Source organism: Plecotus auritus (genome assembly GCF_963455305.1).
Source record: "Plecotus auritus genome assembly, chromosome: 7".
Taxonomy (NCBI): domain Eukaryota; kingdom Metazoa; phylum Chordata; class Mammalia; order Chiroptera; family Vespertilionidae; genus Plecotus; species Plecotus auritus.
Window position 1 is genome coordinate 130,193,086 of NC_137774.1, and position 288,358 is coordinate 130,481,443.

At 39.6% G+C, this 288,358-nt stretch overlaps 2 protein-coding genes and 1 pseudogene across 5 annotated transcripts; 1 reads left to right on the top strand and 2 right to left on the bottom strand.

Moving 5' to 3' along the window:
• Positions 1-47,029: 47,029 nt before the first annotated feature.
• HAPLN1 (hyaluronan and proteoglycan link protein 1) lies at positions 47,030-73,827 on the top strand. Its single transcript, XM_080679656.1, has 4 exons — positions 47,030-47,351; positions 63,252-63,623; positions 67,754-68,056; positions 70,219-73,827. Exons 1-4 carry the CDS (start codon positions 47,252-47,254, stop codon positions 70,506-70,508), a joined length of 1,065 nt encoding a protein of 354 aa, XP_080535782.1. The 5' UTR covers positions 47,030-47,251; the 3' UTR covers positions 70,509-73,827.
• Positions 73,828-123,761: 49,934 nt separating this feature from the next.
• Positions 123,762-230,308, bottom strand: VCAN (versican; the record flags this gene model as incomplete). Of its 3 annotated transcripts, XM_080679276.1 has the most annotated exons (15): positions 123,762-125,712; positions 125,863-126,045; positions 130,599-130,743; positions 148,407-148,489; positions 149,956-150,114; positions 154,770-154,883; positions 156,676-156,789; positions 160,011-165,224; positions 179,911-182,544; positions 189,592-189,885; positions 206,715-206,842; positions 206,927-207,101; positions 210,691-211,059; positions 217,236-217,311; positions 230,035-230,308. In XM_080679276.1, 14 exons carry the CDS (start codon positions 217,303-217,305, stop codon positions 125,585-125,587), a joined length of 9,810 nt encoding a protein of 3,269 aa, XP_080535402.1. In that variant the 3' UTR covers positions 123,762-125,584. The 3 variants fall into 3 exon arrangements, with proteins under 3 accessions (XP_080535402.1, XP_080535403.1, XP_080535404.1); XM_080679277.1 differs by lacking the exon at positions 230,035-230,308 and having other exon boundaries at positions 217,230-217,305; XM_080679278.1 differs by lacking the exons at positions 179,911-182,544; positions 230,035-230,308 and having other exon boundaries at positions 217,230-217,305.
• Positions 230,309-278,014: 47,706 nt separating this feature from the next.
• On the bottom strand, positions 278,015-279,432 carry LOC308253855 (endosome-associated-trafficking regulator 1-like; annotated as a pseudogene). Its single transcript has 2 exons — positions 279,364-279,432; positions 278,015-279,189 (listed from the first exon to the last, which is right to left on the bottom strand). The product of its transcript is annotated as an endosome-associated-trafficking regulator 1-like (transcript).
• Positions 279,433-288,358: the final 8,926 nt, after the last annotated feature.

Here is a 288,358-nt window from a genome sequence, read left to right on the forward strand (position 1 = left end):
GTGTGGCTAACAAACAATTTCTGAAGAGAATGCACTGTGTGCTCTTAATGTTCTGATGAAATAAATATAGGAAGCAGACTCAAGATAAGGGAACAAGGGCATCCATGGGCCAGCAGATCTGATTTATCCTCAAGGCAACCCCCAGAAATTGGTTTTTTAAGCTGAGGGAACACGATCAGTATTTAAACTATCATTATATGATCCTATAGCCATACACCACCAGCCTCACCACCTTTATGGAGCTTTAATATAAAGGATATCTGCTTTTAAGTCTAATTCCTTTATGTCCCTTAAAATACATAACATTCTGGACATTTACAAGAAACTGCATAAACGCTCTTTTCATCCTTAACAAGCAGAGGTGTATCATATCCATATTGGCAGTTAATGTATTGTAACAGCCCTTGAAATAGCCACGAAATTAACGATATAAAATTGCAAATCCTTTAGGGGCCTATGGGGAGAAATAAAAAACAAACAAAAAGAAACAATGAAAAGAGGTGTCTTGCCTACTACGTTTTGAAATTACAAGAAAGGTATTGAATAGCCTGTTGGAGGATTCATTTTTAATTATTTCATTTCGAAAATAACTGTCTTCATTTAGTGAGGGTTTGTGAGTAGTTGGTTTGTCTTTGGAATGAAAGCTTTACAAGAGGCACGTGTTAAATCTCCAAAAACCGAATGGCAGGCCAGGGCGAGCCGGGGCACAAGAACTGAACTAGTGAAACACGTCAAGGAAAAGCAGGAAGGTTTTTTATTTTATTTATTTATTTATTTATTTAGATCTCTTTCCCGCCTCTCTCCAAAGAGGAAGTTGCCTCGGTGGTTCAGGATTTATCTGTAAGACAATAGCGCCGCTAGCCGCCTCCCGCACAGCTCCGCCTGCGCGCCCCTTCTCCGCGCGCCCCTACAGACCCGCTCGGCCTCACTAGCTCCGCAGCCCTAGGGGTCACCTGCCCCACCGATCGCCCTGTCTCACCTGCTCCCTGCCCCATTAACGACCCTTCCCTACTAGCTAGTCTGGCCGCGAGAACCCCTGCCCCATCCACCACCCCTGCCGCATCAACCCTCTGCTCCCTCATCCTCTGGCCCACGAGACCCGCTACCCCACTGGTCCCCCGGTCCGGCCGGCGCCCAGCAGCAGCGGTTGTGATGAGCCCAGAGTCCACCCTGCTTCTCACCCAGGCGGGTGGACAGGAGCCTGGAGCGTGGCCGAGAGCCCCTAGAAATCTCCAGCGCCCCGCGCCCACAGCGCCCGGCACCCCGCCTCTCCTGCCCGCCAGCCTGCGCCTCGCCTGGCTGGGGCCCCTCGGGCTTGTTTGCTTGTCCTCATCCCCAGGCCAGCCCAGCTCCCTCCTCCCGGCTGCTGCAACAGCCTTTGCTTCCTGCGGTGTGTTTCTTTTTTCCCCTCCTAGGCTCCATCAAAGGTGGCTCTGTTATTGAAATATGAAGCCATTTCCTCTCCAAAACCCTTGGTTACTCAAGGCGGGAATCAATGGACCTATATACTCTCCCAGGAGTTATAAATAAATGTCTATTTGTTCAGGAGGCGTTTTCCCCCGTGTCCCAGCATCTTCCAGCGGTTATTTTAGGGGCGAGTGTGTGTGTGTGTGTGTGTGTGTGTGTGTGTGTGTGTACGTGAGCGCCTGTGCCCATCTGGTCTAATCCTGGGTATGGATCCATAAGCCAACCCCACCCATCTTGTCTGCCCCTCGCATTCCACACTCTATAAATAAATCCAGGTTTGTGAGCTCTGTCATCCAGGGGTACAACAGCAGTTGTTTGTCTGTCTGTTAAAGGAGATTCCGACCCAATAGCGATACTGAGTCCAGAAAACAAGAAAATGTACCTCTGACAATTGCAGCGGAAGGGCACCTCCAGTTTAGGAAGCTTTATCTGCTGTGATAACTGCCTCCCTACCTGGCTATCCTGGATCTACCTTGTGGAAAGGGAGGCTAGAAAGCCACGACCTCTCCTACCCTTGAATGTCCCTTTTAAGCAGAAGCTAAACAACAAAGCGAAAGTTCGGTGTCCTGGGGCGTCTGCCTCACCCCGCTGGCCCACAGATCATTTCACAGAGCCCCTCGCCCCAATCCCTCTGGACACACCTAGGAGCGGTGAGGCTGCAGGAGGGGTGGTGTGGGTGGGGGCTTGTGGTTGTAGCTGTTGCTTTCCCTGTACTTGGGGATCTGAGCAGAGGGGCAAGTCCTCTAAGAGCTGCTGTTTCACAAGGTCTGGGCACAGAGCTGCCCCTCCCTTCCTCCCTGAAGTTTGCATGAAGTGCACGTTAGGCTGTAATTAGGGGATCTGGGAGGAAAACTTTCCTGGTGACGCTTTGCTTTTCTTCTGCTCTTAGTGAGAAAGTGCCTCCTTCTTCCCTGGACCAGGACCTCTGCCATCCAGCGCCACAAAGACACATTCTACACACACACACACACACACACACACACACACACACACACACTCACGCGCGCGCGCACACCCTTGCCCAGAGACAAACTTAAGGTGAGGGCAAAGAGCTTTAGCTCCACTTGATCTCCAGGCTCCAACTTCAGCAGGATTTGGGAGCATCTGAACTTCTGGATTTCGGGACAAGGTAAAACTTCCACAGATTTTTTTACTCTTTCGGCCAAACCTTGGTGCCTTTAAGATTTCAGAAAGCAATACATATCACGATCTATGTATACATTAAAATAAATTTTCTTATTATTTTCTTTTGAATTTAATATGACATCTCAATTTTTTTAGGATTCCTGTCACATAAAATACTGTATTGCAATAAACAAGCTCAGTTAGAATTGGGGTGAGGATTAACTCCAGTATCCTGGCATTTGCCAGAGCTACTATAAATCTGGTAGATGTCTGGTTTCCAAGTAGTGGCTTTTTCATCTGTATTTCAACAGGCATTTTTATAGCACCTGAGATGAAAAAAAAAAAAGAATAGTATAGGCTGAAGGAAATGCTGAGGAAGGGGACTGACCATTCCAGACTTATGAGTTATGTTTTAGGGAATCCCCCCAAAATGTATACACACTTGAACAGCTGATAGCTCAATTTTGAAAATGAAATGTATGTGGACAAGCACTGCCTTTATAATTATTCAACATGTGTGGGTATATTTTTTGGTGTATCCTATATATATGTGTATGTGAAAATGAAAGTTATTATAATCATAGATAATGGCAGTTAGGTAGATCATTTTTGAGACATTACCAATTTTGGTCCAGGCCTTGCCAGTTAACTGAATTTAAGGTCATAGAATTATGATGTATTTCATATTTTGAATCATATTGATAGATAATGTTAATACACAACAATTTGTGTTATAGTTGTTAAGATTACTTTTAAAAGTTGATTAAAGGAATTATGTAAGTGTTGAGACTGTTCACCACCCTAAGCAAATTTGAACTTTTGGGGGCTTAAATGAAGTTGTTTTCTTCCATTGAATATAACTGTTATGTTGAAAATAAGATAGTTTATTATTTTGAAAATAGATTATTTTATTCTCATTTATCACTGGAAAAATACACAAAGTGACCAGTACATTTGGGAATTTTTAGGGTGGAAAGTGTTCCTGTACATGTTCCAGCGTGATGTCATAAAATCAAACATACTGGCTGGCTTCTTGGAAGCTAACGGTTCTTAAGAAATAAAGCCTGTGAATTAATTTCTAAGTGAAATATAATATTTATTCATTATGAATGTAGTTTCTGGTAACCATTTTTATTTGATTATTTCAGTGTACAAACTTAGAAGTAATTTTCAGCGACTTCAATATTTTAATGGAATCATAAAATGGGAATTTTGTTCTACCAAAAATATAGCATAGCAATTCTCCTTGGATAACTTTTAATGTAATGTTTCTTAATCTTTACATCAAGTTTTAACTTCATTTCCATTTATTTCTACCCATAAAGAAGTTTTTCCTTCCATTCTGTAAAATGGAATGTATGACAAAGGTTTGATGAGCTTTAGTCTTTAGTTATTTGGGGGCTATCTGTTATTAATTTAATTGTTTAAGCTAAGAGAGAATGACTACATTTTTGGTAGTCTCTTCATAAAATTGAAGACAGCTTAAAGTAGAAAAACTAGATAAGGAGAAGTAATTTTACTTACTTTTAATTAAATGATCAGGAGAAAACCAACAGTCTCCGGAGATCAGTGGTCCCCAGGAAGACTGTACCCAGAGCCCAGTATTCCAAATAGGAGGACAGTGAGCCTGGACTTTCTATGAGAAACAAGAAAGAAGGGAACATCATGTTCTTATAAAGAGAGCCATTTATGTCAGCAAGACCCTGTCTCTCAAAGGAGTGACAGACACTGTAATTTAGAAGTACTGAAGAGACTTTCACAGATGAATCAATTCATTATACACCTAGTGGTTTCACCTCCTTTTCATCCCTTTTGGAGCAAGTAACACATCCAGGATAAATCCATTCAGAGTACGCAGAGTTTGGGGAGATGGTTGTCCTGCTTTTTAGCTTTCTGGGTGTGAAATACTGGTATTTTTCTGAGTAGTCAAAGAAGTCTTTGAAACCTTTGGTAGCACTGCACTTCACCTTTGTAAAGATGAACAAGAGTCATATTCAGAAAATAACTCCCCTTGCCAGAAAGTACTAATTTTCTTTTCTTTTCATGCATGTTTTATCTTCCAGATTATATTTTTAAGATAATGGTGTTCTACCAATTAAAATTCCAATAAAATACAAAACAAATTTGAAAAAAAAATACTTTTACATTATAGTCTTCTGTTGCCTCTAGTTAGTTTTCCAACAGCCTGGATTTACTATTAGTCACCATAGTACCTGCTCTATGTTATTAAATGTACTTAGTCTGTTATTTAAAGGAAACAAAGTGTTGTTGGGGGAAATAGGGAGGGATGGAAACCTGACTATACTTAGGATTTTAATCAATAGTGTTTAAGGAGGATTAGAGGAAGCAGCTGGTTAAATAAATATTAGGTGTAGAGTGGACGTGATGGTATAAATTAATAATGCAGCTCTTTATTTACACCATGAATGGGAAGGTCTGTGACGGTTCAGTGTGTGAAGCACGGTCCCTGGGTGCCACCTCGTGGATGAGTCAAAGAAGGCATTCTCAGCAACCTCATACAAAAAAATTCTGAGACTTCCATTCTGTGGACACTGCATGCAAACTGTATGCCAGACATGGGGGTAGGTGCTCAGAGTAAAACTACAGCAAGGGGCTTTTATATAATTTAAAAACCGAGGCACCACTTAACACTTGATTAAGTTCCCGGTGGTTGCATTTATAATCAGTTTACTCTTTGTTGGGTAATTTACCATGAACTTTCTGCCTCTATGAGGATACAGTTTAATAACTGAAACTTGCTTCTAATATAGGATTTGTGTTGTGCAGAGTGGTCATGATCTAGTTCAAAGAGAGTAGGGAGAGGTTGAATCACCAATCACCTTTTTTTCAAATGGAAATCAATTTCTGTAAAACGTATTGTTTTCGAGTTTAAAAGGGTAAATACTAGCTTAAAAGTTTAGCACACAGTATCACATATTACTATGTACATATTTAGATTTTTTTCATTATAAATAAAAAAGATAATAGTAAAAATTGCTTTGGGGTATTGAGGTTTGCTTTTGATTTTTCCAAAATATTGCTCTCAAACTCTAATAATTAGCATATAGAACAACTTCCTCTATACCTGTTATTCATAGGTAGTTGTGAGGCAGGTACATTGCTTCTATTAAATTGTCATAATGGGGAAAAAATACTAGACAGGAACAATTACCAGGAAAGACAGTGTTTGAAAGAAGCTTCAGGATATCATAGAAGATTAATCCATCAGAATATTAAACTGAGAGTTTTGAAAAACTTTTCTCCAGGAGATATATGAATTATTACTCCAATTGGCTCTCAGCAAGATCTATGGCTTAATGGTAATGGTGTTCAGCACATCAGCATTAATCAAGACCAGCTCTGAAATTCAGATGGGAAGGTAAAATGCCTCAGTCTGAAAAAAAAATGATTAATTTGTTACTTGCTGAGTCTGGAGGTATAATCCATAAGTCGGCCTGCCCGGGTGGAACGGAAGTTTCCTATTTAGGGAACTTTGGTTTTGTGTATGGCAGTGAGAAAGAAGGAAGCTGCTCATCAAGTCACACTAGTACTATGTGCTGCAGCTCTCACTTTATACCTGGAAAATTAATCCTAACAAAATCAGAAAGTCAAAATTGATGAAAATGAATCTAAAGTATTACAAGAGCCTGAGTAACAGAAACAACAAAAAAGTTCTAGGCTCATAGTTTTTGTTTTCAGAGAATTTTGAGCAGGCATCTTGAAAGTCATTTTCACACGGTTGCTATCTCTTAGCTGAGTGGGTAAGCGCTTTCTTTCTTGGTTGTGTGGACACAGATGGGCCTGGGAGGGCAGCTCTGACACTCCAGGGCTCCAGGAGGGCTGTGCTTCCAACAACATGTCTAGATGGACAGACAGGAAAAGCAAAAAATTCACTTGCACAGGGTCGCTGTCCTCCAGTTTGCAACTAAAATTCAGACTGAGCACAGAGTGCGTTAGTGCTCACCGTTTGCACCAGGCACCGTGCTAGGTGTTGCCGATTAATTGGCTCAAGGAGTTCACAAGCTAGTGAAGAAGACAGATGGGCACACATAATGAATCACTCATAAAATTTGCCAAGTAGGTGCAGTTTGCCTTCTTAATCTCCTGGGACTTCTTCCTTTGAACTTATCCAAACTTTCCACCCTCCTCTATCTCATAACCTGAGACTCCTGCTCTCCACCCTTCAAGCCAGAGGATCTGATACTTCTCTGGTTTATTGATTTCTTGACTGATTACACACATAAGTGTGAATGAGTTTCACTCTTGCATTTACATTTCAAGCTTTTTATCTCTTTAAAGTAAATGTTTTGTTTACTGTAAAAACAAAATTTCAAACATCTGGAGGCCTAGCCATCTTTACACCAAAGGGTGTAATTAAGTTGATTTACTTCTCCATGGTCTTCAATCTCTCAGGGACTCCACTCCAGAGGGATTCCCTCAAGGCCTGTTTATAAAAACTTGAAGGACCTTAGGTCCTGTTAACCACTGGTTCCTTCTAGCTGAGGCTGATCAGCCTGTCCTTCCACCCTGCCCCTACCCCCAGGGCATCCAAACCCATTCTTTTGAACCTTTCCTTTTCACTTTGCCATAATCTACTTCCAAGTTCTCTCAGCCCTCATTACCATGATTGGGTTGCTGTCCCTGAATAAATAGACCACCTATGGCTTGTTATATTCTACTGTTTGAGCCTTTATGCCACCCCAAGTATCTGGGTCTAGAGGAAGGGGACAATGAGAATTCATATATTTGGTCCAAGAATTCCTCTAAGTCAAGGGGCTAAAAGAGGAAGACAGGAATATACACAGGGCAAACACAGGAATTAGCTGTCACATTGGGAATACTGGTCAAAGCCAACATCTTTTAGAAATATGTGGACAGATACTTAACTGCGCTTGGTTTCAGAGACATTTTGACATTGATGCTTATTATAGATTCAGGAAAACTAACTGCAGAAAAAGGAACAGTGAAAATTTGCTATAATCAGAGTCATTTGTTTAAATTCCATTTTATATTTAACATATGGCATGACAGTCATGTTTTATTAACTGTTTCAGATTTATTTGTGTTCTCTTTGATTCTATTCTTTGATTATGTTTGGTGCTCCTATAAGATACTGATCTGGTCTTATAGCATAAAGGTGTGCTTCCAACTTTTTAAATTGCTAGGACTGATGGACGGGATTGAGAGCGGATTTCCTTCCCTTTCCACTCTGTAGCCTAGAGGAGAGGAATCATTGGCCTGCATTAATCACCACGTGGTGTGATATAAATGCCGGACATTGTATAGGCACCCTATAAATGCTCATTGTTGCTACAAGTGCCCAGTACAGTGCTGAACATGAGGCATCAGGGGTCTCCTTGTCTTCTATCCCAAGTGTCTATATTTCAAATGTCTGAACACCTCCAAAGCCCAGGCCATTCCCTGATTCTGTCTTGTGTCCTTATCAGTTGCCTTCCTATCTTTCAATGGTGTTAAATTCACAAACTCTTCTCAGATTTAAATAATACTGATTGGTATAAAGATTGTAATGTAATTCAAATTAATTGATAATTTTAACAAAATTTAAGAAAAGTGAGACTGGAAGTGGAAATAAATTTAAGAGGCCTTGGAACACTATGGGCACAATTTAATAAGGCTGCATTGATTGATGGAGGAGAGAAGTCAATGATAGTGTAAATGTTTCAAGGGCAGAAGATAACATGAAGAGGGATGCAATTGACTAAGATTGGGAATAAAGGAATAAAAGTTTCTGGAGACCACGGTGAGTCTAATTTAGGAAATGGGACAGCCAAAATCCCATCTGAGTTGTACATATCTTAAGCACAGGGGAGAAGTCATAACTGGAAATAGACATTTGGAAGTCTTTGGTATTAAAATGGGAGTTAAAATCATATGGAAGAACGCTATAGAACAGAAAGAGTCATTCACCCTGTGTTGCCAGAGCCAAGCACTAGACACTGAGAATTGCAGTGGAGAAAGTGTTAGGGTTGCTGAAGGAGGAATGCACCAGGCCAAAAGTGGTGAGGGATTATACATTAGGTCATCTGGATACCAAAATGGTGCCAGCACCCAGGGATGGGGAGTCAGAAATTATAAAGGACCCTAGATGGGCTTTTTCTGGATGGAAAATTCTCTGGGCAGGTCTGGAGGGGAAGGATAATGGTCTTAGCAAGTGGAATGTGATATAAGCAAAAGGGAATATCCATTGTGAAGTTGCCTAAAGGTCAGTTCCCAGGAGAGGAGTATTGATTCAATTATTTGATCAAAACTAACAATCCAGCTTTTTGTTTTATGGAATAAGGATGAAGGTCCTATCTTCAGTAGTTACTTCCTGCTGACAGGGAACGTGGAGATAATAGGGGGATGGACTTTGATAGTAGCCAGCTAGAAAACTGTATAGATTCCTCATGGTTGCAGTGAAGGGTCATAGCAGCATGATTTCCCTGAGAGACTGCTTGGTGAAGGCTCAAAGCGGTCCTGAAGGAAAGATGAAAAATGGCACAGAATACATGGGCCAAAACTGAGGATGAGGAATAGGAACATTAATGGCGCTATGAAGGGAAGTAGCCAGGTATACCAATTTATATTTTTTAGTCAGTAGCACCATGAATTTGCAAAATATGCTAGAAGAGTGGTTAAGCCCACTATGGCAGTTCCAAGCCCTGCTGTGATGCCGAGGGCTATGAGGAGAGGGATTATCTGGACTGCCCTTTTGTGTCAGATATAATGGGTTACAGGGACAGGTAAAGACTGATTATTGGGGTCTACATCTACAATGGATGAGAGATAGATGAGAGTACAGGTTCCTGGTTGGGAGGCAGATGCATGTGTTTTCTCCACAGAGAAAGAAAAATCCCGGATCATGAAGACAAGCTGAAAGGTGTAGGGAGAAGAGGTGAACTAAAGGGTGTGAGGTTCCTTTTCCAGTTCCGTGCTCCAAGCTAAAAGGGTAGTCGCCATAGCGCTACTGGTAAGGGGTGACAGATGAGTGGTTGAGATTTTATTGCAGTGAAAGTGGATGGGAATGCTAGAATGGGCTGTTATCCAAGAGAAAAGTGAAAGGGAAGGAAAGGAGCAGTTGAAGCCTCAGGTATGGATGGTTGGATAAGAAGTAAAATGGACCAGCTGTAGGAAATAACCATTGGCTTCTGGGCAGACCTGGTAGTCAACCCATTGGGACCAATGGCCATTCAGTAGTTCTAGGTTACTGTGGTGTTGCCAGCTGATGATGGGAAATGAACTATTGTTATATTGCCCTGTGACCTTGTAAAGCATAAAGGGGCTTGGGCAATTAGTGGGGTGTGTAGAGTGATAGGACCTGTGCCCGGGATGGAGGAAGGAGCTATTTTAGTAAGAGATTTAATATAAGTATGGAAAAGAAGGGAGGCTTGATTTGCCTGGGCTGTAGGATAATTACCTAGAAGGGTATCTGTCTTTTTGAGAAATATGGTTCCCTTTTTCTTTTTATAAGCTAGAGTGATTTTTACCTGATTCCATTTATTGATTGGTATAGGGATGATAGGATACACTGAAGAGGAGAGGGAAAGGCAGAGCCAGCAATTCCTGGCTAAGGTCAGATTGGTCTGGTTTAGGAGGGAATGGGCAAGGTTAAGTGTTCATTCAAGATGAGTGGAAGTGAGAAAGTTCCTTATGGGTATAGGAGAGGAGGGTTGGAGTAGGATGAGAAGGAGAGCTAATCCCCACTTCCAGGGTTAGGATTGTCCCAAGTGGAGGAAAGGCTATGTTCGGGATCTGAAAAGAAGGAAATCTCATCTCATAGAATGGTGATGTTCTGGGGCCAGTTTTAATTTGGAAGGCAGAACCATGGGATATACCCCAATAGTTTAGCTGCAGTTGGGGTAGTTAGAAGTACCCAATAATGCCCTTGCCATCAGGGCTGTAAATTATTTGATGAATGGATTTCCTTTAGGAGGACCCAGTCCCCTGGCTGTAGTCATAAAAGGTCGAGAGAGGACCTGATCAGCAAGATCTCTCAGTAACTGATGGACAAGATTTAAAATGGGGACAGTCTCCTAGACGAGTCTCTGTGGAAGGGAAGTTTCCTAATAAGAAGGCTCTTCCATACATGAGTTCAAAGGCACTCAGAAAGAGGGTGCACGGAGGGGAGGGGTGCCCTGATGCCCGTAAGGGCTAGAAGTAGAGTAGTAGTCCAAGGTTCTTTAGTTTCAAGAGTTTAGTTAATTGAGAATTAAGGAATTCACCTTTTCTACCTTGCCTGAAGATTGGGGCCAGTAGGGGGTGTGTAACTTCTGGATGGGAAGGATAATGGTCTCAGCAAGTGGAATGTGGTCTAAGCAGAAGGGAATGTCCATTGTGAAGTGGCCTACAGGTCATTTCCCAGGAGAGGGGAATTGATTCAAGTATTTGATCAAACCTAATAGAAAGATTGGCTATTTTATTATGAATAACACCATCTAAGAGGACAGGAAGCTAATGCTCAAGACTGAAACTCCCCAATGGCCTGCAGGATACAGGTTACACAGGGCAAAATTACAAGAAATCCTTGGTTAGTGGTTAGGCAGCGTGTTGGGAGCTGATTGTTTGAAGGTGAAGTAAGGGTGATGAATCAGGTCTTGAAGATAGCTCTGAGGGTTTTTCCCCTCTGTCTGATCTTATGGGAAAGTAGCCCTAAGGTTTGTTCCAACTTAGGACTCAGGAACTGATACATCACTTAAGTCAAGATGTATTGTCAGCCTACCAAAGGTCCAGATCCTGTGACCACTTGGCAGGTGTTCTGTTGATTATCCAGGGGAAAGGAGAGGTCCTGAGGTGGAGGAGGAGGAGGAGGAGGAAGAGAAGGAGGGAGAGGGGGAGGGGGGGAGGGGGGAGGGGGAGAGAGAACTATTTTTAGAGCTGGATTTAAAACCTTTTTTTTTTCTTCGAGCCTAGGTCTCTACTCCTATAAGTAATCAAATGAAGTAAAACATTCCTTAACAGAGCACAAGGCTCTGCGGACCTAGGCTCCGCCCTTTGGGATTGGCCTTGGCCCTTAGGGACTAGGTTCGCCTGAGAGTTTTGGCTCAACTCTTCTGGACTGGGTTTGGCTCTTCGGTGTTAGGGTCATCCGTTGGGGACTATCTTTACCTCTTCAGGCCTGGACTCAACTCCTTGGGGCTACACTAGGCAGTTAGGGGCTGGGCTCCGACCCTCTAGATAGGGCTCAACTGCTTGGAGTTAGGTTGGGTTCCCTCGAGCTAGGCTCAACTTTTCGGGACTAGGCTGGGCTCTTTGGTCTAGGCTAAAACTAACTTTAATCAAAGCCATAATGATCCTTGATTTTAATGCTTCTCTTTCTTTTGATAATTCCTCAGTCTTGAGAGAGAAGGGGTGAAGACCCCTCTAGCTGCTTCCTGCTGAAAATTCAGGGGCAGAGTTCAGGATTAGAGGAATGAAACCGTCTTATGTTTAATTGAAAATATTTTTTAGTTTCCGATCTATCATGAATACTCTGTACTTTCATAATGTCTGCTTTTTCCCTGGGAGCATTGTCTTTAGTCCTAAAGATGAAATATTTCCTCAAAGACATATGACCTATAACCATTAGAAAACAATATGCTAAGGATTGTCAGTATAATAACAACCCAGGAAAGAGACTTCCCATTCCAGAAGTTAGCCAGGAAAAGAGATCACAGTGGGTCTTCCTTTCTCACATCTTGTAACTAAGTAGGCTTCTGTATTATTCTATTTTTCTGAGTCTGAACTTCCCCAGAGGTGTTAATGTGGGTGTAACATATTGTGTTAGCTGCTGTATAGACTACTTTTCATTTTGCCTGCAAGTAATCTAGAGCAACCCTATTGTGTAAGCATCCACAGGTGCTGAGGACTCTAAGGAGATCTGCTGGAGTGTTAGAGTTGAGCAGTAGAACAGGTTAAATGGCTGACTGTTCAATTCCATAATATCAGTATTTAATAAGAGATATGTCTATGAAAACAAAGTAAAAGCAAAGACTAAGCAGAGCAAATTATAAACCAGCTTCTGGTCTGGCCGATGTAGCTCAGTGGTTGAGTGCTGACCTTTGAACCAGGTCACAGTTCAATTCCTGATCTAGGGCACATGCCAGGGTTGCGGGCTAGATCTGCAGTGTGGGGAGTGCAGGAGGCAGCCGATTGGTGATTCTCTGTCATTATTGATGTTTCTGGCTCTCCCTCTCCCTTCCTCCCTGCAATAATAAATAAATAAATAAATAAACCAGCTTCTGAGTTCTTAAGGCTGTCAGTCGGGATTTCCAGATGTAAGGCTACAAGCATCTTTAGTAGTTTGAAATGTCTCTGATGACGTCCTCAGGTGTCCAGGAAAACTTTCTTCATGGCTTATACAGCATCAGTCATAGACTGTTCAAATGTGAGTTGTGGCAATTTTCTCAATTTTATATCAAGCTGTCCATCTTTAGTTCTCAATGATTCCTAGACAAAGGATCAGAGAAAAGTGAAACATGTTTGGCGAATCATAGCAGATACTGGAGGAAACTAAACAAATTCAGGATCCATTCCATTTTATAAGCGGGGGAGGGAGGGGTGAGACACCAAAAGCCAATGAAAATAACTAGAATCTGATATCTATAAAAATATATTATAGTTTTGTATTACAGTGCTATTGTATTGAAGCATAAATTTTCCCTCTCTAATAACCCCTTTTTGACCAAAGATAGCCAAATTAAGACTAAGTTATTTGCAAACTTGTGTAAGGCCAGAAAGAATATTAATTAACTATGTAGGCATTTTTAAATGTGCTTGGTTGGAATCATTCAAAGGAACTTTCAGATAGAATTTAAATGGCCTCTCAAGGTAAAAAAAAAAAAAAAAAAAAAAAAAAAAAAGCCAAGACAAGAACTTGCTGTCAGATGTTGCCTGCAATACCTTTAGATTTTGGGTGAGTTCCTCTCTTCTTGAGGTCCCCAAATATCTCAAGGTTCAAGAAGTGACATTCTTGACTCTCATGGTAAGGCTGCTGGAAACCATGTGAGCAAGTATTAGACCAATATTTCCAAGGGTTTTTATTGTTTTCGGTAAGTCAGACTTAATTCCTTAAAGCTGTATGTTCCTATCCAAGTCTATGCATTTCCTTCTCAAACATGACATTCCAGTCAAAGCCTTGATAATAAAATCCAGCTTTCAATTATGTCCTGTTATAAAAAGAACAGGTTCTTATTGAACTTATGCAAATAATAAATTCTTACTTGTCTTAATCATTTCATAATTACAATTATTCCTTAGAGTTCTATAAATCTTTGTCCATTTTAAAGGCATAATATGAAAGTTTATTCTCAGAGACCTGTATTTGGGAATAAAGAATCCTCTCTATCTTTCTGAAGATGAAACATATTTGCAAAAGTATCAGAATAAAACAATGACAAAAAATTAATAGATCTGATTATAGTGCAATTGACAAAAAAATTTGCTTTTTTTTTGCAACATAACATTTTAAGATACCGACTAGAATTACAAATAAAAATATTATATCAGGACTTTACAGACTCGTGGAGAATATAATCTCCTGAAAATTTATTTTTAGTAATAAGAATATATGCATGCAAATACGATATAATTATTATTTCTTTATTTAACAAAGCTTTCCATGTACTTTAGTATATCAAATAGGCCTAATTTATTTAAATGTTATCTTTTATAAAGAGAGAGAGAACAAATCTCTGAGGCATACCAGGCACCCACTGGAATTACCCAAATCTATATCCAGATTAAAATAAATAATAATAATCTCCTTTTACCTCCTGAATCCTGGGAAGTTTGTCAAACATGCTTGACCAAAAAGATCACATATCATTTTGAAACAATATTAAATTATCCATTTGCTCTGAGTGAAAGTAAAAGATGCCAAAGATAAATGTAGGTAACCTATTGTCATCAAAGCCTCAGTTCTTAGGATTGAGAAGACTGTTTTCTTGAGGGATCTAGTGCCTGATTAAGAAAACAATAAACACAGAAATGTACTTAAATAAAATATTCAGTCCTTGCTTTCTAAGCAGAAAACTTTTCATAACATCTGGTGGAGAACAATATAGGAAAACTTTGTCCTTGTGACAGTGTGAAAGAACCAAACTCCAATTCTGTATTAGCTTACTGTGGGTATTTAAATTAACTTACTCAACTACTTTTATTTTAATGTTTTCAGCTTGACCATACATAGATTTTCCTTTCTTAGGATTCCTTCTCCACAAACCTCTACAACTTTCCTAGTCCCTCTTACTCTTCTTACTTATTCAGAAATAACCAACTGTATTTTAGACAAACAACTTTCTTTTAATTCCATAAAAAATGTATTTCCATACCTTATAACGTCCTTCACTGAAAGCACACACCATTTCCTTCCATATTAATGTGAATGCATAACCCTTATAACCTTAATTTTTACTGACAACTAAAATGTACATAATCAGTATTCTTTAGATTGGCAAATTTATAAATCATAACCTTTAGAAACATGTTCTTTTATTGGCAAAGCAAAAAACATTTTCATTAACTTGTAAATTTATCTTTTAGTTTCTCTGTTGTAAGAGGTCAATAGTAAGTAAACATCCTGGCTGGCCTGGCTCAGTGGTTGAGTGGTCGACCTATAAACCAGGTATTTGATTCTCGGTCAGGGCACATGCCTAGGTTGCCAGCTGGATCCCCAGTAGGGGGAGTGCAGGAGGCAGCCCATCAATGATTCTCTCATCATTGATGTTTCTATCTCTCTCTTCCTCTCCCTTCTTCTCTGAAATCAACAAAAATATATTTTTTAAAGTAAGTAAACTTAGACATATCTAACAATTAATGTTTCAGTATTTCATGTTATTTCATGTTATTTGGAAATATCTAGATATTTAGTAATTTTTTCCAAAACTCAGTAAAATTGTGAAGTTTCAAGTTACCAAAGAGATTTAGAAAACAATTTAAGTACACATAAATTATAATTATTGCTAAAGAGGTAACCTAAAAGAAACATTTTAATCCAATTAACATTCATTTAATTTACTCGCTTCTAACAAGTTTAGATTACTTACAAAAAATTTACCATACCAAAATATTTTTCTTGCTGACAAAGTTTACAACACAGATAACATGTGCTTATTTGACTAATAAACTCAGGTAGAATGAAAGTATTATTTAATGCTGGTGATTTTAAAGATGTGCCTATATTACCTAACCAAACCAAACTCAGAACCAGCTTTAATATAAAATATTTTCCCAAATCATGTGATTCTGAAAAGCATTTGGGTTAGTTTGTTCTATTTTTAAGAATTACCATATAACCATTTGTTTAAGCCAATTTAATATTAGAAATAAGCAATGCCATTCAGCAGTAGAAATATGCTATATCTACAACATACATACATAGATATACATAAACATACAAATAAACATAAACAGAGATCTCATAGCTTTAATTTTAATCACTAGCTTTGTATCCCAAGTACAATTCAAAACTTAGAGGAACAATTGGATCCAAAGTATATTTCCAGCAGATGGAATAATTTATTATTTTGTTCAGATGACCAAAGCTTTGCATACAGTAAAACAAATAACATATCTCACTCACTCACATTCCTATATCTTCCCCCCGCCCCCAACACACACACACAATACTTTTAGATTTAATTTGCCAGCTTTAAACCAAACTCAAAATTGGTTTCAAGTTAAAAATAAAATTCCATGGCTGGGTCAAGCTTCTGCTGCCCGCTCCTTCAAGATCTGCTGAAATGTGGAAAAGTGGCCAGAGTTGGCCCCCCAACCCACGTGATGCAACACAGACTCCACAAATAACAGATAGTCCCAGTAGTCAATCCTAGTTGCTCATTGTAACATCTCAGCGTCCTTTCCCTAATACAGACATTAGGGTGATCCCCAAACCAAGTTAAATGAGTGCCTCAAGGGCACAACCAAAGGAAACAGGGGTGTGTCCCTGAGATCACCCCCCTTGAGGTTACTCACCAGTAAACATCTAAACCGAGTACCCAATTTCTCTCACTGCGAAATGAAGGCACTGAAGGTCAGGCACGCCCAGTCAGTGGCGAGCCCTGCAGGTCCAGCCCCGAAACAACCAGTCCAGGAGCTGCTCAGACAGACCCTGGAAGACTGCTACCAGCCAGGGGTTTCTGAAGGGGGAGCAGAAAGCCCGCTCAGGGCTGAGTCCCTCCCTAGTTGCCATTTGTGTTTCAGAACAGAAAGAATTTGCCCACCCAGTGCTGACAGAGCCAAACACTAGACACTGAGCATTGCAGTGGGAAAAGACTGGCTATTTTATCATGACTGGCACCACCCAGGAGAACAGGAAGCTAATGCCCAAAGCTGAAATCTCCAATGGCGTGCAGGTTACACATTACATAGGGCAAAATTACAACAAATTGTGGGTTGGGGGTTCACGGTCATGCTGAGAGCTGGCTGGTTGGAGGGGAGGTAAGGATAATAAATCATTTCTTCGGGTCTTGAGGGCAGGTCTGAAGATTTTCCCCTAGCATCCCTGTCTGATCTCATGGGAAAGTAGCCAGGGGATTGCTCCACCTTAGGGCTCAGGAACTGAAACACCACTTCGATCAAGAGGTTGTCCCAAGAAACTAGAAACACCAATCAGGAAGGATATAGGTACCCCTATGTCCATAGCAGCACAATTTACAATAGCTAAGATTTGGAAACAGCCTAAGTGCCCATCAGCAGATAAGTGGATTAAAAAACTGTGGTACATTTACACAAAGGAATACTATGCTGCTGTAAAAATGATGGAACTTTTACCACTTGCAACAGCATGGATGGAACTGGAGAGCATTATGTTAATCGAAATAAGCCAGTCAGAGAAAGATAAATATCACATGATCTCACTCATACGTGGGATATAATGATCAACATAATTTGATGAACAAGAATAGACCCAGAGACAAATGGCAGGGGAGGGGGTGTTTAGAGAGCAACCAAAGGACTTGTATGCATGCATATTAGCATAACCAATGGACACAGACACTGGGACGGTGGGAGCTTGCCCGGGGTGGGAATGGCTGGAGGGGGGGGATCAATTGGAGAAAAAGACATATGTAAAACTTTAGACAATAATAATAAAAAAAGAATAAATAATAAAAAAGAATAAATCAGCAAGTGCATAGAAAACATACACACACACACACACACACATACACACACACACACACACACACACACACACACACACACACACAAAGAGGTTGTCTTTTGTCTACCAGAGGCTTGGACTCTATGACCATTACTCAGGTCTGGCTACTGTCTTCTGCTTCGGGAGTTGCTGATTATCTGGAAAAAGGCTAGGTCTCTGAGGAGTATAAAAATATATAGAAAGAGGGATATGATTTCTACATCTAGGATTTAAAACTAAATTTAATCAAAGTCATAAGAACCCTCAGTTTCAAGAGGGAAGAAAATCATCTCAGGGAAGAACAATAGCAGATGGTGGACCAAGAACTGAAACTTTGGGGAAAAATTGGTAAGAATGCATTTGTCATGTATTTGGCATTATTTTAACCTTTATATTATCAACTCTAAATGTGCACTGAACTGGATAACATCGATGTTTTATTAATTCTTATATCGCACAGTCTTAGTCCTCTGCAGATAGAAGGTATCAGACATGTTGGTTGAATTAAATGAAATTAAAATGTCATTTCCAAGCCTTGATGCTCTAATGAAAGATTTTCATAATGATAACCCTGAACCTAAGTAAGACCCCAACATGTCTGAATTGTAGTTATTTATTCAATTTTGCCCAATACTGAGATAGCTTTAAGTATATGTTGTGCATTTTTTTCTTGTTGTTTAAAAATCAGTAATCAATGTGTGGTGTAAGTGGTAATTCACCAGAGTACTTGATTATCCTTAGCCCATGTTGTTTAGTTTAGCATATAAATGAGTTTGCCACAGAATGCAACTGAGTTAAAGTCCATTTTTAATTATTTTCCTGGTTCCTTGATCCTGAAGACCTCTAAATCTTAGATTAGATTTGAAGACCAAAATCCTAAATTTCTCTGGTTTCTCAAAAACGCGCTTTTTTCCCCCTAACTTTTCTTTCCACCGCCCCTGCCACCCCACTAGGTTGGCCATATAAAATACAACAAATAATTGAACAATTTTTAGTACAAGCATGTGTCAAATATTAAATGTTATATACTTATGCTAAAGAAATTATTTGTTATCTTAAGTTCATATTTAACTGGGTGCCCTGTATTTTGCAATGACTAAATTTGATAACCCTATCTATCCAGTTGAAGTTACTATAACTAGAATATGGCAAAAAAAGAATTTCTCCATGAGACTTCTAAACTCTACTTCAAAATGTCAACAAATGAAGTTACTGAATTTACTTTCATTAGTGAGATAAATGTAATAAAGAGATAAAATAAAATTATATAACTACAATATACCAACCAAATGCAAATTTATAAAACATTTATAACTATGGTGTTTTATACCCTATATTGTAATAGCTATCTTAAGAATGCCAGAAAGGTACATTAGTGGTCATGTTTTAGTCTAAAATATTTTTTAAATAATGTGCATGTTAAAAAATTAAATGTTCACCTTTTCAAGTTGGCAATAATGACAAAACAATTTTAAATGAAAGAGCACACATTTAAAAATATATATAATGTACAATGGATATAAATTCTCTTTTCTAACTGCAGAATATCTAAAAGGGATCTTTTCCCTTGTTAATATGTTATATTGTAAATGTGCTGCCACCTTGTGATGTTTTGAGGTATGGCAACTTAACTCAGTACATTCACATGTTACCAGATTGATAATTTGGTTAATTCTAAAATTATCCTTCAAGTGCTTAATATTTTTTTCATTTTAACTAAAATTTTAATATGTTTTAATACCAAAGAAGAACTCTCAAGTATTTAATGCAATTATTTTCTAGGAGTTTAATATATTATCTGCAAGTCAGTATATCATTCTTAAGATAGTTACTAAATTGTGTCATTTAGTACTATATTAATTTCTGTTTTATGGAAGAATTTAGTTTGCATCTGCATGTGTGTTCAGTTCACTTGACCTTTCAGCTTGAATTTCCAATAAACTGTAACTCAATATGTACAAAATGGAACTCATTATCTTTCTTCTACCACATCATGTAATCTCTAAATGGATACCAATACCATATAATTTATTATCCAAACCAGAACACTTTTGGAAGTAGATGATATGCTTTACTAATTATTTCTGCTAAATAGGTAGAAGCCAATACTAGCTCAAGCAAACTGGTCTCGTTATATATAAGTAATTCTAATCACCAAACTAGAAAATTTGGAGTTACAGACTACTGGTTCATCTGAGTGGGAGCCTCCATCCCAGACTTCCTATATTTCTTCTACCTATTTTCTCCCTTTTGTCTTCATTTTCTTCTCCGTGTCTATCATACCGGCCGACATTCTCAATGTCCTTGTCCTGTTGTCTGCAGAGGGATCGGCCAGTCAAAAATTCCTTTTCAGGGAAAATCGAACTATTCACTTTCTCTGCATTTGATCCAAACTGCTGTAAACTGCTAGGAAAAACTTGTATCACCCTGAAGAATAGGAGTACCATACACCTTCTTGTATCTGACTTCAGCTGGTCCTTAATGCTGTGTGGCTGTTCTACCATATTTCTTCAAAGTGTTTTGCTTCTTGATCTCTCTATAGCAGATGCCCAAGCCTCCCTAATTTATCCTGAAAATAGAAGCCAGCTATAAAGAACTACCTTCTCACTGTCCTGCCACCCAAACTAGTCCCTGATCTCTCGCAGCCCCACATGTTCTTTTTACCCTTCTATTAGGAGAAAAAAAGACCAATCTCCTTTACCTCTAGAGTCTAAGGTGGACCTTGCCCCCTGAGCTCTAGGTCCCTTATCCTTCATCATCTAAAAAACATCCACTATCAACTAGCATCTTTCCCTCTTGTATCTTCATCTTTCCCACTCTGGCTATTTCTTCCTATTGGCATTTAATCATGGTCAAATCTTTTTGCCTTAAAATATATGTATTTCCCTACTCTACATACATTCTATCTACCAATCTTACTCCTACCAGAGCCACACTTCATGAATTACCTCTGCTCACTCTTACCCCGTCAGCCCCTCCACCCCTGAACTCACTGCAATGCGCTCTTTCCCTCACCTGCTCCACTGAAAGGCTCCTCAGGAGACTCACCAGGGACTTGTTTTCAATGTCTTCTTCGTGGCATTTAATGTTGGTGGCCAAGTTCCCTTCACAACAACCTCCTGGCTTCTTCTTTGAAAATTTATTTATCTTTATGGTTGATAGTATTACAGATGTCCCCTCTGTCTTTTTCCCACTGACCCTCTCTAACTGGCACCCGCCCCTCCCAAACCCCTTGGCTTCTGTGACATCACACTCTCCTGGTTTTCGCTGGGCTTCTTTGAGGACTCAATCTCAGTCTCCATTTCAGGCGTCTAAGGAGAAGCCTACCAGCTCCTTGGCAGCCTGCATTCTAATAGCCCAGGGCGCCTTGCCCTCACTCTGCCTACCTATTCTCCGTGTGCACTTGCATCTGCCTCCCTGCATCACACCATCGTCACCTCTGTGCCCGTGACTCCCAGGTCACTGCATCTGTCCAGCATTTTCTCCTGAGTGTCCAAACCTCAAGCATCTTATGACTAGGAGGTCTCATAAGCATCTTACTCTCCATAGGTCCCAAGTGAACAACTTTCCTTTCTCCTGTATTTGGCTCCATTTCCTCTCTACTCTGTTTCCAAAAATAAAAACATGGGTGTCGTCATGTTTTTATTCTATCTCATAAATATCTCTTGACTATACACACCCTTTTCTATCTCCATCAGTATAAACCTTATCCTTTGTTACCATCCTCTTTGCCTGAGTTCTAGAAAATCTTGCCCATTGGTCTGTGTCCCACGCACCCCCCCACCCCCGCCCACCCTGCACCCCACTGAAGTTAGAGTAGTCTTTCTAAAGCGTAAATCTGTAAATATTTGCCTACTTAAGCCCTTCAATGTCTTTCCTTACAGTGAACATTTAGTGCAAATTATTTAATATAATTTGCAAAGTTCTCAGTGATCAAGTCTAGCTAACTTTTCCAACCTCATCTCTCCTCATCTAAAATAACCCAGCATACCATCTAACAAGATCAAATAACCAAAATATCAAGACAAAAAATAGAAACAGATCGATATGAGATATAAATATTAGAGTTAGCAGACGCAGATTTTGTGTGAGTAATATGTTTAAGAAATTAGATTGTAAGAGAATTTTTACCAAAGAACTGGAAATGACAAGAAAAGGATTCAAATGGAAATTCTAGAACTGAAAAACATAATAGCTAGAATTAAATAGTCCATGCATGAGTTTCTCAAAAAGTTTAGGCACATCGAGGAGATGGTTAGAAACTGGAAAATAGGTCTGAAAAAAAATAACCAGACTGAAATCTGAGAGAAAAAAAGAAGAAAATTACTGGGTGAGAGGTAGAGGGAAGAAGTAAACATATTATGTGGGATGTAGACATTGGCATCCCAGAAGGAGAAATAGCGAACGGGACAGAAACAATCTCTTAGAAATAATAGCTTGTGACTGAAGCACAACAGCCCCAATAGGATAAATAATAAGTAATCAAACATAGAAAGTAAAAAACCCATGCTCAGGCATGGTGTAGAAAAACTGCTGACATTTCAGACTCTTAAAAGCTTCCAGATACAAAGGACTTCAGATCAACTAACAAGTAGCAAAATTAGCCATTTGGAAATATTGCTTCTTTCCACTTTAGCAAATGCCAAAAATCAGCGGGTTGGCTTGACTGCATTCTGGGTAGATATTATCTGCGTGCTCTGCTGTCTCTGAAAGAGCAGTCTTCCTGCACAGAGGGGTGTAGATGTACCTGGTGCCCTGGAGAAGCTGGATGGAGATATATGTTAGTGGCAGCCCATTTCTACAACTTGTTTTCAGATGCTGTACCCATCCTATTGCTACATAGGAAAAATTATGGAAGCCGTCTGGGAGGTTTATAGCCCCCTTTATCACTAATGTGATTATTTGTTTTAATACCTCGTATTTCAAAAACTGGAGAAAGTGCAAATACCAATTACTCAGAAAAAAAAAAACTTTTAAAAGAATAATTCAAAGATGGAACTCAATAAGTAATGTTAAAACATAAGGTGCCACATGCATTTTACAGTTAGTTATTTGGACTGAAGCAGGGACCCAATGGATCTTGTGAGCAGATTCAAACTAGGTATATGGCTTACATTTTTATTTCTTTTTTTTCCTTTGGAAAGGAAGATGCTTCTGAACTTTGTAACTTTATCACTATCTGATGTTTTTTAAATTACAAAGAGGAAATTAATATGATGATTGAGAAGTGTATGATCTATGCAGGATATTTTATAATATTATAACTATTACATTTAATGCACTGGAAGGCAGGCCTTGGAAGTAAAAGCAAAGTTACTCACAAAGATTCTGATCATTTCCAGAATATCTATCTTCTCTTCCCAAACACTCAAGAAGTTCAGCTCCTCTAATTCTTTGCTAAGCTCTTCTCTTGGACCGGACTCCCTTACCTTTTACCCTTCCCACCCAAAATGAGGCTCACACTGGCATTACCAATATAACACTTCTTCCAGGCAACCTTCCATTGTACTGCTGCCTGGAATTAGTCACTTACTTCCCAATTCTCCTTTAATATTCTGTATGTACCATTACTTCAGTTAGCATTCTTTTCTATATATTTTTTCTGTAACTGTTGAAATGTCTTTCTTTCCCTAATTTATAGCCTCCTTGTTAGCCAATTGTTTTACCCATTTCATGTCCTTCAGAGTTCTGACCTCAAAGGTTAGGCTTGGAATCCGAGTTCAAAGGACTAATCTGTTCCAACTTTCCCTTGTGTAATATAATGGACAGATGTTTGTCGATCTGCCTCAACACCTGCAGTGGCAGAAAGTGCTATGTATTTCACGGGCAAGTAACTTTTCAGGACTTACCAGAAAGTTCTTCCTCTCATTGAGCAAAATCAGCTTTCTTAACTTCCATTCATTTTTCTAGTTTTGCCCTGCGAAGCTACATTGAATAACTTTAATATCTTCCCTGGTTCATATCTGGGCAATTTATTTCTAAATGCAAAACATGATGTTTTGTTCTGTAAAATTTTATTATTTCAGGCACACAGATTTCCACTCTGCAGATCATTTCATTTCTTCTAGCTCCTGAGCCACATTGCAATTACTCTTAGTATTAGCTTTATCACCCAAGTACAGGTTTTGAGTCTTGAAATTCTAAGACTAAAAGGGGAAAAACTCATTTATAATAACATGACTTGAGAGCAAACCTCTTGAATTGATTATGCTCAGAGAATTATAGAAAGGAATAAGATAACATCTTTGTCACTAGAAAGGTCTCTTTTCATTAAACAAATAGCTGGTACAGTAGAGAAATGGAAAATAACTGTCAATGCAGAGTTGAAAACGTTTATTTTGAAAACAGAAAGCATAGATTATCTACACTCTTACTTGACTTTATTTCATTACTAGAGGCCCAGTGCACAAAATTCATGCACGGGGGTGGGGGTCCCTCAGCCTGGCCTGCACCTTCTCCAATCTGGGACCCCTCGGGGGATGTCCAACTGCTGGTTTAGGCCCAATCGGACATCCCTCTCGCAATCCAGAACCTCTGGCTCCTAACAGTTCGCCTGCGTGCCGGCCTGATTGCCCCTACCTTGCCCCCCTACCAGCCTGATCAGACCCTAACTTGCCCCCTTGCTGGCCTAATAGCCCCTAACCGCCTCTGCCTCAGCCCCCAGCCTAAGCCACAGTCTGGCCTCCCTCTGCGGAGGAGACCTGGCAGATCAGGGGAAGGCGTCACCCCCATTACCCCATTACTGCTGCTGCCACTGCCGGCCTGAGCTTGGGCCCTTTGCAGCCGTGCCTCGGCCCTTCGCAGCCACCCATGGCTGCCTGAGCCTGGGCCCTTCACAGCCACCTGCGGCTGCCTGAGCCTGGGACCTTCACAGTCACCTGCAACTGCCTGCACCTCAGCCCTTCGCAGCCTCACGCCCGTCACCACCCACCCTCTAGCAGCCAGCCTTGCGACTGGAGCCTGTGGGCCAAGGGGGAGGGCCCGAGAGGTTCTCCATGCAACTCATGGTGACTGGTTGTTTGGTCATATTGGTCATCCCTCACTGCCTGCCCTGCCAGCCTGGTTGCCCCATGCAGCCTGACTGTTTGGTCGTCCATCCAATTGTGACGGCCCCTGGCTCTTTATACATATAGATGTATTGTTACTATTTCAAATTAATCTTCAGGCAGCAGAATGAGAGGAGCATTGTACCATCATTAAATACCTGCATTCTCAAACAAGTCATATCAAAAATTGAAACCTAGCTTAGTCTGATAGTTATTATTAATAGTAATGCATTAATTGCTCAAAGGTAAAATGAAATAGTTTGATGAGTTTGAGATCTAAACATTAAAGGAAAATGCCAACTCACTTATAAAGCAAAATGAGATCTTAACTTGCACTCCTGTGTATCCTTGAAAAAAATGCACCCCATCCTACCCCACCCTCATCATATCTTGTCTGAACCAGCATGACAATATTCATACTAAGAATGAGAGGTGAACAATCTGAGACTCCTGGATAATGATAATGCTTCTAAATTCTGAATGGTAGTAGATTTGCTATAGTTCAGCAACTGTCCCCTCAAACTGATGGGAGGAGGAGGGTCATTCAGAGATAGACATCTGTAGTACCTGGAATGCCAGGTTGACAGCACTTTAAAGATCTTGCTCCACTTTTGTCTCAGACAGGCAATCTGCCTTGATCCTTCCCTTTATTCTGCACACATGGTGCATTTTTTTCCCTTTGGCCTTTTTTATTCAGATTTTCTCTTTGCCACTGGTTTTATGAAATATAATTATGTGCCTTGCTTTAATTTTTTTTCATGTTTCTGGTGCTTGAGTTTTGTAGCGATTCTTGGATCTGTAGGTTTACAGTTTTCATCAAATTTGAAAATTTTCAGTTTTTATTTCTTCAATTTTTTTCTAACCCCCCTCCTCTACTTTCAAACCTCTAATTACATATTTATTTAGACACTTAAACTATAGTTATGCTATTTTATTTTTGTTCTTCAGTCTACTTTCCCTGTGCTTTATTTTAGATAGCTTCTATTTTAACATCCATTTCATTAATCTTTTCTTCTGTATTGTCTAACTTGCCATTAATTTCATTCAGTAAATTTTTCACCTTGAACGTTGTTTTTATCTCTAAATGTTTTCTATGGGTCTCTTGGAAATGTCTTTTCCATGCCTCTATTTAACATGTTCAATAATTATTATAGCTTCTTGAACATTTGGAATACAGTTATAATAGCATTTTATTTTATCTACTATATCTATCACTGATTCTATCATCAGTATCATTTCTGAGTCAGTCCATTGATTGTTTTTTCTCTTCATTATTTTTTTGGGGGTATTTTTCTGTTTCTTTTCATGCCTGGTAGCTTTTTATTGGGTGCCATAAAATTTGAAATTTGCCTTATTTAGTGCTGACTATTTTTTATTTCTTCAAATACTATTATACTTTGTTTGGTGATGTGATTAGGGTACTTAGAAACAGTTTGAGCCTTTCAGATCATTCTTTTAAGCTTTGTTAGGAGGTACCAGAGTGGCATTAGTTTAGTGTTAATTTTCTCCCACTGTTGAGTAAAGATGCTTGTTAGGACTCTAAACCAATGCAACTTGAATTATGAGGTCTTCTATTTTGGCTGCTGGAAACAAGTACCATTGCCAGTACTGTGTGAATGCTAATCTTTTGGGATGATTATTCCCTGGACTTGGACAGATTCCTCACCCACATGCACTAATCAGTCCTCAATTGAATATTCCAGGGACAGATTCTATAAATCTCCCAAGTTTGCTCTTTATGCCACTCTCCCCCTCCCTCTCCCCTCCCTCCCTTCCCCTCCCCTCCTCTTCATTATTCTATGACCTCTATGATCTCTAGCTTCCCTAGATTTCCAGAACTCTGGGCTCCATCCCCTCAACTGAAGTTGTCCAATGGGCTCTGCATACATTTCATCTTCCTGCACTACAAATGTTCTTTAGGCAATAAGCTGGGATAATCATACAGCTCACTTCATTTGTTTCCCATTAATTAGAGGTTATTGTTTTTCTCTGCCTAATGTCCAGTATCGTGAGAGCTGTTTCTGTCTATATTTTGTCCATTTCTTTTAGTTGTTTTAGACAGGAGGGTAAATCCAGCCCCTCTTATTCCATCTTCATTGGAAGCTGAAGTTGTAGATGGTTTTATTTTCACATTTTGCTTCTTTTTACTTTTCTAGTTTCTCTAAAATAGTACACACATACCTATAAAAATTGTGACATTAAAATATGACTTTTATTTATTTTTTTATTTTTTCTTTATTGATTAAGGTATTACATATGTGTCCTTACCCCCCTATTGGCCCCCAATCTCCCCCACTCTTGCCCTCACCCCCCTGGTGTCTATGTCCATTGGCTAGGCTTATATGCATACATACAAGTTCTTTGGTTGATCTCTCCCCATTACCCCCACCCTCCCCCACATTCCCTCTGAGGTTTGATGGCCTGATCGATGCTTCTCTGTCTCTGGATCTGTTTTTGTTCATCAGTTTATGTTGTTCATTATATTACAATGTGGTACAAAAGAAGGGATTCTTACCATTTGCACCAGCATGGATGGATCTGGAGAGCATTATGCTAAGTGAAATAAGCCAGTCAGAGAAAGATAAATATCACATGATCGCACTCATTTGTGGAATATAAAATATGTGACTTTTTAAATAAAATAAGCAGTGTACTATTAAAATATTTATTTGGCAATTAATCATATTAACATGCCTAATAGCTAATACGTAACTACATAAATAGTTTTCAACTTCTTTACCAATATCCAGATTATATTGGTAAAGACTAGAGGCCCGGTGCACAAAATTCATGCACGAGTGTGTCTCTCTGTGTGTGTGTGTGTGTGTGTGTGTGTGTGTGTGTGTGTGTTCCTCAGCCCAGCCTGCACCTTCTCCAATCTGGGACCCCTTGAGCGATGTCCAACTGCCCATTTAGGCCGGATCCCGGTAGGATAGGGCCTAAACGGGCAGTTGGACATCCCTCTCACAATCCAGGACTGCTGGCTCCCAACTGCTCGCCTGCCTGCCTGCCTGATTGCCCCTAACCACTTCTGCCTGCCAGCCTGATCACCCCCTAACCACTCCCCTGCCAGCCTGATCGATGCCTAACTGCTCCCCTGCTGCCCCGATTGCCCCTAACTGCCCTCCACTCCTGGCTTGGTCGTTCCCAACTGCCCTCCCCTGCAGGCCTGTGTCCCTCCCAACTGCCCTCCCTGCAGGCCTGGTCCCCATCAACTGCCCTCCTCTGCTGGTCCGGTCACCCCTAACTGCCCTCCCTTGTAGGTCTGATCACCCACAACTGCCCTCCCCTGCTGGCCATCTTGTGGTGGCCATCTTGTGTCCACATGGGGGCAGGATCTTTGACCACATGGGGGCAGCCATCTTGTGTGTTGGAGTGATGGTCAATTTGCTATTACCTCTTTATTATATAGGATATTTCCCCCTATGGATAAAATCACAGGCACACAAATATAATAATTTAGGAAAAGAAAATGCAAGACCTGTTTTGAAAAGAAAGACATGTGACTATATAAAACCCATATCAATTAACCCTAAAATGTTACAATGGTACCTATTAGAATAGCATTTACTTGGCTCTAACTATAAATTACCCAAGGTTTTCCTTATTCTAGGTTCCAATGTACTCCTCAAGTATTTTTTTTATAAAACCTTTTAGTCTCCATTACAGATGTTTCTTCCATGACCAAGCAGCTAATGAGAATTCCATGGCCTAAATGCTCCACTTTGAATAACATCTTATGCTTTTCCCAAACTCAGAAACTCATCACACTCCTAAAACCTGTTTCTACATCTGTGACTTTGGCTTTTATGATCTCCTTGGGTGGCTCATTTTTCCCCCGACATTTCTAAACCTCAAATTATGAAACAATGTCTCTGAAAAAGGTATCAGAGATTTCTAACTATTTTCTTGCTTTGGGTGTTTTAGGAGCAAACAGAGAAGACCAAGGTATTTCCATAATTTAAAATTGTCTTTTCCATTGTATCTAGCCCAAACAGATAGGACAGACTACTGATGCCAGGAATGTGTCCCATGCAGCCTTTCTTTTTAAATAAGGTAAAGATTGCTTCCTCAATTAGTTGAAACTTCTGGGTGGTCTTTTAAAAAATACTTCTTTGAAGAAAGAACTAATAATACTGTAAATGTAAAATAACATTAGTCCTTTAACTTTGAAGCTAAGAAAGAATGAATAGCAATTTAGTGCTTTTGTTTATTCATATAAAATTTCCTATCTCTGACTTTTAAGAGGGAAAATTTCTACATAAACCCAGTAAAAGACATTTTTATTTAAAAAATATGTGTATGTAACTGGGCTTAGAATTAGCCAAGTTTAACTAATTGTGTGTGTAAACTACTTGGTTTGCTTCTTTTTATATGTAAATAGATGTGCATGCACACATGCTACATTCTGTATTAAAGTCAGTGTATGATAAATTTAAAAGATCTGGGAATATATATTACATAAAACTGTCTTTTGTTTCTGAGAAAATTGGCCATTTTTGGCCTTACTTCACACATTTGATTCTTTCAGCTCTGAAATCACCCTTGTGTGTTCTCTTGATATTATCCTCCCATTACAGTTTGCCTTTGGCAAAATACTAAAGTAGTTGAAGTTGCTTTTGTGGGCATGCCATTTTCTTCCAAACACTCCTTTTTCCTTTTCCCTCTTTTTGGTTGGTCAGTTAAAAAAAAGTGCATTTCAGTTGTGAGGGCATGCACTGACCTTTAAATATCCATTTAGGCAGCTGTGCCCTCCCGAGAAACATAGGACAAGCTGACAGTATTTGTAATCTTTACTACGCAGACACCCATAACTGGGATTTTCATTACTACACTGGCTCTGTCTAAGGAACAGTTTGACAGTGAAAACAGTCACCATTTAGGTGTTCAGAATGTTTAATTTTGACCTTGGCTAAATCCAGTGACCCCAAACCCTCCCCATCCAACCACCCCAAATAGAAAGTACAGTCAAATCTGTTACAAAAAAAGAAAATCTTCTACAAATAGGGGCCTAATAATTGGGATGACTGGCTAGTGGACTGAGCAAATTTAAATAAGACAGACTGTGTGCTCATTGTAGACTGCAAATCCTCCAGGCAAGCTCATTCTAAATGGCACTTTTGGCTGTGTAAATACAATGTCTGTGCAAAGAATCGTACTTAAGCCTGAATGCAGAACATTGAGTAAAATTCCCCATGGTGCTGGGCAGTTTCATCAGCTCTTGACCAAATGGGCATTAGTTGGCAAATGAATACTGTCAGGGCCTTTGGTTTTGTTTTCTTGGCTTGTGGCTTTACCAGTGGAATTATTAGTAGCTATGCTTCACTGTGCTTAAGGAGAAAGACGTTTCCTGCTCTGTTCACCATTGCCCCGAATGCACCATTTTTTTAGTGTTATTGTCTCCCCAGTCTATATTAATAATTCCCATCTAATAAGCTTTCCTCAAATACCCATTATCCAAAATTTAAAGAAAAAAAAATGCTGAAAGCTGCATTTGGCAAATACTATTCCAGGAAATTATCCAAAATTGTGGGTGCCCACAAAGGAGGTCAACAACCATTTGCTTTTCATGTGCATTTAATTATTGGAGAGAATTTGATTTGCCAATTATGCTAGTATTTTGAAGCAACTCAACTTTACAATTGGGAATAAGGAGTTCTTAAAGTGGGGACTGTGCCAGTGAGCTCATGCCAGATTCATTGTGGGCACCAAAAGTTCAATTGTGAAGAGAACCCAGTAAAGAATGACAGGAACCATGCTGCTGCACAGAGATAAGTACAGGTTGTGCTTCAGAACAGACAGCCAAGGGGGATGGTGTGATTCAGTGGTGATTGGGATGACTTCTTGGACAAAATATTTCTCCTGTTGCCTAAACTGTTCACTCTGGAAGATAAACCTTTGAATCAGAAGCATTCTTAGAGAAGCAAGAGATTATTAACAAACTAAAAAAAGAAAGGAAGTGTTGTTTTCAAGGGAAGAGAATCAGAAAGGAGCTAACACTTGGGTCATGACAGTGGGTCTGAGGTGGGAGAGCCTAGAAAGGTAGATCTGTCAGTAGCTAGAATATCCCAGACACCAGCATGTTCTAAAGAGAGAAAGAAAAAAGATTGAAAACAAAGGAAGGAAGGAAGGGATAATAGAGCAAATTTACTTGGTCCATCTGGCTTATTTTGTGACCTAGAATTTTTATCTATCCAATATTTGCACCTGAAGGAAACCAAGGGGGTAAAAGAAGCCTTTAAATGTTTCAGTTGAAGAGCAGTAATTACAAATGTTATATATAAATGCATTGGAGACTAAATATTCTAACACAAAAAATTAGTCAATCTCCTGATGTTTTTCTTTTTTTCATTATGTGAATTAAAGAATAGGATGTTCCAAACATTAACATTGACAGAAATAACTTACAAAATATTCATGAGGATGTTCTTCCAGCCTATTGCTGGAGATTTGAGGACTGACAATATACAATGTGGGCATTGCTCTGACCAGAGCAGTTGTACTTAATTGGAGAAGTTAAATGTCTAATCACATTAGGATGACACCGATGCCATCCAATGGGATTTAAAGAGGTCATTCCTGGTCATTCCATAATGGTGAGAGATATTTGGGGATATGGGTTGCATTTTATATACTTGCCTTTAAAATATTGTTGAATAAATGCTTTAAATAAAATGTCAGTAAGTAGCTATTCTGCCTATGCATATGGCTAAACAGAAATTTGGCTATAATGGCTATTTTTCAAGGACCTTCATAAACTATTACTAAAAACGGAAATTGTGCTCAAGTGGTTTCTAACTGAGGGCCATGCTTTTCTCCTCAATGGGAGAAACAGCAAGTAGATGCATCCTTGGGCCATTCACCACATACAGACAGAATATTTGCCAATTGTGCAGTTTTTAAAAATTGGTTTTGACTAGATCAGATCACTGAAGTTAATGGTTCAATGAAATTGTCTTTTCCTCTTTTCCTGTTTTTTTTTTAAGCAACCAGTTGCCCTTTTTTATACGTTATGTTTTATATTATTTTAAGTACATTTCCTCTTTTGTTTATATGCCAAAATAGCCTGCTGGTGTGGCTCAGTGGTTGAGTGTCAACCTATGAACCAGGAGGTTATGGTTTGATTCCCAGTCAGGCACATGCCCAGTTGTGGGCTCGACCCCCAGTGTGGGGCATGCAGGAGGCAGCTGATCAATGATTCTCTCTCATTATTGATGTTTGTATCTCTCTCTCCCTCTCCCTTCCTCTATGAAATCCATATATATATATATATATATATATATATATATATATGCCAAAATACCTGTCACCTTATCTACTTTAACTTTAAAACAGCCAACTTAAGCCTCTTTTTAATTTTTTTTATCAATGGCATTTTTACAGAATGAAAGTCTTCCCTTGAAATTCAGGAATGAAAAACAAAACAACACACCCTTCCAGATGTGGAGAAAATAAACTTACCCTGTCCTTGAACTTCCCATAATTTAAATGACCTTCTTTTGTTTTGTGTCACTTTGCGTCCCACCTGCTTTACTATCTTCTCTGACCCTTTACTGCTCTGACCCTTTGGCATAGCAGTAGACTCAGGAAGCTTTCCTAAGTCCACTTGCTGAACTGTGTCTCCAATGGCAGATGTGGTGTGAGAGATAGGACATATGCGTGTGTTTAATTGGATTTGATGCATTGCATTTTCAGTCAGCATTAGCAGAATAGAGAGGTGACATAGATGCCTGTGAATGTAGTCATTGCTATAAATTACTATCTAAAATCCAATGACATTGAGCCTCTTACTTCATTGCTGCTATTACTGTGAGTAATTCAGGTAAAGTATGTGAATTTCACTACAGTATATTTTTCTCTCACACAAGCTGAGGGAGATTTCCATAAGCTTGGCAGGAAAGGGCAAGCAGAGTTTGGAAAGTCTCGCTAAGGTGATTGATTATATGTGACTCTGGTCTTTTTGTCCCTTCCACCGTTTTACCACTAATAACAGCCACTAGTACCTGTCATACCTTTTCCTAAGATAGCAGGCAAATAATCCTGCAAAGGGTGGATCAAAGGGCATGATCCTTAAGCAAATTTTAAATTAGGAAGAAGGAGGAAATGAGATAGGCAATATGGCCTGGAGTCTTGTTCTTTCCTTTTCCCACTATTTGACTATATTGGTTTTGAGTCTGCCATTGGTGGTAGCACCATTTCAAACCCTCTCCAGTAACAGAAGAAGCGAAATAGGAAATGCTGATGAACATCAATCCCACTCTCACTAAGCCTTCAATGGCTAGCACTGTGCTTGTTATCCATCAGCGTGAAAGTACTCTATCAATAAAGTGGGCTGGGCATTAGCGGTGGAGGTAGAGGAGTTGGACAGTTACCAAGGGGAGTCCATGTAAATGCCTTAAAAGCTCTTATACTGTATGTTCCCCTACAAATGACCTTCAAGAACGTACATGGAAATACTTGTAGAAAGGTATAGGAATCGTCTGCTTTTGGCCAACAGTGGTCCTTTTATGTCAGAGTAGATTATACTTTTCAAATGAGCAGCAAACTTGCAAGATTTGCCCATGACAGGCTGAGATTGAGGCAGGCCAGGAAGGGTCACAGCGATCAACACAAAATGAAGTTAACTCTTGTTCACCCTCCCATCAGCTGTGTTTGGGAACACAGAAATGCCAATCTCTTGTCATTCACTGAACACTCACTGGAAACTCCCTAGATGCCAGGACTATAACAACTAATCAAATATGGTTTTTGTCCTCAGGCAGTTTCAACTTTTGTAACATTTTCAGGTGCTTCATCATTCATTTGAAAATTATGTAATTTTTTCTACATTTGTATAAATTGTGATGATTTGTTTATTAGATAAGTTTTGCATTCATCTTCCTTTGTAAGCATATACATGATATGATTAGGACAATCCTCTTTGTCATGCACTGCTCTAACACAGATGTAATTTTAGGGTATTACTATGAGATATGTAAAGATAAGGTGGGTAACGTGTGGTGGATGTGGCATTTTGTCCAGAAGACCTGCCAGCACCAGCCTGGTCTCCAGCCAGTTCCTCTGATTACCCTCCTCTCCAATCCCGCTGAGCTACGTGCAGTCATACAAGCAGCCCAAGCCCTCTCAAAGCTCATTTCCCCTGCAGGTGCTACTCTAGTAGACAGCAGTATTTGACCCCTCCTCTCTATCTAGCTCTCCTCTTGTAGATCCAGCTGAGCAATCATCTTCTTTGCAAAACCATTCCTGCCCCCTCTCAGGCTGGGTGAGGTGCCTGCCAAGGCTCCCGCTCTGCACAACTCCAGGGGGTGCCATTCCCTTTGCCTAGTGGAGAGATCCTTCTCTTTCTACAGAAGCATCCTGAGTATGCCTCTGTGCACTTGGCATCCTGCTCTGTTCTACTGCTTCGCGGCCTCCTAAAGGGAGACTACTTTGGGATCTGAGCCTTTTTCCAAGTGCCTGGCATAAAGTGGTGCCAGTGGATAATTACTTGGATTGTGGCTTCCTTTGGCACCGTACATAATTTAGGAGCCCCTGAGATATGTAAAGCTAGGTTTTCTCTCCCTGAATCTGTTCAGATTGTTCACTTAGCCTCTCTGGCTGTTATTTTTCTCTCTTGTGATATCTGACTTTCAGGCCATTTCTCTCATTTCCAGTGGCTGTGCTACTGGCTGACTTTTTAGAGGTCCATTAGCACTAAGGGACACTGCTTCTCCTCTTCCCAGATGCTGCATTTTCTTCCTCCACCCCTCCCCCTTGCCCTCCTTGTCTGTCTTCTTTTTCTACTCTCTTCCTTCCCCACCCCCTTTCCCTCAGTTCCCTGTTCCACTCCTGCTTCTCCTCCTCCTCTTTCATGTTGTCTTCTGCTTGCTTCTCATTGGTTGGAGCTTTCACCTTTTAAACAATTGCCTACAAAAGCATCCATTTTCAGAAGCCAGTCTCTGAACCAGACATTGACATTGTTTCTGTGACATTTATGTCTTTCATAATTCTCTCAGCATTTGCTGTATTGTGTACATTAAAAATTATTTTGGGGTATGCAGCTATTGCCTGAATCTGAGGGTGATGACTGACAGCGGTGTGTGTAGTGTATGTGAGGTTTTTCTACAACCTTTGAATAGCAGTTCCTTTTTTAAAGAGTTGTACAATGCTACCATTTCCCTTGCTTTCTGGGTCCTATATTCTCGGGATGCCATTTCAACACCTATATATAAATCCATCTATGTATCTGCTAAGGTTAACAGGTGGAAGAGTTTATTCAACAATCATTAGTACAAAAATAACCTTCAACTGTCATTTGCCTAGCATTGATGAGAATTGGGGTCTTTAATATAATTGTTCATGGAATGACCATTTCTTTTTATGGAAATCATGGGAGAGAGAAACTTTGATTTTATGGTTGCTTCTTCTCTCTTGACATTGACAGGAACCCAGAAGCTCTGTCACTCTCACAAGCATGGATTTGAGGCTCTCCATAATATTTTACAAAACCATGGTCAAGTTTGAAATAAAAAAGACCTTGAGGAACTTTGTATTGGTAACTCTAATGCTAGGAATTTGGAGCCAGGTTGAAAGAGAGAGTCTGTGGGAAGGGTGGGATGGTAATTTTATGGTATTTAGGACATTGAGGAACCTTTGAGATTTAGGGACACCTACTGTCCCTACTTTTTCTTGTGAAAATACAGCCCATATTTTTGTGTATTATACTCATAAATGATTATTTAGTTCTGAGTCAGTTTTAACTGACTGGCTGAACTTCAGTGCCTATAAAGAAGGTGGGTCCAATGATCTTAGTTTGCGGAATGAACAAATTCCTCAGCTAAAGAAGATGTAAATGAGATTATTAAGTTTTAAAAGCTTTAAAAAAAACACTCTCAAAGATTACTATAACGTAAAAGCCTATTAAAATAAATTCTGGGCTTGTGTCTTGCATCACAAAACCAATTTGGAAGCTCGACTTAATGAGCTTAACTGTCAATGTTTGCCAAGTTAATTGGAGACTATTGTGGTCTCCCTTTTTGTGCTGTGTAGACACTGGGGCTGAAACAGGCTTTGTTCCTCATAAACCAATGAACTGAATTCTGATGAGATCACGCTTTGACGTAGGATGTGGACCAATGGTAAACCAATGCTTCAGGGTCTTGGAAGATACCTTAAAAGTGACAGCCAAGAGGGGTAGGGACTGCATCAAGCTGAGGGGAGAGATTTCTGCTGCTATAGATCACTAATGGATTTATTTTCGTTTTTATCATGACTTAATACAATCAGATACCTCAGCAAATCACCATTCATAAAATCCTTCCTTGTATTTAGTAAAAAATCAGATTGACAAATATTTAAGATCTTTCTACACTTTCTCAGAGTATGATCACCATTTAAAGTATATGTGAGTTGCCTGATTCTTGTTTGTCCACTAGTTTAGAATTACATGTGGGGTGCAGTGGTGAGCTTAGAGATGGATTTGCATATGTAGAAAACTTGTTATTGTCACATTTGCATTGCCACCAAAGTGTCTTGTAAGATGATTTTAGTTGCATTTTTAGATCCAGTATGAATATAATGTTTAACTGACAGCTGTTGAAATTTTGAACTTATTAGAAATGCTAAAATTTTAATGGAGTCTTAAAATATTGATTTTGTAGCTTAATTAGAAATGTCTCTGATTTAATTGAAGTTGAGGTTATGATCAGTTTTCTAGCTATATAACCCTTATTTCTAAATATTTTATTTTAAAAACTTTTGTATTCAATTATAAAGCCTAAAATTAAGGTTTGTAGTCACTTAGTAGTGTGTGTATGAGCTAGATGCTACACTCATTTTTATGTAGCCTACATTTAAAGCAGTCCTAACAATTGCCAATTTACTTGTATTTGAACTTTAAAACAGAGAGAGGAGAGTTATTGTCCATGGCTTTAAATGATATAAAAGAATAATAAAAAATTGAACTTGTTTAATTTTATTTGCTTTTATCTGCTTTGGGGATTTTTTATTTGTTAGAAAACTATGAGATAGCAATCTAAGCTCTTATTATATATATATGTATACATATATACATATATATGCATTCTTTTATGTTTCAGAAAAAAACTGTTTACTATACATTCTTGACTAAAAAGGGTCTTTCATTCTCTTTAAAGTGACCATGTTTAAGTTCTATTTGAATTGCAATTCACTAGGAAATATGTCTACCTTGGTAGAGTTCTTAATTTAGTGCCAAATTCCTTGTCAGTGTTCAGAAATCATTTACCATTACTGATAATGACAATAAGTTGATTTCATGCATTAAGAAAAAGTATTTGCAAAGTGTAATTTTGTATTATTCAATATAATGCTTTGTGGTTGATGATACCGAGATTTTTGATTATGGAATCAAGAAAGAATGAATCTCTAAGATGACGTCCTTCCTATACAAGCATGCCTAGAAAGCATACTCTTCGATTGTTTTGCTAGAGTTTGTGGAGATTACTTTAAGCCAGAAACAAACAAAAATTTTTTTGAAATTTTCATTTTAGTAAAATTACATCTAGCATGTGGGCTTATTGCTCCCATAATTTAATCATTATTATAAAGTTGATACACCATGGCAGCATTTTTCACATTAAACTAAAAGACATTCTGAGGTAGTCTGAGAAATGGTAGCATAACTAATTTATATTCTGATAGATTTAACCGTCTTTTAAGACTAGTTCATGAGGTGCTTTGATTTTTTATAATATTTGATGTGTAATGACAGAAAATGAATGCTTTCTCCTGCATTCCAAGAAGGGTGCATTTTAAAGAATAGAGCAATGTATGCCCTAACCGGTTTGGCTCAGTGGATAGAGCGTCAGCCTGCGGACTGAAGGGTCCCAGGTTCGATTCTGATCAAGGGCATATGATTCTGATCAAAGGCATGTACTTTGGTTGTGGGCACATCCCCAGTAGGGGGTGTACAGGAGGCAGCTGATCAATGTTTCTAACTCTCTATCTCTTTCCCTTCCTCTCTGTAAAAAATTAATAAAATATATTTTTTTAAAAAAGAATAGATCAATGTAATATTTACATTGATTATAGTCTAATTTTTAATGTTCTATAGTAAAGTTATGACTTTAAGTCATGAGAAGTAGGATAAGTTCCTCAAAGATAAATGGAACAAAAGATGTTTATTTTCTTTTACTATCACCATTATTATCAAAATGTATTGCTTAACATATATTTCTTTTTTTTTAATATATTTTATTGATTTTTTACAGAGAGGAAGGGAGAAGGATAGAGAGTTAGAAACATTGATGAGAGAGAAACATAGATCAGCTGCCTCCTGCACCTGATTGCTGGGGATGTGCCCGCAACCAAGGTACATGCCCTTGACTGGAACCGAACCAGGGACCCTTCAGTCTGCAGGCCGATGCTCCATCCACTGAGCCAAACCAGCTAGGCCTTAACATATATTTCTTGACTTACTCCACTAACTGTCTGTTTAAGAACCAGATTATTAATTGTAAGAGACAGGTTCCCTCCTGTCCCTGGAAACTTAGAAATCTCATACAGCTGGAAAACATTTGAATAGACAGTGAGAACACCTACAGATAGAATACAGCCAGAACTCACAGAAACCTACTGAAACTACTGCACCAAGTTCTACTACACTCAACTTTGAGACCATGTCTCCCTGTCCAGCTGTTATACCATATTTTTTCTCTAACAGATTGTGAATTAATTATCTGCTAGAGTTATAACTAGAATATTGGAATATATTGAGAGCAAATCTAGAATTTCTTCAGCATGACCTGAAAAGAATCTTAGTGACTGCCCATATAAATGCATAGGGGGAAAACGTTTTTAAGTAGCCACATCACAACAAATTGGTGTTTCTGTGTATATACCCTATCTCACCCGTATGATATGGCTACACATGCAAAAGGCACTAAGAACACACCATGACAAGAAAGTTGATTTTTACTGTAGTTACAACTTATATTCTTTCTTTCCTGTCATATGAGTGGATTTTGACAACTACCTGTCCACTACTATTATCCCATTTGAAGAGATTCTTAATTAAAGAAGACATACCACAAGATTGGAGAGGCATATTTACTCTGCTAGTCTTAATAGTGGGAAAATGGGTCAAATAATGAAAAATAAATATGCAATACTATACTTATTATATCTATAAATTTCATTTCCTACCTCAGTGTGAACTGGGTTGGAGAATACAATTCCAACTGAAGGTATTGTGTGCAAATAAATGTTGAATGAAATGTTTGCAACTCTTAAGCATCACCTTTAGGATAGATTTTCATGTAGTTTGTAACCTATGAATGTCAATCCTGCTATATGTGTTTCATTTCTTTATTTGTTCAGTAGTGCCAGACTATTGATTACCCAAAACCAAAAAAAAAACAGTCTAACTAAGTCCTGCACTTAGTATGTACTAGTATATGCACTGTTTTCCCCCTACACCCTAGATATTCAAACACCACCACTAAGGAGCCCTTAAATGTGCTTTGATTAAGTGAAGGGTTGCAGAGTTTGTCCTAAACTGTATCAATATTCTCTAAGAGAGAGCTGGTGATGAATAACCAGCCAGGAGCAAAGTGAATAGAAATGCTACTTATACAAACATTATTGTTATTATCCTTTTAAAAATCCAGGAAAGTTTTGCTGAAGAGTACAGTCCTAAAACTCAATAGGAATAGAAGGGAGGGCCTGATATCTCCAATAAAAAAATAAATTAAATAAAATAAAAAGAAGAACTAATACGTGTAAGGCTTTGACATTTGTCATCAAATATTCCAGTTGATGGATGAAAAACTTGAACTTGAAGCATTTGGGTAGCTTCTCTCACAGTCTACAACTAGAAAGTGGCAGAGCAAGAAATAAAACTGAATTCTGCCTTTCCTCCATTACACCCACTGCATAGCTCCCCACCTCCCTGGGACGGCCTCAATTTACATGTTACTATTTTCCCATCTATTCTCCTGTTCACTCTGTGCCCTGGTTCAGATGATGAATCATGTGATCATGTCAAATATCAAATAATGTAATAAATACAACAATACATAGGGAAGAGAGAAGAGAAAAAAATAAAGAGTGAATGAGTCAGATTTATAGGCAGTGAATGGAGAAATAGAAATATAAAAGGAAAACAAGAGAAAAAATAAAAGGATGGAAAATTTGAGAAGGGGGAGGTGAAAAGAAAATGGGCTAATTACAAAATGCAGAGGAGGAAGAGAGAATGACTCATACATTTAAAAATGCAGTTTATTCTGAGCATCATGAGGGTCCTAGATTCAACCTCTTCAGTTTTACCTCCATGGCACAGATCTATGACTTGTTGAGACTTCTGAGACTGTAAAGTAGGAAAGAAACCATATAAATAGTAGAAATATCTACAATAAAGTGATACTAAAAAAGGTGGTCATTTTGAAATGACCTAAGCAGTTTCTATACAAGTGGCTAATGTGTACTTCAGTGGTAATTGTAGGCTATCTTACAAATCTTAGAGATTGTAATCTTTCTTAGAGAAGCCATCTTAGGACATTCTTGGTTCTGGGAATTATAATACAGTACTCATTTTCTTGTGGCACTTTTTTTTTCCTCAAACTCAGAGACAGTGTGCCAAATATTCCCTTTACTATTCCTTTGCTACTTTTTTGTTGCCCTTCTTATTTTTGAGTGGCCTTTTCTTCCTCTTTATTTACCTCTCTTAATATCTCCTCTATAAATTCTTCTCTTTTTCACTCCATCCCTGTCCACTTTCCACCACATTGTTTTTGGAGAGCAGCAATGGACCCAGAACGGAAGCATTGAGGGAACCTCAACATCAGACATGCTGAATTGTCAAAAGTCCAGAGAGACTCAGAAAGGTCTAAGACTGTTTCAGTAATGTGATGGTCATACCAAACTTAGAGACTGTAAATCATGGCAAATAACCTTTTTTAATGCCAAATACATTTTTCCAACCGTTAGCCATTTTTGGATGGAAATTGTTGCAAATTGAATTGCCTAGTTTTCTGCGTTTTTAATCTTATAAACATAGCAATATTATGAAAAGTTTATAAAATAAGAGGAAAGTATCTATCTGTCTGATATTTTTAAGAAAATAATTAGCATGTCATGTGCATTTCTTTCCAGTGTTCTAATGTAACAGTTTAAAAAATAAACACATGGGCACTGTAGAAAAAATAAGGAAAATGAGGGAAGAAAAATGAACATAGGCAAACATTATTTCCAGGGATTTATGGACTTTCCAAAGCTCCATTGCAGATGAAAAACACCTGGTAAAATTTTTTTCCTTTTAATAAATTTTTTGGATGACACTGGTCAACAAAATTATACAGGTTTCAGGTGCACAATTCTACAATACCGCGTCTGTATACTGTATTGGGTGCTCACCACCCCAAGTCAAGTCTCTGTCTACCACCATTCTTTCATTTTTTTTAAACCTCACCCGAGGATATTTTTCCATTGATTTTTAGAGAGAATAGAAGAGAGAAGGAAAGACAGAGGAGCCTGCAACTGAGGTACTTGCCCTTGACCAGCATTGAACCCAGGACCCTTTGGTCTGCAGGCCCATGCTCTATCCCCTGAGCCAAACTGGCTAGGGCTCCATCACCATTCCTAAAGGCTTTGACCAGTGGCTCTCAAATTTGAGCCTGTCGGGCTCCTCTAAGGGAGAGTGAGGCTTGTGAGATACCGATCAATAGGCCCCACCCCTACTTTCTGATTCAAGAGATCCTGGGTATGGTCCAATAATTTGCTTTTTTAACAAGTTTCCTGGCATTTCTTCTGCTCCAGGACCCATACTTTGCTTTGACACCTACACTCACTCCAAATAGGGAACTTTTAGAACTCACCTGCCTCTAAGATGAAGTTATCTTTAGGTTGCTATTTTTCTTATGTTTATTCATAAAAATTAGTCAGGTTTGAGGTGGGTCATGCCAACTCGAGAACAATAGTTTATTTCGTTTTTATACTTCTTTGAAAATATTTTTCACCCTGGGGAGAATTTATTATTATTATTACTATTTCATGGGTGACGACATTGAGACCTGATGTAATGGATATGAGACCCAGAGTAGAACTTGTGTTTTCTTCTTCCTGATCTAGGTCTTCTTCCAGCTTCTCAGGTAGCCAAAGGACCATGCCCAGGGCAAGAAAGCAATAGACTGACCTGCCAGATTAGGAGGTCACCATGACGACTGTGGCTGGACATCTTATTCAGGGCATCATAAGTGCTCTTCAGTTGCTTTAGTAGTTTGCACTTCGATAGAACAATGCAAGATGACAGGGAGAGTGCTACCTTCACTTGAAGTTCATATAGGCCGACTCCCTGAGCAGACCTATTGTTGTATAGTTGAACAAAGATTTTCTTTTCAATCATGGCTTCTCTCTTGAGCATTGGGTATAGTCCAAGCAGGTCTGTATTCTTCGCCATTGTGTGAGTAAATCCTGGGGCTTACGTAAAGATCCAGTTGTCCTGCACACACTGAGCAATTCAAATGCATCATTCGCCTGAGGCCTTTGGCCATCATTTGGGTCAGTGGCCTGACTTCTGGAATGTACAGACCTGTAGAGTTAAAACAGAAAACAGAGCTAACCAACAGCAACAAAGCAATCGATGACCCAACATAAGGTTGCCATTAAAGAAAAAAGTAAGGATAAAATAATCTATAATTTGAAAAGTCTAAAATTTATTAATTCTGTATAATAAAGGTCTTTCTAACAGCAAAACAGCAAGAAAAGTAACTTCAGTAAAAAAAGAACACTTTTTTAAAACTGACTTAATTTAACCCAATGGAAAAGTACATTTTGCAGTTTTTTGTCGTTGTTTTGTCCATTTCACTGCACCGCTGACCAGCTTTTAGGAAAAACTAGTCATAGACCCTCTTCTGCCTGTAAGTAGATCAGACTTAAAAGATATCAAGGAGGAGAAGATTCCATCTATTTTAAAATAATTCTGTCAAATAAGATTCTTCTGTTTAAGATTTTGTGGTTTCTTTGCTCCTTCAGTTTCTAGAAAACTTTACATTAATTCTCATAATTTTTAAACTAAATTTCAAACATTAAATTGAAACAGGTTTATGTCATTATACCCTTGATGGAGTGAAAAGTAGCTCTTCTCGATCCTCCATAAGACGTATAATTTTTAAATGGAGTAAAATCTCCCTCAGTTCTGGCTCCTTTAGTCCTTGTAACTGGTCCTCCCATTCATCCTTCCTCTTGGCCCACAGGACAGTGCTGGGTGTCAGGCGTGCAGTGAGGAGAGCAGTGGGACTTAAACTCAGGGGTGTCTTGTGCAAACAGGGTTGTGATCAATGCTACACACCCACCGCTGGTGAAGAGGGATAAGGGGGGCATTCCAGCTTGTGTGAGTGAAGCTTTGAAAAACTCATGAGAGCTGGCCATGAAAGCTGGTGACATTCCTCAGGGCACACAAGACAAAGGGGGTGCAGAGTGCAGGCTCTGGGGAACACTGCTCAGACTCCAAGCTCCTCGCTTTACATGCTGGGGACTTTACTACTCTAACGTTTCCAGAACTGTGAAAGGTGTGTGCTAATATACTTATTTCAACTGAGTTGTTCTAAGAAATAACAGTTGAATGTGTGAGACTTCAAGAACAGTGCCTAGCATGTAAGGAAATATGCAACATTAGCTCTCCGGGCACAGGAAAAAGTATGCATACCTTCCACTTAGGCTTATTTATCCATTATCTAACACAATAATGTTAAATAATAGATGCAAAGCCTCATATTTGGCCACCCGTTGTTTGTATAATCTCTTTTAAAAGTAAACTAGTAACCTTATTTTTTGTTCTGTGTGAAATCTTAGCACATACCACATAAGCAATGTAGAATAAAATAACTTGAAAACATATATATATATATATATATATATATATATATATCAGATTTCAAAATTTCTAGTCCTTTAAATTGTCCCTTTTAAATTCTCTTTGGCAAATTTTTAAAAAATATTTTTATTGATTTTTAGAGAGAGAGGAAAGCAGGGGGGAAAGTGAGAGAGAGAGAGAGAGAGAGAGAGAGAGAGAGAGAGACATCGTTGTGAGAGCAAAACTTAAATCTAGCCTGCAACCCGGGCATGTGCCCTGACCTGGAATCAGACTGGCAACCTTTATGGTGCACAGGATGATGCCGAACCAACTGAAGCCACACCAGCCAGGGCTGAAGATTGTGTTCTTAAAGTTCAATTTTCTAGTTTCCTATCTTTTGGTGAGACGGTTGTTATGCTGCCAGGATGGCAAAGATAATTTACACTCTTTCCTACCTGGCGTGTATTAATGGCAGTGGGGTACTTGGTAGTGTTCGCTGATATATGCCTCTATTCTAATCACAGATCACTGAAGATGTGCAATATCCTCAGCTTTTTAAAATCGAGGATGGTGTGTGTGTGTGAAAGCACATGTGTGTGCACACAATGAGCCACCAAGGAAGTGCTCATGGCACCAAGGTGGTGACATAAGCAAGACAGGGCGCAATCATGCTAAGCAAAGTGCCATCTGACTTCTTACATGTAAGTCTGAAAAAAAAAAAGAAGCTTGTATTCACTATAACACAAGTCAATATTTTAAAATCATAGTAGGTTCAAGTTAAAGAGCCTAAATTTTAAAAGGCAATAAAACAAATAACAAGTTAAGTTTCTTTTTGGAAAATAAGCACAACACAATGTGGGTATTGCTTTTGTTTGAAAGCAAATATAAATGCTGCTTACAAAATGTATGACCTTCAGCAAGAAAGTGTGTCAGGGAAAATGGAAATATCTGTCTCATGGTATTATTACAAGGATTGCATGAGCCATTGTATGCACAATGCTTAGCATAGATTGCACTTGGCAAATATAGATGTTCAGTTAAAAATAGATACTATTATTATTTACTAATGGCCCAGTGCATGAAATTCGTGCACAGAGGGAGGGTTCCCTCAGCCCAGCCTTCACCCTCTCCAATCGGACATCCCTCTTGCAATCTGGGACCACTGGCTCCTAACTGCTCACCTGCCTGCCTGCCTGATCACCTCTAACCCCTCTGCCTGCCTACCTGATCGCCCCTAACTGCCTCTGCCTGCCTGCCTGATCGCCCTTAACTGCTCTCCCCTACCGGCTTGATCTCACCCCCAACTGCCCTCCCCTGCAGGCCTGATCTCACCCCCAACTGCTCTCCTCTACCGGCCCATTTGTTTCTGATTGGTCGGTTTCTATGCCAGTCAGCATCAAAAGCTCCTCATCCTAGGAAGCCATTGTCTCCTCACAGTTGACCCATATTTGGTTCTGATTGGTCAGTTTCTATGCCAGTCAGCATTTATGGGCCTATCAATGGGGCCTGATCAGAAAGGCAGGGCTGACCAGCAGCCCCGGTGGAGGCCTGGAGAGAAATGGAGGCACAGCTCGAAGAGAAAGAGAGGGGCAAGTGCTGATCAACAGCTGCCACACAGACTACGAATCAGACCCTGCTTCTCTCTTCAGGCCTCTCTCTGGGCATGATTCATAGCCCCCTCAGCAGTCAGTGCTGGGTCACCGCACCTGCAGCTGGGTCACCTATGGCTGCAGGTGCGGTGACCCAGCACTGACTGCTGAGGGGGCTATGAATCACCTTTCACCACGGCAACCCAGCACTGACTGCAGGACTTATTTCTGGTTGGTCGAGCCTCGGGTCATGATGGACCCAAGGTTTTTATATATTAGCATACCCCCATACTTGCATATTTAATTAGATCCTTGGACAGTTAATACCTTACCTCAATGAAATGAGCACTTAGTGGCATACTTTTTAATACTTTGGTATGGAATTAAAGGAGATATATAAATTCATGCTGGTTTGCTCATTATTTTATGTTTGTGTATATAATTGTCCCAATTATATTCCAATTCCAAAAGAGTCACCTTTATTATATTTGTTCACCCAAAGCATGTTCTGGTCTGAAAACAGATAATATTTACTAATCGTATTCCATGGACAAAAGTCAGAAGCATCAAAAATAATCGTTTCCCAAAAAAAAAATCCTCAGAGGCACAAGCCAGTAGTGAACTTCTGACAATATGAGTAAATCAGGTAGAATTTTAAAGGTGACACTTCGTTTCCTGGAAAAGTAAGTTTCTCAGTTTGCTCGCCCACAATCTTCTTTCTGCAGCACAATGAGGAAAAAGGAAAGTGTTAAAGCAAACATGAGAAACTGAAGCCCTAAGCATCACAACCATGCCAATCTTTAGAGGGGAGACAGCAGAGAGGTCGTGGTCCCAAGAGAGACTCGGGAACTTTGTGGACAGTGCCTTGGGCTCCGGAGCAGAGGCTGGCCTGCGAGGACCTCAAGGAACAGGCTCAGGGCTCTTTAATAATTCCAGGGAGTCAGACTTTCCTGGAAAAAACAAATTAGTGGCAGAAGCCAGTACTGTGCAATTTCAGATTTAAAAATAGCCAGGCATTGTGAAGGCTGCTGTGTGCACGAGAGAAAAAGAAAGCCCTTGTTAATATTTGCCTCTGCTACCACACTAAAACAGAGCAGCTACACTGACTTTTTTGCCCTGCAGAAACTGCAAAGGTCACAAGGTTTGTATCACTTGGAATGACTTCTTGGTCCTTCCCATGACAAAGTTTGGGGGTGGATTGTGTCCTCTTGTATCCATCAGTCTTGCAGTAGAGGACAGCCAGGTGACGGCTCTGCCTCTCACTCAGGACCAGAGCTGCTCCCCGCTGTTTCAGCTCTTCATTTGCCTAATTGCCTGGCAGGGACCTTCCCTGCAGCTGTGGCTCTGCTGACTGCAGAGACCCTACCTGGCACTGGAAGATGGTGTGTCAGCATTTTAGGTAGAAATGAATGAAAAATCAATCAGGATGACTGCAGTGGTAGCACGCACAACTCTAACCTAGTTTGTCCATAAATTTCATCTAGTCACCCTAGACCCAAGCAGTGTTTAAGATGGTAACTGAATCTGTAACAAAAGTGCTGCTTCTGCTTAATCAGGGTTTTTTTGGTCCTCTTTTCCATTTAGAACAAGCAAATCTAACCTGCTTAGGAAGCCCATGGGAAATGAATGATGTCTAGTTTCATGTAAATATTCTCTATTTCTCCTGGTTTAACATTCAGTGATAAATATCCAGATATGTATAAAATTGTTTTATTAACGTATACTTCCAATTCAGAGGTTTAAACAGCTTTTTCTTAAAGCCTGTTATACCCTTGCCACATAACTCTGTAACTTGCTATAGCACTCTACTATCAAAACTACACTGTCTTAAATTTTACAATTCTGCAAAGATAGAGTTAAACACTATTTGGACTCTGGCTACATGAGGGAAACTGAAATTGTTCAAAGCTGCAGTCTTCAGCTCCCAAAGACAGCTACAGAAACTTTCTGAACAGATCGGGTTAAACATTTTTACAGACCCATTCTGTGATGATAAGGCGGCAATAAGTTGTGCAGTGCAACACTCCAAAGGCTCCAAATCTCACAAGCATTTGTGTGTGATGCTCTCACAGTGAAGAAGATTCTTGGGGCTGTAAAGATGAAGAGCCTACTTCTTCTGGTGCTGATTTCTATCTGCTGGGCTGATCATCCTTCAGACAACTACACTCTAGATCATGGCAGAGTTATTCACATCCAAGGTAAGAAAACACAGGTTCTCTTACGAACGTCAAACGAATTTCAAGTTACTTAGAGTTGAGATGCTGGGTTTGTGTTTCTTCATTAGTTCTGCTGCACTGACTTTTTCTTTTCCTTTCTGCTAATTGGTGAACATGCTCCCTGGCTTTTGAATGCGAGAGCATTACAGTGGAGTTAAGAATTGGGGACAATTAAATTGGGATGGCTTATGAATGTCCAACTACAGGGAATTGATGTAATTGTTCCAGGCTTTTTAGTACAGTTGCTATCTTTCTTATAAGTAGAACAGAGGACATAAAGTTTATTTCAGTGCAAGGCAAAAGGGATGGGGGATGGGGAGAGAAATAGGAAGTAAAACTTACGATGTAAGGTCATGCTGCTAGAGTAAGCATTAGGAAAAACAATGTGAAAATGAAAGTCAGACAAGCTAAGCCTCAGGAGAAAGTAACTCACCCCATTATAATCTCCTTTGGTGAATATTAAGCTCCGATTGACCAGTATATTGCCTCTGCATGTTTCTGTTCAGCTCAGCTGAATCCTCAGCCTTAGAGCTGTAGCAAGATGTGGGGCTGCAGTACAATGCAGCTATTTCCTCAGTCCCAGCTTCAGATGAGGGACATCCTGCCCTCAGAAAGCTAAGACACTTATGCAATAAGGAAAAGATAGTTCTAAAGGAGCTGCCGCTTCTCTCTTTGCCCTTGTATGCTGAATAATTAAAAGAAGAATGACAGGATTTAACAGTTTAAACATATGATGACATTAATTTTAGATGAACTCAGTTTGGGGACCAGAAGCATTATAAGTTTGCTAAGAGACATAAAACATCAAATTATATCTTCAAGGTCAAAAGTGTAGTCTCAGAAAATTGCATCCATTGTTGCAAAGTATGAGTTGTGAAGGTCAAATGATAGTGTAAGTCTGGCTAGAAGTATTTTCCTGTACATATTATGACTACACAAATAGAGTTCTGAATTTGACAATAGCTTGCTGTTTTAGACATATCTCTTTCAGTTCTTTTTGCTTCCAACAGCTTTATGTTTTTCACTGGACTGTGAAAAGGAATTATATAATCATAAATCTTACTATGCAAGCTGCTGACTCAGCTGTTTTCTAATGTATACAGTAGAGGAATCAAAGCTGTTTCCCAGACGCTATATTTACACAGAGAGATTTCTGATGAGGAACAACATCTTTTTCACATCTAGTCACAGAATTCAGTTCAGCCAAAAGTTTAATACTGAGTCATGATTAACAATAGCAGGTTTAAAGCTGATGTAAAATTAACTTTAGCTGTGGTTTCAAGTTATTATTAGACAGATATCTGTTATATTATGAACTATGTACAAACCATTTAGTCTAAAGGGCACTCAGAGTATGAAAATATTATTTTGGGAATGTATTAACATTTTTAAAATTACTCCTGGGGAGCCTTTAAATTAGACTTGAGTTTTGTCAGTGAGGTAAACTTCTGTGGCCCCAGCCTTTCCATCCCATATACTCTGCTGGAATTTAGTGCAAAGGAATTTCTGACATGAGGTATCAGAATTATCCAGATTATTGCATACACTACTCATTTTTTTAAAAAAAATAACTTGATAGTTCACTTTAATTGTAAATTCATATTCTTAGAAAGTTTCTCATAGCTTTCAAGTAATAAAACTAGACAGCCTACCTTTTGCTTGTAGAAACCTATACTGAAATGTAATTTGAATCAGGATTATGATGCTATGTCCATACATCTTAATTTATTTTAAAATTGCTCCAAATACCTGTTCTTGTTATTTTTCATCTAATAAAAAAGTTGTCTTTTTCCTTTATGATAGCGTTTAGGTTGAACATTCATATCTTCAGTCCTCCAGAGAAACACCTCCAAGTGTCCTGACATAATTTCGGTTGTCATTTACAATGCAAAAATAAAATGTATAGCACACGAGAGAATCATTACAGCAGATAATCTGCATTCCTTACTTGAAATACTAGTTTCTCATATTTAAACTCTTATTTGTCAAACTATAGTAGTTTCTCATATTTAAACTCTTATTTGTCAAACTGTAGTAGTTTCTCATATTTACACTTTTATTTGTCAAACTTGGCCCAAAAGGAATTTAAAGGAGCTTAAACCCTCATAAAATTTTATAAGACTTTTGTAGTCATATGACTAAGTTAGTAAATCTGGCTTTCAAATTCCTGAATTGTACTGATAAGCAGAATGGGCTCCTTTCAGTGATAGGAAATTGTTTTGAATTCTCATTACTGCAAAAACACCTTTTCTATCTCCCAATTTTCATTAAATTTCTATGTTTGTATTCCCAGGCCCAAATGACACCAGGGCAGTATGCACACTATTCCCAAATTCTCCTAAGTTGCTTTGATGAAGATGTTCAACACTTTGATAATATGTTCTTGAGTCTCAGGCATAAGAGTTACCTAATCATTTTTTGAAGGCTTCCTTCCAAATTTGTTATGCGAGAGTCTATAGATACATGGGAACAAAAACATTTAATCTGGCTTTTTCTTTAAAAAAAAAAAAAAAGTGGAATTACCAGGAAAGAAAATGCAAGTATAGAACCCTGTGCAGTGTTTCTGATGAAAAGCATGTGTCTGGTTATGAAAAAGGAAACTCTCCCAGTTTCCCACAAAGAAAGACACAGCCTTTGATAAAAATGCATATATACTCATTCATGCCTTTTAACTCTGTTTATTGAAGCTGTTTGGTTACACAAGAAAGCAAGCTTTACTTGTCCATGGAGTCTGCTAATGTAGTTCCCAATGTAGAAGATAATAATTTCTTAAAATATAGCTACAGGAAGAGATAGCTGCTGCTAATACTGTCTCTACAACACTTTCAACTAATGGATTACATCCCTCGTTTCCTGATATGCCTAGTCAAACAGCTTCTAACTCCTTTGAAACTTGAGACCATCAGGAAGAATTTTATATGGAGTACCAAATCACACAAAAGTGTCCTTTAAATAAATACTTGGATGAGGTCCAAAAACTCTTTCTGTATACTTTTAATTACCAGTAGACGTTCAAAGATAAAGAATATACGTTTTTAAACAGTTTTTAAGGAGACATTTACATAGACACCAGAGAAATCATATGACCATTTGCCCATTAAACAATGTAAAATGCAAAATAGTGAATGCAAAACTGCTGGACCATATTCAGGTCAGAGAGCCAATGCTTCCTTCCTCTGGTGGTCAAGTGCAGTCTTCTGCAAGTTCGAGAGTTTTTCCCCCAATGCCACTTACTGACTTTAGATACTGGATAATTAATTTCTTCAAGTTTCCTTCCCCTCATCTATAAAATTGGGCATAATCACCGTGTATTCTGTAGGGCTTTGTAAGAATTAAATTAGGTAATATTTGAATAATATCTGGATAAGTGCTTACTATTGAGCCTGGTACACAATAAACTCTCAATAGATGGCGGTTATTATCATTACCATGTTTGTTACTTCCTCACTGACATGGAACAGGAGGCACAGAGGCTGGTGGGAAAGCTCAGGCTTTTCAAACTTATTTGTTAACAGAACCTTAGTTCTAATGAAGTAAACGTTTTATAAGTTGCCTTCTTTGTCCTCTTTAGTTTCACAGATTAACATTTCCCCCAATAGTATTACATATTATCCGGTCCTTTTACTTCCCTTGTAAACACAGAAGCTTTTCAAACTTAAGTAATTTTCCTTTAATAGACTTATTAGGTGAACGCAGATAAGCTAAATGTTGTTCTTTTATAATTTTAAAAATAGTTTAAAAATAACAAGAGTAAAATTGTTGCCCTCTATTTAATAAGTAAAATGTACTGTCACTTTCTCAAAAGATAAAAGAGTAATAGTTTTTATGGGAAGAATTGTCAGAAGTTTATCTCTCTGGGTAGAAAAATAATGTATATCTAGAATCCTTGGCAGAAGTGGACATTCCCCATCCAGGGGGTTGGCTCCTTTATCCTGTGTATCTCAAATTACTCCTCTGTCCCTGCTTAGCATGGATTTCTTTTTTCTTAAAATAGCTCCCTTTCCCCATCAGATGGTCAGATTTTTAACACCACAACTGTGTAGTTGTGCCTGGCACATAGTAGGTGCTTAATATGTATATGTTTGTTGAATAAATGGATGAGTGTAATGGAATACATCTAAATTAACATTATCATAATAAGCATTTCTTAAATCCTGTGACATCCATGGCATTTAGCAGTGCAATGACATATTGTGTAGGCTTAATGAACATTAACTAGATGACTGCTTTCATTATAATGTGGATAAAAGCTAAACCATAGTTTAGAGAATTTAAGGACTTAAGATGTCTTCAATATATGATATCTAGATCAATATCCCATTGTACAAATAAAGAAATCAAGACCCAGAGATTTTATATGTCTTGTCCCAGGTAGCATGGCTAATGAGGAACAGTGTCTTTTGGCTAATCCTTTCCCCTCTTCAAGTATGGGCTCATTTCTCACCTTCTCAATGAATTTTCCCTGACTATTGCAATCTCCTTCTCTTATGGACCCCAATCTCTCTCACATCTTTTTCTTTTCTCTGTAGCACTGGCTAATGACTTTAACTATTTTACATAATAATTTGTGTCCATCTCAAGTTCAGCTTCACAAGGACAGAGATGTCTAATGTATCCAAGTCACCTAAATCAGTACCTGGCACATAGTAGGTGGTCAGTACATGTTTATTGAATAAATCTGGGACCAAGATCCAGGTATTATTCCTAATTAAGTTCTAGTCAGTCTTTCCAAATGTCAGGGAAGTAGTTTGAGTTCATAGAATGAGAGGCAGCAGATGAAGAAGAGGATTATGAGATTGGGCAATTGGTCGTATGCATGGCTCCCACACTGCACACAGCATCTTACGCTCCATGAGGGTCCATCAGAGGCAGGACACAGCAATCTTTCTAATGTGTGCATGCAGCTCTGAAGAGAAGTCATTTTATACTTGGTCACTGCAGTGCTATCTTGTTCCTTATATAATATCTGCAGAGTCGGGATCTGGTGGTGCAGAGTGGATCAAAAGAAGTGGAGTGAATTTAACAATGTCTGATCACAAGCCATCCACTGAGCCAAAGTTTAATGGGAGATGTAGATAAGTGCTACTCCAGCTTAATTTTCTCTCTTCCACTTAAAACTCATTTGGATTCTATGAGTCTATTATGAAAAGTTAAATTAATTCATTTTGTCTTTTTAAGACAGAGTATGCTATTTGCAGCCACAAATGCAAAATTCACAAATATCAAGTATATTTTCCAAATGGCATTTAGATAAATGTATACAGTGTTAATAATTCTATCTAGAAAATATTAGTCATACAGTATCAGAATTTCATCATGAATTCATAAGAATTAGCAACATCATATTAGATAACTAATTCTAAAATCTCTTTTACTATGGGACATGAAACCAAAAATGTCAGAAAAACTTACTACATTGAATACAGGCTTATCATTTGGTCAAACTAAGAATATCACCATACAAATATAATAAAGGAGTTCAGAAGAAAAATGTACATATAGGCACTTATGTACATATGTAAAAATACTCACATACTGCACACATACATTTATACACTTATTCATGCTGTTGCAGCAAAATACCATATACTGAGTGACTAATAAACAACAGAAATTTATTTTTCACAGTTTTGGAGGCTGGGAACTCCAAAAAATATGGTGCTGGCAGATCCAGTATCTGGTGAAAGCTTGCTCCCTAGTTCATAGATTGTCATTTTTTTCTCTGTGTCCTCAAATCACTGAGGGGGACAAGGGATCTCTCCCACGTCTCTTCTATAAGGGTACTAATCCCATTTCCAAGGGCTCCACCCTCAGGAACTAACCATCTCCCAAAGGCCCCACCTTCAAATGTCTTCACATTGGGGATCAGATTTCAACAAATGAGTTTGCTAGTGGTGGAGGGAGGGGAATAAACATTCAGTCTAGAGGAAGCACCTTTTATACATGGCCATTGGGGATGAAATGATAAACAGAACACATGGCTTTGTCTTCTTTGAGCTTATAGTTTAGTGAGAGACAGACATTTCTGTGTATTTAAAACTACTGACTATGATAACTGCTTTAAGGAAAATTATGGAATTCTACAGAGAGAAGATAATATTACATGCTATTACCTTAAACAGAAGCATTCAAAAAAGCAGTATCTTTAAATTATGGATATAAGTCAAACATGGTAATATCTTTCTTCAACTATATAGCTGCTACACTAGATATATACACATATAGTTATACCTATATACACATACACAATGGTTATAAATAGAAAAATCAAGGAATTAAATGATTATAGATTGATATATAATTTCACTAAGTTGCTGCTGGGCATAAACTAAGTTGAGGAAGATTGGGAGAACAGATTTGGGCAAAGGAGGGGGAACTCAAGTTATCTATTGGACATGCAATTTATGACCAACAGGCAGTTGGATTTACTAAGTTTTATGTTCAGGAAAAATGTACTACTAGAAAGTTTGGAATCGTTAGCACATAAGTGGTATTTATAGCCATGAGACTAGACAAGATCACCTGGGGAAGAAGGAAATGCAGATAGAGGCCAGGCAATGACCCTAGTCTGAGATCTGGAGACCCACAGCAGCAACAGGTGAGCAAAAGGAGGGTGCGTAGGTTCCCACATGCAAATGTTCTCCAAGTCAGAATCCTCATCACTGATGTGTGGCCATTTTTCCTCATATAATTTTTTCCAAAGTCTAAGTTAGTTGCATACATTTTAAAATAGGGGATTTTTTTAAACATTAAAACCTGTACTTCTTTTGTCTGTTGAAAAATTCAAAGATGCGCTGTCTTTCATCCTGCATTCCCATTGGACAACATCAGTGGGAGCCAGTTCATGCATTAGAATGGGCAGGTCCTTCCCACTCCCTGCTGTCCTCAGGACTGTGGTGCTCTCTCCACTCCCTCAGCCTTGCCCACCTGGACATTTGTGTTTGAATTACCTTTCATTTTATTTGAGCACTAAATTTAATACTCAGCACATTGAATGCCATCAATTCATGATTGTTTATTAAATAAAGAATCACAAGATCCCTTTGCCTCCAGGATTGACTCTCTGACAGTATTATTTTGATATATTTTATAGTAAGTGAAGACATTAACTATATCAGTGTATAAAACCAACAGTGTCCTTTCTGCAAATTACAGATAGCTTGGCCTTATACTTCACCACAAAGTGGAAGTGGTCTGAGTGGAGACAAGTAGATTTGAGATCCACCCTTCTACCACATGAAGACATTTCCAATAATTAAGGGCTGTGTGGTTAATTACAACTTAATGAAGAAGAATGACTCATGCTAATGTTTTGGTTTCCCCATACCTTTGGAAACAAGCCTCCAGTATAGTTAAAATCCTGCAAAGTATGTTTATATTAAGAATGTTATTTGCCATGTTAGTGAAATGTTCAAATTTAATTTTCCAATTTATTTTCCTGTAATGCATTCCTTAATCTATTTATAGCCATGCTAACCCAATTTGCTTATTCTAAGTCTAAAATAATAAGAATTAAATCTATTTCTTTATCCATAAACCTTTGATAACATGGATCAATGTAAATTCTGAAAATTATTAACCAAAACAAACAACTCTGAGTTGACAAAAACACTAAGATTGTCTCTAGTTCTGGGACAAGTTGTGCTGGACATAGCCGTGGCAATAATATTAATATACTTACATTACAGTGTGATGCACAATGGAAAGTACATCACCTAAGTCATCTCATTCAGTCCTCCCCACAACACTGGATAAAGGTGTCTGTCTTCACTGAAGTTGAGACAGGTTCAGTCACTTGCCGCAGGTACACGGTTATTATGCAGTGAAGCTGAGATTCAAGCTCAGGCAGGCCAGCTCTTGTGCTCCTCTCGCACAGGAGCCATACAGCCTCCATCTCCATTTTCTTAGAACCTTTTAAGTAAAGCGGTGGGTAAATCGGCCCCCACTTTATTCCATTCAATTAATATAATTATGTTCCAAAAGAAATCAAATCACTATTTTAAAAAGATCTTGGTCTTGGACCTGGGAGAAATTTTTCCTACAGGTCACCATGGTGATTCTTCAGAGGAATTAGAGAAATGAGGCAGGGGTGGGGTGGCAGCTGTGTAAACACATTCCACCCCTACCCCCCAATGATGACTATCTGGAACCCCCAAGGAAACTCAAGAGGCGGCATAAAGAAGTTGGATTATATAGATTCAGATAGATTTCTTGTAAAGGCTTCTTAGTTGGTGGCCCTGAAATGCACTCTTGTCCTGGTGAGAACCAATGTATTTAGGGAATCATCAAGCGTTGATAAGATGTGGCTTTCTCAGAACCAGTAGCTTCTAGGAAGTGTCTCTGAAAGGGCACAGGTAAAGAAGGCCACGTGGAGGTAGAAGCTGTTGCACACCTGCCACACTTTGGACACTCAGTGACAATTTGTTAGTTAGAGCCAGCTTTTCTGGGCCTCACGGTACACCAGGCAGGAGGAAGTTCTCAACATATGACCTCATGTAACTCTCACTGGGATCCTGGGAAGAAGGTGGCTTAACTGTATTTTGCTGATGAGGAAACTGAGGCACAGAGAAGTTAAGTGACACAATGTAAGGGGCATAGAGTATTTACTTAACCAATAAGCACTCACTGTTAAAAAACAGATGAAATAATAATGAATGTGAAAAGATAAAAACTCACATAGAACTTAATCAGCAAACAGAGCTAAACTCACTTATCCTACTTCTGGTATAAAAAGAGAATTAAGAAAAAAATTTTTTTCAGGATATTAACAGAGTTTCAAGTTTGTATCTCAGCACAGTGATTTTTATTAAACTGTGTTCAATTGACCCTCAAGAGCTATTGGGAGGGAGGGAGACTCTTGATGCACATTTCAAGCAGAGAAGCTCACCTTTTGTCACATTTATATTGCAAAGGTTTGTCTAAAATATCCTTTGAGGAGAAAAAATTTCACTATTCCTGAATTTTTTTTAATATTGCCATAGATCAACCTCTAGGCTTTAAAATAGTGATAGCATTTATCCTTATTTTTTACTCTGAAACTTGGATATAATAATAACATGGTATACATTTGTGGTCACCATCATCCAAAACAATACTATATCTTGGTGTTGGGTAATTTCCCACTAGAGAAACAATTTAGCTTAATGCAAGGAAGGAAGATGGATATGGTCAATACCTAAGAGGATGCTTCATGGCACATCAGGTCATATGATGAAGGTCTTGACCGAAAGGACGTATGCCACTTAAAAAAGTTGTAAAAACAATTCTAGGCAATTTGGTTGGCTATAGATTGAAGGGAGACAGCAGGGCACAAAGACTCTACCATGGTTAGAGAGAAGGTAGGGGTAGGGGGTGGGGTGGAGGAGAGAAGTAAATTCTTACTGTGAGACCAAAGGCAAGGTCACAGATGGTGAAAACATCAGTGAGCACTTTCCAGCAAAGAGCAAACTTCACTTATCCCATTTTCAGCATTGGGCTTTTCCTTTATAGTTCAAAACTAGACAACAGCGAGGACATTTGGCAATGGCATCTTTAAGGAACATGGAATCTGAGATAAATTTTTCAGGTTTTAAAGACATATTTAAAGATAGCATTGTATTAACAGATCAATAGGTCTTCTGCAAATATATACTCCTTCAATAATGACAATATATAGCAATTTTGTCACCAGCTTCTTAAGTATCTTTTCTAGAGATACTTGGATAAGGTTTGTTTGTTTGTTTGTTTGTTAAATTCCCTCAACTATTTAATTTCTTTTCATAGCATTTTCATTTAGTTTGTGCATAGGTGATACATTCACATGGTTCACAATTTCAAAAATGTGCAAGTATATACTGTGAAACTCTCCCAAGATTCCTCTAAGGCAAGCATGTCAAATTTGCAGCCCACGGGCCACATGCCTAGTTTATTTGGCCCGTGTTAGCCTTCGAATTTGACAAGCTTGCTCCAAGGAGACATTTACCTCACTTTTCTATAGGCTACCGAGGTTATTAGTTTCTGGTAAATTCTTTCAGATAGAGTTTGTGCAGATATACTTTTTTTTTTTAATACAAATGGTGGGAGCACCACATATTCTTAGGGCAGAGTTTGAACTTCCGATGAAAGCAAAGATAGGCTAAGGACAAATCCAAGAAGGTCTCAAACTCGAGTCAAGTAGTTGAGGGCAGAGGGCAAATTGGATCCTCATTAAAGCTCCTCTCCTGCCCCCTTCAGGTCAGCCCTTCCTGAAGCACTGAGTCCCAGAGCGCCTCAGAGTCCTTTGCATTCAGGAATAGCTGGGGAAGAACCTAAAGCTCTGTCTCTGACAAATTAAAAGTAATGAGCTCTCCAAAAGGACAGTAAAGCCCAGCCAGTTGGCTCAGTGGTTGAGTGTCAACCTATGAAACAGGAGGTCATGGCTAGATTCCCGGTCAGGGCACATGCCCAGGTTGGGGGCTCGATCCCAGTTGGGGGCATATAGGAGGTGGCCAATGATTCTCTCTCTTTATTGATGTTTCTATCTCTCTTTCCCTCTCCCTTCCTCTTTGAAATCAATAAAAATATATTTTTTTAGAAAAGCAAAAACAAAAAGACACACACACAAAAGGACAGTAAAGGCTGGATGGAGGTAGGGGTTGGGCAAAGCTAGGACCAGAAAGAGGACGCATAAAAATTTCCAGTGCAAAGCTGACCAGACACATCAGAATTATAGCAAAATGATGGGAGCTTCTCACTCCAGGTGAGCAACTTTAGGAAAAATTAGATTCATTCCAATCTGAGGGAAACAAAATAATTATAAACTGTTGAAGTTTAATGAGTAAGATACTCCATATTGTCTTCTTATCTACTTACCTACTCAAATGTAATGTGTAAGGTACAATGAGAGACCAATGTCTAAATTAGTCATTCTGCTTATATATTGTACTTAATACCTATATTTAATTTTTGAGAGCTAGCTACTAGTAATTGCATAAAGCAATAGTAGGTGTCCATGTCTAATGCTACAGCGAAGCACAAGCTCTAGGCACACTGGTCGATTTCAGTCACAGACACTAGCGCGTGCCTGGCATTATGATACTGTGAGAGGAACAATGTGAACAAGGCATGGAGAGGGAGGCCGAGGGATTGTTTTCAGTAGACTGTGGCAAGCGCAGCAGTTAGGATACAAATCCATTCTGGCTGCTTATCCTCGGCAGCTTTGGCCAGCCTAATGAAAGTAACAGCTTCCAAAGTGTTAGTCTTACACATCCAAACCCACCACAGTGATAACAGATGTCACGAAAATAAGGAACTGTTTTTAAAACCTGTGCAGTTTTTTCAAATGACTCATTATGAAGCTGACAGTTGAGTCTCTGCCTCCCAGTTTGGAATATCAGGGAGGAATTAGCTTTCTCTCTGGTCTGATGAAAAGGTTTGGAAATAGGTAGTGGGGGTAGTTGCACAACGTGGTGAAAGTAATTAATGCCATTGAAATGTACACTTTAAAATGCTTAAAATGGCAAATGCTATGTATATTTTTCCACAATAAAAAATTCAGATGATGGTGGTAGAGGGGGGTATTTTTAAAGTCCTAGTTTAGTACCTTATTCAGCCATATTATATTCCCCAATTTTTTGTTTTTCTCTTTTACATTTTATTGGTCTAGGACAGTGGTCGGCAAAACTCATTAGTCAACAGAGCCAAATATCAACAGTACAAGGATTGAAATTTCCTTTGAGAGCCAAATTTTTTAAACTTAAACTTCTTCTAATGCCACTTCTTCAAAATAGACTCACCCAGGCCGTGGTATTTTGTGGAAGAGCCACACTCAAGGGGCCAAAGAGCCGCATGTGGCTCGCGAGCCGCAGTTTGCCGACCACTGGTCTAGGAAGTCCAACAATCTGTAGGCTACTTCATCTATACACCAGTGAGAAAGTAACCAATCAAGATGGGTTATTTCCAAATCCATAATTTATTTTGAAAAGAAAACTTTGATCTGTAGCACCTTCTCCTCTTTCTGTTACCTTTGCATTTTTTGGCAATGAATGGCCAAAAACAAAAAAAGAGAGATTATGTTTATAATAAAACTGAGAACAATAAATAGCCCAATACCATATTTCTAAATTGTTTTTCTGCAGCTGCTTGTTGTTGTTTTTTTCTATTTGAAAGACTTCACCTAAATTATAAAGCAATACGAAGATCAGTCCTTTGGTCATGCCACTGCTTTTATAATTTGGTGAAACTGAACGGCGTCCTCTGTTTAACGAGGTCCTGCTGTTTCCCCTGGAGACAACTGTGGTCTTTGAAGGGCATCAAAACTTTCAAGTCAGTGTCATTGAAACTCACTAATAGAAATAGGAAACTTATGTAACTTACAAATAGAACTTAAGAAAAATAGAAACCCCCAAATAAGCACATGTAAGCTTCCTAGTTTTGTTATATTTATTATATATTGTTGTTAAAAAAAAGGAAAACAAGCAATACTCATTCTGATTATCAAGGTTTATTTTTATCTTTTACATTATATTTGCTCTGCAACTTCATATTGATCAAACAGTTTTGATTTAAACATAAATTTAAGTGGTCCAGGTTTTTGCATTCAATGATCAGATTCAAGACTTCCTCTAGGCAAGACAGTGCAAAGTTTGTCATCAGCACTCAGTCCCCTTCCTGCTCTTTGTGCCTTCCCTCTTCCTCTCCAGCTGAATGTGTTTCCTGGCTGATCACTATCATGACAGCTTGCCATAGCAAGCCTGATAAGAATCTTAAACTCAATGTCCTCATGACATAGATCTGTCACTCAAATAGCTAAATCCTGGTAGAGCCTGCAATGGAACCCAGAGCTCCTGACTCACTGGCCAGTGGTCATGCCTGTATCTCACCTGTTCTGCAACAGGCCACTCCCCATCCACCTTCAATGCTCTATAATTTGCACTGTGGATCTTCTAAGAACAAGCAAACTAACAAAATATGACATTCTCAACAGGTGAAGTCAGGAGTTTAGGTTAATGAACATGGCTCTCAGTTACTCAATGTGTTACAGTTTACACATCTTTCTTGGGGTTCTTTGAATTTCAGTCAGAGATTTCTGGCATCTATTACCTCAACACCTAGCCCTCCAAAAGATAAAAATAAAAATGGTAGAAATTGTACACTCTGGCTGGTTAGAAACATTGTTTTGTGGAAAGCCAGTGGATTGTTGGTGTCTGCTCAGTTCTCAATATTATAGCACCAAGTCATCATCTACTCACAGTGCTGGAGTAAAATAAACAGTGCCTAAAAAAATCAGAAGCTTATACTTCTAAAATACTACAAGATGATTTACAGTTAACCACAGAAAAAAAAATTAGAAGTCTCCGTCCTTTGCACGAGAGTTTGATCTTTGCTTTAACTCTTTAATTTATAAAACACTCAGATCTTGTATTCATTCTGGAACACCTTATGATTATGCTAAACCACACAATAATTTCCAAGTTTCCTGTATAATGCAGGTGGTATTTTGTATATTTTTTACTCCACATGGATCAAAAATGTGTAAGTAAATTACAATATAGGTTAATATATGCCAAAATTATTCTCAGTATCAGGCAGTGTCAGATTTGAGAAATATTGTGGAAAAGATATGCAGTAGGAACAGTTAGCAGTGAGTGGACACTTTGGGTCAGCCATTATTTTAAGTGCTTTAGGTGTCTACTACATGGTAGATATTACTGTCCCTAATTCACATACAGTAAAATTGGGGTTTAGAGGTTGCAGAACGTGCTCAAGGCTACAAACCCAGTAAATTAAGGAGATGAAGCTAGAACAAGGTCTTTCTCACATTAAAGCCCTGTGCCTAACTACTGTAATACCCCTATCCCAGCGCATTTGGGCATTAGTGTTGACTTTACAAAGCTTAGAGGAATCATGAAACTACAACCTCTTTTTTAAAATATATTTTTATTGAGAAAGGGAGAGGGAGAGAGAGAAAACACTGATTAGAGAAACATCTATCTGCTTTCTCCTACACGCCCCCTACTGAGGATAGAGCCCGCAACCCAGGCATGTGCTCTGATCCAGAATTGAACCAGTGACCTCTCAGTGCACAGGATGATGTTCAATCAATTGAGCCACACCCACCAGGGCGGAAATGGCAACCTCTTGTAGCTGTGTGTCATGTCTAAACTCAAGTCCCTGCAGGAGAAGGCCCAACTCCCAAGTGTTCTCCCAAGGGTTTGGGAAGATGTTCCCTGTGGCCCTCAGACATAACTAAGCAAACTTAGTCAACAGCTTTTTTTTTCCTCTTCCCAGAAAGAAAATTTGAGAGAGATTCAGGTAGAACTTGGATGCAATCATTGGGGATATTGTAGGGGGAAAATTATATGTAGGATAGAGTGGGATAGATTTACCTTTCATCTCTTATAAATCTGTGGTCCTAAAATAATAAGATAAAAATAGAATCTAAAGGAAATGCTTAATGATCTGATTCATTTAAATTAAGCAAGTATTCTCTCTCTTCTTTTTTTAATCTATTCAAAGTGAGATTATTGATGGATTTTCAGTTTCTGAGGATTGTGGCTGATTTATACATGAAATTATGTTTATTTTTCAATATTACATAATTCTGTTTGCTATATGATAAAAATAAAACCATTGTATCTATTTTTGTACACTTTTATATTTTAAAATCTGAATCCTATGCATGCCATTGAATACATTTGAGATCTGCCTGGAGATGAGTGGCTACTCTTCATGGTATCTTGTGTATCTTAAATGATTCATGGCCAAAAGTTACTCAGTACCTACCTGCCTAAGGCAGGAAGGGCTACATGAAAGGCAGTTTTGGCAGTCTTTGAAAGCTGTGTATAGATGAGAAGCTTTGTGTTTCCAGGAGTTCTTATATCACTTTCTCATTTTCACATCTTGCACATCCTCAAGAGACCTTGTCAAGGTCAGAAGCACAATGAGCTAACCAGGGGAAACCCCAGAGAAAGCCAAGATCTGAAAATAACAGCCGGCTCTCTGGAGAACCGCAGGCCTGCTGACTTGGCAAGCTTAGAACTCTGCAGTACTCTCTGGAAGGCAATAAAGTCCTTGGAGGAGGGATGAGGAAAGCAAAAGGGCAAGGAAATGAAATGTGGATGTGATAAGATAACTGTTAAGTAAGAAATAGCAGGAAACAAAGAGAGATGGAGCAGAAGGAGATTTAAGGGAATAAAGAAGTAATTATTTGGTTAATCAGAAAATAAGTATAACTTTGGATACACTTTTAAAATTCAAGTTTTGAGGAATATATTTCAAAATCTGGAGGTTTTATAAAGCCTTTGCTAAAAATACCTTTTGTGAAAATAAAATATGTACATGCTGCTTAAAATGCTCCAGAATGGCATTTTAATCCTGGGTATATATTTGAATAGAGGCCATATGTGAGGCTATTCTAAGTTCTTTGGCCAGAAGTATAATAAAAGTTAATCATGTTGTTTTATACTTTTTCCATAAATACAATACAGATTTATTGTATTAGATAGCTCACCTATGAAGAGAAAAGTTTGCTACAAAATTTTTGGTTTATATTGATGAAATAGCCATGGTACTTTGTCATTTCATCTTGTTTCTACATTTTTATATTTAAATGTAAAAAAATAAAATTTATTTTGAAATCACCAAACTTCAGATGACTATGGAGCTTTATAACCAGTATTTCTTAGTGATTATAGTGCACATTTTTCCTTTTTTCAATGGTTTAAAAGACATAGCTACTTTATGCCCTCTAACTATCAGAGGTACCTTTCTAGGTGGTTCAAAGAGACTATTGTTCAACAATGCAAAGAAGCTTATCACCCAATGTTGCTGTTCATCAGATACCCTGTATAGGTAGCATATTTCATTTCATAAAAATGTCTGAAAGCATATTAATTGTTCTTTTCTTTCTTTTTTTAATTACAGCAGAAAATGGCCCCCATCTACTTGTGGAAGCAGAACAAGCCAAGGTGTTCTCACATAGAGGTGGCAATGTTACACTGCCATGTAAATTTTTTCGAGACCCTACGGCATTTGGCTCAGGAACCCACAAAATCCGAATTAAGTGGACCAAGCTAACTTCAGATTACCTCAAGGAAGTGGATGTTTTTGTTTCCATGGGATACCACAAGAAAGCCTACGGAGGCTACCAGGGGAGAGTGTTTCTGAAAGGAGGCAGTGATAACGATGCTTCCCTGGTGATCACAGACCTCACCCTGGAGGATTATGGGAAATATAAGTGTGAGGTGATTGAAGGATTAGAAGATGATACTGCTGTGGTATCATTAGATTTACAGGGTAAGTATCTATAAATCATGTCAAACTTAGAAATTATAATTAATCATTACTCTTTCTTTTTCATGACCAGTGGTTACCACAATGATGATGTGAGAAACCAAAAGTCCATTCATAAAATATTTTTCAATTCTTTTGCATTTTATAGTTTGTCTATGATTCCAACTTTCATATTTGAAATGTACACACAGTGGTTATGTGCAAAATTGAAGCCATTTGCACATAGAACAATGTGCAGTATAACTGAATTAATAATGTTCAGAAACTGCTTTATGCTATTCAAAATTTAAATCTCATTACATAATTATTAAGAAATTCAGATTTGATACTTTTTTATTATACTTCTAAAATTATCTTAGTTTCAAAATAATGACCAGTTTTGTGAAGGACATCTACTAACTGAAGTACATGCAATTGTATTCTGTAAAGTAACTGTGAAAACTTAATTTAACAATAAGGTAAAATTTTATACATATAATACATTCAGTAGATTCAAAAACAAAAATGTATATAAAGCTAAATAATAAAAAGTGTCCTTGTCATCATCCTGTGTCCCCTCTGCCCAAAGGCCACACACACTCTAAATGCCCCACCAGCAGGGAAACTCTTTTCCATGGTTTCTCACGTATCTCAAAACTTCTTATGTTCATGAATTCCAGAGTTTCTTTCCACTGGAGGATAAGTTTTGGCTGCATTGATTGAATAACTTCTTTGTGTATGCACATAAACTGTAAGTGTGTGCTTGTTAGAAGCTCCTTTCGCATCCTAGGATGGATTGGTGCCTTTGGGGAAAGTATGTGTTTGGTCCACTAGCACATCACTGAAGATCTAACCTCTGAAGCCCTTAGGACCCCATCACATGTATGGAGAATTATTAGCTTTACTTACCTAATAAATTACATGATGCAGTAAAGTGCATTTTTATGATCTAGTTGTCTCTCTTTGTTGTAGTTCTTGGCTCCTGATCGAATGCCACCTTGTGCTTTCAGTTTTTATTAATTCAAATTAATATCCATGAACATTGGTGAAATCGAGCCCAAATACACAAAAATATAATCTGAGGACTTTCAGAAATAGAAAAATAATTTTACGTATGTACACAGCACTACTAGGCACTGTGAGAGGCATGGAGGAAGGTAAAACTATGCTGCCTGGTCTCTGCCTTTTTATTACTAAATATATTTACTTTATGGAGTTATTGAAATTTACTTTAGTTTCTACATGTACCATGGTATGAAAACCTTTCACATGTCTAACAAATTGATATTTGCCAACAACTAGGATGAATTGAACTGTGTAATTATAAATCTTAAAGAATGTATTTTCAAAACATATTTGGACTGATGAAACTACTCACATCATTTGATATTATTCATTTCCATGTGATGTATCATTCTTATTAATCCCCTTTGTAGTGATGCATACCAGACCTCTATGGAAAAGTAAAGAGCTTTTTGTTATATCTTGACATATAAGTATAAAATAATTATACTTGTAAAATAGGTATACACCCTTTTTCTTCATACCCATGAAAGTTTAACTTTTTATAAGTGCTGGATAAAAACAATCACCATTTGCTCCATAATTCAGCTGTAGGAATTGCACATCTTCCCAGAGTCAAGAAGGTTTCCGTAATCATAGTCGTAGATGTAGAAATCTAAACAAGCTGGAAGTAAAATAAATAAATAAATAAATAAATAAATACTAACAAACATGTAGTTTCAGAAATGCCCTGGCTTGTAAGAAACATCTGAGTGTTTAAATGTATGCACTAAATGTGTATGACACACTGAAGCTTTTAAAGTGTTGGCTGAGTAAAACACAGACAGTAACTTTGATGTACTAGAAATGTGTTCTTTCCAGCATCATTAAACATTAACTATAATGTACTATATCTTTTAAGTTAATAAAATAATAAGTTGATCATTTATTCTTATAATTGAAAAATAGTAAAATTTTAAGATAGAATTTCATTTTTACTTTAAGAAATGCTTGCTTGAAATTATGTTAAATTTGAAAGAAACTCAAATAAAAATATGTTACACTGGATTTGGAACTGAATCAATATTATTTCAGTAACATTCAGTGATTCATCAAGGACTAATTACTAAAGAAAAATTTTTTCTTAACACCCATGAAAGTCCACTAAATATACTACAGTAAATTTAAACCCAAAATATTGTCATGGTTTTTTAAATTATTTTAAATTAAAATACTCTACATTCTCCACTGTTACCATCTTGAGCCATATGAGAAATGGAATTCAAGCCATATAATTTTTTCCTCTCTCCACATTGAGAGACTTTGAGATTTTCTCTCACTTGATGTTCAGCTGCTAAAGAAATCTCTACTGGATAAGTTAAGTATTTTATAGCAGCATTCCTGGGGTTGCTGAGGAAAGAAGATGTAAGGCACAAGGGGACAGGGAGCACTGTGGCCCTTCCTCTAGGGTGCTAATTAGGTTCTTACCAGATGCCTGGGCATGGCTCTTCTTAGGGAGAGCCACCTCCAGCCTTCCCTTCCATCATCACTGCAGGGGGCAGTGGCAACCCAGAGAGTCTTTTCCTCCTTCATTTTGGCTCTGGTTCAGCTTACAGATCCCTCAGCCAAGAACCTGAGAAGGCAGGATGAGATTGGGAAGCCTTCCTGGATCTTTGCCTGCAGTGGACAGTGCCAGCTGGACTGCCCCAGAGGGACAAACGTGCCCTGCAGAACCCTTCGTCAGACGCGACTTGATCCAGGCTATTGAAATTTCTGTGGAGTCTTCCAGGACAACTTATAAAAGAAAACATTTCCTCTGTACTGGTTACACTCTTAGTGAATTGCACATTCATCTTCAGTAGGGTCTGCAGTCTCATAAAAAATAGCTCATGTGATATAATTCACCAAATTACTATCAGTGGGACAATGTTTTATATTCCACATGATAAAATATTAATTATTTCTAATTATATTCTAAAAAGCCAAGGCAAGGACTTGAACAATCACACTAAATGAATTATCTTTTAGCAACTATGGGGGAGACATTTTGATGCAGTGGTCCTTCTTAAAGTCCAGCAAAGGGTACAACTTTGCTTTCATATGTAATCCTTGTCTTTCAAAGTAATTGTGCAGCAAGTTGTAAGACAGCTCAATCACCTCTCATGATTATTTGACTGAAAAAAAAAAAAAGCTTTTGGAAAACCATTGTATCTTCCCAGGCAAAGCCAAGTGCCAAGTCACACCATTTACATTTGCTAAGGGTTTTGCCCTTTCAAATATTTAACTTAATTCTTTGGCATTAACTGAATCAACAGATGTCTATTCTGTACCCACCTTGTATAGGATGGGGGCGGGAGGGGGGTGATGAAGGGCTATAGTAAAAATTGAAACAAATAAGAGAGCTATGATGCTTATTATGGAGGTGTTTTTCCTAGTAAAGAACTCCTTCATTAAGATGAAAATAAGACTGTTTAATTAGATTTTTGTTAGATATGCAAAGGATTTCACTTTTGGGTGTCTCCAAATCAGAAGCCTTCTAAGTGAAAGTTACTTATCTGGAAGTTTATAGGAGCACGTGTAAAACAAATTATATATCTACATTTGAGTAACTGATGTTAGTTTTTGCATTTAAAATACAATATTAAATCAATTAGTAATTATATAAGAATAATTACTAAGAAAAAAACATTGTGAATTTTGATAAATACCTTCTCTTTCAGCACTATTTCTACATCCCCGACCATGCTTATATTCAATATTGATTTTTTTCCAAAACAAAGGGAGCTCAGGAATACACCTTTAGGTAGTAACCAGTAGCAGATGGTAAATTCTCAAGGAGAGCTATTTGGAAAATATAATCTGCAGGTGAAAAATTTCAGAAAGGAGAATTTTAAGGCTTGAGTTGAACTCTTAGCAAAAGAGATAAATCACTGAAGTTATCAAACCAAAAAGCACCCTGGGACATACTCAGAGCTGATAGGCTGTTTGAAGGGGAGAGGGACCATGAGAAACCATTGTAAGTTGTCCAAAAACTACTACTTCATCTTATGGAGACTCTATCATGTGTGTGTTTTTTTTCCCAGTAAAGTGTGATTTGCCTCTACCTGTTACTCTGGTTCCACTAATAACTCCATGCTTTCTCCTTTGGACAGGTGTGGTATTCCCTTACTTTCCACGACTGGGGCGCTATAATCTCAATTTTCATGAAGCACAGCAGGCTTGTCTGGACCAGGATGCTGTGATTGCCTCCTTCGACCAGCTGTATGATGCCTGGCGGGGTGGGCTGGACTGGTGCAATGCTGGCTGGCTCAGCGATGGCTCCGTGCAATACCCCATCACCAAGCCCAGGGAGCCCTGCGGCGGCCAGAACACCGTGCCTGGTGTCAGGAACTACGGGTTTTGGGATAAAGAGAAAAGCAGATACGATGTGTTCTGCTTTACATCCAACTTCAATGGTAAAAAATATTAACTGTACTGCCTTCTTCCCTATACCGTAGACTAATAGGTACTCTGAGGCTGCACTTGACTTTCACTCTTATCTACTTAAAAAGATGAAAGCTTTGAAGTATTGCTCCAGTTTGAAAAGATATAAGTTCTTTGATGTCCTATTTTTTTTTAATCCACAGAAGTCAAGCAAAAGTGTAGACTTCCACTATTCTTAGGTTTTGTTGTGTCTGTTATTATGAAACTAGTAGCCCTGCACACGAATCTGTGCGCCAGTAGGTCGCTGCAGCCACTCCTGTAGCTCTCCGCCACCCGCTTGTAGTTCGCTGCCCCACCCTCCTGCAGATCCGTCTGTGATCCAGTTGTTACGCAGTCGCTCATTATGCCTCATGGCGTAATGGATAATTAGCGTATTCCTCTCTTATTGTGTAGGGTAGTTTAAGCTATGATGTTATCTAGGGTCTGTTTCTTATTGCAAGGATGCTGCTGCTACCATGTGCCCTCCCAAGGAAATAGCATTCCAAGTGGAAGTAGGGGTGGCTTCTGTGTCATGTTCTCCTTCACTAAATTACAATGTCAGTATATTCATAAATGATCAACAAAGCTCAGGATGAAGAGAACTTTGCAAAAGGAATAAGTAGAAATAACATTGCCGGTGAAAGCAGAAGAAAAGAAATCCAGGTTGCCTCCGTGTTGATGACTGATTCCTTGTATTCAATATCACTCCCGGCCTTTTCTTGCTCCATCTCTAGACACAGCCACATAATGTGGGGGTGAAAATGTTGGTTCCTTGATCAAAAATTATTGAGAATTTTAAGATGGTGACAGCAAGGCAGTAAGCCAATCATGAGGCCATGTGCCACTACACAGGCCACACACCCATGAAGTAAACTCTGACCCCTTCATTGGTTTATAAATTCCGTGGTGACATGCTTTGGAAAAAATTGCAAGGAATCAGGGATCAACAAACTTTCTGTATGGGGCTAATAGTAAATATTTTTTTGCTTTGTGGGCCTTCTGGCCTCTTTTTAAACTACTCAATCAATGTAGCTTTGTGTATAGTAACTCAAAAGCAGCCATAGGCACTATTAAATGGAGGGGTGTGGTTATGTTCTAATGAAACCTCATTTGACTCCTGTTGTAGTTTGCCAACCTCTGGTGTAGATGATAGAACTAACGCTAGTAGCTAATGTTCCAGTGACCTCCACTCTCTCTCAGAACCACATCATCTTAGTCTAGAAAGAATTGGCAAGCATTCATTTATACGTCAATAATCTATATTTAATGAAGGGCAGGGAGATATTACATTACAGTGTATAATCAGACAAGAGAGTGATTATATTCTACCTGAAATGAAGTCTGAGAAAATCTTCAATTGGCATATGTCACTTCAGTCAGTTGGTGTCATATTTTATGTATTTTATACATATTGAAGGAATCTCAGTCATTAACACTATTCAATAAGTGGGTGAGACTAACTTGCTCTTTCTTGTGAAATAAAATAACACTTAGGGATCAGGCTCCCACAGAATGAAGTTGAAAAAAATAAATAAATTCACCCTCTGCTAGGGAGTGAACAGACTAGGTCCACATTCTGAGCCAGTATTATTTATGGCAAGTGACTTCCTGTATATATATTTTTTTTGCATTTTCATACTGTACTCTTTGAAGAAGAAGAATGTCTTATTGATACCTGTAATGAAAAGGACTTGAGGGCTTTGATTTTTTTAAAATAGACTTTTATGTCAGGAATGTTTTTTGATCCTTTCACATTCAAATTTTGCCTCTCCAGAAACTTGTGCTGGGGTTCAGTCCCGCCACAGCCAGAATTTCAATAGCCCTTGCTTTTAGCATGGACTTCTGTCTTCCCTAGCGCCACAGAAGGGCCTTTTAGTCACTAATTAGCGAACAGAAACTGCATCTGTCATTTCCCTTTTCCTTTTTAAAGCTATAAAAGGGCATGTCTGAACATGGATTAAGGGGCAAAGAAAATCAACTCATTTAATGGAGAGCGAATCAGGGGCACATTTGACTGAGGATCCTAGGTTCCAAAGCCTCCACCCACACTGCTCCACATCCCCCTTCACTGGAAACCACGTCCGATCGGGGCTCCTGCCCGCCCTGCGTGGCTCAGCGGCACACAGCCCATTGACCTCTCTGCTCCTCTCCGCAGGCCGCTTTTACTACCTGATCCACCCCACCAAGCTGACCTACGATGAAGCGGTGCAAGCTTGTCTCCACGATGGTGCTCGGATTGCGAAAGTGGGCCAGATCTTCGCTGCCTGGAAGCTTCTGGGATATGACCGCTGCGATGCGGGCTGGCTGGAGGACGGCAGCGTCCGCTACCCTATCTCCAGGCCACGAAGGCGCTGCAGTCCCACCGAGGCCGCCGTGCGCTTCGTGGGCTTCCCAGATAAAAAGCATAAGCTCTACGGTGTCTACTGCTTCAGAGCGCACATCTGAGCGTGCCCTGGAGCACGTCAGGTTTAAGGTCATTAAGAACATGTGAAAGGTGTTTGGTTTTTTTTTCCGTATGAACTCATGCAAGTTACCAAAACTGTGATAACCCTTTTTTACTTACTGTAAAGAGTCATTTTCATAAAGATCAATTCATTAATTTGTTTTTGTAAAGCTATCATTCAATAGTTATTATAAATTAATATAATTCTAAGGAAAGTCCTACATAAGGAGGCTTTTGAGCCAAACCCTTCAGGCTATATCATCCCGAGAAAGCATCCTTTCATGAGCGGGGCATGCAATAATCTGAGGATTACTAGGGTTAGTTAAGGAAAGGAAAGTTCCCCGGAGCACAAGCACAAATTTTACACATTTGTATGATTTTGAAATGCACAAGAACCAAGTCAGAGCAGCAGATTTGACATACGGCTTCTTTACATAAAGTGAGATTCTGAGAGGTCGCACAAAACTCAGTCTCACAAGGGAATAATCTACACTTTTCTAAAAGTTCCTATTGCAAGTCTACAATAGAATATTTTACTCTTCAAACATCCTGCCTTTTTGACCAAAAAAAAAAAAAAGAAGAAGAAGAAGAATTCATATGGACTCCAATGCATAGTAAAAAGCACAGTTAAAATTCCTTAATAACCCCATTTATATGAAGTATGAAATTTAAATAAGCAGATAATATTTAACCAATGAGGAACTCTGCCTTCCTCTAGTTAAAATCACACATGCCTAAGAAGAATTGTGTTATCTTTTGAGTAGCTTTACCGAGTTATATTTAAGTTCTAAGGGTCGTTGGCTAAGCAGCATTTAGCATCTACTCAGGGCAGTTCTATAGATAAACTGCTGGACAGAAAAAAATGTAAAATTTAGCAGCTTGATTTTATGTTAGCCTATGAAATATTATTGTCCTATAAAAATAACTTTAAACTATTTAATACTTCCTTCTTATTTACATTACATTAAAACATTTAAATCATAAAAGGAATGAATAACTGCACACTTTCCAACCCAAGAAAGAAGGACCCAACTTTCAAAATTCTTATTTTTTTTTTATTTGTACATAGACTAGAAAGCCCAACTGGTGCCTGTGGTTGTGGGGGGAAAAAATCAACCAAGTAGTTCTAAACCTTCCTCCATAAGAAAATGTGGTGCATGATATCACTTTCCTTGCTGGTCATCATTAGGTGTAAATGAAACACTGAAGCTGTCATCATAGAGTTTACACTAAAATCATCAGGGCTGTAAGGGAAAAGGTAAGACCAGCTTCAGAAACACAACTTTTGCTTAGCAGCTCCAATCTTAAATAAAGCTCTGTTTTCCTATATTTTTATGACTGTTGAGACCCCACAGGGACCAATATTTGTATTCAAATTACATTTTATGGTTTCCCATTGTTTCACAATGAGTTCTAATAAATGGGATTTAGTATCATAATCCAAGTGACATAGCTGGTGTGCTTTCATGAATGTTTTTATGTAGATTTTCTTCCCTTGAACATGAGTAAATAAATCTGTTTCCTGAATTGATTGTGGTTGCATATAAAGCTCTGTAATAATTCTAATAAATTTACTCTCTAAATGTAGAGTCACATGTGTGGAAGATACAGAACAATTGGAAGTCAATAAAACCATAACTATACTTACATTATCTAGACAAAATATTGTAAATAAAAGTAGATCACTTCTTTTATCAAAAGCATAGCTGGAAATTTTCAGATGCTTTAATATTAAAAGATGACAATGTATGCATGCACATTTTTACATTAGGTTGGATATGCAAATTGTGCAAAAATTACAAATATAAATCCAAAGAGATTGTGAGGTTTAACTCAAACATTGCTGATACAAATAGAACTTGAACTTTTAAATTAAAAATATCTGAATGGTCTAGAATAAGATGAATATGTTATTTAAAGATGGGACTATCTCCAAAAGAGTGATTCTATCACCTCAACTATGGGGGTGAGCTCATTGGTGGAAGCCCATACTTGAATGATTATTACCCATGTTATAAGATTTTTATTGGAAATGCAAGTAGGAACAAATTTATATTGAAGAAGATATATAATGTTCAGTCAATTGCTGCAAAGCTCTACCTTTATAATGTTAAGCATAGTAGCTACCATTTCTTAACTTTTGAATACTTACTAGTATAGGAACTGGTGCTGATCAAAAACTCTGGACTGACTTTTAGCTGATTAAAATCTAAACTGATGGCACACCATTTTTCTAAGCTTGTAAAAAAAATTCTTTAAAAAATAAATACTGCTGGGCAGAATTTTTATCTTCTGATTTCCCCTAAAGGATGAGGATCTCCTTACCCTTTTGGACTTCTACTTGAATAGTTTTTGGTTTGTTTTTTTAATGTTATCATTTTCCATTTTTCCACCAAATGTCTATTTTCCTACTTCATTCCCCAAAATATATCACTGAGAATACTGAAAAAGGAAAGGCTGTCCTAATACCTTTCTGAACAGAAAGTCAGTATAACATTGGCTAATTCAGAAATTGCTCCTCAGACTTGGGTTCCAAGAGTATCAGAGAAATAAGATGGGACTCAGGGTTAGGAAATCTTGTTTTGATCATTTTGTCCATAATTAACACTTGTAGCCCATATAAGCAACAAAGTTTATCTACAAGTTTCACTGGGAGACCTACATTTGAAAACCAAACAATAAGAAAGGATTCATATAAAAAGACAATAGGAATGGAAGCAAGTTAATCACATTAACACTGGAAACCATCTTTTAATGACTGCTGCCATATTTTAGCACAGTAATTTTTAGTCAAATATGGTATTTGTAAATTTAAATTTTTTTGCATAGGAAGGGGGCCGGTACCTGTTAAAGTTTTATTTTAAGCAATAATACAGTCGCTTATTATTTTGGCAATTAAAAGTAGACTCAAAGGAGATTCCAATTTGGTTGCTGGCAGCCATACTGGACTTCTGGATTCAGTGCTCCAAAGAATATGGTGGTCTCATGGAGTAGCTGAACACTAGGAGGGGAGGATTAAAAGGGAATTACTATCAGTTCTCAGCATCAATAATGATCAATGGATAACTGACAGTTTTGTTGATAAGTTAACTGTATCACAGCTCACTACTGCCAGAGCAGCAATGATGTACAACAAGAGAAATAAAAAATACAAAAAGTCAGTAAGGCACCTGATTAAAGAAAATCAGTATTTAAAGACATTTAATACCTACTGAGTACAAATCGGAGGAAAAGAACCAATCTGTATTACAAAAATAATGTTTTCATTTTCTGTAAGATACAATGAACTGGTAAACAAACATTAAAAGACAATTTTGTGTTAATGCAGTATCTTTTGATTCTTCTGAGTTGTATAACCTTAGCTATTATTCTTTGTGTCAAAGTCTATAAATACATTATTTTAAAAAAGACATCTACCCATTTTTTTCTAATACATTTGAGTTCAAATTGTAAACACATAGCAATTTCCACTTCCTGGGGTTTTTGCAAAGTTAAGAACAAAAAAAGGAGTATATCTATGGTGTTGTTAAGTCAGCAGAGTACTATCCCAAAATCTAATGCCTTTTTTTTCTCTTTTTATATGTTGCAAAGTTCATTTATTTTGCTCATTGGTTAGCAATTCCAGAAATCTGTTGTGTTGGTGATTAGATTAAAATACTGGAGATACTTTATGACTTCAATTATTAGTTCTGAATTAAAAGATCTCTGTTTACATAGTAAAATCCTTCCACTCCAATAACAAGGGACATATTTTTTAATATTTCCATCCCTTCCCTGAATTTTCAGTGTGGGAAGTTGTTTTTGGATTTTCTTAGTATGTAGAAATGGATTATTGGGTGCAAGGGTCTATTGTTGGTACAATGACTTGAACACAAACACACCCCAAACATTTTGAGTCATTGATATTAAAACAAAAAGTGCACTTAAATTTTTTCCCATTCTAATTTGGAATACATTGAAAAACCTTGGAGAAGAAAGTTCAAGGATAACATGAAATTAAAGCATCTTCTTTTAGTGTTTAAATTCTCACACAGATGAAGTATATAATTTTTACTTTGCCAGCAAATTTCATGTATTGCTATAACCTGGTCATATACAAAAACCACTGGGTACTGATACTGAAGAGTCCTATTGAGTTTCATCACGCTTAAATAAAAACAAGTTAAACTGTTCAGATGTGATGTCGTTAGTTCCTAACCAAGTGACAAAGCTTAATACTAAGACTATTCTTGAGTAAAAAGGACCCTGTCCAGGAGAGTCACATATGCTAGGAGAATAATAAAAGCAAAAGATTATTGGAGAATATGAGGGAGACGTGGATGAACTAAGGAGAAACTAACACTGAAAGTGTAAGAAAAGCACATTCCCTTTCCTGTCTTGATTTCTCAGGCTGCCCACTTAGGATTATTTAGAGGCACAACTTTAAATGCCTCTGTAGTCTTTGCTTCTCATTTGGTGATAGATATATCAGGACACTGACAGCAGACTATGTCCCCAGTCTTAAGGAGGAAATTCACTACACACATTTTCTTTGTCCTTAGAGAAGCAAACAAAACTTATTTATTTTCTCTATATTTTTTTCAGGCCAATAAAATGTTGTCACCTTCATAGCCACTCATCATTTGAAACAACTTGGGTCAGCCCAGAGGGTGACTCTAGGCCTTTCCTGAAATCAACCAATTTCCTTCTTAGCTTATCTCTGACCATTGGGGCTGTTCAGCATCACCTGCCTCAGCTATTAAGAGGTGGCTCTTTCATTCAGTTGGTACCTGACTGCAGCTTGAGCTCTGTTTATTAGGGGAGTCCTCCCCAGATGGAGAGAAAGCACAGATTCTCCGTTACCTAACAATGAAACTATTGGCTTTGTCAAAAAATGTAAGATGGTGATAGAATTCTAAGAATATTTTATTCCAATATTTTTCTTTCTAAGGAAGGGCTCATTCGCCAGTTCTTCATCCTGTTTGAAATATATTTTGTTTTGTTTTTATGTTTCTCCCATTGATTTGCATCAATGTAAACTCTGCCTTCTAAAACTCATCTATAATAATAAAAGTGTAATATGCTCATTAGTCCGGACATCCTTCTGGACAAAGCCGGGGCTGCAAGGGCTGGCTGAGGCTGTGAGGGCTGGCTGAGGCAGCCAGGGCTGCGAAGGCCGAGCCCCTTGTATGAATTTTGTGCATCAGGCCTCTAGTCTATATATAAAAAAGGCTAATATGCTAAGCGTCCGACCGGGTACTAATGTGACGTAGCAATGCCCAGCTTCCTCTCCCTAGCAACCAGCCTCCTTTGAGTTTCTTCAGCCCAGGAACATGACTTGCTTTATAGCAGGTGGAAACATTTTACACTGTAACCAAATGTCTGTGAAGCATTTTCCCGTGCCTCATCTCACTTGATCCTCACAGAAGTCCTCGAGTAGGTAGATAGGGGACTCAGTGGAATCCTATTTTCTTTTCATTAGCCAGAAAACAGAGATTTAGAAAGCTTAGAAACTTGACTTGACTAAAAAGAAGTAAGAAATGGACCTTGAAAATGACTTCAGGTTTTCTTACTGTGCAGAATATAGTCAAACATTGCTGCAGTTAAATATTTTACCCTTTGTTCTCCCTGCATGATCTACAATATTAATCTGCTTCGTGTTGATATTTACTGCTGTGTTGCTGACAATTACCTGAAAGAGAAGTTGGGGTGCTTCACTGGGCTGGAAAAAGTTTAGCTAAATCAGAAAGCAGGTCTAATTAAGCAAGTTTATTCTATATCTATAAAAGGCTAAGTTGACTTGCACGTGAGCAATACATATAAAGCTCTTGCTAGTGCCAATCACACGTGTTTTTCCATCTGTCATCGTCGATCATGAATTTGGTTGACACTTCTATCATAGAGAAAGGGCGAAGAGCGATATTAAAATATTTCTTCTGATTAATTTCCTTTCAATATGCACAAATTCATGCACCAGGCTACTAGTGTACTATATATGTAGAGAGCAGGAAAAGTGAGTTTGAGGTTTTAGTGTCTTTGAAAAGCTCTTCTTTGAAGATGCTCAGAATCTTGCATGTGAATTAAAACAAAGCTGCAGAACCAATCATTTATTATTCTGATAAACATATTCATGTGCAATGATTGCTGTGAGCCCAGGGAAAAGATAAAGTCCATTGGGATTATTCCTGTGCTCAACTTTTTCCAAGTGGACCATCCTTACTCCATGGGAAGATACTCCTGTGATGAGAGCCAAATTTCAAGTGACTGAGAATTCTGATGTTCTAACAGAAAGAATGCGAGGATGCAGGAAAAAGGAACCCTCGTGCACTGCTGGTGGGAATGCAGACTGGTGCAGCCACCGTGGAGAACAGTATGGAGTTTCCTCAAAAAACTAAAAATGGAACTCCCATTTGACCCAGTCATCCCACTTCTAGGAATATATCCTAAGAAACTAGAAACATCAACCAGAAAGGATGTATGCACCCCTATGTTCATAGCAGAACAATTCACCATAGCTAAGATTTGGAAACAGCCTAAGTGCCTATCAGTAGATGAGTGGATTAAAAAACTGTGGTACATCTACAGAATGGAATACTATGCTGCAGTAAAAAGAAGGAATTCTTACCATTTAAAACAGCATGGATGGAACTGGAGAGCATTATGCTAAATGAAATAAGCCAGTCAGAGAAAGATAAATATCACATGATCTCACTCATTTGTGGAATATCATGAACAACATAAACTGATGAACAAAAACAGATCCAGAGACGGAGAAACATTGATCAGACCTTCAAACCTCAGAGGGAAGGTAGGGGAGGGTGGAGGTAAGGGGGAGAGATCAACCAAAGGACTTGTATGCATGCATATAAGCCTAACCAATGGACACAGACAACAGGGGGATGAGGGCATGAGTGTGTGTGTGGGGGGGGGGGGGGGGGGGGGCAATGGGAGGATAAGGACACATAAGTAATACCTTAATCAATAAAGAAAAAAAATTTAAAAAGACAGTATTTAAGTTCAATATACAATATATAACATCCACCTGGGGAAATTTGAAAAACACTGAGGCCAAAAGGTTATGGTTAAAAGTGCAACCAAGCCCTAGCTGGTTTGACTCAGTGGATAGAGCATTGACCTGAGGACTGAAGGGTCCCAGGTTTGATTCTGGTCAAGAGCACATGCCTTGTTTGCAGGCTCAATCCCCAGTAGGGGGTGTGCAGGAGGCAGCTAATCAATGATTCTCTCTCATCATTGATGTTTCTATCTCTTATATATATATATAAAAAAATTTTTAAAAAGAGTAAAAAGTGCAACCAAGACATAAGGAATTTTTAAACCTCCCCTCAACCTCAGTCAATTCTAATATGCAGCCAAGATTGGGAATCACTGATCTTAATAAATTTAGGAGGAAAAATTAAAGCTATTCAATTGATATAGAATTATATTGTTATTAATTGTTCACAATTAAACATACTCTTTAAAATAGTATAATTGGCTTAAATTTGATTGAACTTAGAATAGTCTTCAAACAAATATTTCATCCATTTGATGTAATATTTTCTTCTGGTTATAGTTTCCATTAGCAAATGTGTACCTAATAAGCTACTTATCTGCCTGCCTGCCTGCCCTATTATTGTCACTTCTGCAAAGATGACTTTAAACCATTTATACATATTCCTGATCAAACTCTTTCTCATCTAAAGTACTAATATCCGAGGGCTATAACTATAAATGTGTAAAGTATTTGGGGGGGAAGAATCAAATTCCACATTAAAGTCAATGTCTTCTGAGTTTTCAGTTAGATCTCAGAAATAAGAGAACTATTCCCACTGTGAGCTCTACATTACAAACATGGGGCCTTCAGAAAAAAAAGCCAACACAATGCTGGTGAAATAGAAAAGTGGATTGTGGGGTGCAGGGGACAGGGAAGAAGAGAGTTAGGAGAGGGAAGAGGGATAAGAGAGAAGAAAGAATCTACCTTTGTCCTGAGTAAGGATATATGGTTTGATGAAATCAGTTCACCAGGTGCTAGAGACAACTTTTTAAAACTCTAAGTATACACATTAAAATACATAAATACATCTGCTTTCCAAAAGCATATTTATTTTATGGTACATACATACGGAAAGATGCATTCCTTACTACTTATCACTAATTCATTCATCACATAAAAGACATTGTTTTATGATCTGAAGACGGCATTTAATACAGTGGTTAAGAGCACAGAGTCAGAGTAGTGGGGTTCAAATCCAGCTCTGCCACGTACTGTCTTTGGAGAAATCATATATTTCTTGACCTTGGTTTCCCCAACTAACTGTAGAGATAGTGATATCTGATTAATGCCTGCCTCATTGGGTTATAAAATTTGAATGAATTAATATAGTATTTTGGTAATAGTTAACACAATATACCACACTGTGCTAAATATTTTACATATATAATTTGTTTAATTCACTTAACCCTGTAATATAGATATTATTATCTATATTTTTTAATTGAGGAAACAAAGGCCCAGAGAGTTTAAATGATTTCCTCAAGGTCACATAGCTTTTTGTAAGTAGCAAACTAAAGATACAAATCAAGAGATGGTTGAAGAAGTCACCATCTTAACCAGTGCACCACATTTAACCTCATAGGAAATGATGGAACAGCTCCTGGAACAGAGTAAACACTCTGTAAGTATTAGTTCTTATTAAATTATAGTTTATACATAGATTCACAGGTCAAATAGACAAAGAAGCCTCAGGTTCCTCATCTAAAAACAGGGATCAGAGTACCAACATTATACCTTTTTTTCTCATAATTAATGAGATTATTTGAAGTTCATTATAACTCATCATTAAATACTACCTTGAAATATCATTATTGTTCATTTTGTTACTATGTATTTTTTAATATATAATTAAAATTTTCATTTGCATATACTTTTGGTTATTAAGCTAAATTATAAGTTTACAAAAGCACAGACTACTAATATTAATTTAATAACTCTCCACTCTTACTTCAAAGGCTAGCATAGTGTTATGGATGTAGTTTAAAAATTAATAACATTTTCTTATTATATAGTAACACATATTTATAGTAAAAATACTGGAAAATACAGGTAAAAACAAAAAGAAAATGAAAATTATTCATAATCCAAATACCAAGGGGAAAAATAAAGGTTGATTTTGTTTAATAGTATTGTATTTTCCATGAAGTATGTGAATAAGTCATAGTTTTTAATAAAAATTAGATCAAGAATATAGATTTTAATTAAATATTTGCTAGATTAATTATTTGATTAGTCAACTCTAAAAAATGTAAAATGTATAAACTATCCTATATAATGAAGAGGTAATATGCAAATTAACCATCACTCCAACACACAAGATGGCTGCCCCCATGTGGTCAAAGATGGCCACCACAAGATGGCTGGCAGGGGAAGGCAGTTAGGAGCAATTGGGCTGGCAGGGGAACAGTTAGGCATCAATCAGGCTGGCAGGGGAGTGGTTAGGGGTGAAGAGGCTGGTAGGCAGAAGTGGTTAGGGGCAATCAGGCAGGCAGGTAGGTGAGCGGTTGGGAGCCAGCAGTCCTGGATTGTGAGAGGGATGTCCCAGATTGGAGAGGATGCAGGCTGGGCTGAGGGACACCCCCCCACACACCCATGCACGAATTTCATGCACTGGGCCTCTAGTGTCATAATAAAAGTATAAATAATTTCCTAATTGGCTTATAGGTCTGGTGTAGCAATTTGAGTCTGTGGCAACTCACCCTGATGCAAGTGAAAAACACAAACAATACAATTCAATAATAAATTAGCTAGAAATGTTCTTTACTGTCCTCCAGCTTCTTTAGTTCTGAGGCTCCTGCAGGGGGCACAGAGGCCAATGGCCTGGCATTGGCAGAGGGAACAGGACCTGCCCCTTCATTTCCTAGCTTTAGACGACATGAAGGAAAGACTAGCAGCTAAAGATATGGAGGCCTCCTGTCAGAGCACATCTTTGCAAAAAAAAAAAAAAAAAAAAAAAAGAGGATAAAATTCTATTTTGTATCCCCTCCACTGGGAAGAAAAATTCTAAATTCCAAAGGGAAAGGCAAAAAGTTAACTAATTACCTAACTGGATTAAAAAGAATAAACATTAATCAGAAAGGTGTACTTACAATAGTTGACACCAAAAAGATACAGAAAACTGCTGATATATGACAAATTCATTGGGAACTTGCTCCATACTAAGGTGTCAGAGGTGGGAAGTTCAGCATTGGGGTATGGAAGATTGGTGGGAGAGCACTGCTCAGGATGAACTTTGGAAACTTAGATACACAACCAGTATAGCATAATGGTGTCTGGACACTGTGCCTAATACTAGAGAGTCCATGGAAGAAACCTATCTCTGTGGCAGTTGGGCTGCAGAAATGCCTCATCTTATTCACTAAGCCTTGCTTCACAAGTCCATTGTGACATGTAATATAAATAAAGTCTTTCCAATATTGTTGGAAATAATGCAAGGATAAGTGACACTCTGAAAACATAATTAAAATGTACTCCCATTTGAAATGTAAATATTAAGTGACTTTTCACATATAGAAGCCTTTAAAAATTAAATTTACAAACATACAGCATTGATCTGAGGCTATGAAAGTTATTTCCTTCTATGCAAATAATCAAAAATGCCAGCAAATAATGTGTATTGCCTTTATGCTCTCAACTATCTGTGAGCAATCAATATGCCTATTATATCCTGAAAGGCAATGTACTAACATGTTCATGGGGGTTATCCTTTTTCTTTCTATTTCTAAAGTTTCCACAGCAAAGATATATTATACAAAAATTACTTAACAATTTAATGTACCACAATATTAATACACTAAAGGCCTGGTGCACGAGATTCGTGCGTTGGTGGGGTCCCTCAGCCTGGCCTGCTCTCAGGGATCGGTCCTAAGCCAGCAGTCTGGGCTTTCACAGTCTGGGACCCCTCGCTCCTTACCACCTGCCTGCAGCGGTGAGCCCAGCTTCTGGCTGAGCGGCGGTCCCTCTGTTGGAGCTCACTGACCACCAGGGGGCAGCTCCTGCATTGAGCATCTGCCCCCTGGTGGTCAGTGTGTGTGCGTCATAGTGACTGGTCATTCTGCCGTTTGGTCGATTTGCATATTAGCCTTTTATTATATAGGATTCTCATTGGAGGCTAAAAACTTGCCCCCAAAATGAAAAAAACTATTTTAGGTTTGATTCTATAAATTCCTCCCCACTGCATGATACTCTGTTCCAGTTCTGCCACTGTAAAACCACCTTATAAACCCTTGGTAAGGATCTGAATCACTTCTAGTTTTTCTCAAGAAATGCCATGGGCATTTTGGATAAAATGATTTTTTACTGTCCTGGATTATCTCACCTTTCAAGCACTTAACATTCCTCACTCTTCTGGCCACTTGCTGCCAATGATTAGTCCCTTCTAATTGTTGTAACCACTCAAAACACACTACACACGCTTCTAACAGTGACTTTAGTGAGAAATGCCTGAGTTTTGTATTACATGGTGGATGATCAGAGTCAAAGGGAAAGGAAAAAACTGTAATGCTCCCCAGTGGGGCTTTGTTATATCTTCTATAAGGTGGCCACAACCAAGCACCTGCCATAATGTCCCCCAGAGCTAGGTGGGAGTGCCCCTCCCTAAATCAGGCACCTGTCTGGGGCTCAGTCAAGGCTCACCTTCTTCAGGAATTTACCCAATGCTAATATCTTATCTGCTGCAGTCCCTTTATGAGCGCCTGAGATTAGGAGAGAAACTCATCGCAAAACTTATCCCATCAGTTAAGATTATTTGTTGATTAAATGAATTAATAAGTATAAATCTGGCACTAGTTACTGTTCAATAAATACCATATTCGTCCTCAATAATCATCATCATTTGTGATTTCCTTTGCAAGCACAATATATTAAATAATTTTATCCAAGGCCTGAGCCTGGAAGCTTATAATGATTATCCTTTAGTCTACTATATGCCATGCTCTGTACAGAGCAAGTTATTCCTCAATCTTATGATGATCAATTTAAGGCAAAGAGTTCTAGCCCAGAAATCAAAGTTGTATCCATATTTCTAATAGACACAATGATTCTGTCCTTGATCATGTTTTTTAAAAAATTACCAAAATTATTCACAAATAAATATTTTTATAAAACATTTATTGAGTTGTAAAACCAAACACAATGTAAAATTTGTCATATATGTTCCTTTGGAAATTTTCTGCATGGGCTGAAAAATTAAAGTTTCTTAAAATATAAGACTGGTGATGTCTGAACTGGAGATATTTTTTTCCTGGCTTAGCAAATCTTTCTGTGGCAAGTGAAGCTTTTTTCCATTAATCGAAGATCCTCTTTCTAGGGTTCAAAATTAGAGTCAAAAGTCTCAAAATTGTACACATCCATGAAAGGCTTGCGATATCCTATCTAATAAAGAGGGAATATGCTAATTGACAATCACACCTTATTGGTGGCACCCACAGCCAATAAGGAGGGAATATGCTAATTGACTGTCACGCCCTCAAAGATGGCAGTGCCCACAGTCACAAAATGGCGGCACCCAGTTCCCTCAGCCCCGCTGGGGTGGTAGGTGTGCGGCATGGCCTGGCCCGCCCCCCCCCCCCCAGGTGGGCCTGGCTGCTCCACACGCCTGCCTCTAGAGTCCCCCAGTCCCCTCAGCCCCCCAGTTGCCCAGGGCCAGCCCGAGGCACAGGCAAGCCTTGGATGGCAGCTACCCAGCCACCCAGGGCCACCTGAAGCTCAGCTAACCAGGGCCAGCCTAGGCTTATGCTGCCGGCAGTGGCAGCAGCAGAGGAGTGATGGGGGTATCACCTTCCCCTGATCGCCATGTCGCCTCCCGCCCCTGAGGGCTCTCGGTCTGTGAGAGGGGGCAGGCTGGGCTGAGACACCCCCCTTCAGTGCATGAATTTTCATGCACCAGGCCTCTAGGCTTTAAATAATAATCCTGAGCCCTCTCCAGTTTGGCTAAATGGATAGAGTGTTGGCCTGTAGAGTGAAGGGTCCCAAGTTTGATTCTGGTCAAGGGCTCATACTGTGGTTGCAGTGAGCCCTGGTTAGGGTGCTTACAGGAGGCAACCAATCTATGTGGCTCTCTCACACCAATGTCTCTCTCTCTCTCTCTCACACACACACACACACACACACACACACACACACACACACTCCCTGCCCCTCTCTTCCACTCTCTCTAATAATCAATGGAGAAAATATCCTCTGATGAGGATTAACAACAAAAAAATAATTATAATCCTGGGACACCTGTTGACTGGGCCTGTGTTGATATAAACTGTAGACCCTTGGTGGAGTGAGGTAAATGCAGTTTGGGTAGTTAATGGGGAAGCAAACCTTAAGGATGGGGTTCTTATTAATCATTTTCAAAATATATAAAATTAGTGTTTGCCAGGAAAATTATTATAAACTGAAAGTCAGCTGTGTTATGATCTAAGACTTGGTCATCTGTGTTCTGATATGTGGCACCTCTGATATAGAACACTGAAAGTTTCTTGAGATCCAATACTGTCTGTTTACAGTTCTCCACTTCCTACATAGTCCTAGCAGCATGCACTCTCATAGGCTGCTCACTGTAGGTCTCAGTAAAGGTGCAGCTTGATTGAGGGGGGATAGTTGAAGAGGTGAGTCTGATGTGAAAAATGAAAATAATTCTAAGATAAAAGTGACGTTTATTACTTTTTCAGTCTGCAGACTTATCTATAAAACACCTTGACTTTCCTTTATAGCAGTTTCCTTTATATAACTACTGATAATGTGTTTCCCTGCCAACTGGCAAAGGAGAAAGGTCACTCAGAGCAGAAGACTTTTTGGATTAATTTAAAACATACTTTACAGGTTTGGTATAATTTTAGGGAAAGGTTTTTAATTCAATTACTAACAAGTGTTTGCATTCTTCTTAGTTCATGGAGCAAATGGTTCAAAATAGATCTATTCATCAGTCCTTGTTAAGTATCTGTGCATTGTCTGGGTTGCCACATTTTATGTCCCAATTTAAAAGTCATTCAAGTTCAAATTCTTTTTAGTTGCAATATGTTCAGGATCCCGGGGGAGTTTGTGAACCAGATGGCTGGCAAATATGCAGAGTTCCACCTAATCTAACATTTTATCTTAATATAATTGAGTTTCTCCTCCTCGTGTAGCCTTTAATAAGAGGCAAACTATGTAATAGAAAAATGCTATTGATGCTGTTCAAGTTTTTAGGTGATTTAATACAAGCAGTCTTGGTAAATATGTGAAGAAATTGGGTTATAAGATGAATTTCTTCATCCACTGGCGCTCCTCAGTTTGCTAAATAAATAAGTGGGAATGCAAGTGACTTGTCCTAATGGAACTTGTGAGAGTCCACGAATTTTACTAGTAAAGCAACCAACTTCCAGATTTGACTGAAATGACTCCTGGTTGACCTAGTCAGACAATGTTGTGTATTTCAGCAATTCTCAAAGTATTTTCTGCCATCTCACACACAACAAACATAAAGAGGCTCATGATGCTGCACAATAGTATTATAAAGTATCAGTTTGCATCTTTCCTCCAAAATACTAAATGTGTTCAGTCACACCCTGAGGGTTTCCTCCCTCCAAGTGCTCCTGTTGGGACACAAATCACCTATGCAGAGCCTAAGAAAGAAATCTAAGATACTCAACTCTTCAACAACACTGGCCTAACTGGAAACTGAGTCAGATGCATGCTTTGCAGAGAAGGGTTACTGCTTCCCCAGTAGGTTAGAGGAAGACAATGGGGGATTGTCATGTGGACAGAAGAGCAAATGAAGAGAATCAGGAAGTCTCTACACATTGTCCCTGTTGACACAAAGGAGTTGGGTGGGCCTGAGTCAGTGCAGAACTGATGCCCTGTGAGGCCACCAAGCCTTAGCTTTTTCTGCCTTACCACTACAGAAGGTTAGGGGTGCTGCATATGCTTCCAGGGACACTTCCTGATAGCCAGGAGCTCTCCCCACTCTCTATGAGCAGAAACAGGGTCCTCGCTGTCAGTCACAGCACAGGCTCCAGCTCCAATATCCCACTTTAGAGTTGGCTTCTGTGGATCATCCTGGCAGCAACTATCTTAGATCTCCTCTTGCTGTCAGATCTAATATGAGATGTAGACTGGATGAAGGAAGTTTTAGTGCGCTCAGAAATAACACTTGTGAGGGAGCAAGAGAGGTAGAATTGAGCAGAGGGAGAAGCTGAATGGCAAAGCTATTGCAACAGAGGCTTCAGGCATGCAGAACTAGGATGTGCCGGGGTTCTTGTCCCAGCCTTACAAAGGGTTCAGCAATCTGGAGAAAGGGGCTGATGCATAGATTCAAGAAGGAGTCCAAAGACAAAAGATAATTTTGAAAGATATTGGGGGTCAGAGGTGCTTCAGCTAAAGCAACTGAAGACTAACCCTTGTTTAAGGACCCCATGCTATTTATTAACACAATTTGTCCTAAGACAAGGTGGAGATAATACACTTCAAATGGTAGGTTACAGAAGCATTGTCAGTTTGGGGAATAGCCTACAGCTGTTCAGGTGTTTGGCCAACAGGAGGCAATAATATACCCTGAGCTGTCTGGCAGCAGACAATCCTATTCAGGTTTGGGGGAAGTGCCATTTAGCCGTTCCAACAGGTAATTACATTTGACTCAACCCTTGATGAGCTTCCCAAGCTTCACCAACATTTTGATGAAACTCTTGTAATTATGACATGCTGGAATTGGTTCCCTGCAAGGATGGATGTTTAAGATTATCCTGACTTGAGGGAAGAGGCAGGGTCTTTGTGTCCCTGAACTGACCAGTGCTTGGATGTGGGCTGCTCCAAGAAGTCCCTTCAGCAGAAATCAACTTTTACTGAGGGACTCAGATGTGAGTTTTCAGCAGCCAACATGCCTGGCAGCTGGGAGAACAAGTACCTCCTAAAATAGGGTTCTTTCCTCCCTGACCTAGGGCCTTTAGTATTGATTCCCATGCTTATTCCTTGGTATTTTATTAAATAAGTTATCAAAGTCTTGCAAATCTTTTTTGTTAGCTCTTTCCACTCCAGTCATACTTTGTACTTGTCCCCCTGCATCATGCTGGGACCTAACTGTCGTTATAGGTTAAGAAATGAGATAGAAAGAGCAGATCCTGAGGAGAGTCACCTTTGCAGCACAACTGTCTCGGGTGAGGTTGCTTCAGGTTTCCAGGCAAGGCAGGACCAGCTTCATCAACAAAAAAGGAAGCCCTGTGGGGACTGGGACACTGAGCATCGTCCAAACTGTTACAAAGTCTCCCTTTCCAAATTCTCATGCCTCCCTCCCTCCCAACCACAAAATAGATCCCGTGAAGCTATACATTCAACTCATCTAGTCATCAGCAACTCCAAGGTCTTGTTTTAGCCATGACAGCCCTGTGGTATAAAAGTTAAAAATTATTTTTAGATAATCCTGACCATGCCTTGAGCCAAAAATTTAAAAATTCTACTTTATAAATGTTTTTCGCTGCAGCCCTGCAGAGCACTCAGAAGCAGCCAGCCGCAGTCAACATTCCTGCTAGGAGGAACACTGGACCAATACTGCATTAACATCAAGGTAGCATGTCCGCACCATCACCGTTCACCAGAATACAATGTCCAAAAGACAATGTTCGTAACTTCCACAGAGTTTATTTAATCCACCTTATAGGTCAAATGACTGGTTTCTAAGATTCTGATGTACATTAGCATGGCAATAAAACACTAAGCTCTGACAGCTTTTTTACGCATTCTGGTCAAACAAAAATCTACCAATAGCTTCATAGAACAATTAATTACCTTAAAGATATAATTGTTTTAAGTAAACTATTTCCCTATAAGCACATATATGCATTTTTTAAGTATTGAGAGCAGAGAAACTTCCAGCCATTTCAAGGTAAATTCTATACTTTAAGTATTGGCAATAACCTCATGATAATAGAGGACTGGTGCTGAGCAGAATGCTGGAGAAATGGGATTAAGATGAACAGGCAGTCAGAGATACAAAACAAAAATGTTCAAAATAACTCAAGATTAGTCTAAGAAAAAAAGAGATAATTAAAGAAAAAACTGATGTACCAAGATATAGTGATTTCACTGCATTTAAAAACAGGACTACTTGGATAATTTTTATTTATTAGATTCCCACCATCTTTATAAGAAAAGGGTTTAGGCATTGAATGCTACACAGCAACTGCATAACTGGTCCTTTGGAACTAGCAATGACAGCTACGTGGGGCTCCTCTGACATGCAAGGCAATGGCGTTGCTGACACTAAGTTTGGTTAAGAAAAGGTGGTACTGTTTTGGAGTATATAATACCCTATAATTTTATGTGACTAGGTTTTTCCACAATTTAAAATAACTGTGTTTCTACATAAGTAGTCCCTAGATAAAATTAAATTGGGATTTCATATTTAAACAAGAGAAAATATTGGAAAGAATTCCGTTGCTGACTGGTGAAGCTTCGGGACAAAGTGTTTTCAAGGAAAAATGTATATGCAGAGGATATTTTCCAAAATATTTTAGAAATCAAGGTTGAGTGCCAGCATCCAAAGTTAATGGTCTATGATGAGATGTTAAGTTGAACTAATAAACTGCTTTTAAAATAATGATCATAACTTGCTATATAAAAAGTAAGGTAAAGATACTTTAAACTGCCATGTAAAATTACTTTTTGGGTAAATATTCCAGATAGGATTTCAAGTGGATAACTAAAAAATGAAAATAAAAAATAGAAAAGCACTATTATAAACCACTTCTAAATATTCTTTAATTCTCTAAAGGCCCCAGACTTGTCTTCAATCTATACCTACAGAGGTTAAGAACAGATGTCAGACACACATTTTTATTCTTATATATGCATACGGCTCTGGTGGGCAGAGAAAGGGCTGTTTTGGAGTTGAGCAAAGCCTTGGTGTCCCCAGCCGACTGCATTAACTGTCTTTGTGAGCAAGAAGGATATGTGTAGTGTGCCATATGAAGCTTAAAAGCGAACATTAGGAAAGCCTGTTCTTAAATATCTTTTGGCATCTATAGTGTTCAGTCACGCCATGCCTCTGTCTCTTCGTCTTTGGCTCTTTCCCCCAAATCCCTATTTCTTCCTAGTGCACCACCACTCCACCATCTCTTTATTTTACTGCCCCCAAGCTCTCCTATTTCACCACAATCTATTACACAACTGATTTCCCTAATAAGAACACTTTTCTTTTTAGCAGAAATTCCACTGCCAGTGGTTACGATTATTTCTTTACTCCACTCCCCAAGCAAAAATCTACAGCCCACAGATAGATCTACCTAACTGAGGTTCAGATCTCTGGACATTGAATATATTCCTGATCCTCAAGGAGATAGGCTCAGAGGAAGGGTCTGCTCGGGGCTGCTTCTGGCCTGACCTTGTGATTTATATTATCGGCTTCTCCTCTTCGGTGTCCCAAATTGGCCAGCACCGAATGTATCACATCTTTGGGTTGAGCATAATACCTTTCAACCATTATTAGTGCATCTTGGTTTTTTTGGGAAAAAGTATATATTCAGTATTTCCGGATACCTGCAGGGCCAGACTCTGAGAGGTTCCCAGTCTGGTCTGCTAATTCCCACCTGCAAATGCTCCCTTTGGGGAAGGCCAGGAGGACTCCTGCAGGGGCGTTTCTCTCTGAGGCCCCGCTAGTCACAGCCCACAGACTGCGGCGGGCCCTGGTAAGAGGAGGGCAACTTATAGGTGAGTGCTTCTTCAAAACCTCCTTTCCCTTCTAACAAGCCCTGTGACTATAGCCTGTGAAACGTTACTGTGTGTCCTCCCATCTGCAAGACCCTGAGGATCCTTGACTTAAACATAAATAAATATCAGCAACACGCTCAAAGAAAACCATCGAGGGTAGCAATGGAAGAAACAAGGTCTTTGTCATAGAGAGAGATTGCTAGAAGGTATTACCTGGTGGGGAAAAACAAAAACAAAGCAAAGGAAACACCAGCCTATACATTTTATATTGTATCATGGAAAAGAATTTAAATAAAGGCCATTTTCAGAGCAAAAATCTTCCCATAGTTACTCTTCCCACTAAATTTAATTCCAATGTAGTTATCTAAGCACCTCCCTCAAAATATTTAAGTTCTGCAAGCTAAAACAATGAATCAAACATGATGTTTTTAACAGTGATAACAGCCAAATTTAACCTCTTCACAAGCCAACTCTCAGATACTTACATTAACCTCAGGTTCTGATAGATATGGTAAATTAAAAGCCCATTTGGTAAGCAGCCCTAGGCAAAGGATACAAATGTCTGGGTTTTTCCTCAGAGAGACGCAACTTACAAACCACTTTACAATGTTTAGTCTTGCATTCTTTGATCTATAGGCTCTGCCATCAGTTATGTGTTTAGTGCCTAATTGCCAAGGCACTAAAGACATGCTCAGAGAAAAGTATCCAGGAACATACTATTTATTAAACTGCAAAGGAATTATGGGAGAGTCACCTTTTCAAAAATAGCCATTGTACATTTGACCTTTACCAGGGAACAAAAGGGTTTCACTTGGAACATAATTACATGACCTAAACCACGTGCACTGTGCGCAATGCCCTTCACATTTTATTCTTCATAAAATAAGCTGAAAGCTCCCAGTTTAAATAAGCAAACTGAGAAGTGTGTAAGAGTCTACGTTTACTGATGCCTTTTAAAGTGCTCATAAGACTGAATTGCATATAGAACAGTGTCGGCTTCTTTCCCCTCTGGCTGATTCAGGTCCTTTTTTATGTCTCTGGGAATTGTCCCTCCATCTCCATCTCAGACCTCAGCCTGCATTTCTAGGGCACTGATGCCAGGCTCCTCTGTTCCCAATGGTCTCTCGCTGCTCATCCTCTGCCTCCCCACCTCTCACACCTGGCAGCTCACAAGTGAGCAGACTTCTCCCCAAAAGACATTTTCTCTAGGTAGACATCTACCTAAACACACACACACACACACACACACACACACACACACACACACACACAGGATTTGACCTGAAATCCCAAGTCACTTACCTGGGATCATTCACCTGACTCCAATGACACCTACCAGTACAGGTCCACCACACCTACCCATTCACCTCAGGCCCCAATTACACCCAAACTAACATTTTAGTCTAGAATTCTCATTCCCCCCTGTTCTGCCTACAGAAATTCCCCAAGGCCTTTTCAGATACACTTGAATATCACTTATTTTGGCATATCTGTCTTAACTCTCCTGGACAGATATAGAAACTCCTCATCCATCCTCCACATAATTCCCCATGCACATGACTATACACTGCTGTGATTGTTGTTGTTCTGAGTGCTTTCTACAAACAGGTCTGCCTCCTTGTTATGTTATAAACTATAGGACAGCAGGGACCATGCCTAATTATCTTTTGTGTTTCCATGCATCCAATTTATTGGGAAACATAATTTTACTTTATGTCTGTTATGTAGCCCCTAGCAGGGAGCTAATTCTCTCAAGTGATAATGAATAAGAAAAATATTTCTGCTTTGAGGCCCAAAGTGCCTGTATATATCTATTAGTATATAAAGAATATGCAAGTGCAATGAGAGAGGCAGGAGGAAAATAGAAAATAAATGGAATTAAGTGGTTGAATGAACCATTAAAGTCCCACACAAATTATGACTTATTTTTGAGGGGTCTTTGGAATTTTACTAATAGATAGGGAAATATCTGTAATACTATCAACAATAAAAATATATTTTAAAAAAGAAAAAGGGTCTGCTTGTACACATGAACATAAGCGCACCCCGCACACACACACACACACACACACACACACTCATTCAAGATAGCTTTAAGGGGTCTTTTGCCCTTGAAATGCATCCCTGAATTCCAGTAGAGAGCTTTTGGGCCAGTATCCTCAGACCATAGATTAAGGACACTGAGCTTTTGAAAATGGTGTGAGAGGAAAAAACCCTTTAATCCAATAAAGATTACAGTTTTAAGGGAAGTGAAAGAAAACAATGGGAAAGACAGACAGTTCCCTTTAGACCACTCTGGCTCAAAGAGCTTTGCCCCAGCGGTTGTTTGACTTTTTTTAAAGCTGTCTCTGGCTTATCATTACAACTAGCTGTTGAGGCAGCATGGTTTTTGCTGCAATTGTTGCTGTTTCTTTAGGAGACAAAAAGATACAACTGATTAAAGGCCTCTATCCTTTTCACCTCAGAAGGTAAAAGAGCTGAGATCTTTAGGAGCAAGTTGTTCTTGGGGAAAATGTCTAATGTGTAGGGTAGGGAACTGGGAGAAAAGAAGGTAATGGCTTGAAGAGAAGAAAGATGAGAAGTTAAGCTTATTTTCACCATTTAATTCCAAACTTGGAGGAGCTTTGCAATCCTTAAAACTTGTCAGCAGAAGTAGGATTGAGTAGGAGCAAGCAAACATGATGAAATATGGAAGAAAAAAGAAAAACCAACAAACAGCAAATGAGATACAGAAAAAATGTTAAAATTATATGAAAGGCTTAATAGAAGAAACCACTACTTAGAGGGGATACGACATGCTAGCAGAAATAAAAATATGCTGTGCCTCCAGAATACAGGAACCACTGCAAAGAGTAGAATGCTTTGATCGGAGTCACTGTAATTCAGCAAGCCCCAGGGTTTCTTTTTGGTCCCATATAGCCTGCCAGGGCACAAAATTTCTTCCTGGAGACTTCCAAAGATTCTGCTTGATTTTCACCACTTAACAACCTAAACAATAACAGGGTGTTATCGTTTATTTAGCACTCCCACTGTGCCAAACATTGATCCGTATACACGATTTCCCTCAATCCTCACAACTATTCCATGAGGCAGGTGCTGGGGGGAAAATGGAGGACAAGCAAAGGTTGACTTTCTCAAAGTCAAACAGCTGATGAATGCAGAGATGAAAGGGTTTCTTCTCCCAGCACGCATGGACCTGGAATGCATTGCAGCCTGAACTAACTTGTTAGCTGGTTAAACTGAGGCATGAAGTCTGGAGTGTAAAATGAATTTTCTAGCACTAAGGCAGGCCAGACAATGAAAACAGTCCAGCAACCAAAAGACATTTCAAAGTAACGCAGGTTCTTTATTTGAGTAATGCTTCTTAAGCTCGAATTTCCTCCCACCCACCTCCTCACCAGCCTGCAGCTGCTCTGGTCCTCCCTTCCACTACCTACCTAAAAAACCTCCTTTGTCAGTCCTTGCCATCTTCTCTCTGGCCTCTTTCCTTTTCCTTCTCTTGGCTAGACTTTTTATATCCTGATTTTGAATCAAGAAAGCCAGCTACACAGAACCTCTGTGACAGTGGGATAAGCATGCCACCCTGGATGGACCAGCACCTCCTGCCACCCGTCACAGCCTGGTAGGCTGCGCACCCGACAAAGCTCAGGCCCACTCTCCTTCCTGCCCCAGGTGACTTTGGGAAACCTCCAATCTACAGCACTGCCCAGCAGCTGTCATTGGACACTGGAAGAACTCTCCTGAAAAGAAAAAGGAGCCTGGCCGGCATGGCTCAGTCGTTGAGCATCAACCTATGAACCAGGGGGTCACAGTTCCATTCCCAGTCAGAGCACATGCCCAGGTTGTGGGCTCAATCCCCAGTGTGGGGCCTGCAGGAGGCAGTCAATCAATGATTCTCTCACATCATTGATGTTTCTATCTCTCTCCCATGCTCTCTGAAATAAATGCAAATATATTTTCTTAAAAGAAAAAGGAAAAAAAAAAACCTGCAGAGGGGCTTGGTGGCACACCACTGTTCAGCTGGCAGGGAGAAGAAAAAGCCTAAGAGCTACCGTAGAGGAGTGGCTTTGGTTCTGTGATATTTGTTGTTTCCTTCAACTGGTCTTAAATGTCATTGGAAGGCGGGAAAGCAAGAACTTCAGTACCATGTCAGTAGACTGTAAATCTACATACAAGATGGCAGAAAACATGTGTTTAAAAGAAATATTTGAGGCAATGTTTTCAAGAAGAAGGTCCTATGTACCACAAAAATTATTGCAAACTCAATCTGGATAACTGCACTTCCTCCAGGGCAAATTGCTCTCTCCTCTCCCCCACCTCCTATCCCCTTGGTATCTACTGATTCACAAAAGGAAAGGAGAGATTGACTTTTTCTGAGGAAGCTACAGAAAGAAAAACAGGGCCAATGACATTTCAACTGAATTTTGATAAAAAACTAAGATTTTACTTAGTTATCTAGAATTAAAATATCATAAAATATTAACTCCCTACTGGATTTTTGAGCACATTGTTCTGTGTGGGATGCTACTATTCATTTACCTCTATAATCAGTACTAGAGGCCCAGTGCACAAATTCATGCATGAGTGGGGTACAGCTGGCCCGCCCCGATGGGGGCCAATCAGGGCCAGGCAGGTGGGAGGGAGGGGATGCAGGAGGTTGGCCGGCTGGCCCTGCCCCTGATCAGGGTGGGTAGTGGCCGATCAGGGGAGGGGCCAGCTGGAGGGTGGGGCTGAGGGAGATTGGCTGGCTGGCACCACACCCAATCAGGCTGGTTGGCCAGCCGCAGTCCGGTCATTCCAATTGTTTCGGCATTCTGGTTGCTGGCTTTTTATATATAGAGACTAGAGGCCGAGTGCATGAATTTGTGCATGGTATGGTCCAGCCAGCCTGCCGGGGCGGGGCAGAGGGGACCTCGGGAAGGCTCCAGGGCATGTCTGGCCTGTCTCACTCAGTCCCGATATGCCGGACCCCAGCAACAGGCTAACCTACTGGTCAGAGCGTCTGCCCCCGGTGGTCAGTGAACATCATAGTGAGCAATTGAAAAGCCTTAGTATATCATTAGCATATTATACTTTGATTGGTTGAACGGATGACTGGACACATAGCATATTAGGCTTTTATTATATAGGATTATCTCTAGCCATAATCAGCTAAGAGGTAGCACTGCTATTCTTCAATACAATAAGTCAGTAATTTTGCTCTCTCTGCCTTCCCATTCTTGGAAATACCAGTTTTGCTCCAAGAAGGGAGGAGAACCCTAAATATGACTCATGAGCTCATGTCTTTCCCTGTTGTCTTTCCATACAGACACAAGTTAGTTTCCCCAAGAAGGAGAATTAGAAGAAGGAGAAGTCGAGCTGTTTTGCAGGCTTAATAAACAACTTTATCTGATCTTGTGGGGAGTTCCGGAGATAATGGCCTTTCCACGTTGTCCCATATTGTGCTGAAATGACTGAACCTTTATATACCAGTCAGTGAGTGTGGGCCACCCCAGGAAGAATATGCACTTAAGTCAGGCAACAACACCTACAGCATAGGAACGCCTTCAAGAGAACAATATCTGTAGTCCAGCTTCTCACCACCCCCAGCAGGCCTTCCTTGCAGGGGCATCTGAGTGGTGTGTTTTCATGTCAATCACATATACCTCCTGGTCTTGTGGAGGCTGCACTGTTTTAGACACTTGCTGTATTTGGTACCCAAAGAATCCAAGCACCACCACTGTGACTGCCCATGCTAATAGAATGCCTTCAGAAGTTTGTAGGCTTGAAGAGTATTGCCTTCCACCCAGTTCTTTTCAAGCCTGTAGGCATCAAGTGGGTGATTATCATGAAGTACTGTTTATTCTGGTGTACATCTAGCTGTAGCTTGTACCAGTCCTTTTCCACCTTCTGTGTCCATTCTACTGAAAAATGTCAGTTCTCTTCATTTAACCATATTCTTGCTTTCTGCAGCATTTGTTCCCAGTAAGAGCAGCAAATTCTCTATTTGGAGACTATTGCTATATATACTCATATGGTCACATTTAGCTCCAGCATATTCATGCACCATTCTTTAATTCTCATGGACACCACTCAAACATCAGGTTGCAACAGGTTGTGTACAGATGATTGGGTCAAATGGACTATGATAGGAAGGGAGAATCTTGTGTCCACTTGGCAGGTTTAGTTATTTTAGGCAGAGTTCATCTTTCTGCTTTTATTTCACTGGACTGTTTGTCAGTAGAACGTTGGATAGGTTAAATTCCACTGGGAACGCTATACAAAATAGGAGTTTATTTTATAAGGCATTCCCACAGACTCAAACTTAATATATATCAATAATGTGCTGGCAAAACTGGTACTTTAGGAAAATTGTTTCCCTAGGCAGACCTTTAATGCTATTCATTACCCAACTTCTAATCCCTTTTTTTTTTTTTAATCTGGAGGGTGCTTTCCTCCACTTCCTTTGATGCCTCTCCAATGGCAGGGGCTGGGAACTGGAGGTGAGGAGGATAATAATCTTTACTAGGAGGCATCTTGGGCTCTGAGTGTAGGCATTGAGGAATATCAAGCACAGGAGTTTCCAGACTGAGGGATTTTAAAGGCCAGAAAAATTTCCCAAATTAGAACACAAAGATAAAACTGCCTTTTAATTTTGCCAATAAGAATATTAAAATAAAAACTTCTACTTACTATTGTTATTTCATAAAATACAGGAATTTTAATATCTACATAAAACAAAAACAATTTTTAAAGGCCCAGTCCCCTCCTTAAGGGGGGTGGGGGGTTCTCCAAACCCTGGCACAGATTATCACTGTTACACATAGATTAGTGTGGAAACCACAAATCAAAATAATATAGATCATCTTCCCTTCCCAGGGGAGAAATGCCACAGATTTTACCTCAATAACATGAAATCATTCCCCGCCCCCCCCCCCCCCCTTATCCTGCATTGCCAGCATTATAGTGGAGGCTTCTTATGACTTCTATCTTGGAGAACTCATTTAAACAAGGGTGGAAAAGATGTGTAACTTTCCTGGGCCCTAGCTAAAAGGATGAACCACAGATATTACAAGCCTGCAATGGGGCAATCATTCCAGCTAAAGGATTAGAGGAACCTCAGTTTTTGTTCTGTTACCCTGGTAACTAGTTAGTTTATCAATATTAACCAGTGGCCTGGTGCACGAAATTCGTGCACAGAGGGAGATTCCCTCAGCCCAGCCTGTACCTCTCCAATTGGGGACCCCTTGGGGGATGTCCAACTGCCAGTTTAGGCCGGATCCAACAGTCGGACATCCCTCTCACAATCTGGGACCGCTGGCTCCTAACCGCTCACCTGCCTGCCTGCCTGATTACCCCTAACTGCCTCTGCCTGCCTGCCTGATTACCCCTAACTGCCCTGCCCTGCTGGCCTAATCTCGTCCCCAACTGTTCTCCCATGCCGGACTGATCTTGCCCCCAACTGCTTCTGCCTGCCTGATCACCCCTAACTGCTCTCCCCTGCTGGCCTTATCTTGCCCCCAATGACCCTTCCCTGCCAGCCTGATCTTGCCCTTAACTGTCCCTCTCCTGTCCGCCTGATCTCACCCTCAACTGCCCTCCCCTGCTGGCCAATTTGGTTCTGATTGATCAGTTTTTATGCCAGTCAGCATCAAAAGCTCCACCTCCTAGGCGGCCATTGGCTCCTCACAGTTGACCCAGATTTGGTTCTGATTGGTCAGTTTCTATGCCAATCAGCATCTCTGGGCCTATCTCCAGGCCTGATCTGAGAGGCGGGGCTAATCAGCAGCCCCTGTGGAAGCCCACAGAGAAACAGAGGCGCGGCTGCTGGCGAAGCCCGGACCCTGCCTCTCTCTTCGGGCCTCTCTCCGGTCCTGATCTGCAGCCCCCTCGGCAGTCCAACCCAGCACTGACTGCAGGACTGACTTCCAGTGTTCGGTCGAGCCTTCGGTCGGTCGTTATGGACCCTGGGTTTTTATATATTAGGATGATAGGAAAGGGATCGGAAGCAGCTTCACTAGGAAGCTGAACTTTATACTCCCTAGGAACCACTAGTCCATTCCTTGCAAATCACTGGGGGAGGGGGTCCAACAAGGGGGACTATGGACACATGCAGTGAAATTGGGGTGATGTAGGGAAGGTGTGTTCCTGTCAGTCTAACTTGAGGAAAATAATTGGATAGAGGGGTGGAGCCAATGCAAGTGCACAAAATCTGAAGGATTTATTGCTTAAACTCCTAGTTAAAATTCCCAGACAAAGAGCTCTCCCTCTCTTGTTCCTCTTGCTTTGTTCCTGCTTCCTTGCACTGGTTTGCTCCATGAACACACTAGCCTGCCATGTAGCCCTAGTCCACACAATAGACTACAGCTGGAAACATGAACTAAGCTAGCCAGATGCTGGGCTGTAGTGGATTTTGATATGGAGTAGAAACTCTGGGCAGTGGCTTTGATTCTAGCTCTGCTAAAGACAAAATGGGGATTTTTCCATGGAGGGACAGAGGGAAACAGTACCTTGGAAGGAGACTGCCTTAATGTTACATCACCATAAATCTTTACACAGTACCTAACCCTCTTGTGAAGGCCTCAGGAGATTCTTATCCCTGGGGCACCCCAAGAAGCCCACTTCCACCAGCAACAGGTAGGGATGCAGAGGACACCCCATGATAACAGTTGCACATGTAAGGGGCTTGGAAGTCATCATGTTGTCCTAACAATAAGCAAAAAGCTAAACAGACTGAATAATCAACAACATTTTTGGATCCATAAGAGAAAAGATATCTTGCTGCTCCCAAGATTGGAGAAACAGATAGGTGAATAAAGGGAGTCTTGGGAACCAGTGCGGAGTTAGGAACACCTGAACAGTAATTGACTATTGCTAGAGGCTCAGTGTGAATAAGGCTGCATTAAAATCTCCAAGGGACTGAGTCAGGGGGCAGGGGTGGGGAGCACAATATTGTGAGATTCATTTCCAGGAGTTTGACCAGATTCTCGCATTAAATATCAAAGGATCCTTCCCCCTTCCCAGGAGGGGCAGGGGAAAGGCACCACTTTGAAATATGCCAGAGCACCTTGATCTTAACAAGGCCTGCCCTCAGGGGGATCTAGTTAACCAGAGGCTAATCTGCTGGGATTTTATCAGAATGCTAGTGGCCCGGTGCACAAAATTCGTGCAATGAAAAGGGGGACCCAGAATTAAGTCCTTGCCCACCCACATGTGCCTCAAAATTGCGTGAGACCCAGACCTGGCCGCTCCCCCCCCCCCCCATTGGGCTAGATCCAGACCCAGCCAGCCCCACCCTTGTCAAGCCCCGCTGGGCAGAGGGTGTAGCCTCAGTTCCCCTGGCTCAGCACCAGGACGGGGCGGGGTGCATGCCTTGAGGTCCCCCATCAAGCCCTGCTAGGTGGGGGACACAGCCTGAGATCCCCTGTCAAGCCTCATTGGGTGGGGGGCATGGCCTGAAGTCCCCTGTCAAGCCCCACCTGGTGGGGGGCGCAGCCTGAGGTTTCCCGGCCTGGTGCCAAGGCAGGAGGCATGGCCTGAGTTCCCCTAGCCTGATGCCAGGGTGGGGGGCACAGCCTAAGGTCCCCTGTGAAGCCCTGCTGGGTGGGGGGGCGCAGCCTGAGGTCCCCTGTCAAGCCCTGCCAGGTGGAGGACTCCGCCTGAAGTCCTCTGTGAAGCCCTGCCAGGTGGGGGAGAGTGTAGCCTCAGGTCCCTGCTGATTGCTTGTTAAGGCTCCTTAAGGGAACTTGGCCTCAGCTGTGGGTGCAGTCATCTTTGTGATGGAGTGATGGTCAATTAGCATATTCCCTCTTTATTAGATAGGATAACTGACCCTAGGAAGGGAAACACCAACTCCAGCCCACTCTCGCCATCCTACCCCATCAAAAGGAGGAGAAAACTCTGAAGTTCATAGTCAGGAGTCACAGACTCACTAAAAGACTAAGACCTAATCATAAAACATTAAGAATACTTCCCCTCCCCCCACACCTCACTACCACATTATTAAAGCCTCTTTACAGCAGTCCCTTGGACCTGGCACATCACGTCTGGCTATTAATTAAAAATTACAAGGCATACCAAAAGGCAAAACCACAATGTGGACAGACAGAGCAAGCATTAAAACTAGACATGGCAGGGATGTTGGAATGATCAGACTGGACATTTAAAACAACTATGATTCATATGCTACTGACTCAGATAGATGACGTAGACATCATGCAAGAATAGATGGGCAATGTAAGCAAACACACAGAAATCCCAAGTAAGAGCCAGATAGGAATGCCACAGATAAAAAGCACTGTAGCAGAAATGAAGAATGCCTTTCATGGGCTTATTGGTAGACTAGACATGGCTGAGGGAAGAGTCTTTGAGCTAGAAGACATACCCACTGAATCCTCAAAAACTGAAAAGCAAAGATAACAAAGACCCCCCAAAAAAGAAAGAAAGGAAGGAAGGAAGAGAGAAAACAGAATATCCAAGGACAGTTGGACAATTGCAAAAGGTATAACATACACATAATGGGGATACCAGGAGAAGAAAGAACAATATATATTTGACTATAATAAAAAGATAAGGGATTGCTGAAAGTGAGGGAAGGGGAGGAGAGATGAATAGGCAGAGAACAGAGGATTTTTAGGGCAGTTAGAATACTCTGTATAATTGGGTCAGTTCAGGCTGCTGTAACAAAATATTACAGACTGGGTAGCTTATAAACAACAAAAATTTCTCTCTGGAGGCTGGCAGTCTGAGATCAGGGTGCCAGAATGTACAAGAGTGAATCCTAAGGTAAACTATGGACTTTTTAGATGACAATGATGTGCCAGTGTAGATTCATCCTTTGGAAAAATATACCATCCTGGTGAGTGATGTTGAAAATGGGAGACACTATTTATGTGTTGGGGCAGGGGGTAGAGAGGAAACTACCTCCCTCTTAATTTTGTTATAAACCTAAAACTGCTCTAAAAATATTAAGCCTTGCCCAGCCAGCGTGGCTCAGTGATTGAGCATCAATATATGAACCAGGAGGTCATGGTTCAATTCTGGGTCAGGGCACATGCCCAGGTTTCGGGCTCGATCCCCAGTAGGGGACGTGCAGGAGGCAGCTGATCAAGGATTCACTCTCACCATTGATGTTTCTCTCTCTCTGTCCCTCTCCTACCTTCCTCTCTGAAATCAATTTTAAAAAAATGTATATATATATATAAGCCTTTTAAAACAAAAGTGTGTTGTTTTTTATTTTTTTATGACAGATTCAGTTTATTAAGCCAATATGCTACATTGCTATATTGCTTACCCATTTTTCTTTTTTTATATTTATTTATTTATTTTATTGTTTAAAGTATTACATATATTAGTACATATATCTCCCTTTTTTCTCCCATTGACCTTCCCCCAGCCTCCCCTACCCCCTGTCGCATGCCCTCATCCCACCCCCCCAGTGTCTTGTGTCCATTGGTGTGCTTATATGCATGCATACAAGTCCTTTGGTTGATCTCTTTCCCTCCCTCCCCAACACTCCCCAGCCTTCCTGCTGTAATTTGACAGTCTGTTCGGTGCTTTATTGCCTCTGTATCTATCTTTTTATTCATCAGGTTATAATGTTCTTTATTTTCCATAAATGAGTGAGATCATGTGGTATTTTTCTTTCATTGCCTGGCTTGTGTGTTGTTTTTTAAAAGAAGGATTTAGAGTCCATCTTCATCTGTCCCTGCAAGAGAAACCACAGGGAACAGAGCAGAACACGTCCCCATTTGTGACACCTAGTGGCTCTGCCTCTGAATGACAACCTCTTAGTCAGAGAAGGAAAATCTGCCCTGAAAAAACACTACAGCTCTCCTAACTTCCAGAAGAGTTCAGCAGTGCTCCAGGTTAAGAACCAAGTAGATTAAAATATAACATGTTTGTCTGTTTGTAGAGCATTTATCTGGATTCAGCGAAACACAGAAGCCAAAGTGCAGCAAAGTGTAAAAATAATGACGATAGAGAACTACTGTACTGAAAACCTGCTTCTCATCCTCAGGCTGATCCTCAGCACGAGAAAGACAATTACGGAGCCAGCCAGCCTCCGTTGCACCATCTTGCAGAGCGGTGGGAGGCCACCTTCAGAATGAAGCTTCAGGCAAAATAGCTGGTGTCTTCATGGAGGCTGGTTCCTTGGGAAAGAACTGGGAAACTGACTCAGTCTTAAATCTTTCTGCAAACATGTTGACTTGGCTAGTTGCTATCCTCTTTGTGCTTTGCTAAATGGAGAAACTACAAAATTGCATATATTAACTCACTAAATTTAATCCTCGTAACAACTCTAGAAGGTAGGTCTTTTCACTTCCTATTTTGGTCAGTGAGAGTGCAAAGGCTCAGGGAGGCTAAATAAAACTCGCCCTACTTAGAGCTAGGAAGTGGCATTGTTGGCACCTGATGCCGCGTCTCTTTGGCTTCAGGGGTACATTTTTCTTTCTTATCACATTTATCTAGATCGTAGTTTTAATAAACTAACTGATATTCTTTGTTTTGACTCCCTCCCCCAGTATATATTCTGGGTTCATTGCCTCTGGGGAGGGATGTGGCAAAACAGAAAGCCGAAAGAGCCAGAAAATATTTGGGATTTGTATCCCAAAAGACTGAGCTGGGAAGTTAGAGGATCAGGGCATCAATAAAGACTACAGGAAGAGTGCCAGGAACTGAGGTGGAGGGAAATGGGTCTAATGTTGTCTCGTGATTGCAGAGGTGGGATAAAGATGAAACAAGAGACGCAGGTCTTGAGAAAAGAGGCCCCAAAGCCCTCTTCCCTTGCAGAGCCATCACGGCGATGATACGCTCAGTGTGGAAATGTCCAGAACACGTCACTAGGGGTACATGAGTATAAGAGGTCTGTCTCAGACCCTCATGCCCTGTGGAGACTGGAAGCTGCAGAAGCCTGGGCACAGAAACTGGGCTGGAGAGATGTGCACACCTTGTAGCTGACACAGCCCTGGGGCGGGGAGGCTAAATTACCTGCGTTTGTCAGTCTTCACCCCTTGAAGAACTAAAGCACAAGATAAATGTCATTTTCAATTACAGAACCATAAAATTATACTCAGTACAGCCTTGTATTAGTCTCCCAGGGTTGCCACAATGAATTATCACAAAATGGGTGGCTTGGAACAACAGAAATTTATTCTCTCCATTCCGGAGGCTAGAAGTACAAAATGAAGGCGGCAGCCAGGCTATGCTCCCTCCAAGAACCCGAGGAGAAACTCCTTCCTTGCCTCCTCCTAGTCTCTGAAGGTTGCCTGCATCCTTGGCCCCTGCCTCACTGCAGCCTCTGCCTCCTTCTGTCTCTACATGGCCTCCTTCACTCTGTGTCCCTTTGAGTCCTCTCTTCTTATAAGGACATCCATCCGTCACTGACTTAGGACCCACCCTAATCCGACAGGACCTTATCTTTACTTGATTCCATCAGAAAAGATCCTATTTCCAAATAAATTCCTATTCACTGTTACCAGGGATTAGGACTTGAACATATCTTTTTGGAGGGGCACAATGCAACCCACTGCACACCTGAATCTGTGGTCTTGTGGGAGGCAGTTAGGCAGACATGAGCAGAGCAAGGACGATGAGGAAAACCCTGGTTCCCAGAAATGGGTAGAACTGGGAGAACACAGCCTCACCCCCAGGTTGACCTTTCCTGCCCTCACATATCCCTGGCCATGTGGTTTAGACCCCTTGACCTTTTCAGGTCGCACACGCTCTGACCTTTCCTCCCCTGGCAAGTTGCTAGTTGTGTGGTAGAACCCCTTGGAGGAGGAAAAGGGGCCAAAGAGTGGCCTCATGAGATTCCCACTCTTGCCCTTTCAGGACAACTCCCTTAAGCATTAACCCCTTAGCAATAACATCTATGCCTCGGTTTGTTTCAGCTCCAGGCAACCAAACCAGGTCGGCCTTCAGGCCCAGCTACATTGACTAATGACCCCCCGCCCTGGTGTTGACCAATCAGTGGAAATCATGACCCTGAAAGAACACACCTGGAAATCTGATGAATACTCTATCGCAGCAGTCGCCAACCTTTCGGACCTCATGGACAACCAGTGGTCCATGGACCGGACCGCTGCTCTATTGGGATCCTCCCCTGAGGCCTCCTCTAAAATCCCTTAGGAGGGATGGAGGAGCCAGCATGGTGTACTCTATCTCACAATCTCTCTCTCTCTCTCTTTCTCTCTCTCTCGCTCGCTCTCTCTCTCTCTCTCTCTCTTCCTCTCCCCTCTCACGTCCCACCATCCCCTTTTCAGAAGGCTCTCTCTTTGGAGCAGGCCCAGCCTTTCCCCATCCCCTTTGCAGACACACTTTCCTTGCCTCTCTCTTTCTCCTCAGCTCCAAGGGCCCTTCTTTGGCCTCTGTCACTTGTTTCCTGAGCCTGTTTCTTCTATGGCTCACTTCCACCTCTGTGACTTTCTCTTACAGTTTGAGTATTAGCTCTGAATTCTTTCCTAGCCAGAACTCAAGTACTGAGGTTGCTGGACCGAGGTCTGGTCTGACTGCACCTGTCTAACACCTGGTGCCATTTGGCTGTCAAGAGTCTGGGATGTATACCACCTACACACATGGGTTTGGTGTGGAAGAGGTGACACTTGCAGGGTTAAGAGCACTGGTATCAGGATGGCTGGACCTGCTCCAGTGCTAAGGTGATGTGGGACCTTGAGCAAGGCAATTAGCCTCTCGTGGTCTTGATTTCCTCATCTCCACAGGGGCTGGGATGTTGCCTATGATCCTTTCTAGCCCTGATATTTAAGGATCCTACCAGCCCTGAGGGAAGGAGTAGATGACTCTGCACCCCCCCCCCCCTGCCCCTGGTGTGGTTTAAGAGTTATCACAGGATTCTGTGATCTGAAAACACTATCCGGCCACCTAGTGCTGCTTCCTTCCCTCCTGGCCTGCTCTGCGCACCATTAGAATCACAAAGGTATTAAATGACACATAGACAAATACATTATCTCCTGAGGCCACTGCAAGGATAATCTGATTCTGAATTACAAGCAGTTATATTGACAAACAGGGTTCAGTTTTGAAATGCTAAAACTGCAGGTAGACCTGCTTTGGAAGAAGAGATGGGGTAGAGCTACATGGTTGCCAAGGGAAACCAGGACATGATTTAGAGGAGAACATGCTAAAGAGGCGACACAGAGCTTAGAGTCTGCATGATTTTCTTTGTTATAATTGCAAATGCATCCTAGAAAGAAAGCAGTGACAGAGAGCCAAAAGCCAAGGAACAAAGGCTAGCCCAGGTTCCCACTATTCATCTCCAGAGAGAGCTAGAGAGCTGCTAAAGTGACTGGACCCAGCCTGCACCAGGAGGCCACGGAGATGTCTCACTCTGATAAGGAGACAGTCTCAAGGACTCCCACTGCAGACTGGTTTCAGAGGCGGAGTTCTGGCTGAAATCTGGGCTGCTTTTCAATGTCTATCAGCTCCGTGAGTAAGAAAGCAGCAGCCACCGAGAATGAGGAGAGGAACTCGGGAACATAGAGCCTTGGTCAGAAGCTTTGTGCCTTGGAGACAGACAAGCAGCCCAGATGCCACACTCACTAACTCTGTGAGTTCAGACCAGTTATTATCTTTGCTAAGCCTCAGGTAAATTGAAGATTATTACTTTACCATCTACCTGAGGTGTAGTTGTGAGATTACATGAGATGGTGCAGGTCAAGTGTTCCACCAAGTGCTTGGCTCAAGAGAAGTATCTGTGTTACCTATGTTACAAATGCAGAGCCAAAGCTGAGAGATACTAAATATTAAGTGGCACTAAAACTACACAGGTAAACACCTCTGAGGCACGACTCCAAGGTTCCTCACTCCTCAGTTCTTTCACAAAACAGTAGAGAAACTAAACAGAAATAAGCCAGGAATGCTGTATTTACAAACAGTTACCTTGTTTGCCCCGTGCCAGGCCCTATTCTAGGCACTTTATTAATACCAAGCCATTTAAGCAACCAAAGAAGCAGGCACTATTATCATCATTTAATAAAAGAGGAAAATGAAGACAAAGTAGGTAAGTGACTTGCCCAGGGTCACTCAGGGTCAGCAGTACTATGCTGTGTCTAGGGGTTCTGAAGCAAGTTTACTCTGACATATAAAAGTATCATTACTTAGACCATTTCTATAGAAATTCATTAGCTAAAACATAATGTTATTTTTAGTACATATTTTAATTCTCAAGACATACAATAGTCTAGATGGTATGCAAAAATCTAAGACTTCCAGTTATCCATGACTAAGAAAAGAGCTTACAATTTTGGCCTATCTACCGTAAATTGATAGTCCATACAGTTAGTAGCAGTTTTACAAATGGCAAATACAGTTCTATGAGATGATAACTATTTTCTGTAAGACAGCCTCACAAAATTTACTTAATAACCCACCTCAATAGCCTCCAAATTTCTATAGTTTCCTAGATACTACTTAAAAATTAATCATAAATGTCCTAAGCATCTAAAATAAAGTATAGACGGACGCAGGCAGGGGGGCGAGGACACGCGGGGACTCCGGGGCAGTGCTGTTGCCACCGCTGCTTCCACTGCCTCTTCGGGACGTGGAGGACCCGGCTTGTGAATTTGCACGAGCCCGGTGGCATCCACCCCAGCTTCAGGAGAAACCAAGATGGCGGCATAGGTAAACACCTAAACTGCTGCCTTGCACAACAATTTCAAAACTACAACTAAAAGACAAAACAGACATCATCTAGAACCACAGGAAGGCTGGCTGAGTGGAAATTTTACAAGGAAAGAGAAAAAGCACACTGAGACTCAGAGCAACTGCGGAAGGCAGAGGTACCAAGACACGCGCGCGGAGAGGACTGGCAACTGAGTACACGGCTGGCTTTCTCAAGCCGGGGGGAGACAAAAGCTCCTGACTGCACTGAACTCCAGTTCTGGGCGAGACTCTGGGAACCTAGACTCATTCGGGGAGAAACTGGACTGTCTGGCAGTGGGCAGAACTTGAAGGAGGCTTTCTCTCAGAGGTGCTTGCAGCAATTATTTAGGGACACTGAGATACAGGGGCCTATTAGGGCAAGGTTGACGGGAAACCAATTCTGTCTGCTCCGCCCTGAGACTCCGCCCCATCCAAGCTGAGCACAGAGGCTTTTGCAGATCTTGTCTCATAAGGGTGTCTCCAGCACAGAAGTTCTCCCAACGTAGACACAGCTGATCCTCACAGCCAATTGGCCTGGAGGTCAATTCCTCCCAGTGATACCAACAACAATCAAGGCTTAACTACAACAAGACTGTGCACACAGCCCACAAAGGGGTGCACCAAGAGTGACCACCTCAGGTAACTGGGGAGGCTGAGCCACTGGGCCCTATAGGACACCTAGCACACAAAGCCACTCTATCAACTCAGGGAAGCAGCCAAAATGTGGAGACAAAGAAACAGGTCACAAATGAAAAAAATGGAGGAAAGCAAAGGACTGGATATAGAGTTCAAAACCACAGTTATAAGGTTTTTCAATAATTTTCTAGAAAAGGCCGATAAATTTAGTGAGACTCTCAAGGATATGAAAAAGGACCAACCAGAAATTAAGCATACACTGACTGAATAAAAAATGTTATACAGAGATCTAGCAGCAGACTAGCAGATCGCAAGAATCAAGTCAAAGATTTTAATTACAAAGAAGCAAAAAACACTCAACCGGAAAAGCAAAAAGAAAAAAGAATCCAAAAATATGAAGATAGTGTAAGGAGCCTTCTGGAACAACTTCAAGCATACCAACATCAGAATTATGGGGGTGCCAGAAGAAGAGAGAGAGCAAGATACTGAAAACCTATTTGAAGAAATAATGATCGAAAACTTCCCCCACCTGGTGAAAGAAATACACTTACAAGTCAAGGAAGCCCACAGAACCCCAAACAAAAGGAATCCAAAGAGGACCACACCAAGACACATCATAATTAAAATACCAAGAGCAAAAGATAAAGAGAGAATATTAAAAGCAGCAAGAGAAAAACAGTTACCTACAAGGGAACACCCATACGACTGTCAGCTGATTTCTCAACAGAAACTATGCAGGCCAGACCGGAGTGGTAAGAAATATTCAAAGTGATGAATAGCAAGAACCTACAACCAAGATTACTCTACCCAGCAAAGCTATCATTCAGAATTGAAGGGCAGATAAAGAGCTTCACAGATAAGAAAAAGCTAAAGGAGTTCATCACCACCAAACCAGTATTATATGAAATGCTGAAAGGTATTCTTTAAGAAGAGGAAGAAGAAGAAAAAAGTAAAGATAAAAATTATGAACAACAAATACATATCTATCAACAAGTGAATCTAAAAATCAAGTGAATAAAAAAATCTGATGAACAGAATAAACTGGTGAATATAATAGAATCAGGAGCATAGAAAAGGAGTGGACTGACAATTCTTGGGGGGAAAGGGGTGTGGGGGTGTGGGAAGAGACTGGATAAAAATCGTACACCTATGGATGAGGACAGTGGGGGGAGGGGTAAGGGCAGAGGGTGGGGTGGGAACCGGGTAGAGGGGAGCTATTGGGGAAAAAAGAAGAACAATCGTAATAATCTGAACAATAAAGATTTATTAAATTAAAAATAAAATAAAGTATAGAGAAGATAAATTAATATTTATTTGATCTTTTCTGTGAATTTCTATATCACCCTATGCTGAGTTGAGATATGGTGACATTTCATGGTTCACAGCCCCTACACCCTCAGATACCCTGGGGCTCCAAAACTATGCATTTGGCCCAGGGCAAAGCAAAGATCATCAGCCAGCAAAAAAATGTATGCTCATAAAGTTGAAAGTCTGAGCAAAAGATGAGCTGCTAAAGCCTGATGTTTTAAAATGAGAGGGAAGAATCAAAGTTATTCCCAAGTGCCCAGCAAGAGTTACAGGTGGGAGAATGGGGGTAGAGAATGGTGTCCTTTGCTGAAAAGGAGAACTTTAGAAGAGGGGGTAGGTCAGCACACAGCACAAAAGTAGTTCAGTTTCAGGCATACAAAATTTGAAAATCCTTCAGTCATCCAAGTGGAGATCACAACTAAGTCATTAGATCTATGTCGGGAAGCTGAGAAGTGTGGCCCAGACTGGAAATATAAATATGAAAATTTTCAGCTTATTGTGGCAACCATTAGTTTGAATGAGATCTCCTATGTAGGGGTTGTTGAGTGAGGAGGGAAGAGCATCTAGATCTTCCATCAGAGGAGCTGAGGAACGCCAATATTAAAGTTTGGGTAAAGGAGAATTAAGTCAACAAAAATTACTGAGAAAAAACTTGATCACAGAGGTAGAAGGAATATCAAGAGCGTAGGGTATGAAAGCCAAAGACAGAAAGTAGTCAACTGTGTCAAATGTGGCTAAGAGATAAAGTAGGATAAGGCTGAAAAGGATCCATGGAAGTACCACCATGGAAGCCCTTGTGACCCTAGCAAAAGTGTTTTCAATGGAGTAGTAGGACGGAAATTATATTACAGTACTAGAGGCCCAGTGCACACTGCACTGGAGTGGGGGGAGGGGTCCCTCAGCCTGGCTTGTGCCCTCTCACAGTCCAGGAACCCTCGGGGGATGTCCAACTGCTGACTTAGGCCCACTTCCCGGCAGTCGGACATCCTTCTCCCGCCACTGCCGCTGCGCTCACAAGCCATGAGCCCAGCTTCTGGCCGAGCAGCGTTCCCTTGTGGGAGCACACTGACCACCAGGAGGCAGCTCCTGCATTGAGCGTCTGCCCCCTGGTGGTCAGTGTATGTCATAGTGACCAGTTGTTCTGCCATTCGGTAGATTTGCTTATTAGCCTTTTATTATATCGGAAGTTGAAGAGAAAAGGGAGACAGTTCTGGCCTTGGCAGAGTATCATACTGGCTAATGTTATGACTGAAACTATTACAAAAACTAAATGTACATCTATAAAATATTATAAAATATAAGTCACACAAAAATATACAAAACCACTGCTTGACCCTAGAGAACCAACAACACAGATGCTGTAACCCCTGTGAGAAGAAATCATACACAATGTGCTTCACATTACCCACCCCTGGCTTTTTCTCTGAGGTAGGTTTCCATGTTCAAACACGGGGAAACAGAACCGAAGCGAAGTGAGATTGATGCAAATTTTGAAGTGTGAGAGAAATTCAGGAAAGGAGCCCAAAAAGTGACGTACATTTTCCCCACACATTGTTGGACAATGCCTAAGCTGCATGTGAGTCAGGTGAAACTCCACAAATGCAGATGAAAACAGCAGCTGGAAAGCTAAAAGCTGATCACAGATTTCAGCAGCATGCAGCCCTGAGACAGAGGTTAGAGTTTAATCCCTACTGAAGAGGAGGTGCGCTAGAAACATCACAAAATTGTAGCCAAAATCTCAGATGGGCATGTCCTAGGAACAGAGGAAACCCGAAAGGAGTAAGATCTGCACAAGAAGGTCAAATAAGGTAAAACAAATTAATAGTCTCTCCCTAACAAAGCCTAAATTCACACCTCAGCAGGATCTATCTGCCTGCCAAAAAAATAAATAAACAAAAAAGACTAGCTCTTTCTGAAAGAAATCAACAGAGCCTCTACAGTTTTTTTTTAATCCACACTATCCAAACTTATGAAGCATGCTAATGCATAGAATGCCCTAGGCTTACTAAAAAACAAGAGTGGGGGGAAAAAGATCCACGGGTGATTCAGATATTAGGGGGAAAAGTTGGTTGAATAGTAGAAAATATGAAATAAGCAAGAATTGGAATCTATAAAAATCAAATGAACATTTTAGAATGAAAAAAATACAATATTTGAAATTAAGAAATCATTGGATGGGTTTTACAGCAAACTGAATACACTTATAAGACTGGATTGGTGAACTGGAGAACAGAAACAGAAAAAAAAATAGGGGAAATAAAGTAGAAAGTAAGAGACATGTAAGGCACAGTCAAAAGACATAAATGGTACAATTGGAGTACCTGAAGGAGAGGAGGGGGGAAATGGGAGAGAAGCAATATTTGAAGAGACAATGATCTGTGCTACAACATTTTCTCCCTATTTCTGAAGTCATCATTGTATCCTGAAATGATGTTTTTTGCTCAGAGTCTGATATCTGGAAAACAGTCTCTTGTATTTTTGAATACCTGCTGTCTTAGTCCGCTTGAGCTGCTATAACAAAATGCCATAGACTGGGTGGCTTGAAACACAGACATTTCTTTCTCATAGTCTTGGTGGCTGGGAAGTCTAAGATCAGTTCCTACTGAGGATCCTTTTCCTGGCTTGCAGCTAGATGGCTGCCTTCTCGCTGTGTCCTCATATGGTGGAGAGAAAGAAAGCTCTGGTCTCTCTTCCTCTTCTTATAAGGACACTAATCCCATACAGGGTTTCACCCTGATGACCTTGTTAAACCTTCCAGGTACCATCACTTTTGGAATTAAGACTTCAACATATGGGTTTTTTTGGAGGGGAGACACAAACATTCATTTCATAACACTTGCTATGTGCACTGGGAGAGCTGAGCTTAAGGTCAGGTCTGTCTGATGTCAGATATTAATGATTGCTCTTTCTCCTGTGCTTTGATGCACCCTCCTCACATACTTACGGTCCCAGCTCCCAAGCAAATATATTCTCTATGTTCTGTCATAAGGGTAAGCAAACTGCAGCCTGTCACAATTGGTCTTCCATGTAATAATTCCCCCTCCCTTTCCTACCCAATAAATAGCTAGGGTCTCCCAGAGATTTCTGGTGAATGAGATTTTCACAAGTCCAGTCTTCTAAGCAACTCATTAAATAAAATATTACAACAAAGCTTGTAATCCAAGTTAGCACCTAAAAGCTAGAGACTGATGTCAGGCCACTAGGGTAACTGAGTAGTGTGGAATAATAAGTTTAGATATTCTATTTATATCTAAGTCTCAAGTTATAAAAAAAAAAAATCACTAGCTGATATTCCCCGTTTGTATTAGAGCTGGTTGTTCAGTCAAAATTGTTTTTTTTTCCCTTCCTTCTAGGGTATAATTAGGTTCTTTATGCCTTATTTCTATAAGTATAATAAAAATACATTAAGAGTATCCATACACAACTTCCTGGCTCCAGACCAGGTCTGAATGCAGAAATTGGCACCACAATCATAACAATTACCAACAGCAAAGTCTTTTTCAAAGTTTTTCTCCTCTATTTCCCTTTCATTACACAAAGGATTAAATAACAAAAAAAATTTTCTATGCTCTAATAAAATCATCCATTTTTACCCTTTTAATTGATGGAGAAAAATTGTTTTGTTCTAAGTGAAAATAGAAAGCATAGATGCTAGCAGATGAATGCATATCTAATTATCTACTTCTCAGTGTGTGGAAAAGCAATCCCAGGATATTTAAATTGAAATATTCTGCCTAGAAATCAATGTAATAGAATCCTGGTTTTCTATAGAAAATATTTCTTATTGTTTTGAATCATATTCCAAATTCCCAAGTGTGAATGTCCACATCTACTCAGTTTCAGTATTTAAATATAGTTCTGGCAGAACTGCAGGACTCTCACAACAAAAACTTATGTCGACTCAGAACAATTAAATTCATGCCAATATTAACTTAGTGTGTTCCCTCTCCTAGCTTTCAGATTTGAAACAACTTACCTGGTTTAGTGAAAAATAAACAAGATTTGTTCAAAGCACCATGTAGGGTTCACTTACTTCTTGGGCTTTGAGTCTCCCAGAAGTAATCTATTCTGAGACCTGTCCCAGTTTTTCAATCAATCAGATCAGAAATAACAGAGTTGAGTGCTAGGAAAAGACAAAGGAAATTAGACCCTTCAAATTTGTATTCACACAACTTCCAATGTTATGCATAGTGTGCCAGGATGGTGGCATATTGATTTAGCTATCAAGGACCTGGCATAGGAATGGAGAAAGGACACAATAATTTGTATGAATTGCCTATATGTGAGATACTCTTCTGTAAAAGTCCATACAACACACAAACAACCATTCTGGGTCATAAAAATCATGGATGTGGAATTGTTTAGTTCCACCAAGATAGAGAAATGGAGATTTACTCTTTTGTTTTAAACAATCACCCTCCCCAGAAAAAAATAACAGATAAAATATATAAAACGATGGATTTTAGATATTGAACAGCAGGCAGCACTAGACAGCAATCCCTGAATGAGGAGAAACAAATGAAGCAAAAAGATGCCTTCCCATCTGTATAGCTGAAAAGTGGAAATAATTCACAAACTTCAATCATTCTTCTTTCATTTTTTAAAATGTGGAAAAGCATCCATTTATTTAGCAAATATGTATTGAGTCCTAGTATGTTACAGTTATAGGCACTCAGGGCTAGTAAGAGAGACAAGCAAGAAACAATTAAACCATAAAATAAGTAATTTCAGCTGATAAAGACTAAAAATAAAATATAAAGAAGGATGAAAGACAAGTATGTGCCTGTTTTAATGTGATAATCATGAAAGTCATTTTTTAGGAGGATGTTTGAGTGAGAGATCTGAAAATTGAGGTGTGCAGATCTAGAAAAAGAACATTTCCAGCAGAAAACGTTGCATATAAAGGCCATGAGAGAAGAATAAGATCAAAGTAGAAAAGCATTGTCTGGTAGACAATGAGTCCAGAATGGCAGGTAAGGGCTGGATCATGGAGGGCCTTGAGAGGTATGGGAAAAGCTTAGTATTTTATTTCAAGTGGATTTACTTTAAATCTTGGAAAGTTTTGAGCAGGTGAATGACATGACTAAATTTTCATAACAAATAATTCACCTGGACTTGAGTGTGGAGAATGTATTGTATTGGGTTACAGGTCAGTACATAAAGACTAAATAGAAGGCAGTTTTAGGAGCAGAGCATGAAGTGATGGGGGACCAAAATGGAAGCTCTAGATGTGGTAAGAAGCAATTGATATCAGGCTACATGTTCATATTTATATTAAAACTAGAGGCCTAGTGCACAGAATTCATGCACGAGGGGGGAGGGGGGCGGTCCTTCAGCCCGGCCTGCACCCTCTGCAATCCAGGACCGCTTGGGGGATGTCCGACTGCTGGTTTACTGTCGGACATATCTCTCACAATCCAGGACCGCTGGCTCCTAACCACTCACCTGCCTGCCTCCCTGATCACCCCTAACCACTCTGCCTGCCTGATCGCCCCTAACCACCTCTGCCTCAGCCCCTGCCACTGTGGCTTTGTCCCGAAGGAGGACCGGATGACAGGAAGATGTCTGGTTGACCTGGTCTAATTAGCATATTACCCTTTTATTAGTATAGATATATACTACATTGCCAATACTGTGCTAAGTACATTCATGCAATGGCTTGTTTGATAACACAGCAACCATATGAGGTAGGCATTATAAGTAGTATGCCCATTTTACAGATGAGGAAACTAAAACACAGAATAGTTTAAGTACTTAAACATTACAAACTATTAAGAGGTGAGGCCTGGATTTGACCTCATAAATCTAGCTCTAGAGCTCTAAGCTCTTAACCATTATATCCGTGCTGTAGAACCTACAGGAACTGCCAATTTCTCACCTCAGTCACACTGGCTGTCTTTTGGTTTATCCAACATGATGTGTAGCTTTTGTTGAAAACAAAATACTGGAGGTTAGGGTTTTCAAGCCCCTACAAGGATATTAATGGGTTTAGAACTGGATTTTGTTGCCAATGCCCCAAGTTGCAAAACAGAAGCTGAGAAAGGTGTAAAAGCTGTTATTTTCATAGCAGTATGACATGCCTGTACTGGGAAAATGCATGCTGCAGAACTCGGGAGTCTTTCCTGCAACTCACAGAGCTATGTTTACCAACAGCTATTACTTAGACCATGCTTTTAGAAATCTGCACATTTTTTCTGCTTTTGTACAAGATGTATCGTTATAAGGGATGCTACTACAGGATCCAAGGCATCAGATAAACAATTTAGAAGCGAAAACCAGAAAGGAAATCATAGAGATAGAGTTAGATAATTTATATTATATCAGTGCATATTTATCATATAACCTATATTATTTATGTTACATATTTATTATATTTACTATAGGGTGTATACGTAAACTTTTGGTGATATGAATCCCATTGTTCTAATGAGACTTTTTTCCCATTAAAAAAACAAGTGATCAAATTTTATAACATTCCATTTGAAATTAAAATACATTATATTCTTTTAAAAGAGTCACCATTTCCATTGAGGTTTGTGTTTGCAATCTCAGAGTATTAATTCAGTAAAGAAAATTAAATATTAATATGAATGTGGGATAGATCATTATCTTTCTTTCTTGGGTTTAGAGCTTTGTTCTGCTTTTCATGCTGAATACATGAGGTGAATATAGATGAGCCAAAAAAATTAGACATATTAGCATGTCACAATTAATACCAAATGACAAAAAATAATTTCTGCATGCCAACTTGAAGTGAGATTTTTTGGACCCATTTTAATTATCAGTAGTTTCAGTTTTATTATTAACTACCAACTGCTGGAGCTGACTACAATTGGCTTCATTTGCATTTTAAATAATTAGTGTTTAATAATGTATTATGCATTACACAGATACTCATAGACAACCCAAGTTTCAATTATCTGTCACTTCAAATTATAGGCTCCCAGTAATTAGCTTCTGCCACATAACCTATAATGGAACCAACCAAAGTTAATAGAAAGTGGGAATAAAACTATATAGCCAGTTAGGCATGAGTAGATTTCAAAATTAACCTATTCGTGTACCTTTTAATATATTTCTCTGCAGGAATTAAAGAGTTGTCTGGTTAACCTTTCTAAGTCTCCCTCATTTGTAATAAAAGATAATAAAGACATTGTCTGTCGCATACAGATTATTCATTATCCATATAAAGGAGTCTTGTTCGGTTGTCAGGATTTCATCAGTAATCTGCTTTAAAACTCTTTTGAGTCATTTCTAAAAGCAGAGATAACTAGTACATAGTATTATATTTAAAATAAAACCTGACGTCCTCATCTGACCTATGAGGCCTTGAAAGTGGGGAACGGGGAGTGGGGGAGAGGGGAGGGATGGAGGTGCCTAGCCTGAGAATGCTTTGTAAGTTTGCCAGATGTGGCCAGGTTTGAGAGCCACCACCATACATGATCATGCCCAGAGCTGTAAAGCCTGCAGTTATTAGAATGCACATTCCGAGGCCCCACCCAAGACCTACCGAATCCGAAACTGGGAGCAGGGTACAATGTCTGTGTTAATTAGTAAGCACTCTGGCAGATTTTGATGCCCACTGCCGTGTGAGACCCTCCGCTCCAGGATCTTGCTATTCATAATGTGTTTTACCTGTAGCAACATCAGCATCGCCTGGGTGCCTGTCAGACACGCAGAACCTCAGACCCACCCCAGACCTCCTGAAGCCAAATCTGCAGTTTAACAAAATCCCCAGGTGATTGGCAAGTACATTGAAGTTTCGAAGCACTGGGCTAAGACAGTGGTTCTCAGTCTTGACTGCAAATTGGAAGTACTTGGAGGGGCTGCAAAAATGCAGATGCCTGGTGAGCTGAGCAGGCAGCTCCTGGTTCTCACCACTTCAACACAGAGACCCCCACCTTTATCCACTTTATGTGCCTGTGTTTGAGATAAGCTTTCATTGTAAGAAGGGCTCTACCACTACTAACCACATTTGGCTTCAGCTACTGCCTTTTCACTGGAACCACCTCAGAGAAAATCACAATTGCTGAAATACCTAAATTAGTCTGACTCTGGCCTCTTTAGAGCTCACAGTGTCCTTAGCTCCCAAGTAGCCTCTGCTTCTTTCTGGGTGTCTCGACATTCCCCCTACTGCTGCGATATGTTCCCTGCAGCCCTCAGCGTGCCAGAGCCACTGTACTTGCCCTTAACTACGGGTCACATGTTGTCCCTTCGCCCTAAAACACAGCACTGCATCGCCTTGGTTTCGGAGTCTCTAATAAAAAGAGTCCCTTTAGCTTCTGCCTCAAGTGACAGAGTAGGCGGGGTATGTCCCCATCCTCGTCTTCTCACTTCCTCACCATAAAAACAAACCAGGAAAGCCATCCCTTAGTGTTAGCTAAATGAAAACCCATAGGAATGTGTTCATGAAATATGATTCCTGAGAATCATTTCTTCATGCTGCCTCAGACATACCACAGCCTGAACACCACTTAGGTCCTGTTGGGAACCAGTGGCATTATGTGAGCAAACTGAGTCTCACAGGGACCGAGTCTCAAGAAGCCCCTTAGACAGTAGATGGAGATGCTGGGGCCTGGTCCTACGAGTCCTGGTTCAGGCAGATCTGCTTTTCACCAAGGCAATCTGCCCCTGTTGCCTGTGATCTGGCATCACTCCCCACCCCCACACAGTGTACTGTCCGCCTGGAGCAGAGGTAGCCAGTTCCCCACTCCCAAGCAAGAAACTGGAAGGCGCAAGAGCAGGAACTTCAACACCAAGTCAGTAGACTGTAAATCTACATACCAGACAGCAGAAGACGTGTGTTTAAAAGAAATATTTGAGGCAATGTTTTCAAGAAGAAGGTCCTTTTGTACCACAAAATCATTACAAACTATTTGTTGCTTGAACACGAATCTTCCTTTCTACCCCCAAACATTTATTTCCATTCCGAAATTACAGGTTATTTCGCGTTTTCAACAAAGCTTGCTTTACTATGAAATGTCATTCATCCTGAGGCAAAAAACTGAATGTATAGTATTTTCAGGTGTAGGATATTCTCGAATCGTGTGTGCACAGCTGAAAACTTTTCATGTTTCAGGAGCAACAACTAAAAACCACCAGAGCCTTATCTCATTGTGGTAATAATGTAATAATGTCTTAAATGAATCCAATAAATTAAGTGGACTAGTTCCTGGACTATAGTTCCTGCTCAAAATCTGTTTGTGGAGTGAATGAAAAAATGAGTTTAGCAATGAAAAATTAGTGCAAAAATGAGAAAGTTGGTGCTTTTACATTAGTTGCCTGACTCTAGATATCAACGGTTGTGAAAACTTGGAGCACATTATTTCCATATTTGTTTCTGCTATACTTTCTTTGAAAGCAAAAAGGTGGATATTTAATCTCTACATTTACTTCAAAAATTCACATATTCACACACTTGCATAAACATTCTCAGGACACATGATAAAAGCATACCAGTGACTGCTATGAACGCTGTAATGGGGGCTGTATTTGCTAATTTCACACAATAATTTATTGATATCCGGACCAAGTTCAATGGCTGCATGAAAATTTGCTACATATTTTCCAATTCTGTTCTGATGGAAAATATCTACTTTGCTTAAATAGGCGAGAGTGAAAGTCACAATATACTGACGTCCAGCATGAAATGACACTGACATTCACTCTGACTCTGCAGGCTCAGTAGACATAAATTGCAGTTGTATTTTTCTAAACATTCTCTTGTCTGATGTTCTAGAGATCCCAGTCGTCAGTATAATTTTCATCTGCTAAGCCATTCAGCCACTGACTTAGGTGACAGATAACTGTGGGTGGCATATTTCTGGAGCAGAGTGGTGAGACAGGGACAAATGCCTCCCCCCCCCCTTTGTTTTTTGCTTCTAATACTGCTGGTTAATAGACCTGCTCAATGAATATAACATAACAGGTACTTGATCACACCTGTGACAAGGAGGTTAGTTTCAGTATGGTGTTATTAACCTCATCCCACTGACCTCCATTTCAACAGGCTCTCTCTCTAGCTAAGGAGTACCAACCAAGTATATTAAGTCCAAAGTCAGACTTGCTGGGTGTACATCCTAGTGTATGCACTAAGATTTCATTGTAATTTGTACATCTGTTTCTCCAACAGTAAATAGGAATGCCAACAAAATCAACGTGAATAGTAAGACAGGTGATTGAGTCATTCAATGAGCAATTATTTATCAAGTGCCTGCTGCATGCCGGACGCTATTGCAGGTGTTGGGAACATGGCAATAATCAAAACAGGGGAGTCCCTGTGCTCACAGAGCTTACATTCTTGTGAAAAGAAACAGAGGGCAATCCACGTATGAGCTTGACTGGCATACGATAAACTGTGCCTTCTACACATAGTTACTGAGCTCTCTGTGACCACGTGGGTTAAAAATAGTGATCTCAAGACGATATTCTCTTGAACATTTGCTTTTCTACTTGTGCTTTCTGTATTTTCCAACACAATTACAGTGACCAGGCATCACTTTGGTGAAATAGTAACAAAAACAACGAAAGAGCCATGACATAAACTAACCGATACCTAAATGTGTTTCCGTGGTGTCTAATAGACTTGTGATTTCAGGTAATGATTCAATAGACATTACCTGCCCATGCTGTTTTCAGCCTGGAAGCATATTTTCCAGCCTTCGCACAGTGGCCATTCATTCTCAGTTATTTCAGCATCTCTCATTCTTTGGTCCAGTCTCTCTCCTGAACCTTCTCCTTTGTGAATGGACCTGACCATTATTGTTGTGTTTCCAAACCCTCATTTAATGAAAAACTATTCTATTTTTTCATCTCTATACAATCAGAAACTCTCAAGCAAACGTTATTGCTAGTGGGTTTCACATATTTCTTGTTTTTTTCAGGTAAACTGTCTTTCTTTTTTAGCATGAATGCTTTGTAGTATTTCTGTTTTCCCTAACTCTGTATGCAAAATGTTATAATTAATATTTTTCTTCTTTCCTCCTTTCATAATCAGAGCATCACCAAATCCTGATGCCTGCTTTTTAATGACATGTCTGGCTCTAAATAGATTAGCACAGCTTCTAAAATCCCAGAAAGTCTTCTTCCTTTCCTAAATCCTTTTCCAAAACCATGGTATTATTGTATTACTGTCATTCTTCTGGAATTACTTGGCTAATTTTCTTCCATTTATTTTGCTGGGTTACTTTTATTTTCTTGCTTATGATATTCATTTTTAAATTCCCCAAATACTATTTTTGCCATGCATATCCTTATACAAAATGAAAGTATCTGTTAATTTACTTCATATTTTAAGAAGAGACTCAAAATTAAAAGTCAAAAGTATTACCATATGTTAAGCATGGAAGATATTACTTACAACAATGCCTATGTAAGACAGATATTCTCAAATTTAGTTTTAAGAAATTGCACTTCCCTTTAGTGCTGAAACAATATTCCCAAGACCACTTGTTTACTTGACAAAAAATATATATGAAAATGTTTGCAGACTCCTTTCCCCAAACATTCCTGGCACGTGGCCCTATTCCATAAATCTACCTTGAATGTCACTCTGTCCCCAGCCAGCCTTCTGGTACCAGGTATATGATCACATCACACTATCTGTACGTGGCTTGCTGAGACTACTGCTGATCTCTCTACCTCTCCACCCCTCCCCAATGAGGGCATGGCCCACCTCTTAATTCTGAAAAGCTCAGTTAAGTCTTAATAAACGATCCTGAAGACACAAGGAATCATAAAGCACAGCCAAGCAGCACTTAAAACTCTACACTTTCTTGGCCTCTACCAGACTCTGTAGGCTCCTCCACAGATCTCTACTAGAGGTTTCTCTCAGTTTCCGCACATCTGCCATCATGTTGCTGAAGCCAGCTTCTCTCCTCAACAGAGGAAGGCCCTTCTGCCAATATTTTCCATTCCTTGGAATCAAGACCCCAGAAAAAATAAATAGAATATTTTTAAAGTAAAAGTTTACTCAAAAAATACAGCATTTTTAAGAGAAGAGAATAACATCTACTTCGTAATGCAGAACAGCTTAGCTCCTTCTTTTACAAATTCTTTCCAAAGTAGGATCTTGATCTTAAACTTGTATAACTTAAAGATCCCCTGGAACAGCTCCTCCATACACAAAGTGGGGGAATCTTCCCTGAAAGATAAAGGCACACCTCTATCTAGAGAAACGAAACAGGCTGGCTGCTTTCAAATATCAATCTCCCTTCCTTCACTTCCCACTTTTCCCACCTATAGCCATAAAGCTTCAAAATTACTGGGGTTCGGTCCCAGAGAAACATGTTATGCACATGTGTAACTTGACTCCAACTCTTTGCTCCTAATTATGAAACAGATTGAAAACTGGACTTAACTGTGATCTCGAGCTGAGGAGTATCACATTTTATCACAGCCTCGGGACCAACCAGTCTGCAGTATGGCTATGATTATGCAAATCTGAGGCTGCAATAATCACCTGTTTAGCGTTTAGTGGCTGTAAGGAAGGAACTAAAGACATGACCTCATAAACACACAATAGGATGCTACGGAAGAAACCCAAGGGAACCAATGTGGAACTTCCAGCCTGTGATGTAGCTTGCCCTTCCTATGATTGATATGAACTGAGTTGATCCCAAAATGTCCCTATAAAAGGCATCTGTAAACACTTTGTCAATTTGGAATCCAGCAGGAAACAGGTGACGCAATCAAACTGGATAAACTGAAGAGAGTATAATAAAGGGACTGAACAAAGGTAGGCAGCTTAGGGAAATCACAATTTATAGTGCAGCACCCCTGGGCCAATAACAGTGGAGAGCTTCTTAATAATATATCAGATATTAAAGAGAGTGGAATTGAAAGAAGATGATGGCTGTGAGAATCTTAGAAGTATAATTAATAGAATTTGGTGGTTGATTGAATATTGGCATTAAATTAGAAGTCCAGAATGACTTTTAGACTCCTAGATATTTTTAAATGTGTAGGTGGTTAGGAAGAGGTTTAGATAATCGTTCAATTTTGAACATACAGAGTTCAATGTACCTGTGAAATCCAACAACTGAATATATATCCATCGCACAAAAGAAAGAGATATGGAAGTCACCATAAGGTAGAAAGTGTTTAAGGCCATGGTTATGAAGGGATCAGGTAAAGATGGAGAGCAGACCAAAGAGATAGTCTATAATGAAGGCTTTAGCAACAACATTTTGAGAAATCAGCCCTCTTCCTGTTTTAGTGCCATTGCTAATCTTTCCCATTAGACTGTAAGAGCCATTGAGGACAGGAACTTGGCCTATCTTGTTTATAACAGGATCCTGGATATCTAGCAGAGTGCCTGGTAAGTACACAATATGTATTACTGAATGAACAGTGAATAGTTCAATCTGGCTAACAGGAGAGGGTGATTGGATTTAGGAACTGGCGTTACTTAGAGATCAATTCTCTCCCAAGGATTATCCCACCTACACCTCTTTCAGGGCTCCCCACTGAATCTGAAGTTCTTTTTCCTGGCTGACTGTTGCTGGGAATTTACAATATATCTTTTTTACTTCTATTTCTCAATTCTTAAATTTGTCTTGATTCTTGCATTTCAAACTTTGTTTCAGGTCTATCCAGTAAGAAACGAAACATTTTAATCATGCTGTTGTATTCAGTTTTCCCTGTAGAAAAGCTTTTCTGACATGTAAAACCAGAGGCCCATTCTAAGTTTGGAAAGCAATCACCACCAACTGATAGGACACATGCTTATAAACACAGATGGTTAAGACACTAAACATCTGAGATTACTTTAAGGTCTGTGTATCTTAAAGCAGTGTCTCCAAAGCAAGGGGTGCATGGGCTCATAAAGGGAAGCAATTTTTAATGGGTGATAGTAGTATTCAAATCATTACGGTATTTAGATTCCACTGAGTGTATTTATAAGAGTGATATTACATGTTTATTTTAGAATGCAATATTTAAAATATGTCCCAAAATGACATCCTTTACAATTGTCTAACTTTATGACGAAACATTTTTGGTTGACAACTTGAAAATAATGGAAATTTTATTTTAGAGCAAACACTTTGCAGCACTTATAATCTTCAACAGGGAAGATTAGATGGAACTCTGAGTTAAATTCCAAATTAAAGCCATCATTTGCTTATTCTGTAAACACCTCAACAAAAACCATTTTTGTTCTTGTTTGGCATTTGCTCTCTCTTGTCCAGCTGGGATCCAAGCATACAGAAATGAGTAATAATGGGAAAAGATTATACCATCTTGAATGACTCATTCAAAGAACTTGATAAACTTTCAATTTAGGCTTGTTTTAGAAAAGACTTCTTGGGTGAATTCTGGTTTGTTTAGCAAATGGCAATTGCAGCACAATAAAAAGAAGATGCACACATATCAGCACAAAGGCATCACTGTGGGCCTTTTACTTCACTGCATTTGTAATATAAGAGAAACACATTAAAGATGTTAAAGTTATCATTGAGTCTTTAGCAACGTGATAACATTTTCTTGCCTTCATCTAAGATACATTTTCTCCTGTGGATTCTTTTCTTGGCAGGTATTCACGCACAGGTGATGCCCCAAATCAACTCTGCAATTGTGTGGCCTATTACATTTCTTTCTGTCCATAACTTTATTTTACATGTTTTATGACTTCTGGGCTTTTAGCTCAAGGCTAATCCAGTTCCTACTTCCTGCACAGTATTGAAAATTCAGGTAAGATTGACAAAGGTCCACTTGTTATCACATTAAAATGATGTGCCTTCCCTATACAATCTCTCTTACCTCTTTTCCATTTCAGTCTCCCTGAAAGGTCACCTCTTCTTAAATAGCCACCTATATAGGGGCACATTCTTCCCCCCGATAGGCAACCTTGCTTTTAGACATGAATAGAAAGCCACCTCTAGCTGACATTGTAGTGCAGGTCTCCTTAAACTTCTCACTCTGTCCAGTATTCTGGGTGATGGAACATCTCACAGTCTGTATTATGTGCACCTAGAGCAATAAATATTTGCTTGATGAAATTATTAACATGCAAATTCTTATATATTCTTTTGGGTAATTTCTGTTTCAAGTTCTGTGTAAAAGATATGACACATTGCACATGAAAAGGAAAAGCTCAGCAAGGAAAATAATCTCTTATTTTCTGAATCTATTCCTGCCCCACTCTCCATATGTCTTTGACGTTCCCAGAACGAATCCTGGATATATGTTTCAACCCACCTTTGTTCTTTATATCTTCTGTACCACTGCAAAGCGTATAATAGATTTGTTCTTCCAAGTTATCAATAAAGATATTGGATAGAATCGGCTGTAAAATAAATCCCACAGGTTGTACCCAGTATAAAAATTTATGTAGGCAGAGACCGAACTCATTCCCTGCCAAGTCTCCAGGGCCTAGTACAGTACCTGGCACATAGTAAATACATAATAAATAGTAAATGAATGAAAAATGAAGGAATGGATGGATAGGAACTTGACATCTTCTGATCATTATTTAGATATTATCTTCTAACCAGTCAATTTACCTCGTAAATGTGTAATTGGAAACAGTATATTTCATATTTTTCTTGAGAATGTCATTCAGGCTCTAAAGATTACCTGCATCCACTTCAAAGTAATTATGTAACTTTGGAAAATGACTTAAGTTCTCCACACTTGATCCCTCATCAATCAGAGTAACGGCACCTCTCACACAGGCTTATTGGGAGAACATGCACAAAAAACACTCAACCTGGTTCACGGGAAGCATTTGATAAATCTAAGCTATCACTTCTCCTTCTGCACATTTCTTTCATAGTTGAAATTAATGCATGGGTGTGTAGATGTAAACAGTATTGGAATCATTATGTCAGTGACATGTATAATCATCTCTCTGTTAGCCACAAAATCATTTCATGTGAACAGCTTGCACTCGTGATGGAATCAGAATGTAAAAATGTTGGTGCACATCAGGATTTAAAGTTGTAAATAACCAGACCAGTCACAGTATAGTAAAAGAAGGACTTTAGGTTTCTTTGGTGAAACAAAAGCAGGTATAAAAAGTTACAAAGTTTTTAGATTTTCATTCACAAAAAAACACACACAATCATTCACATTTTACACTATACATGGTATAATATAAATACAGGAAGTATTATGTGCATTGTAATAAAAGAGGGAAAAGTAAAACCTAATAGGTCCACACACTGTTGCTCTGTGCTCTGGAACACTCGGCGGTGGACTACAGTTAATGCAACAACCAGGGAACTTGCTCAAAGACACTGTGAATGATTGTAGCCACTGTGGTTCCTTCTCAGCCAAAGGAGGTTTCGTGAAAAGAATCAATGTCGGGGCTGTTCTTTCGCCATTTGCATTTCATAAGTTGTCTACTTTTCTCAAGATCATTCTAACTGAAATTAGGGAAAGACTCCTAAATGCCTTCTTTTCATTACAGATTTTTATTTAAGCATTAAATTAAGTGGATAATAGTTCAAAGTCATCTTCGGCAGCCAGTTTATTCAAATAAAGGGGAGAAAACGAGTGGGAAGTGATAGGAAGACATTTTAACACATACACCTAACTATTTCTATATATATATGCTCCTTGCTTAGAATTGGCAAACACCATTTGCTGAAAGCTATACACTTTTCCACTCTTTTCATAATAAACACTTGATGCATTCTATCCATCACATTATTGAATCAGGGACAAAGTATCTAAGATTATATGGTTCCAAACTGTGTGAGAGAAGTACAAAGGCTAACACTGAAAAATAACTAGCACACTATGTCAATTTTCAGGTTTGGGGGAAAATAACATCCAATAAATTAAATCAGTATGGCTTACTTCATTTATTTATGTATGCTTCACAGCTGCAGCATTCATACATGAACATTCAAAACTTTATAAAAGATTAAAATGGTTATATATACAAAATTTCTTTCTTTGAACGTGTGTTGTTTTAACAATTCCCCACCCTCCAGAGCCCTGGGTCTATATCCATTTGAAATGTGTTGATCTGGAACCTTGCAAGTTAGTGTTATGAAAGTCACTAAAAAGTAGACCTGGTTGAGTTAATAATTAGCACTTTGACCCCTAAAAATGCTCCTGGTCAGAGAAAAGTCCTCCATTCAGGCCTTTCTTGTAAGTGAAGGAAAAGGAATGCAGCAAAGAAGAGTTCCACATTGCGGTCCCTCATCCCATCAGGTCCTGTTAGCCAGGCTTCAGCAGCATGTGAAGCCAACTGCAGCTAAGGCTGAGATGGTGCAGTGTGGCCTACAAGACTTTGTGTTTGTTAGTTGTCCAGGAAAAGCCGTCCTCAGTCTTGCTGACAGTCAAAGGGCATGTGAAACCATTTCCAGCCTAAACAAACTACCCAAAGCAGCCAAACCGATGATTAAAGACCTTGGAGGCTCCATAATCATCATTAAATATGCCAGAACTCAGTGTGACTTCTTATTTTATATACAGGATTAAAATCAACATTAAATCATCTTATTTACATTGCCATTGGTGCTGAAATGGAGCTTTTTAAATAGTACAGTAGGCTGGTATACATTATAAAATGGTCTGCACTGGAGGCAAACAGAAAACTGAAGACATCAGATAGGCTGTAAATGGTTTCTCTCTGCCCTTGTTCTCTTTCATATCATTTGCTTTCTTTTTGAATGCCAAAGCTTTCATTTAAGATGTTTTGGGAGCGCAGCAACCCCAACTGACTGGACGGTGGTCCATAAATCCAGACCAACGGATAATACTTCTCGAGGTGATAGGAAAGGCACAGGAAGTTAGGACTTTGGCTGAAATGATGAAAACACATGTTCGCCATTATAGGGATCAGCGCCTGGACTCCTGCCACCTCCGGCTCCAACGGTGATCATGTTTTGATGTATTTATTGAATTGTCCTTTGATGAGGAGGAATTTTTTAAGTATTTCTTAGAATAAGTCCTTTGGTATGCAGATGCTACATGGAAGGAAAAGAAAGAAAGAAAGAAAGAAAACACAACAATATTACTTGCTCCATACCCTAAACTACCAGTACCGCAGTTGCAAAATGAAGGTGTCTAGTAGCTGTTATAGCACGGTTGTCCATTCCTTCTAAAGTACCACTTACGGTTCATGCAGGTAATTTTAGGCATAGCCCATCTTCCATTCCCTAGGCAACGAATAGTTGGAAGGTGGCGTTGAATGAAACCATCTTTGCAGTGATATCTAATCAGGGAGTTGATCTCATAACGAGGTTTCATCCTTCCAAAGGTCTTGGCATTTTCTACAACAGGGGGCTGGCCGCAAGCAACTAAAGAAAAGTAAATCAAGTTATTTCCAAAGAATCTACATATTTCTATCAGAATGAGTCTCTTTTTATCTCTTTCACTCCTTATGAAACCAATCTAGCACCATCAAAAAAAGCAATCACTTAGAATTCACAAATTAAAAATATTCAAGAAAAAAGTAAATATTGAGGCTCTGGGCCCTATTTGAATCCCAAATTATGTCATCTTGGATTGCATTTTATTAAAGAACCATACGGCTAAATGGTCACTTTTCTGGAAAAATTCCCAATTAAAAAGTACCAGTTTCATGTGGCCAAATGGTATTGTCTTCATCACTATCCCAAAGTTTTTATTTACTCCCCATCTTCACTTGGAAAAATGATGAATTTGTGACAATTAACTATTACTGTCACTTCCCTGAAAATACTTAAAATCTAAAATAACATCATAGTTTCAAAATATGGGTAAAACATGGCCAAATATGGACTCTTAAGTATCAATAAAATATCTCTGGTTCTAGTTACTCTTTTTTGACTTCTCTATGAGACAAAGGGAAAGTCAGGACTTAATATTCATGCTCGGTTTTGTAATTATCTTAAAATTTAAATTATTGAGAAGGGTAATGAAGATTAAATTTTGGAAAATTTATAATTTTTAATTTACAATAAAAATTCTAAATATCAACACACTTAGCAATAGTAAATAATAAAAAAAGAAACAAAAGTAAAAGAAACCTTACAATCTAGAAATTCAAGAGGCTGGGCAAATTGATTCAACTGAATTTGAACTTAAAGTTTTATTCAACATTGGTATACTTGTTCTAAATGACATGCTTTAAAAATTAACATTTGTAATTAGCAAAAAAAGTTGTCTTTAATGAAACACAATCCAAGCATCTCTTTTCACTCACATAAGACTTGTCACTCAGATAGACATAACCTAAAAATAGATTATAAAATCATACTATATATAAAACTAAGAAATTAGAAATATTTGTACATGTATTTTATCTTCACAAATTCCTAAAGCAGAGATTTCTATAATAACAGATCGTTTTCAATTAATAAACTACACAGTGTATGTGGTTCAGTGATAACTCAATCTGGATACCTGCACTTCTTTTGTTATACTATGAAAACCCTGTACCCAGGTCCAGATACTATCAGATAGAATGAGACCAAACTGACATAGAAGGTTAAAAGTTATGAACTAGATAGTTCATTATACTTAATTCGGTGCTATGTTGACAAATTAGAAGTTATCTTTATAATTATGGGGAAAGTAATGTAGAGATTTCTTCAAAAACTAGTTATATATGAATACTTATATGAAAGCTAAAATAGTTCAGTGAGTATGGTACTGGCAAGGACAGCAGATAGACCAGAAGTAGATCCACACATATATGCATGATATTTGACAGAAGCAACATGGCAAAGCAGTGAGGAAAAGTAGCTTTTGCATTTGGACAATTGGGTATTTATATGGAAAAAGTTTACTTGGTTCCTTACCTCGGAGAATACAAGGAAAATCAATTCTAGATGGCTTAAATATATAAATATAAAACATGAAACTATAAAACATTTAGAAAACAACATAGAATATCTTTGTGATTTTAGGGTAGTAAAGATTTCTTGAGATGAAAAATGGTTTAAACCATAAAGGAAAATGTAATTAATTGAAGAATTCTGTTCATCAAAAAATGGCATAGGGTAAGAGTAAAGACAAGCTATTAACTGGGAGAAGATATTTTCAAAATATCTAATTGTCAAGATATTCGTAATCATAATATAAAAAGAACTCCTACAAATCAATATATAAAAGAGAAGCAACTGATTTTTAAAAAAATAAGTAAAAGACATGAACAGAAACTTTACAGAAGAAAATCCATGAATAACCTATAAGTGTATGAAACAATATTAAGGGAAAAGTATCCAAGAAAATACAAATTAAAATCACAAGAAATAACATTTTATACCCACCAGACTGGCAAAAATTTCAAAGTCCAAAAATACCAAATGTTGGCGAAGATGTGGAGTAACAGACCTTCACACTTTGCTGGTGGGAGTGCAAGCTGGTACAACCACTTTGGAAAATAATTTGGCTGTTTTCTAGTAAATTTTACGGTACATATATCCTATGACTCTGCACTTCACTCCTGGAAAAATACCCTATGAAAGCTCACAAAAGTCTACCAGGAACAAGTTCAAAAATGTCCATAGAAACATTGCTTACAATAGCAAAAAATACTTACTATAGCCCAAATGTCCACTGACAGGAGAAATGATAAATACAATGTTATATAGTCATACAATGAAATACCATACAGCAGCAAAAATGAAGAAATACAGCTACATGCATCAACATGGATAAATATCACAAACATAATACTGAACCAAAAAAAAAGCAAGGCACAAAATACATACAGTATGATTTCACTTATATAAATTTTAAAAATTTGTAAAACTAAATAATATGTTGTTTACACATACAAACATATGTGGTAATGCTAAAGATAAAAATAAGGAACTAAGTCATCATCGATGGTTGGAATTGGGAAGAAAATAGATAGGACTGGAAGATGCTACAGGATCTCCAGAGAACTGTGGATAGTATTCACTGAAGTGTTCTTTTAAATATACATATGCCTTGTGTATATATTATAATCCTCCTTTACGGGTATTTAATTGAAACTAGAACTATTTTGGTCTGTATGTTTTAAGAAGCCTAAATTATCTGAAAGGAGAAATGAGTATGTTTTTATAAAAGTCTATAGACATTTATAAAATTCACATAATTCCCCAGAGTACTAATTAACAAAGAATTAAATCCACATAAATAAAAACCAAACAATAGGGAGATAAAACACAAAGATCATTTTGTTTTCTCCTTTAATGAGGTAGAGCCAACATTTTATGAATCTCTTTCCCCATTGGGAAATGTAAATGGTGATGCTGGTTTTGTGAATCCTTTTTAGTTTATAGGACAGTGGTTCTAACCTGGAGTCATTTTCTTCCTCTCCCTTCACAGGGACGGTTGCAATTTCTAGAGGCATTTTTAGTTGTCACAAAGCAGAGGAGAGGGTCGTGCAGTGGAGAGAATGCTACTGACCTTCAGTGCGTAGAAGGCAGAGAAGATGCCCAACATTCTGCAATGCCCAGGACAGCCCCTCACAACTAAGAATTATTGGACCCAAAATGTCAATAGTGCTGGTGTTGGGGAACCTTGCCACAGGAAAAATTAACATAGCAAATATCAGAATGTTAGCATCATAAAATGAAAAGCATGACTCCAGGGGCCATTTGGAGATCGGAGAATGCAAACATGACATTTGGATGAAGACAAACAGTTCATTAAAGACTTCTTACATTACAAGCAGGGAAAACAGACACTTGATCTGCTATTTTCACAAGTCTCATTGCAGACATGCTGAGGTAATGCACAAAGTCAGGAAAGCAGCTCATGTAGAAAGGATATTCACAATAAATTCTACTTTAGATCAGAGAAGAGCAAAGTAATCACAAATAACGGTTGAGTTTTATCTGAGCTTTGTGTATCTTCATGTTCTCTTTGTTCTAATAGCATTTCTCATTTTTGAAGTTTTCTAAAATATTTACACAGTGTGAATTTGTAGTTTTATTATTTTTATATTTTAAAAAATCAAATGGATTTTATATTTTGCATTTGTACTTTGAACTCTTACTTGAGGTCTAGCTCTAGAGACTAAATATTCATGCTTTAACACCATTGCAAACAGGTTAAAAATGTTTATGGAATTCCTATTTGTTTAAGGAAGAAGTCTGTACAGAATGCCTTAGAAATTCAAACATACTGGTCAGTGATAAACACAACACATTTTTTAAAAATCAGCATTCTTAACTTTATCTGTTTAATGTCAACTAAGCAATTCTCCTCATTATGGGACTTATATTACAACTGCTTTTACTTGATTGCATCTTGAGGACATTCAACTATTTCATGGTTTATAAGCATACAACAAGCTTCTAAGGAAATGATTAAAAAACTCAAAGTCTACAGAGACCAGGCATTTAAAAACAGGGAGGCCTGAGTAAGGAGTGCAATGAACTGAAGACCACGGCCCCCACTGAGGAGAGCAGAGGTTTTCAGCTCCAATGCTTCAAACTATGGACAAATTTGAAAGGGTCAAATGGGTACCAGTTGTTCTTTTCCTTTAAGTAAAAAAATCTATAATATTTTATGACATCTCCCAATTTTGAAATGTTGACAACCAATTTTTTAATGGTTTCTTCATCAAAATAAACAGGTCTTCAACCCTTGTGTTGACTGATTTTTGTATTTGTGTTTTTAAAGATACTTGGAGGTAATTTTTCTGCATAAATACAACATTGTTATCTTAAGCACCTGAAATCTATGGTGTCAACATTACAGAAAACAAACTTTTCAATTGCATGGCAAGAATTAAATATTCCAGAGCAACAAGAGATGATGCACATGACATATCCAGTTCGTATCTTAAAGAAGGAAGCTTAGTCTTCCTGAGTTTACCTAATAATGAAAAGGTGAATTAAGTAGACATTATTAATGAGGTAATGATTACCTGTTCCTTTCTTGCAAGTATAGGTGAGATGGTAATTGCAGGGAACATCATTCCATTCGCCGTTCTCATGCCAAATGATGACAACACAGTCTTCGCCAGCAGAAAAGAAGCTGTCTGGCTGGTTGGGCCTCCAGTTCTCATATTGCTGCAAAAGTGGAGGGAGAAAATGACTACTTGATAGTAGTATATTACAAGCATGACAGTGGCATTGAATCACAATCAAATTAGAATGGACTAAACAGTTTCAATTTAACCATCTAGCTAAAATGATTTTGGTGGTAAAGAAAAAGACTTTTATACTTGAATGGATAATATATGTATGTATCTTAATGCCTCTCTTCAACAATTATGTATTTTTCCTTTGGCAATGAGATATAGCTGAGGAATTTTATTCTACATTTCTAAATATATAATCAGTGCTCAATTTAATAACTTAATCATGTTATTATTGTTGTTAATTATAGCAGCATTAATGAAAGTGGAACAAATAAAAAGATCATAATCTCATCCCTCTGATCCATCGTTTCCCTCTACCTTTATGTGCACATAGAATTTCTATGATTGTGATTATAGTATAGTCCAATTTGTATTCTCTCTTTTCTATGTTACCACTATAAAGTACCTTTCTTTGTCTTTTTAAAAAATGATTATTTTATCCAAATTCATTTATTTGGTTAAAGATTGAGACATTTGGTGTATATATTTTATGTATTTACCTGCTATACCGGTACACATCATTTTATATTCAAACTTTCTGAGTTACTCTGTTTTAGATGTGATTTTATGTGCACCATACAGTTGAGTTTTGCTTTATGATCTAATCTGAAAGTTGTTTTTCTCTTAATAGGAAACATTTATCACATGTATACATGTTGACAAGATAAGCATTTAAAAATGTATCTTGCTATATGCCTGACCGGAGTGGCTCAGTGGTTAAGCATCGACCTATGAACCAGGAGGTCTTAGTTTGATTGCCCGATCAGATTGTAGACTCAATCTGATCCCCCGTGTGGGGTGTGTAGGAAGCAGCCAATCAATAATTTTCTCTCATCTTTGATGTTTCCATCTCTCTCCCTCTCTCTTCCTCTCTGAAATCAATACAAAAATATATTTTAAAAAATAAATATATCTTGCTATAAATATATTTGGGGTTTTTTGTATAATATAGGTTCAGAAACTAATTGAAAATAATTTTATTGATTTGATGTTTTTCTACTGGTACCTTTATATCTCTATCTTTAGATGGTATCTATCGATTGCCCATTCTGAGCAATGATATATAACTGGAAATATATTTTGCCTTGATCATCATAATAAATGCCATTTATTCAGCACCTGTGATGAATGAAGCCCTGTTCTAGATACTTGCTATGCATTATCTCTTTCAAAGATCTAACAGGATTGGGAGTAATTTCAACCGTATAGATATTAAGCACCTAGGACTCTTTGGTTTATGTTCAATTCTTTGTTACTTTAAAATACTGCCTCCATATCAACCAATAATTATATGAAAAACACAGCCCTTATCCCTATCCAAAAATAACAAGCATTGATGAGATGAAAATATTATTGAACTAAAAATAAGAGTTTACTTTGCTAGTCCTGAGTCTCCTAACTAGAATGTGGAATGGGACAATTTTGTTTGTTCAATGTCTTTCTCACTCAACTTAAGTATCACTTTCCCACTATGCTTTGACTACTGTGGTTTAACACAAATCTAATGCTAACAAGACTGTCGGCAAACTTCCTTCCTATGGTAGAAGTAGCTTTATGTAACAGTGGCTCACATGACTATCTTTTCTGGGACTACAGATCTGTTAGCCTTTCCTGGAATGAAATTTAAGTGAAATAAGTCTGTGATCTGAAACAATCAGTTAACAGATATTATTTGAGAAAGTTAAAGTCAGAGAAGAAAGAACTGTACCTAAGAATTAAGGCAATTGTTCTCGATTCAGAACGTGCAAAAAAAATGGTGCTATTATTTACTCCCAACAGCACCATGGCTATGTTTATATGTTTTAAAAATGCATAAATGTACTAGAGAATACCTATACTTTTTATTTCTTCTCAGAAAAAAGGTGTGGTTTTTAAAACTTTCAAATACGCTATAAAGCTAAATCTTTGATAAAAGAATTAGTAAGAAAACTAAACTTTGAAAACCTCAAAGATTAAGAGATCTACTTTTCCTTCCATTTCTTTGCTTAGCTTTGCTTTAAAGTCCTCCTGAGTCATGCCAAAATTAAGATAGGAGACTAGAAATTTTGGCTTGATTCATTGATTGATTTTTAAAAGAGTCTTTTTGAAAGTGATTAAATAGCAAATAACCAAGGGAGTCTTAATATATTGTTTTGTTATTTTTCTCACAGAATGAAGGTTGTTTTTTATTTCTCTGGTGGAAATCAAAATCCAGAAATTAGATGGATTTATATCCAACTCTAGTAGACTTCATCAAACCCTGAGTACTCTCCCCGATGCCCCTGAGTAGGAAGCTCAGGCCAAATTCACCAAAGTACTCTGACTGGCCGGTCTCCCTTGGACCAGGAACAGACCTTTGTTCTGAACTGGGTTTCTAATGATTTACTTATTTTCCTTTTCTTTGCGTACTTCCCTTCCCTTATTATCTTTCACCCTCCACCCAACAACCCTTCTTCCCCCTACTCTCCTTTAATAAATAATAGACAAGGAGCAACAAAGAAGAGATACAAAAGTCATATTCAGTCTGTTGCTGATGTATAACTAATTTGTCTTTAACAGATTAATTAGGGTAGGATAAAAATAATAAACAAAACAATTGAAATGTCCTAAAAATAACAAAAATCTATGTTTAATACCTTTTATGATCAAAGATTCCAGACCTTCTTAAATATTTACTTTGGATTTTGGAGCTCTATACTTTCTAGCTTACTTTTAACAAACCTCTTAAAAGCAACCAGAAAATGTCCTCAGAGGTGGAAAATGTACAAAATCCCAATAGTATCTGCACAATGCTTCCCCTTCCTTTTCCCTACCTACCCACACTGCCCATCTCCCTTTCTTGCTTTATTTTTCTTCATAAAACTTATCGTCTAATTGATTAACTCATGATTAACTCATTTATCTTATTTTTTCTCACTAGTAGATTATAAGCTCATTGAGGACAGGAATTTAGGGTTCTTTTATTTAATACTATACCCTCGGTGCCAAGAACTATGCTGGACATATACTCGTGTTGTTTAATAAATAACCTGACACTTATAAATAATGAACCACAGAGTGTGTTGCATTCTCCCCTATCTACACCTACCCCGAATCGAAGGTGTTGCTTGCTGCTGGCTAATAATGGGCGAGACAGGCAATCATAGATACAACTGGTGGAAGTAAATAACTTCTCTGGAAAAGAGCTGGCAATCCATATGAAGAGCCTCCACGAGTTCCTACCCTTGGGCCCCATAATTCCACTTCTAAAATTCCATCCTAAAGTAATTTTAGCTGAACAACACTTTACCTAAAATACTATTTATACTACCAGTAAATGGGAAACAACCTGTAGAGTGAACACATATTCAATAAATTGGGGTATATCCAGACAAATGGAATATTGTATAACCATTAAATATCCTATCCTTGAAGAATATATAAAGGAATGGGATATGCTAAAGTGTTAAGTTAAAATTCAAAAGAAAAACTCTAAAAACATACAATGATCCCAATTTTACAGCTGTGTGTGTGTGTGTGTGTGTGTGTGTGTGTGTGTGTGTAAAAGGCCAAAAGGAAATGCCGTAAGATGTTATAAAGTTTATATCTGGGTGATCTGAGATTGAAATTATATTTTATTTTTTTGTATCCTTACATACTTTCCAACTTCCCTAGAGTGAGCGTGAGTTATTTTCCTAATCATTAAAAATGAGCGTTGTAAAAGAATCTCTGCAGCTATCAGAAAGGGCTGATGGGTTTCTTAGCTAACTCTTTTTCAATCTAACCTCAACAAGTATCACTTCAAGGTACAGTCACTGGCGGCCCTGGGTTTTGCAGCTGACATTTCCTCCTGATCTGAACAACAACCATCTCATTTTCACACTGAAATGAGGTTCAGATTCTCAGGGTGCACGCTGCCCAGACTCAGACCTCTGATAAAAGATGTAATTGTTTTTGGTGGGAATTACATTTGGCTTGCAACAGTGACTTAAAACGTATGTTCTGTGCTGTTGCTTGGCAGCGCTGTGGCTTAATGGTGCAGGACCAAATTTTAGGTCTGTGGTTTTTACAAGAATGTCTGATACCCACAAGCATGTCACACTATTACCTCATATCTGACAGCTCCATTGTGCGGATTTATTTTGGCTGGGATGCTTTGATTTCTGCTCCATGTTATTGCCAAACGGAGTTAGCAAAGGAAACTCCAGTTTTCTGAACAACTTTCTTTGTTCCCTCATAAATGCTTTACAGCCTTATTTAACATCGCTTGCAGGGAGAAAGAGTACAAAAAAAAAATAAATTTTGACTTTAGGTTTAATAATGTGTGTGTGTGTGTGTGAGTGTGTGTGTGAGAGAGAGAGTGTGTGTATGTGTGTTTTCACAACAGTTAAATGTGAGGGAGTGATCTCTCCTCAGGAAAGCAGTTCTGAGTTAGAAGAATGTAATAGAGCCTCTTTTACACACACAGGGCTTCATGCACAGAGAAATAAAGATTCTTGGAATGACAGAGAAAAATTCACCACTCCAATATGGATGTTTTCCGCCTTCACTTGGGATTATAAGCATACATCCTGGGTGATTTAGCCTGGATCAACCCTCTTCTAGGGCTGGATGGGCAAACTAAGAATTATTCCAGAAAACTAGCATGATTTGGGGAGAATTCATTTTAACTTCGTTGAAAAAATAAATGCTGATCAGACTCTCCCTCTGTTTGTCTGTGTCTCAGAGACTCATGTTCCCCACCCGGAACCCCAAACTCTTGCCATCTCCCCCAGAGACCAGGATTAGATCAATACAACACCAGAAAGAGGACCCTAAATTACTTTCCATCTCCACTTTCTTCTGATGGCAGAGAAAACTATGGCATGAAACTCAAATAGCTGATTAGAGAAAAGCCAGCTAAGATGGAACATTTTCTACATATTCTATGACAAACTAGTGTCTTATTATGAGGCAATATGTGATAAAGTTACTTTTCTTTAGAGTTCCAATTAAATGACCACCATTTTCTACCTCTAAAAAAAAGTGGCAAAAGAGACAATCATTTCAAATTGTATTTAGTAACTTCTCAGTTATTGTTTTCTCTCTCTCCTTTCCCCCACAATTGGATTCAAGTAAGTCAGCTGCCAAAAGTATAAAATGACTAAAAAAAAAAAAAAAACTAGCCAAAATTGAACATCTAAGTACAGTTTTCTCACATGAAAATTGTCTCCATAAACCAGAAAACCCATTTTGAGCCATTCCTAATACTGAGAAAAACTCAGAGTAGACTGAAGTTATTCATCAAAATCTATTAAACTTTATAAATGCTTAGGTTACTCCAAATAATCCATATTTTATTGTCAAAAATGTATTTCTGTCTTTACATTGATATAAGAGTGAAGAGTTACTGTGTAGGTCTACGGGAGCACACAGCACTTCCCTGCCAGCCACATTCTTCACTCTCAGAGAGTGGCTAGTTCCACAGATCTCACAGGAAATTTACTAATTTTTCTCAAGCAGAATAGCAAAATAGCTATTCTCTCCTTCATAGCTCTTCACAAGTCTCCAACATGATTCAATAAACATACTACAGGAAAAGTGTGTGTAGGGGTGGGGTCTCTGTTTTTGAAAGTTATGGGCAACCTACTAAAGTCAGACAGGTTTACATCTTTTCAAGGTGAATCTCAGATTATATCGTGACTAGGAGTCCCCGCTGTGATGCAGAGATACCAGACATCTTTTATCTTTAAAATACACATCCCAAGGCCATGATCAATGGCCCCAACTCACCACAGATAACTAGCATTACGAGTATGAACAACACAAACTGATGATAAAATGTAAAGTAACTAATTGACCTTTTCCTTATGCAGCAATAGATAACTGCCTTTTCATACAGTTAAGAAAACATTATTTCAGAAACATTCAAGACTTAGAAATAAAACAGGAGTTTTGCTTTGCTTTGCTTTAAACAAAAAAAAAAAAAAAAAAAGAGTTTGTTTGGGTTCAGTTTTGAGCTCTGCTTTCAGTTAAAGGAAACATGACTGACCAGTATCAGTCAGTTACTGCTGTGACAGTCACATCCCAGCGGCTCCTTTAGGTGATACAGATATAAGCAAATTGATTTATAAGGAAATATGCAAACAGCTGGGTGGTGAAAATGAAAGGTTGAAGCAAGGAAGGTTCTTAAAGCATAGAATGGCTTATTCTTATCCATCCATGCAACATCCCAAAACAGTGCTCACTTTTCCACATAAAGATTTTTTTAAAAGTCTTTGCAAAGTATTATGCTAAGCGAAATAAGCCAGTCAGAGAAAGACAAGTAACTCATGATCTCACTTTTTGTGGAATCTAATGAACCAAGAAAAAACAAACAAACAACAAAAATCCCTGATGAACAAAAAAGATCCAGAGATATTGAAGCATGCAACAGACAGATGTATTTCAGAGGGCGGGGGTGGGGAAGTGGAAAAAGATTAACCAAAGAATTTATATGTATATATGCATAGCCTATGGACAGAGAACAGTGGGAGGAAGGCCTGGGGTTGGGACTGAGTTGGGTGAAGGGATCAATGAGGATGTGGGGAGGGAGGGTGACATCTGTAATACTTTTAACAATAAAGATAAAAAAAATTTTTAAGTCTTTGAAAAAGAATGTCAATTCAAAACCATGAAGATACAAGGTCATGCTTCAACCTCTACCAGAGAAAGAATTCCCAGAACATTAAATAGTCTTATTTTTAAATTCCTTTTATCAGCATCTTAAAGCTAAGAAGTTTGCTATCCAAACTTAATAATTAGTCCTTCCTTATAATATTTGACCCATTTCATCCTTTTCATTGCAATTTTTATCACTTCTTAACTTGATCAAATAACTATCCTATATAATAAAAGCCTAATATGCTACGTGTTCCATTGACCGGTTGGCCGTTCAACCAATCAAAGCATAATATGCTAATAATATGCTAAAGGTCGCTCAATCGCTCGTTATGGCCTGCACTGACCACCAGGGTCAGACAGTCGACCTGTCGACCTGTTGCTATGACTTGCACTGACCACCAGGAGGCAGATGCTCCAACTGGTAGGTTAGTTTGCTGCTGGGGTCTGGATGATTGGGACTGAGCGAGACGGGCCAGACATGCCCTGGAGCTCTCCTGTGGTCCCTCCCCAGCTGGCCAACCTCCCGCGTCCCTCCCCAACCCTGATCATACATCGGTGGGGTCCCTCAGCCTGGCCTGCACCCTCTTACAATCCAGGACCCCTTAGGGGATGTCGGAGAGCCAGTTTCGGCCTGTTCCTGCAGGCCAGGCCGAGGGACCCCACTGGTGGATGAATTTGTGCACTGGGCCTCTAGCCTATATAATAAAAGCCTTAGTGACTGTTACAGTGGAATGACTGGAACAACTGGTTGCTATGATGTGCACTGACCACCAGGGAGCAGATGCTCAACGCAGGAGCTGCCCCCTGGTGGTCAGTGCACTCCCACAGGTGGAGTGCCGCTCAGCCAGAAGCTGGGCTCACAGCTGGTGAGCGCAGCTGCCATGGCGGGAGCCTCTCCCGACTCTGCAGCAGCAGGCGCAGCGGGGCCAGGATGAGTGCAAGCGGTGCCCAGCCCCAATTCAGGCTCCCTCCTGGCCGCATGCCATTTGGCACACTCCTACATCCCCGGAGGGGTCCTGGACTGTGAGAGGGTGCAGGCCGGGCTGAGGGATCACTCCCCCCACCCCCCCAGTGCATGAATTTTGTGCACCAGGCCTCTAGTACGGAATAATCAGTGGGCACTAACTAGTTCTTCTAAAGAGACATTCTGTTAAGAATCTCTTGATTTCTTTTCCTCTACTAAAAGGAAAAAAGAGTTTTAACAGACACTAGATAAAATTAAAGGTCATCTTTTTGTGTGTCATAAATTTAAGGTTTACCATTCTCTCTCTCTCTCTCTCTCTCTCTCTCTCACACACACACACACACACACACACACACACTAACACATACACAACCTGTGTAGTAGATAAGTTCCCACCATAAATACAATAGAGAATATGCAAATGGTTAAATGGTGAGCATAGCAGACTGCAACAGAGCCCTTGAGATGGGAAAACTAAGCTGTGCATTAGACAGACTTGATAGCTAATCAAACAATTCTTACACATTAACCAGCCATTGGGTTCCAGCCTGAGCAAAAGGTACAAATCATCTCATATTGTAGCTCTTCAGGGGCTCTAATATATAACTGAAACTGCAAGTCTTGAACCTGCAGCTGCCAAGGTCTACTCCATCTGCCTATGTATCACCTACCTATCCTAAGCATATTTAGATATAGTTTTTCAGCTGAGAGGGAGTCACCTTTTACTCTTTAAAATTCACTATAATTTAGATAACCTTTGATGGCCAGTTAAAGACTATATTTTAGAACTATTATGAATACGGTCAAGCACATTTGAACAATTAATCACACACATGCCACAGAAAACATTCTTGACATTTGCTCAGGGAAGTTATTCCATGACATAATATATTATTGTAATTTGGGGGAGAATTTACTAAAGCATCAAGTAAGAATTTGGGTATGTGTTGTTGTTTTTCATGAACTGTCCAGTCACAATTTTCACCTACTCGGCCTCCCCACAAACACTACTAATTTAATTCATTGTAAAACATTTTCATAAGAAAACCAAAATAGTACTCTAGGTTCACATACCAAGGTAACTAGCCAAGGAAAACTTCCACTGGTTTATTATTGTGTATAAAGTGGAGATACTGGGAAGACTAGTGCTAATATTTGCCTCAGTTGCTAGGATTTTACTAAGCACGTGACTCCCTGTGTTTGCTTCATGCTGCACTTGAAAAATCATATTTTTTACACTTAACTTTCAAGTTTACAATATCAAGCAATCTGTGCTAGAATTTTTAAACTCAAAGCTCTCAGAACTTAATTCACAGAGACTATCATTCCTGTATAGATTTAGTTGGCGGTCGGGGGAATGTGAAATTTTGAAACGCAAAATACAAGATGGCCACTAGGTGGGGATAGCCATCCATCAATCTATTGTGAGTTACCAACTCACTGTTAACAAAACAGAATTTAGAATACAGTCCCAGAAATCATGTTCATTTACTCCATGTGGCAAAGAAAGATTAAAGGATCATCTGCGATATGTCCTCTCAGTTTTGTGAGGGAAAGCATGAAGGAAACACTTTGCTGGAAGAGGGGTCTCAGCCAGATCCTATTTGCCAACCTGATTGCATTCCATTCTGTTCCAGGCCATCGTAGCCAGAATCAGAATTTTCTATTTGACTAAAATGTTCATCTACAACAGTTTATTTTTCTGCATTTGGCCTTTTTAAAGTATCCATGGTGTACATCAACGGTGAAATCGTATCAGAAGCAAAGCCAAATCTATAGTATCCCCCTAAATAAGATCCTTAGAACTGGGCAGGCCATAAACGCCTCTGCACACCAATGAATGTCGGCAGTGCGATTCACATTTCATTTGGCTTTAGGTACACACTTATCTGGAGTAGCTGTAAAAACATGACACCTGTACTGTAACAAGCTGGCTTCTCCTGTGTGCAAACTCCTATCACCTGTGCTTCCACGGCTACCAATGACATCCAGTGCAGTCCATGCCAGGGGAAGCAGATAACCACCAAAGTATAAAAGCAAACTCCAAAGAAAAAACACTTTGCCAAGAGGCCAGCTTACTCGTTTGAAACGCACGCTGATAAGGACCCACCTCTTCCCTAAATAAGGAACTCAGAATGACCACACTGGGTTCCCCCCGCCAGCCTTTCAGAACACAGGTCAAACGTTTATCTGAAAGAAAGCTCGGGGGAGTACTTATTACAGAAATCAAAACATTTGGGAACTTTAAAATGCCCTTCCCACACACACACCCCCGCCCCCGCCCCCTAGATAGCTGTGGGACACAATAGACGTTTGTTTGCAGTCTGTGGAGGGTACATTAAACTTTGTTTTATTTAACTTGTTTGGGGCAAATGACCTCCCTGCAAGGTAGAGATAGACCCTCTACTGATCCTGGTAGTTGCTTAAGGTTACTCTGGTCTGGGTCCTTATTTATTTATGTTTTAAGGGAGGTTATGATTTTGCTGTTGTCTTTTAGTTGAACAACCAAAAGGAAAAGAGCAGCTTTGTTTCAAAAGAGAAAGACACATTTGTTTTGGTGTCACTGCCCTAGGTTGGCAGCCTAGAGACAGATCTTGCAAACATGAATATGCTGAAGGGAAGAAAAACGAACTCGGGGTCTCCTGATAGTTGTTAAAGTGGCAGTGTGCCCATTATTTTCCTAGCTGGCAAATCCCTGTGTGGGAGAGCCTATCTGCCAGCTCTTGAGTACAGACAGCACTAATCTTGCGTAATAGCGTGAGCTCACTGGCCTACAAAGGCAGTAATTATCAACAGCGTTTTCCAAAGGATGTGAGTTCCTCCCACTGGGAGACCACTGGGAGACAGGGCCCCAGGCAGAGCCCCTCCGAGCCACTTGCATTCATTCAATCCCCACCATTGAATGGGTGGGTGCCAGTGGCTCCTTCACCCCAGGCTAGTTTGCACAGGTCTTCGGTCAGGAAGTGCTAAGTGATCCAAATGCAACTGAAACTGCCAAAACTCATTCAACATTTTTCTTCTGCCTTGTTGATGACGATTCATTGCCTTAGCCTTATTAGCCCTGAAATTTTGATGTCTGTATGTGACTTTAAAGTTTCAAGGGAGCATGCTGGAAGAGCACCTGTGAGAAGGAATGACAATGCATTGATCATTTACTTATAATCTTCTCAATTAGGAAATGATGTTCTGGGGATGGGTAAATGTCGTTCTTCCGGTGTTTGACCCGTCACTAGCGACCTGCACTCAATGAAAGGCAAGGTGGAGATGAAGGTTTTGTGTTCCAGAACTACTCTATCATATTTCCCGTGTAGAATCAGAAGGACCAGTGCTTGGTTTCAAACCAAACTGAGCTGCAACACAATGAAAAACTGTCATTAAGAGCTCGGCGGTCTTCTGCAGAAAAGAGACTGAGAGTTCTACTAAGGAGGAATGTGTTAAAGGCTGAGGAAACGGCATACGTTTTCCTTGGCTTTTAGGTTAATATAATGAAGCCTGTGAGGTTTGACATAATTAAGTTAACGTCGATATGCAGAATGACTTGTTCACAGAGAAGTGGCATTTGGAGCTAAAACCCACACCACAGCTGATACACATCCATCTGCAAATACTTTCTAGAAAGTCCTCTGAGATTTTCAGGTGGCAAGAGAAAAACTTAAGTTTTGGGGTTTGAGGGTTTTGTTTTGCATTATTGTTCTGCTAAAGCATGTGGAATCCTTTCAAACAAGCAGAAACCTACAAACAGGCTTAGAACACACCAGGAATTAGTTAATTCTCCTGATTCTCTTTTCAATGCCCAAGACATCTGGGAGAGGGAGGAGGCCAAAGCCTCTGTGTTTATAAAGGATAACGATGATCCATTCCTGCAAAAAAGAGCAATGGTTTATAGCCTGCAATTTGTTACTCCTTTTCTCTGCCCCCTTTAAGTGTCTCTTCCTGGGTTAAGGGCTATTTCTTTATTGTTTCTACCTTTTTCAAAGCTGGTTTTTCTCACAATACTTTGCTTGACAGACTGATGTGTTTATTTATCAAAGAAGAAGAGGCACTCGATTTAAAGTCAAACCCACAACCAATCTGGCTATTCTTACACATTAACTCCATCCAGTAGGGCAAGTGGGTGCCCCAAATCGTAGGTGTGCCAGCTTGCCAATGTTGGACCATGCTTATTAAATGAAATAAAAATTCAGTTATGTTCTAGAAATATTTTAAAGTCAGATTTTTTTTTTTAAGTAGCAAGGCTATCCATTAGCATTTTGTAATCTATATCCTAAGTATCAAGGGACAAGATAAATTGGCTAGACATTGACGGATCTGTGAATTAGCAACTTGTTCAAGATTACTAATACAGGAGATTCAGACACGTGCAGAGGAGAGGGGGTCTGCATGGACAGGGAGAGTGAGGAGGAGGAAGTCGTGACTATTTCCTAGGAAGCCCTCAAGCCAGCAGCCTTGCAGAGGTCAGCTTAAGTGCGAACAAAGTGAGATGACTGAAGGGAAAATGTGCAAGAGATGCAGAAAGTGTCGAAGAATAAATTCAGGATTCGGTGGGTTTTTTTAACCAAACAAATCAAAAGTTCCTAAAGCTCCTCAGCATTTCAAACAGGGAACTAACTGGGCTGTCGGTTCTATTCAATCCTGAACCTCTGGACAATGCTATTGAAGGTGACATTTTCCTTTCAAGTCGCTGTGTCTGATCCACTGAAGCATCGGGTCTCCCGTGGTGACGGGTTAGCTTTGAAGGTGCTGGGGAACTCAGTGAAGGGATGAGAGGAAGGAATTGCCCTCCTGGATGCCCCATTCCTGGGCGTCAGAAATAGGGGGGAGCAGGATGGTAACAGCTTTCAATCTCTGCCGTCCATGGGTTGATTTTAAAGAGGTAAGTAGTGTGATTAGGGAACCCAACTGTTTCCAATATCTCCCTGATTGTGCTGTCCATGGACACACTGTAGTCTATGTTCAAGGAAAGCTGTAAAAATAAATTTGCTAGAAAGTAAAAATGCTTCCATAGTGTTTCCTGACGTCTGTGCTTAAAAGGACAGTCACAGACAGTGAATGAATAAATGAAGCTCTGTCCAACCTTAGGCAACAATTCATCCTTGGTCAAACCTGCAGAGGGGCCGCGGTGGAAATGTTTGCTTTCCATCTTTCCTTTCCAAAGCTTGTTGTAAATGTATTCTTGGGGCAACCATGGACACAACTGCTATCATTTCCAGTGGGAACACCTATTTCCTTTGCGTTAACAACTTTTGTAAGACACATTCTGCTTGGCTATAACTTTCTGTTTGTGAGGAACCTTGTTTTCTTGTCACCCTATTTTGAAATTTTACCTATTATGTTTTAATGTTTTTCATATTGGTACAACTTCAAATAAAATAGTTAATTTAGATAAGCAAGAATTACCACAAAGAGATTCAGCCAAAAGACTTAACTGGTCATTTCAGGATTCAAAAGATAACAGTGAGTTGGTTGAACAATTTATGGATATTGATTACCATTCAAAAAACATTTATTAGGTCTCTATTTTTGTCAGCAGCTCTGCTAGGTGTTGAACCAACAGAGATGAAAGTTAATCTCTGCCTCAGAAAGCGCGGTGTCAGGAAATTCACACCACAGGGGTCTGCGGCAGGATGGGGAGAGGCACAAGGAACCGCAGGAACACCAAAGATGAGCATTTAGTCACAGCCAGCTCGGAAGGCTTCCTGGAAGAAGACCTTTAGCTAAGCAAGGTATTTAAATGCTTATTAAATAAAATTTAACAAGGGGCATGGACATTCTACGCAATAGGGCAAGTGTGTGCAAAGACCAGCAGGAGTGAGGGGTGCTGGCTTATTCTTTGAAATGGGACTGCTTAGGAAGTGGCAGATGGAGTGCATGGACTTGGTATGCCATGCTAATCATTAGAACTTTTACTGAAGGCAATAGGAAGACACTGAAGAATTTTAAGAAGGGAGTAACAAGAGTTTAGAGCAAGGAGAAAGGAAGGTCACAGGCACTGCAAAACAGATCTGGGGGGAAACACTTCAGACTAGTCATTCATTTAACAATTAGTTAAGGCTAGAACTTAAAAGTCAGATAATAGTATAGAAGCTAGATAAGAAATATTTGTTTAACTTTGCCAGCTTTAATGTGTATTTAACTTGGATGGTTTAATTAGTGTCTTTGAAGACATTACTTGGGTGACAAGTAAAGTAATTCATTATTGAGGTTATTTGTCAAGGTTTCCAACAAAGCACTTGGGGCATTTCACTGTTAGAGATCAATAGTCAAGTTAAAGAATAACTGGCAGTAGACATAACTGCTGGTAGAAATAACTTAGTAGAAACCCAAGTGACAAAGTGAAAATGTAAATGTGTTAAGAGAAAATAACCTCAATAGAAATCACAAGAGGAAGCCTGGAACCAATTTTATTCATGAGTATTCTTTTGTGAAATTTATTGGGAAAACACATCAAATAAATAATTTTTAAAAAGATGTTTAAAATATAACAAAAGCAAGAGTTTTGCATTTTGTTAATTATATCAACATCCTATTATAGAGGCAATAATGTGTAGTGAATTGACCAGGATCTGAAGAAGATAGGCAATTTAGGTAACTTGGACAAATAACATTGTTAAATTAGTCTGAGCATGTAAATTGAATTTAGTCTAGCTGTAAAGTATGTTAAATATGATATAATTATGCTGCATGTTGATTGGAAGCAAAGTTTAATTATTTTAAGAGAAGAAATTATTGAAATTGAGACCTAATATAAACTTGTTTTTACTGAATATTAGACTGAGTAACCAAAGATAATATACGGTAAATATCAAAGGTTCTTTTTGTTTTAATACTGCTCTACCTCCCAAGAAGGATAAGCAATAATAAATCTTTCAAACAAAAAAATGGGGGAGGGGAGGGGGATCAGTCACTCTAAAACATAAACAAAGTCTTTAAAATTACACACAGTCAAGTTAACACCATTTCCAAGGGTAAGCAGATACTGCTTTCTCCGATGAAGAGTTTACTATTAAGGGTATTTTCAAAAGCAAGACACTTGGAGTAAACAGCGAAACAAAGGAGAACTATCTTATTCAGAGGCCTGTGCACATATGGAACCCGTTAAGGGGATGGTGGCTGTAGAAAGAACTGTAAACGAGGGTGAGAGACACCTAGCCTGTCTCAGAAAGGAAGGGATTTGGAGGCAAGAGTGGTTTCAAAAGCAGAAAGTGGGCCGGAGATCAGTCAGATGGGAGGGAGACAGGCTGTTGGGCAGATGGTCTTTTCTGTTCCAAAATGTTCAAAGTTAAGGGACACTCCTTACCACACTTCTATTTCATACAAAGAATGAATTAAGAGGAAACCGAGGGCCAGTCAGACTTTTTTCTGGAGTTACTGTGTCATTTCTTTGATAAACTTTGCTTGTCTGTGTAATTCATTTCCTGCCTTCTTCAAACCAAGGCCCTCACTTGGTGTGCTCTCCATCACCCTTAGCTTTCAATTAAAAAAATGTGAATTAAGAGTAAGGTTCCTGTTTGCAATGTACAGTTATCAATGGTAGGTTATCTTCCTCTGGAAATTCCCGGGAAAGATCAATATTTTTTGACAAAGTGCAATGATTGCTTATTTACCAAGTTTAGGACTGTCTGACTATGAAAATGATCATTTCACAATACACTGAAAATTAATGGACACAGACAAAAAAAAATGGTTAAGTTGGCTTGCTTTGGCTAAGTGGAATAATGGCATCTGATGAGCCAAGTGCACTGGACTGGCACCTGACAGGGAAGATAAATTCCCTAAGATATTTTACAGGTCTTACATGCCTGCCAGCTATGTCCACATTCAGTCTCATTAACCAAGCTCACAGAACTTCTAGCATCTTATCATGGACACCAGGAGAAATAAAAATCAAGCAAGAGAAACACTTCTTTGAAGAACTGAACTGCTAATGGAGAGACCAGAATAAACACCAAGTAACATGCAAAAATGGTAAGAATGCAGACATACAAATCAATTCTATGTAACCAACGAGAGATTGCACATAGTCAGGGACTTGGCCCAATCAGGTGAGCATGTATGTTGCAAATGACAGGCTTTACATACACTTCACCCAGCCAGCTGCAGCTCTTCTAGGCTTAGGGCCAGCACATACAGGGAGACTATGTGGTCTGGCTCTGCAGGGCCAACCTGAATGGCCACCTGCGTCCTTGGCATTCTGGCTTCTGTAATATAGTTGGGAGCTCACAATTTCCTGCACTTTTCACTGGGCTATTTATAAAGGAAAGTTTGTGAGAGGAAGACCCATTGGTGGGTATCCTATAAACCCGGTTTATCCCAAAGAAAGCAGTATGCATCCAAGAGAAAACACATTAAATGCCTATACTATATAATCTGCATTAAGAGAATTATGAAAACAGTTTTAACTATTATAATACACAGAAAAATGTCATTTTAATTTTTATATTCACTTATAAATGAATAAAAACAAAAGTCTCTCTTCCATTAAAATTAATATATAAGGACTTATGTCATACCAACCGCTAATAATCTAATTGATCAAATTGATCCCCTTAGGTACAACAAAAAGAAAACATACAGATGCAAAAACTGCAGATACACCATTGAGCAAGGACAATTAGAAGAAGACAAGACTAACTGACCCAAGAAGTGTGGTTCATATATCTTACTGGGAATACGTTTTATGAACAATCTACTTTCCCTATTATTTCTGAATCCTGCCAAAGAACCTACTTATGAACTTGAATGACAGTGTTGATTAAATATAAGGAGTCATGACAAACAGAGGGCAAGCCTTATTGCAGGATTGCTAAAGGTCTGTGGCTTTGGAGACAGGTCTGAGTTCAAATACTGGTTTCACCACTTACTAGCAATGTGACTATGGGCAAATATCTCAGCCTACTTACTTTCCCTGTCTTTACCTGTCAAACACCTAATGCCTCCCTTAGAGGTTATTGTGGGGCAAAAACAAATTCAAAGTGCTTAGTACAGAGATTGACACAGATGAACTAAGGAGTATATCCACAAGGACACCAAGAAGCTTTCCTGAACAGAGTACAATTTCCAAAAACAGAGATTACTCTGGCATTTGTTCTAAAATGAACTTTACATTTTGTCAAGCTCTTTAGATATAGATGAATGGCAGGTAATGAATGAACGATAAGCAGCTGAGTGATTCACACCCAAGAAAGAGCTTAACAACTATTTTCAATTTTTCTTCTTATTTATCTAAATTAGAATTAAATTTACATTTACTGTCTGGCCCAGTGGGTCCCAAGTTTGTCTGCACTTTAGAATCAGAGGTTCTGCTGTAATGACTTTGAGCAGAGGCCTAGGCACTGGTTGTTTAATTACACTCTCCTGATGATTCTAACAGCCAGGGTCCAGAACCACTAGTATAGCTAACCACACTGGAACTATTTCTAAAAAGCAGCTTTGCCAATCCTAACTTAAGAACCTTATTCCAGCCTACTCAAGACTGTGGCCAGTATAACCAAACCACTCCTTTCTTTATGACGTAGAGAAAGCTAAAAAGCATATAATTAGTCAGCAGAATTTGAATGGAAGGAAATTCCTAAGATCATCATTCAAAAATCTTTTTTAAGATGAAAAAAAAATAGGGCATTTTGCTTGGATAAAAATGAGTCATGCCTTATAGCAGATTTCCAGTGCAATTATTTAATAGAGAAAGGTATCTTTTAAAGGCATTTTATTTTACAGTTATTCTTTCCCTTTTTATTTTGAAGCTATGCAAAGCCAACATAACTATCTGAAACACAGACTTGAGGCAATTCTGATTATGTGGCTTCCCAGCTCAATGGAAAGGTGATCCAGTCCTCTTATCAAGAGAGCCACAGTGATTGGAGGACTGGTGGTTGGATTGATTCCCATGGAACTCTACTCTAACTCCCCTCTATTTCACTGAGTGACCCTGAGCAAGTCACTGAACGGGTCTTCAGTTTAAGGGGCCCTCCACACAATGCAATCAGCACATAGTACCAAGTCCTTATGAATCCTTCTCATTAGCAGCTTACCAGTGTGCTGCCATCAGTCCAACGGAAGTCATGCTCAAACATCTTGTCATTGAGGCCTATCCACTGGTAGTCATGGCCCACACCTGCAAGATGGTAAGTAACATGGATATTTTTATTACCTTCCCAATATATGGATGAAACATATAAAAATATTTTCAGAATGAATCATGCATCCTCTTTTCTGGCTGGATTTTTGTTCAGTTATTCATAAAAAATGTTCATAGTCTATCTTTTGTCCTTCTGCCCAATGTGCTTTAAACTAAAAAGCTAATTTGCAAACATTGTGAAACATTAAAATAACAAACATAGACATTATTTTTCTAGCAGTTTATAATTATTTGAATGGTTTTCTTCATCCTTACTCATGATGGAAACTTTTGATTTATTTATTTTTTTTTTTATTAAGTTATGCCATGGGTGCCCAGTGGTTGAGCATTGGTCTATGAACCAGGAGGTCACCATTCGATTTCTGGTCAGGGTGCATGTCTGGGTTTTGGGCTTGATCCCCATTAGGGGGCGTGCAGGAGGCAGACAATTGATGATGTTTCTCTCTCATCATTGATGTTTCTATCTTTCTATCCCTCTCCCTTCCTCTCTGAAATCAATAAAAATATATATTTTTTAAAGTTACACCATTGGCAAAAGTTCAGTGGCCCAATAAAACATGACAGATCTTACCCATGCTAGCCTCACTTTGAAAGCCACATGTTTCTTCTCAAAGCAGTTTAGACAGTGAATATCTAGACCAGACAGTCCTGCAAAATTTCCTCAAAATTAATGGCTTTCACCATAAGATGAGTCACTGGCAAGCATACCATGCAAATAAGTTAGGTGAACCTCTATCCAGATTGTAAATTAGCAATCATGTTTCTAAAAGATAGGAGGCATCATGAGAACATATTTAACTGAGCATCAAATAATGTCTCATGAGCAAAAAAAAGTCTACATATTTGTTACATGAAAGCTAGCTGCCCTCCTCTTTGCTATAGTTTAAAGAGTAAGTAAACAGCTTAGGTAGTAAGTTTCATTAGCATTTTCTCTGTCTATTCATGTTCTTAATATGAAGTCCACTTGCTATGGTCTAAAATAATAGAATCTTGGATGAGAACTAATTATACACAGGGGATAAGAATAAGGTTCTACTAGCAATTCAGTTTGAATTAGTGGGACAAAAATAACTGAAAGCAATTTTCTCTTTAACTTTAGACAACATATGCATATGTTCTAAATAGAGCCTATGAAGGTAACCATCAGAAGAATTAGATTGCACCATAAGATGCAGTCATTTTTGTAAGTAAAAAACTGATCAAATAGCATGCTGTTTCACCTCTTATTGCAGGCCAACCAAGAAGTGCCTTCCTATGTTATTCCCCCAAATGGGGGACTCATCCCAGATACATGATTTTAAGTAGTTCATAGATGAAGGATTTAGTAAGTGGAATCACAACTGAGAAAGCTACTTGTTCTTTTTAGTTAGATGGGAGAGAAAGCTAAGAAGGTGGTGAGAATGAATGAAGCTTCAGGAAACCAGGGTATGTTTGGTACATACGATTCACAAACATTTGTTCTTCGTGAGACAGAATGCTGGTGAGATGGGCCCCCTGCAGACGGCATTCCCGTTCGGCTGCATCCCACGTGCGTCGATGGGCGAAATACTTGTAACACTGCCCTTGGAATTTGTGCCAGCCGTAGTCACATGTCTCGGTGTCTGGGAAGAAATAAGGCAGAGGCTTCTTAAACACACTTACGTCATCTAAAATTGGCTCGCTGATCCAAGTGCTAACTGAAGACCCAAGGCAATATCAATGCAACATCCCTGCAGTAACGGATCCATAAAATCTGGCATGATGACAAAAAATTATGATAAAGAGAGACCGAGTGATTCCTGCCAAGGGGATGGCTGTACTGCAGGTCCTCGAATAAGATCTTGTTGTTCTGTTCAACTTCATTTTGTTATAACATAGATGGGATGCTGTAGGAACTTAACTGTTGTTTATAACAGTCAGCCTATGGTTAGACACAGGCCTGACACACTAACCTGAAATAAAGACATCATTTCACTTAAAGTCTCAGGACCTATGGAGAACATGAAGTGAGAACTTACTGTGCATCTTTGGACTGAAAAGCCAGCATCTAACCGCAATGTCCTCTCTTAGAGCCAGCGTTAGCAGGAGAGAAGACTGGACGAGAGGCCAGCCAAACCTCTTAGGCCGCAGTGTCTACTGACTTACTGGTGAAGCAGTTGGGGCTAATTCCTTACCAATGCAACTTTTCTAAAGAGCATCATTTAGTAATAAGAATTTGGCGAGTAGGATTCTGGATGCTTACATGAGGACTTCAAATGTCTGGAAGTAGGAGCAGTCCTTTCCCACTTCCCACAGAGATAGCTGGTGGCCAGTCTCTGGCCAGGTAAGATTTACAAAGAGATAGAAATTCTCCATCAGTGGGCAACTTCTGGGATACAGCTAAGGCTGTGTGCCTTCTTCCCAAAAGGAGCAGGAATATAGGTAACTGCAAGTGCAAATGCATCCGGATTTTAAGTTTATTGAGAATTATAAAACCTGAGTTCTTTAACTTCATTCCCAGTATTCCACTAAGCCATATATATATATATATGTTTTTTCCTCTTTCACAACAAGCAGACTATAACCAGTATTCCGGTAGGATGAAAATATTTTTCCAATATGTCTATGTTATACACTGGCAGTGAGTGTCAGCTCTTCTTCCTAGATTGCCAGTTTTGATGTGTTTCCATAGGAAAGCAGCCTTACTCATAGCCCTGCATTTCCAGTCGTAATGTTCCCTCAGACTCACCCACTGGCAAATGAGGATAAATTCTGTATTTAATCATAATTAATTGAAATGATTTTTTATTTCCACAAAACAATTCTCACAAATATGTTTAGTTACATGCAAAAACTAACAAAACTGTAAAGGCCGTAGCATTTTAAGCACCAAGAAAACTTTCTAGATTACCTAATGACCATCCATTCCGCCCCTCACTTTACTGATCTATGAAGAAAACAAAACCCTGCTCCATGAAATAAATGCTTGTTTTACGTACCAGACTTGGTGGCCAAATCGAAAGTCAGATTGTCACTCCCTTTACTGCTCTCTCCACAATTGTGGGAAAGCCTGTGGCCTGAGAGATTAAATTTATTTTTCCCTGGCTTCAGTGATTTAGGCCATAATCATACAACAGATGCAACTGATCTCTGAGAACAGTCTTTAGCTCAGTTTAGTCTAACTGGCCTGTTGTTTAGTTACAGCCAGCTGACTAATTGATTTAAATCATGTGCACTGGAAGCTTTGCGTTTTATTCAAGTGCTGTATGGCGACCACCAAATCGCTTGGGAAAGGACTCAAGACACAGCCTGCTCACTCGGAATGAAAGTAGCATGCAGTGCCCAAGAATGAAGCATATTGTGTTACTTGGATGCAGTCATTTTCTTTTTGGGGAAATCTCGTGCAAGAACTCAGAGCTGAGCTGTGAGAGGTGGGGAAGAAACCGATCTTCATATATGAGGGGAGGAGAACTGGGAAAATTTTTAGGACATTCTTACTGCCAAAGTCAATAATGTGATATTATAATAGCATAGCATAGCATTCCTTATCCTTGGAAATCATCATTTATTTCAAGACACACAGCTTACAATTCTGGAGGGTTCCTAATTTATTTATTTTTTTGTGAATAACGCATCACAAAAAAATTCTTCTATACGCTCTTTCTTATCTTCTATTAACCCAAGTGACTTTCGTCTGGTTTTATCTTTTATCATTAAAATAGATTACCACTATATTTCCTTTAACCCAAAAAAAACATACATGATCATACTCTTCTGAAAGCAAGTATCAGAAGCAGTCTGTTTGTTTATCCTATCTTACCTAAAAACAATGTAACACACATTTCATTTCTTAAAAGGAAACTCTTTTGGATGACACAGTCTTAAAATTCATCTGACATGAAAATACTTATGTTTTAAAACTCCTATGATGCATAGGTTGCATTAAAAAGTCCCAGATTTTTGTTGTGCTGTGCAGGCTGGGATTGGGTTGGGGGAGCGTATGACAACTCCTGCTCATGGTCACGGAACACAAAACGATCATTCAAACAATCTCACACAAAAAATCAATTCGCCTTATGATATGCAGGCAACGTTTTCAACAGCTCTGACATAGAGCTGTCAAGTCTTAAGAAGTTGTCAACACTTGGGCACTTCTCACTGGCAAGCTATGTCCCTGACTTTAGCGGGGGCCACCTATGTGCACAGAATCCTCTCTCCACGGTTCTAAGACGCCCTTCCAGGTCTCAAATCTGTTATCATTCCACCAAGTTGCAGCCCCGGTTCCAGAGTTACTGGGAGTTGGGATGTTACTAATGAGAGAACAGAAAAGGTCAGCTGAAGAAACAACAACACAGTCATCACTGAATTTGGACAGAAAACTGTTTAGACAACAATGCTGCTGTGAATGAAGAAAACATTTGCTCTTAGGCAACCTGAAAAGAGCAGAAAAACTCCTTCAGAGTCCTGCCAATAAATCACAGGAGCACAGCTGCATTTGCTAAACAGACCGGGATGAATGTTGCTAATCATGTGGATGAAAGTTTAACTCACTGTAAGAAAGCAGAGAATGCACCTGGAAGTTAGGTGGCACCGGAAATGAGAGAAAACCCAAAACCTTTCTTTCTGATATTCCTTTAAAGAGATGAAAAAGGTAACTGGCCCCAAAGTCCCTCTCAAGGATGTGTTACCACATCACGTACAGACTTAAATAAAATGCTTATCTGGGAGAGTTACTTTAGAAGGGTAAAGATATTGAGAAAAACCTAGGCTTTCAAAGGCAGCTTAGGTTCGTTTTCCCCACTCGCGTTTACTAGCTGTGTGACCTTGAACACATACACCTGTTTCTCTCTGAGCCTCAATTTCTAACCCATTTACTCATAGAAACACTGTGTCAACTAAATGAAATGATGTACCTGGAAGCATTTGATAAACTATAAAGTATCCCACAAGTAGTATATCTTTTTACTCTCTGACAAGAATTATGCTGAGTCGCCAAGATCAAGGCTGTGTTTGTGCTGTTCAGAGCTCTCTCTCCAGTGCCCAGAACAGTGCCTTGAAAACAGTGGGTGCGCCATAAACACCGGTTGAACAAATGATTTTTTGAATTGCTCCTTGTATTTAGAATAAATGGAGCAAGAATCATTTAAACAAATTTTAATAACTCAAGTATATCACCCTTTGTTTTCTTTAACAAATAGCATTTTTCTCACTGTTTTCATCTAAGAAGGGAAACAGTGAGAAATTGCTTGGTCAGTTTGCATATTTACCTTTTAAAATTCTAAAATAAATAGATTCCTCCTTTGCAATGAAGAGAAAAGGAAAAAAATCTAAAAACTCAGCCATCAGCTATCCCCTTCGATTGGCAGTTTAATACAGGCTCCTTTTAGTTCTGTTTTTTAATTGTGGTGATGTCTGGATTAACGCTGTTAATGTAGGGCTATACCAATGTATCTGAGTGTTTAATACATTTTCATTTTGTCTGTTGGAATGGAAGTTTGGCACTACGCACTTTTGTCAAAGCCAAATCACTGTATGACTTTAAGTAGAGGAAACTGGCGTTGCAAAGCTTAGTGTGCTGAGCATGCGATCTGTTCCTGATGCGTGGACTAAGAAATGTTACTATTAACCACCTAACATGTACTCTCAGGTGGGCCATAAAACGCAAATTACAGGGATCAGGAGATTTAAGCCATCATGAACATAGGCCTTTCTTTCATTCAGAAAAAGTAAATGCTTCTTCAGTAGGAAAATTCCCTGTTGAGCAGATTCACAATATCTTTTATGTAGTGTTTGCCAAGTCCAAGTCAATGTGTTCTAACAACTATATAAACTCATTCTCCAGAGATGATTGACTATGAAAAATAAGTCCCTTGAGTCTCAAGTGCGTAGGGGGAGAAAATAAAGGCAACTAACATTGAATTCAATACTACTTGGAACAAACCATGAACATGGATTAAGGTCTATTCCTAATTTGTCCTTTGGAAGAATACATATAGCAATGTTCCTTTTGTTGGCCAGATGTTTTTAAATTTGCTCAGTGTGCCTGTCTGCAATTGCATCCTAACAGTGAAATAAAAATGATCAAGTCAGCACTATTGTTCAGGTGTTGTGAACTATGGACACGTAAGGAAACCTAATGTATTTAGGAAACCTGTGAATTTCCTCTGCAGGAAAGAATATGTAGTATGGCCAAATGACTAAAAATATCCAAGTCATTATGACAAAAGACTATCTAGAAGTAACATTAGAAGTGAAGTATCAATAAAGTTCATCCTACAAATGTTGCAATAGCTCTTACCTTGCTCGCAAAGTGCACCAACATAGCTGGGAAGACAGAGGCACCTGAACGTATTAAAGCCATCAACGCATGTGGCTCCATTGCGACAGGGGTTAGAGTGACATTCATCAAAATCTGAAATAAAATCATAAAAGGCCACAAAAGAACTTTCAAAAACAATCAAAGGATTCTAGTTACTGTGAGGTTGCTAGATAAAATACAAGATAGCCAGTTAAATTTGAATTTCAGATTTAAAAGAAAAAGCTTTTTAGTATAAATATGCCCCATTTTATATTTAGGACATACTTAGAGTGAAAAATTATTCTTTTTTAAATCTAAGATTAAAATTTAACTGATCTTCTTATATTTTTATTTGCTAAATATCTGGAAACTCTTAAGAAAATTTCAACAATTTAGAGGAGGATCACTGTGTCCATTTCTTTTAGGTGAGTCACATGAGCCCTAAAAGGGATCAAGTTTTAATCTGGCCTACCCACTCCCTATCCTGGTTCATGCTCCAATTTCCTCACTCCTGAAATACTGAAAATACCTGGCAGGCCTCCCAAGCCCTGGGCCCTTCCCTCTCCAATATATCCTTCACTCTGCGATGGTCGCCTTCTTTGGACACAGTCATAATTTTACTCCTTGGCTTTCAAACATCCCATAGATGCCAGCTGCCCAGGGCAGTTGTCTTCAGAGTATGGTCCCGGGAGCAGCGACAGCAGCATCAACTGAGAATGGTAGAAATGCACACCCCCAGGCACAATCTACTGAATCCGACACTGGGGCTGGGGTAACAACCATCTGTATTTACCTGGCCCTCCAGGTGACTCCGATGCACACTAAAGTCTCAGAATCACTCAACTAGAGTATGAGGTACAACTCCTGAGCTATGATTTTAAGACAAGCACTCTTTCAATATGAATGTTGGAGATTTTATCCCAATATTTCTGTGAGCCTTCTTTACTCAGTCATTAAGAGAAAAGCATCCTGGTACCTCTAAAAGAAGCACCTGACTGATATTATATTCCATCATTTCTTTCATCAGAGATAAGGTCTACAATTAGCCAAATTTAAATGGAGTCTTGCCCTAGCTGGTTTGGCTCAGGGGATAGAGCATTGGCCTGGAGACTGAAGGGTGCCAGGTTCAATTCCGGTCAAGGGCACATGCCCGGGTTGCCAGCTCAGGCCCTGCAGGAGGCAGCCGATCAATGATTCTTTCTCATCATCGATGTTTCTATCTCTCTCTCCCCCTCTTCCTCTCTGAAATCAATAAAAATATTTTTTAAATGGAGTCTTTTTTTTTTAAGAAAAGGAAATCTAAATAAGAATGAGAACAAAAGGAACTGGTTCAGTAAGAACACAGTTATATTCTTTGGAACTAGAAAGAGAGGAGGAGGCCTGCACTCCGTACCTCCTGGAGGTGAAGGCGGGTGAGGCGGGCTGCTGGGGACAGCGGGGACAGCAGGCGGGCTGCTGGGGACAGCTTTCTCCCATTTCACAGCAGAGGAGCAAGTTATCTCAAAATGTTACAGCTAAACTCCCTCATTTTAGCTTTGGAAAAATTTGCTGTATTTAAATTGATTATTTATTGATATTCAGATTTGGGGGATACACTAAAAAAAATTTGTTAATATTTGTGCAACTTCACATTTGTAGAAAGCCTATCTGTAAAATCCACAAAAAGACATAGCTGACTTGAGTAAGCTTCACTGAATCTTGGGTATATTAACAGAATTCAGTCACCATCTGACCCCATTTCCCAGAGTCTACTTAAGACTCTCTATGACTTTAACTTCATTGAACATATAATTCATCTACACATGGATTTCTCTGAAATCCTCTGATTGATTCAAGCAATATAAATACCCCCCCCCAATATGTCTTTTGTAAAAGCACTACACCCTTTCAGGCAAGGACATCTTACCAAGTTCACACTGGTCCCCAGTGAATCCCGGCACACAGGTACACACGTAGGAAGTTTCAGTAGCATAGCAGGTGCCTCCATTGAGGCACGGGTTCGTTTTGCAGCGATCCAGTCCTATCGTGTTCAGGAAAATAAGAAAAGCAATTAGGCCCATCTCTAACTTTCAGTGTATTTTAGTATAAAATGCCACTTATTGCTGCCATGATATAGAAGCTTTCCCGTAGCAATTTAGAGATACTACACACAAAAATTAACATTAACTTTACTCTCTGGAGTGTTTCTTGGCATAACTAATTATTACAAATTGGATCTATTCATTTCTAGGATTCAATCATCATTCTTTTTCAACAATATTTTTTGCACAGTATCTGGCAACTAATATATTCTACTGCAGATTTAGTTGGCATGATAATGGCAATTGATTTTAGTCAAAAATGATTACACGTATGTGCACAGTGAATGGAAATGTATTCTTTTACACGAGGTTAGTTCATGTGAAATGGCTGGATACACAGAACATGCATTCTTTTTAGCAGATTGGCTTGTTACCATCATTTGAATTATTATTGCCTTTTACCACTTAATGCTCAGAAACTTTTTCTTCGAAAGTGTGCACTGAAGTCTCTTCTGCTACATTAATATGCTTTTTCCAAAAACACGTTCCAAATGTACTCCATTAGACTATACTTGAAGAAAAGCAACACATGGATTAAACTCTACTGTATAAAAACAAACCCAAACACAAAAACCTCACCTAACACGAAACCCCCAATTTTTATTAAAATTTTTCTCATTAAAACACAAATAAAATCAACACTCCTAGCAGATAAATATAAAGACCAGAGCCACAAATTTATGAGGAGAAACAGTTTAAAATATGTTTTTAAACGGCAAATGCAAGTACTTTTACACTTTTTTGAAGCACATATATTATTCTGTAACAATTCTTGGATAATTGTCTTTATATTAATAGCTTATATTTATTAGAGTTTGAGTATTTTTCTAGAGTTGCCTGTTTCAAAATGTTCAAGAATCCAAATAACAGTTTAAAGTTTTACAAAATAATTGTGATAAATAGGTTACATATGAGCTACAACTTATGTTCAAGAATCTTAAGACCCAAAACCCTAAAATAATTACACATGAAAAGAAGACCGTCTACTTATGAAACATGAACTTAAGGAACGTTAGGACAAAGAAGGTACTGCCAGTAGTAGGAGATAACTGAGTCTTTTTCATATAGGAAAGTCAAACAAATTTCTGAGTGTTAAGTAAATTCTAGACTACTAGAAAGACTTGACAAATTCATATTTGCATGTGTGGGTTCAACAATAGGTTAATTCAGATGCTTACACCAACTTCAAAAACTACCCCAATTCTTCTAAGATTCTTTCTCATGTAGTCCTAAAAATATTTAAAAGCTCCCTAGCCATTTTAGCCTTCTGCCTTTCAAAGTACTCTGCATAGATGACGAGGCTACAGTCAACAGCACATCTACACACTGCCCTTAGCGCAAAATCAACATGACACTTAGGAGAAGGCGCTTGGTGAAACTGTGATGTGCCATATAAATGTGATGCACTATTATCCTTCCCTCCACAGACACCAGATACCACGCTAAGAGTATGGGACAAGGGCTTGGCAAGAAAGTGGGTCTTTCTGTAAACACAAAGTAGCTTAAATTAGAAAAAAAATTATGTTTATGATTTTTATTCTTCTGTACACAGTTTGAATTAATCTCTGAAAGTTGAATCTGCAACAGATAGACCAGGCAATGCAATATGAGCGTCCAGTTACTGAATTAACTACATGTGACAATCTGTTTTGCAATGAAGACGCAACATCTAATTCTAGGTAAACATTGTGGACTGGATAACTGGTACACATCTCTTATTCATTTGTCAAACTTAATTCTCTCTCAACATTACCAATGACTCCTATATCATATTTTCACCAACCTGAAGTATATTATAACTAAATTACAAAGGGATAAATGTTGTCCAGATTACTTGCTGATCATTTACAGATTAAATATAGAATGACAACAAAAATTCATCAGCCACCTTTGATCAATTTTATTCATAAAACAGTTCAAGTCATTTATAAAAAGTTGCATGTTATGACCATTTTACTCTATCTGAAGCACAACAAACTGAAGTGGCACAAAAGATAATATTGAAATGTTCAGAAGAAGAATTCTAAGTGTAGCCATGCTGTAAAGCATATTCATTAAAATAAAACTTATTTTGAACCAATACAGCCCTTAAAGTACTGATATTTTTTTTCTTTTTGTTGGTAGTGGCTAGGTGGTGATGGTTACTTTTGGATGCCATTGAAAATGTTATTTAAATGATGTTCCAGAAAACACCATTGCAGTAGACTTCTCAACATTATTAGCCTAGAGTAAAACGAAAATAAGTTCTACAAAATGAATAGTCTAAGATTTCTGGTTTACATATCATTACGTATCAATTATCCACTTTTGTGCTATAATAATAGGAAACCAGCTAAGAGCAGTGGAAAGATCATGGACTTTGAATGGGGCTGATCTAGTTCAAATCCCACTTTTCCATAATGTGTGTGGCTGTGAAACCCTTGGCAAATTAAAGAACCTCTCTCAAAAACGGGGAGAGTTGTACGTGCTGTATAGCCTTTTCATGACGATCAAATGAGACAGTCTATATGACCTAGTATAAAATTCATGCTTTCTATTCATTCATTTAAAAAAAACAGAAATCCTCTCTTGACTGACGGAGCTCAAATAAACACTAAATGAATACCCACTGAGTTAGAAGCATTGTGTGGACTACCTGAAGCAAGAAAATTGAATAAAGGTATAAATGGATAAGTGATATTGCATGAACTATGTGAAATGTTTATTAGAGCTATTTACTACTGACAAATTTTAAAGGCCTGACAAATTTTGATATTATCATAATAGCACTTATCAGTAAAAGATTTTTAAGAATATATTTTGTTTCTGTGTTTAAAACTAGATGTGTGACTATGGTACATATGACAAAACAATACTTGTGAGTAAAACGACAATGAATTTTTACACCACTAACGTGAAATTTTTCCATGGTGCAATTATACATTGTTTCTAAAACCCAGGAAAATAAAAGGAACATCTATAAAGCTTGAAAATGATCTATTCTTGCTTCCTTTGTCCCTCATTATGGACTCAATACTGTGTGCTGATCTACTGTTATGTGAACAATATAGAAATCTCCACTGATTTAACATCACAATAAAAGTTATATAGATATACATATGTTAAGACCAAGGGACTGTTTCCACATTTGGAAACAGATTTATCAATGTTGTGACCTTACCTGGTAAATAGACTGCTGTGCCTTCCACTGACTCTTCATTCATGTCAATCAGGAAGCTGGTTTCATTAGAAGTTTCCAGAAGGTAAAGCGGTGGTGTTGGAAGTGAAATCTTTAACTCTGCAGTACGCACTGTTGCCTGATTGTTGGAATCAAGAATTCTTGTTGACACTTGCTGTCCCCATGCTGCCACTGTGGAATCCTGCCCTCTGGTCAAAGCTGCCTGCGTTTCAGAGTTTATTTCCAGAGAAGGAACCGTGGGCTTCTCAAAAGTCTGTGGACTGGGCTGAGGCACCACACCTGCCCCAGTCCCAGTGGTTGCAGAAGCGGAAGTAGGGTGTGGCCCCAGTGTAGCACCTTCTGACTTAATTTCACCTGCAGCTGTGACAATGGTTTCAGCCTCAGAGGTTCCCACACTAGAAAATACTTTGGTTGTTTCTCCAGAAAGTTGAACATTGGTTTTGTTTGGGGAATCTTGGAGAATCTCAGATCCTTCTTCAACAATTAGTTCTGTGGGAAAAGCTTCCATTTGTTCTAAAAAGTTAGGTTTAGTTTCGTCTTCTGAAGATTCTGACTCTGTGTCAGGAGGTGAGAATGGAGGCCCAGTTATGTGAATGTACTCTTCACTTGATGGTTGGAAAGTTACCTCAATATTTGTCAATTTTCCTGGGGACGTTTGCCATGTGCCAGCATCTACACCAGGCAGAGCACTTGGCTGGGGGCTCTCTGTGTGTTCAGACGCTCCACTGCCTACGGGCACAGTGAACGGAGATGATGTCTCAGGGGACAGCTTCACAAAGGCCAACGCTGGTGATGTTGTATCTGTGTAATCTGGGGGGTTCGATCCTTCCATCACATGAGGTGCTTCTGTTAAACTCTGAGCCGTGAGGTGGACAGTACCAATACTTACATTGGGTGTAGAATCTATTAGTGCCTCCCCAGCTCCTGAAGACAATTCTGGCTGAAAAGAAGGACTAACATATTTCTTCTCTTCATACTCTTCCTGTGTCCTTTCCAAATGACCCAATGTTGATATTACTTCACTTTGGTCTGCAATAGCTTGACCATCAGACAAAGTGCTTGATTCAAAGATGTCTTCCAGGGCTTTAGCTTCAGTTTTTGGTTCTTCAATATTTGGGTGAACTGTGGCAGACTTACTAGGAATGGGCAGGGATGTTGCTGTGGGAAGAAAAATATCTAATTCTGTTTCTGTGCTTGGGATGGGGATCCCAGTTGTGAAGATAAAGCCCATGTGACTGAACTGGCTTCTGTCTTCAGAAGTTGTGGATTCATTATGTGCTGCCTGAGTGTAGCCAGCCAGAAGAGCGTCACCAGAACCTTCAAATGGTTCCACAGTTAAGGATAGGTTGGCAGCTGCCTCGTGCTTCTCTTGAATTTGAGCGCTGTCTTCATTATTGACCTGTGGTCCTGACGGTGTCTCTGGGTCTATGTCTGTTTGCATTCCAAGGATGTCTTCATACATGGGTTTAGTGTGATCAATATCTATGATAGTATTTTTATCTGACGTGAGCTCAGGTAGAATTTCAAGTATGGTACTCTCCGTAATTGTCAATAACAAATCCTTGTCCTCTTTGTCCAGATCTATAATAATATTTTCAGTGGCTTTTTTTCTGTCAGGTTTTAAGGTGGAATCCTCAAATTCCCCCAAGTGGTGGTGGAAACTATCTGCACCCTCGGTGGACCTCTTATATGGCACTGTGTTGGACACTGTGATAGTTGGATCTGGGGAGCTTTCATTCTGCTCTAGACGAAGAGGTGGCACCATTGAGCCTGTTGGGAACCCGTCAACAGTAATGGTTTTAGCACTTGGATCCTCAGGATGTTTCTCCAGGGGCCTATTAGGAACAAATGTGGTGCTTCCTTTTCTGGTTGCCTGAGTAGTTCCAGAAGTGTGGACTAAATCAACTATATCCAGTTCTCCAGATCCTTCTCCGGAATATTCATGAAACAAGTCAGATGGTTTTGTTGTGGGTGTAACAGATCCTTTGGCCATTCCAATACCAGAAGTTCTAGCCAGAAAGTCAGTAGAAGAGGTTGCTGTTTCTCTAGTTTCTGCTACTGAAGAATTCTTGTTAGAGATTTGCTCAGTGGTAGGTTGTGGTTGAGTATTCTGAATTTCTTCTTCCCAACTCTGAGTCTGATTTTGAGGCTGTTCAGTGTCTGTAGAGAAGGAGAGAGTTGCTAAAGACGGTCCTTCCGTTCTGGTGTCCCTTAAAATTTCTAGTAAAGTTGTGTTGGATGCTGTCTCACTATATTCAGAGATGTTGTCTGTTTTAGAAATGAGTGGTCCAACTTCATTTGCCACATTTTCCATTCCCTCATCGTCTTCAATGGTATCACTTGAGATGCTAGTTTCTAAGCTGTCCACTTGAGAAGCCTTGGGATATAATGTGCTAATGATTTGTTCCATTTCAGTAAAATTCACTGACACTGTGGTAGGCAAAACTTCTTCTCCTGATCCCAGGCCAGAAAATAAACTAGTATCTGACTCTTTAATTATTGGCTTCATAGCTTTGGGGAAGGGTTTTATATTTTCTTCCTCTTTGATTGATGAATCTGTAACTATACTTCCAGCTAGTATAGATTCAGTCACTGAGGTAGTCGCCAAGAAAAAATGGGATTTTTCAGTAAATTCAGGGAGAGTAGTGTAGGGTTCCAAACCCTTTGCTCCTGGATCTGGATTAGACATGTCAACTACGGAAACGCCTTCCTTTTCCATTTCTTCATCAGCATCATAAGTTTTCTTTGTTGTTAGTATAGAGTAATCTGTGGTTTGAAATTCAGTTTCATAAAAAATTGTTTGTTCTGGTGCAACAGAGCTTTGGGGGGATTCAAAAGATTTTTGTTCTTGAATCTTTTCCTCTGATGTTGTTTTGATTTCAATTTCTTGTCCTACAGTATTAACTCCTTGCCTGGACCACAGTTTGGTTGGCTCTGTCATCTGGGAAAAGTCCATTGAAACTGTGCCATCAACCTTCACATCCTCCTTTTCTGTTAGAGCTCCAGTACCTTCAGCTTCTGCTCTTGGTAAACTGGTGGCTCTCTTATCAGCTTCTTGAATAGTACCTTCTTCTCCCAATACTTGGTCAATAAATGGAGATTCTGTACCAAAAACATTTCCCACAGCACTGGGAAACACTTGGTCAGCAGAGCTACCGACTGAGACCACTTGATCACCTGAGCCCTCACCTGAGGCTGTGAACTCTTCCCAAGGGAAGGCTGAAGTGCTGACAAAGGTGCCACCAGGTCCTTCTGAGTCAGCTGTGTGATTGATGTGGCCTGAAGTAGGGATTAACAATGGTGAAATCTGTGTATCTTTAAATGCTGCATCCCCAGAGCCTTCCATCATTACTGTTTCTTCTTTTGTTACGATTTTAGAAACCGTTGAGTATTCTCTGACGTCACCACTGAAGTCTTCCTCCAAAGGAAAATCTGTAGAGAAACCCTTTATTTCTGTCCCATGATTTGATTCAACTGAAACCTCTGATATAAGGCTTTCCTTGGATGTTTGGCTTATAACTTCAGTAACCTCTCTGTCCATTACATTACTCAAATCTAGTCCTGGTGGCTCAAAAGGGAATATAGTTTCCACACGGGGAGACACAGTACTAGCTATTTCCTTTTTAATTTGAATTTCAGGCTCTACTTTTAATGAAAATGAAGGAACAGTGGTGGTTGCTGGGTCAGTGGCAGCTTCTCTTGAGCCCTGCTCCATAGAGAGAGAGACGGGGCTACCTGGCACAGTGGCCTGCCCTTCCTGAACCCCAGGTTGACTGCTACTGCTGGTCTTGGTGGTCTGTGTCCCCAGATTGTCTAAAACATCTGTTTCTGGAAAGAAACGATTAGAACTTGTCATTTCCCTTTCAGACTGTGTGGGTGTTGTTAAGGACATAACACTGTTCCTGGTAGCAGATGCTGAATCACTAGATGTAGCTTCATTTGCGTATTCTAATGCAGAGGATAAAACTAACTGGTCTGATCTCTGTGTAGGCATATGTAGCTGAACTGTAGAAGCTGTAGTTCCCTCCTCCTCACCTTTCCTTTGCTTTCCCTCAAGAGACGTACTAAAAGCCCACTCAAAGGTGTCTGTTTCCTCTACAAATTTTGTGGGCACTACTTCTGTAGAAGGTTGTTCAGAAACCAAGTAAACGGCTGTTACAGGGACATCAAAAAGGTTGTCTGTGATCATTGTTTTGCCAGTGTCTAAAGTAACCAGTGTACTGGTAGTATTTCTCTGTGATGAATGGGTTATCACAGTGAACATTTGATCTTTATCTTCTTCTTCCCCAGAGCCTTCTGGAATCAGAATTGAAGGATTCCCAGAGAGCTCTACAATTTGTCCAGGGGTTATTCCTACCCAGTTTTCCACAGTGGTCAATGGGTCAGCAGGCCTGGGGTTTCCTGTTAATGTGACTGATACTTCCTCCAAAACGTTTGCTGACATAGAACTTAAACCTGTACTTGGAATATAGGTGATAGGAGTAGTTTTTTCTGCCTCTTCACCAAGTGTTACTTCTGTGGTCCTTGAAAAGATCGTTTCTGGGGATTCTTGGTTGATGTCAGTATCTCCTGAAGACTCTTCAGAAGAGGTGGGTACAGGTTCAGTATGTTCAAGCACCAGACTATCACGCTCAGGCTCAGGACCTTTATCTGAGACTGATTCTGGTCCCTCTGTGGCTTGGCCCTTGTGTGATGGGACTGTGGGGGAAATATCAGGCTCACCACTTGAAAAATGTTCTGGTGTTTCAGGGTAAGTCTCAGGCTTCCATGTCATTTCAAGCGGTTCCGTTATTTCTTTAGATTCACTTGGTTGCACAGCAGTAGATGATTCCGTTTCAGACATGGGAAACTCAGGGGTGTCACTCTCACTGCTGTCTGAAAAATTCTGAGAAGGTGCAACACTTTCAAACTGGCCACGCCTAGCTTCTGCCGCCTCTGGGTCCTTGGGCACAGTGGTGACTAGGTGTTTCCCATTTATATACTGCACTGATGGGGTGGTCGTGACGTCAGTAGCATTTGCACAGTCTTCATCTTCCTCCTCGTCTTCTTCACTGTGGTATATATCTATGTCAATTAACTCAGGTAAAATGGCAGCAATTAGGTCGTGCTCTGAATCTGTTTCTTCACTACAAGGTTCATCTTCTTTAGATTCTGAATCTATTGGATGACCAATTACACTCAAATCACTCATTCGACCTGAAAAAAACAAAGAGTTTTCACAATACTTAAATAGAACAGTTGGCAGCGTATGACAGAAGAAACTGATAGCAAGGCTGGCAGATCACTCACACACAAGGGAGGATTCAAATCTTTTCACATTAAGTACAATCACCCTTCTACACGTAATTATCAGTCTTCAGATTCGCTGTTTTACATTAACAATGGGAAAAATAAATCCAACTTAAGATGATAGAAACAGGGTATGAAAACTCTTTAACACATTTAACAACGCAGCGTCGTAAAATGAGACAAGAAAGCACATATATACATTGTAATCGTGACATGTGGAAATTCATCTTTGTGTGAACTGAAAAAAAAAAAAGAAAAATTTCACCAAATCATACAGAAAACGTAATTGATTATTGTCCTTCATGTAAAGGGATGCACAGACACCCTTACTCAATGAGGAAATGAGAAGAGATTGCTTCTGGCCTCTTGTCATGATTTGTCCTAAAGAAGACCTTTTAGAAAATTAGAGGCGATGTTTCTTTCTAGCCCTTTCACAGTGCAGTGACCACCCCTCTCAAAGCAAGTGAAACTGGACTTAGCTGCCTAAGCGCAGCCACCTCCCAGACACAAGGGCGGGAAGCCTGGGATGGGGCGCCGTGTGCATGCACACAGATAGTTCCCGAAAGCACAAGAGAGGAAGAGCCCTCCACACTTTTACACCTTTATCCTTCATGCCATGACAGATAATGGGTCTATTATAGTTCTTTTTAAAACATTTCCTCCAAAGGAAGTTTAAGGGTCACATCTAAACATTTGAACTAGCATAATTTAATAACAGATGTCCTTAGAACATTCCCTAGATCACAAATTGCCATAGGGTACAAACTACTCAGCCTGGTTAACTTTTCTGCCTCCAGAAATACACCAGCAAAGGTCCTTGTCTAAGCACCAGGAAGGAGGGAATTCTGGGCCCTCACTCTCATTAGAGTGGAATTCAGTTGTCCTGGGAAAGGGCCCTGTCCCTACAGCTGCCCTACTCCTAGCATCACAGCCACTTGCAAAGGTGCCCATGGGTGCATTGACCCATGCAGAAGACAGAGTAAAGCAAGGAGGATTGCACAGTCTCACTTCCAACCCCCAGAAATACTGTTGCAAAATTATTTTCAGCCTGGCCCTGATCCATGCCACAAATGCTCAGGCTGAACCTGAGAAGCTTACAGGGGAAAAAATGATGACGGAGCCACACCTATCCCCATCGGTAAGGAGACTGTTCCTGTTGTAAGACGCTGCTCCCTTCTGCATATGAAAGATCAACATCTAGCATTTACTGACAGTCAGAAAAGAAAAGCCCAGTCGAGAGGGAACCAATATTGCTTGTATTCTTTATACATCAACATAAACACAGACATATATGAATTATCAATAAAAACTCTACAAAATCTCTCCTGTTTTTAACTATGGTTTGTAAAAAAAAAAAAAAAAAAAAAAAAAGGCACAAGACCTTTATGTAACTAGAAGACATCTACTATATTTACATTTATCCCTTTCACTCCAATAAAAACAAAAAAAGAAAACTTCTCTGTATCCCATCTTCACTGTATGATCTCCATAAAATACTATTGTGTAGGTTTGGCTTACTCTTACCCCAATTACACATCCTTCCTCATTAACTGTCACATATTACAGTTCATTTCTTATATCTCAATCCCATTCCACACCATACATCCAGTCTTTCAACTATGTAAGTGAAGGCTTACGGATATTCAAATAAGTGAAAAAATATTTCATCCATATAAGAAGTGAAGTCAATGCATAACACTAGTATATTATAAAAATATAAAAGGAATACAGATGATTTCTGCCATAGTTGTTGCAACTACTCTTCACTGCCAAACAAGAAAATGACTAAATGCCTTACCTTTTTCCAAAAAAGCATAATCAACTGAGTAAGATCGTTCAATACTGCGTCACTAATGTTACAGTGATCTCATAGTGCCTCATATGTATATGTTTTAAAAGAGGACCAATAAAATTTTCAGGTAATAACACTTTAAATGACTTGTTGTAAAGCCTACCTTTTCACTATGAAAAGCGGAATGAGAGAGAAATAGGCACACGTGTGAGAGAGAATACATTTTAAATGCCTTTTGTAGGAATTAATCTCTTGAAATACTACATCAATAATTTTATCTAATCATCAAATTGAGTAGTCTCTCACTGCTAAACTATTTGAACATAGTTGTATTACACTATTTTGTACTTTATAGATTTAACTGGAGCCTCAAAAACATGCCTGTCTTCATGTTTATACCTTTATTTAGGTATAAATAAAGCTAGAATTCACATTAAGTATCACACCACAGGCACTAAATTCACACATTAACTTTCATTTGAATACAGAAAGAATTTTAAATAAGAAACATAGGTCTGTGTCAAGAATACAAAGAATCCCCACCACATTCTGTACCTTTTTATCAATAAAGGAGATAAAACTAATCAGCCACGCTATTCCAGCCAAATGCAAGGATCAATAAAAAAATAACTATTCAATATTGTTTATTTGTAAACTCTTGGGCCAGGAATAGGAAAACTTATTATTATATAATTTGTATGGGTTTCTAAATAAATTCCTTACATTTAAAAATAATATTTAAGAAAACAAAACATATAAACATATACCATGGATGTCTTGGTGAATAATTATAGAGGAGGTTCCATCAACTATGATGTTGGTAGCTCTAAAAATAAGTAGAGTGGAGAAAAGCAGAGAGAAAATACTAAGGTTGCCAGTGTGTCAAATGTCAACTTGTCAAAGAAACTGACACATCATTATGATGTTTGCCTAAACGTTTTACCAAAGAATGAATAACTTTTAAAAAAGGTGTTTTTCTAGAAGAACTCTAATTGAGAATAAACAACTTATATAATAATTTGATTGGCTATCAACTCTTATTAATTCAATTAAATAAAGACCCTGGCATTCACTTTACATTCTCTACTTTTAGCTCCAATGAACAAAGTATAACATTCCTTGAGTCCATTTTCCACTTGGATCATGAATCCTAACATTTCTAATTATTCATAAAACTATAAAGATTTCCCCTAGCACATAAGCATCATATCAGAATATTTCACCAAAGACTCAGTTGTTAGGTGCAGTATATTCCATTTCCTAATCTGAATAAATATCACAATATTTCAATCACAGTAATATAAACATTGCATATTCATAAACACACTCAGCTTCATACTGGTTTTGCACACAATTTTAATTACTACCAAAACCATGCATGCCACCCAACTGTATCATCTCTTCAGGAGCCAATTGATTGCACAAAATTTACTGAGTACCTCTTATCTACCAGATGGTATAGCAGACACTTGCCTACCAACTTTATAGAGACCTAAGACTTCCAAGGTATCTTCCAACTCTCTCTCGCCCTCTCTGCTCTCTCGGGAACAAATGCTCTTCCCAATAGGTTAGAGAAAGGACCTTACTAAACTCTTTTCACCCTATTTTAAAAGGGAACGTTTGAGTGTACATATTGCAAATGTTCCAAACATTACATTTAAATTATAATTTCTTTTTCCATCTGTCTCCAAAGTATCAGATCTCACTTGCCTTTACAATAGTAGAAAACACTGAATCATTTTAAGCTCTTTTATCTTATTCTTCTCACTCTACCATGAAGTTGGCAATGACTAAAGAACTATCAGCACATCATAATAGTGATTGAAAAGAACAGATTTATTTTAAAAAGTGCTCATTTGATATGTTACAAAAATGTTCCATTTAGAAATTCTTCAATAAAAGAGGTAAAATGAGAGCTGAAATTATTTTGTGTCCTTTTTCTTAAAGGAATATTCTCACAATTAAGCGACAAGTATTCATGGTTTAAGTACGTTTTGTCAACTTCCAAATGCTTTCATTGGATTTCTTAATATTGGTTTGAGGGCGAGGGAACTGCTGATTGCCTAGGGCTTTGAAGTTAATTTTTTTCTGCCAACAGATTCTCTACAGGTCAATTTATATTTTATTACCTCAGTATAGCCAATTTGTTCTCATGCTTTTAAAAATTTAAAATTATGAAATCTGTCTAGTGGAGACAGGTGAATTCTTTCTGCCACTGGTCTCCTGTCATTGCCACCTTACGTCTATCCCCTACTCCTATTTACTCTCCTTTGTTTATTCATCTGCTGAAATTACTTCTTCATCCCCGTCTTATCACTACACCTCCCACCCACCACACACATTATCCGAAAGCTCCAAGAGCTATAATTATTGCAAACTAGCAAAGTTTCTTTGTAGGGTGTGGCAGGAGGGGGGGGGCACCTGTGGTATTGTAAAAGCAGGTATATCATTGAATATTGTGATCTGCTCTCCGTTATACTAACAGTGCACCCTAACAGAGTAATTAACGTTCCCACCTCTTGGGTGAACAAGTTCTTATAAAAGACTGCTGTATTTTAGAATTTTATTCTAAGAGTAATATAACTTTTATTTGGATTTCAAGAGTTAAACCACAGAACTCTACACAGTGTATGTATAATCTTTTCTATGTTTATATTGAGTGTATTTTAACAGCTTGACTTGAATATACTGGTACCACGGTTAATAGATTTTTTTAGTACCCTTTCACACAAAGCTTTATTGCTAGCTGACCTCAAATTATTCAGCAAGTATTTTGAAGTACTTCATGGTAGAGTTTTGTAGACATAGCACAAGTCTGCCAGTCATACTGTTAGCAGACACAAAACATAGTCGCTAAGATGCATAGGCAGCTGGCTAAAGTTCATGTTCTCTTCAGGGGATTTTACAATTTAAGTTTAAGAGCTTTCAATTAAATGTAAGCATATAGCAATCTACTCAGCAGAAATATATTAGTATCACATTTCTTTATTAAAATTGATTTTATTTTAATGAGCAACAAAAAAGATTTTGTTTCTTTATTTTAAAAATACAACAGACAGCCATACTGCAGTGTGTGAGAAATACTCACAGCATTTAAATAGAAAAAGCTTGAAGTTCTTTAATAAGTTTGGATACATACCTATAGATCCAAAAACCAGTCTGAAACAAATGCTTCTATTTCATTCATATTTGAGATGTTCTTAATTAAAATAAAAACAAACTGGCTTCATATGAAGCAAAGAAAACCACCTAATGTGAATTTCAACCAGATTATCTCAGACATCCTTTCCTCAACATTTTCAAAATTTGAGACACTCAAAATGGTGCCAACTCAGGATATAAAAAATTTTGACATTAGTAATCAAGATATAAATACCCTCACAAAATTTTATCAGATATTTTTGCACCTTTAATCACTATAATGATTGGAAATCATGTGGTACTATAGCAATATTCAATCTCCCTAGCGGAGAGAGAGACTGAACTAAAGGTTGGGAGATCAGTAATGGATTATGTGACCCATCTCTCTCTGTTACCTCTGCTAGCCGAGGTATGCTTGGTGTGCCACCTAAGCATGTTATCGTACACTGACAGCCCCCTTCTTGCTGAGTGAGAAGCTCAATATTTCTCAACTTATCAGGAATTACACCCAGAAAGGGTAAAATATAAGTATGAGCAATATAAGCATTTCTGATGACCTTATTCTTTCGAGGCAAACATATTATGGGGATGATAAATGGGAATCCTCTCTTTTCCCAACTTCAGATAATTCTCTAATAAAGCTGTTCCCCTCAAGCGGAAAGAATGTGTTTGGATACAGCCATCCGGTCTAAGTGTGTTTAAGGAGATATCTCTGAGTGTGAGCTTGGGCTTATAGGAACGGCCCAAGCCACTTCATAACTTCCAATTAAAGAGTAAGGGCTTTGCTGGAGAGCATAATCAAGTAATTTTGGGACCTTCAAGCATTTCTGAACAACAGGACAAAGAGCTACATGAAAGGGAAGTGAGCCACATTATTTGGTTTTTAAATGTTTCCTTAAAAGCAGAACAAATAAAAAATAATCAACCAAGGGCAGTACTTTTCATATCTTTTTCACTTTAGTTATCTAGCATGGTCAAAGCCAGTTACAGTTGATAGATAGATAATAGATAGATAGATAGATAGATAATTACCAGATATCCTAACACCAGAAAAATGCTTTGGTCAGATTCATGGGTTTATAATTTAAATAAAAACTTTGACTAATATAAAATAACTGCTGCTTATAAATAAATACAGGGGGGGGGGCAAAGTAGGTTTATAGTTGTGAGTACTAAAAAACACAGAGTTTATTATTGTATTATTACTTATTAATTATTATATTTTCTATTGGAACAACTGTAAACCTATTTTTGCCCCATCATTTATACTAGTATATACTTCTTTTCTAAGCCTACTGAATTATGGCTACTAAGTTAAACTTCACCAAACACCATTTTATTTTTTAATTATGCCACTTCTTTCTTCAAAAGTTAGTAGTAGTTTCTGGTCACCTTTACCATCTGACTTCTTCAAAGTGTTCAGACATCTCCATTAACTCCCCACATTTATCCTCCTCCTTCTGTTCTCTGTTATTCTCTGCTTCTCTCCCTGGAGAGCAGCAGCTCCATGTCCCTATCTCAGCATCCTCATTCCCGTCTCAGACTTCCACTCAAGAAGAGCCCACTGCCCCCAATTTGGAATGCTTTCTAAATCCTCCTGTGAATGTCTTCCATGCATTTACTAGTATGAAAGATCCAGCTGAAGCCCTTCCTTCTCCAACATATCTTCTCTAAAACTCCTCAGCCCAAATTGGTGCTGTTTTTGATTTGTATGCTAAAGGACTCTCATATATTGTTTCTTATATATATACTAGAGGCCCGGTGCACAAAATTCGTGCACGGGGGGCGGGGGTGTCTCTCAGCCCAGCCTGCACCCTCTCCAATCTGGGACCCCTCAAGGGATGTCCGACTGTCCGTTTAGGCCCAATCCCGGTAGGATTGGGCCTAAACGGGCAGTCGGACATCCCTCTCACAATCCAGGACTGCTGGCTCTCAACTGCTCACCTGCCTGCCTTCCTAATTGCCCCTAACCGCTTCTTCCTGCCAGCCTGATCACCACCTAACCACTCCCCTGCCAGCCTGATTGATGCCTAACTGTTCCCCTGCCAACCTGTTTGCCCCTAACTGCCCTCCCCTGCAGGCCTGGTCACCCCTAACTGCCCGCCCCTGCAGGCCTGGTTCCCCCCAACTGCTCTCCCCTGCAGGCCTGGGTCCCCCTCAACTGCCCTTCCCTGCAGACCTGGTTGCCCCCAACTTCCCTCCTCTGCTGGCCTGGTCACCCCCAACTGCCCTCCCTTGCAGGCCTGGTCCCTCCAAAATGCCCTCCCCTGCTGGCCATCTTGTGTCCACATGGGGGCAGGATCTTTGACCACATGGGGGCAGCCATCTTGTGTTTTGGAGTGATGGTCAATTTGCATATTACTCTTTTAATAGATAGGATAGAGGCCTGGTGCACGGGTAGGGGCCAGCTGGTTTGCCCTGAAGGGTGTCCTGGATCAGGGTGGGGATTCCCTTGGGGCATGGGGTGGCATGGGCGAGGGGCCTGTGGTGGTTTGCAGGCTGGCCACGCCCCCTGGCAACCCAAGCGGAGCCTCTGGTATCTGGGATTTATTTATCTTCTATAATTGAAACTTTGTAGCCTTGAGCAGAGTCAAGCCTCCTGCTTGCTCTGTGGCCACAGCCATTTTTGTTGGGATTTATTTATCTTCAATAATTGAAACTTTGTAGCCTTGAGTGGAGGCCTGAGCTGGCCAGGGTGTGCGGAAAGCTTGGCTTCCTCCATTGCCAGGGAAACCCAAGCCTTCTGCTCAGTCCGTGGCCACAGCCATCTTGGTTGGGTTAATTTGCATACTCGCTCCTGATTGGCTGGTGGGCATGGCTTGTGGGTGTGATGGAGTGATGGTTAATTTGCATATTGCTCTTTTATTAGGCAGGATCCCCTCATTGTCAATGGGGGGGGGGGGAGGAGACATATGTAAAACTTTCAACAATAAAGAATTTTTAAAAAAAATTCCCCTAGTTTTTATATTTTTATCTCACCTCCCTTACTAACTTCTATATTCCATAATTAAAGTGAAAGGATCCTTTAAACATGTAATGCTCCTCAGACTCTGGCCACTTAGCCCCTCTTTGGGGAATTTTGTTGGAAGAATGTCTACACAGTTATTTATCATCAAGAATGAAAATTTTCATTCTACTTGTTTGATGCTCCTTTTAAAAGATTTACATTTTAGCATGAAGAAATGGTTGTTCTTTGGCTGCAGTAACAACCCCAATTCGAAACTATAACTAAAAAACCATACAGATAATTCAAACATAAAAACTCCGAGAGTTATAAAAATTCAGGTAATCTAAAGGTGCAGGCACAGTCTCAATATTTTTAATCATTCATTTTCTTTCCAAGTCCAGCATTCTATATAGGTTTATATCAGGGTGATAATCACTGTTTTCCTCAAATTAAAATATATGCTGTATACTATATACATCAATATAGCCAAAAGAATCCTTAAGCCAAAGCATACATAGTTCCTTTTAATTTCCATGTTGATAGAGAGAAGGTAACGTGGGTACAGCTAAGTGAGGTATGCAGTTCTGGGTAATTCGAGATATATTCTCCACCCTTCAATATTACTTTGACTCAATTACAGTAAATCCTGAAACTTTAAAAACGTATGTCAATGATATATGAAATATGTTTCATATATCCCTCACTTACAGATGCCAAGATTCTTTTAACATTTGTGACAAAAGATACACTTCCTAAAATATGCTCAAAGACCACCATTTCGTTCAGACATAATTTTTTCCTCCTTAAAATTGGTCAAGTACATTTTAAACTGGCAGAGTCTTAAAGCAGCCCCGCCCCGGGAATTTTTGTATTTCAGCCACTGCCTGTAGGTAGAAAGCCTTCAGTTTATCAGTGGTTTTGAACCCTCACTGTGCATCAAAATCTCATGGGACACATTAAGAAATATAGATATTAATTTTAAAATGAAGCAAAATTAAGAAAAATAGCAATGACTGAGCCCCACCACTAGAAATTCAGATTCAAGTTGTCTGAAGAGAGGTCAGGTGGAGGGTATTTTTATTTGGAGGCTCCCTGGTGATTTTGAGAGACAGCCAGGGTTGAAAAGCAGTGTGGGTAATATTGACACACTGGGTGATTCCCTGCATCCTGGTTGGCTAGATGCTGGTGCCTGGCAGCTGCAGCTCTGGGGCCTCCCAGGTAAACTGTGTGGTTGCCTAGTGAGGGGACAAATGTTCAGAGTTTCCTGGGAGACCAATTCTGAGACTCGCCAGCTAAAGATGCTTTTTATATTACTTAGTTCATATTACCTCTATTTTTCCTTTTACTAAAGCAAGCAATTTTCCTTCATTACATACTCTTTTGCTTCCTAATTATTTCAAATTGCCTTCTCAACTAATCTATAGATTGTATTATTTTCTTTCCCCTAGCCACATAGTAGCTTGATTGAATGACTATTTCAATAACCTTCTAAAATATTTCCTTGAGGGTGGGTATGAAGAGATAGGCAGAGAATGTTTTATCTTCAGGTAGTAAAATGACTCCCCTAAAGAGCAGAGTAAGGGTGAAATTGCAAAATATTGAAATATGATAATTATACTATATTCCATTAAACTACACAGAATTATACATTAGTACATTTCCTTTTCCTGTTCTCAATTTAGAATAATCAACTTTCAGAAACCTAGTATACGCATCATATGGTCAAAGCAACAAAATTGTCCTGTGAGATACTGGGAATACTGTGGTACAAAGCCAAACAATGAAGACCCTAGAAGCCAGTTGAGGTGTTGCATACCGATTATACATGTGCACAAGCAAGTCCAGGTATAATACCATGACACAATATGTCAAATTTTCATAGACATAGATGCTGAAACCTAATTAAACTTTGCCTCTCCCTCCAGGGATTCTTTCCAGTTTAAAGTCTCATACTTTAAATTCTAGCAAGTATTTAGAAGGTTCTTCATAATTTATTTTCTTCTCAAGAATCAAATTACTCTTTTGAAGAATAAATATAGTCTTCTTGTCATTAGCTAGATGTTTCCTTCCGAATTCATACTCAAAAGTCTACACACTGGCATATCTCCCTAAGGAACACCATTTTTAATGCAATAAAGTAGATTTTCAGTTGTCCACATGACGCCTTAGGATGAATGTTTTACATTTTTCTATCGCTTCAATTATGTTGTAAAAAAATTCGAAGTACTTCAATATAAATGAAAAAATGTACAACAGTTTTCACCAAAACACATTGCCATCCCTATTGCCCCCAACTAGGGTCATTCTTATCATCATTCCATCCATAAAAGCACTGAATAACCAATTCTTCTTTTGGTACTTGACAAACCAGTCTCATTGAGGTGTAAACTGACAAAAATAATCACTTTTTTAAAAACATAAAATTTTCAGCTTTACCTTATTAAAATGAAACCTCAGAGAGCATTTCTTTTATCCCTATTGCTCCTCTCACCATGCACGCCTGTCCCCTTAGCTACGCCCACCAACCCCCCCGCCCTACCCCCTCCCCCCCCCCCCCCCCCGCCGACCTCCAAAAAAGTGCTGAACACTGTCTGGGCCTGTGAATACATTTTTTATTCATTGCACAAATGAATGATCTAAGAGCTATTAAGAAAGAAGAATGTAATCCCTGTGTAGAGAACTAGAGGGTTTCCTTGACAACAACAAAAAGACAGCAGGGAATGCCCATGTGTTCTATGAATATGCAAGGAGAGGCTAGGCCCAGTACCTGCAAAAATTCATAAAGAATTCAAAAAAAAAAGCTCTTTTTCTCTGTAAAAAATATATGGAATTGGTAGTTATTAAAATCACAAGCCCATTTTTCACACATGAAAAAGCTAATGAATTGTATGTGTCGGTCCTATAGAATCAAAACTATATTTAAATACTATATTATAATAAGGGCTGCAGCTGCTTCTGATCTGCACCCTCCTGGCATCACCCACACAGACACTGTCCACAGAGGATTAACATGCTAACAAGCTCCTGCAGTCAAGCAGATACTGCAGTATAATTACAGTTGGCTCCCCGAGGTATAAAGCATCTTGAGTTTTAACTCACTTTTTACCTGTTTAGTACAAGACAGTCTAAATTTTCCTATATTTAGAAGTTCAGCATAAAATAATTCCTAAAGCTGAGAGGGGGCTAATTTGCACTACGTGGTCTCTCGTGCCAGGCACTGTGCTTGCAGCGGCATTCTCCTGGGAGTCACTTCTGAATGATGTAAGCAATATGTAAGCATAATTTTCAATAAGGAAACTGAGCACAGTAAGTTCTAATTTAGTGGCAAAATTATCTTACTCAATATCTCATTGATTTTTAATATCATTCCATTAAAAATCGCATATATCTTGATATTTATATCATTTTAGTTTAGTACTGGCTTTACACTTGCCTTACACTCAGATTTAGAATGGTATAAATGATAAAATGAGCAAAAAAAAAAATCTGACAAGACAAATAACATCAAGCTGGCCTGACAAAAAGTATGTAGTTTATATGAAATTGTTTAAAAAAAAAACACACTAATAAGCCACCTATTTTAAGGCTATAACTGTGAGCATTTGCATTATAATGTTTGCATATTTCCAAGGTATTTTTTATTTAAAGATACCAGTATATCATTGTTTAAAAAAACATTCACAGTTCTGTTACACCAACTTGTGACATTTCAGATGATTTAGAAAAAAAAGCATTCTTTAAAAAATAAAATAAAATAAAAGCCCATAATTGAAGGAACTCTTCCTACACCATTAAACCCTGTAAACTTCATACATGTTCACAAAGAAAACCTTTTAATAATTTTTCAAAATGCAGGTGTGCAAATTACTCCTGAAATAGACAGGAGTCATGTTTTCAGTATCCCCCAAACCACTGTTAAATACACCCCATAGCATTTTTCAGCTCATAAAACTTTTATGAGCTGAAAAGTTCCTTCAGATTTTTTAACTGCTAACTCTAGCTGCCCTCTGGCAACAGCACCCTAAGTTGCTATTAAGATCCATTTGAACAAATATAACATAAACATGTCCTGAGTAGCATGTTTTGTTTCATAGTAGTAAAAAAAATATAAAGATTTATAAGATTTGCTGAGTGCAGAAAAAATTATGAATGTCTTGGTTGAGTGTAGCATGGGTGGTATTTTTGCTTACTTGGATATACAGTATACATAGAGGTTGAGTCTATGTTTGTGAATAGATTTATACAAGTTCATACATATACCAAGGATTTTCCAGTCTGGAAAAATGTGCCTTGATACATAAAAAGGTTGCTTTTTTAGGCACATATGTATTTTTTCTTTGTTAATGTACACCTGCCTTAGAACTCATTAATTTAACATCTGCTTTAGGGCTTTCCCTTGTCAAAGTTCAAAATGCTTGAAAAATTAAGTTTCTCATAAGAAACAAGTAAAAGTAAGCAGTTGTATCTGAGCTAACCTCATTGTCTTAATAAGGCAATAAATAATGCTCTTAGTCATAAAGAGAATGGCATATATAAACTATACAAAAATAATAAAGGGGGGGAGAGGAGGGAGAGGGAGAAAGAGATGGAGGGAGGAAACTAGGTAGATATAGGCTCACCCCACACACCCGCCCATCCACGCTGACCCTGAAATCCTGTCCTGATGAAGATAACCAAGTAATCTCTTTCCCCAGAGTTTTCTGACCATTTGTTCTCAGTGTTGAACAAAAATTAATTTTAAGACAAATCTTGGTCCCATGCTTTAAAAGTGGAAGAAAGAAAAGGAACACCGAGCCGTGTCTCCCAGACCCAGCTAAATTAAGTTCACTAGTCAAATATAAATATGCACCTTTGTATAAATGGCTGCTGGTGAGGTTACCAGACCCTCCATTTCGAGTAACTGTTTATAGACTTAGATTTTTTTTTTTTTTCTGCAACTGCCAATTCTTCCAGGGAGATGGGGTTTCACTTTTCCATTTTTGTAATTTGATCACTCTAACTTTAACAGTTTCCCATTTAGAAGACTTTTTAAATGTAGAACATTCTTTACTGTTTTTCTAGATTATTTGATTCAACTTAATATCTACACTAACAAAAGAGGAATATAAATTGGGAAAAACTGCTGTGTAGTCAGTCATTCACTAAGTGTTGGCAGTAGTTCCTTTTCATTTCTCTTCACTTCTTCCTATTCATACCTTCTTTTCAGTTTTCCAAGCCTACTAACAGCAATCCTCATTCCCTCTACTTGTCAACTCATCTTCTCTCTCCAACTCCAGTTCCCAGAGGCAGGAAAGGAATGTTGGAAATATGCTATGACCTCCAAGAAACAGCATTGTCGGTAGGAAAACAATGCTCCAATCCTGGCCTTTTTCAACTGTATTAGAAAGTGAAGATTAACTTCAACACTCTGGGAATGTATTCCCTTCTCTTCTGTTTACTGTCCCGGCAAGAGCTTGCACTCTGAGAAAATGCTGGACAGCAGAGCTGTGAAGACAGTAGAGCTGTAAAATCTCCATAGACAGAGCTGGAAGCCAGCTGATGTGACAACGGAGTTTCCTGTTTGTTCCCAAAAAGTGCCCTCCTGAGAACGCTAATGAAGATAGAATCACTCTTAAGAAAAATAACACCCTGAGGGGACTATCTCAACAGTAAGAGAGAACACACCACACCAGTCTTCTAGTCTGACTTCCCAGAGCCCTGTCAAGGAAAAACGAGTAGCTATTCATTTAATTCACATATTAACACTAGAACATAGCAACTTAATGAAAATCAAGGATCTTAACTCCTAACTTAGAAAGAGACAAACAAACTTGATCTATTGAACTGTGTAGTCTAAAATCAGCTTACCAAAATTAAAAGATGGTGTGGTTTTTAGAAAGGAGCACAGTATGTTTGATAATGAACATTGCAAGTATTAATCAATGTAAAAAAACAGCTTTTAGACATTTCCCCAGAGAAATAAATACGCAAAATATAAGGCATTCCTACAGATGAAACAATTAAATCATAAAATAATAACATGATAACCTGTTTTTAGGAAACAGAGATAATACTGACACAGCCATCTTCTGAAATGATATTTGATACAATGAGTTATAGCAATTCCTAGAACTGAGCCAGATTGTATTTGTTCTAAATATTTAAAGCCTCATTAAAATACCCAAGGACAACACTTAAAAACATTTGGAACTTGCATAAAATAACATTTAAGCAGCAGACTTTTACTCACCCCTCAAGTCATATAATAAAGAAAAACCATAGCAAACCTTTAGATGTCTTTTTGTCAGCCCTAGGAATGTGAAAAGGGTTTTAGCTGTTCACAATGTAAGTACTGAAGGTTAATAGTTAAAGACCAATGGAATGTTAACGCAGTCTAGTACTACATTGAGTAGTAATGCATGGAAAGACACTGAAATTAACACACTTTGTTCTGCATGTTCTGAAGTGATGTAACGGAATGATTTGGTTATATTAGATGACAAAGCAGGGCTTCTTATAACCTTTAAAATAAAATTGTATCTAACATTCTTCCAAATTCTTTAACATATTCTTCCAATGCTTGTACAAATATGTGAAGCTAAAACACAGAACTTTCTCACACTCCAGTTATCTTCTAATGGCAGCATTTGGTATGTTGACTTTTTTTCCAAAAGAAATTTTCAAGATAAAATGCTGATTGCCTTGACTGGTATGTCTAAAAAGCAAAGACTTACCTGTCTTGTTTTCTCTGACCTCAATAATATAAATATTTATGTCATGGTGGAATTTTGTCCCCGTCGGGGGTTCTGGAGTGGAAAGTGCCTGAGGACGGAAGGCCTCTTTGCCTTCCACAGTGGGTGGTCTTGTTGGCTGTGTGACAGAAGGAGGACTTGAAGTTGTGAAATACTCTCTATCGATATCAGTTTCCATTTCTTTATCCTCAAGGGTAGTGGGAGGAACACGTGATGTTGATTCTGCAATGATTACCATGTCACTGGTTGTCTCTTCACCGGGTTCTCTGTCGATGAGGGGAGGTTTCTCAGTGGGTGCTGAAGAGGGCTTGATTGCTGAAGTTGTGTAAAGTCTGTCTACTGAACTGAAGGCGGTAGTCATCTCACTTGGAACTGTGGCTTTAATTGTTGAAAATTCTGGGAGTTCTGTGGCTTTGGGCTTTTCAAATAATCCTGAACCTAACTCAATATAATCTAAGGATGTTTTCTCTCTTTCCTCAGTAGTGGCTTCTTCTATAAGCTGGGTAACACTGGTGCTTAAAGGCGATACAACTCCCCTGGGACTAGTACCTTCTGTTTCATATTTTTGTTCAGCCCCCGGACTTAAAAATACTGTTGGCCCCATGCTTGGTGTTAGCCTTACCACTTCATCTGTTTTTGCTTTGTGCTCAGTGACAGCACCAGGTAGATAAGACAGAGTGTGCTCAACTTTTCCAATTGGAGTTGTTTCTAAAATTGGGACTCTCTCAGAACCCGTCACCCTTCCGTCTTCAGAAACAGTATATGCTGACCCATCACTTTCGTGTTCATCCAAAGGTAGTGTTGCCTCCTTGGCTGTGCCAGCTGTAGAACCGAGGGCAGGAACTGGTTTTTCTGGAGTCTGATCTTTCCAAGGAAATTCTTCCTGAGTTGTTCTCTGTGCAATTTCTGTTGTTGTTCTTATAGTTTCAGGAGAAATTGTTGCTTCCAGGTGAGTCTGATCAATGGCATGGATTTCTTCAGAGGGTTCACCTAGAACTTCATCTTCTGATAGAACAGAAGGTACCAACACTCCCCATTCTGTCTTGGGAATTACAGAAAGAGGAACAGTATGGGAAGTGCTTACATAAGTAGACTCCTGGGTGCTACTATAATTAACGAATGTTGATCCTTCCATATCTGAAGTGGGTGCAAATTGAGGGACAGTAGATACAGGCTCAGAGACATCCATATCTTCTGCTTTATCCAAAGCACTTCCTTCTACAGTTGCATGAGCAGCTCGATCTTCCATGCTTGTGACAGGGGGAACTCTTTCTTCAGCTGTAGAATCCCTCAAAGTTGACTTTTCTGTAATGCCAGTTGATGTAGTTGGCTGAAATCTAATTGTGAATTTCCCATGGTCTGTTGAGTCTTCTTCAGTAAATTTCTCTAATGGCATTTGAGTACTATCTGGGATAAGAGTAAACTCATCTTCATCCTGAGTGAAACCTGGGATTTCTTCATCCTTTCCACTCACTCCTGTAGTGGTGAGTAAGGCCGGGGGCAATTTTGGAGAACGTGCATGTCCTGTGGACTCTGACGGCTCTGAGGTTATATTATCTTCATCCCATGACCATTTTGATACAGTGACTACCTCCACACTTAAAGTGCTTTGGGTTGAATGCACTGTTATAATACCCTCATCATACTTTGTAGTGTCTTGATAGCCATCTGTTTCTAATCCAACCGGAGTTCTTGTAAAGTCTTCCTCCACATCTCTTGCCGCTGTTGGCACAACGCTTAGCTTTGCTGTTGTCAGTGCTGGTGAATCAAAGGATTTGGTCATTTCCACCAAAGACTCTGAAGAAGCTGTAGAGAACTTCATTCCAGAGAAGTCTTCTTCCTCTATTTTTCCTATAAATGGGTCGATGGTGACCTTTTCCTGTATTTCATCATTGGTATAAGTATCCGTTCTCAATGCTGGTATTAGTTGACTGGGGGTGGTGTCTTCTGAAGTCTTTGACACTGTAATGACTTCAGGTATTTGGCTGAAGACCAAGGTGCTCTGGTCAGATCTAACTGTAGATGATCTGTCTTCACCACCATCACCAGCTTCTCCCAAGGTGAAATAGCGGGTTGTGGTCACTAATTCAGAAGTAGTGCTTGCTCTTTTCTTTTCAGTTTTGGATTCCAGGGTCATTGTTGTAGATACAAAAGGTGTTTCAGTTACAGAGAATTCTGTGGAAGGAATGTGCTTTGAGATTTCCATAGCAGTTACCAAGGGACCCACTTCTATTTGTTCAATTTGTGTAACTGATTCTTGTGTTGGCATGTATTCCATGACACCATTCCATGAATCAGTAGCATGACGGGAGGTGACAGTTGTACTTTGGGGCACTTCTTCCTTAATTTCAGATATGGTACTCCCAGGAGGTGTGGGTGAATCAGGGGTTAATCTGGGTGTGACCACTGGAGACTGAACTGTGGATTTCTGTTCAAAATTGACTATGTTTCCCACAGCAGGGAACTTAGTTGTAATGACAGGTAAGTCAGTGGTTAAAGGGGTGATTGGTGTAGTTCTGTCAGGTACCATTTGTAGTTCTTTGGATAAACTGTGTGATGCAGTTTCTGTAAGGATATTCAGATCGATGGTTGTAGTCTCTGATATATTCTGTTTGGCTAGAAAATAATTTCAAAGAGTTGATTAGACAAGGCACTAATAAAAAGTTGCACGTCCAGTGTTTGTTAAATGCTGCTGTGTATTTTGGGGGTGACCCAAATGTGTTTTGTGATGGAGGGGAATCTAAAAACTATACTTAAATTAACCCAAAGGCAACTGAACATTTAATAGTCACCAATTGATCACTTGTTTTATAGTGTAAGGGTTATCACTGCTTTTACCCATAGGTGTGAATGGTTCTTGGTTAAGGAAAATGAGCATTATCTAGTTTTAAAATATGGAGATGTCCAAAAAAATACATGAATGCAGAGTTTGGAAATAGTAGATAGATGATTTATCAGAAACTACAGCAGCAACTTGAAGCCTAGTAGGAGAACTTAATGTTACTCTTCTGGAAGCTTCTGTACCCTGCCTCTAGGTTTCTCTCTCCTTCTCAGGCTGCGCAGTGACTCAGGGGAGAGGGAGTGCCTCAGATTGCAAAACAACCAAAAGCCACATCAAATGTCCCCAAGTTACACATAAACTATTACGGTGTCCATAATGCGGAGGGGTTTCATAAAAACAGGATATTAAACTTTTTAAAACCACTCTTCACTTGATTCCAGGTGTTGGACATTTGTCTTCCTCCTCCTTTCAACTCTAGCGGAGCCTCGTTCTAATAAACAATAAAATGTTTTTGGCAGAGGCTACTTGGCGTTTGTTGTATTTCTACATTTTGCTCTAATGTTCTACACAATGTGCTTGTAACTCTTAAAGGTCTTGGTTCCAGGGTTACTTTAGCATGAAACACAAATGTAGAACAGGAAGTAAAGTACCCACATGATATATTTTAGGTCTGTAATTACAAATCACTGGAAACAACTCTGAGCATCAGAAAGAATAGTCTCAGGCAATAAAAAGTAACATGTCATCAGAAAACGCTACATTAGAAGGCATCCAGATTTATGGAGAATGGCTTGGCCTGCTTAAAGACATTTAAATTGTGTGTAACAGCGACAGTGTTGGAGACAAGATTCCTTCTCAACATAGAGGGAAAGCAGCTTAATACAGAAAGATTCTGAGTTGCCTTAGCAGGTATGGCTCAGTGGATAGGGTGTCGGCCTGCAGGTTCAATTCCGGTCAAGGTCACATGCCTGGGTTGTAGACTCTACCCCAGTAGGGAGCATGCAGGAGGCAGCCAATCAATGATTCTCTCTCATCATTGATATTTCTATCTCTCTCTCCCTCTCCCTTCTTCTCTGAAATTGATAAAATATATTTTTTAAAAAAAGAAAGATTAGATTCTGGGGTATTTGTGTGCTCTTTGTTTTTTCAAATTCAGACTTTCAAAAGTCAAAAATTAGTTGCCACTAGACTCAGAAGGAACTGTTCTGAGGAAACCTTAGTTATTGGTTTGCTATATCTTGTACAACTTAAAACTAGTTGTATGGGTAATGCCTGTTGCCCCTGATAAGAGTTGTAATATCTGCAGTATTTATAATATCTTGTATCTTACTCTTAATCCCAAAACAGGAGTCCTTGGAAAATGAAATTGTATATCTTTGGACTCCATCTAGTCTGTCAAAATGTAATGATATTAGACCAGTGAAACTGTTCTAATACTAGAATGGTAAATACATGTCATTATATATTTGTCCAAACTATAAAATGAACAGCACAGAAAGTGAACTTTAATGTAAACTATAGACTGTGAGTGATTATGATGTGACATGTGGGTCTGCAACTGTAACAAATGTAAGGGGAATGCTAATAACGGGGGAGGTGGTGCCTGTGGGGGCAGGGGGTATATGGGAAATCACTGCATTGACCACTCAATTTTGCTGTGAACCTAAAACTGCTCTAAAAATAAATTCTATTTTAAAAATTTAATGATAAAATGATGTCATTTTGTTGTAAATCAGACTTCAGCTATAATAGCCCAGATTAATCAACTTTATAATAAAAACTTGGTGACTATATTACAGTGCATTTAAACAATCTTTAAAGTCTGTCACTATTTATCCTTCTATAGTAAAACAAAACTAACTTTAAAAACAGAATTGAACTCTTCAAAATATATCAAATATCCTTTTTCTCCTTTTCTTATTTTTAAAGAAAAGCTCTTTCTACATTCATTTATTGGAAGAAGGTTTAATCTATTTTGATTGACATGAGCAACTTAAGAAGCCAAAGCGTGGTTGACTATTTTTCTTTTGATTCAATTCTCTATAGCCTCTGAAATTCCATCACTGTTACCTCATTTAACTGCCAAATATCATTTTTGTCTTATAACCGCATTCTTTGGGAAAATAGTAAAATGTACATTCAAAGAAAATTACCATGGAAACATAATATAAACACTTACTACACTGCATATTAGAAAAAAATAATCATAATATTAACAACAAAAAAGGTAATTTTGCTTTTTCCTTCTGAGTATTTCATGGCTGATGAGATTAATTTTACAAGAGGTGATAACTGCATTAGGGCCAAACAGCCTGTGAATCAGGTCTCCTTAGGTTCCAACCCCAGTTCTGTGCTAGCAACTTCTACAACGCTATGAAACCACTTTTGCAGTGTTTGAAAATGAAGGACTCATTTAAAAAACTAACAATGTCATTGTCAATTATGACAATACCATTTGGTGTTGGCTTCATTTAGTCCTGGAACACAGTGAAGTGACCGTAACATGAGTCTGAGAGAATCTCCCTTACAAAGCCAGGATTTATGTCATTAAAAAAAAAAAAAAGTTTTCAATAATTTTAGAGCCCTGTTAAAATGTCTGCTTATAATTAACTTAATTAATTATACTACTTGGAATGGAAAACCTCAAACTTCCTTTTTGGGGTTGGGTAGATTTTTCATCAATGTAACAGCCGATTCCCATCATACCTCAGCATAGTTCCTCTTCTGGGCCATTTGTTTCAACCACTTGCCCCACCCCGAAAAATCTTTTTTAAAAAATACAAATATCTTTGGAGAGGGTTGTAAGTGTCACTGTATTAATGGTGATTATTATGAAGGTGAGAACACAGCTCCAGGCTATTCTTTCAGTGTCATTCCAGAAGCACTCATATGGAGACGTTTACGTCTTGGAAAACTACCAGCGTCCCCTCAGCTTCATTGCCGAGGGAGCCAACAGAAATCAGCATGCTTCTTTCCCACAAAAGCTCCTTTCCAACCTTGCAGCTGTCTGCCACACAGACGTTTCACATCATTGTCCTTATGGCATTTTATGTTCTATGGACTCTCCTCTCCATGCTTCTGTTGGGAGACATCTGGCAGATTTTTCTAATAAAATATAAGAACCCTATTACCAGTGTGATAGTCAATTTAACTCATACCCATTAGCCTACATTATAAGGAAAAGACTAACTTCAAATTAGTTCTTCTAGATTAAATGTTTTATAAATAAATAACTGTAAACATTGGAATCACAAATAAAGTGGATTCTCAGTAAGTTGATTCTACATGATAGTTGGGGGAAAAGTAAAGGTGCAAACAATGAGATTAAAATGCAAAACTTTTTTAAAAGCTTTATAAGTGAGTGAATGCTAACATATTCAAATTCAATAAACAGAAAACATTTTAAAAATATCAATAAGGGAAGAATACGTTTTGGTGCCTATACTCAGATTATGATCTAGGTCACACAAAAAATAAACTGACCAAAGATTAGAAGGGCAGGCCAAATTTAAAAGTAAATAAATATGGCCCTGGCTGGAGTGTCGGCCAGTGGACCAAAGGGTTACAGGTTTGATACCTGGCCAAGAGCACATACCTGGGTTGCAGGCTCAATCCCAGGTCCCCAGTCAGTGCACATGTGGGAGGTGACCAATCTATGTCTCTCTCACATTGCTGTTTTTCTCTCTCTCTCCCACTCCTCCCTCCCCCTCCGTTCTCTCTAAAAAGGTCAATAAAAATATATCCTTGGATGAGGATTTATAAAAATAAAAGTAAACAAATGTGGAAGAAATAGCCATCATTTTAAATTCCATATTTAATCAAACAGAGGGATATGAAAAAAAAAGGAGGGCTCAAAGCAAGATCAGATAGATGATTAAAGGCTCAGACATTGAAATTTCAAAATAAGAAAATTGTTTCAGTTAAGGAAGACATTGAGGGACAGAACAACTGTGTTCAATAAAAGAAACAGCTGTTATTTAGATTTTGGTCTCCAAAGGAAAAATGGGCTCCAATTCTAATCCAATGGATTTATATAATTAGAAAAACTATCTGGGTGATGGTAATAAGATATTAGAATGGATTTTCTAGGAAACATGTTCTACTACCTGTCTAGAGAGCATTAATAACATCAAATGAGAGATTATCATGAGTCTTGAATGCTTTTGATTCACTTAAGTTTGGGGATGTATTGGGTGAGCTTTCAAAGCCCTGTATAATCCTCTAACTTTCACAGAACTCACTTAACTCTGAGGTCAGAGAAAAATCAAAAGTGCACAGTTTAATTTAATTATTACAGGAGAAAACAAGGGAAAACTTTATTTTTCCAACATAAATTTACTTGTATTTAAAATTTATTTGATAAGAATAGATTCTAACTATATTTATCACCAGCCATTATTAATGTTCTATTCAATGATTTTTAAAGGAAAAGGAAATTACAGCAAAGTAAGATTGGGTACTGTTCATTCACCAGGAAATAGCTATAAAAACACTTCCTACATTTGGTAAAAGCAAACAAAAAAATATGGTGATATTTCTACATTCCTCTACTTTATCAACCAACTGTACATCTCTGAAATCACTTTTGGAACTGTCACTAGAGCCACAACACCTACAAAATTTACCCTACAGAATTTAGTCACTACTCAATTATGTGGGAAAAGTGAATGACAATCAAGTCATTTGAGAATATTTTTCAAGTTAATATATGTGTGTGTGTGTACACATCTATATACAGGGTGGGGCAAAAATAGGTTTACAGCTGTTCATATGGAAAATAATACAATAATTAATAAATAATAATACAAGAATAAACTTTGTTTTAAGTGCTCACAACTGTAAACCTACTTTTGCTATACCGTGTATAATAAAAGAATTTTTGAAAAATAAATTAGCAATTTGGGGAAGCTGTTGGCATTTCATGTGCTTTAAGAAAGGTTTTTATGTCATGACAACATTCTAAGCTTTTATGCACTGAATAAATTTTTAATATGATAGAGTCTTAAAGGTAGGGAAGAAATAAAGAAGAATCTAACCTTTAGCTTAGGTGGGATAAAACCCAAAATTTGAACCATTATATTTGCAATATTTGCAAGTTATATATTTCCAAGTTATATATATTCAATTGAATTAGAGAGAAAACAATAGACCTAAACTTTCCAATTTTTTAAAGATTTTCATGTAGAGTTTTAGTAGGTGGTGTTTCTATTTGAATCCGAGTAGCTTGTTATTTCATACATTCGTATGAATTCCTCACTTAAACAAATAATTTAAAACACATCAGGATGGATTATTCGTGGGTACAGACAAGATTTGGTTTAAATTTTACCTTCTGGGAGAAAAAATGTTTAAAAGTTTTCTAGTGCCACAAGAAATATATCAAGGAATGTAGTGAAGTTGAAGAATTCTACTCTTTCCCTAATTTAACCTCTCTAACCCCTTCGTCCCAACACACACCAATCCAATTTTGTTCCTTAATCATATCAGTCACAATGTAAAACTGATCACTGAGCCTGAACTACTTGAAAATCACTGTTATGAGAATGTGACTTAAAAGAATGTTTATCTTTCTACTTTTAGGAATAGGTTTTGTCATCGTTGTTTGTTTGTTTTCCAAAAAATTAGCAAGAAAGACTTTTCTGTCGTTTCAGGGTTTAGAAATCAAAGCTAGTATTTTCAATGGCTTTTCATTGCCCATTTGTATTGTGCTATACACAACATGTGGCTTTAACACTCAGAAAGTTGAGTTCTTGGAAGGAGATCCAAGCAGAGGCCTCATAGTGGGAGGCAGCAATGTGTGAAATCACACCTTCAATTGTACTAATATCTATTCTGCTGACTACTCAGATACCAGCTTTGTCTTTTTGGTTGATGAAGAATGCCTGTGTATTTCACTTTAGAAACCAATTGCATTAGCTATTTTCTACTCATTTCAGTTACATATTGCTATAACAAGATGTATTAGAAGCTTGGTAAAAACTTTTCACTCTATTTCAATATAACATGGCTCTAACTTAAGCATAACTCAAGGTCACCCAAAATTTTGGGAGATCTTTGTTTAGCTGTCACAATATACCAGTAGACCTGACAGTAAATATTACCAGACTCTGGATTACTTCCTGGTTTAATTAAACATTCTACAAGTATGATATTATATCATGAAACTACTATTGATAAAATCATTTAAGGTCACTTGAAAATTTTAAATAAATATATCATGAATGTTGAAAGTTGTTACTTAACACCAATTTAAGTAGCAAACCTAATGAAGATATCAAAAACCATATATTGTATGTCTATATGATTCTAGAGAATTATTATAAGACACATTTCCCTTACTTGAAACAAAATGGGATAAAAGAAGATTTTAATTTATAACATGGTTCATTTTTAGATATTAATTGAATGCTATGATTATCTATATCAGTTCTAAGTACTCACCTGCAATTACTGAAATTTCAGTTCTCCACCATTTCAAAGAAAGACATACCAAACAAAGACAAAATAAACAGACTCAAGGTCTCAACTCAGCCACAGTTGGCCTCTGCATTATAGCACCAACTATCTAATTGCATTTAAGGACTGAAATTAATATAAAATAATGACTCATATATGTGTTCTGTACTTCAATGGGGCACCATTAAGACCTTAACTTGACATTTCTTCATCCCCTTTAAAAAACCATTTGTCTAACTTCCCACTGTTATAAACTATATCACTGCTGTTCCATTTGCATGCTTTTGAAAGTTACTGTACTGTTTCCATTTCGTGCACACACTGCAAGATATGGGATCCATCCCAATCGCTAGGTGAACATCAATGCATGCCTTCGAAGTATGTTTTTAAAATCTGTAACTTTTAAAAAGGTATCAAACACTTACGTTTAAAGCAGTAGGCATCAAATCTGCTATCAGGGGAAGGGAAGCCTGTCTGGTTCTCAAAACGATACAGGGTTCTCACCCCAAGTAAACCACCTCCACACTGGGCCTTGGCCACAGTCACAGGGTGGCGAACGCTGGCATCCATCAGCCACCCGTAATCGCACTGGTCAAAGCCATTCCTCCAAGCCGCGTGGAGCTCCCCCACTGTCGCCAGCCGGGCATCCTGGTTTTCACACTCTTCTTCCGCCTCCTTATAGGAGAATTTATTGGGAGCAGTGATGTGGAACACATCACCTGAAATGAGAAGAGGAGAAAAATCCCTGTTTTATTATTCATTCCTTTACAGTTTAGGGTGACGGCGGGGGCGGGGGGCCGGGGGGAAGCATGTAATACTTTTCTATGGCACGGTAGCAGCTTCTGACACTTTAAAGCAGCAGACATAACGGTTACTTAATTTTGTTACTATTCACGCATGATAAGAAACAGCACATACCGGAAAAGTTTCATATGTAAACTTTCGTATCCAATAACTGCTTCTATGGCCTATGGGTATGTATAAGCAGTTATTTGATAACAATGTAATGATCATTAAGATGAACAAACCTTTCCAAGTGAACCTTTGGATTGTTGTCTAGGAAACGAGTTTCTTCTTTAATGAAAGAGCCAGTGATGTACTTACTAACGTTGCACGCTGGGAAGGGAAAGCTGTATTGAACTGTCACTGAGGCTGTTTCACTTCGTTTATCCTAAAATCAAATAGTAATTCTCTGACCCTCCTTCTCATGTACCACTACCATCAAAATGGATTAACTCCCATCAAATCAAATAAAATAAGAAAACCTCCAGGGTTTGAAGTCAGGAAGGGATAGAAGCAGAGTAGAGTGCCCTTGCCTGCTCTCCTGTCCCAGGCACAAGGCTGCTGGGATTTGCATGCGGGTCATGGCCTGCACATGGTCAGGACCAAGACTGAATGGGGGCCATCAGCTTCCACTCAGCCAACCAAAGGCACCAAAGGCCCCCCAGGAGGAAGGGGGACCTTTTTTCCAACTTGCTCTGCACAGGTTAGATACCTTGCAATTTGCCCAAAGGACTCCTTTCTCCAATTCTCACAAAGACCCCACATGTTATAGCTAGCAGGGGCTCTAACGAGGTTTGAGAGACTCTTATATTTGCTTATTGACTAACAATGAAAGACTGAACATTTACTTTGCTCATCACCGGGCCCAATTAATGGGGAATATGTTCATTATCATTTAACGTGCTTTAATAAAATACTCTGGAAATGCAAGTTTGTTATATTGGAATTTTCCTTGGGTAAACTATCAAAACAATTGACTGAAATTAATTCAATGCAAATTAAACGATGCTTTCCAGTAGCCTTTTAAAAGACAGAGGCAGAATTAGAGAATACCTAATCAAATACAGCAGGCAGGAGGGAGAACATAAAATGAAAGGGAGAAGGAGCTAAAATATTGATAGCCCATCATTGTCGAAGCTATGGGTCCTGTTTCCATCTCACTGAGGCAGCTTGCTGAGTCCATGAGATATTAGACAACTGGGACTTCAGAGCTCTCACAATTTGGATCTTCACCTGACAGAACTTAGATGTAACAAGCAGTTGTTTAAAATGCATAGAGCCGTCACTCTCTCACTGTGACAGCTTTATAAAAAAAGAAAAATCAGTCGTAGGAAAAATAGCCAAATCACACATATCAGCTTTTCTCACTATAAATCTAAAATTGCTACTGATGAAAGTCCTGGCTGGTTTGGCTCAGTGGATAGAGCCTCGGCCTGCGGACTCAAGAGTCCCAGGTTCGATTCTGCTCAAGGGCATGTACCTTGGTTGCGGGCACATCCCCGGTAGGGGGTGTGCAGGAGGCAGCTGATTGATGTTTCTCTCTCATCAATGTTTTTCTCTCTCTCTCTCTCCCTTCCCCTCTGTAAAAAAATCAATAAAATATACTTTAAAAAATATTTTTTAAAAAAATTAAAATAAAATAAAATTGCTACTGATGAAATTCGGTCAAATCCAAATAAAAGCTATTTGAAGAAGAGAAAGAAAAATGACTTTTAGCTGACTGAAAAAAGTAAGGTGGGAGGTGAATAGGTTTGTCCTTAATGATCTAGTCTAGCAAAGGATAGTCATCTCAAATCCAAAAATACACTAGCCCAGCCTACTGTCTCAGTGATTGAGCATCAACCTATGAACCAGGAGGTCACAGTTCAGTTCCTGGTCAGGGTATATGCCGGTGTTGTAGGCTCCATCACAAGGGGGTGGGGGGGGGGGGCGAAGGAGCATGCAGGAGGCAGCCAACCAATGATTCTCTCTCATCATTGATATTTCTACCTCTCTCTCCCTCTCCCTTCCTCTCTGCAATCAATAAAAATATATTTTATCAATAAATAAATAAAAATACACTAGAAGAATGTAAGTTCCCCCTGCCTTCCTTCAATGTCACTCTCCCTAGTAAGTTTTAAAAGCATAAGGGTCACAATACCAGTTACAGAGTATGCATTGCGTCACATTTGTTAAGTAAGTGCCATTTCAAGTTCTTGTTAAGGAACAAGGTGCTCTTTTTCTCCCCTCCTTCCCAAGCAGCACATTGACTAACGCTAATCCTACGGCAGGGCTGTGGGGAGCTGCTGTCTGGACAGGTGATTGATCTCACCTATGGGTTTGGCTCAAAGCTACAGGGGGGAAAGGCAGACGCAGAGGCTGGTCTGCGCTGCCCTGAGCAGCCTCGTTCACTCCGAGTTACACTTGCAGCAAGCCTGAAAGGAATGCAAGTGTGAAAGAGGGCAGGGTGCCAGCCCGCTTCCCTCCGAGGTGGAACACTTGGCTTTGTTATTACAGCTGGCATATCATTTGTGTTGCCTTCGTTTCCTGCAGTGCGAGGTGCTTCTACGCTGAGGTAAAACTACTGTTCCTCTTAGGTAACAGGAATGATCAGCCAACCAGAGCAGGGCAATGAAATGTAATTAACTGAGTAAAACTGCTTCTCCAAACAGCTATGTTAGTCGATCTGTTAGGGGAAATCAACTTCTCCAAATGCGGCCAGACCAAAGGGCTAATGAAGAAGAATGACGGCATGAAACCACGGGTAACTGGCTTCCCTGTCTCAAACAGCATCCATGTTTGGGGTATTAAAGGAAAGAAAGGTTTCAGAAGGTGATGGCAGGTTAAAAAGAGAATTCTCTTATTATTATTAAATCATAAAAATCTACTTAATGAAACTATATAGAAACTCTTGTTAAATCTGACTTTATGTCAAAATAGTAATTATATAATTCATTTTTTGGAGGATACAATTTCCATCTACCTATCCAATACCCATAAAATAAAAATTTTATTTATTTGATTAAATTCTGTTATTCCCTAAGGCCACCTGTTTTTCTTTTTATTTATATGTAGGAATTTTTCAAACATGAAAAATGAAATTTTAAAAATATATATTGAAAGATACATCGCCATTGGGTTTCATGTATCTCAGACAAAAAAAAAGAGGAAGATTTAACTGACATTGAATTTACTTTAAGGTGAGAATTAATATATGCCATAATTGTTGTTTTATTTGAAAATAATAAGAAAAGGAAACATTTCCTTTAACTCAACTCCAAAAATAAATATCTAAAACTTCTAAATCATAATTGCTTAACATGAACATTACCTTGCCCACTTCAAAAAACCAATAATATAGTGAGGCATCCACATTATAGAATTATCTTGCTATAACTTGATACTCTTATGATTAATACTGAATCTATATTCAAAGTGATAAGTCTAGTGTACAAACTATTAAGGCCAGGACATTTTGTACTTTTCTAAAATATGCCAGACTCTCCTGGCATCAGTTTCATTCTAAAACCCAAACCACACACACACACACACACACACACACACACACACACACACACACACACAAGTAAATCAATGGGTAATGTACAGATAGCAGTAACTGAACTAATTTATATTACCAAGAGTTCTGGATTTCTAAGGCATCTATAACTTTCTGTCAAGTTTTTTGTGTGTGTTTTTATTCATTAGATGCCTGAATTTAACTAGATAACCCTTTGACGTTGCATGATTTTTATCTAACATAATACAAATGTAGATGACCTACTGTTTAAATCAGAATTAATCTATTAAAAACTTGTTGCTGAAGATGTGGATTGGGAATATTATTAACTTACAGTTTAAATTCTAAGAACATAACTTCCAAAAATGTCTTTCACAGAAAACTGGTGAGCTTTGAGATGTGGCTAGGTATTCCAAAGAGAAGCGTTTCCATGCACAATTGCATTTAGAAAAACAAATACAAGTCATTTGACAGGTTTCATTTCTGCAAAACTTCTCAGAGCATTTAATGTTACAGTATTTATTGGGAGACCCATACCATTTGACCAGGTAATTCTTCTTTTTCACAGAATACTACTCAATAGTCCATGATCTGTCTCATGGAGTAAGTTTGAAAACATTGCTCTAGAGACATATGTGTTTCCATGAAGAGGAACCTCAATTGATCCGTAACTATAACTTAGTATTACGTTTCTGGTTGCCTATTTGTCAGCCTGCTCAAGATAGGAGCAGAGTAAGTGGATCAGGTAACCACACAGAATCAAAGCAGGAGCCAAAAAACTAAGGACAGTACAAAGCAAAGGGCATATTAAGTCCATTGCCTCCCAGGGTTGCTTCAAAGACTGCCAGTGAGCAAAGCAGGGGCCGGGGGCGGGGCACTGGGCAGAGTGGTGATGAAGCCTCTAAGACAGTTTTAAAGCCAAACACAGAAGAAGCTCATTTCCTAAAAAGAAGATCTTTTTGCAAAAATTAAAACAAGATACAGCCAATAAAAGCATTAGACTTTCTCCTCTATAATAAACCATTGGCACATCTTTCCATACCAAATCCCACAGAAAAATGCAGGTTGTGGGCTAATACTGGCTGCTTTTATACAGTCAAAATATTAAGATTTTCAAAAATGTTATTGATCTACTTTCAGTGTTTAAGTCTATAGTCAGGAATTATATACAGCTCAAATTATATGTTCTAAACTACAGCACAGTGGAATGAAATTAGACAGATATTAAGTCTGGTCCGTAACAATAAAGTAACTCCAGTCTTGGTCCAAAAATGAATGAGCACAAGAGGATGCACCAAGAAATAAAAATCTAAGGTCCAGAGGCAAAGCCAATTCAGGAATCAATGAATAAGAGAAAGAGAAAGCAAACATCTGAGAAGCAAGCAAAGCAACTCACCACCTTTGCTTAATTTCTCTCCAACATGACTTAATTGGCCATGTTGTGTAAGTCCCTACCCTGAGGGTATCTTAAAGGCACCTTTTTGCCTCTGATGTAGGCAATAAACGTTCCCTCTGAGTTTTTATCCCAGTACCACCTGCAGAGCGAGAAGGGGGGACTTTCTGTGAGAGAAAATCCTACTTTATTAGCACAGGACAAGGCTATGTTCTGTGCCTACACCTGAATACTTGTAACTAAACAATTTCATGTTATTTTGGATTTACTAGATAATTGCCTTTCTGGAAGGCAAGCAACACTTTCATAAATTGAACCCACCATTAAGTTCCAGAAGTGCCCTCGTCAAAGCAGCTACACCTACAGGACACTTTTATGAAATCTGTAACTAGAGTACAGATTTGGAACATGTTTCTAAATGTTATCTACCTATGAAACAATATTCCATTTTTCTCTGGATTCAGAGAGCAAATAAAATGTCAGAAAAGAAATACACAAAATATCTTTTATAAGTAAGAATTCATCCAGGTGTAAACATATGCATTCACATTAATATACATAAAATATAATGTAGAACAGAAGCTTTCACACACAGACTAATTTGCATATTTCATATATAACATATATGCAGTATTCTTAATCCATATTTTCCCAAATTTTCCAATAAAATACTGTGACTCTGAATTATTCCCATTATTTCAACTTCCCAGGGATGTCCTGGAAGAAACTGGAAGACATTGCTGGTGAGACTTTAATATCTGTTGACACTCCACAAACTTAATTCATCTTAATCATAGGAATTAACATAATCAGAATTATTAAGAAAAACAGACACACTTTAATTTGACAACTAACTGCTCTAAGACCCCCTAGAAATTTGACCACGCCTATTCTTTTTCAACACTTCCGATTGCTAAATGAAAAGCTGTTTCCTGGCTAACTCAAAAATTACACGTACTGAAAGGGCATGCAATGATAAAAACAAATCAAAACTGAAAAATGACACACACTGTTCAAAAGTATGAGTTTATACCCAGGAGTAACGCAGAAAGATTAACAAGCCAGGCTATAGCAAAGGTGGGATAGGCTCTCTCTCCTGCTGACAATTCCTTGTGGTCACTCAGGTGAAAAGGGAAGTTGGCATCAGCAGACCACAGATAACACTCAGTTCTTTCCTAGACTGAAGCTGATAGGCTGCTTTCTATGGCAGTCCAAGCTGAGACCTCACCACAGTTTTCCAGATGGATATATTTGCTGGGTAGTGTGATAAACGTTTATGCTTCTTCTGTTTATCTGGGCTCATAAGCCTTCTTGCCTAAACTATCTGGTATGAGAATTAGTTCTTATAAACTAATCATGATTCCTTTGTCCATCTGAGAAGAGAAATCCCTGATTTTTTTTCCAATATAAGGAAGTTCAAGGTTTGTACATTTCCTTGCTATTTGGATCAAAAGAGTATATAAGTAATAAATGTGTGCAAAAGTGCATATGGGGTGAGCTGCAAGTAGTCACATGAAATGAGCTTCTAAATGCCATGCAGTAAAACCACTTACAGTATATGGCAAGTACCATGGTGATAAAAACAATTCAACATAATTATTATTTGCTTTGAAGTTCTGGACTTTTAAGTTTTTTCAAAGGAGGATTCCTTTTCTTTTCTTCCTCTTTCTCTCTCTCTCTCTGTCTCGTTTTTGCCTGAGTCAACATACACAGATCAAAGCAATGAATGCTAATGCTCATTATCCTCTCATGAAACCCATCCGCTGTACATGTTTGGTGAACACCTAACACACCTGCTATATAACCTTTCAAGGGCCAATATTTGTAGATGATTCAAGAGCATGTCAATCCCCCTCAGATTTGATCTTCTCACTTTCACAGAGAACACCAACCTTCTGTTAACAGTCACAAGGAAACCTCCAGGTTCCCTCCGTTTCTAGTGTTGGGCTGGTGATGTTTCTGATTTGAGGGGCAATGAGACTGGACAGCCAGGCCAGCACCTTTCCAACTTCTCCTTTGCCTTAGGCTGAAGCAGAAGCATAATGTGGCTTAAAGTGTAGACTTTGGGTTCTGAAATTTGTAACCTCTAATTAATTATTGGAGAATTGTCATTAGTCAACCTTGATAGCCAGTTAACATTATCTACATCGGATAACATTCATGGGGGAAAGGGATTAATGTATTTGTGAATGTGCTACTACACAAGAGCTCATGTGTGTCAATTTGAAGGGCTGAAAGACACAGGAAAGCCCCACTAAATTTTAAACATACCTGTATTTGTATGGTTTTCAGGATGTTATCTCATTCTTTCCCATTGACAGAGCAGTAAGATTTTAATTAAAGTGAGAAAGAGTTCTAAAAAATTTCTGGGTGTCTGAGTCTTCAGAATATATAAGAGATTGAATGTGTGATCTGGTCTGACAGGCACAATATGGCTGCAGGACAACACAGGAGGATCAGCCTAGTGTTTTGTTTGTGTGTGTGTTATGTGTTTTTTTAAAGTTTCACAGTTGAGAAGTAAATAGCCACTGTATTTCCAAAGAAGCTCTTTGAATTCAGAACTCCAGGAGACCTTGACATCAAAACCTTAAAGCAAATGACTGTCATATGCTTCAAGGAGTTTATGTCAAGCATTTATACTTTTTTAAATGTAACATTATAAAATGGAAAAAAAAAACTATTATAGAAAATTCTAAGGATTCCATTAAAGAACTATTAGAACTAATAAATTCAGCAAGGTTACAAGATACCAGATACAATATCCTACATAATAAAAGGCTAATATGCAAATGACCAAATGGTGCAATGACTGGTCACTCTGATGCGCGCTGACCACCAGGGGGCAGACACTCAATGCAGGAGCTGCCCCCTGGTGGTCAGTGTGCTCCCACAGGGGAAGTGCCGCTCAGCCAGCAGCAGGGCTCATGGCTGGCGAGCACAGCAGCAGTGGTGGGAGCCTCTCCAGCCTCCATGGCAATGCTAAGGATGTCCGACTGACGGCTTAGGCCCACTACACCATCAGTAGGAAATCGCCCCAGGGTTCCTGGACTGTGAGAGGGCGGAGGCCAGGCTGAGGGACCCCCCACAAGTGCATAAATTTTGTGCACCAGGCCTCTAGTCAATATATAAAAATCAATTGTATTCTTACACTTGCAACAAATAGAAAAAGAAATAAAGAAAAACTCATTTACATTTGCATCAAAAAGTTAAAATTTTTAAGACTAAATTTAATAAAAATACTGCAAAACTTATACTCTGAAAGCTAAAAACATCACTGAAATAAATGAAAGAAGATCTAATAAAAATAGAAAAACATCTCATGTTCATGGATCTAAAGAATTAATATTGGTGAGATGGCAATACATCTCAAATGAACCTAGAAATTCAATGCAATCCCTATTAGAATCGCAGCTGGCTTCTTTGTAGAAATCGACAAGCTGATCCTAAAATTAATATGGGAACTCAAGGTACCAGGAATAGCTAAAATAATTTTTAAAAGAACACAATTGGTGGTCTCACATTTTTCAATTTCAAAATGTACTACAAAGCAATAGTAATCAAGACAATGTGGTACTGATATAGAGATCAATAGAATGGAATGGAGAGTTTAGAAATAAAACCATATATCTATGATCAACTGATTTTCAAGGGGGTGGCCATTAAATGAGAAATAAATAATCTTTTCAACAGATGGTGCTGGGATACATGGACATACACATGCAAATGAATAAATTTGGATTCTTGCCTCACACCATGTATAAAAATTAACTCAAAATAGATTAAAATAAAAGTAAAACTTAAATTTCATGAAACTTTAGGAGAAAATACAGAAGTAAGTCTTCATGACTGGGGATTTGACAATGTTTTCGTAGATATGACACCAAAAGCACAAACAAAGAAACATTTTATAAAATGGATTTCATCCAAATTAGAATTTTTTGTGTTTCAAAGGACCTATTGAGAAAGCAAAAATACAACTCACAGAACGGGAAAAAATATTTGTAAGTAATATACAGTATCTGAAAAGGCACTGTAGTATATAACAAACTCTTAAAACTCAATAACAAAAGGGCAAATAACCCAATTAAAAATGGACAAACGTTCCAAAAAGACATTTTTCTGAGGAGAAACCAAGATGGCAGCATAGGTAAGCACCTAAACTGCTGCCTCATACAACAATTTCAAAACTACAACTAAAGGACAAAATAGACATCATCCAGAACCACAGGAAGGCTGACTGAGTGGAAATTCTACAACTAGAAGGAAAGAGAAAAGCACACTGAGACTCACAGGAGCTGCGGAAGGCAGAGGTACTGAGGCACGCACAGAGAGGGCGGGCAACTGAGTATGCAGCTGGCTTTCTCAATTGGAAGGGAGACAAAAGCTCCTGACTGCTCTGAACACCAGTTCTGGACGAGACTCTGGGGACCCAGACTCATACGGGGAGAAACTGGACTGTCTGGCAGCGGGCGAAACTCGAGGGCAGCTTTCTCTCAGAGGTGCTTGCAGCAATTACCATGGGACACTGAGACGCAGGGACCTCTTAGGGCAGGACTAACGGGAAGCCATTGCTGTATGCTCTGCCCCGAGACTCTGCCCCATCCAAGCTGAGCGCAGAGGCTTTTGCATATGAATGACCTGGTCCTTTGAATTCTAAACTTACCTAACAAACTGCAGCTGAGTCAGTGAGACCCAGAACATCCAAAAGAAGGCCCAAAGCCCCACAGCAGCTTGCATTGCTTCACAGCTGGGCCTCATCTGGGCATCTCCAAAACCCAAACAAAGAAAAGGAATCTGCAGATCTCTCTGTAGCTCCTGCTGGGTGGCCTCAGGAAGAGACTAAATTAGTACCTCCTTGGAGATCCAAGAGCCAGTGTACCCAGGGGTCAGAGTAGGACCATCCAGATTACAACTCCTCAGATCCATAAGGGACATACTCAGGGGGCAGACTCAGTGAGCACCAAAGCCCCACTGAAGCAAGTCTTGTCTCATAAGGGTGTCTCCAGCACAGAAGTTCTCCCAGCGTAGGCACAACTGATCCTCACAGCCAATTGCCCTGGAGGTCAATTCCTCCCAGTGATACCAACAACAATCAGGGCTTGACTACAACAAGACTGTGCACACAGCCAACAAAGGGGTGCACCAAGAGTGACCACCTCAGGTAACTGGGGAGGCTGAGCCACTGGGCCCTATAGGACACCTAGCACACAAAGCCACTCTATCAACTCAGGGAAGCAGCCAAAATGCAAAGACAAAGAAACAGGTCACAAATGAAAGAAATGGAGGAAAGCAAATGACTGGAGAAAATATAGAGTTCAAAACCACGGTTATAAGGTTTTTCAAGAATTTTCTAGAAAAGGCAGATAAATTTAGCGAGACACTCAAGGATATGAAAAAGGACCAACTAGAAATTAAGCATACACTGACTGAAATAAAAAGTAATATACAGAGATCCAACAGCAGACTAGAGGATCACAAGAATCAAGTCAAAGATTTGAAATACAAAGAAGCAAAAAAACACCCAACCAGAAAAGCAAAAAGAAAAAAGAATCCAAAAATATGAAGATAGTGTAAGGAGCCTTCTGGGACAACTTCAAGCGTACCAACATCCGAATTATGGGGGTGCCAGAAGAAGAGAGAGAGCAAGATACTGAAAACCTATTTGAAGAAATAATGACATAAAACTTCCCCCACCTGGTGAAAGAAATAGACTTACAAGTCCAGGAAGCCCACAGAACCCCAAACAAAAGGAATCCAAAGAGGACCACACCAAGACACATCATAATTAAAATGCCAAGGACAAAAGACAAAGAGAGAATATTAAAAGCAGCAAGAGAAAAACAGTTAGTTACCTACAAGGGAGCACCCATACGATTGTCAGCTGATTTCTCAACAGAAACTATGCAGGCCAGACGGGAGTGGCAAGAAATATTCAAAGTGATGAATAGCAAGAACCTACAACCAAGATTACTCTACCCAGCAAAGCTATCATTCAGAATTGAAGATCAGATAAAGAGCTTCACAGATAAGAAAAAGCTAAAGGAGTTCATCACTGCCAAACCAGTATTATATGAAATGCTGAAAGGTATTCTTTAAGAAAAGGAAGAAGAAGAAAAAGATAAAGATAAAAATTATGAACAACAAATACATGTCTATCAACAAGTGAATCTAAAAATCAAGTGAATAAAAAAATCTGATGAACAGAATAAACTGCTGAATATAATAGAATCAGGGACATAGAAAGGGAGTGGACTGACAATTCTCGAGGGGAAAGGGGTGTGGGGGGTGCGGGAAGAAACTGGATAAAAATCATACATCTATGGATGAGGACAGTGTGGGGGGGGGTAAGGGCATGGGGTGGGGTGGGAACCGTGTGGAGGGGAGCTATTGGGGAAAAAAGAGGAACAATTGTAATAATCTGAACAATAAAGATTTATTAAAAATGAAAAAAAAAGACATTTCTCTGAGAAAATATATAACTAGCCAAAAGAGTACATAAAAACTTGCTCAAATCATTGGCAAATAGGGAAATACAAATCAAAACCACAATCAGATATTACTGCATATATTATTGCATATCATTAGGATGTCTATGCTATTTTAAAAAGTCAGATAAAAACAAGTGTTGGCAAGAACATGAAACAAGCAGGACCCCAAAATACTGCTGGTAAACAATTAAAGTGGTGTAGCCACATTGGACAACAGTCTAGCAATTCCTCAAAAAGTTAGAAAGAGAGTTACATTTAACCCAGCAATTCCAATTATTGTAGTCGAATCAGTAAGGCGATCATTACTCAAAAAAGAATTCTCATAGTTCCATCTGATAAGTCAGAGAGGTGGGGGGGGGGGGGGGCGGTGGTGGAGCTCTTTGCATTTCTCTGGTTTGTAAGACTGCCTGTTGCTCTGCCAGGGAACCTTTGGTGGCCCTGAGTGTTTACTGCAGTGGAACAGAAAAAAGGGCACATCCAATCACTTAACCTCTCTGGTGCCTCAGTTTCCTTATTTCAAAAAGAAGGGGGTTTTTAAAGAATGCCTGACAAGCAGCCATATAATAAGTAGTTTCCTTCCTTACTCTCCCTATGGTACCTCACAGCCAATCTATTGAAGTAGCTGCACTGAATGAAGATGTCATTTACCAGAGGTGCTTTAGGGTGCCATGCCTGCTTGCCTTCATCAGTGGCTCTTTGCTAGACCAAACACTTAACAGAAACAACGCCCAGTTCAGTTTCAAAGCCTAACGAGTGATGTTAGTCTCCAAAGCCTATTTAAGAAGCATAGCCATAGCTGTGATCTATGATTCTGTGAGTTCTACAGAGAGTAGCTAAAAAATTTTCAGCATCTTCTAATACCAACCTCAATCAATGTGGAGAGCTCCTGTAATCCAGAATCAATATTTGAACCATCTGCTGACCCACGGTACACAGGAAGCTCTTTTAGCGAACTTAGGGCTCTTTAACTCAATAAGCCCAGTATTATTTATTCTTAAATAACTCCCATCAGTGCAATATTCTGTAGATTGCATGCTATAAATTCTATTAAAATCAAAAGTCAATCTGAGAATCTACAGGCAAGAAATCACATAATTTCCAGGTTTGATATCTAATTTCAGTCCAATTAAAAGTTCCAAAAAGGCCAGAACTAAGCCCTGCTCTGAGAGCTATTCAACGACATCCAGGCCTTTACCTAAAGTTTTGCTTTTCATATCTACACGAGCTCATACAATAACAAAACAGAAAGGTTATATTTGATTGTAGGTCAGACACGTGGATGAGATGGAAGCATTAGACAAGTCATAGAGGAGACAGAGCTATGCTGGATTTTGACATGATAGAGAAGTAGAAAAATTAACCCGTAATTTGTGAATAGTTACAAAGGAACCAATCCCAGAGAGGACAGCGCAAGAAAGGGAGATTATTGTGAGAGGCTGGAAAGGAGGAAAGAGTATCTCCGGGAAGGAATTCCTTCTGAGACATCACAGAAAAGAGTGAGAGGAGATATTCAAAGAGAAAAATTAGTATCGTGGTGATACAATAAAAGTGAAAAAAATCCTTAGTAAATTTGGTGAACAAAGCTTGGCATTTTTTTCGAGATATTAAAGAAATGGAAGGGTGGTGGAGGCATTCTCAAAAAAGATAGTTTGGGGAAATACCGCAATTACCACCAAGTATTTCTTGAGTAATTATTATGTATCTATTACTGGAATAGGTCCTTCATTGTGGTTGAAAGTTATAGAGGACATTTCTGGCCAGGAGTTTACAGAAGTTTTGCAGAAATAAAACTAGTAGTTAATATTTTGTATTTGATGACTATGAAGCAATTAGGGGATAATTAAAGACTGAAAATATGTGGAACTCAGTCTAAGAAAAGTGGGAGTTCAGAGCCAGGAATTCTCCGTGTGAGCTGGGGGAGCCAAAGATGGGCTCTTACAGGCACAGGGATAAGCAGAACGTTGGGAAGCCCAGGGGCGTGTGTTCTCTGAGGACCAAAGCAGAGGTGCGGGAAGGAGCAAGCACAGAGTCTGTAAAGGATATTGTATTCATATGCATAACTGTGTTATCATCACCACCTTAGAGTAAGAACCAGATTCACTTTTCTCTTTTATAAAGAAATACATGTCAGAATGAATATGGTATTATAAAACAAGAAATAAGAAAAAAACCAGAAGGTTGACATCCTGTCAACTAAATATCTTTGATGATAAGTAACTACATTAAAACAAAATTAATTTTCTTTTTGAACTAGATTTCATTTTATACTTCACTTGGATTTTTCATTAGACCATCTAGAATAATATAGCTTCTAATTTGAAATAATTGTACCTTGTTCATAACTGTGTCCATGTTCCATGACACACATTCTGAATACATCGATATCTCTCATCTTTACTGCCCTCACCACCTCTCTCACTCACACCTGGCTGTAAAAATACAATATAATATAGGTGGGAATTATACTACCCATGAATATAGCAATTAATATATCTTGGGAAGAATTTTGGCTTACTTCAAATAATCTTTTATCAATGTGGCACTAAAATACCAGATATAATTTTATATTGTTAATTTTCCACAAGTATGTTTATCAATTCACAATTTAGCCAGTGGCCTTTACTTCAGAGAGAAGACACACACTTCGGTAAAGGAAGGAGAGAGGCCTTACAAGAATGATCTTGTGATCTTCTTCTTACACCATCAGTCACAAAAGTCACTCGTTAACCTCCCCACCCCACCCCTCCCCACCAGTCCAATTTCAAGTTAAGAGAGAAAAGCCCAGTGACCCAAAATTTGCGAATTATTCCAAGGGACAGAAAACAAGGATGAAAACATTTCCAGCACCATGTCATTGTAAACATAATTAATATCTCCCAACTTTGTTGAGTTCTTTCTACAGAACAAATAAAATCTTTGTCACTCTGCTGGTACAAACTTCAGTCAGTGCTTGAATTAGTAATGATACTGATTCTTTTACCTTTCTCTTCCAACTTTTGTAGGCTAAACCAAAAAGGTTCAAATTCTGTTGCTTTGATATAAATACCCAAACTAAATGTATGCTACATTGCACATATAAATTTTCAGTCATCAACTATGTGCAACATCTGTCCCAAGAAACTGTATAAAATACAGCTGGGTTACATTCAGGCATAGGCTGGTTTTACGAATAACAGTTGCCTTCGAAGTGCTGTTTATGGAGGTGGAAAAGAACTCCTGTAGACTAGTAAATCGTTCTGTTTGCAGTGTATATGCACACTCTCAGAGCTACTCTTCCCACGGAGCCCAGTTCTCCTCACACATTAGTTGCAATATCTGAGCAGACAGTGGGGAAGCCAGTTCTCAATGGTTCAGGGTGGCTAAGGATCCCCAGTGGTCCTGTCAAAAGTACCTCAAACAGTATATTTGTAGAGGGCATGGAATTTCTAGGACTCCTGGAGAGACAGAAAGTCCTCTGGTCTCAAAAAATATATAAGGACTCTGTAGCCTTAGAGAGTGGGGTTTCGGTTGTTCCATCAGGATAAGATTGAAGAACAGACACACAGAGGGCCCCTTAGGCGATCCATCCGGTAGCACTGTGAGTACATAAGCCTGTTTCTCCATCAAGGAGGCTGACTTGTGATACTTTTTTTTACATATATTTTTATTTATTTCAGAGAGGAAAGGAGAAAGAGAGAGGGAGATAGAAACATCAATGAGAGAGAAGCATTAATTGGCTGCCTCCTGCACGCCCCCAGCTGGGGATTGAGCCCACAACTTGGGCATGTACCCGGACCTGGAATGGAACTGTGGCCTCTGGGTTCATAGGTCGAAGCTCAGTCACTGAGCCAGGCCAGCCAGGCTTGTGATGATTATTCATGTTTGGATCAGGCCATGGATTTGTACCTGAAAGCCACCATTTCAATGATGTTTGGTAAAGCTGTTTTAGGTAATTAGAACTTATGTATACTTTTTAAAACTACCTTTGATTCAGTTCTAGTTTTACCAGCATTCCAGAAATTTTTATAATTATCACTCTGATAGATACTATTCTAAATTAAAACAACAGTGATTTAAAAATTCCACGTTACCAAATTTGGATACAAATTTCCATCTTACTGAAATAGCAATAGCCAAATTCATTTTCTAGAACTAGATTCTCCTACCAACTCTCCCCTATTAAATGAAACTTAAAGTAAAGGAAGAAAAAAACAATATGTCATAGTTTGGACTTTACATGTATTTTTTCCCCTTTGTCCCTATATAAAAGGGAACTTTTAGTATCTGAAGTTCTGGTTTAGAAAATACATTTACCAGCCTAAAATGAGAGTTACAATAAGAGTGTTAAGATGCTAGGGAAACACACTTCAAAAGCCTTCTTGAAGGCAGCCCCTCTGATTCAAAATTAAGGCATCAGGAAAATATAAGCTGCTTCTTTTCTAGCTCTCAGTCTCTGAGTTTGTTTATTCAATTCATAAAATCATAGAATTATAATATTGGAAGAGACCGTGTCAATTGTCTAGTCCAATCTCCTAATTTGACAGATAAGAAAAGAAGAGATCTTTCTTTTTATGTGTACCCAGCCAAAATTAAATGTATCACTCAATTCAATACTTCTATTTATATATTTGGGCTTCTAAGATATCTGTTGATATAAATGAAACTCCATTTCTAAAGTCACAGAAACTTGTATTCCATATGTTTAATAATAAAACTTCATTGCATCCCTAAGGTAATGTTGCCACTATTGAACTTGCCTTTGTCTTTAGGGAGCTCTAACTCATGCTAAGTGAGATACGATGGTCTAAAATCAGCAGCCTCTAAGCATCTGTAAAGCAACGCTTATAACTTACCTGGCTTTTACATCCCTAACAACTAGTAGAGTACTTATCACAAAGTAAATAGCTTTTTTAATATGTTGATTGGCCAAATGAATGAATGATAGCTCTGAATATCTGTGTAGCAAAATAAACAGAAGTGTAACATGACCACCCTCCTGGGCTAGCTAAGGTTATTTAGTTGTGCTTTCGGGTGTTTATCAGCACTTGGATTCACAATGGTTTGTCATCACAGGATTTTACCTGAGTTCTCACAAAAATAGGTACCACCCTTACAGCTTTCTATTCTTAATACTCTAAAAGTGTATAGGAAATAGTCCAATAGCAGCATGACTGAAAGAAAACCTGCTATTAACTAAAGACATTTCTAACCTGTGTAAGCATTTACACACTCCTCCTTCTCTTTCCACTTCAAGCTTATTTTACCACAGAATCATATGGTCATTTAAACTAAATGTTGCTGTTTGGAATTTAAACAAGCATGAAGACTTATTTTATTCCAACATGCACCCTGCCTTCCCTCAATTTTCTTATTTCAAATGACACTAGAGAAATGTAAACATTTTACCATCCAGATGGTCCACGTAGCAATACACGTCATAAGTTTCATGAGGAGAACGGAATCCATAGGTCCTGACACCTTCCTTCCCCATCATATCTCCATAACAGCCTTCTCGAGGAGTCCGGATGGGATACCTGGGGAAAGAAAGGACTAATAATTAGTACTTTATTCTCACTCCCAAATTGATGAATTAAAAACTGTGGCCCCAGACATCTTACCTAACCGTCTGATCAGACAGCCAGCCTGCATCACACTGCTCAAATCCATCTTCATAGGCAGCATTGAGCTGCTCTGGACTTGCTATGACCGCTCCAATATCCAAACAAGCCTGCTGTGCATTCTCAAAATTCAGAGTGTACCTGCTGGTTGCCGCCCTGTAGTGAAACACAACCCCTGCAAAGATAGCAGCAAACAATTACCAGCATGTTCAAATCTCCCACAACAATGTGCAAAGTTTCTCACTGGAGCAGTATGTCAGATTAATTGCTAACATGATAATAACATCATGATAATTCTTTATTTTTACTTTATGTAGCATTATGCAAAATTATGGTGATATGAGGAGCCCCAGAAATGCCATTCACCTAGGTGTCCCACTTTGCTCCATTAGAAAGTTTCCTAGCCACAAATTCTCTGTTCACACATAAACAATCTAAGATTTAAGCCACTAAATCCCAACAGGTGCATAGTTGTCTTGATGCATGTAGTATTTAGGCTGTCATGGGAACACTGGGCAACTAAAGGGAGTAGGTATTGCAAGAGATACAAAGAATTAAGGGGGTCACAAGACCAGCTTCTACTTCATGACTTTTCCCAGGACCAACTCAAAAAAACACACAAAACAAAAAAACACACACACACACATGCAACATTCAATAACATCACTTCATCAACACCCTAGACATAAAACATGAGATATTTACTTCCATGACACTGTGCATAAGTGAGAAGTCTTGTTTTAACTCCTAATTAAGCTCCTTGATCATATACTAGTCTCTAATCATATACTGAGCCTCAATTTCCTCCCCTTAAAGTGTAATTAATATTGCTTATGTTATTTGACTCATATGACAGTCAACTTAGGTAAAGGATTTAAAAATGTTGAATAGGCTACTAAGTACTATTCAAATGTGTATCATGTTCCCTAACTGACCAGTATAATTTAGGGTCTCCCCTATTACAAATAAAATGTAGGACTTTTATCCCAAGGAAGTCCTGAAATAAAGTTCTCCCAATTCCATGGGTAGAAGTCAGGAATCCTGGTACTTTCCTCAAATTCCATTTTGTTGTAGTTTAGGAGCTGCATAAACTAGTTCTTGCTGAGGAAAGAGGGCTGAGGAAAGAACAGCTGGGGATGGAGCTGTGGGTCCTCTCCTCCCATTTCAGCAAGAGCATCTCCATTTTTTAAAAATATGTTTTCATTGATTTTTAGAGAGGAATGGAGAAGGCGAGAGAGAGAAACATCAATGATGAGAGAGAATCATTGATCAGCTGCCACCTGCATGCCCCACACTGGGGGTCGAGCCCACAACCTGAGCATGTGCCCTGACCGGGAATCGAACTTGACTTCCTGGTTCATAGGTCGATGCTTAACCATTGAGTCATGCTAGCCATGTGAGCATCTCCATTTTTAACTGGAGTAAATATGGTGATTTATTTCTATAAGTCTGCAAAGTGACTCAAGCTAATGCCTGAGAAGTCACTGGAAAATAGAAATTGGGGCAGCTGGGTCTCATGGATAAGATTTTATTGAGTCATCGCAGAATGAATTTTGGTTTCTGAACTATCTTCCTCTCTCCTTTTATTGCTAGTAGTTTACTGGGGTTGACAAGAGTCTATCGCTCCCAGTCTGACTTCTGTTTATAAGAATCTCTCATGCCCTGGCCGGTTTGGCTCAGTGGATAGAGCATTGGCCTGTGGACTGAAAGGTCCCAGGTTCGATTCCAGTCAAGGGCATGTACCTTGGTTGCGGGCACATCCCCAGTAGGAGGTGTGCAGGAGCAGCTGATCGATGTTTCTCTCTCATCGATGTTTCTAACTCTCTATCCCTCTCTCTTCCTCTCTGTAAAAAATCAATAAAATATATTTTTAAAAAAATCTCTCATATGCCCATCCTTAGATTCTCTTTCTGAGGCATGTGCCAATAAAATAACTATGGGGCAACAGACTAGCCATGTCATAGATAAGCACATCTAATCAGGATCAACACAAAAAGACCTGCATAGATGCACTGACATCTAACATTTGTTTTTCCATTTCTAATAGTGTAAAATAAAAAAAGTCATCAAATGCCTTTCAGAAAATTTGTACCTTTATAGAACTACTCTGAAATTGCCAAGAAGTATATATGGTGGTATTGGGTAAGTATGAGACATAGTTTATAATAATCCCTAAGACTTAAGCAAGAATGTGAACAGTTTTAGATTAGTCTTATGTTGACTGAAGCTTCAAATAGTCTTCTTGCTAATTAAAAATCACCCGTGTGCACTGACGATTGGCAATAAGGGGGCATAACGGGGCCTGCATGACCAACGCAGGGAATATCAGCCTGTACAAGTATCTGCAATTGTTGGGATAATTTGAAGATCTCATGGGGCTAAGGAGATTAAGCCGAGGATTTTCATTGTTTCAGAAGGGCAAGGGGCAAATCCATTGCTAATTCTTTAATGATGAAAATCGTAAGAAGTTGTTAAACTCCTTTGTGGATTTTCAATATATGTATATTTAATATGTTTATATTTATATAGTATATGTTTATATATATTATTGTATAAATTTATATATAGCATGCATCTTACACGATTACCCATCTATCTAGAGAAAGAGTAATAGAACAAAACAATTCTATGCTAACTAAAATAAATGATAAAAAAAAGCTTAAAAGATGGAAGAGCCCATGGTATTTAGTCTATGCCGGGTTAACATAAAAATAGATTTATGGGAGAGAGCTATAGAATCTGATTGTAAAAAGATGTCCAGAAAATTAACTTGTTGCATCTGAAATTTAAAGTATTTCCTTTTGGCTATGCAAGAAAGAATTTTAATAAAGCCCTTTGTATATATTTCTAAAAGGTAAATATAGGGAAATGGAGGGTTGGAAGAAAAATATGTTCCATCATGTCTGGGTATGAGAATTTTGCTTAGTAACTTGCCAAAATATTCTTCTTCTAAGAGCTATGGCATTATGAGTGTACCCAATTAAAACAATTTTTCTTTGCCTTGTCTCCTAACTTAAATTCAAATGACATATAAACCACTACTGAAAGAAGGCTAAAACCCAAATGTTTCATTGCAGGACTTAATGGATAACTAGTGTATTAACCTTAAAAAAATTTACTGAGTTCTTGTTTTGATCCAATTCAAATATTTATTGAGCCCTGGCTTTTTAAGGCACTGTGATATGTACCATGGTACTTATTAAGTGCCTTCTATCTTCAATGTAAATTAAAATAGAATTTATATTTCTTACAAGTGAACTCAAAGATTTTAAATCATGTTAGGAGCGTGAGAAAAAAGAAGGAAAGGGGGTTTTATGGTGTGTATATATACATGTATATGTATATATGCATATGTGTGTATATGTATATGTGCATACACACACATGTAAAAATTAAAACAAAATAGATTAGCCTTTACAGTCTTAAAAAGCTATCATTGATAGGTCTCAAAAACAAAGTAATGATCTTGAACTATATACTATGTCTTCATATTCATTATTTCCAGAGTACAATGAATCATTGTACATTATTTACTGACTACATAGAATCATTGAAGTTGCTGTGGAAAATGTCACTTTCCTGGCTCCCTTACCCCCAATAAATAACAGTTTATTTTTGATGAAAGACATGGACTGTTGGGATGACTGATGGTTTTTCTACTTGTCCAAACCCCAAACAATAGTTACGTTTGAGTTACTGTTTCACAACACTTCTGAACCAGGTATCATGTTTTACTACCTTCTTATAGATTCCAAAAGCCTTACCGTCCACGGTCAATGACACTGCCTCCTGTGTGTCTTCAATCCCGTACATGACATCGCAGCGGTAGAGGCCCGCGTCACTGGCAAGCAGTTTGACCATGGTGAGTGAGGCATCACCCACATCCTCGGGATGTGTAGGCACCGACACTCTCCCCTTGTAGCCCTGGCCAATCTTGATATTCCCATCTTGAGCCACAAGAACAGTAGTCTCCTTTAAGTCCTTTCCACTCTTGTCCAATTCAATCTTAGACCATTTGATTCGGAGAAATTCGCTGGTGTTATAACTGGGTGGTAAGGTAGGCATGGTTGAGAAATGACAAGGTAGGTTGACTTTTCCAGAGAGGGAGCCCTTCACAGGTGGGCTTTTTTCCACTTTGTTTACAAGAAAGAGAAAATACCAAATTAACATTCCTAAAAAAGCCCAAACTGAGTCTATTTAATATGTGAGTGGATAAGAAACTCTTATCCATAGCCTATATAATAAAAGTCTAATATACTAAGTGTCCATTTGTCTGGTCATCTGCTTAACCAATCAAAGCGTAATATGCTAATGATATGCTAAGGCCGCTCAACTGCTCGTTATGACATGCACTGACCACCGGGGGCAGACAGTCAACCAGTCAACCAGTCACTATGTCATGCACTGACCACCAGGGGGCAGATGCTCCGACTGGTAGGTTGGCTTGCTGCTGGGGTCTGGATGATCAGAACTGAGCAAGATGGGCCGGATATGCCCTGGAGCCCTCCCACAGTCCCTCCCCAGCTAGCAAACCTCCCACATCCCTCCCCAGCCCCAATGGGGTTCCTTGGCCTGGCCTGCACCCTCTTGCAATCTGGGACCCCTCGGGGGATGTCGGAGAGTCAGTTTTGGCCAATCCCACAGGCATAAAAGGCTAATATGCAAATTGATTGAACAGCAGAACAACCGGTCGCAATGATGCGCACTGACCACCAGGGGGCAGATGCTCAATGCAGGAGCTGCCCCCTGGTGGTCAGTGATCTCCCACAGGGGGAGCACCACTCAGCCTGAAGCTCTGAGCCAGGCTCATGGCTGGCGAGCACAGTAGCAGTGGCAGAAGCCTCTCCTGCCTCCGCAGTAGTGCTAAGGATGTCTGACTGACAGCTTAGGCCCACTCTCCGCAAGGAGCGGGCCTAAGCCATCAGTCAGACATCCCCTGAGGGCTCCTGGACTGAGAGAGGGCGCAGGTCGGGCTGAGGGACCCCCCGAGTGCATGAATTTTGTGCACTGGTCCTCTAGTATGAAATAATAAGAATGATTTTCTACACAGAGAATAGTATATAATTTCAATCATGTTCATAACAAAGACAGGGATAAATAATTCTCATTTTATCCACCAAAAATATGACATTAATTTTAACTTATTTGCAATTCAGTGTTTAACGTGAACAAGTAAGTGATACTATAAGGCAATTATAGGAGAGCAAGCAATCAAGGCCAAAATAAGACTAGAATGAGCCATGCAGGTTTAAAGGACTAAAACAATGCTAGAAAGAGCAGTTAAAAGGTAAATTTATGTCACAGGTCAGAAGATGAAAAATGTTTGTTAAGCTAACTGCCACATTACCTTAAAGGAAATGAAAATAAAACTCAAAGAGGAAGTGAAAATTAAAAAAGTACTTCTGTAGACTGGAGCAGGGGGAAGTCTAACACTTGGAGGGACCCTTTTTGGTTCAGGGTTTGAACCAAAGGCTTTCATCATAATGACAAATCCAGCTGCAATCACTTTGCAGTGAAACATTACCTCTAGATTATATCCTGGGGGAAAGTTGGCAGCTGTTCACATAACCGTCCTAAAGTATTAATCAGCACAATGTCTTTCTGTGTAAGCCCTTAAACTTTTAATGAGAAAGAAGGCATTGGCTATAATTTAACACTATTACATGCAACAGAAATTTTCTTGCACTCCCTCCCTACCCAGCCCCATCTTCCAGTGTCTACGAATTGGCTAGACAATATTTTGGTAATAACAATAGAAATTATCATTAATATACAAGCAACTTACACTTAATGAAAATATGATGAACAATAGTAGCCTCTAGGTGGAGTTAAATAATGATTTTTAATTAACCAAATGATGTATATCTAACAGTATGTTAATGGTCAAAGGTGTTGGTAACATACATGTGAATATGGACATGCATCAGAAATGATATAGCTGTCAATATAGCCCTGTGGATTCAGTTGGGGATAAGTCATTTTGAAAATTGCAGGAAGATGTGGAGATATTATAATCTTTAAGAAAAAAATACTCCCTATTGCTAGAGATTGAAATTTAACTTCAGAAGGACTGGCCTATAAAATCCTTCATGTGATACAATTACATATAAAATAACTAATATAGTTTTATATTTATTGTATTGATGATAGAAACCAGTAACCATTCCAAATTTATAATAATCATTGCTGTCATAAATTTCTTTATCACTTTTTCAAATTATATTAAGCTTGTTCAAAACAGGATTTAAAGCACTCAAGATTAAATAAACATTAAATGAAGTGTGCTATTAGCTGAACTAAGTTAATCATTAAAATGTTACAAATGCTATTAATATTTTAGAATCTAATAGCAATGGAATAATTCTATTTTTAATGGCCTCTTTGACTTACAAAATAAATTCTCTTACTTAAAGCTCATCCTGAGTGAAAATGGTCCAATCCTTCACTAAGGATGCTCCACTAAGAGGAAGTGACACTGGAGATCCCAGCTGGCTGGTGACACACCTGGGCCAGAACATAGTTCTCCTTACACCTAATCAAGGAATCTTTCAGCTTTGGTATCTATTAGGTTCTTCCCCTGTCCCTGAATTAGTTTTGTTTCCTTTCCAGAGTCTGTACCTAGCCTACTTTTAATCCATCCTGTTTTTAAATTGCTTTCTGAACTGAAAACTGTTAGCAATTCCATGATCTTTAAAATAAATCTTTAAAGTCCACAGAAGACTCCCAGAGAGAAACTACTACCTGGTACCTAGACCTCTCATTCAGAACCCATTAGGGAGATAATGACTACACAATTTTTTTTTATTTATTTTTATTTTTTTGCTAAGAATAGGGATTCTGAGAAGGAAAGGGGTGAGAATTCTATGACCTAAGAATCTCCTAATTGGCATTTATCATATATTCTAGAAAATCTTATCTTCCTTCCTGAAGAATTATTTATATGATGGACTTCATCAGAAATAAAGTATTGCTTTTTATAATGGAGAATAAACAACTTTATCATCAACCTCAATGATGGTATAAATTATAAGATTCTTTATCACCTCCTTAAAAGTGATTCTAGGGTAAGTGACTTCCAGTTTCTTACTATTTATTACTAAATGAGAGTTCTTTCCACAGTTTTAGATGTGTAGGGGCAGATATGAGATTCAGCCCAATCTACCCAATCAGGAGGTTTCAGAAACTTAGAGCATTTCTCAATAACTCTGCTGTAATGAAAAGACATATTGGCACAAAATGATGTCAAAAGACAAACTTCCCAAGGGCTATGTACTGTCCTGCATGTTTATAGGTACAAGAAAATTAAAAGCTTTGGTTAGATATAAATATATATTCCATATAGAATCCAGGATTAACAAAAAGCTGTGTGGTCAGCTCTTTTGTGTATGAAATCTTGGGTCTTAATTTACTGGGTCACAATAACTAAGTTCACTAAATCTAAATATTTTAAGAAAGAAATTAAGTAGTTCAGAGGATAATGTTTATAGACTATTCCTGTTTAAAAAATAAAATCGCTACCTGCAAGAACTAGTCTGAAATTCTGACAATCCAAGTAATAAAAATGAATGCTAAAAAAAAGTTCACTGTTCCCACCAGATGATTAGTGATCTAAATGAATACAGTAAGAGGGAAATAAATAAATAATGAATAATCAATTACCTTTCATTCTCTGTTAGTAAATTTGCAGAAGAAGGCTGATGTGAATTCCATCTACATCATTTGACCAAACATACATATAAACACAGAGACCTTGGCCAAAAACATGTCAGATTGAGAGTATGGGAATCTATCTCTTTCTCAGGTGATTAACATTATTCTCTTGTTCATTTACTTACTCATGACTATGCATGACTTCATTTATTAATATTAGAAGAATATTCAAATAACTAGATCAGTGCTAGATAATCAATATAATGGGTATTGTTAAAGCAAAGAGCTCTTTGTATATTAAAATAAAGTCAATAACCAGTATGCAAGATGTTCCTTAATGTTTAGTTATTGACTTTTTGAAGGCCTAAGAATAAAAAGAAAAAAACTCAAGATGTAAGTACTTGTGTTGACTCACAACTAGGTACTGCTGTGTGCCTAAATGAAATTGGTAAATCTGTTTTATGCAGATTTTATGTTTTCAACTTTTGCCTCTCATATAAAAAATTAAATTCTTGCCCTAGCCGGCTTGGCTCAGTGGATAGAGCGTCAGCCTGCGGACTGAAGGGTCGCGGGTTCGATTCCGGTCAAGGGCATATGCCTAGGTTGCGGGCTCAGTTCCCAGTGGGGGGCATGCAGGAGGCAGCCAATCAATGATTCTCTCTCATCATTGATGTTTCTATCTCTCTCTTCCTCTCCCTTCCTCTCTGAAATCAATAAAAATATATATTTTTTAAAAATTCAATTCTTCTGAAATTAGCCCCAACTAATTGCATCTCCTAATTATGATAATAGATTCACACACAAAAAAAACCCCACTTATTTTTGGAGTAAAGTATATAACACAGTGGTTGATATATATGAATGGATGGGGATGGATGGGTGAATAAATAGGTGGATGGGTGGATGCAGTGATACTTAAACTTTGAGTCTTGATAAGTTGAAGTAGAACTGTAGAGAACAAGAGAATGGACTATCAAACAGAAAAAATTACATGTGAAAAAACATGTAATATGAAAGTCTGATGGAATTATAAATTAGTTCAGAGAGTCTGAAGTGTAGAATGAGTTGAGAAAAAGTGGAAGTTGACTCTGGAGAGGTACAGACAGGAATAGATCACTGGAGTTCAAGGCAGTATCATTCTTCATGGACCATAGTCCACGAATTTGGAATTATAAAACATTCATTTGGTGGATAAGTAATTTAAAGCTAAGAAAAACAGTGCATGTGAACTTATCCAGTTACAGAGGGAGGGAGGAAGGGAGGGAAGAAGGGGGAGAGAGGGAAGGAAGGAGAGAGGGAAGGAGGGAGGGAGGAAAGGAGAGAGAGAGAGAGAGAGAGAGAGAGAGAGAGAGAGAGAGAGAGAGAGAGAGGGAGAAGAAAGGGAGGTAGGGGCAAATACTTGGCTCTCAGTCTTCTCTTTATTTTCTTGCATTTCTCAAAATCTAGTCTCCTGAGAGTTTGATAGTCTTTCTTTCTTTCTTTCTTTTTTTAAGTAGGAAAGTCTTGAGTAATATTGAAGAAGATGGAAAAGTTGCCCAATGACATATATAGTTGGCCCTCCGTAACTGTAGGTTCTGCATCCACAGACTCAACCAACTGAAAATTAAAATTTTTTTAATCTTATATTGTTGCTGATGTGTACTATGTGGTTAAATTTAGATGGTTGCTCTGTACTGAACATGTACAGACTTTTTTCCCTTGTCATTATTCCCTAAACCATACAGTATAACTATTTACATAGCATTTACATTATATTATATTAGGCATTATAAATAATCTATACATGATTTAAAGTATATGGGAGGATATACATAGGTTATATGCAAATACTATGCCATCCTATATAATAAAAGGGTAATATGCAAATTGACCTTAGAGGAGGACCGACTGGAACGACTGGTCACTATGATGCACACTGACCACCAGGAGGCAGACGCTCAATGCAGGAGCTGCCCCCTGGTGGTCAGTGCACTTCCATAGGGGGAGCGCCGCTCAGCCAGAAGCCGGCTCACAGCTGGCCAGCTCAGAGGCAGTGGCGGGAGCCTCTCCCACCTCCACAGCAGCACTAAGGATGTCCAACTAATGGCTTAGGCCTACTAAGCCGTTAGTCGGACATCCCCCGAGGGCTCCCGGGTTGCCAGAGGGATGTCTGACTGCCAGCTTAGGCCCAATCCCCCAGGGAGCAGGCCTAAGCTGTCAGTCGGACATACCCCAAGGGGTCCCGGACTGTAAGAGGGCACAGGCTGGGCTGAAGGAACCCCCCCTGAGTGCATGAATTTTCATTCACTGGGCCTCTAGTTATATATAAGGGAATTGAACATTCTCAGATTTTGGTATCTGTGGAGGGTCCTGGAACCAATCTCCTGTGGATACCAAAGGATGGCTGTAGGAGTCTTTTTGCACAGTCTGGAAGTCATCTGGGAAGTTACTAAAAGTCCACCTGGTTTTTTTTTTGGCATCTTGTTCATGGTTTTGTTTTGATTGATTCATTTATTGAAAACCAGTTTTCAGCCTAATAATATTTTAACTAAACATTTTCAGCACTGAATAGATAAAAAAATTCATCCTTTATTCTAGTGATTTCACATTGCCTTTTCATACCCCAATACTCAAATTTTTATTTTGCTTAGCAATAAGGAAATTGTTACCAAACACTCACCTTTACGTAGTGCATGGGTTGCTATTAAGGTAGAGCACATCCATAAGATGCTCTTTATATTAATCAACATCTTGTCCTGAAAATGAAGACAAATACAAAGTAAATCATAAGCATTCAGGCTTATGGTGGGTCATAAATCACGTTATTTGTACACTATATGTAATAAGAGTACAAGAAGCTGCTCCCCTTGGATTGTAAAAACAGGAGAGAAATTATAATAGGAGAAGCTGTCCCAACACTTTAATGATTAGTTTGACTCTCTCCCAATGCAGTAGTTACCAGAATAATCCCAGAACCCGATTTGGGGGACATAAGAATATGAATGTGTGGGACAACCACAACTGGGTAGGCTGTAGGAAGAACAGTAAGGACCACAGCCTTCATTACTAGTGGCTAGGAACTGGCACAAGAGAGAAGGTTGACCACAAAGTCTGTTTAGAAACAGGAAATTGGTCATAGATGGAGTGAGAGAAGATAGGGAAGCAATAGGGAGAGATGTTGAAAGAAGAGGATTTGCATCAAATATGAGGTGAGAAGAAGCCTGGTGGTTTATGCACATGATATCAAATCAGAATAAAGACTTCAGCAGGTTTTTTAAAGAACAGACTCAATTTAGTTTCTACGAAGCTGAACAAACAAAATAAATGTATTTGAGGAACTGTTAATTACAAAAAAAAGAGAGAGAGAGAGAGAGAGCAGTGCTTGCCAGGACTTTTAAAGCCATTCTAATAGTTCTAAAGTCTGAGGGGTAAAGAATGAAAGAAAACACCCTGTTCTAAGTCAAGAAACCTACCCTTGCTTTGTCATTAATTTACTGTGTGACTTTGGGGAAGTCGTTTTAACAAACAGACTCATATGGTCTCTTCCAGCTCAAATTTCTAAGAAGCTGTAATTATGAGGAGGGTAAGTACTAGCGTTGGGGACCATCTAGAAATCAAAGAGCCAATCTCTGAAGAATTTCGAAGATTATTTGATCTCCACAGTCATTCCATTCTCATTCCATATAGGAGGCCATGTCGGTCAGCTACAAGTAGCCATTCCCCTTTCTCCTTTCCAACAATAATCTGCTTTCATTCTAGTATCTACCCTCCTTCACACAGACATAAATTTTAGAGGACCCTGGGTCAAATCCCAGCCAAGGGGTGATCCTGACTGTCCTAAGGAAATCCAATTCCTATCACCAGTGATCAGTTTTGAAATAAGTATAATGCAATTTTGGCCAATGAAATGTGAGGAGATATCTGCAGGGGTTCGAGCAGGTGCTCCTGGGAAAGGTATATTCATCTTAAGAGAACAAAAAGAAAAGATGGTTGCTTTTCTTCACTGCACATTATCATGATAGGATAATTCTTCTCAAGCTGTTGTAGCCATCTTTCATACATGAGTGTGTAAGATAGCCTCAGGGCAATGAAGCTCAGAAAGACTCAGGAGAAAGAGTTTAAGCCTAGAGTGAGCCATGCCTTTGAACTTTCTTTTATATGAGATAATAAATTCCTTTCTTATTTAAACCCAGGGAATTTTGTTACTCGTAACTGAAGGCATCCTACTGACACATAGTTGAGTTGGTGTCCTAAATAATTTCCTAACACTTTCCTTACAAAATATCTAAAATCTGTATTATTTAGGAAACCTAGATTGAAAACAACCAAATGCTATAAGAATCCAAGTCCAATTTAAGCTCAGTTTCAATCTCATAATTTATGCCAGCTATTTATTTTTCCTGGATGCTATTCTCCATTTGATTGATTGATTTTATATATCTTGAAATAAGTGTGAAAACAAAATTATAAAATTCCAGATATTTCCTAAAGATCATTTTTTAACCTAATACATTACATGTGTATTTTTCATCTATAGGCCATTTGACAACTCACAATGAACAGTTGGTAATCTTAAAGTAAACTAGACAATTAAGTTTACATTTTAGCATATAATTGCCAGGATATGCTAATAAACAGTGTTTAACACTAACTGGGAAATTTAATTTATTCATTTCTGGAATTATTATAAGATAACACAGCAAACAGAAAGTATACATTTATATCTCAATGCCATTAAAATATTTCAGGTAAAAATAAAGATATCAATTTCACACATGCTATAGTTAAAAGTTTTCATAAAAATGAAATGTCAAATCCTATCTAATAAAAGAGTAATATGCAAATTAACCATCACTCCACTACACCCACAAGCCACGCCTATCAGCCACCCCTACCAGCCAATCAGGAGTGAATATGCAAATAAACCCAACCAAGATGGCTACCACCACAGAGAGCAGGAGGGAGGCATGGGTTTCCCCGGCAATGGAGGAAGCCAAGCTTTCCGCCTGCCCTTGCCGGCCTAGGCCTCCACTCAAGGCTACAAAGTTTCAATGATAGAAGATACATAAACCCAAACAGAAATGGTGGCAGCCATGAGCTGGAAAGAGCAGGAGGCTAGGGTTGCCCCCGGCGATGGAGGAAGCCAAGCTTTCTGCAGCCCTGGCCGGCCCAGGCCTCTGCTTAAGGCTACAAAGTTTCAATTATTGAAGATAAATAAACCCAAACAGAAATGGCAGCAGCCACGGAGCTGGAAAGAGCAGGAGGCTAGGGTTGCCCGCGGCAATGGTGGAAGCCAAGCTTCTGCAGCCCTGGCCAGCCCAGGCCTCTGCTTAAGGCTACAAAGTTTCAATTATAGAAGATACATAAACCCCAACAGAAATGGCTGCCGCCACCGAGCATGCAGAAGGCTTGGCTCCACTCCAGGCTACAAAGTTTCAATTGTAGAAGATAAATAAACCCCAGATACCAGGGCCTCCACTTGGGTTGCCAGGGGGTGAGGCCAGCCTGCAAACCACCACAGGCCCCTCACCCAGGCTGCCCCACGCCCCAAGGGAACCCCCACCCTGATCCGGGACACCCTTCAGGGCAAACCAGCTGGCCCCACCCGTGCACCAGGCCTCTATCCTATCTAATAAAAGAGTAATATGCAGATTGACCATCACTCCAACACACAAGATGGCTGCCCCCATGTGGTCAAAGATCCTGCCCCCATGTGGACACAAGATGGCCACCATAAGATGGCCAGCAGGGGAGGGCAGTTGGGAGGGACCAGGTCTCCAAGGGAGGGCAGTTGTGGGCGATCAGGCCAGCAGGGGAGGGCAGTTAGGGGTGACCAAGCCGGCAGAGGAGGGAAGTTGGGGTGACCAGGCCTGCAGGAAAGGGCAGTTAGGGGTGACCCGGCTGGCAGAGGAGGGAAGTTGGGGGTGACCAGGCCTGCAGGGAAAGGCAGTTGGGAGGGACCCAGGCCTGCAGGGGAGAGCAGCTGGGGGGGACCAGGGCTGCAGAGGATGGCAATTAGGGATGACCAGGCCTTCAGGGGAGGGCAGTTAGGGGTGACCACACCTGCAGGGGAAGGCAGTTAGGGGAAAACAGGCTGGCAGGGGAGCAGTTAGGCATCAATCAGGCTGGCAGGGGAGTGGTTAGGAGGTGATCAGGCTGGCAGGCAGAAGCGGTTAGGGGCAATCAGGAAGGCAGGCAGGCGGGCAGTTGGGAGCCAGCAGTCCTGGATTGTGAGAGGGCAGTCGGACATCCCTCGAGGGGTCCCAGATTGGAGAGGGTGCAGGCCGGGCTGAGGGACAACCCCCCCCCCCCCCCCCGTGCACGAATTTCCTGCACTGGGCCTCTAGTTATATCATAAAATGCTATCAAAGAAAATGCATTCTATGAATATTAACTGAATCCAAATATAAAAACTTTCTATAAATGTACTTATAAACAATAATATCCTATCATCCTTAAAGAAAAATTGTTCTTAGTTTATTTTTATTTCCCCCCCACCCCCGGAAATGTTTATAAGCATATTATTAAAAATCTGGACTCCACGGTCAAGTAGCCCTGAATTCAAGTTGTGAATCCTCTACTTGTACTCTGTAATTTTAGGTAAGTTACTAATTCTTACATTTTCAATAGCTAATTAATTGTCAAAAGCAGTATTTAATTGCCCTAGCCGTTTGGTTCAGTGGATAGAGCGACGAAAGGGTCCCAGGTTCAATTCCCCTTAAGGGCACATGCGTGGGTTATGGGCTCAGGGCCCACAGGAAGCAACCAATCAATGATTCTCACATTGATGTTGCTATCTCTCTCTGCCTCTCCCTTTCTCTCTGAAATAAATAAAAATACATTGTTTAAAAAGTAGTAATTATTAGAGTGATTGTAATAATTGATAAAATAATGCATATGACATATAGCTCAGTGATACACAGTGTACTCAGTACTCAATATTATTGAAATTACTCATTCAGTCTTGCTACAGGTGTTCTTTCCCTGGTTTCATATTACTAATAGTATAAGAAAAGTATTTGAAGCTCTTAGATTTGATTATTATAACCTGGGTCACTACTATAGATGTGTGCAATTCTATGCTTACAATAAATTGTCCTATGTGCTTTGAATCAGCACTTGTAGACATGTTTTATCTCCTCTGTAGACCTAGCTCTGGCAGGTAGAGCTAGTACCATATTCAACTTACCAATCCCCACAATATTTCCACAGTGCCAGGTTTAGAGTAGACCCCTGAAGGAGATTCACACACCAACCAAATGCTTAACTAATACTTCCATATTCTATTCAGAAACACACTTTTAAGTAGCAAACTGCCAACAATCCCTTATGAATATGGGCAAGTAGGCTAATTAATAGTTGAGTATTTACCATGACACAAAAATATCTGATGTTAGTCAATATCTAGACTATTGGCTCTCATAACAAACCCAGAGTAGAGATGTGATCCTGCCCCAGGAATGGATCTCCTGCATCCTAATCTACTCCAAGACAGATACTCAAAGTCTAACTCCCTGTACCATACTTCATCTACACTAATAAAAGAGAAATATGCAAATTGACTGGACCTTTGTGATGCCCACCAGCCAATCAGGAGTGGGTATGCAAATTAACCCAACAAATATGGTGGGTTAATTTGCATACACAGGCGCTGAGCGGCCAGGGGTGGGACGCTTGCATCACCACCATGGTGACGACGCAGGTGTCCCACAGCGCCCCAGCCTCTCTGGACCTCTGGGCAGCATGGGAAAGCAGAAAGGCGGTTCTGGGCGGGAGCTAAGGCAGAAAGGGGGCTCCAGCTGGAGCGAAGGCAGTGCCAGCAGCCAGGGGAAGGAAGGCCCATTCTTGCAGAATCTTCGTGCATCGGGCCTCTAGTCTTTAATATAACAAGTATACTCACCACTTGCCTTAAAATTGCCCTTAAGACAAGGATAGGAATGAAACCAGTGCAATGAAAATATAAGGGAGAGATACATTGGTCATATGTTAACTACATTTGTAAAATTATGTTTAAATAAGTTGCCAACATTTAAAACTTTGACTTTTCATACTAAGTCTCACATCTCTGACTTTTTTTTTTGAAAATTGAGATCATCTTGCCGCTGGCCAGTCATTAGCTTTAAGCAATCAGCAGCTTCTCACCTTGGCTCTGTGTGCTCAAGGTTATCACTGACCCCATTTGGCTTCTCATCCATTTCTACTCCATGCCCGTTCCCTGTAGGCACCCAAATTTACAACCCGGTGATCTAAAGGATGGTCATTATCTCTTTAGTAAATATCTCAGAGTGGTTTACTGAACTTAGTTGCCTCATACCATGGGAACTCATTCATTTCTCTAATTTTCTTAAGTCTATATCCAAGAGCATGGTTATTAAGGCACACTATTTCCCTTCTGTGTTTGATCCTACTAATTGAGAAACTTATAAAGCCTCTTTTTTTTTTTTTCAGCACCACTCGAACCCCCATTTCTATTTCTCTGCTCTTCCTGTCAGGCTTGTAAGCATAATCTATTAGTGATAACTAGTCTGTCCACATAGAAAGACCTGGGAGATAGGAGAACCAGTGCCTATATTTAGCATTCTACTCCAGTAAAGTCAATGAGAAGAGGAGAAAGTCTTTGAACAATCAAGACACAGCTGACTGTGGCTTTTAATTGCCTGGGAGACACAAGAGACAAGGTCAACCAGACTTCTATCCATGAGAAATGCCTGCAGAGAGAAAAAAGGTCACTCCAGGAATGGGCTGCCTCAGAGAAAGAGAGAGCCAAAGTTCTAGCAAACAGACTTTTAATATTCTCCCTTGATCTTGGGGAAGCCCCACTGAGCAAAGGGTGACTTGAGGACACAGATAGTGGTTTTGTCTTCCAGTCTTTGAATTAGTTACCTCAGACAACCAACTGTCTAGGACACTTCAGCCACAAAGTGGATGTAATGAGCATTGCCTATTACATTGATCCTGGGTGCTTTCTTGCAGGAGGAATCGTTGTAATACAGAGAGAAATCACTCATGGTTTAAACATGAACTCGCATGAATTTACTTCACCGGAGTAATGTCTCCATGTGAATTTATCACTAACCTGTGACTGGATTCCTGAACCTGGACTTGGCTAAGCTTTTTCATGTCATTGCTTGCCTCTTAGTGCTGCTCTGTTCTCTGCCTGGAGAACTTTTTCATCAGTCTGTGGAAAACATAAGCACCTTCTATTCCATTTCCTATGCTCAAGTTTCATCATTGCCCTTTATCAAAATTTTAGGTTATGTATTTGGAAATTGCTTTTATCTCCCCACCATAATATAAGCTCCAGGAGAGCAGTCTTTGGTGTTTGTTTACATACACTATTTGGTATATTACTTTTTTTACTTAATATTCAATGTATCTTGGAGAATGCTCCAAGTCAGCAAATACAGTCTTTCTGTTATTTTTAGCTACAATGGTGTTTCATTAGATAAATGTAGCATCTTTTGTTTCACCAATTCCATGATGATCCTTGAAGATGTTTCCAACTTTTTGTTATTAGAAAAAGTACTGCAAAGGGCATCCTTGTCCATTTGTCTTGGGTGACATTTGTTCCAATATCTATATGACAATATCTAGAGGAGGAATTGCTGGGTCAAAGGTTATATGCATTTTTTTTTTCAAAATTTGATAGCTATTACCAAATTATTTTTTTAAAAGATGAACGTATTTACATTGCCACACTATATGAGATCCCATTGTCCCACAACCTGGTCAACACAAACTTCCATCAAACTTTTTATTTTTACTGCTCTGATTGATGAAAAATGGTGTAGCATGTCATTGTTGTTGTAATTGCTATTTCTTTAATTATGAATGAAGCTGAGCAATTTCTCATAATTAAAAAACATTTATGCATATTTCTATTTCTTCCAATTGCCCATACATATTTGCCTTTATCTTACAGATAGTTTCCAAATGTGCTATTTGTTTTAGTGTAAATAATTTGTTATTTAGTCAGACTTGTCAATTTTTTTTTAGAATTGCTTCTGGGTTTTATCTTTTTCTTAGAACAGGTTTATCTACTCCTAGCTTATTATTTTAAAAATCCCATGACTTCCTCTGGTTCTTTTCTTTAAAGGTAATTCCGCACGATTCATATTTGATCCATCTTAACTTTATTTTAGGATAAGAAATGAGGTAGAAATTGACTCGGACTTTGAGTGAACTGATCAATTGTCTCCAGACCATTTAGTGAATAATCCTTTCCCACTTAATTTTCATGTCCATTTCAGTGTATTTCTGGACTCTGTCTTCTGTTCAATGAAACTTGACAGTTCTTAAAACAATATACCTCTATCTAACTCATTTTATATATTTAGTAGGAAATACATGATTTATGGAATACTGTCATTATTAAAGTTATAGAATCAGATCAATCTGAATCCCGCATACATACTATAGTAACACCACTTATTTGTATAGTTTTCCATTTGCAAAAGCCTTTCCACAGGTATTCATCATTGTAATGTTTGTAACTATATATTCATTTAATTGATTCTGACACTAAAGGTCTAGAAATTGTGTCTTAATCTGGTTTTCTCAGTCTACTGCTCATCCCACTACACCACAGGTAATATCAACTCAGTGATTTAATAATAAAAAGGTTGTAACTTACATATTATATATGTATTTATCATAAGTGATGTAATCTTATTTTTATAGACATAAGTACCTCTTAAAATTCTTAGAAGAATCAGGCAATATATATATATATATATATATATATATATATATATATATATATACCTTTTTATAGATGATAGAGCTATAGAGCTGTCCAGAGGAATTTCGGGAAACATAACTGACATATTAAACAAAGGTAATTTTCACTAACCACTGAAATATAACCACTTCTGGCATATTCAGTGATAAGAACTTAGCAAAGTAAAAAAATATATATCCTGGAGAACATATGCATATATATATAATTTACCAAGTCTAGGCTACCAGAGGAAACTGGCAAAAATTCACTCATTGAAGTGGAGCTCGGCCAAGTCATTAATCTCTACATCCCCTTGTTCTGATTCCAAACCAGAAAGAGTATGGGCCTTGTGTTCTCTGGTAAAGTACAGACCTGTGCAACATTGAGCATGTTTTCTTAGACCAGAGCTAGTAACCCCCAACAATGAGGGTTTGTGAGTCCAAACTGGTTTCTCTAGGTGGGTGGTGAAATAATAGCCTACTACAGTCATTCATTCTTTCCCTCAAATGAACCATGTGTCTTGAAAAGTTCTGCTCAGTCACAGGGTAAAATCCCATTTTAAATACAGTGTCTAGGTATGTTTGCCCATGAATAAGGTCATCAAACATGTTTAAACCCCACTAGGAAAGGAGAGCTTAGTTTTACAACTGTTGGGAGCCAGCCTTGGTTGATCTTTGTGTTCTCAAAGGCTCTGATGCTCAATTAGTGACCAATCATTAACCATGAAGTACTTCAGCATAAAATGTGAGGAAAGAGAAAACAATAACTGTCTTTAATATCAATTACAGTTAGCCTTAATTTAGCTCTTTAGGTCTTTTCCAAACAGAGTTTACAAGGATGCAGATATAGATATCTTAGGATATTAGAAGCATTCCCCTCCAGTTTGTAAGCGGAAAGAAATCTCTATCTGTAAATGTATGTAAATCTAGGAGGATTCTTTTCAAACTTCATTTTTTAAAAGCCAGAAATACAACAATGTAGGAATAGCTTTTTATTTCTTTTTAATCTACCAAGAAAAAACAATAACTTTGAATTTTTACATAAATTCTTAAGGATTATCTTGACTCTCATCCCTCTTCCCACCACCCACAAAGAAGATTAAGGACTGTGGACTTCCTGGGGGAGGAAGTAATTGCTCACTCACTTTGGAATCCCCTGGAATCCTTTGCAGTATTAATTAGTCAGGACAGGCATATGCAATTGTAAAATATTCCTTTCTTTACTTAAAGCTCAGAACTAGAAGTCAGTCTCTGATGCCTTCTGCCTGATACGCTGACATTCCAAGTTACACATTGCCCAAAGTGGGAACAGATCTTATCTCAGAAAACTAATTGTTGCTTCCATGGGTGCCTTCTTATGTTTATATTAAACTCACAACATACTTTATATGAATATTTGCAGGATAGATTAGGCATAATTGCCAAGCAGTACTTAAAATAATCTACGTCACAGCTTTTAGGAGTCAAAAAGAGAACGAGGGTTAATTAGATGTCAGCATGTGAAATTGAAGAGACCATTAAAACCCTGAAAAGAAATAGGAGAGATTAAAATACAGCTCTAAGTGGCAGTGTCTCATCTGCGCCACATTCCCTCAGTCACTAGCTCAGTCATTTCATAAATATGCGCTCAGCTCCCTCTACGGACTGGGGCCCACGCTAGGGCCCCTGATGCTCAGAGATCGCCCCTACACCCGCTCAGCACCAAAGTATCTGCGTTCATGGAATTCTGTAAGTCCTGTCAAAAATGGCAATTGTTTGTTATTCCAGACGAACTCTGTATGACAGTCTGGACCGTGTTTATCCTTGTAGCAACAACAAAAAGTGGTCTTTAAACCGACCCCAACGTATGTAATGCAGGAGAGTCTCATTTTTCTGCCAAGTACAAAGGAGTTTGCTTGGAGTAGGTCTTTGCTTCTTCCCAGTCGCAAAGCAAAAACTCCTCCTACCTCTCCAAAGAAACAAGAAAAAAAAAAAAAAAAAAAAAGCCAGTCTTTCAATAAGAGTGTTCAGCGCCGTCTGGATTGGAGTCGGGTTGCCTACAGCAGAGCAGCCAGCACACGGGGCTGGGGGCGCAGACGCGGAGCTCCCACCCCGTAGCTGGCCCCGCCTCCGCCGCTCCGCAAAGCCCCGCCCCATTGGCCTCTGGGCGGGGACTTCGGAGGCGCCCCGCCAGCCTCCAGGCTGAACTGAGGGCTGGTTCGCAGAACCGCTGCCTCCGAGCCCGAAAGTCACACCCGTCTCGGGCCGCAGCTGAAGCCCCAGCCCACGTGGCGGCGGATAGTGAACTCCCGGCGGCAAAGAGTGCGGGTCGCGGTCCCGCCCCCGGCGTGGGCTGAGCCCCTCGGGGACCACCCCAAACCCTGACGCTCTAAGGGGCTAGTTCCTCCCCTGCTCTTCCACCCTGCACGCGTTTCTTGTCGCTCGCGAGATTAAAAAACTATTTTAACAAGAGACCTGAAATTCAGCCCAAAACTTAGAAACCCTGGCCGTCCGCTCCCAGCTGGTGGCGTGCCTCTGCTCCATCTCTGGTCCTGCCTTTCTCTTTTTTCCTCTGGCACCCTCCTTCCAAACTTCCTTGTTCCGTGGAGGCCGTGAAGTTGAGGAGGTTTCAACTTTGGATTAGAGACCCTTCTTTTGCAATATCCTGGGGCAGGGCCCTAGCATTGGGTTCAGATGGTCATGGGACTTAGTAAAATTTCCCAAAGTAAGGCGTTCTGTATTATCTTTGTTAAAGCGACGGCCCAAACTGAACATCAGCCCCCATCCCCCCGAAACCTGGATCCGCCGGGCTGTGTGTGTTCCTGAGCTCAGCTACAGGCTCGCCGCGTAACCTAACTGGCTCGGAAGAAGGCACTGCTGGGCTCGCATAGTCAAGGTCTCCTTCCCGCGTCCTTCAAACCCTTAGATTTATGTCGCAGATTCTGGAGTAGAAAACTAAAGATTGAAGGGGAAGATAGGGTCCTCCATCCGCTCGTTTCACTGGGTGGGTGGGTAGGAAGAAGAGACACTCGCTTTTTTTCCCTCCACCTTGCTGGATTTCTCCATCAGGGGGCGCCCACACCCGCCACAAAACTCCCTATTCCTAGACGTCTGGGTTCGGCAAGTCCTTTGCTCGCCGCTTCGGGCAGATCCCAAGGAGCGCGCCACCTCCCTCGCTCCTAGCTCCTCCCTGCTGGCCGGCCTCGGCGGACACGAGAGGCCGGGGTTTCACACTAGCCATTCATTTGTCAGCCTTGGGGGAGGGGACGCAGGAGAGAGCGAGACCGAGCAGCAGAGGCTGGGAGAGGGGAAGAGAGGCAGAGAAGATGGAGACAGAGGGAGAGACAAAGATGAGACAAGGGACACAGCTGCGATACTGCCTTTCAGCCTGTGAGTGCGCGCAAGGCGGGACAGCTCCCAGGCTCCGCGTACATTTCTCCTCCCTCCCGCAGCATCTCCCCGGGACAAGCCGGACTAGCTGCAGCGCAGCCGGATCCCAGAGCAAATAGTTTGGGCTATGACACTATTTTTCTACCTCGTTCTCCTCTGCCTAACACGCTGACCACTCCACGCCCAGTGACACAGACATTGAGCAGGGACAGCCTGATGCCCCCTAGTCCGCAAGCACCGGGTCTGCCGCCCAACAGCGCCCACGCCTCCGCAGGGCGGTGGGACGCTCAGCCGAGGGCGTCCCGCGGGGCTCCCGGCACTCGCTCTCCGCGGCCGCAGGACCCGCCAGTAAAGTTGCTCAACTAGGGCCGAGAGCTGGGAGGGGGTGGGGAGATGGAAGGAAACGGAGGGCTGCCGTCCCCCGGGCGAGAGGGCTGGTCCAGGAGGCTCCAGATTCGAGTCCCCGCGCCACCTTTGTCTGTGGAGCGCTCGGAGCGCAGGTTTGCTCATTGAGACGGGAGCGATAGCCTCCACTTCGCTCTTAGTGAGATAAAATTCTTGCACATCCCTGCTGGTTCAGGGCGAGCTTTTCCCGCCCAGGCGCCTCCCAGACCTCCGTGGTGCTCCAACAACCCCACCCCCATCCCCTGCTCCTTCCCGGCCGGTCGCTGCGCACAGCGCGCAGGACAAAAGAACCCAGAGGCACCGGGGAGAGCCTTGACAGCCCCCAAGTTACCAAGGAGACGCAGCCCCAGGGCCCTGGACCTCCCCCGGCCGGACCTCCCCCAGACTGCCTGCGGGCTGAGGGTGATCAGGTCCGCACAGGTCCCGGGCTGCTGGGGCGCGGGGTCCCCCTGTCAGGAGCTGCCGGGAGCAGCTTTCCAGGAACGCAGGGAATTGACCGCACACCAGGGGCCGGGAACCAGGTGGCCTGCACCAAAGCGGCTTCGGGGACTTGAATGTGGGCAAGTCTCGGAGTCCCCATTCAAACTTTTGCCTCAGCAGGTTAATAAAAAAAAGATCAAGATATACCAGGGTTCCCTCTGTCCTCTCCAGCTTAAGACCCAACGACTTTTCTAGGGGTTCTCCACGATTCTCTTCCCTCCCTTCCCCCAAATCCGTTAGTACTTCTTCCCCCACCCCACCTCGGGCTTCTTTTGTCTGCATCTTTTTCAGAACCCTGGTCCCTCTGTACTCTCTCTGCAGGCGTCCTTCTGAAAGTTACCTGCATTTTTAAAGTGCATACGTTTTCTTAACGTCGCCCCACATCTAGTTCTCTTTGCCTTCCTTAAAGCCTTCTACCAATTGCAATGTATTTGTTTTTTCTACGCTTGCTTTTTTTCCGTAAGTTTTTTTTTTTTTTTTAAGGGGAACAAAAGAAACGTGATTACCTTGAAAGGCGGCTTAGTGCAGTTTGTGGGAAACAATTCACCGCAGAGCTGCGCGAATGGGCTCGGCGTGCCCGGGCGGGTCACATAGGAAGCGCGGTGGCCTGGGGAAGGGTGCGGATGGTGCGGGACGGTGCTGGAAGATGCGGGAGGTTGCGGGGTTGACCACAGATCCCAGTCCCAGCGCCTGACGGCAGCACTTAATGTTCGCGGCTGTTTCGCCCGCTCGCCTGGAGTTCTTCCCCAGAAAGGCTTGGGGCAGCTCGCCTGCAAGTTCAAATGCGGGTTGTGACACCCATCGTCATCATATCACTGTACCGTCAGCACCGAGGAGGAGACTCAGCGAGGAGGAGGAGGAAGAGGAGGAGGGTTCATTCACAGGCTCCTGAAGCGCTCCGCTGCTCCAGCCACTCCTAAGAGCCCAGGCTTGGAAAGCAGCGGAGGGGCGGAAAGGCAGCTCCCCGCGCTCGCTGTAGGGACCGCCTGCCTCCCTCCCCAGGCACTCCCACCTCTCGGCGTTTCTTCCTGACAAGTACCAATCGGCTAGGGGACAGCAGCGCTCCCCATTCAGCGACTCACTAAGTAACATCGCGCTGTGCGCAAGGAAACCACTGCCCTCCCACCCCGTCCCCACCCCCACTTCCCCGCCCCCCGTGCTGCCAGTTCTGGGTTAGGGGGAACGAGCCCCAGGCTCCGGTGGGGCAGGCTAGTACTAGACAATTGAGTGCCGTCAGTTCTTGGGAGCCAAGGAAACTCTGGAAAATCAGCAAAGAACTTGGCTGCAACGTGTTTACGCAGCCACAGAGCCTCCCTGTCCCACCTGAGGGAAGTGTCAGGCTCTGGGCTTCTGCCAGCCTGACACACAGAAAGGAGATCCTTCTGAAACGTGGAGGGAAAGCAGAATTGCCCGCTGCCTTCCACGGGACCTGCCCAATGGGAACCCAGCGGCATTGCGCAATCTACAAAGACCCTTGGTAGTAAGGGGCTGACCAGGAAATTCTCGTGTTGGATTCAAACAGATCCTCTTCCTCTGACACAAACCTACCTTAAGTCTCTGCGTTCTTCCTTCTTCTCTTCCTCCCTCTTTCAAAGTATCCCTCAAGGTAGGGTATTTAATAATTTTTCTGAGTGACAGGGGCTCCTTGGATGTATCATATCAATCACCTTCCTTGTGATCAGGAAGTGAAACCATAATCATTCATATTGATGTGATTTTGTTTTCAGCCAGGCCCACCCAACTAGGTAAATAGCACCAACACATGGAAGAGTGGTCTGCATTGTGTTACAAAAGAGCTCCAACAGGATCTTATAGAGCAAAGGGTCAACCAGTTGACACAAAGGATTCTGCCCCTTAGAAAAAGAGGGACTTTGTATTTTCCTTTTCTTTGAAGTCAAGTATGCCCTTATACAATGGGAACAAAATAAGTCCAAGGTGCACATCAGTTTAACACTGAGATTACTGAAAGGATAGCAAATACTTCTTTCTGCACAAATAGGGAAGATCTTCATAATTCTCTCTGGTCTCTACTTAGAAATTTATATCAAACACAATACCTCACAATAGTGATGTTTAAAGGAGAATATCCTTTTTCACTCTCAATTCTTTGAGTAGGTTGAATGAAGCTCATATTTTAAAACTTGTAGTAACTTAGACACTTGTCCATGCACATTTATAATATTTCTTTTATGAGTTTCTTTTGCAAGTTGTATGAGTCCTTCATTACAGTTTTTAAGTAATAAAAGGTAGGTTTCAATCTTCAAAATGGACATGTTCATTTCTTTATCAATGAATGACATGACTATTAATTATAGGGCATAGAAATCAATTTGTTTCCACAATGATTTATTCTTATGGTTATTACACTACCATTCCTAACATTGAAATTCTACTTCATTAAATATTTAGAATAACAGTCATACCACAGAATTGGACTTCAACCTTCACATTTAACAGATAAGCAAACCAAGGCCCAGAACGTGACTTTCCTCTGTTTAACAGCGGAGCTGGAACCAGAATGTAAATCCCGACTCCTGGTCCAGTGATCTTTTCAGTGCTCCTCATATCAATGTGAGAATCAAGATGACTTCACTCAGAAAGGGAGAAAAATGAAATAAAAGGATTGTTATTGAACTTTATATTCCAGAATCAGTGTAGACCTTTCTCTGAAACACTTCAAGGTATGCATTATTCTCATTCTTAAATCTGAGTGAACTTAGTTGAGTTCCAAAGAGTTACGTTTTTTGCCCGAGGCCACTTTCTAAGTGGTAGATCCGTCGACCTGAAAAGCTCATTCTCTCTCTGGTACCCTACTCTCCCTTCATAATACAGTTAGGTAAAACATTTCTACAAAGGAAATCTACAGTAGAAACCAGCAACTGATAGCAGATTATATCCATTTTCAGGAAAATATTAATATTTAACATTCATTATAAATAATGTCATCTGTACATGATGGAACATGATGAAAAATTATGGATCAGATACTCCTTACATCCTGAGATACTTTCCTTTATCTTGCCAAATATGTTTCTATAGCCCTCCAACGTTTATGGTTCTCCATAATGTCCTTCCATAGACATTACAACTCTTGACCAAGTAGTTCTACAGGGCAAAGACATTTTCTCAGGCAGACTTAAGTAGTCAGAACATGGATCTTGTTGAAAGCTTTATGCTACCTGCCCTTGCTCTGACTTGTTACATTATTATTTAGAAAGCCAGACACTTCTTCAGGTTGTTATATAACTGTAATGGAATGACACCCCTGAATATCTGATTTCTTTCTCTAAGGTATATTTTCACCTCTAGCTACCTATAATAGTGAAAAAATAAAAAGGAAGGAATACTAGGTACATTCAGGATAAAGACTACAGCTGTATTATTTCTGTGTAACTGTCCTTGAGCTCTCCCTTGCTCTCTCTTTGTCTCTCTCCTTCCCTCCCTCCCTCGCTTCTTCCCATCTTCTCTTTTATCAACTAAAGAGAATGAGAGAAGAGTTATTTCTGATTGCCCCATGTCTGAAAAATCATCAGACGTTTTTGAATGGGAAAATATTTTTTTTCAGTTTTTATAAACTAAACTGTGGTTGCCTACTACACCCAAGTCTGAATCCAACAGTAATTCAAATATCCTGTGCACCCCCTTTATATCCTGTCCTTGTACTGGGGACATTCCCTATGTAAACTCCACAGTCTAGGTATAGATAAAGCAAGATCTTCACTCCTGGTGCTGGTGGTGACAAGAAACCAGAAGCCAGAAAGTATGTGCCTTGCTTCCTTGCCTTGATCTTGTCTTCAGGAACTTGGCTGCGGTCAGTGGCAGCCAGCCAGGGACTTGAAGAAGAGAGGTGTAGTTGGCAGGTTTGTCTCCAGGGAATTTCATTATCTCCGTCCAAAGCTCCACCTGAGGGCCTTTGGGATCGCATGTCAGTCTTCTCCTTTTTTACTGATCAGGTGAAGTGTTCTGAGACATGGTATTATCTGTTGCTGCACTAGGGATGACAAGGTTTCAGTCTCATCCACATTCAGACAGCAGAGTTCACATTTCAAGTCCCTGGTCTGGCTGGTCCTAGGTACAAGCAAATATCCTCTCTGGGTGGTAAAAGAACGTGACCAGTTAAAAATGCATCTTTAATGAACTCCAAAGACCCTAGAAAAAAGAAGCCAAACCTCTAAGATTGCTTCATTTAAAATTTTTTTTTTAATTTATATATTAGGGACAGATATTTTATCCAACATTTTAAATCCACTTTGGTTTTTGATAAAGTGCAGAAGTAATGTAAGGTTTTTGTTGTCTTCTTTAAAAATTAAAAGAAACCCTTCAAGAGGCAAAGTGTGGTGACAATCTCATTACACTCTAGCCTGAAGTATATAAATAACTTAGAGAAATTAAACACAGGCAAATATCCTTGAAAGCCACAAAAAAATTGATTTCTTTCCCAGAAATCAGATACCAAGCCTTTGCTCCCCAACCCCCAAATCAAAATGTTACAGTAAAATGTTTCTTTCAATAAAAGAGGTCTCCCCCCCCCCCCCCCTGCTGTAAATGTCTTGTTCATGGTTGGGCAGATTTCTCCAGGACTTAACTGGAAGACCATCTACATCACGGCAGAACTATGCAAGCCAAAGCCAAGTTCCAACATGGAGTGATGGGAAAAAGGCTGGGCTGCTGAGAGGAGATGACTTCATTAGGGAGAAAGAGGCTCTCTGATTCTGTCCACAGGGCAGCCAAATGGCCCAGCACATCTGCACTCACCCCTGGGAGGCTGCCTGGAGCAGAGTACCAAAAATGCCATCATTTTTATAAAGAAAAAGATCAAGGCATAAATAAAGCAGCCCCACTAAAGTGAATCAACCTTACCCCTCTTCTTAGTCACTTTCTCAAACTCTTTTTTTCTCCTCCCCATAGCCTGAACAATATAGGTCATGTTTTATAAATCATTTGGCTGAACCATGACAAAATGAAGAATCTGTTTTCAGAACACAAGGAAGCGGCAGAGATCTTGGAATCTGTGTGGCAGGGCAGAACAATGCAGAGACTTTCTTAAGAGGCAAAACTTTCGCAGTTGCTGTTTATTTTCAGTGAGTACCAGACTCCATTTATTTAATTAGAGGACAATGGGACCCAGAGACAAGAAGCTTAATGAAAGCACTATGGATGCTGCAAGAAAAGGCCACGGTGGTATCACCAGTTTCTCTGGGGAGCAAAAGTGGAAGGCAAGACAGGAAGCAAGGAAGTTCTAAATAGTGAGAAGCATGTTTGGAGAGCTCTACTACAGGTATCCAAACAGAGCGTAGAACCAACATGCAGGTGCTCCCTTTTATTTCATCAGTAAAAGGAATTGCAGGACTAGTTGAATGTGAGAGACTTTCTGCTCTTGCCACAACATATGAGTGATCACATTTCAATCCTATGACTCAAAGGAGATCAAATATTTGTTATAACTCAAAGAAAAAAGAAGAGAAGAATATAAGACTCAGCAAATACCACAAACAGACTGCACTCAATTTTATTTATATTTTCTTTGTTCAATTCAATATTCATTGAGCACCTTCTATATGCCCTGTTTAGACCTTAGGCATTAAGGCATTATTCAATAGGTAAAATACTCCTGTCCTAAAGGAGTTTATAATCTCTATAGAAAAATTAACTTATTAGAGTAACCAGGGTTATGATTTATCTACATAGCGACTAATGAATTTAGAGGGAAAACATATTTTGTGTATGAGTCCATTGGCTGGTCTAGTCAACCATCTTTTACAAACATGCCACTTACTACAAATGGATTAGAGAGAATGGTCACTCAACACATCTTTCTTTACTGGGAAATCTCTGTCAGGTACATATCCTACCAACATTGAATCCCAAGCATTAATTGTGTTTTATATGATGAAATTGGGTTTCTTATTTTCCCCTAATAAAAATGTTTGCTTAGATGACATACTCAGGGTTCACTTTCAGTTTCCAGAAGTCTTCCAGAATTGATAAATCAAACCAAAGTTGAATGGTGGAAGGAAAGCATTAAATTTCACCCCAACAAGGAAAGGTCAGAGACACTGACCATTCCAATGACACCAGGGTCTCTGTCTGCTGAGCACGAGGATCAGATGTGCCCATTAGAAAACAAGAGGAAAGAAGAACGTGCTGAAAATTATTATTATTCTTAGTCATCATAAAGCTGAAACAAATTGATTAAAACATAGTATTGAATTTACTGACTTCTCTCAAAACTGCAGTTGTCAGTGTATAATGGCCCTTCCTATGCCCTGTTTCTGTGACACCTTTGAGGCCTTTTTGTCTTCTTTTTCTCTTTGGTGGTAGCTGCCTCCTCCCTCCCATATCTATCCCCCCCCCCATTTTTATTGAGATATAATTAACATATGACATTGTGTAAGTTTACAGTGTAAATGTGATAATTTAATACATGTATATATTGTGAAATGTTTACCACAATATAAGTTGTTTACGACATCCTTTGCCTCATACAATTACCTTTTTGTTGTTGTTTTGGTGAGAACATTAAAGTTCTACTCTCAGAGCTGCTTTCAAGTATATAATACGGTATTGTTAACCATAGTCACCATGCTGTACATTAGATCTCTGGAGCTTATTCATCTTATAACTGAAAGTTTGTACTCTTTGATCATCATCTCCCTATTTCTCCCACATCTTCAGCCCCTGACAATCACCATTCTACTCTCAACACAATAAAAAGGCCATATATGACAAGCCCAGAGCTAAAAATCATACTCAATGGTGAAAGGTTGACGGATTACCCACAAAGATCAGAAACAAGACAAAGGTGCCCACTCTTGATAATATTAGAAGTCCTGGCCAGAGCAATTAGGGAAGAGACAGGAAATAAAAGACGTTCAAATCAGAAAGAAAGAAAAATCGCCTTTGTTTGCTGATGACATGATCTTAAACATAGAAAATCCTGAAGACTTCACGAAAAAATTGTTTGATAAATTCAGTACTGGTTCAGGCTACAAAATCAACATACAAAAATGATTTGCATTTCTACACAATAACAAGTATCTAAAAAAGAACTAAAGAAGGCAATCCCATTTACAGTAGCAGTGAAACAACACAATACTCAGGGATAACTTTAACCAAGAAAGGGAAAGATCTATGCACCTAGAACTGTTAGACACCATAGAAAGAAACTGAAGAAAACACAAATAAATGGGGAGGTATCTGTGTTCATGGATTGGGAAAATGACCATACTACCCAAAGCCATCTATAGATTTAACTCCTATCAAAGTTCCAATGAAATTTTTCACAAAAACAGAAAAAACATGATGTCTATGTTAGTTTGGTGTCCCACAGAGGTAAGCCCTGAGACAAGGACTTAAATGAAAGTAGTTTATTTAGGAGGTGAGTCCAAAAACATCTCCAGAGAGGTAGGAAGTGAGACAGGGAAGGGAAGGAGGCTAGTGAAGGGTGCATGTCAAGCAGGTTGCCACTATGGGCAACTGGAGTTTATTCCCACTGGGGAAGGCAGGGAAACAGTGGAGAACGTGTACCTCAGAGGTTTCCCAACGGAGAGAGAGGGAGCTAGAGCATTTATACACCAGTCCTTGGTGGAAGGCTTTTCCGAGAGGTGTTTTCCCCTGCCACTTCTGCATGTGAGCGGGTAGACTGGGCTCCGGTGGCATGAGAAAGCTCTCAGGTTATAAGATGCAGGGGCTGCAATGAGAAGTTGGGTCAGCATGCACAGAAATGATAAAGGCGAAGGGATATGAGTGGGGCATCATCACATATGCCGTAATTCCCAATCTTGTAGTCACCACCAAGGCTGACTAGGATTGTGGGACTGACTACAACAGGTTTCCTACCTTAGCTGAGACAAGATGAGGTGGCAAATCCTAGCATATCAGGGAGGAGTGTGAACCTGTTCAGCGGCTCCTCCCCCCTTCCCAGGGCATCTTCCCAGCCCCGCACCCAGGACTGCCCCTTCAGCAGGATCCTCAGCCTGAATCTCAGTGCCTCTTCTCCCACACAGATCTGGTTTGACTCCCTCACATATACCTCCACTCCTAGGAAGAACCAGCCAAATGAGGCTTGAAAACGCTTGTCCTGAGAATCATAACTGAACCTTAAATTTATGGAAATTAAAGAACAGAAAGGCTGTAAATGTATCTAATGCAAAGTCATCTTACTTCAGACTTGTTGTCACTGGTGGAAGCTCCGTGATGATACATGCAGTTCCTTAGCCCATGCCTGGTCCAGGCTAGGCGCTAAAGTATGTGTTGAACAGACGTGGAATGCCTACATCTGTCAAGTGTTTTCTATGTCCTGAGAATATTAATAGGGAATAGAGGTAGAAATAGGAATAAAACATCCCTTCTGCTTCAAAAAATGTGGCAAACTCAACTGCATTACCAAGGTCATGAGGATACCATAAAAGGGTGAAACAGGCAAAGAATTAACAATAGAGAATGGTGAGGAGTGTGGTAAGCAAGAGAGCCCACTGCTACTTAGTTCCAGCCACTGATGAGGTGGGACTGTTGGTTCAGTGCTTCCAACGCTTAAAACATTAAATAGGCCAAACAAAAATGGTCTTTGGGCTGAATTCCACCGGAAGGATCCTAAGATTGTCCCCACATGTTTAAATGTTCAAAGGGAAGGCTGATGGCAAGCAAGCAAGTTTATCCCCTTTATCTACTCTTTCCTTTCTTTCTTCTTTTTTATTTCCTATCAGTAAACACTCTTATGAATCCTCAAGAGGCCAATGTGTTCTCCCAGAGGCTTAGGAAGGGGAAGAAGCAATGACAGGAAGAGTTCAAGAAAGGAAGGGGACTGGTACATGAGAATTTCTGAAGAAACAAGGAAACTGAGACCAAAATGTGGCAGACAGTCAAGAAGCCCCCTTCCTGCCCAGCTCCCTCCCTTGAGCCATCTGACCTCACCACATACTGCCAGCAGCCCTGACTCCACTGGAGCCCCCATTACAGGGGCCAAGAAAATCAACTTTCCCCTTATGGTGGAGGGATCCACATCTCCAGCATCCCAGTGGCAACAGTGGTGGCATTTGCCTAAGGGGTCTGGAACAACCGCTCTGTTGACCCTGCACATCCTCCATCAGTAGGCTCCACAGAATTTGGTATCTTGAGACAATGTATTCTGAATCTAAAAGAACAATGTGAAACTGCCACATGAGGCTGTAAATAAAATAGAAAAGAATACCTATGGTGGCAAAGACTATTGCATTTTGGAGGGGAAAGAAGTGGGGAGCAGATTTCATAGTACTCACACCTGAGGAACAGCCAGGAACTTGATAATGATTAGGAATTATTTCCTAAAGGGACCCAAGTAAAATTTTAATAATCTGTGGTAGAAATTTTGATCATTGTCTTCCCCACCAACACTCAAAATGAAGAAAGGAAGACTCCCTGGCAAGTACCTAAAAGTTGGAGAATCCACCAACCATTGGGATCAGATTTCACCTTCCACACCTCAACCCCAGCCATTTCTTTTACAGTTTCCTAAAGCAGAATAGGAAAGGGAGGGATGTGGTGAGGGATGTTAATTCCAACTACAGGACACAAGGAACATTAAGATTTGAAATTATCATATTTAAGGTCTACTCTCGGATTGCATAACTGTCTTTACATTTGGGTAGAACATTAGTATTTTCAAAGTTAATGTTTATGAAGTCACAAAATTAGTAATCCCTAGTTTACTTAATCCTTGAATTGTCCCTGTGTCGTCTATGTGGAAAATATTAATAGGCCCTCTGGCAGAGACTTCTAGTTGCTCCCTATGTTAAAAATATACCCAGGAGTTGTTTTAATCAGGCTTGGTAAGACAGCAGACATGGAAATGATCATCACCTAGGGATTCACAGATCCCTAGAAATAGATGCACAGCATGCCACGTAGGGCCATATGCAGAAGGGCCAGGGACAGTCAGGGGCCAGATGAGGTATGAAAGCAGAGCCTGGCCCAGAACCTTTATTGGGCTTTGGGGGTAACCCATACCATTGAGTTGCTGTGTACAATTATGCAAGCATCTTTCACATTTTACAGTGCACACAACCTCTGCCTTGTACAGCACAACCTCTGTACTGTACATGGCAGCCCTGAAAACAGTCCCATTTCCTAGATGAGGACAAGATCTCTCAAGGAGGTTTGGCCATACCTTTAGTATATCCTAGATCCAAAGCCCTATAAGGATTATAGAGTTGAAAATGGATTATTTGCCAGTTTCAGTATAATATGAAATACAGTAGCACATCAACCTTCTTAGGCAAATGTAAAAATATGTTAAGTACTAGAATATTTACTTATTAAAAAGTAATAAATTTAAAGAAAAAGGGAATTGGATACTAAGGAACAAGATACAGTATCTCCTTAAGTCCAATAGCCAAGTTCCAGGCCCTGCACAGGGGCAGTTATGAAGCCTGTGTGTGGGTCTATCATTTGCATGCATTAAGATGGAAATTGAGCATCCATATTTTCCTTACATGTCCCAGGGAAGTGATTGCACTTCCCAAGATCCCTTTGTACTCATAATTACTTGATTTGTGAATCAAATGTGTGGTTTGAGGATGGAAATAGGTATACAGTAACTCCATTTGGGAGGTCCAATTTTGACCTCAATGGCGAGACTTTTTTTTATAAAAGAAAGATTAGATATAGGATTCAAATTTAGTTTATTTGAAACATTTGGTATTTTGGAATTCATTTTATTTTAAGGGTCCAATTTGATTTTCTGCACTTAAAATTGCTGGGAGATGCAGTTGAGTGATAATTGAAATAATTAATTTTCAATAAGGAAACAAGTACAAGGTATCATTTTTATCAGTAGGATATATCATATCAACTCTGCAGCCTTAATAAAAATAGTGTCAAAATTTTCTATTTAAGTAAATCATAACAACATTCTATTATTATCTGCTAGTTGTTCTAAAACACACGTGCATAATACCAACCATTGCAAAATTGAATTGTACCTCCACAGACCTAACAGATTCTTTTTAAAAACGCCCTGGGATTCATAGTTTAATTCACAACAGTTTTTCCCTTCCTTGAAAAGTCATTTTTTCCCCCTTGTGCAAGTATGTTCCATAGGAAATGGAATAGTCTTAACAGCAAGTATTCTTTATTGATTCAGAAGTTGTCCTACCCGTAACTAGTGCTGTACGACCATAAACATAAACTGTTCTGTCTACTATACCACAAGTTGTAATTAGTAGAGGGCTTTCAACTGCTCCCTTATTGCTTAAAAATCAGCTTTGCACTTGCAAGGCAGCGATGGCCTCCATCCCCCTCTGAGAGCTCCAAGTGACTCCCCCTGTGGCCTGTGGTGAAGACTCCTGGGGTGCTGGGCTCCCATGGGTGCTGGTGGCTGATATGGGGCAGTACTGAGGCCATCTTGAAATAATGATTTTGGAACAATTTCAAGTTAAAATGCTGGGTAAAGTTACATTCAAAAAGTGTGCAGCCAGCAGCCGTTTTTAAATTGAATAGGACAACCACCATTAGGTTTTTTTAAAGGATGTTCTCATTTGACAAAGTAAATGCACAAGGCTGGCCATTGATTTCTAACTTCTGTTTTGGAGACAAATCTAATCATGAAATGATCTCTTTGTTATGGAGACCAAAACATTTTGCTCCCAGGAAGCATTTATCCAAAAAAGATACAAAAGATGCTACAATCTCAAAGGTGCTTGTTTTAAACTTCTCTGTCCTTCACCAAATATGATTATGAGAGCATAAACATAATGACAATAATAGAAATAATAGCCACCAATTGTTGACCAGGATATGATCGATTCCCACGGCTCCTTCCCTATGCACTGTACCGTATCAGTCTTGTACAGACATCTATTGCCACGTGCTTTGGAAGAGGTGAGAGGAAGGGCCTGAGGCACAGAGAACAGAGCCAGATTACAGCACACAAGCTCAGATATGTCGTATGAGAGCATAACCGTGTGGATTTAGCTTGATGAATTTTTTTCTTATTGTCAGACCTGAGACACCATCTGGTACAAAGCATAATTTACTCTAGGACAGTGATTTTCAACCTTTTTTCTTATGGCACACATAAACTGATTACTAAAATTCTGTGGCATACCAAAAAGTATATATTTTGTCGATCTGAAGAAAAGAATAGGTATCATTCTGATGCATTCACACCAGACAATGATTGTGTTGGCTGTTGTCATTTCTTTATTTGGCAATCGAAGGGAAAAGAGGCCAGTGTCCCTGACTAAATAGTCCGATATTGAATGTTTAAAAAATTCTTGAGGCTGAGTATCCATCACCCTTCAGGGAAAAGGTTGCTTCTGAATTTCCAAAGAATAGATACACTGTAACTTCCCAGGGCGTTGTTGCTATTTGGGGAAGGGGCCACTTTTTCCCCCTCTCTCTTTGCTGAGCTGAAGCTGAACAGAACATGGACTGCCCAGCCTCCACTCTCTTAAAAACAAAACAAGGGGGTGGGGGGGGGGGAGTGTGTGGCAAAACTACTTATCACACTTAAGTGGCCTCAGACTTAGTTAAGTGCTCTGCAAATCCTTACCATCCTGGACGTTCTGATAAACACTGTTCTGGGGACATTTTATTTTGATTTTGATAATTTGTCTTATACCTCATGCAGTTTTACTAATGAACACACAAGAATCAATTGCTGTTTTGTTCCATTGCTTGTTCAATTAAAAGCTTCTTTTTACCTTCCTCTCCTCCCCCCACTCCCCCTACCGTGCTTCAAAGTAACACAACTCGATAGCATCAGCCTTGGGTTTGAGCCCTCACAGATAGAAATGTTCTTGAAATCGGCTCAGTAGGACTTTTTGTAATAACTTTGCCCATGTTCTCAGACTCCTATCAGTCCCAGAGGTAGTCAAAACAAACATGATCTGAAGCTTCAGAATCTTCAGGAAATTCTGGCCTTTAAGAAAAGAAAAAAAAACACAAAACTGTCTTTGGAGGTTTCTCCAAAGCCAATGCAATGTTTACAAATTGGGTCAATAATCTATAAAAATAAAACCAGGGATTATTTTAAAAGATAGCTAAGAAATCTCTGTTTATACAGTACTAAAAATTATAGAGAAAATTTTCCAACAAAAGTAAGAGTGATTTCATTAGAATAGGACTCCTTATAGGAAAAATGAACATTAAAATGTTTGCATTTCAAGTGTTCTTACATAAAGAGAAAGTGGGATTTAGAAAAGTAGTTTATTACATTTTCATGAAGTGTAAAGCTTATAAAGCATGTTTAATAAACATCAGTTCATTTGAGGTGGTCTTGCTGCCATGTAACACTTAGCTTACCAGGAAAAGTTTAATCCAGACCCAAATTATTTTCATTTTACTGATACACCACTTAGAGATACCATGCACTTAGCAATCCTAGGTCACACACACTGTGCCCTGATGTGTATATCGCTGCTAACCTCCTCAAGTTCATCTATTTTTGTTACTTCTAGTCCACAAAGCACGATGGGGTTTATGTTTTGTTATTTCTGGAAATTTCAATAGCCTAATGCACTCCTAATGAACACTTTTCATGTTCCAGAAATTTCCAAATCAATTATTGATTATATTTCTTACAATAAATTGACTTAGAAGTTAATTTCCCTGTGGCTTCTACCTTTGAAAACATCTGCTCTTTTATAGCATCCTGCTTGCCTTCATATATGTTTTTTTATAACCTGTAAACTTCTTTCCCTGCTCCCACCTTTGTTTATCTGGACGAAAAAAGTGACCCAAATTTCAAGACCTAGATTAAGCTTTGGTACTCCATGGAGTTTTTCTGAAGTGACCTCCCTGATGTACCCCAACCTTACCTCCTCTGCTGCCTCTCAAAAGAGGTAGCTACTGTAAATTACATGTACTTCCGTTATTACATTTATCCCAGCAATGCTACAGTTCATGGATTACATAATTACACGAGACTTTAAAAGGACCATTATTTTGTTTGTTTGTTTGTTTGTTTTTTTTCCCTGTACTTGTATCTCAAAATTTTGGAGCAGTGCTTGATACCTAAATATCCTAAAAAACTACTTGGTGAAAAATAAAAATGAATGATGAGAAAGAACACACCTAGTTTCTATTTCAAAGATATTTTTGTTTCCTTCTCAAAATGAGGTAAAATCATTAGTGCATGTATTTCATCATTAAAAAATCATTCCTGATTATGCTAAGCACAATAAGCCAGTCAGAGAAAGACAAGTATCACATGATCTCACTCACATGTGGAATCTAAAGAACAAAATAGATCCAGAGACACAGAAGCATGGGACAGTCTGTGGAATCTCAGAGGGAAGGGGGGGGTGAGTGGATAGGTGGGTGGGTGGGAAGAGATCAACCAAAGAACTTGTATGAATATATGCATAACCCTCAGGCACAGACAATAGTGTGGTGAAGGCCTGGTTGCGGAGGGGCTGGGGGTGTGCAGATATGGACCAGAAGGGGTCAAAGGGGGAAAAAAGGAGACTTCTGTAATATTTTCAACAATAAAGATTAAATAAAAAATTATTCATGGACATATAAAGGTTGAAATAGCAATAGACTGCCTAGGTTTGAAACATGGCTTCACCACTTTACCAGCTAAATAATCTGAAAAAGTGATTTAATTCTACTCTCTTCCCCAAAGGAAGTCCTCAATCTACTGATCCGTAAACTAGGGAGAGTATAACACTACTTAACGAAGGGGGACTTAGCCCAAGGCCCAGCACGTGGGAGCAGCTCTTGTAAATGACCAGGTGTCAGGCTAGCAATCTATTCTCCTTTCAGAAAGCGGAGGAAAAATCCTCATTTTGTGGTGGTTTTCCTTCCTCCTCCTTCTTGTCCTGCTCTTCCTCCTCCTCTTTCCCTCCCCCTCCTCCTCATCCTACAGTTTTATTGAGATATGACTGACAAATATATTGATGGGTACAGAGTTGCAAGATGAAAAAAATTCTGGCAATGGTTGCATAATGATATGAACGTACTTTATGTCACTGAACTGTATAGTTCAACATTATTAAAATGGTAAATTTTATGCTATTTTACCATAATTTTGTACATTTAAAAAGTATTTTAAGTGAAATACAATAAGCTTCACATATTAAAAGTTTACAATATATTTTGACAAATTTTGGTGTATGTATACACCCATGACACCATTACCATAGTAAAAACACTGAACATATTTATTATCTCCAAAATATTCATTGTGTCACAGTGTAATCCTGCCCTTCCTCCATCCCCACCCCCAGTCAACCACTAATCTTTCTGTCGCTATAGATTAATGTATATTTTCTAGAATTTTACATAAATGGAGTCAATATGTACTTTATTTTGTCTGGCTTCTTTCTTGGAGATTTATCCATGCTGTTGTGAGTATCAACAGATCATTCCTTTTTATTGCCGAGGCGTATTCCATTGTATGTGTTATATCACAGTGTGTTTATCCACTCATCTCTTGATGGACATTTGGGTTGTTTCCAGAGTTTTAGCCATTACAAATAAAGATGCTATGAATAGTTGCATACAAATCTTTCTAAGGACATATGTTTTCATTCTCTTGGGTAAATAACTAAGAGTAGAATGGCTGGATCTGATGGTAGGTATATGTTTAACTTTTCTAAGAAACTGCTAAATTGTTTCCCAAAGTCACTGAGTGTTTTATACGACCACCGGCAGTGCCTGAGAGTTTCAGGTCCTCCATGGCCTGGGGAGTTAGCCCCATGGCTTGGAAATGCTCTCAAGGCAGTGAACTGGATCCACAGTAAGGCTTAACTTGTTTATTTCCTGTCCATCAAGTATCACTATTCTTTCCTTCCTGATGTCCAGTCACTTGAAAGCCACTGTGTCATATATTTTGTCCAGTTTTCTAGTGCTTCTGGAGGAGGATAGATCTAGGCCCTTCTATTCCATCTTGGCCACAAGTGTGAAGTCTTACACGTCTTCATTCGTATGGTGTGAACAGTTAAATTTACCAAGTAGGCCAAGAAAGTTGTGATCATTAAATGAAATTGCAGTCATATTTCATGCCTTCTAATAGTTCGGTTTACAATGGACACCAAATGATTAGTCTACTATTTATATTGTGTTACATGTGGATGTTGGATCTCTATTACAAAGTACACTGAACATAAGAAGATGCAATTTCTTACCTATGGGTTTGGGGAGAAGAGAAGCAAGGGACATGCATCACTTTTGCATGGCCAGTATGCTGACTTCATACTATTTGCACATTAGCACCAGAGAAGACAGTGGAGTATAGAGTTGTGTGGTGCTGCACCCAGTCAATTGAAAGAACTTAATAAATGAAGATGCTCGTTGAATCAGTTCGGGTAACTTAGAAACCCAATTACACCAAAGCTGAACTGCGAAAGCTACTTCTAAGGAATTTTCACTTTACACTACTTTACCTCTGGTGAGGTTCATCAAGCAACTCTCTCATTAAATAGGATTTTTAGAGAACCTGCTTGCCTTAGGAACTCTGCTGGCTGATTAAGAGATACCACCTTATGCTTTGCATCTTTTCTGGTGTCAACGGGGTGCTTCATTTATTAAGAAAGTATTTCCTGGCTTTGAGGAGTTAGTGCAAACTTGATGCAGTCTTCTCACAACCCAAAAGGAAGGTCAGCCCCTGACACATTCTTATCTGGGCCACTGGTTATCAGTGCTTGGGAAGTCAGAGGGGATCTGAGTGTTCTAATTAGTGCACATTTTAAATACCCATTTCCTTTATGTTATCCACCTCTACATCATTTCAAAAGCCAATTCAGAGGAAAAATTATTCTAGCCTGGGGGTGAAACAACCGATGGTACACACATCTGAGGTGGTGGAGGTGGGAAGTGGAAGTGAATGGTTCCCAGAAGCTTGAGCAGTCTCTGGAGGAGCCTGGCCCAGGTGGGGAGTGTCCCAAGGCAAAGAGGAGGCCCAACTGCAAGGTGCTCATTTACAGTAAACTCCTCCAATGCAGGTTCAGACGGGGATGAAACTGGGGAAGTGAAATACCCTCACTATGTGCTAGACCCGAAGAGAAATGTGCCCACTTCTCAAGAGCTTTAAAGTTTTTGATGCCTACAGCCCTCAGTAAGGCAAAACAAAAATAATAGTGAAGAGTGAAAAAGGAGAGAAAGCTTAAGTTGTGTAGACCAAAGACTTTAAAAACTATCAACTCAATGTTTTATAATTATTGGAAAATCAATATTTTAGTATTTTTCCACTTTTTTATTGTGGTAAAATACACATATCGTAACATTTATCATTTTAAATAAGATTCGGTGATATTAAGTACATTCATATTATTGTGCAACCATCACCACCATCCATCTCTGGAACTCTTTTCATCTTGCAAAACTGAAATTCTTTAAGCATTAACCATAACTCCTCATTCCTCTGTCCTAGCCCCTGGCTACCACCATTCTACCTTCTGTCTTTATGATTTTGAGTATTCTACACACCTCAGATTGAAAAGTCTAGCTTTATGCCAGTACCATACTGTTTTGATTACTGTGGCTTTGTAGTTTTTTTGTTTGTTTGCTTGCTTTTATTGATTTCAGAGAGGAAGGGAGAGGGAAAAGGAGCTAGAAATGTCAATGATGAGAGAGAATCATTAATCGGATGCCTCCTGCACACCCCACACTGGGGATCGAGCCTGCAACCCGGGTATGTGCCCTGAGTGGGAATTGAACTGTGACCTTCTGGTTCACAGGTCAACACTCAACCACTGAGCCATGCCAGCTGGGCTGTGGTGAGTTTTAAAATCAGAAATTATGAGTCTTCCAGCTTTGTTCTTCTTTTTCAGGATTTTTTTTTTCTTGGCTATTTGGGATTCCTTGAGATTCCAACCAATTTTAGCATAGGTTTCTCTATTTCTGTAAAAAAATGTCATTGGAATTTTGATAGGGATTGCCTTAAATCTGTAGCTTGCTTTGGATAGAATTGACATCTTAATAATATTAAGTCTGACGGGGAACTCAAGAAATTAAACTTTTTTAGTTTTAGATCTATAGCTAACAATAGGCTTGGTGATTAATGCATAAAGAAAGCTCTTGTTCCAGGGGCTGGGAGGCATGACTGGACTAGCCGAGACTTTAGCAGCCCGGGAAGCAATTGACTTTCGTGCCCCAGGAGGACTGCAGGTGACGAAGGTAGCTCCAGGGAGAGAACATCCACAGCGCAGGGTGCAGATAAAGAATCATCAGTCAGCAGATGAGGGATGCTAGAAAAATCTACAGACTGCAGCTTTCATCTGATTAGCCTTCTCCCTGAATTCCAAACCCTTTACCTACACTTTTCTTCTCCTTATGAAAAGGGTCGGCTTGAGATGAGATGTCAGATATCCTTTTTAGGTTGCATAACCCTCCCTCTTCTCAGACCACAGGCCATCTGAATAAAGCGCCATAAAGATTCAGGCCTTGCCCTGGCTGGTTTGGCTCAGTGGATAGAGCTTGAGCCTGCGGACTGAAGTGTCCCGGGTTTGATTCCAGTCAAGGGCACATGCCTGGGTTTCGGGCTCCATCCGCAGTGGGGGGCATGCAGGAGGCAGCTGATCAATGATTGTCTCTCATCATTGATGTTCTTATCTCTCCCTCTCCCTTCGTCTCTAAAATAAATGATTCAATCCTTGTCTCTCCTTATTGGTTCTGGGAGTGACAGGCAGCAGAGATGACGACTTTTCTGGTTTCATAAACACAAAATGTCTTCCCATTTATCTGTCTACTTTCATTTCTTTTCAGTAACATCTTTGATTTTTCAATGTACAAGTCCTTCACCTCCTCAGTTAAATTAATTCCTAAGTATTTTATTCTTTTTGGTGCTATCGTAAATCGAATTGTTTTTTTTTTTAATTTTTTCAGATTGTTTTTTAGTAGTTTAAAAACTAATTTTAACACCAAATTAGAAATAACATGAATAGCTCTGGCCATGGAAATAACTTGAATCTAAAATTAGAGTCAATTCACAGGTTGTGAATTGAAGCCAACTGAAAAAAAAAAAATACCTTATTAGCTCCCTTAGGTATTCCAGGTTGAAATATACAAGGTGATTAGTCTGTGTTGAATAACTTCTCACTCTTTCACTTCCCAGGGTTATAATACTGGCTGGCTGGCTGGCTGGCTGACAGGAGTGAAGATGAACCAAAAATATCTCTACATTCAGCAGATATAAGATGCCTCAATTTTTTTTTTCTTAAAACTGCTTTGTCAACTTGAAATCACTAAATTAACCTAATCATTTCCCGTAAAGACTATAACTAGTGCAAGCAGATGTGGATTACCATTAGAGGGAGGGGTGTATTGGATAACAATAAGAAAATCATTCTTGCCTGGTCAGTGTACTCAGTGGTTAGAGCGTCAACCCGGACACCAAAGGTTCGCAGATTTGATTGCCCATCAAGGCATGTACCTGGGTTCCGGTTTGTTCCCTGCCTTGGTCAGGGTGCATGTGGGAGGCAACCAATCAATGTGTCTCTTTCACATAATGTTTTTTTCCCCCTCTCTCTCAGATTTAAATAAAAAAGCATTATTTGGGAGTGAGTAACTACGGCCAGTACTGATGGTGTTTAACTCTTGGCTCTCTGGATTGGAGGTGTGGGATCCCTGATTTATACTTTCCCGGTTTCCATGGTCAGTTTCAAGTTACTAATGTAGTGCCACTGAATGTGTACTTGGGAAGAGGCACGCACAGTTGGCCCTGTGCTGGATGATACAAGCCAGGTCCGGCTCACCAAAGGGTACACCTGAACTACTGTTCCAATGTGAAACAGTTGTAAATTTTCTGTAAGAGATACAGCTTCCCCTCTGACATCCTCATCTAAAGATACCTGCTCTCCTAATGCCCCAGTTTCCTTAATCCTGGCCTTATGGGTCTCTTCTATTGCCAAGCTCTACATCCCAGGTTTAAGCCCGTACTTCCCAACTTTCTAATCTTTATATGCTATCCTCTTGAAAATGAACCTTTAAAAAACATTATAAATATGAAATTCTTGCTTCAATACATATACTTCACAGGGAAATTAATATAATAATGAAAAATATTACTAGTTATGTCACTCTTCAGAGATAACCACTGAAAATTTTTGATTCGTAGCTTCCTAGGCATTTTTGTTTACATATTTTCACATTAATGTGTATATACACATATATTTTAATATATTTCATATATTTACAAATGCATAAAATAACAAAAATGTTTTAATGTTTTAAATGCAATGTTTTATGATCACTTTTTAGCTTCAAAAATATCATTTCATAACTGAGGAACATAGAATTAAAAGGGGAGGTTATATGGTAGGAAGCAGAGAATCCAAATTTGTTTCTCAGGGAGCTAACTCCATTAACTATGTCTTACAAAAAGAATTCCCTGATTCTATAAACATTAAATACTAACCCTTCTTTGAAAATTCATAACATATTTTAGCATAGTAACTATTTTAAGTATTCCTGTATGTTTTACTCAGTGTTTACTGAGTAAAGTTATTAGAACACTAAACACTAATGCTATTAATATAACAATATAGCAATACTAAATAAAATAATTAGAAAATAACGTCTTTTTCATGAAATACCTATTTCACAGGACATTTTTTAAAAGTTTAAGTTTCTGTCTGGGTGTACAATGACTTACTAATCTAGTCCTCTACTACTGGTTATTTAGGTAGTTCCAACTGAGGTCTACTGGCACAAAGCTGGGGTGGACATGTTGGGAGCAAGGTAGCAAAGGTGTGCACACTTCGCATTTCCCTCCAGAAGTTTACTCAGCTAGTGCACTCTCTGAGCCCTCAGAAACAGTAGTTGGAATATTATTTTAGTCTACACAATAGTGTTTATTCTCCTTCTAATGAGCATTCATTTGCTTACTAGTCTCCTACTCCATCTTCAGGCTCAGTAGGTGGGAGCTTTGTTATTGTCCTTGTTTGGGTTTGGTTTGATTTGTTGATTTTTTTTTTTAGATTATTTGCCATAACATCATTACTACTAGCATTTGTTAAGTGGGGATTGTTACATTCTGGAAGCATAAGTCATTGATATGAAGATAGCTAGAGCAAAGAGCTTACAGCTATAGCAAAAAGCAGAAACAAAGAGTGACTGTATCCCTGCATTCTGCCTTCAAACACAATAGCTTCTTAAAAGAATTTCTAGAGCATACTACTTATGCTTGAAAGTAGCTAAAATTACTGAAGAAACAGTAAAATATTAGAAAAGAGTTCAGTAATCTAAGCTTAATTAACATGCTTGTTAATGCATGAAGATGAATGTATAAAAGCAGCTGAATACCACCTTAAATGTTATCATGCATAACTCATCTTCGGGAAACCTAGATGCCTTTTGGAAAGCTTTGAAAGTTATTTTTTGGAAAGCAATTTTTCTTAAGAATCTAGTTCAGGCTTCTTATGTTTTATACCTATATTTTTTTTCTTTTTCCTGAGGGACTATTTTTCTTAAACCTATCTTACTTTTCTACTCTAAAAACATTTCATTTAATTGCTTCCTCATTTAATCCCTCAAAAATGGATAGATGCTTGGAATTTTTTATTAAAAAGAGCCCATGTAGTTGAAATTAGTGAGACTAGATGAGTTCATGGATACCTTTAAATATCTTTGTAATCCGAAAATTGGCTATAATTATTATACTCAGTGTCTGACAAGTCAGGAAACATAAGGTAAATCTATGTTTAAAGAGTGTAAAGATTATGTTTCCATATAATATGCACAATAATACTTTTTCTTAAACCTCTGGACAACTTTTTAGATGCGGTATCTCTAAATTTAAACAATGGGTCCAATTGATCATCGGTAAAAGAACTCTTAATACTCTATTTTCTCTATATTTCCTGACTCAAGGATATTAAAATACTTGAAAAGCCTTCAATTAACACACATGCATATTGTTTAACTGAAGGCTTTTCAGATCTTTTAATAACTTCTTTATGTAAAGTTCCCTGAGGTCATGGACATCGTATCCCTAGCACTTACCAAGGTACTTATCACTCATAGATGTCAATAAGTATCAGCTGGATGAATGAATAAATGAAGTTTGGAAACCAACTAAATCTGTTTGGTGCTCCACTTAGGACATAATCATAAAAATTTAATTACAAATGAAACTTGTATTGACACCTGAAACAACCCAATAATATGAGTATCCTTTGCAGCCTTCAAAATCCAGTGTAAGCCTCACTCCCTCTATGACTCCTTCTCTTCCTATTCTAGTTGTCATCAATCTTCTCCTCTGAAATGTTATAGCACGTTTAGTCTCCACCACAAAATTTAGCGCTGAATTATATAGTGCCTTAAAGAATTCACTACAGTATGTTTGATTTATGAGTATTTGACTTCTGGCTATGTACATATTTAGTGTTCTGTGAATTATAACATGCATGCAGTGTGCAAATAAGCCTCTCAATTATTCTTGTTGTATGATTAATAAATGTACCCCTTTATATTGCTAAGGTTCATTTAAAACTATTATATCATTTGGTTGCACAATGGTGTGGTAGATATTGGTGAAATTATCCCCATTTTATAGATGGAGGAACTAAGAACCAAGTAAGTTAAGCAATGTCCCAATGATTAGATATTCATTAAATTATGGGCTAAAAGCCAGCATGCAAAGCCCATTTACTTGCTTCCCAGTCTGTTTTCCGAATTGCTCAAGGTAAGCCTTCTTCTGCCATTCAGAACCCATCCAGTTCTCCAGCCTTTCTATCCCACACAACTTTTATCCCAGACACTAGTGTCTAGACAATTAGTGATTCATGAGGAAGAAGCGAGAGAGAGAAAGAAAGATGAAACAGAAAAGAAAATATGAGAGAAGTAGAGAAAGAAAAAGATGCTAAGACGTAGAGACCCAGACTGGAGGCCTGGAGGACTGGAGGCCTATCTGGCCAGCAGATGTGTTTTGTTTGGCCATCATAGAGCATTTTTTTTGTAAAAAGTAAATTCACTGCCAACTTTTTAAATGGCAAGTGTTCTCATCTATATTTCTGGCTTCTCTTGAAAATATGAAATGAAGGGCAAATTAGGCTCAAATTTCTGCATGGTGACAATTGGCTCCAGCTGAGTAATGGCTGCTCCCTGAAGGTAGAATGTGTGCCCTCTAGGGTACTTCAGTCCCAACCTTCTCTCATTTAATTCCAGGTAGCCGCACTCTTCCAGCCCTTCAGGGATTTGTGGCTGTTTCTTCAGCATAAAGAAATAAGATCAGCCTTATTTTATAGCTATCTCTGCCCTTCTGTAGCTATCTTTAGCTTTAATGGATTTATTTCAATATGCAAATCTTATTGGAGGGCTGCCTGAAGCCAAACTCTTTTTTAGCTGAATAAATTCTTTCATTGAAAAAAAAATTTATTGTGTGCCTACTGTGTACCTGGTATTGTTTAGGAATCAATCTCATTGCTTCAAAGTTATAGCTTAGATTTTCCCTAAAATGAGAATTGATTACAGATAATATCCAGTAAAGAGTCAGTCTTATGACTAAGATACAAACATTTTTAATAATACACAATTTGGGATCAAATTTAGATAATGATTTAGTTATCAAATCTAAACATAGCTTTAGGGATTCCAAATGATGAAGTAACACTATAGTAGATCAAAATGCTCAAAAGGGTTGATTTGAATATTTTAAAGATTTCTGATATATTCTCAACTCTGTTAAGACACAAAAAACAATACAATTATTTAATTAGGTTTGCCTTAAGAAGCCAGAAAAACTTTGGTTTGAAGGTAAACAGATGAGCCAAAGCTTACTACCTAATTCCTTTATGTGTTACCCAGAACTTTAAATGAAGAACAAGGTGAGAGCAAAGCAGATACACATAAGTAAGTATCTCTAAATCACATCATCATCAGACGTCTCATTACAGATGCCATCACACTCTTTTTAAAAACTACTGAATTTCATTAATCCAATGTGGCTATGCCTTTAATTTCTACATTAAGGATACTTGTCATTGGATTTAAGGTCTACCAGGATAATCCAGGATAATCTCATTTTAAGATCCCTAAACTAATTACCTATGCAAAGATCCTTTTTTCCCAAATAGGATCACATTCATAGGTTCTGTAAGATGTAGACATATTTTTCTTTGGGGAGGGTCCACTATTAGAGAGACTATGCTATGTTTTACTGTTTGAGCTCTTGATACACCTGGTAGAAATGTTTATACCATACAGATGTACTATTTACACTTAATTCAATGTACTGTAGTACTCATGATTAATTCTATAAAGGATTTAACATCAAATTCTTGCCTTAATTCTGTCATTATTTCTATGAAAAATTTAAGTGTGATTTATAACATGCTGCTTATCTGTTTTCCATGAATATTTAAATAGTAGTTTTGCCATTTAATTAATATTGTAAGCTCTGAAAATCCAAGAACTGTGACTTATATTTACTTATGTTTTCTACTCAATACTTAAAATAGCCTAATACATTTAAAAAGATATTTATTGTGTGCTTATTGATTAGTACATTCATTTTGAAATTAGTCTTCATCCATGGTCTCTGAAGAGATTTTGTTAAGAGTATGAATGTACTATAGGAGCAAGAGCAGCTTTTGTACTACAATACATTTTCCTTTGGGGACAGAGAGCAGAAGGCTGGCTCTTGGCATGTAAGTTATTAATTATTTCCCCCAACCAGGTCCTTGGCTGATGGAATTGACCTACATACCTGCTTCTAGAAAATATAGGTAAGAAGAGTAAGCCTGTGGTCTGTACAAGAACAGAGGTACTAGAGCATGGCTTAGGAACCTTGACAGAATCATTTGAGTGATTTAGTTAGCAGTGAGGCTCTACAGAATTGCCTCCGAGAAATGTCTGTGGAACTCACAGAGATCATATTAACACCTTAGTTAGAACTGTGTTGGAAGATTTTCTTGGAAGGAAGGAAGAAAAGAAGGAAGGAAGGGAGGAAGGAAGGAAGGAAGGAAGGAAGAAAGGAAGGAAGGAAGGAAGGAAGGAAGGAAGGAAGGAAGGAAGGAAGGGAGGGAGGGAGGGAGGGAGGGAGGAAGGAAGGGAGGGAGAGAGGGAAGATAAGGAAGTAGAAAGGAAGACAAGGAGATAGAAAGGAGGGAGGGAGAGAGAGATCTTTAGTTTGAATATATATTAGAATCAATAGAAAGTTATTTCCAAAATTTTTTGAGACATACTAAGAGATGTCAGAGAAAGAGAAATTAAACTAAGTCTTTAGAAAAGTAAAGAACTATTGCACTGAGTTGGTAGTTGCAGAAAACAGAAATTAAAATAGAATTGTCATGAGCTTGCTGCAGGCACTTAGTAGCAGAGAAAAGGTAATGAAAAGAGAAAATACGTTTGTGGAGCAGGCTGGAGAAATAAAGAGCTCAGAGCTGCTCAGCATGAATATCTGGTCAATCTGAGGCTGCTGGAAGGAGTCATGAATGTTCTGCTGCTCAAATAATAAGGTACTTTCAAGGCACCTAAAGCTGGGCTGAAGTTTGTAGCAATCCTCTTGATACCTCATCAATTAACTAAGACCACTTTCTGCTAGGCTCCTTTAAGCCTCCATCAACAGAACTCGTAGACTTTCTTTTTTTTTCCCTTCTTTTTTTGGTGGAGAAAGAAAATCTAGTTTAATCATATCCTTTTGTTCATTTTAAGTAGAGGTCAGTTAGATTCCCTTAAGTTCAGTGAAAACATCCAGGCAAAGATTCCACTTCACACTGAAATAACTCTATTAATCCAAAGCCCTAAATTAACCTCTCAATGGTTTTCCTTTAAACAAGGAAAATTGTAAAACTTTGAGCATGTGTTGAGGAACTGGATGAAAGGTTGATTTCTATGGACAGTTCTGCTTAGGAGACGTGTGAACTCTACTATCCCTTTTCTGTCTGTCTAGCCAAGGCGTGTCTGAATGCTCAAGGATTGTTTTCAAACCAAATTGATAAGAGACTAAAGAGACCCAGTCTGAGTCTTCTGGACCTTATCTTCTTTTCTTAAAATGCCCGCCACCCTGTGAATGTGAAAAAGAAATAGGTAAACATTAAATCAAACATGGTCAAAAAGACATTTCCTCTTACCACAATGAATAGCTCTGAGATTTTCTGGAAAGTAAAAGGAATGACAAGGTTGAGATGTATGTCTCGTGGAGAAAGGAGAAACTATGGGTAAGATCCATCAGCCACAGAGAACAAAGATCCCTCTTGTTCTGGTGGGGAAGGCACTGCCCAGGAACGTGTCCACTAGGTGGCGATTCATCTCCTACATTAGTCCCATCATTGGAGAATCTATCTGCTAAGCATCATGATGGGCGTAAGAAACATAAATATGGATCGTTTGCTTTTAAAATCACTTTCCTCTGAAAAATCACAGTTTTGAATAGTGGTGAGAACAATCCAGATCACTCTTTTAGGGTGAAAATTGATTACTATCATTTCAGAAGATTTCATAATCAAGGTTCTGTGTATTAAGTAGAGTTGAGCCTGAAAGTAATCTTAGCTATGATTCCAGTGATCATCCTTGTTTAGAGGATGAGATACAGAGAACCAAGGATATCTAGTCAGTTGTCTCAGATTATAGTATTAGACAGTGAGAGGACCAGAATTAGATTCCATGTCACTTGAGTGATCCTGATCTAAGTGAAAAGCTTTCCTCAATAAAGGTGCTTATATGCAGGTTAAGTCCTAGACACAAAGCTGGATGCTGAAGATGCAGAAACAGCATGTCTTAAATCAGCCCTTATGGTATAGTTGGAGAAACAAATAACCTAACAGGACACAGCAATACAGAGAATGCATTAAATAGTCACCAGCCACATCTGCCCAGTGCTTAGGGCAGAATATGTCATGTGACATAGCCCAGGCAGGCTCTAAGAGAAGTGAGGTGAAGTTAAGTGTCTGGGAGAGGAGGTGAGTTCAGAAGCTGACCAGGGACTCAAACAAAGGCAAAGGCTAGGTTTAGGAGCCAGGGTTTTGATTACATTAGAACACACAGCGCCAGAGGTAACAGTGAAGCTGTGCCGTTCCAGGCTAGCCCCAGCACCCACTCGGAGTCATTCTGCAGCACACAGCGAAAGCCTGGGCAAGCGGGCAGAGACCAGGAGTTCCGCAGGAGTCAATCACAAGGGAAGCCAGAGGACCAGGCAAGGCAATGAACAGAAAACCTTGACACGGGAGCTGAGCGGCCCTTGATCAAGTAACTGAGTAAGGACACAAGAAGCTGGGGTGCAAGCCCATTTTGCCCTAGTCAGGAAGCATCTAAGGTGCTTTCTGCTGGAACAAGAAATCGTTGAAAGATTTGAGCAACTTGGAAGCTGCTGGCAAGCCCACACAAGTAGAGCTCAATTGATTTGTTCTTTCTTTTTGTTTTTCTTGATAAAGGTATGTAGAGATTGAGTTTGCTCACCTGACAATTGCATCTAGCTATGGTGTTATCTTTATCAAAAGTTGAACACATTCAGGTTGCAAAATTTCAAAAATCCATGTTCATCTGAAAACATATTTAAGAAGATTTGGTGAAAGGGAGGGTGAGAAGAGGTATTGCAGTAGGTACGTGGCGCTGTGAGAAGAAGTTGTCTTGGAAGCCATTTGTGAAGAATCTCTAGCTGTGTGTGACCTCTGCGTATGTGCTGCCAGGAATAGTTTTTAATTGAGAGGAAGCACTGGGTCCTGGGAAAGGGGGAAGCAAACACACAAAGTAAATGGTCTGCGAGGAAGACAAGTTCTTCCTTTATTCTAGAAAGTGAATGCCAAAACAGGCTATTATTAATCCACTCCTACACAGATTTTGCCTCCAGACCTTACAATATTTGCCTTTTTATTCTGACAGGAAATTGGCTTTTCGGAGCACAGAGAAAGCCCCTATGTGGGTCTCAGATCCTTATGGTGTAATATCACTGTGACGCAAGGGAACCACTAGGGCAAAGCTGAGTTTTCTGTTGGATGCTGACTGTATTCATTATCTCTAACTCCTGTCTTGAAATGTTTCATTCAAACCAAATATAAATCTTGGCTTATTGTTGGTTTAAATTTATCAAAATTGTGCAAATGAGCCTAGAATATGCCACTTATTTGGGACATAAATTTCTGAAGATATGATTTATAATGTTTTTGTCCTAAAACCATTATGGGATTATTTTAATAAACAATTCAATATGCCATGGACCTTGGGGAGGGCTTGTGGGTTGCCGGCATTGTTCTATTTCTTGGCCTATGTGATGGTTCCATTGTATTTTGCTCTGTAATCATTTATGTTATGTTTTATACTTTCTTCATGTCTATGTTTTTGAATTTGTGAGGCCCTTCAAGAAACACAGTGAAATGCTAGCAAACTCAATACAGTATTCCTCCTTATCTATGGCTTCGCCTTCTGCAGTCTGAAAATATTAAATGGAAAATTCCAGAAATACACAATTCATATGTTTTAAATTGCGTGCTGTTCTGAGTAGTGTGGTGAAATCTAGTGCTGTCCCGCTCTGTCCCAACCAGGATGTCAGTTAGCTTTCATCCCTTTGTTCAGTGTCTCCATGCTGTATATGCTACCTTCCCATTCGTCACTTAGTAGCCATCTTGGTTATCTGGTCAGGACAGAGAGAGAGAGAGACTATAACAGTATATTGTTATAATTGTTCTATTAGTAGTTATTTTTGTTAATCTCCTTCTGTGCCTAATTTATAAATTAAACTTTATCATAGGTATGTATGTATGTATGTATGTATGTGAAGGAAAAACATAGTATATACAGGGTTTGTTACTTTGGTGGTTTCAGGCATCCACTGGGGGTCTTGGCATATATCCCCCGCAGAGAAGGGGAGACTAGTATATCGGTGTTACATGAGATCCACTGACGATGAAAAACTGGTTTCCAGCTCTGTGATAATGATTTATTTTATCGTGCATTCTTCCACTGTCTTTTTAGTGACTTGAAAACACTTGACAAATATCTTTTTGCTTTCACTCCTGATACCTCCAGGTGAAGGGGTGTTGGCCCAGTTAACCACATGGAATAACTTAAGAAAATGAGAATTCTGAAAGCAATTGTTTCATGTGTAAACTCTATCTTTGGGACTCTCACATCTTGGTTTTGGACTTTCTCTCTGAGGAGGAATGTGTACTTGGCATAGTGCTGTATGCCATTCATTCACCTCAGAAAAGTTACCTGACCTCCAAAAACATTTGTCCTTCTGTTAACCTACTCCAGGTGTGTTAGTGACAGAACATGAGACTCAGGGGCTCCAGATTCATGTTCACTACAACAGAACTGTGTATTTAATCCTTTCCTGAATGTTCTGCTAGTTTAAACTAGTCTTCTGTCAGCCTGTTAGACAGTGCCTATATATCTCCTCCATATAACACTAGAAACAGTTCATGTGAGTCTAGCATTGCCAAGTTTAGATACAATCAAAATTTGTGGTTTCTGTTTCAAACTGATCCTGAACCTTCAGTGTTTGGGCATGTTTCATCTTGGCAAAGACTTGCTTCTTGTTTCTAAGAATGAACTATTATTAGGCTCAAAGACTTCTTGCCCATCTAATAATTCTTAGAAAGGAAATTATAATTTTGTGAATGAATTTAGCAGGATAAACATTTATGATAACAAAATAAAGTCTGAAAGGATCAAATAAAAAAACACAAAGAAGATGTATTTGATAAAAATCATTTGTATTTAACCGAAGTCTAAAACATTCAACATAGCTTATAATTTATGTATTTAAAATGCCAAAGAGAGTCCCTGAAACTGACTTCTAAAGTGTCTTATTGTCATGAAACTCAATGAAATAAGTTTTATTTAGTTTATTAAAAATGAAAGCTCAGGCTGGAAATCAAAATCTCCTTTGCCAACAATAAATAATTACATGAAACCTTTGCCACTAATTTGTTTAGCTTTTTTTCATAATAAGTTAGTGCCTTTTGTCTTTTGGTACCAAAATACTTTATTGAAAAGAATGGTGCAAATGCAGGAAGAAAGGAGCGGTGCACGTTTTGGTAAAGCTGATAGAAGTTGTGAAGGTGACACAAATGTACATGTTCTGCATTATGCACCATGGGAAGTTGTTCCCAGAGGCCATGGGGAAGCCAGCCTGGAGCTTCACTCCCATTGTCACTGTCTCCCAGGAAGTGCTTGTCCAAGATATAACCTGTGATGATGGATGTCAGAACCCCTCTCTGGCACACATTTACCAGTATTTACATGATCGCCCATTTTTAAAATGGATTTGCCTGCTTATTTAGATAATAAGTCTCAAGGAAGTCAAATAAATAGAAGTCATTTTTGTCCGTAGCTAGTTTTTCACTTCTAGCAATAAGAGATCCACGTGTCATCTAGGTGCTATGCACACTGCATTGTGATCAGCCCGCTTTCCTGTCATTGGGGTTGGCCTTGTTGATATCCTGAGGCAAATTTGTCCACCTTTTTGGTTCTGCAGTCCTGGTGTTCTCTCAGGGCACCTGCAAGTAGGATGTGGTCATCATGTCAGGCAGCTAAGAAGAGGTGGCTGCTGCATGGTGTTGCAGTGATGGGACCCTTGGGCAGGTTGAGTCTAGAATGTGGTGGTGTGGTGGAGGCATAGCTCTGAGCGGTTGATCAGGACCAAGCTCTCAGTTCCAGCCAAGCATGGCTGAAAGAGGAAACTCTAGTCATTCTCTGCATCTAGCAGCTGCCCACTCACTAAAATTTTCACATGTAGTTTTAATTGAGAAGAGGATGATAGACTTCTGCTTCTGGCCATGATGGGGTAGCAAAGACCAGATACATCCTTTCATCTTAAACAACTAGAAAACATGACAAAATAAAGGAAACAATAATTTTATAACATTGGACAGCAGGAATTACAGGGCCATTATTCCAAAGAAGGGCCACAAAGGGGATAGCCTATTGCCTGGAGGCAGTTCATAGGCCATAGCACAGAGCAATGTGCAATGTACAAAGCCCATCTGTTTCACTGAGTTGAGGAGATAGAGACCAGGGTTTAGGAAAGCCAAGGAAGTTAGAATTCATGGGACACAGTGTCAGAGGAAAAATATGTAGAGAGGAAGAGAAAGGGAAAAGGAGAAGGAGAGGAAGAGAGAGAACAAGAACACACTTCAGATATCTAAGACTCAAGGGGTCCCCTTGAGTCTTGGGCTGAGTACTGCTCCTCACAGCCATAAAAGGAAAATAATCATAACCAGGGAAAAAACCACTAGAAAGCAGTATGCTAAACAATTGCCAGAGCTCTCACAAGGCTGGGGATATTTCTTGTTTTAACCAGTTAGAGTAGAAAGATCACAGTACACAGTGCCTTGGGTAGAGTCCTCTGAAAGGTATTGCCTTAGTCCTGGGGCTAAATTGGCTCTAGACTAAAGGTTTTCTACACCCGCCCTACAAAACCTTAAGAGAAAGGGTTTTGTTAACTAAGTGAGTGAAGAGGTTTGGTTCAGACAAACTGAACAAAAACTTGATGAAAAGCAAATCAAGAAGGGCTCAGCCCATTTCTAGTATCTTACCTGAATGCCAGAAAAATATTCTTCAAAGAAAAACAATAAAACCTAGTAAACAATAACGTGAAACTCATACCATCTATTATCTAGTAAAAATTTTCTAATCATAAAAAGAAGCAGTAACTATGATCAACAACTACGAGAATTAATTATGGAAACAAACACATGTAACAGAGATGATGAAATTATCCTTTATACAAAGATATCAGAACAGCCATTATCAATATGCTCCCAAATTCAACAAGATGGAGGAAACATGGACATGAGGATGAGAGAAAAGAAAGATATAAAAATTACCCATATAGCACTCCTAGAGCTGAAAACTAAAGTATCTGAAATAAGAAATAGCATGGATGGGATTAACAGATGATTAGATGTTGCACAAGAAAATAACAGCAAACTTGAAATGATAGCCACCAAAACTGTCCTAAATGAATGAGAGAGAGAGAGAGAGAGAGAGAGAGAGAGAGAAGAAGAAGAAGAAGAAGAAGAAGAAGAAGAAGAAGAAGAAGAAGAAGAAAACTAAAACTAATTATCAGAATCTCTTTAATCTGTGGGATAATATCAACAGGTCTGACACATACTGTATAGAATTATAGTCTCAGAAGAAGGGGAGAAAAGGGAACAGAAAAGTATTTTAAGAAACAAAGGTAACATTAAAATCTGTTTTTGGACAAATAAATAATTTATTATCAGAAAAACTAAAGGGAGTTCTTCAGACAGAAGGAAAATTTGGATCTGTAGAAAGGAATGCAGATTGTCAGAAACAGTGGATATACGACACATTTTTTCTCATTTTTAATATGTTCAAAGACAAATATTTAAAGCAAAATTAATAGCTAGGTGCTATGCTAGGTGCTATTTGTGCTAAGATAGAAAAATGAGCAAAATTAAATCCAGTTCTTGCCCTTGTGGTGCTTACACTCATCTGGGAGGATAGACATTGTTTCAATAATCACAATAAGTGATGTGAAGTAAGAGGAGGAGAAAAGTGCTCTTCTTATAAAGGATCTACACTAATAAAAGAGAAAGATGCAAATTTACCATTACTTCGTGATGCTCACCAGGCAACCAAAGAGGGTGGGTTAATTTGCATACGCAGGCGCCAAGCGGCCAGTCCTCGAGAGCCAGGCCGCTCTGAGCCTGTGGGCCTGCGCATAGGCCCGGAGCAGCCAGGGTCCTGGAACAACCCCTGGCCACTCCGGGCCTACGTGGGCAGGTGCTGAGCGGCCAGGGGTGGGGTGGGAACATCCCTGGGACCCAGGTGCTCTGAGCTGGCATGTGCAAGCGGCCAGGGGCAGGGCGGGAATGTCCCCCACAGCAAGCAAGCAGACAGCAGGGCCCTGCTTGCCCCTGGCCATGGCAGCAAGGGGCAAGCAGTCCCCCACAGGACCCCCACAGAGAGCAGACAGCAGGGCCCTGCTTGCCCCTGGCCATGGCAGCAAAGGGCAAGCATTCCCCACAGGGCCCCCACAGAGAGCAGACAGCAGGACCCTGCTTGCCCCTGGCCCTGGCAGCGAAGGGCAAGCAGGCCCCCACGGAGAGCAGAACTGGATTTAATTTTGCTACGATGGCGTCAAGTAGGCAGGTCTGCAGAGAGCAGAGAACCACAGGGAGCAGGCCTAAGCCGTCAGTAGGACATCCCCTGAGGGATCTCAGCTTGGAGAGGGTGCAGGTCAGACTGAGGGACCCACCCCCCGTGCACAAATTTCGTTCACCAGGCCCCTAGTGTGTTCTATAAAAGAATAGAACACAAGAACCTGACCTAGACTGAGATAGTCAGAAAAGGTTCCCTGAATCTGAAATCTAAAGGATGATGGGGTTAACTAAGTGAGTGAAGAGGTTTGGTTCAGACAAACTGAACAGCTTATACAAAGGCCATGTATCCAGTGTTTCTTTAGGGACTTAAGACTAGTGCAGCTGAGAGGAAGAACTCAAGGGAGCTGATGGCATGCAGAGGTCTGGCCATCCAGAGTTTTGAATGATTTAAAGTGCTCTCATCTTCATCCTAAGAGCAACAGGAAGCAATAAGCGGGGGTTTGGGGAATGAACTTTGGGGGAAGGCAAGTGGAGACTGGCTTAAGCAGAATAGAATTTTGAAAATGTCACCCTATTTTCAATATGGGAAGAGTTGGAAGGGACCGGACATGCAGGGTGATTGGCCAGTAGATTTTGCCAAATAGACTTGGTGGGAGGAAAAGTCTCTGTACCAAAATGTTGTCAGAATGAGAGAAATAAACTATCGTTTGAGATATTTCAGAGGTAAAATTGACAGGACTTGATAAATTTGAATTGGGGGAGGTAAGGAAGAAGGAAACATCAAGGATCAATTTCAGAATTTGTCTTGCATAACTGACTGGATGATGACGCCCGCCGAAGTGGTAAACACTACATAAGGATGAGTTCTTAGCAGAAGATCATGAATTTAATCTTGGATAACTTAAGTACCTTTGCAAAATCTAATTGGAGGTGTCAAATAAGCAATTGTATTTGTAAGTCTGGAGCTTAGAGAGAGTGTATAGTAAGATAGCTATCTAAAGTATACAGATAAAAACGGTTGGGGCCGGGAAGTACAGAGTAAAAAGAGAGAGAGAGAAACACAATTATGGCCAAGCTTGAAGAGTCTCCAAGTACGAGGTATCTCCTTCCTCATACCCAGCATCCAATGCCTTACATATACAGGCATTCAGGAAATATTTTCCAACATAAGGAATATATGAATGAATAGTGTGTAATCGGTGGATTCTTAGATCTATTTGTTTGTTATTCTAATTTTTTGAACTTGGTCCTCAGCCAGTTGCCATTTCCATTTCCTGAGCTTCTAGGATCCTATAGATTATAAATGGGAAGAGTAGGTACTTGCCTGTTGCTATTCCTCTCATTGCCTCCTGCTTCTCCCATAATGACAAAGCCATTGACTTTCATGCCCACAGTCTCTCCATGGACACACCCATAAGAGAGAAATTCAGTATAGTTCAAAACCAGGAGAAAGTGCATTATCCTCAAAATAACTGCTTGGTGTTTTTTCCATTAAACCACTCTAGTTGCCATTCCTCAAAATCCCAGTGCCTGGTGGGCTTTTCACTGCTTCTATCCTGGAGAGCTGCATAATAATTTTTTGTTAAAAATAGCCAGTTTGTTGATACCTAATAAGGGGTATTGTTTCCTACAGGTAGTGGGACCATTTTGATCAATCTTAGTGTTCCCATCAGTCCAGAACAGTGTCTTATACATGGTAGAATCTTGTTTATAAACACACACACACACACACACACACACACACACACACACACAAATACATTTACTGTCAATGTAACACATTTCACAATAAGGACAATAATTGATCTCATTGGTTTCCTGTCTGTAAAACAGAAGGCAACTGAGGTTGATTAATAGAAGCCCCAACTATGCTTTATTTAATTTTTCTACAGGAAAGGGGTCTGTATCTCCCACTGAATCAACAATTTCTGCTTCGTTAAATTCTCCTCTCATCTTTGCACTTCAGGTACTTCGATTACATAGCAGCTCTATTTTGAATGGCTCATTCAAGTGTGTCAAGATGTCACTGGGTATCTGGAGAAGCAATAGAATTAAAAGCACCCTTTACATCTGGAAGGCACTACCTCTCATGTCTTACAATACTCAAATGAACCCTGTGGTTCATAAATATTCATAAGTCTGAAAACAATATCTTAGACAAATGAACAAACATCACAGAATTCCTTGATAGGAGGCTCAACCAGTACTTTGAAATTAGAAATTATTTCTACAGAAGTAAAATATTTGCCTTATCTGGCACATATGATGTGGCTTAGAGATGTGTATTTTTAATTTAAGTATGCATAGAATATTAACCCCTCAGTGATTAAATGTGACTCACAAATACATAAAGCTTGCAATATGTAAAGCTTGAAAACTTTTTATTTTCTGAAATTGAATGAGACTATATTTAAATATTTTCTTTGAAATAAGTTTAATGTCACTCCATATATGGGGTATGCTTTTATATTCATATATTGACTTGAATTTACACAAATAAGGAAGTTTTAAATATGTGGGGATAAGATTTTATCTAAGTTCCTTTACCATTATCATAACTTCTCAGAGAATCAGGCAGCCTATGTGAAAAAGGTGAGAATCTTAAACTTGATTCTCTTTGAGGATAATTAAATACTAAAAGTATTACTGGTTATTTTTCCATTAAGTAGTTACAATATTTTTAAGTTGTTTATATCCATGAGCCAACAAAGTCATATAAAATGATTCTTCCATCTCTTATGATTTCAGCAGACATAATCTTTACCCAAAACGTAGCTTTCATGACTGGACGTTCGTACTCCTTAAAAAGGAAGTCCCCGTTGTCTCTGGGATTTCTTCATCACTTGCATGCGGTCTGACAAAACATCTTCTCAATTTGTTCTCTGACTTGCTGACACCCAGGTACCTTGGAAATTGAGCTGGTAGCTATGGCGCTCTTTGCATTTATATTTTCTCTTTCAAGATGAAAATTAGAGGCTTTTTAAAGCACTTTAGCCACATTTCTCAGTGGTACTGGTTAATTCCAGAAGAAATTCAATGGAAATATAAAGACTTTTTGAGAGAAAATGGAAAAACCCAAAAGAGGATTGGGATGGATATCAGCAATGCTCACGAATCCAGCCTTGAATGATGGATTTAATTATTCAAAGACAACCTTACAATTTCACTGTCTTTCCTCTATGGCTGGGCAAATATTTTTAAGGAAGAGTGTCTCTTTACTAGTAGTTCATTTACTATCTTGCATGCACAAAAGACCTTTGAACTATTGGCATTTGTTTCACGTGGCATCTCCTTTCTTTTACAGGAGCTGCTGTTCCCCACTTCCTGCCCCTACAATACTCTCCTTAAACAAACATCCTTCTTTGTTGTTGTTGTTTAAAGCAAAGAAAATCTCCGCCCTCCATTTTTGTTTGACTTCCCACACATCACTGTTAAACTTGCCCCAAACACAGGTTAAAAACAGGCTTAGGCTTTTCCATTGATGGCTTTTCCACAAGATCTCTTCTTTTTAAATATTGTGATTTACTCTTCTGAAAAGAAACTGTCCCTTTTGTGGTTTTCCCCTTACCAGGAATTGGTTGTTTCTGAACCTTAGCATTTTGGCATTAACAGTCTCCAGTGACAAAGTATACACAGAGGGAAATAGCCAAGCGTACACAATTCATGTGTTCCTCATTTGGCATCTCCTAAGTAAATAGAAAGGGTCAAAGATGGAAAGAGAGGAAGAGCAAACCCACCAAGCATCTCTGATTAAAGGAAGCATGCATGCAGAGGAAGAAAATGACCCCTCCCATTCTTTATGATCCACAGGTCCTTGCTTTGCCAAGGAGCCAAGAAGGGGGTGGGCAGTGTGCTCTCAGGTGTGGAATTATTTCAGGTCAGTTCAGCTTGAGTCTGCAGGCATGTAGTAAGGACACTGAAAATTCACATTGCCTCTGGAAAAGCAAGAAGCTTATTCTTAACTGTGAGTGGGGAGGGGACAGTTGAGGGAGGATAGACTTTATCACACAGAGTAACTATTTCCAACATGAGATCATATAAGAATCTACCTCGCATGATTTCAAAATTATATAAGGCTTTTACTTAGAAAAAAAGTTTAATGTAAGGAAGAAGTACATTAAGTACAAAAGTTTAATGTAAGGAAGAAGTACAGGGGTTGAGTGAGTATCCAGAAACTAAAAGTTTGTAAGAGCCTTACACTTTGGATCTGTCACCATCAACCCCTCCTGTCTTTATAAGTTTTCTTAGAATTAACTGTAGGTTTCCTTGTCATGCTAAAGTGTGTCCATAGATAGATAGGTAGGTAGATAGATCTGTATAGAGAGATATGTATTATATGTTGATATATATGGAATTCAACATAGGTTAGGAATTCTTTCTCTCTCTCACTCTCTCTCTCTCTCTCTCTCAATATACAGTTTATGGTCTCAATATATTCTCTTTCTTTTCATGTAGATAATATATATATATTGAGAGAGGAAGTTAATAAAGTTTCACATGATAAGGATTCTAATTAATTTATTCTTAAACTCCCTTTCTATACACATATGTGTGTAAGATAGTATGGTGCACCCTATATTAGTGCTATTTTGTTCACAAAATATTTTATTTCCTTCTTCCACATACAAAGTAGGAGAGCCTTTCCCTGCCTCTTTGAAGTGAGATGAGGCCATTGACCTGCCTGGCCAGTGAAATGTGAGCAGAAGTGGGGTGCTCCACACCCAGGTAGAGATCTTGAGAGCCACTGTTTATCTCATCACATTACCTCTCTGTTGCTGTGGCGACCATGAAAGTACATAGTGACAGGAAGTCTCTGGCAGTCTGGGCCCTGAGTGGCCTGGATAAGCAGAGACTCCTGACAGCTGCTTGGGCCTGAAGTGTCAGCAGGAAGTACACCGTGGCTGGGTAGGACCACTGAGACATGAGCATTGTTACCACAGCATAACCTAGTCCAGGGATTATCATAATTTTTTCTAAGTCCAGATAGTAAATTTCTCTGTTCTTTTATTTTTTAACAAAACTTTAAAAACAAATTTCTTAGCTTCCAGACTGTACAAAAACAAGTGCAGACCAGATTTAGCCGTGGGCCTCAGTTTTCCATTGCCCTGACCTAGCCTATGCTGCGCATTAAAGTTATCTTCTCTCTGCAACACTTTCTTTAACTGTGAAATAGAATCCAACTGCCCGGATTATCCTACCAGTTTCCCAGACAGGAAAAAGAAGAAATGGAGATAAAATTATTTAGAAAAAATTTTGTTATATGCTATGCAACTTAAATTATTTCAACTTAAGTAATGGTTCAAAGTAATACTTCCAAACAATAATTGTTAAAATGTTTTCTCCCATTATATTCTCTTTCTTTTCATGTAGATAACCTATTTCAAAAGAAGCTCTTCCCTGTCATACCCAACATTTCCCAAATGGGTACTTTTTAGAGTATTGCTTCTCTAAGATGCCTCGCCCCCCTCCACACACACACACGCTCACACAATTGCACATCTTGTATCCATGGAATACTTTTTAACAATACTTATCAATGTCCAGTGGAATTTCTATCCATCCAACACACTCTGGGCAGCCTTGTATTGCTTCTTACTTGGTACTGTGGTCTTTGAAGTCGTCATTGCTAGCTTGACTGATCAAAGTCTAAACTTCCCTTCCTTCCCTAAGTTCTGCATTTGCCCAACCCTATGACCCAGCTCTAGTTTTATGGCATCTGTGGACAATTTGCATGGCATGGTTGGGCTTGAACACCAGTTACTGGCAATAATAAAAATTAATTTCTCGCCAAGGTCTGAAAATGCAACAAATGCCAGTTATCTTAGTTTTAAAAGAAAATAACTCAGAAGAACGCATTGGATGGCAGAGGAAAGATTTTTTGTTATTTGAGTTTTTAACCTTTCTAGACTATTTTATAAGATCAAAAGAATTTGCTGTAGCACTCTCTGAGAACTTCAGACTTTTAGAAGCAACAGATAGAACTCTATAGAGCCCTTGTCATGTGTGATTGAGAATATGGTACATGCATTAGATTACTTCACTCTCATGCATGCTAATCATCTTTATTTGCTATGTTATCAAAACCTAATTCAGTATGTAAGAATGTTTCCCATTTAGAACTACATTAGAATGCTTTAAGTTAGCAAACCCAAGAAGGGGGACTTATCTATAATAATAAAAGTGTATATTCAAATTGACCGGCCTAACAGTGGAACAACCATCTGGATGACCACACCATGACACCCACTGGTGCCAGGCCAGCCAAGGCAGGTGCGATGTGATTGGTCGGGGCCCCGGCCATCACCCCATGATCGCCCCACAGAAGGAGGCTCAGGCCACTGACCTGCAGGCTGTGGAGGGTGGAACAATCCATTGTGGGGCTCCTGGACTGTGAGAGGGCACAGGCCGGGCTGAGGGACGCCCCCCCCCCCCCCCCCAGTGCACGAGCACTGGGCCTCTAGTGAGACAATAAAAAATTAGAATATAAATTAAATATGCTTTAGATATGCAGTGTATCTCTATATATTTATATTATTATATTATAAATGTTTCCATATATATCTACACATACTTTTATGATGTGACTGGAAAAAACTTGAGAAGTATATTAGTTGGACCAAAATAGGTATTTCTACTTCAAACTACATAGAATTATAGAATATGATATAGAATATGATGATTTTGGTGATGTTCCATAAGATACAAAAGGAAGAAACAAGTGATAGAGTATCATGTTTAAGGTGGTAAATAATGTCTATCCCTTGAATGAAAATTGCCTCCAACTGAAATGATGGGGAGTTCTTCATGCATCTCCATCCCTTTTGCCTTGAATCACCCAACTCAAAGTGCCAGGGTAACAGCACTGGAAATGGGTCCAAAGACCTCAGCTCAAGTAAGAATTTTCTAGCAAGTAACAGTGTGACATGAGATAAGTTACTTAACCACACTGAACTTTTACTTATTCACCTAGAAAGTGTGGATAATGATATCCCTCTCCTTGAACTTGTTGAGAAGGTACTTACAGATCATCTATATGAAAGCTCCTACATTGTGGCTGACATGTGTTATATTATGTGCTTAATAAATGTGGATATGAATCTGGGTCAGTTAGTGTGTCTGAACCAAATTGTCAGTGATTCAAAATGCACATATCTTAATTACCCCTTTAAAACCAGGACTATAGGGCAGGTTCTGAGGGGGTGAAAATGTGTTTCTTAGCTGTGTTTGAGCTGCAAATTAACCAAAAGCCAGACTCAAACAAGCTTAAACTATGATAAAATGGAGTTTTCTTTTTCCTTAAAGAGGAAGTGTAGACGTCAGGGCTGGCTGCTTCAGCAACTCGAGAATGTCATGAAATACCCAGGTCCTTCCCCTTTCTCCTCTGCTGTCCACAGTGTTCACTTCATCCAGTGGGAGGGGAGGTAGCACCTTTCAACCATGGGATGCCTCCACTGAGTCTTATTGGGCCAATTTAAGTCATGCATTCCTGAGCGAATGACAGCCGCGGGGATGTTGTGTTTGGATGGGGTAAGCACTGATTCCTCAAACAATTCTGGCAAGGAAGATGGGATTGTGGTCTTAGCTTAGTCATGTCAGTATCTATCCCTGGAATTAGGGTACCTCCTAAATCACATGGTGGATGTTTTTTCAGGGTCACCCATACTAGCTCCATAACCAGCTTTTTCTAGAAGGCACATACAAATTGTTTTAATTAGTCTCCTAGCAGTCACCACTTCACCTTCAAAAGACAATAGTTCACTCAATTTTGAGTCAGGAATTTAAAATGTGATTCTAAAAATTATTTCCTCTTACTACTAGTCATGCAGTTGGCCCAGACCATGCAAGCAGGAAAGAAATTCAGCTTAGTTTGAGAGAAACCAAGTTATATGAAAGAAGGAATTTTTTTTCTTATTTAGGGATTACAGTATATTCCAGTACTGTGTTTCAAGACAGGGTCTACATCACCAACTGATGTACCATAAGTTTGATGTTGATAAATGGAAAAAGCTTTGGCCGTGTAACAATTTCATCTGGTGGTATTTTAGGGTAGAAACCTGGTGTCTGAGTCTTGGTTTTTCCACTTTCTACCTTTGCCACTTCCATCTTGCTACTTCACTGCTCTGCAGCTCACTTTTGTGAAATGTGAAATGGAGGGAAAGATAGCACCTACCTTGTGGGATTGACATGAGAATTAAATGATTTCATATGTGTAAAAGTTTTAGTACATGACAGGCATGTGAAAATAAGATAGAAGTATTTGCTATTATTATCATGTTACTGTAACTATTTTTTTCTTCTATTTCAAAGCAGTGAGCTGTCTACTGAGGATGTTTCAGGGTAGACAAGAAAAATAGACGTGGAGATATCAATGTCTTTTCAAGATTGTTATTAAGAATTTGCTTTTAACCAAAGTATACAAAATTTAGATAACTGATAAGATTTGTGGAAAACACAAACCTGGAGAGACATATTTAATGCAAAATGATGAAAGCTCAAGACTTCATTTTTGTGTGTACCCTGAGGCTGAAAAACTCCTCAGGCCGTGCTCCTGTAACGCCCAAAGCATAAGAAAGAATCCAGTGTGTTTTAAATAGCAATTGGGTGTAATTTTAATTGTCAGTTGTTCATAAATTTAGCTTGACTTTGAAAAATAAAGTAATTATCTGGAATCTCTTCTTCAACCTATGATAGAATAACTGTCCTCAGATGATTGCTATTTTGGGAATCATCCAATAGTTTTATAAGTGGTTTATGTTGTTCACCAAAACTATGAATCCAAATGTTATTTTAAAAGTTGTTAAAATAGTACTTAATCCAATTAAAGATCTAATAATACAACAACTAGGACATAAACATAGGCTCCTTGGTATAGTTTGCTAGAAGGCTGAGCAAATGAGGCCAAAGTTATAGATTCTATTTAAGTATGACATGGTCTAGTTTGAAAGCTCTGTTCTATAACCAGTGAACTTCCAGGCACCCTCCTCCCCTCCCCTCCCCCCCCCCCCCCCGCCCCGGGACTGTGGGCTTTTGAGGACATGGGAGAGATTAGGCGAGGGTGCTGAGGGTGCAGAGGATACAGCCTGCCTCTGTGCAACTGTCAGTAATCCAGAGCTTGGCCTTACAGATGGGGGTCAGTGGCATTATGAGTAATAATAACCATGACAATTGCAGTTTATTGAGTAGTTATATGGTTATTTATATGGTTATATTTTACTAACCATATTTTATTTTCTTTAATCTTTTTTTAAATAAATCTTTATTGTTCAGATTATTACAGGTGTTCCTCTTTTTTTTTTTTCCCATAGCTCCCCTCCACCTGATTCCCCACCCCACCCCATGCCCTTACCCCCCCCCGCCACTGTCTTCATCCATAGGTGTAAGATTTTTGTCCAATCTCTTCCCGCACCCCTCACACCCCCTTCCCCCTGAGAATCGTAAGTCCACTCCCTTTCTATGTCCCTGATTCTATTATATTCACCAGTCCATTCTGTTCTTCAGATTTTTTATTCACTTGATTTTTAGATTCACTTGTTGGTAGGTATGTATTTGATGTCATTTTGTTGTTCATAATTTTTATCTTTACCTTTTTCTTCTCTTCCTCTTCCTAAAGAATACCCTTCAGCATTTCATGTAATCCTGGTTTGGTAGTGATGAACTCCTTTAGCTTTTTCTTATCTGTGAAGCTCTTTATCTGACCTTCAACTCTGAATGATAGCTTTGCTGGGTAGAGTAATCTTGGTTGTAGGTTCTTGCTGTTCATCACTTTGAATATTTCTTGCCACTCCCTTCTGGCCTGCATAGTTTCTGCCGAGAAATCAGCTGACAGTCCTATGGGTGCTCCCTTGTAGGTAACTAATCGTTTTTCTCTTGCTGCTTTCAAGATTCTCTCTTTGTCTTTTGCCCTTGGCATTTTAATTATGATGTGTCTTGGTGTGGTCCTCTTTGGATTCCTCTTGTATGGGGTTCTGTGCGCTTCCTGAACTTGTAAGTCTATTTCTTTCACCAGATAGGGAAAGTTTTCTGTCATTATTTCTTCTGATAAGTTTTCAATATTTTGCTCTCTCTCTTCTTCTGGCACCCCAAAAATACGGATGTTGGTATGCTTAAAGTTGTCCCAGAGGCTCCTTACATTATCTTCATATTTTTGGATTCTTTTTTTTCTTTTTGTTTTTCTGGATGGGTATTTTTTGTTTCCTCATATTTCAGCTCTTTGGTTTGATTCTTGGGGTATGTTGATCTACAGTTGAGTTTCTGTATATTCTTTATTTCAGACAGTGTATGCTTAATTTCTGACTGGTCCTTTTCCATTTTTTTGGCATTCTCATTAAGGTCCTTGAAGGTCTCATCAAGTTTCTTGGCGGTTTTTAGAAGATTCTTGAGTAACCTTATAAATGTGGTTCTGAATTCTATGTCATCCAGTAGTTTGCTTTCCTCCATTTCTCTCATTCATGACATGTTTCCTTGTTTCTGCATTTTGCTGCTTCCCTGTGTTGATGGAGTGGCTTTGTGTGGTAGGTGATGTATAGGGGCCAGTAGCTCAGCCTCCCCAATCACCTGAGGTGGACGCTCTTGGTACACCCCTTTGTGGGCTGAGTGCAAAGTCTTGGTGTAGTTAAGCCTTGATTGCTGTTGGTACACTGGGAGGAATTGACCTCAAGGCCAATTGGCTGTGAGGACCCGCTGTGTCTATAATGGAAGAACTGCTGCTCTGGAGACACGCTTATGGTGCAGGACTTGTTTCAGTGGGGCTTTGGTGCTCACTGAGTCTGCCTCTTGAATGTGTCACTTATGGATGTGAGGAGTTGAAATCTGGTGTCTCACACTGACCACTAGGTACACTGGCTTCTGGATCTCCAATGGGGTGCAGGTCAGGTACTGTCTGAGGCCACCCAGCAGGAGCTACAGCGAGAACTATAGTTTTCTCCTCTTTGCTTGGGGTTTGGAGGTTTTGGAGCTGTCTGACCCGGGCTGCAAGTTTGCTAGGTTAAGCTGCGATAGGGCAGGCCCATTCATATGCTAAAGCCACTGCTTGGAGCTTGGGTGGGTTTGTAGATTGTGCAGGGCGGGGTCTCAGGGCATGACTAGGCTAGGGCGTGGCAAACAGCGATGGCTGCCAGTAAGCCGGCTCTGTGTCTCCAACCGCGTCCCCTGTCCCTTGCCCCAGCACAGTAAACAATTATTCCTGCACGCAGGCCTGCAAGCAAGCCTCCCTCACTTTCCTACCCGATGGCAGACAGTCCAGCTTCTCCCCGTAGGAGTTTGGGTCCCCCGCGTCTCCCCAGAAACTGGAGTTTCGAGTAATCAGGAGCTTGTCTCCCTTCCGGTTGAAAAAAGTAACTCTCCCAGTCGCCCGCCGCCAGCCTGATATGCGTGCCTCCGTACCTCAGCTTTTCCGCGCTTGTGCACCTCTCAATGCTGTTTTCTCTTTCCTTCTAGTTGTAGAACTTCCACTCAGCCAGCTTTCCTGTGGTTCTGGGTGATAGACGTTTTGTCTTTTAGTTGTAGTTTTGAAATTGTTGTGCGAGGCAGCAGTTTAGGTGTTTACCTACGCCGCCATCTTGGATCCTCCGAACCTATTTTCTTTAATCTTTACAACAGCACAATGAAGAAGGTATTACTAGCCTCTTTCCAAAGCCGAAGAACAGGAACCTTGGAGAGTTAAAGAAGCTTGCTCACAATCACTGAGCTAATCACAGGTAGTGCCCTAGCTCTGCCCGTAAGAAATGCTCTGCTTTGAGGAAGATTGCTGAGGATGTGCCTGCAGGCCTGATTGGACCCTGAGCTTACTCAAGCGTTTATGTTGCTGGCCAGTATTTTTTGAGCTACACTCTATAGTTGCATCAAAAGCCAGACAGCTGCATCAAAAGCCAAGAGGAAAAAAAAAAAAGGTAAACTAAAAATCTCCTGACTTTTTTTCTTGGAAGAGGACTGGCTAACAATGGAGATTGTGATAAAAATAATAGGTATTATTGAGTACCTGCCATGGGGCAAGCATATTTAATCCTCTCAGCCACCTCAAGTATGAGGTGGATATAGTTTCCTCTCATTCTACAGATGAAGTAAGTGAGGATAAAAAGGCTAAATATTTTCCTTTAAGATGACACAAATACCAAAAGGAAAAGTTAGGACTTATGTAACCTCCACATAAGGTCAAAACCCGTGCTCTTACTGAGATATTATATTGGCAAAAACAGCCAAGAAATGTTTACATAATGTGGAGAATTTGTGATTAAAATTGCACCCAACTCCCTATTACTCCATCTAAATTTATGTACCCCGATTTAATAAGAATGACTTAATGGTTTCATAGCATAATACAGGGTGGGGATAAAGTGAGTTTATAGTTGTTCATATGGAAAATAACACAATAATTAATAAATAATAATACAAGAATAAATGGTTTTGCCTACTCACAACTCTAAACTTCCTTTCACCCACCCTGTACATTATGCCTATAACGAAAGCCTCTTGCAAAAACAAATATTTCCTCGGAGACAAAAATGTGGGGAATGGGACATACAAGTTCCTCACACATTTTGAAGGGGATGCAGATTCTCATCTAACTAGTGAAAAGTCATAACTGTGTTGATACTTCCCCAAAGTAGCTATGATCTGTATAAAATGCTTACATTCATTTAAGGCATGTGTGCATTCTGCCATAAAACAAAATGGAGAACAATTCAAATTAAATTTCATCATTTGTTCAAATCCATGTCTCTTTGGTCACACCTTCTTAATGAACAGTAGCAGACAAGCACACAGCTAATAAGTTATTTTAATAGGGTGATGTAATGGCGTGTGAACTGTTACCTCCTGGGAGAGTGAGTGACAGATTCCAGTTCTCATTCCTGTGCAGATTAGTCTCCGAGAATTCATTAGTGCCCAGGGTGGCAGCTGTGTGTGCCCTTAATTTGGAAAAAGAGGCAGGAGGCCTATGTGCCCAAGAAACTCTAAAAACAGATGATCTGAAATTGAAGGCTTTTAGAGCAAAGGACTCTCCTGAGAAGATGGCAATTCTTCCCCTAGTTTTCCAGGCGGTCGGTGACAGCTCTCTTCCTCTAGTCTACGTCCCAACATACACTAGAAACTACAGAGGGTCCTGGGCTGCCCCTCACCTGTGTGGAGGCAGGTTCAATGCAGACTGTTTCATAGGTACCATACATCCACATGACTTACCTCCATCGTAAATGACCTTTTCATTTTACAGAATGACAGGGAGCAGAAGTAGAGAGAAAAATGCAACCTGTCAATTATACTGATAATTGCAGAGTCCTACAAGCTAATTTGTAATAAGACTTTCCTCCTCTGGTTCTCAGATTATCTCCTACATTAGTTAACGTCTATAAGCCCTGCCACATACAATGGATGAAATTGGTTAGGATTTTTGTTACAGAAGAGGCCACTGCCCTTAGATGCACATGACTTTCCTCCTCTACCTGGGACCAACACTAAACACATTTCCTAGCCTCTTGATATTCTGACCAATGAAATGTGGGTAGAAGCAATGTAACTGTTCTTCAAGAATCTCTCTTGGGCCGAAACCGGTTTTGCTCAGTGGATAGAGCGTCGGCCTGCGGAATGAAAGGTCCCGGGTTCGATTCCGGTCAAGGGCATGTACCTTGGTTGCGGGCACATCCTCAGTGGGAGGTGTGCAGGAGGCAGCTGATCGATGTTTCTCTCTCATCGATGTTTCTAGCTCTCTATCCCTCTCCCTTCCTCTCTGTGAAATATCAATAAAATATATTTTTTAAAAAAAAGTATCTCTCTTGGGATCTTCTATTCTCTCTCTTTTTGTCATTCTGCTAGATAACACCAGACAATCTTGTGTTGAAGAAGGAAGCAAATTAGGTTCTCAAACTGTTACTAGTATAGGCAGTCAGACACAAGCAGACCAAGGATGATTGATGGGCCAGGTCCAGAAGGTCACCAGCTCTGGGTGCCTAGCAAGGGACAAAACTGGGAAAACAAGAACCTCACCCCAGAGTATCCTTTCCTCCCATATCGTTTGTTCCAGTGGTTTAGATCCTGGACATTTTCCTCCCTAAAGATAACATCTAAGCCTCAGTTTTATTTCAGTGCCAGGCCCAGAAAGGCAGTAAAACCAGACAAGTGATGCCGTGGCTGCCTTAGGACCAGCTGCAGTGACTAATGACCCCCTGCCCTGGCCCCAACCCATCAGTGGAGACCAGGACCCTGAAAGAGCACCCCTGGAAAACTGATTAATATTCTATTGAGACCCTCCCCTAAGATTCCCACCTGCAAGAGAGAGATAAATACCCTCAACGCGAAGGACCCAGTTCTCACTCTCCCTCAGGGGAGCAGGCCCCTGCCATTCCTTTCCCCTCTCCTTCCCCTACAGGCATGTATTCCCTAAACTCAGAGGGGCCCCACTGCAACCAGGGGAGCAGTGGGCAGTGGCAGCTCCTCCCAGGCTGACCCCCTGACCCTGTCCCCAAGGCCCCCTTTTTCTGATCTCCCAGCGAGGCAGAGCAGCCAGCCTAGGCTCTTCTGTTGCTTCTTCTATGCCCTTCATTGTTTCACTGTCCTAAGTATATTTTTGCTGCGGCCAATAAATTCTTACTTACTTTGCTGCACTTTGTCCTCATTATTACTATATTCAAAGCCATAGTTCCTCATGAGAGATAGCCTCACCACTATTTTCTTTTTTTTGCATTTTAGAATTTATTAAGAAAGCTGTCAATCTGAACAGTACGGAACATTTATTTTAAAAAATAACATTCTGCAGGAAACAGCCACAAGGCACTGAGTGCACGTCACGCCTCCCTCCGTCAGAAGCGGCTGGAACGGCAGCGGAGACTCGTGTTACCAGGAGGCCCTGCACGTCCTCTGGATTCGACTCCATTATACAGAAGGCCGCTTGGAACATGTATCAAAACCCTCCATCCAAAACATTTTTCCAAACCCGAGGCCCCCTAAAGAGGTGCGTTTCGATGGCTTCACAGTGTAGAATCCGTGCCAACCTTGGTCCCTACAGGAGGACAGCAGCATCCAACCACATGGGGTGCCCACACTCAGGCCGCCAGTTGCAGGGCCGCCCCTGTGAACGCTGCCGGCGTGGACTGAGCCAGAGGGGCACTGAGCAAAGGCGGAAAGGCACGAGGCCCCGTCCACGGCAATCATTTGATTTCGGCTCATTTGGTGTTTTCCTTCACTTGTGAAATCAGTGACAATCGATCGAACTTACCTTAGAGTGAGTGTTCTGGAATAAGAATGGAAGACTCGTGTCACAGCACTGCTGTTCCCATGCTCAGCACTTAGAACCATCGGTGGCTTTTAGAAACACGTCTTCCAGTGGGTCATGTCTTACTGCAGGGATTCACCCGGGAGCAAGGGCTGCATGGACAGAAACCTCGGGACGCTCACCAGCTCCACTGCTCCTCGCCGCGGAGCTAGTAATACTGTTCTCAGTCACGAAAGTAGCATCTTGCGATAAACAGCTTCACTGGGAAGACTGCGTATTTAAAGACACAATGGCATTTCACATCCGGGGAGCAGTGACTGCAGGATGTAAACAGAGCTGCGAGCTAGAAGCTTCTCAAGACTCCTCCTCCCTGACCTCCTTGATTTCAGAGATTCTGTCTATGGATTTAAGGATGTCAGCAACAAGGTTCAGTGTTTCGGCTCCGGAAACCAGCTGCTTGATGGAGGTGTGCGCGTTGCTCATGACCATGCGCAGATTCTGCAGGGCCACGTCCGTGTTCTGCTTCACCACCGTCAGGCTGGCGCCCTGGCCCGAGCGCAGGGCCTCATTCTCCCTCTTGATGATGGAGACCTGGGCCTGGAGCAAGCTTATGTCTTGTTTCAGTTTCATGACGTGACTTTCCGCCTTTACCGCACGTTTGGTCATCAGCTCCAGGTTCTGCTCCACCTGCTGGACCACGGATTCCAGGTCGTGGTAGTCACTCTCCTCCTTGATCATTTTTGCTTCTAACTTCCGCTCCAGCGTCCTCACCATCTCGGTTTGCGTCTCCGAGAAGCTCTGCACCTCCGTCAGCTTCCTCCTGAGCTTCGAGTTCTCGTCTTTCAGTGCTTCGTAGCTGATCTGCAGCGTCCGAAGGTGCCTGTCCCCCAGACACTCTCCGTGGCGGCAAAGTCTGCACTGGGACGCGCCACGGGAGAGACCCAGGAGTCGGAGTCACTCAGTGTCCACGGGGGCAGGGACTCAGGCCCTGCCAGCTCCCACGGGCTGGAGCAGAAGGAGATGTACGCGCTGCAGGGCGACGCGCTGGCTGAGACCCTCGAGTGGGTCTGCTCCACTGCGGACGGCAGGTAGGCGCCATTCCACCCATCCTCATCCTCGTCCTCATCTAGGAGGTCGCCAGCCCCCGTTGGGTCCTGGAAAAACGGGTGCTGGAACTCCAGGCCGAAGCCCACGGGCTGCGCGTGGAGCCTGCTGTTGGCCGCGTCCTCCTTCAGCAGGCTGAGGTTCTTGGTTTTCAGAAACTCTTTAAAGGAGAATGGGTTTGCCTCTTCCAGGTCCGCAAGCTTCTCATCTCCAAAGTGTATCTCCTGGGCTCCTGGTGGGCCTGGCTTAGTGCCCTTCCCCTTTCCGTGGATAAAATCTGTGTCTCCCACGGAAGCAGCACGGGGCTGGGCACATAGCACATAAACGTCGGCCCAATGCCGAAGAAGTGGGGGTCCAGGTCCCTGCCGCGGGGCGCTCACAGTCTAGCTGGGGGAGACCAGCCCGGTGCTCAGAGAACACTGCAGCTGGAACAACAATGAGAGCGACTTGGCCGCTCCACGCTGCGCCTGGGGCCGCTCCCCAGGACCGGGTCCTCGGTAGGGCCAGCGGCGGCACCCGCCCGCCCCGGATGGAGGCCTGGAGCCCAGGGCGTCCGCCTGGCTGCCCTCCCCCAACCCACCCTCTGGCCACCAGCTCACCGTCCAGAATGATGAGGCTGCGGGCCGGGACAGCAGGGAGATGCTCGGTTGGCGCGCATAGCCGGACATCGCTGTGGGCCAGGGGCACCGGCCCTTCCTATCCCAGGCAGCAGCTCCTTGGCTCTGGCTCTGCCCCGTCGCCCGCTGCTTGGCTTCCGCTCCCCTAACCACTACTTTCTATAGGGATATTTTGCTGAGAATGCATGTGAAGTACTTAGCATAATGCCTGGCTCATAAAAACTGATCAGTAGATATTCCTTTCTTTTATGTGTCTACTAGAGGCCCGGTGCATAAAATTCGTGCACGAGGGGGTGTGTCCCTCAGACCAGCCTGCACCCTCTCCAATCTGGGATCCCTCAGGGGATGTCCGACTGCCTCTTTAGGCCCGATCCAAACAGGCAGTTGGACATCCCTCTCACAATCCAGGACTGCTGGCTCCCAACTGCTCGCCTGCCTGCCTTCCTGATTGCCCCTAACCACTTCTGCCTGCCAGCCTGATCACCCCCTAACCACTCCCCTGCCAGCCTGATTGATGCCTAACTGCTCCTCTGCCAGCCTGTTTGCCCCTAACTACCCTCCCCTGCAGGCCTGGTCACCCCTAACTGCCCTCCCCTGCAGGCCTGGTCACCCCTAACTGCCCTCCCCTGCAGGCCTGGTCACCCCTAACTGCCCTCTCCTGCAGGCCTGGTCCCCCACAACTGCTCTCCCCTGCGGGCCTGGGTCCTTCCCTGCAGGCCCGGTCGCCCCCAACTTTCCTCCTCTGCCAGCCTGGTCACCCCCTAACTGCCCTCCCCTGCAGGCTTGATTGCCCCAACTGCCCTCCTTTGCAGGCCTGGTCCCTCCCAACTGCCCTCCCCTGCTGGCCATCTTGTGGCAGCCATCTTGTGTCCACATGGGGTCAGCATCTTTGACCACATGGGGCAGCCATCTTGTGTGTTGGAGTGATGGTCAATTTGCATATTACTATTTTATTAGATAGGAGGATTAGATAGGATAGAGGCCTGGTGCACAGGTGGGGGCCGGCTGGTTTGCCCTGAAGGGTGTCCCGGATCAGGGTGGGGGTTTCCTTGGGGCGTGGGGCATCCTGGGCGAGGGGCCTGTGGTGGTTTGCAGGCTGGCCACACCCCCCAGTGACTCCAGTGGAGGCCCTGGTATCTGGGATTTATTTATCTTCTATAATTGAAACTTTGTAGCCTTAAGCAGAGGCCAAGGTAGGCCAGGGCAGGCAGAAAGCTTGGCTTCCTCCATTGCTGGGGAAACCCAAGCCTCCTGCTCTCTCCGTGGCTGCAGCCATCTTGGTTGGGTTAATTTGCATACTTGCTCCTGATTGGCTGATGGGGTGACTTGTGGGTATAGCAGAGGTATGGTCAATTTGCATATTACTCTTTTATTAGATAGGATAAGACTATTTGTCTTTTGTGTGTGTGATATCACTTTTAGTATCCAAATCTCCAAATGAGTTAATATATTAATATTTCATTCATTCATTCATTCATTCATTCACTCATTCATTTAACTATTTATTGATCACCTACTGCATACCAGGCATTGTTCTGGGTGTTGTGGATATAAGGACTCATAGAAAAATGATTCCTATACAGACATCAAAGTTCTGTCAATATCAGAATGTTTTAATGTATTTTAACTTAAAATATTATTAGTTAAAATAATATCCTTTAAGCAGAATTTAGGACATTTAATTACAGCTCTAAAGAATTTGGGTGTTATTTTAAACTGATTTTGATACTATTTCTAAAAATGAAAAATGACACCACTGTTTATGGGTCAGTGGCTAGTGGGAATTCTTTTTACAGCTGCCTGGTGTCATTTATCTTGATCAGACACTAAATAAGCCATTTTTTTTGTAATTTACAAGATCATGTCTTTTTTACCCTGGCATTCAGATCACCAAAGAATACAGCTTAACCTTTATTCTCATCTATCCATGTAGAAAAATAATATGTAACAGGGTGTCTAAATCCTACATTTCCATTCATCTGCTTTTAAAATGTCAGTTGCACAAAAATATCAACTGATAACACTGCAAAAAGAAGAAACTTAAATGCATATTTCACTAGAGATATAGAAACATTTTTGAAAATTCAATCATTTAGTATCAAATCAAATATACGTTTATTTTTAGTATATTTCTAACCCTTCTATAGATCTATGCATTATTATCTCATGTGTATGTATATAAGTACAAACATATACATATAGATATGTATACACACACATATGCACACATATACATATACATATATACATCCTTTTTAACAACAACAGCAGTAGTATTTAGTGGACAAGTAGCAATGTTCTTATTGTTATTTAAGCCTATGTATATGATTTGGAAAAGTTAGTAAGGGATCAAAGTCTGCCCAGAATAATATCATAACAAGGTAATATGGAATCTGATGATGTGAAAAGCTGGATATTTACACAAAGAGGTCAGAAACCAGCTGGCTACATATAAACTAAAGAAAAACCAACAAACGCCCTAAGACAGTTCTTATTCTTGATCTGCTATGGACTTGCAAGCTTAGCACAATTTTGAAAGACCCAGATATAGAGAATGTTTTCTAAGTCAGCACAAATCCACTCAAAAAATTTATGTGGCTTGCTACTCAAATTATCCTGAAGGCAAAGAAAATGTGTTTATTTTCCCTTTGCATGTTATTATTTAAAAATTATAATGTTGTTTTGAAAACACTGTAGCGACATTTTACTTCTGTGATTTAGGGAAAACATCCTCTTAGATTCAATAAAAGAACCTGAGGCTATTTAATATGTGTTTATTTATTCTATAGATCTGAATTTCTGTTCAGATTGGATTTGGGATGGAAATTCAATTGATTTGTCTGAACTATTGCCAATATTGGAAGAAGCAGTTGTCTTAAAAATTAGCTCTGTAATTGTTTGCCTCCCTCTCCCTCTCCCCGCTCCCTCTCTCCTTTCCTTCCTACTTCTTTCCTCCTTTCTTCTTATTTCCCTCCTTTTTTTCCTACTGTTCTCTCTCATTTGCTTTTTATCTCTCCAACCTTCTCCTTACTTTTTCATGACTCTAAAATATTAACAACTAACATAATAAAGGATTATGTAAGTATATTAAAACTTGGGTCACTTAAAGTAAAAAAAAAAAAAACTATTACTGAATTACTAAAATTATTTTATCTTTAGCAACTATATTCCTTATCTTCATAAGATTGAAGGTATATTCTAAACTGAATAATGGATTACAGGGGGAAAAAGAGAAACTAGAAATGTGATATTTCATGGTTATTCCTTAAAAATAGAGAAGACCTCCAAGTGAGAAAAAATGACGACAAACCACAATGTACATTGAGGCCTAATAAGATGAAATGGACTAGGATCCCAGTGCTATCACTAGAGTGAAGTAAGATAAATTGAATTATTTGATGGAAGTATAACTAACTGTTGTATTCATTCTATGATACCTTGCTGATTTTTATGTTCGTTTGTTTTTTAAAAATAACTCCTGATTCCCACGTTTATTATAATATCATTGAATTTTTATGAGGTTAAAAAATCATTCAATGTCGATGTATGGAGCCATTCGTATTAGGATGGTTAAACACCACAAAAGAAGTCTCATACAAGCATAACTCGTGGACTTGCTGATCACGATGTACATTAGCTAATTGATGGACTTTTAATATCTGGTAAAAAAATAAAAAAGGCTTTCCCACAGAGAGATTTTGACATTTACAGTAAAACTCCTTTTTCTGAACATTTGGTTTTAATCATCTTGAAGATCTAGTTTAACTCTTTCTTGCACTTTTATAAACACTTCATCTGGCCAGTCTTTTAAGGTAAAATAAAATAAAATAAAATAGAATAGAATAAAATAAGTGGCTAAGGATCCACTTTCAGCATAATATATGTGGCAATAGACCACAGCATCAAGTGCCAAGAAGGGCAAACACAGATAGTCATAAAACAATTGTGATGCACTGACCCACTTGTTTGTTACTGTCTGTGACTCAGGGTACCCAGGCAAGGTCAAGATAAAGAGTTATAACAAAGCTAAAATATCAACAACATACTCTTGGGCCGGGCAATCTGTCCAAAACAATTAATCCCCACCCCCAAGCCTCCCCTCCTTCTCTCATTTTCCCCAATGTCTACCTCTGCCTCGAGGTTCCTTGAAGCTAAAATAATTTACAAAACAAAATGTATTCTCTCGTGATATCTAGTGTTTCTACTTCATGTGCAAAAGGGCTGCCTAGCATTTGCTTCTTCTTCCTAAGACTAGACCAAAAATGCAAAATACCCGAATGTCCAGGCTCTACACACAATCTCCTATGGCTGCGAAGCCCTGAAGTTCTCAGCAGAATGTAATTGTTCCTTTGCAAACCTAGGTTTGCAATGTATGAATCGTTCATTCCTAGTAAGCCCCAAAGGAAGTTTGGTTTTACATTTTTCAAAGTGGAAACAGCTTTGTTCTTTTTTCTCATAATTATAGCAATATTTTGTTCTTATTCTACATACCAGAGAACCTAGAAAGGTAAGAAGAGGTCTCAGTTGCAGCTTTGCTAGCTGGTACAACCATTTGGTTGCATACTATCCTATGACTTTGAATAGGCATTCAAATATGTAATCTTTTTTTTGTGGTATAAAGGACATAAAATTGCCAACTTACCCATGGTAAGCGTACAGTTCAGCAGTGTTAAGTTTATTCACGTTGCTCTGAAACAAATCTCCTGGACTTTCATCTTGTAGAACTGAAATGCTACACCCACGAAGCAGCAGCTCTCCCTCCAGCCCTGGTAACTACCATTCTACTCTCTAGTTCTGGGACTTTGGCGATTGTAAATACCTTATATAGGTGGAGTCATATTGGCCTCTTTGTGAATGGCTTATTTCACGTAGCATGATGCCTTCAAAGTTTATCCATGTTATAGCATGTGAAGGGATGTCCTTTATAAGGCTGAACAATATTCAATTGTATGTGTACATCACATTATGTTGATCCACTCATCCATCAATTGGGTGCACTCGGTGCTTGGCTGTCATGCATAGTTCTGTGCAGACATGAGTGCTGTTTCACTCAACGGGCGTTTATATTGCTTACAGTTCTTAACATTATGGACAACATTATAATGAACTTCCATGAACATACATATTGGAACATGGTTGATGAATTATTTTCTTATGAAAATTCCTAGAAGTAAAATTACTGAGTCAAAGAGTATATCATGAAAAACAAACCTATAATTCAAAGTAATACACATGGAGAAGACCAAACATGACAAGATTTCTTACAATCGGAGCCAGTCTTCTTCTCATGCTTCCCCATCCTCAGCTCATTGCCCTTATAGGTCCAGAAGCAAATTTTCGAAGTTTTTCTGTTTTCCTTCTCTTGCTCTCCTACCACAGTTATTCAGAACACCAGTTCTTAACCATGACTACACATTCGAACTATGTCAGAAGCTGTTAAAAAAAATATAGATTTTTGCCCAGCTGGAGTGGTTGAGCATCAGGCTGAACCAGGAGGTCACAGTTTGATTCCCGGGCAGGGTACATGCTTGGGTTGTGGGCTCAATCCCCGGTGGCGGGGGCGGGGAGGGGGGCGTGCAGGGGGCAACAGATCATTGATTCTCTCTCTCTCATCATTGATGTTTTTATCTCTCTCTCCCTCCCTCTCCCTTCCACTCTGAAATCAATAAAAACATATTTTAAAAATACACAGATATATTTTTTTTATTCCATCTCAAACCATTTAAAGCATAATCTCTTAACATGGGGCTTTGGGGCTTTGTCCATTTTTACATAACTAGAGGCCCCTCGACTGCTCCATGAAGCTTGCTGCCGCCCCACGAAGCTCGCGGCTGGACTGGACGCTCTGTGAAACTCCCCCCACCCCACCACTGCTCCATGAGGCTACCCCAACCCAGTGACTGCTTCGTAAACTCACTGCCACCTGGGTGACTGCTCCGCTAAGCTCATAGCCACCCCGTGAATCAGCCCGCCACCGCCGCTCAACAGTCCCCAGTCCCGCCCCGCCGCCAGCCCCCCCACCCCATGGTGAGTGGCTCGGGGGGTGGGGGAGAGGGGGACCGAGAGGTACTCCATGCACTTCATGGTGATCGGTCGCCCGTTTGGTCGTGACGCCACCTAGCTCTTTATATATATTAGGATAGTTTTAAAGCTCCCCAGGTTTTTAATAATGCATAGTCAAATTTGAGAATCACTTTTTACAAAGAGAGCTACTCAAACTTTAACATGCATATGGAACCCTGGTGGATCTTGTTTAAATGCCTCTTCCATCCCGGGAGGTCTGCGGTGGGGCTGAGATGCAGCTCCTCTCACAGGTGATGTCAACACTCCTGGTTTGCAGACCACACTTTCTAGATAACAAGTACTCTTCTATCCACCTCTTTAACTGCTGTAGACAATATACAGAGCTCCCTGAGGCAGAAAGAAGGAATTTGCTCATTTTCATACTCCCTCCTACCTTCTCTTCCCAGTGTTTGTTATGTTATTGTTTGTAGTTTTGCCTTTTGGTTATTTGGTAACTTTAGAGAATTAAAAATAACTTTAGCTAGCTAAATACCTGTTTCTTTCTCACATTTTGGCAGTATTTTTTTTATACTTGACCCCCCTTTAAAAATGAAGTTAGTATTCTATTTTTTTCCATCTTTCCTCTCAGAAAATTTTTGTTCCCTCTTTTGTTAGCTTTGCTTTGACATGTAAATAATCCAAGTAGTTAATGTTTCTGTTCTCTCCTGCAGCCAGAGATAAATCTACCATGTTATGTCCTTAGGTTGTCTCTTAAATGAGAAAGCCAATAAATCGATTTGCCAGTGTTATGCTTTAACACAAAAACAAATATACACCATGCCTTCTCCAAGGGCCCTCATAAGGGAGTCTGGTTCACCCAAGCAATACTGTTCCTAGCATGAAGGCCCATGGATTCCTTAAAACCATAAGCATTTAGTTTGCTTCCTATTTTGATCAAGATTTTCTAGTACAGTACCTCTCTCCCCTGGAATTTGGTTACTTGTCCTTTAGTCTTCCTTCACGCTAAGCTGCAGCAGCTATTTCTAAAGCCTTATCCCCTGGGGCTTACTGTCCCATTCCCCTCAGAACTGGCTGCTCCCTAGGCCGGCTGCCCCTGGGATATCCGGGTCCTCCTCTGCAGCATGGGACCCCGATCTCGGCTTCCGCCTCCCGGGCTCCTATCTTTTCTGCTGAAGCACACTCAGGTGGCGCGACAGATGACACGAAGGTGACACATGCACTTAGTGCTTGTAATTTTGAACTTATATTTATAGAGAATTCCAGGTAAAAGATAATTTTACTTCAGAACTTTAAAAATATCGGTTTGAGTCTCCTTTGTGACGTGTGACTTTTTTTTCTTAGCTTTTAGACTCCTTGTGATTATATTGTTCTGAAATTTCACCAAAATGGGGCCAGGTGGGGGTCTTTCTCATTCCTTGGGTTGGATACACATGTCAAACGGAAGATTCTTGTCCTCCTCTGGCGCTAGTGCATGTCTTTTCACTATTTGCTAGAATAATCCCAACACCTCTTTGTCTCTTTCTGAGGCGTGGATTCGTTCAATGTAGGCCCTCTCAGTTTCTTCCATTTTCCATCATTTGCTCTTTGTTTAACATTTTGGAAGATTTCTTTGATTTAATTTTTCTAGTGTGTTTACTAACTTTTTTATTTTGGCAATTATATTTTACATCTCTAAGACCTTTCTCATTCTGTTGTTCTACTTCTTTATTTGTAGATATACATCTCTTTGAATCTTTCTGAGAATATTTATAAGCATGGATTTTTAAAGTTCTTTTTTGTTCCCTAAAATCATTTCAGTCTCCTCCAAAGGTATTTTTCTGGTTTTATGTTTGTTTGTTTGTTTTTTAGACTTTGGTGTTTCTCTCTTTACATTGCTAGTCCTCCTGGCATTCTAATGATTCTCTCTTTTGTTAAGGAGGCCTGGGGAGACAGAGTAGATGGCTCTGCTTTTGGGTAAATAACAGTTTTCCTAGTGGCTCACTCCCCTTCTGGAATTTCTTCCTGGGACAGGCTAAGCAGTGTTGACTGGTAAACTCTGATTAAGGATCCATGGAGTGGGAGCCGGCTTCGGGATGAGTGCCTGCAAAATGCTTCCTTCCGAGGCACCGACATATTTAGAAATGTTATCTTTTCCCAGTTTGTTCCATTTCTTTAGAGAGGAGTCATCCTATGTTTTGCCTGGAGGTAACATTCCAGCTGCCCGCTGGCTGTGTATAGGGCGCTGACTGGAAGAAATCTGAACATATTCAGACCTTTAAGTAATCACCCTGTTTTTAGCTCCATCTTTCACTCTCCCCTCTGCTGTGTCTACTGACTCTGCACCTGAGGCATCTCTGGGAGCCCCGGGTCAGATTCGATTTCTTTCTCCGTAGACCTGTCAGTCTATTCTAGGCTGACGATGATTCCTCTCCCTTTTCTTCTAAAGGCTCCTGTCCACTTTCTGTATTCCAGAAATGTATTCAATATCTCACCCTTTGGTGACACACACACATCCCCATTCACTGTTGCCTGCTGTGCCAGCAGGGGCCTTTTGGCGATTGGCCATTACTCACCCTTCCCTATTCCGCTGTCTCTCAGAGGGACATGACCCCTGAGAAGGCCACTTCTGTACTAAGTGTCTCCCATCTAGGTCCCGCTGGTGGAAGCACTGGTGGATGTTGGAGAGAGGATTGAGGGAGAAGGCAGGATGTGTCTCCCTTCTCTTTCTGCCTTGGGCAGCATCTATAGAAGTGGCTGCATTTCGTCCACCTAATGAAGCACCTCCTGACCTCAAACAACCTCTTTGGCTGTGGTTCCAGCTCCTGTCATATGGTCTTGGCTCCTGGCTTCAGGCAAGAATACCTCCTTTGGTCCCTCCAGCCTTAGTGGCTGTGGTAGCCCTGAGGTTGCTGATGTATCTGGCGTTTTAGGTGTTCCCACATCTTCAAAAATAGCTCCCCAGCCTTGGCCAGCT

Coding starts and splice junctions, on each gene's coding strand:
- HAPLN1 (XM_080679656.1), top strand. CDS start 47,252: ATGAAGAGCCTACTTCTTCTGGTGCTGATTTCTATCTGCTGGGCTGAT. Junction 47,352..63,251: donor CAGAGTTATTCACATCCAAG/GTAAGAAAACAC, acceptor TTTTAATTACAG/CAGAAAATGGCCCCCATCTA. Junction 63,624..67,753: donor GGTATCATTAGATTTACAGG/GTAAGTATCTAT, acceptor TCCTTTGGACAG/GTGTGGTATTCCCTTACTTT.